General features: G+C 40.8%; 1 protein-coding gene across 1 annotated transcript; it reads right to left on the reverse strand.

Moving 5' to 3' along the window:
* Positions 1-1,166: 1,166 nt before the first annotated feature.
* Positions 1,167-190,547, reverse strand: OCA2 (OCA2 melanosomal transmembrane protein). The gene is made up of 23 exons (XM_009931146.2): positions 190,279-190,547; positions 165,807-165,905; positions 165,010-165,198; positions 161,370-161,427; positions 160,398-160,470; positions 149,890-150,047; positions 148,186-148,268; positions 147,679-147,832; positions 122,165-122,236; positions 121,220-121,285; positions 120,070-120,126; positions 118,924-119,048; positions 115,167-115,305; positions 104,152-104,284; positions 90,409-90,556; positions 88,713-88,770; positions 87,282-87,390; positions 69,407-69,534; positions 64,900-64,959; positions 64,521-64,625; positions 53,495-53,588; positions 39,292-39,385; positions 1,167-1,652 (listed from the first exon to the last, which is right to left on the reverse strand). The coding sequence occupies exons 1-23, from the start codon at positions 190,545-190,547 to the stop codon at positions 1,565-1,567; spliced, it is 2,559 nt and encodes an 852-aa protein (XP_009929448.2). The 3' UTR covers positions 1,167-1,564.
* Positions 190,548-231,745: the final 41,198 nt, after the last annotated feature.

A 231,745-nucleotide genomic window follows, 5' to 3' on the forward strand; every position in this document is an offset into this window, starting at 1 on the left:
GTCTTTCAGGCTGATCTTCTTGGGTTTTGTTTTGATCCAGACTTTTTGCAGGGTTTTGGTTTTGGTGGGTTTTTTAATATAAAAGGAAGTGGAGAATATGCTGGTTCTGAGAGAAGATCTTGTGATCCACAGCTAGTCACTGTTAGTGCAGCCTCAATGTTTCTGAACAGTGCTGCAAAACTCAGCCCAGCCACAGGAGACTTCACTGATCCAGGGGGGCCTGAGCATGGATGGGGCTGGAAGTCTTGGTGGAAGATTTTGGGGCAATGGAAAGATTTCTTCCCTTCCTGCTCCACACGCTTCCTCTGCTACCACTGAATCCACTAGGAGGGGAGGGAGCCAGCCTAGCTTTGAGTGAGTGCTGTGACTTCTTTCCATTAGCCTCTTAATATCGTATTTCAGACTTAAAAAATATAGCTGAGGGATACAACCTGCATATGAGTAAAATGGGATGTACGATCAACATCACACCCTCAGTGGGAAAGATAGTGCTCCTCTCTCACTTACCAGTTTATCTCAAGGACTAAACACAAGTAAGAGCCACATTTGGTCATATCTGCTGACTCCATGTAAATTCAGTCTTGTTCACTTGGGTTGCACTCACCAGGTTGCCAATTTCTCTGACTCAAGCCAAAACAGACCAATCCCGCAAAGGAATTGGAAGATGAGGACTGAGACCTTGAATGCTTCACAGGACTTAATATTCATAATGAGAAGTTTGACCTGTTCTGGCAGCCAATTCTACAAAACAATATATGTGGTTTAACACATTATTATCAAAGGAAATCAAAGCCAAAGTATGATCTCATTCTTCCATATAGTGTATTAATCTATTAAAAGATTTAGAGTACTCCATCACATAAGTGAATTAATAATTAAATGGAAGGTGTCCAATGCTTTATCACATTTTATGTCCATACTTTGGTAAGAAGAGGGGCATTTGTTTATTTTAAGGAAAAAAAGCAGCTTAAAGCTGATTAGGAGCTTTAAAATGAAAAACACAGCCTCTATAGAATGTAATCCCAGTTCCAAAATAATAATTCCTTCCACAGCACATTTTCAGGAGATGGGTTTATTTTTAAATGTAGATAATGATACATCCTTCATTGTGTACAGACTTTCTGCTTAACTGTCTATTATTGCAACTTGCATATTAGTCACTGTAATACAAATAGCTAAATACATGGACAAAGACAAATAAAGCCCTAAAAAGAAGTTACTGAACATCTGCTATTGTGAATGAGTTTTTCATCCGTGACTAAGATTGTGTCAATACAAACTTTCAGGCACAACATATTCCCTTGTGATGGTGCCTTTTCATCTGCACAATAATTGTATTCATAATTAAATAGATGGTTTCTTTCAATTTTGATTGTCTAGTTCTGCAAACGGTTCACAAAACAGAAGGTCAAGTATAACCAAATCCGATGCCGATAATGACAATCATTTTGATTGATACCATATGTTGGGGCTTTATACATCTTTTTTCCGTTTTTTATGTGTTCTTAATGTTCTTAAACTAAATGAAGGAGAAAGCTTCTTCGAGTCTTGAAAGTATACATTACTATGAGTTCCAACCTATTACCACATGAGCAACAAGAAGATAGCACATCCCAATGGTACAGGACACAATCATCATGGGGAAACCTAACCTGAAACAACAAAAAAACAAAGGAAAGATCAATAAAGATACAGTACTTTGTTCTCCAAGCAATTTATGAAAAGGAAATTTAAGTTATCCTACATATTCCAAGCCTCAAATATACTTATAGCAGTGTTAAAAGCATAGATGTACTGAGAGTATAATAGTGTCTAGGAGTCTGAAATTCAAGATCACATTTCTACTTCCAGCCAATTTAAGAGATAAGTGGTCAAAATTATCATAATTTCATTGGTTTCAGGGCATCTCTTCAAATTTACTCTGCCTCAAAATCTGGCAAGTCTTGTTGTTTTGTTGTTTTTTTTCCCCCAGACAACATGCAATTATACAGGTAAAATAACAATCCTTACAAATTATCTAGCATTAGAATATATCATCTAGTGTGTATCACTTCAGATTAGATGTGAAACTCTGGTATGGCACTTTATAACTTCCTCTATGGCCGAAACTCTTTAAATTGTTTCCCTGATGACCTACAGTCACACACAGCTACTATTACTCTTCTGTACCTCTCACCAGGTGTAACAGACTTGAGTGTTAATCGACTGTTGGAAATCAACACCAGGCAGCTGTAAAAGTGTTAAAAAGTTGCTGTTCTATCAAAACAGCTATTTGTTTTTCACCACAGATTAAGCTTTTCAAACAACACTCAGATTTTATAGCTTTGTTTAGACTGACAAACACAGTCAGCAGAGACAGACAACTGGAAATGATGTTGTGGAGCTGGCTGAGTCCTGCTCTGCTAGGTATGTAGGTCTTCCATATGTGTGAAACGAAAGGAGTTTTCTGAAACTTAAAAACATTATTATATTGTACTGCGGGACTGTGAAGAACTGCTGCTGTGATCATACTCATTTGTCTTATGTTACTAAAATCACAAGAACTGAGAAGAGAAATCATCATGCCACAAACCACCCTCTTTATGTACATTCTTTTGTCAAGTTCAGCCAAGAATTTCTGTAAACCTCATCAAAACATGACAATATTCTCTGAAGTACAGCATTTCATTTATTCTCTGCCTTGAAGATCGATCTGATTATTACATGTGGATATATTAGTTGTTCCTTTTTGCCTCGCTTGTTAGGAACTCTCAGGAAGGCTCCTTGAGCCCATTCCCTTCTACCATTGCTGATCAGAGCACTAATGAAGAGATGTCAGTTTAGTAGGTGACAGGAGGACACCGTTCTCTGAGCTTGGGTGGATGAGTAGATCCTTTCTTTCGGAAGCTACAGCTAGAAGGGTCTTCTTGGGGCATATAAGTCTAGGCTGCACCTTCTCAGGATATGAAACCACTTGCATAAAAAGAAAATTAAACTTCTTAATGGCTCAATGCAGTCTGCTCTTTCCACCTGGCAGCTGTGACATTACTCTAAACCTTGAAATTCTCATCAGTAATGTTTATTTCATTTCTATTTTGCTGAAAAGATGACTCAAGGAGGCATAGATGCAGCCAGCTGTTCAGAGGTGCTTTAACCTTTAACAGCCATTGGTTCAAGTTACTCACAAGGAAATTTTACCATGAATGAGGGTCACTGCAAACACGAAAAAATCAGCCCTGACCGATGAAGTTTGCCGAATAATTAGGAAACAAATAAAACCCAAACACTCTAAAGAAAATACTGGAATTATTTAGGGAAGAACAAGCTTGTCCATAATACCTGCTTCATAGCTACTCTTGACCCATGATCAAAGTGAGCACATCTCACGTATCAGTAGAAATAGTGGCAAACTAAGAACAAAAGGAAACCCTTGCAAGGCAGAAAATGTACAAAGGGCAACACTGTCAGGGCTACCAGATCATCTCATTTATGTCTCCTTGACATCCCCTTGAAAAAGCTGGCATGTCCCTGTGCCTATGACCAAATATTGCCTACGAGATCTTCCCCAGCAGGACAGTTCCCATTCCTGGCTCCAGAGGCTTTCTCTTCCATCTCTCTGGGATTTAGGACCTGGTGTGCTGGTCTCTGCTGTCATTCTGGTAACAGGCATCATCATTGCCATTCTGGCTTCAAAAGCGTTAACATTAGGCTGATATTTGGAACTGAGAAAACAGAGAGGAAGAGGAGGAGAGAGAGAAGGGCTGGGTGTCTCCAAGTGATGAGAGGTGTGAAGAATTGTTTGACGGGGTCATGGGATTGTCACAGCTTTCAAATATTTCCTGAAAAGTCTGAAATGCATTTGGAAGATTTATTTTTCTTACATGCAGATAAATGTTATTTCTTTTCCAGACTGACTGGTCAAATCCTTGCTTTTAAATGACTCATTACTTGAAAGAGCTGAATCATTATTCAGTCACTAAACTATGATCAAGCTGATAACACTGTAAAACAGCAGAGCTAAAACATCTCTTGGAATTATTTTAGAAAAAAGTAAAAAATATATAAATTAATTTGATGGGTTGCCAACTGCTTCTCGGAACCTTTCCTTCCTTCTCTCAGCAAATCTGATCTCTGGCCCTCCCTAATCTCACTTACATAAAAGTGTCCAGATAGGACAGAAAAGCAAAACCAGCAATGGCTGTAGGAGTGAGATAGCATGGCTAAAAAATCCTCCTACATCCTTCAGTATATCTAATGAATGCTGACTGCAGCTGTGTCCACATGACAGGCTGGTGAACCAGAGATTGCTACAACTCTCATAAGAAAATTGGCTATTGTTTGACAGAAAACAGAGTTTTATTGACCTTGAAGTTAGCAAACAATGAGCTGGTCCTGGGAGGAGCGGGGACAGTGCCAGCCTTAATCTGTACTAGTGCAGCCTAACAAACCTTCCTGGAGAACGCGCAGCAACTTGGCAGTGAACGGCAGCATAATGCCTTCATGAAGACTGGCAAGGGGATGGAAGGATCCAAAAAGATTCAGTGGCTGCTTGACCACTGAAGAGAGAACAGAAAAGACAGCTCCAGCTTGGAGGAGCTCTGTGCAAGAAAATGGAAGCATTATACAGGGCCACATACAAATATGCAAGAATTGTAATCATACCCTCACTATCACAGTGTCAGTCAAATGTGTAGCTGGAGCCAGACACAGCCTGTCTGGGGAGGAACCTCACTTCATTTAGCATGGATGCTTGCACAGGGCACAACTACAACACTGTTATTCTCATGGCATAGACAATTACCCCTCAACTTGAGGCCTGAATTTCAGGCCCAGTGGCCGACACACTAATGGAATTGGATCAAATTCAATGTTGAATTTGTGCACCAGAGAGAGAGAAGGTAAAGCTCATTCAGTAAGTATTGGTTACTGCAGAGTTAACTGATAGCTGAGTTGGTTCAGTGCCCTGTTATTGATATTACACTACACATCGGACTCCTCCAAAGGAAGATGCAGCTCCTGTCTCAGGCCGCATACAACATAACACATTTAAGTACCTACATTTTCTTCAGTTAGATCAAATTGAAGAATGCATTTTAAATACTGTAAAAATTGCTTCCAGCAACTCTCATTCTCAGCATACTCCTTGGAGTCAAAAAGCAGCATGTCATTCGGTTGCTCCTGCCCAGGAAAGAGGATCAGCAGAGTTCAGAAGTCATAAAAACCTTTCTTGCACTAAAACTTCAGATTAGTAAGAAACACTAATTAGCATCTTTGGCATAAAAATACATTTTCATGCTACCTTGCAATGGCATCTGATGTGACATTTTTGTACACAAACTAAAGGAACAGGACAAATGTATCCTGCATTGGTCAGCCTTTTCTTCCCTCTCCCAGTCTTCAAACAAGGAGATACATATACCCTGCATGGCACAAAAGGTTCGACTATCCACAGCCAGCTCAGAGAGTTTTCACCACTGCAGAAACGGGCCAGATGCAACGAATGGCTGGGTGACAGGATCTAGCATTCACCCCGCTCTTTGTTTCTTCTCTTCATACCAGAAGCTTACGCATAAAACTGCTATCTAAATGAAATCACCCAGTTTAAATATACACAACAAGCAGATGTTAGTTCAATGTGAGACAGTGAGAGCATTTCAAGTGGGAGCCCCGGGGATTTGTCTTGGACAAAATTTTACTTATTAATAACTTCAGAGATCCAGTAGTGAAAAGCTTGCAAATAGCCCCAGCACGAGAGAGATGCCAGACTCTGTGGAGAACAGAATTCAGCGTGTTCTTAACAAACTAAAATGAGAATTTGAAATGAACAAGATGAAACTCAGTGAAGCTAAGTGTGAAGTATGCATTAGAAGTCAAACGTGGGCACAAAAACAGCAAGGAAAGTGAAGGTTTTCACTGGTAATGACCTAGTTATTTTTGATCCTGTCTTGCTGCAAGATTTCTGGCCCTGTATTAGCTTAGAAGAAAAGGAAACTGGTATGATTATTCTGGGAATAAATCCCATATTTAATGAGTATCTAGGGATGTGAATATTACAGTTTTCTTAGGTTATAAGTTTATCCAATATTATTTGCTAAACAATAATAGCAAAGCCTTTGGGGTCTGAATTGCATTTTCCTGGACAAACTGATCTCCTACGGTACTTTGCAGCTGTATTTTGTGATGCTTCAAGAGCCAGCAGCACCCAGGATGACAGACACGGACATACTGGAGCGCGTCCAGCAAAGGGCCGTGAAGATGATAAAGGGACTGGAACATATCTCGTGTGAGGAAAGGCTGACAGAGCTAGGACCATTGAGTCTGGAGAAGAGAAGGCTCAGGGGCAAAATTCATCAATGTGTGTAAATGCCTAAAAGGATGGTGTAAAAAAGGCAGAGCCAGGCCCTTCTCAGTGGCACCCAGTAACAGGATCAATAGGCAATAAGCACAAAAACCTGAAACACAGAGGGCTCCCTCTGAATATTGGGAAACACTTTTTCCTTGTGAGAGTGACCAGATAGTGCAACAGGCTGCTCAGGGAGATTGTGAAGCCTCCACCCTTGCAGATAGTCAAAAGGAATCTGGACACAGTCCTGGACAACAGGCTCTGGGTGGCCCTGCTTGAGGGTGACCTCCAGAGGTCCTGTCCAGCTGCAACCACTCTGTGATTCTCATCCACCTACTTGTTCCTCTGTTATTCAACAGAGGATAAGAAAGCATCATCTGCACACCTGAAGATCTGCACATCTCTTCAGGAAATATTTAACAAAGGACAGATGACAGATAATTCTTCTCATTCTTGGACAGTCTGTCATAGTACGCAATGCTTTGCTTTGGAAGTTTGATAATCATAAGCTCATTTTTAAAAGAACATCTAAATGCCTATGAAATCAGCCTCAAAAAAGAGACTCAGGTGTGGGTTGGCTTAGAAGATGCATAAGGTTGTTTCTGAATGAGAGGAAAGTTGCATCTTTTAAAGAAGCTTCATAATTTGATTTTCAAAGTAACTCATTTCTATTTCTTTTCAACAAAAGGGTATAACCACAATATTCATGGATCTTAATGAAAAGAATATATCATAACCATCATGAAGTGAGCTTTAGAAAGGTGGTTTTGTTAATGGAAGACAGGACAATGTTACCTTGATGAAAAACGCAACTCAACCATTTGACAAAAGCTATGTACGTCTACATAGGTTACAATCTCCTGTAGTACAACTCTGTGAGCAAGTTCTTCTGTACCTCAGTTAGGATTACATAGCAAAGTGAAATCCCTTTTTGAGGGAAAAAAGGGGAGAGGACTAAATTATGTTTATAAATGTAAGACTTGATTGTGTATATTGTAGTTTCTGAAGTTCTCCATATTTTTTCAGATTCATACAAAACAATCTATAAATTATTTGTACTAACATTATTAGATATATAGCTTATTTTTGTTGTGATTATTTGCTGCCAAATTCTCCTGTGGAGAGATTTGCTCAAAAGTTTATTTTGACTTTTCATCCTAATTGTTAAAAAAAGAAAACCTCAGAATTCCTTGGAGAAAAAATAAATCAATTTTTATAGCTCTATTTATTAATTCCCCAACTTTTTCTTTGGCTTTGGGAAGGAATGGAAACTGAAAGAAAAGATTTTTAATTTTTTGTCTGCCTTACTCTCAAAGCCACTAGGAATATTCCTCTTGGTGAATTTTCTCTGTTCTTATTATATCTGCAGTCACTTTCCTGTCATCCTGTTTCTTCTCTCCCTTTCTTTCAATGCCAAGTGCCTTATGAATCTCCTGTTCTTTTAGCTGTGTCAACCCTTCCATCATTTCAAGTCTTTGACATATACTGATCTAGTTTACTTGAAAGGAAAGTGTGCACTTTACTAACACTCTAAAAAAACAAATTCAAAATGTTTATCAAATGCCCATGACCCTTTCAAATCCAGACACCTGTTGTGGCTCAGAAAACAGGTGGTTAAAACTGCAAGCTATCATTAATTCAACATTAAATTGCTGTGAATTTCGTATAGTCTGGAGTTACATAAAAATTACAGTGTGGTTACCTACTAGTTGCCATACACAGGAGTTATAGTGTATTTTAAATCACAGAAAAAACCCTGTAATCCTGTTCTCTTCTGATCACTAAACATACAGTAATTTCTCATGATAGTCTAACTGTTCTGAGTCTATGCCAAGATTTCCCATAAAGTCACTGTTAGAAGTGAACCTGAGATGAGGAAAATCAGATACTCATTGAGAAAACGTAAAGGTGTTAGGTTTTGCCTCCCATAGTCTAGAACATCCTTCTAAAGGTGTTTCACTGTAACCTCAACACTTTTATGTGTAGAATGAGCAATGGGCCTTTCCTTGGCCTTCCAAAATTCTGATTCTCTAAAGAAAAAAGTGCACACATTCCTTGTAAGAGAATAGTGGGTCTGCCAGCTCCACCTGGCAGATTCAAATGACTATTGATAGAATATTTGTGGCAGTATCTGTCTAGGTCTCTGTGGTACAACTGAGATGAAATACAGGACTGTCAGAACAAGTGACTCTGATAACTATCCAAAACATATTCATACATTGTAAGCTAGCAACCTGTATGAAACACCATGAAAAAAATTGAAAACCATACCAATTTTAGTAAAAATAATACTGTAATTGATTATTTAAAAAATCAGCAAGACACTATTTATTAGATGACAACAGCATCTAACCTTTTTTTTAAGAACTATATATACATTTCCAATAGGAAAGAGTGAAACCCTGCAGACAGCCAGGAAAGAACAGAGCTCAAGTACAGAAACAAACAGGAAAACATAGATAGAGCTAACCGTGGCATTTTACTGGGGAAGAGCAACATAGCACTGATAAATTTGTGGAAGTTCTTTTCCCCACTGTCCCCACTATTCCCACTATCCTTGTGATTCTAATATCTCATTAAATGAACAAATGCATATTAATTATTTGTCAAGGTGCACAAAGTGTTTAAAACCTCGTGTCTAGCTGACAAAGGGGGAAATCCCAGTAACTTTCCACAGCTGGCCTTAAGGGCCCCATGGGCAACGTAAATACCCGACATTTAAATGAGAAAGAGAATTACTTCAGTCAAGCTCATTGCTGTCACTGGATGTAAAAGAAGCTAGAGTCAAACCTTTGCACATGTTGGGATGTGTTTTATTAAATTTATATAGCGCTCTCAAATCCAGATTATATGACTCTATAGATTAGGCCTCAGCAGGATATTATTATAGAGAGAGACATGCACAAGCCAATGGCCTGAAAAATATCTTAAGTCACCTGTTTAAGCACGGGAAAAATTTCATCCTAATTTAGAAAACACATTTAAGTGTTTTGCTGGATCACGAGTCAAACAAACAAGTGACCCCAGATATCTCATCTGTACTCTCTTTTGGAAGATATCCAAAGGCAGGAAAGCCAATATAATGATAAGAGAGTATGATTCCTCTGTGTACCCATCTTTGCTTCACCCATAGAAGTTTTGACTTTTTTCCATCTACCTGCCCTGTGCAATGAAACACCTGTCAGAAACTCCAACAAATAAGTTGTAGCTTCAATTAAAAATGTAGTTACTCTTGACATGAATGACACAATTACTCAAAGCAGCTCACAAGATTGCCCCAATCTAACATTGGTTGCTTTCTACCTAGAGCGAATCAACCATGTTTGAACGTGTCAGGCACTCTTTTCCGTAGAAAGCTCGCACCAACCAACCTTCAGCCAAGGTGAAAGCCAGGAAAACGGAGAACAGGGGAAGATCTGCTCTGTATAGTCTTTTTAAAAGAGTATATTATCTCTCTCTTCCATCAACAGATAGTCCCAGGAAACATACAGTATACAATGTTAAAGCTCCAAAGTGAGATGTCAAAACTACAGAAGTTTATCATCAAAGCTGTAACTCCATTCTTTGCCAGGCAGTGTTGTTATGACTATTTGAAAACAAGTGATCCTATATGCTGTGTCTTGACAAAAAGGAATATGTCACAGACTGAATTTTATCTGTCTTTAGTCAAATGATTTTTCTCTGTTTTTCAATGTAGTATACTTCATTTTGTTTCTAACATTTGTGTTCCAAAGAGATCAAAGCATTGCAACCACAGCATTTATCATTAGTGCCAATGTGCAGCTAGACAAATTGTTTAACACTTCTTTTACCAGAGCTGAGATAAATTCTTCAAACTTAAACTCGTATGCCTTCTGTCTAATTCTGCTAGTAAATTTTGTTCAAATAGTTTCAATTCATACCATTTTCTGGTCCGTTAATGACAATTTTTTTTTTTCCAAGACTGTCTGAGTCCCCAGATAGTCCCTAACAGTCCAGTATTTGGTGCTTTAATGTGAAAATCCTAGGGGCAGAATAGACTTTCCATTCATTATTAGGAGAACATGTTCTGTACAGACAGGCAAAATGTCTTCGTGCCTACTGAAGTAGGACGTGTCATGATAAAGTGTGGCATAAAGATTCAAGTTGATCTGCTAGTGATTTCTTTATCACAACTTCATGTCACCCTTGGATCTATTGTTGTATATTAGCAATATATTTCCTCTCCACACCCTCCAGGCAGACCTCAAAAGAAGTTTAGTCCTCTATTTGTTGTGTCTGGTTTTGTTATGAAAGCTTCATGCCATTCTAAAATCTGGGAAATGCAAATATATTAAACTGATTCAGGTCCTTGGGAAAGCCATACTTACTCCTCTCCTACACATCTGTGTAGTGAGGTATAGTCATAAGTATGAGCTTAAGAAGATTAAAATTAATCATGGATGACTAGAAGAGAAAATTAATGAAGTATGTCTTCTCTGACAGTACTTTAAGAGACTCATGTACTGATTGTGAGTACAAACCTCAGTATTCCTGATAGTGAATTGTTCTCATGAATTTTTTGAATGGTACCGATAAAAAATATTCTAGTAATGCGACAGATTTATACAAAACTAGTGAGTTTTACTGGGAAAAAATGAAAGCATTAGAACTGCTGAAATAGGTTTTACAGTGTTTACAGTTTGAGTTTCTGTATTTTATGAAACAATTAACATATTGTAAACTCACTTTTGATGATTATATGCTTTTTGTTTTGCAAAAAAATAATTTGAGGCTTATCCACATTTTTGTTAATATAGCTTTTTGTAGCTCAAACCTCTCTGCTATAAAAAATTCTCATAAAATAAATTGTTTTGTCTATTTTTGAAACAAATTGTATCTACAAAACATTTTTAAACTACATTATTTTTCTACATGGTCTAAACAAACCAAAGATAACAGATATGGCAGAAATTAACTGTGATTTATTTTAGTTCCAAAATGTTTCAAATTAAATAACCTTTACTTACTCTGTATTATCTTGCTTTTTCTTAGTGAGGATTTAGGAATGGAAGTTGCCAGAACGTTTTTTCCATGAATGTGCCTAATCCCAACCCTCGTTAATGGTAAATTGGGGAACTTTTCTTAGTTTCTCTTTTTTTCCCCAATGTGCTCTTTTATTTTGATTAAGGCACAAGATAAAAGGAAAATGACATTTTACAGTAGATTAATCAGTTGATTCTTTAATAATTTCAACCGAGCTCTTTCAACTATCTAAAAGCCCTGCACTTTGCTAAAAAGCCAGATGCTACATAAGAAAATGTTCCACCCTCTTCCTCTCTCCTCTTTCTCCCCACTTTGAGACTCCATTGATGTGCCATATAGTGTGATGATACAGAACTGATGATGACAGAGAACTCGGATGAGAGGCAGGTAAGTATCACTAGCAGCACATCTTAACGTGGGCTAGCTACTTGACCAGTTCACAGGTGTTGCAAGTCAATCAGAAGCATCAACTGGAGTTCACTGTCTAATTGTTATGGATGGCAGATAACCCTTAAGGTGCTTCAAATTGAAAGGTCAGAGCTTGAGAAATTCTGGTTCTCAACTCCTAAAAATGCACTAAATTTTCATAAATTTCTTTGAGAAAGACCACATTTGTCCCAGTGCTGTCATCTAACACATATCATCTTGAGTGTTACTCAGGCCTGCGTGGGGAATAAGGATTACAGAGTGACTGAAATGAGGGGAAAAACAGGAATAAAATTACTAGATTTTTTTTTTAATTTTAAAGACTTTTACTATTTCTATATTTTCAACAAGTGGGTGAAAACTAAGCTGGTTTATTCACTAACTTCTGCCTCTCTCCTCCCACCTCCACCTCTTCAGCAGAAGAGCTGGATTGCCGCATCAGGAATGCAAGAGCGCACCAGCGACCCACTTTGGCATTGCTTCGTGGACCTACACTTAGCTCATAACATGACAAAGGAGTGTCATGGAAGTTCCCCAGCAAGTGAGATATGTAGGACACCACATGGTCTGGGCCAACCATGTAGACCAAGGCTACATGCACCCCAGTCTTCCTCCTTCATTGTTTTAGTGGTTTCATTTTCTTTTGAACAACTTGGACAATCAAATTGTCAGTTTAAGTGTCATCAAGTGATGATCATCCCTAAGTCCCACCACAAAATCACAGTATTATCTTTCTAAAGTATCATGATCATTGTTTCAGATATGTTTAAGACATTATCCATTTTAGTTTATTTCTCTGAACTTGGCCTTTTCAGCTAAGGTCAATAGACTTTATATTCCCTGTCTTAGAATCAGAAGGCACAGTGATGCATTCTGATGCATGTAATCTGTAGCATTATGAAACAAAACCTGAAGCGAAAGCTTGGCATTAATGTCCTTAGAGTGCTAGAGACAGAACATGCATATTTCTTGACTATTTGGAATAATTTAGGGGGCTTTTTCCCTTTGCCTTTAGAAAGTCTGTTCTTTAGATAATTTCCATAGAACTAGGAAAACAATTTACGTGCATGGATGTCATTTAGTTTTGAGCCTTCAACAGTTCAACCTTCATTATCAACAAGCAGTAAAAAAAAAGGCTTACTAACAAGTGAAATCAGGAGAAAAAAACCCACAACTAATTTAAAAATTGTTTAATTATATTTAGTAATATATGTTACATAGTAGTACAAAGGGAAAAAAAGAAAAAAAAAACATAATTCCTTTTCAGACTTTCCTGGGATGAATTCTTCCCTTTTTACTTTTTTATTTATTAGACTTTTTCAAGGCAAGTAGAATAAAACTGAACCCTGTAAAAAAAAAAAAAACAAACTGCAATTCCTTTTTTTCAGGAATAGGTCTTGTACCTTCTCTCAAAAAAGCAGCTTTTAGTCACTATCAGTTTAAAACTAATGTCATTACATAACTATTACTATTTTATCCTATTGAACTGCTACATATCTGCTTAAAACTTCAGAGTACTCCTACTTAAGTAACCTTCACTGAAGCTGAACAACTGCAAGTGTTGACCAGGAAGTTATTATTCAAGTGATAAAGCAGGCTCTAGCTGAGGAGAATTAATATAGTCTCTTAAGAAGGCTTATTAGTCAGGGTTCATATGGCAAATACATAAAAGCTTCATACTGATAGCGTTCTCTGAGTTTCCCAGACTTCACATCTTTTCCTGCCATTTAGGTTACCTTTGTGTTTGGATCTCTTGCAAATTGTTTTTCAAAACAATGTTTAGCGATACAGAATTTCTCCAAGCAAATATTCTCAATCCAGCACTTTCTGACTAATTCTGGTAATTGCTAAAGTACCATATTTAATTAGAAAATCATTTCCTAATTTCAATAAACTTTGAATAAGACTCTTGTTCAGCAACTACAGTGACTGTCTAATCAAATTGAGCATGTTGTAATTAACAGGAAACTTGGCACTTGAAGTAATAACTATATGAAGCTGCAAAAAGTGGGAATTTTTTGGATATCAGAAACTATTTATACCAGCATATATGACATTACACATGCGAGAATTCAAATATGTCTTGCTCAATACAAACAAATGTGTGTGAATCTTATATCAACTCCCAGGTGGAATAAAAGCAGAAATTGAGTTAAGACAGTTTGGCTTTGTATCTCTCCGAGTCAAATTACAAAAATCACAGAAATGAGCAAGCACTTCACTGATTCTTCTCTACTTACAGCCATCTTTACTTGGCTGAACTTCCTCCCCTCTCAAACTCCCCTCCCTCCCTTCTCCCACCAACTCACTTATCCATAGCTTACGACACACAGTTTGTCAGAACAGGACTGCCTTCCTCCCGGCTCTTTCTGAGCTCACACCCCGTTGTCCCTGGGCATACAGCTCATACTCTCTGCCCCTTACTGAAGGCAGTGGTGGCCTCACACCTTCCCGTTAAATACGTGATCTTCCAGTAGTCAGAAAGGCCAGTGGTGGCAATAACCAGCCAGGACCCTCAAGGTGATGGAGAGACTTGGTTCTCTGGCTAAGGAATGTCATCCACACCGAAGTGAGAAAGGAGATTTTCAGTCCAGTCTCAAAATCATGAACCACACCTGGATTCATAACACTGCTCTCATTTCAAGGAGTAGTAGAGTGACTGACCAGCTACTTATTTCTTTAAAATCCAAAGGTACAAGTGATCAATTTATGTTTAACTCTAATTAATAATAAGCAGATGAATAAAACACTCTAGCCAAACCTTCATTGCAATTGCATCAGTTTCTCTATATAGAAGCTCTTGGCCACAGTCCCTGCACATTAATCATCCTCCCTGCACCTCCCTGAAGCTGAGTGTCACCTCAACTTTTTGGCTGCCATTCCCCAATTGTTTTTGTTTTGCCTTTTGATGCTGTCTCTGATAAATACCACTACACACCCTCTCCTGTCTGTTTCACCACAGCTATCCTGACAAAGGCAATTCCTGTATATGTGAAAAAAGAATATATGTTGTGGGACACACCTGTACAAGTCTACCTGAGCTCCTGACCTTTCTAGGATAGAATTTAACTTTTATTAGTTGTTAGTGTTAGGATGAAATGAATCACCTTCTAAAAGTTATTTCTCTCCATTGACTACAATGAGAGCTGAGAGTGGAAATAAAGATATCGATGCTGTAGAATGGAAAAGTGAGGTGAGGTGAATTTCTCCTTTACTGACAAGAAGCTCTGTGAACACTGGAAGATAATGGAGCCTTATTTCCTACCAATCTGTGTCTTAAATTTGACTTTCTGTCTAAGTAGAAAGCTCCAGCTGAAGCTTTCTTCCATAACTTACAATGACACTCACCTGCATGGATTTTTTCAGTGTGTAAAGAAGTGTGGTCTCAGACTGCAGTTTCCCTCAGTGAGAATACTAATAAGGTTTCTTTTCCTCTTCCCATCCACTGACTTTGATGAAATTTCATGGATTTTAATCATATTTGAGAATTCAACCCCCCTTTCCCCACCATCGTGGGGAACAAACACTGTCAAAAGTGTTTGAAGTTGATAAGCACATTCAGAAGCTGCTAGGTGGGAAACACAGAGGCACATTCACAGCAGTATGATTGCACAAGAAACCAGATGAAAAGTCAGGCTTTGATGGAAAAAGAGGAACAAAAATCTTTTCAAAAGCATTCTTTTTTCTGAAACGTACTTGTTATAGGTAGCTAACTTTTCTTGAGACTTGCCAAAAGCTTACCTTGATATAACTCAAGAATGATTAGAGAAAGGGGTATAGCTTTTCATATGCTTACATTATATAGTTCTAGTCTCCAACTTATTATCGGAATGCTTATAGGCGTGGGAAGGTAACGGGGAAGAGAAAGAAATGTGTAGTTAAAAGTCAGCATGAATTAGCATACATTTTGATTTGGAATTTCATGTCTTCCCTAAGGAACTGTTAAGTTAAATATTAAAACTAAATTCAGTTATTAAGTTGTAAAAAATAAAAGCTATTATCACAATTCCATTGCAAATTTCAAGGCAATCATAACTGCTGTGCTGCTGTTGACACTCTCACAGTATGTATCTCAGACTTCAACAACAAATAGAAAAGTGAAGTTTCACTTACAGAAATATTTTAAAACAATTGTATGACTTAATAAATGATTTCTAACAAAGTTCAAATAAAAGGAGCATTTTAATCAGTTTAGTACTCGAACATATACCTACTGAATATGGAAACATTGCTGAAGTAAGGAATAATTAATTATTATGGCTCACAGTGATAATACTTTGTGTCAGGTTAAAAACCTCAGTTTAGCAGCCTAAATTAGGAGAGATGAACCACACTCTTTGTATTCATTACTATTAAACAGCCTTACACTCAGATTACAGGTTGGCTGGACAGGTACCATGTTTTTGATCAGCCCTTTTACAGCACCTCACCTTTTTACAGTGCTGGCCCTTGGCAAGACCTTGGGTCTGTGGGAAGCGCAACTGCGCAAATCAGCACGACAAACCTGGGTGGAGTAGGCAGCTCTGGGTTGAGAACACACACATGAATGCAATCCTTATGAAACTGCCCGCACAATAACCTTACTTTGTACTAGCACAGCATAAATAAGAAGCACAATATTTCTAAAGGAAGAAAAAAGCAACATTTACCAGAAGAAATGCAGTGGTGTCCACAAACTGAGCTGATATCAAAAGAACAATGAAATATTCTGTACTACTGAAAGATTTTGCCTTGACTGTCTCAGTTCAGAATCCTGGCAATCAAGAGCAATTTAGTTACTGTACATTATACTAGCCTGAGGAACTGATAGATAACTGCTACGGTGTGGGGAAATGAACTTCTGTTACATGAATTTATGTACCTGCATCTTATTCGGTAATGTATGTTTCCATGACTTACACTTACATTAAACAAGCACTGAAAGAAAAAAAGGTGGTATCAGCAACAAACTGATGCAGATATTGCTAGATTGAGCAGGTCGTTTTGGTCCCAAAACTAAACAAACGGCCCAGGAGCCATTTGCTGGTTTATAAGTAGCCTTGTCATCACCTATCAACACAGTACTTCTCCATCTGGCAGAAGACAACTTCTTGCATGAGATTTCTTGTATCGCCTCCTGGCTTACGCAATGTTATTGAACCACCTCATAAACTGTATACATAATCCAACAGTACCTACAGTGACAGCACACAGTCTAAATGTTTGCTTTAAGAAAAAATATGTTCTTTCACAGGAAGAGATAAAATAAAAGTACAAAAGATTCTGGAAATATCTTTAAACCACAAGTAAAATATTTTTTTCTTGTTCAACACTATCATTAGCAGGACTCATATTTGCTCCGTAAATGCCTAACCCTTAAAGAGGCATGAGCAACAGCAGAGTTTTTTAAAAGGGCATGGTCTGGCCTAGTTCTGCCCTCCCCCAAACTCACTGAAGAATGTCCATTTGCTTCAACTGAGACATGTCAGATCACAAATGTTTACTTTCAGCAGTCACAGTCCTCACTGTTTTGTTTTCAAAGATGAAGCAGGATCAGCCTCGGCAATAACAACAAAACAAAACCAGTTCAGCCTCTGATATTTCCGTCTATCCAAGAAACAAGGTTAAGCGCAACTGTGTGTGACATGGACCTCAGCACAATGAATGAAATGAAGCTCCCTCATCCAGAACACATGTTCCATCTCCACTGTGCTTCAGCCAGTCCAGCTCACAGGCTCTACTCCCCATCATTCATCAGCACGCTTAGAGCCTGAAGCTTGCTAGGCAGTGCTAACAGCTGTTGCCTTAAAATACTGAAGTCAGCCATCTCCTGAAAAAACAGGTATCCTGCCAGCCTGAGGATTTGTTCTACCATCTCTGAAGGTGTTTGCAAGGTATGGACATGCTGCCAGTTTGGGTTTTCCAGTGTTTGGCTCCAGGTTGCTCATCCCTGGATACACACGAGTTGACACACATGCCCTAATGTAAAACGAATCAAATCATTCCTTTGGCAAGAAGACACAGGCTTACTGGTTTTCTGCATTCTGCTTGTTGTTAAAGGCAGGATTTTTTTTTACAACAAGATAGCTTCCTTGGACTGTATGTCACCACGGTTACACCAGAGATCACAGCTCAATGCAGACAGTGTGGACAGGATGAGCTAGCATTACGTCTGCAGAGGTACCACCAGCAGTCTTGTCCCAGCATCATGGAGCTCAGTGGATTCTGTTTCATTAGCCATGCAATTGTGATTACACTCCTACAGCTGGTCAGGAACATCTGAATTACACTGAAGTCACCTGACATGTCCTGGACGGTGGGATTCAGCTTCAGATTCTGCCACCTAAACTCAGGTGCCTGCTATCTAGACATCTACATGGGAGGTGGCTAAATTCTCACTGGAGTTAGTGGAGACCCAGCCAGTGCAGCAAAAAGAAACTGCAGAGGTGGCCATCTCATCCTGCTCTGATACCTGTATTTGGTAAGTGTCCTGGGTTCAGCTGGGATAGAGTTAATTTTCACAACAAGCTGGATGGGCTGACCCAAACAGCCAATCAAATGGGCTATTCTACACCATCTGATGTCAAGCTCAGTATTTAAGTGGGGACCTGGCCAAAGGAGGGCCTTTTGCTACTCAGGAGCAAGTTGAGCATGGGGCTTTTATCAGTATTATTGATTGTTGTTTTCTTCTCCCTTTGCCATTTTGTTAAAGTCTTCTCATCCCATCCCACGAGTTTTTGCCTTTTTTCCTTCTGATTCTCCTCCCCATCCTACTGGGGAGGGGGAACGAAGTGAGAGAGTAACTGCGTGGGGTTTTTGTTGCAAATTGAGGCAAAACCACAACAGTAAGATAAGGAGCTTTTAGAGGTAGCCAAAAACACTCCTGAGGAGAAGGAGATTTTCTTTTTTTCTTTTTTTTTAATTGTTTAAATAGACTGACAAAGTTAAACTCCAAGGTACTTATGTCAACTTTCCCGATTTTTCTATAGTTAAATCTTGCCCTCCTTCCACTATGAGTGTGCATAAAGATGCATAAAGCACCGGCTATCTCTTTGTAAAAAGTAACCTTTTATGGAAGTGAAATTAAAAGATAAGCCAGAGAAGTGTATTCGCTCACACTGTCACCACATCCCAGTGCCCCTGCTATTATCTAAGACTTACTTACAAAGCAATCCCATTCATCACTCATCTCTAGAGTAGTAAACAACCCTTTTAACCCTTTTAAACTTGCATATTTGGGCTCCTTTTAAAGCAAGGATGTCTTCATTTTATAACTTTACATATCAGGGATTTTCTTGTGTTTACTGTGAGCTACTTACTTCTTGGTTTTCTGCAATATACATATGTGGCATTTGAATTCCAAGAGGACCAAAGATTTTCTGGCAATTTTTCCCTGGGCTGCTAAATTAATTGTAAGTAGCAGATTCTAGGCCAATTCAAGGGAGCATGTGTATGTTAACACAGTTAAAAAAAATCAGCTGTTAAATAGTAAGCTAATGCCAATCTTAACTTTGGCACTACACTTCCCCCATCAAAGATTCATGGAAAATAAAAATGACAGCTTTTTTTGGATAAACCATGATCCATACTACTAAAAATATTTTAAAAATAGGTATTAATTGCTTGCTATCAAGATAGTCTTGGTTTTTTTTCTAGCTAATGAACTATAAATTTGTCCAACAGACTTTGCTTTTAATTAGATAAAATGCTTTAAGAAAAGAGAAGCCAAACTGAAATAATAAAACAAAGTTAATACATTAATGTCTCCACTAGATTCTCTAGAGTTACATTCTCCTTCAAAGATGGTCAAGTAAACAGAGGTTATTGTTAGAGATTTGAGAAAGAGCAGATGTTTTCACTCCAGATTACCACTTTTATATACCAAAATAGCACAGCACCTAGATAGCAAAGTGTAGTTTGTGGACACTAGTATGCAGAAACCTCCACAGCTGAAGCAAATTATTCGGAAATTCTTAAAAAACTAAACTGGCTGAATGGGCAAACATCATAAATTATACATGCTAAATTGCAAATTCAAGATTTACTTTATTAAGAGTCAGCATTAGCAATTGTAGCAATGATATAGAAGGAAACTCCTACACGAGGAAATAAAATCTTTTGTTGACTAACACTCTCCTTGTTCTTGTGGAGCATTTTAGAAGGCTATTTGAGGAGGCTGCAAAACCAAAATATTACTGAAGGGATCATTAGACAATTTCTGTGCAAAACCCACTCAACAAATTACTTCACTGATGTGGGTAGCACACCATGTAGGGAAAACCACTTTTAAAATCCCATGTATTTCCCAATTTATATTTTTGGCTCCTGTCTAGCAAAGTACTTAAATCTCCTGTATCCTTTTGATATTAATGGACTATTCCCATACTTAAAATTAGGCATAGTAGTGGGCAACTGTGGGGTCTGGAAATTTTCTTATTCTTGTGCTTCAGTATGAATTTGAGTTATGAAGACAAATGATATAATGCAATCTATATGACTAAGATCATGAGAACAGAAGAATAATTTCAGATTTACTTTGACTTTCAGCAGAGCTTGTGTTGAGTATACTTGGTCTTAATTTCAAATTATTCCAATTTGTGCTTCAGTCATCATTTTCATCAATTTTGAAAATCTTACGGAAATGTTTCTAGTTATCCTGGGCTTAATAAAAACAATCTTCGTTGTAGTCATAATCTAGAATGACTCATGTGATCCTGAACTATCTGTAAGAGGTCTTGGCAATGGCAAAAGAAAGAACACAGTTTATGTCATGCAGACACTGGGAAATAACCAGACAGTATTTGATTTACTGTTCTTGCACCAGGAAGTTTTTGATAATTCTAATGCTAAATGTCAATTAAATCCCTAACAGCTTTGCTACTGGAATACATATCTGTATATGTATAAAGGCAGAATGTGTCCCCTTTAACAAACATCATGCCTCTATGAATTCTGTGATCTATGACAAGTATCAGCACATACATAGCAATGAGAATACTTTCATTTCAAAATACTGTATCATTTCCAACAGGAATTTTTTTCTGATAACAGAAGAATTTCAGCTGCTTTCAATTAAATAAGAAGTTATACATAAATAGTCATATCTAATAGTGAAATCTGTAAATGTTAGGTTCACATTCGGGGTTTAATTGACTAGATGATCCTCATCTAAGGAAAAATAATAGAACACTAATTTCGGAATCTAACAAGGGATGTAGGAAGCTATGCAAAGAACCATTAAAAAGGAAACTCGGGGTAAAAGGTGTAAGGTTAGAATAAGTCTCATGGAAAAGAATTCATATGGGACCACAGGTGTCTCCATGAGCTATAAACATAAACAGCTAGTCTTGCATTTCCTGGGCAGCAAAAAATCCCACTGACAAATACAACTTTAAGGTGCCCATTTTATGCATGATCAGACTTGAAGATTATACAGATTATGTCTATCAACAATGCATGATTCTTACAGAAGTTATTCTCATCAAGTTTGAAATTTGCAGTAGATATGCATCATGGGCTTTTTATTTTAATACATTCTGGTCTAAATCCAACAAATGCTGTACTTCAATAAAAATATGTAACATGACAAAAGAAACATGAACATATATTCAAAATTTTCCCTGTGATAAGAATTTTAAGGTGAAGCAAACACAGCAAAAGGGTTATTTCCAACATACTAAATGGCTCACTGGTAAAGAATTGTAGTCAGTGTCCTTCCATTTTTACCTCCTAAATACACTGGGCAAATCATGCCTGCTTGCTGCATATGTAATTTTTATGTAAAGTGAAATACAATGACTGTGACCGGCCCCTAAGCATCCATGCACAGTCTTCACCAAGACTGCACAAATGAGGCACAGAAGGAGCATCCCTTTCAAATCCCCGCATTCCCAAGGAATCAGACCTTCGTCAGCATATGGCCGCACTCCCCTATGAAGTTCCTTTTATGGTCATTCCAGTGTTTGGGGGAGAAGCATACATGGAGAGAAAGTAACACCAGGGAAGGAGAGCCACCCAGTCCTGCCAAAGCCAAGTTTCTGCCCCAGCCTCACCCTGCAGCACCAAGCTTCACTGCCGGCAGCTTCAAACACCAGCAAAATGGGCCCCATGAAACAGCCTCTGAAACGCAAAAATTATGATGGGACCATCATCAGCCCTGAAACAGCAGGTGGTTGGCTAAAGAATGAGGTTACCATTTAAATTCCCTCTCATTTATTTAGCCAGATGAAACATAGATTTGAACCTGGCTCAGCCAGATCCTGCCACAAAGTCCTGACCGTAGGCCTAACAGCTGCTCAGGAGCTTGGGAAGCACTAGGTCTTTATCTCTGCCTTTCTCATTATTCTCACACATCGCTATGGGAGAGGAAAACACTACCTGCTACTGGACAGGAAATAACAAGGGAAGAGATATGAATAGAAGGACAGTAAGTGACAAGCAGAAAGAGCAGAGAGCAAAATGAACATAGATAAATGTGCTGCAGTACCTTAAATTGAATTTCAGTGTGAATATATTTTTTCAGTGTACATAGTAGTTAGGACGACTTTCCCTTGGTCGAGGAGGACTGTGTGAGGGATCACTTAAGTGATCTGGACGTCCACAAATCCATGGGCCCCAATGGAATGCACCCACGAGTGCCGAGGGAGCTGGCGGATGTCATTGCTGAGCCACTCTCCATCATCTTTGAGAGGTCCTGGAGGACAGGAGTGTTGCCCGAGGACTGAAGAAAGGCCAATGTCACTCCAATCTTCAAAAAGGGCAAGAAAGAGGACCCAGGGAACTACAGGCCGGTCAGCCTCACCTCCATCCCGGGAAAAGTGATGGAGCAGCTTATCCTGGAGGCCATCATCAAGCAAGTGGAAGAAAAGAAGGTTATCAGGAGTAGTCAGCATGGATTCACCAAGGGGAAACCAAGCCTGACCAATCTGATAGCTTTCTACAATGACATGACTGGCTGGGTAGACGAAGGGAGAGCCGTGGATGTTGTCTACCTTGACTTCAGCAAGGCTTTCGACACGGTCTCCCATGATATCCTCCTAGGGAAGCTGAGGAAGTGTGGGCTGGATGAGTGGTCGGTGAAGTGGATAGAGAACTGGCTGAATGGGAGAACTCAGAGGGTTGTCATCAGCGGCGCTGAGTCTAGTTGGAGGCTGGTAACAAGTGGTGTCCCCCAGGGGTCAGTACCGGGCCCAGTCTTGTTTAACTTCTTCATCAACGACCTGGATGAAGAGTTAGAATGTACCCTCAGCAAGTTTGCTGACGACACCAAACTGGGAGGAGTGGTAGATCCACCAGAAGGCTGTGCTGCTATTCAGCGTGACCTGGATAGGCTGGAAAGCTGGGCAGAGAGGAACCTGATGAGGTTCAACAAAGGCAAATGCAGGGTCCTGCACCTGGGGAGAAACAACCTCATGCACCAGTACAGGCTTGGGGTGGACCTGCTGGAGAGCAGCTCTGCGGAGTGGGACCTGGGAGTCCTGGTGGACGACAGGTTAACCATGAGCCAGCAGTGTGCCCTGGCTGCCAAGAAAGCCAATGGAATCCTGGGGTGCATCAAGAAGAGTGTGGCCAGCAGGACGAGGGAGGTTCTCCTTCCCCTGTACACTGCCCTGGTGAGGCCTCATCTGGAGTACTGTGTCCAGTTCTGGGCTCCCCAGTTCAAGAAAGATGAAGAGCTACTGGAGAGAGTCCAGCGGAGGGCTACGAGGATGGCGAGGGGACGGGAGCATCTCCCCTACGAGGAGAGGTTGAGGGAACTAGGCTTGTTCAGCCTGAAGAAGAGAAGGCTGCGAGGGTACCTTATAAATACCTACAAGTATCTGAAGGGTGGGTGTCAGGAGGATGGGGCCAGACTCTTTTCAGTGGTGCCCAGTGACAGGACAAGGGGCAATGGGCACAAACTGAGGCACAGGAAGTTCCGTCTGAACATGAGAAAGAACTTCTTCCCTCTGAGGGTGACGGAGCACTGGAACAGGCTGCCCAGGGAGGTTGTGGAGTCTCCTTCTCTGGAGATATTCAAGACCCTCCTGGACAAGGTCCTGTGCAGCCTGCTGTAGGTGACCCTGCTTCGGCAGGGGGGTTGGACTAGATGACCCACAGAGGTCCCTTCCAACCCCTACTATTCTGTGATTCTGTGATAGTTTTTGCATTACTATGTTTCTGCCTTGGTTATTGCTTGGTTTTCTCTTTTGCATTTTCATGTGAAGAATGTTTGCACAATGTCAGTGCATGCACAATGACAAACTTATGCTGGGATTCAGCTCCAGATTCAGGCATGTGCAGATGGGAACTGTATGTGAAAGTTTTTTGTCCAATTTCCCACAGTAGACAGTAGAAAATCTAGTCAACACAGTAATCAGCATGTAGAATAGATGTGTCTACTGCAGGATGAGACAAATCACGTGTTAGATTCCATTGAGTTGATTGTGAAATGCTCTAAACAGTTGCCTAAATGAAGGCATGCAGTGCTACTGGAGACGTGAAGACTGTCCAACTCAGCTTCCAGCTGCCACTTCAGGATGGCATGGGTCCGTGTATCTTATGACATATCTCTCAGACCCACGAAGAATGTCCTGGATACAGGAGTAGATAAATACATGTGTTTAGGTAAGTGAATAAAGCCTTACATCCCCATTGTGAGCTCCAACGGGAGCTTAGATGATTTGCTTATACCTCTATAGGTGTTTTAATTGAAGTTGAATCCCATCTTCAGGTAAACTATTGTAATGAGAATCAAGATACTTTTGTTACATGAAGATTAGCCAGAATAAAAATTGCATGAAAATAGTGCATTCATTCACTTTTTTGTTCTACGCTTTTCTGGAATAAAACTAACCCAGAAAATTTAGTGTTTCCATTGGTCAATAATATTTGAACCGTACATGAGAATGGTTTGAAGACCAAATTATTTCAAAATTATTGTGGATTTGATCTACCACCTTTTCAACTGAAGTGTTAATTAAAAATCTGAAATATTAACTTTTAATTAAATACACTATATTAACATAGAAATAATCTCAGTTAATATGCCTTTCATAGACATACTCACATTCATGCATAAATTCCCCTAAAAACTGTTAAGATAAATTAATAGTTTTACCCTTTAGCCCTCATGAATCAGGAAGTAGTAAAAGTAATGTGTCATGTATCAGTATTTCTTTTGTATATGTGCTATGGTGCAGCGTTTATCTAAGAGCTGCTAAAAATTAACTGTATATATGGTTTACCTAAGATACAATTTTCATTATTTAGCTTTAAGACACAACAGTATAGGGTTATTTTTAGTTGCTGAAAGAAAGGGACTTCCAGAAGGTAATTCTTCCCATCTCAAGATATCCCTTTAAGATGTCAGGACAAGTCATGAACTCAGGTATGATGAGTCACTTATCAAGTCAAGTATCCTAAACATTGTCTTGTTGCTTACAAGGAAAATGCAGAAATTCTGGAGTAACATACAGGAAATCTGTAACTTCTGTGTGGTGAAGGTTCACCCAAAAGGTAACCTGAAAAGCAACTAACAAGGCTAAACTTCTTTTAAAATAATGATACAATTCATACTCATGAGTTAGGTATGCAGGTTTTTTGTGCTGTGTCTTACTACTCAGTATACACCAGGCAGAACAGCCTGCAGACACTGCTCCTGTTGGTAAATCATCCGATTTTCAATTATTCTGCAAAGCTGCCACGGCTCTAAGGGTGCCACAGACCACTCTGTCCCTGTAGAGCCTCCCCGGAGCTCCGCACGGCTCATGGCCCAGCACATCCTTCCACCCCACCTCTGGGGGTCCTCCACACAGATGTTCTGAATGTCAGAAAACCCTGTTGTGCAACAGACAGCAGTATGTCTTAGCAAATGGTGGAAATTTTTTAATAGTCATCTGCATTAAAGAAGAAATTTAATCATTTTTCTACACTACAATAGTTCAGAAATTAGCTGTTTTTCTGAAAAGTATTTTTGAAATTTCTACATAGTCAGAAAACTTAAGCTTTCCCAAACCTGTAATTCTACTCCATCTGCAACACTGATGATGACAAGTACTGGCTTATCACGCTTTTCTTAATTATTTAAGTAATGGTTGTTGATTGTATTTATTAATAGAGTCATACTCACTATCTCAAAACTTATGGAAAAGCTGGCCACTCATTTTGAATTTGGTCCTATCTCTTCCTATCTGAATAGTCATAAAAATTAATATCTTTATAGTAGTTTATTCTGTACATACAAATGCATCAATTATTTTTAACCTCTAAACTAAGAGAAGGCACATTGTCTGTCACTGAACTTTTGAGTTTGACATCAGTTAAAGTTCTCCCATTAAAAAGGAGTTATTAGAGCAACACAAAGACTTACACAATCAATCTGTCAAAAAGATATTCCTGCAAAACCTTCAAAATGAAAACCTTTCTTGTCAAACAGGCACAATTTGCAGGTGGCAGGCTTTCACTTTGAAACTAAAGCCCAGAGATCCCAAAGACCCTACTTTGCTCCCATGTCTGTGACAGATAAAGGCTTTTTTTTTTTTAATATTGCATTTATGCAATAAAATGTGACAGACTACGTACTATACAGGAGTACTGCTATGTTTCTCACCATAGTAACCACTAGGCCAAATAATCCATACAGTCATAGGTGTAAAAATGCAATATAATCTAAGTTGCCTTTATTCTCATACAGTTTATTTAACCTTATAAAATAGAAAATATTATATTAAATAATATGACTACCTGCTGGTTTCAACAGTCAATGGAAATAGCGCATGAAAATATCACTATCAACAACAATCCAAAGTCTTCTGAATTTAAATAAAACATACCACTGATTACAAAGTTTTCTCACTCAAGCAGAAAAAGCAGAGGACTCCATTAGCAATAATCCTTTATTTGGCTGTTCTCCCAGTCACTGCAAATAGCCTTTACTATAAACAGCCTTCATCGATATGTTGTATTTAAGAAATACAACCAGGGATTTTTTGTTGGTTTTTTTTTCTTTGCTGGTTTTTGGCTTTTGCTGTTTTGGAATGGCCACCATGTTCTTCTCTCTCTCCCTGGTTTGATTATTCATAGCCTTACTGCTCACCTCCTTTCTTTTAACATTTTGTTTATCCCTGTCACTACAGACAGACCTGCTCCTTTCTGAGGAGAGGACACTTTTGAGACTTGAAAAGCTTGTCTTTACATCGGGAAAACTAAAACTATGATTCAGTCTATTTCAGAATGAATCCCTTCAAGACACATGAAGTCTCAGTCACAATGAAACATATCAGTAAGCAAGGTTCCCGTGAACAGTGGGGACAGCATCTGAGCAGCAATCGATTTAACATTTCAAACAGTCCAGACAGCACTTGTGTAAGGCAAACATTCTCAGTTCATTTTTCAAAAGGCAAGAATTTAGGCAAAAGGCAGGAATTTAGAACCTCCCCAGAAGATACCCTGCAGGAATAAAACAAAAATGGTAAGATCAAGAGAAGCATATGCAGCAGCAGTAGCCACTATCTTTCAGATAGAGAAACAGAAAGAGAGATTTAAAAAATCTTCAGCATATAAAAGTCATGAAACACAGATGGCTGTGAAATCAGTGTAAAAGAAGACAAAAAGGCTTCCAGCAAGTCCTGATCCATACACAGAGAACTCAGAATATTTAGCAGGATTATTATTAGCTCATTTCTAATTTTTTCCAGGTGGGCTATTTGCATTGGCCTGAATGGCTGTGACACACAGCTACCTGAAGGCAGGATCTGATCTGACCACCTGAATAATAGAAAAAACAGATATCACACTTTGCATAAGAGAAAGAGCCTTGGGTTCAGCCATGCCAACCCCAAAGCTAACCTCCATATGATTAACTACTTTTGGACCAGGTGTCATTCAAGAGCAAGTAACAAAGAACAAACAGGTAAATTGTTTAGTTGTCTGTGAACATACATTTTTAACGTACATGCTAGTATCAACTGTAAGGCCCTGACAAAGATGAATTCTCTCCCAGAAAGTCAAAGGGAGAGGAAAGTGCTTTGTACCTCACTGAAGCCCTTATTTACTGTTGCATCAAGCACAGGAGATGGATGACTCCTAGAATAACAAATATCATAGAAGGAAAATAACTTTTATCCTTACTAAGGCCCTAACAAGATGATCTCCTGTCTAAAGAGAGAACAGGACTTTCCAGTGAAAAATAAAGCCAGTCTGGACTGGTTGAACCCTGCTGCTCACAGGGAGAGGGGGCACAGTAGCTGATGTGATTTCAGAAGCAGCCTCTACATTTCAGAAAACTATACCTGTAACAGCATGGACTTGCTCTTTTTTTAAGGTTTCTGTTCCATTTCTCATCATATTTTACCACTGTAGTTTAAAATACACCAAAGGCTTCCTGCACTTGTGGCAAACATCTCATTTTTATAAATATTTTCCAAACCAAATTAACTAAGATTAAGATTTTGCATTATTAGATTTTTTTTTTCCTTTTGTATAACATACAGATCTTGTACCACTACACAGCACACAGGTCAACTGGGCATCACATCCATGAAAATGAGACCCTTTTCCTTTTCCATGAACTATATGAACTGAGATGGTAACAAGAAGAAATTCAAGCCAGTTGTCAGCTCCAAGACACAGTGGGGGAAAGCAGCAAAGACTATTTCAGTCCTAATTCTCTTCTTGCCAGAAATATTCCTCTAATCTTAGCTAGCAAAACATGCTGACAACATGAGATGGGCATGATCATCAGTGAGTGGAGTCACTCAAAAGAGATTGTAGACGGTCTCTCTTCTCTTGTCACATGGACCTACTCATGGCTTGTAAGGCACTAGCAAGCCTTTCATTCAACAATCTGCAATGAAACATTGTGCTAGACCACAATGGCAGCAGAGACACGGACACACAAACTGTTGACACATGGCCTGCATTCTCATTAGCACTACTGACATTGATGAATTATCTATGAAAGTAATGCACTGACCTCTTTTAACTGCAGAAAATCTCTTTGATTTAATAAGCTCCAGGGTCTTTTTAAATTTTTAAATCACAGTCATGACAAGCCTAACAGCATAATGCTACATATGACCTTCATTTTGTGCCTTTTAGCAATTAAAAGCATATTTACCTCTATGCAAAAGCAGAAAGTCTGCAAATTAACTCTTGCCTTGATGCTGTAGAAGTTTACTCAGCTACAGATCCGTCCTGTTTTCACTCCAGATGCTTCTAAAACTGGAGAACACCCATTTTAATTATATCTTATATCTAGCCATGAAATTCTGTACATTTAGATATGGTACCACTCAAAGTAGTTTTAGAGGATCTGGTGGAAATAAACTCAGTGAAATGAAAAATTTGTTCACCTTTTAAAAGCTTGCTAGAAAGGTGAATATTCTCACCTGATTTCAGCCCATATTAGTAGTGGTAAAATATGAATCCTCATGGCCAGACATGTGAGCTAAGAAAGAGCTTTTATTTAAACTGCATCACCCACCAGTGAAAAATTGTTCTCTACAGATTTTTCTAGTAATTCATTTTTGTACTTTTTACATGACTACTATTTAAAAAGACACTGAAGAAGCACTACACTGTTCTCTGGAGCAGACATTCTGATTTTCAGTTCCTCTTTTCAGCACAAATCATAATCTGCTACTAAAATCCAGGACGCTGGGGATACTTCAAGAATCTTTTCATAAAAATATAATTTTGTTAATTAAAAAAAAAAATGGTGTGAAAGTTTCACAAAGCACTTCCCAAAACCTATCTATCTCACCCACCTAAATGTTGTACGGCTTTATCTTCTCTTCAGCTTCTTTTATAGATTATTAGAAAAAGAAATGCAAAAACATTTGAGTAGTCTAAACAAGAAAGTCTATAAATAAATAATATCTTTCTTACTGCAATATTCACTATGTAACAACCTACATAGCTCTGTAACTTGAAAGAGTAATTAATTCAGAAAATTTGTACAGCCTTGGCATATGCAAAAAGTCAGCTATGGAAACAACAGCATTAAACTAGAGTCTAAAGAAAGACAAAATTTTAAATCTTTCACAAATGTCAAGCTGAGGCAAGAATGAACTTCTTCACAGATATTGTTTAAATTCTCATTTTGTAAGAGATCATTTTTTATGCAGGGCTGCTCTAATAAAAAGACAGTAAATGTGATTTCTTATTTATAATTTAAAATACAAACCCACAGAGCAAGCTAACTCTGGGTTAGTTACAGGAATCCTGATGCACATCTGATTTAGTTCATGAGTTTCAACATTCATCTACATGTCAAATCTCACGCAATGTAACAATTCATCAGCGGTAGAGAAGATGACCAAGACACATTATGTGTGAAGAATAGGAAGCTAGGTGTTAACAGCAGTACAAGAAGCCTTGCTCCAAGAACATAGCAGTGTGAGTCTCTAAGCAGGCTGTGTTCTAGTCATGTACCAGCTCCAACCTGAAATGAGACCATGAGACCTGGGTGCACAACAGCCTTTCCCTTCCTTCTCTCTCTTCAGATATTCTCTCCCTCCCCACCTCCCCTCCCCCTGTTTCTATAGGAAGGAAATGCAAATGGGAATGCCAGACTGCAAATGCAGCACATTCCAACCCATTTCTCAAACTGGAAGATTCAGGGACAAGGACTCAAGGCTGACGGACCGTGTTACCTCACGTCTGCACCATGCACCTTCAAGACACTTCAAATACAGTCAAGTTTTTCTCTAGAACTCAAAAAAACAACAATTTTGTTCTTCTTCCTAGTTTTGCAGCTGGCCTATGGTTTCAAAATACAGGCCAGGCAAATACGAAGATTTCTACGAACCCAAATTAATATTTATGTTTGTTATAAGCAGTCACAAGCCAAAATTCACAATAGGAACACAGCTTTTTCTATCTGCATGGATCCTGGTGATGGGTTCTGGTAACACGAGTATCACAGAGCAGCGGAGAAGATAAAACAAAAAGAAAGTAGTCATTAACAGTGCTGGAAATTAAAGAAAGCCTACGCATGTTTAAAAGTTGGTGACACTGGCCAGAGGTTAGCTAAGAAGATGAATATATTATATTACTAAAAATGTGACATCATTTCTTCAAAATACTTTAGAAAACTGTCTGCTACGAGAAGCCATGTTATGTCCTTGCCTTTGCCACTCTCAGGAAAAAAGGACTACTATTTTCATGCTGGACTGCATGAAAGCTGTCCCTTCGTGTTTCCAGAATGCTTCAGCATAGCTCTCAACACAGAAGATCAAATGAGAAGAGTTACATGTGATGCTGAATCAAAATTCCCATTTCAACACAAACAGATATTTGCAGTTTCTTTCTTAGATTGGGACCATTTTGAATACTAATATTCTATATCATTGCATAACACAACAGTTGTGCAAAGTTGGAAATACTGGACTACAGTCTCACATTGGTTGAAAAGGTGGAAAGCAGGGCCACTACCCTGCAGGACTTGGACAAGCTGGAGGAATGGGAAGACCAGAACCTTATAAAATCCAATAAGGACAAATGCCAAGTCTTGTCCATGGGGACAGAAAGCCCCTGCCACAACACCATCCAGGGACAGAGTGATAAGGGAGCAGCTCTGTGAGAAAGGCCCTGGAGTGGTGATCTGCACATGAGCCTGCAGGAACCCCAGCAGCAAAGGCAGCAAACAGTATCCCTTCTGCATAGCGGTGATTAGACCCTATGTAGATATTGCATTCAGGTTTGGGTTCTCCAACACAGGAAAAACACAGAGAAACTGGAGTTCACAGAGGGTCCCCAAGGCAGTGAGGACTGGAGTATTTGCCCCATGAGGAGAGGCTGGGGGAGCTGGGCTGGGTCAGCCTGGAGAAGAGACAGCATCAGGGGCACTAGCAGTGCCCCCAGCACCAACAAGGGGTGACTGAGAACCTGGACCCATGGTCCTCACTTCGGCACATGGCAGGACAGTGAGACAAAACTGGCACAAGTTGAAACTAGAGGAGAACCATTTTCCCCACGGAGACAGTCAGACAGTGGAGCAGGTTGCCCCAAAAGGCTGTGCCATTTCTATGGAGCCTATAAGCTGACTCTGCTTTGAGCCCAAGGCTGGACAAGAAACCTCCTGAGGTCCCTTCCAACTCGAATTTTTCTATGAACCTCTGGTTACATACTACTTCCAAGAGCTTACCCTGAAATATTAAATGTGTATATGTCTAGAGGATCGGTGCTTCATATGAAGCCCTGTGAAACACTGGATCATTGCAATCATATTTTAAATGTCCTTTTTCAAAAACTTGGAAGACACCCACATTTTATAGACTTTAAAAGATAAAACCACAAAAAATAATTTAATAATACCTGAATCACATAACCTTATTTTAAGCTGAGTAAGATGATAACTATTTAAACCTTATCTACCTTTACTGGAAATTAATTTGTTAATACAAAAGACTTCATGGCAAAAAGAGAAGAAAGAAATCAATTCTTTTATGTCCACAGGCCAAACAATTCAAGGATATTTGCTATAATTAGAAGACACAGGAGAATGTTAAGTTCCTTGAAAAACTTCACAGGATACATATTAATCCTACTTAAAGTTGGAAAATGAAATATCCTCATATTTAAAATCTCAAAATACTGTTTCGTCCCCCTTTTCCGAAAAACAAATGAGCTAAAACAATTTTAGTTTACATTTGCACTTATAGTGTTTCTTGATCTTAAATAAAATCAAAAGAAACATTCAAAAACCCATCCATAACTCAGGAATTGTTCTTAAAATGGTTTGAACCACATTATTGCAGCAGTACTTACTTTGATAGGGTTTGATGCAAGCTATGCAACTATCTAAAACAAGCAGCATTCACTTTGTTCAGCTGCCACATATGTCAAGGTAACATTTGTTGGTTTGAGAGCAGTTGTTAGATCAACACTGGAAATTTAAACTCTTGCAATAATTGTTCTTGCATAGCTGAAATAAAACTGACATTCTTCTTAACAAACCCAGTCTAGAACCTTATATTTAAAGTTGAATACGTGTTGAACTACCTTTCTACTTTGTTGAGTGATCAGCTGAAAATTAAGATTGTCTATAGCTTTGCCCTTCCTAGCACAGTAGTGAACAGGATGTCAAAATCTAAATTACATTTGTTAAACTCGGTTCCATAAGTCAGATAAGAAACGGATTTGCAAATGTAATTGAATTTTAAATTTATGATCAAAATGAGCTGTTAAAAAAACCCTTCTAATATTTTCCTTACACACGTTAAGAAATCAAGATAAAAATGAAGACAACTTAATGTAGTAAATGTAAAAGTTCTGGACATTTTGTGAAGTAGGAGTTGTGCAAAGTTAAAACTCATCCAGACTGGAAGTGTATGTTAACATGTTTGTTGCAAGGGCTTTGCTAAAATGTTGCATTTGCACTTATTTGAACAGAAGAAATCTGTTATCGTGTCAAATATAAACATTTAACCCATGACCAGCTACTCTTCTTGACTGATCAGAAGAGTAGTGGAAAATGAGATTAAGCTAACTTGTGTATCATAATCATTAAACCTTTACTCAACAGTTCATTGAACCTTCCTTAGCTACTTTGAACATCCCAAAATTCTCTCCTGTGGAGCTGCACAGGTGATCAAAAAGATCACCAGCGATTGATGTTCAGGTGTTTGGATACCACATTACTCAGCTGAAGTCTCCATCACCAAAATTCACACCCAAAATAGTAGGGATGGTTTTATTCTGATCAGAATCAGCCTTAAAACAGCAGCAGTGTTTGACACAGAGTGGAGCTAATAGCAGGAAAATAGGGGGAAATGACACTAAATTGACAGGAACAAACAGGACTGCAGCTGTCTAACACATAATCAAGTAGAGATATTTATATGGCTTTACAGAGCCCAATGTTTTTTTTTAAACTGTTATTTCCAAGAAGTTGTTTAAATAGGATACACAGGGTAGCAAAGAACATCACATTTGTCCTCCCACATGCATGAATGACAGTTCTCACAGGAAGCACTGTTTCACAGTCTTTACGGGTGAGTGCTCTCAAGCAGGGATAAATGGGATATCCTACTGTAAATAGTTTTGCTGTGAATATCTCCCAAGACAAATCCTATGATGAAACAAATTCTTTCCTAAACTATTATCAGAAACCAATATCTTTTGACACTTCCAAATTACTGTTAGTCCCAGCGAAGACAAAAAATATTAATTCAGCTCTTCAGATGAAATATAAAGGGAGAGCAACGACCAAAAAATGCAAAACCTGAAAATATGCACAATGCTTTCAGGATCTTGCCCAGCTAACCCTACCACTGTAATCTAAACTAGGTCCTTAGGCTCATACCCAGTTCCTCTGGGCAGACTGATGTCCTCATGTATCAAATCATCTCTCCCATATTCTTATCCCATTACACAGAGTTAGCCAATCCATTCTTCTCTTACCTATTTATCCTGCACTATGATATATTCACTGTCAGCCAAAATATGCTTGCAAAAAAATTAGAGTATTTCCCAAAATACCCACTTCCTTTTTGTGTCAAACAGGTCCAGGACTTATCTGTGATGCTTTTTTTATCACATCATGCACCACAGACACACAGGGGTGATTGGTACTGAATTACAATAAGATGAAGGAACATGACTTATTTTATGCTTGAAATACTGTGTAACTTTAAAAGGTTATAAATGCCTCTCTTAAAGAGAAAATTAAAATCAAGCTCGCGCTTCTAATAGCAAGTAGAAAAAGATAACTAAAGCCCCTATAGCACTGAGAACTTCTTATGTTATGAAACTGGAATCAATTTTTTTTTTTTTTGGTAACAAAAGAATTTCTGTGGGTCATTTTCATATTCTGTAGGGTGGGCTGACCTAGTGGAATGCCGTATTGCAACAAACTCAGAAATATATTAGCAAAAATTAAAAAACTAACATGAAATGAAACATCTAGCTTAGAAGAGACATCCAAAATGCTATTTCTTTTATCTTCTTCCTCGAGAATATCAAAGCTTTCTTGATTAGTCTATATTCTTAATTGATATAAAATCACTAAGTTAACCTCTGGAAATCATTCAGGCAACAAGACTATACTGTCCTTATCTGACCATTTGCCAAGAGAAATAATGCTGTCCTACATTTGGGTTTTTCCTTTATGTTAAGCTCTTATTTGTGATTTAATGTTTCTCTGATAGCTAGACTTAAAGCGTATTGTCTTTCCCTGCCTTCTGGTTCCTCATATATGCTGTCTCTGAGCAATTACCTTCATATTGATGTTTTCTACAGGGTCAAGACTACCAAAACAAATTGCTCTTCTCTCCAGAGGCATAATGCTCTGATGTTTACCCTTGACCATGTACAGCAATTATCTACTCTCCATATCCTGTTCCAAACCCCATTGACTCACAACTATTTCTATTTTTACAACTTAAATATTTATCTTTTTGTCCATCCTCCAATTCAGTTATTAGATCACATAGCACACCAGTTCCCTTTTATCTCTGCCCACTGACGATATGTTAATTAGTAACATAATGTGGGAAAAGTACAAGAACTTGGCAAGGGGGAGGGGGGAGACATAGATATGGTTGCACTCAAGGAAGTAACATGAAACCTGAAAGACATGTGGATTTAATAGTGAATAATAAATTCACAGGAATTTTAAATGGACTAGATTAACAACAAAAAGGCAAATAGCTCCATATTTTGTATTTAATCTTATCTTTGTAAAATCGAAAAAAATAAGAGGAATGTGGCTGGAATATTGTGTTCAGCTCTGCCTTCTGAATTATCAGAAGCATAATGAAAATGTAGGGTACATGTAAGATTTTTAAAGGATAAAAGATTAAAACACATAAATACAGTTTGATGAGTTTCCAAGGTGGAAAAGGAATCTAATGTGGCTGGACTGGCTCCAAAAATGCAAAAGCATCTTTAAGCAAATTGCTACTTCTGAACTTGATCTTCCTAGGACTTTCAGTTTTCTTTTTGTCTTAACATTGCTTTCTTTCCTTTGAATTTGAGGTAGTCCAAATGAATCATCCAGTGGCAGTTATTCATTATTTGCCTTCAGATTTCTGGGGCTGGTTAAAAGCTGAGTTCCAGAATGGCTGAACTTAACATGCATTACTGGGGATCACGAACACCCTGGAGAGCACCACTAGTGACTGGTCTCCAGTTGGGCTTTGTGCTGCTGATCACAGTGCTGAGATAGTCTGCCTCCTCCATGTCCTTTGTCAGCAGGTCATTTCCCCATTCAGTGGCAGGCTCACAGGTCCCCTAATCTCCCTTTTGCGGCTGACATTCTAGTAGAAGCCCCTTTTTGTTGCCCTACCATCATGTCTAACAGATTCAAAGGTAAAAATATTTTCATGGTGATAAAATAAGTTTGTTACAGTATTTGTATATTCTAAGGGCTGAGAAACTTTTTATTTTGGTGGAACATAATGAAGTATCAAGAAAATCTCATAAGAGCCAAAAACATCAAGTTGAATTCATAGCAACCAAGGGATCTTATCTCACCATCAATCTTGCTCTTCCCCTTGTGAGCACTGCTCAGACAAAACTGGGTTCTACATGCATTGATGGGTAATGTGGGAGAAGGGAACAAGTCCTGAATGCACTCTAGGTGAGATACTTGGTGACTCTGGCCAGCACACTCGCAGCCAGGCATGTATGTTTGGGACCTGGTATCTCCTCAATCAGCAGTTTACTCTGGACACCAGGCTGCTTTAAGGTGCTTCAACACAGGGAGGGAGGATCTATGCCTTTCTCCCTGCTTTCTCGGTATAATCTTTCTCACCTAAATGTTGTCCTACTGGGACCTTCTTATGGGCACTACACTTCCAGCACATGGGCCTGAGTTGCTTGGATGATGAGGATGAGACACTGGGGCTGGCTGTCTTCCCCTTACATCCAGGCATGTCCAGCAGTCTAGAAGGACATGAGCACTCCCAGGTCCTTGGCGAGACAGGACTTTTGATCCAGGGAAGGAAGCAATTAGATGTGGCTCTGAAGGGGCACCTTCCCAAGGATGCTAGATTTCTGACAGACTATAGCATTCATGGTTATTCAGGCACAGTTCCCCCTTGCACGGGATTTCTTCTGCTGAAGGTACTCCAGGTAGAAGCACATCAGGCTGGTCAGACCACAGCATTCAAGGCAAGTTATCACACCCGGCCACCTCTGGCTCTGGCTGGGCAGCAGAGCAGCATTGCACAACACACCAGCTGGGCTGCAACTGCTTCCCTCTTGAAAGAGAGCAGAGAAACCTCGAACCGCACCAAGTGTCACCGCACAAAGACACACGTGGGAATGGTCATGAGCCCATTAGCCCGCTTACAGAACACAGAGACTCGTTCTTGCGTTTTCCCTTCTCTCCCTACACAGAGAGTCATTATTATGCCCCTCATCACTAGGCACCCACAGCCTCCAGAGCCTCTCCACCCCTGTTGTGTTTAGGTGTACTCAACAGGCATGCTTAGCAACGCTGCCAAGAGTTCCTCCTCAGATCACCATGTCAAAACATGGTTTGCAAAAAAGCTGCTGCTAGCAAACCCCCTCCTTACACCTAGTTGCATAATTTTGGCTTAACATGCAGGTAGGGAGGAAGCATATGGGAAGTAGTGTACTGTGCGCTATGACCCCAGACACCAGCCAGGACAGGCATGTCATGTGTTTCCTGCACAGAAACACTCGAGAACTGCAAAACAATACCAGCCCAGATTACACTGAAAGCATCTGAGCAAAAGTCAGGCAGCAGAGTGCCATCATCTTCCCACACACAGTTTCCATGATTTATTCCCTGGTGTTTCACAGGGGTTTGCAAGATGAGAGAGTAAGAATCTGTGTCTATACCGGTAGAAACACCACAGAGGACCCTACATGCAGGCGTGAAACCTTATGAGTGATCCTGGGCAAACAGGGAAAAACACTTCATGCTTTGACACAACCTTTGTAAATAAAGTAAGCAAGAACAAAAGCCTCAAGGGATACATACAATACCTCTTAATGCCAGGTGAAACCTCAGAAAACATTTAGTTGGGGTACATTCGACTGAAACATATTTTCCTAAGACAAATTATAAAGGAGCTCATGATCTGTCTGCTTGGTGATTGAGAAGCCAACAAAAGTGAGCTTTTATGTTCTTTCTGCTAACTAATATTCATTGCTATCTTCCTGTGACCGCTCTGGATTCATTTCTCACATCTTTGCTCACATTGACTACAGCCTTCCCCAATAATCATTCCCACTGAAAGCATACATATAGAAGGTAATTTTAGAACAGCTGTGTATCATCTTCAATATTCCCAAAGAATACATTCCAGTGAACAATGCTGAAGAGACTAGTCAGGCTTTACATCCCTGTTTCTGCTTAGATAGTTGGCATCATGGAAGCTTTAAGAATATTTCATTATAAAGTCTACATAGAAGACACATTGTTAATGCTAAATACAAGTTAAATCCCCAAACGACAAACCAAGTATCTGAGAAACATGAACAGAACAATACCCAAGCCCAATATTGCTGTATCACCATCATTTTGTACAAGGGCTTGACTTCCAAGAAGTCTGTTAAGACTGTACTGCAGTCTCAAAGGTCCTGACAAACGAGAGTTTGATTTGATAGGCATTCTATCTTTCTAAAACATCTCATCAAAAGACTACGGGTGAAGAGATAAACTGTGCTGTGAGCAGCACATGTTCACAGCAAGAATTTTAGCAAGAACAGTTCAGACCATCTTTCTTTTTAGGGTTATCTTCGACTCTGCTCCAGACACTCCTGTATGATTAATCATGTTAATTACACAGGTTTGAAAGCTTTGAGGTAAAATACAAAGGAAAGAGGATAGAGCTGAGAAACTAAAAGAAACAACGTAAAGAAAAAAAAAGATAAATAATTTTGGTGTAAACTTAACAGCATCCTTTTCCCTAGTATGCAGAAAAACAAGCAAGGATTTCTATTTTATTTAAAATCAACTACACTTGAAACTTTAACTTCGTGTCTAGTCCTCTGTTTGCCAGTTTGCCTTCACATCTTTCAACCACAGCCTCAAAAACTGGAGGTGTTTGGAAAGATGTTAAAATGTTGTATGCATTAAGTACTCCTTATCCCTTAAAAATCTGCTGATGAACGACCTGCAGAGGAAGTTCCATTATTAAACAACAATTATTAATTATTAATTATTAGTTAAACCATTATTAAAGAACAACATGAGCTATTAGTAGCTGCTCATTGCACTTTCACTGCTAAGCAGCTTATCAAAAGAAGTAATTGGTTTTTATAAATAGGATTACTCAGGGGATCATGAAGTAAAGTTCTATTCCATCTAAACTGGGACATCCCACTTTCTCCTGGTGATGGAACAGCTGTGAAAAAGTTAAGATGAGAAATTACATTTAAACTGTATTTAACAACAAAGCAAAAATTTAATAGCACTACAGAGGTGAAGAGAAGACTGAGGGTGATCAAAGCAGGAATTTCTGAGGCTTTGTTTTGCCAAAAATAAATTAGCGACAAAGGTCTATTTTATAGACAATTTCTCCAAATTTCCTCCCTGGGGGATCCACTGTTTGCCTAAAGAAAAAAAAGACAGATTTAAGGTGAGAAGTTTAAAATTGTACCTGAAAAACTCCATGAAAGAGAAGCCATAACCATGCTGTTCAGCAATTCCTGCACAAACAACGTTCGCAGATGCTCCAATCAATGTTCCATTACCTGAAGTTCAGAAAACAAATACCAGTTTATAGTTGTGCTCTGTTTCTTACCCTTCCCCTATTTATTCTGTGCTGAAGTCCTAAGATGTGCTAGTTAGAAAAGTCAATTTCTGTTGTATAGGCTTGAAAGGAAACATGCAGACATTATCTCCACATCCTACAAATAGCTTCACACTTCGAAAGATTAGCCTGGTATCACTCTCTGATTCTACATAAGCTAGAAAAATAGGGAAGGAACACAACACAAATCTAGCAGTTTCAGAATGACCCCAGAGACTTGCAGTCAGATCAGCTTGCTGATTTTTGGTTTTACATACAAGAAGGTGCCATCAGTTGAGCTGAAAACAAATGATGAGACAGTTTGAGGATGCTAAGAGAAATGGATGTCTTTTTTCCTTATGCAAACTTGACACTGATGAATTAGTGTCTTTTTTATAGGGAGGTTAACAAATTGCTAAGATACATATTTTTAATAGAAATTTAAAACACAGTAAGTGGGACAATGGAGGGAAATGAATCTGTTTCACATCGGTCTGCTAAGGCAAAAGGATCGCCACAGATACAAAGTTTGCTTACCAAACCAAAATGGTTCTTTAATACATAAAAGAATGTAACTTTATTCAGTGAATGTCATCAAATTACATTTTACAGGTCCTGTTAGGAAACCAACACACTGAAAGACCATAATATGCCATGTTTACAACGCACATATATGCTCTTGGATGAGCCACATACTTCTCTTCTCCGAAGCTTTTTCCAGTAACTAATTTATCCCTGTGTTTTCTCTAAACTTTCAACAATCTGGCAATGCAGAGCAGTCAGGTATTCAGAGCTGAGAAAGACTGACCCATTTTCTATAGATTTCCCATGAGTCATACCTCAGGCTTCATAAATGCTGTGTACTTGACTTCCACGAAGCAGATGTCTTCAGCAAATGTTTCTGATCTAAGACACGACTCGGGAAGTGACAGTGACTCCTACATTCTATTCCTTGACTGAAATTTTGAACAAAAGAAGCAACCACCTAGGAGAAAATTTTTTTATACTATGGCAAGTCTCTCTTTTGCAATACATCACCGCATTAACAATCCATTACTTTAAGCACATCTTCCTTTTGTCCCTTTGGCATATAGTTACTCTTCTCATTCTGGCCCTGTTAAACATTACTGCTCAGTGGACACTGTTCTGGTTCAACTTTGAGAAACATATCAGAAGATAATTAATGCTCCAGTTAATTGTTTTGACTTAGTAAATATTTCAGGTCACCCAGAGATCAGTTTACCAAAGAAAAAGTCAGAATATAGGCAGGATTATTCCCCTAAGTATTCACACATGGTACGCATATGGCCTTCTGCACCTGAAAGTGCACACAAAATAAGCAGACTTCTAAAAATATTCTTAAAAAAATAATAGAACACTCTTAAATTCAAATAAAAAGACGTGATAGAGTTCAGAAGTAAGGAAAAGGAGAGAAAATATGTGATGTGGAAGGAACATTGGAGAAAGGAAGATCTTCCTCTCCTAGTAAGAAAAAGGGTAGAAGAAAGAGCTTGATTGTGATAATTTTAGTCCCAGTTTAGATTCAAAGCCATACCAGTGTCCGTGGATACTGAGATACAGGACTGGTCATTCTTAGGACAGAGCAACAACTTTGAGAAACAACTAAACCCCAAAAAGTCAGTCAGGACTTTTTTTTGTTTCTTAAAGTTGACTGCATGAAAATCAAAGCTTTCCATGAAAAAGCCCTTATGTGGCCAAGATTTTTGCAATTCAGTCCAAAGAGAAAGCATGGTTATTATTTACTTCAGGATAGTCAATGATTATCAACACAAAATAGGTAGCAAACTGAGGTTTTCATCCCAGAGCAGACATCTGAACATGGATACCTGCTGTCTCAGGTGAGTGGCCTAAACAACACCTGTTAAGAACAGGAGGCTGGTTCTGTTGTCTTGTCAGCAGCCTCAAGCAGCTCTTGAGCTGATCCCATGTTGGAAAAAGAAAGCAGCTGAAATCTTGCAGACCATGAGAGAGAAGAAAAGCATTCCCTTCACTCCCTGCATTCCCCAATAGACTTTTTATTTCGTATATTTAATTGTCCCTTTATTTTTTTTCATCCATTTTTTTTTCTGCTCTCCCAGGAGCTATGCTAGGTGAGCTGGTTTCTACTTGCTCTGTTTTTAAGGCTTTGGTGTTGCAAAGGAGTGGAAGCGGGTGCAGAGGTCCTCTCTCTCTATGAGGAGCCCTGCTCACGTTATTGGAACTGCACATCAATAGAAGGGTATATCCCTACAGATCATAAAAGCATAGTGGAGCATTCTTGTGAGACACCATAGGCTATTTGAGACCTAGGCTTCTTACCATACACAGTGAATCACGCACCCATCCACACGTGCTTCAGATGTGGAGAGAAAAGACTACTAACCTTATTAGAGGATTAGAAGCCTTTAAAAAATAGTGTCTAGGGTAGGACTGGTCATTAGGAACTGCACAGCTCATTTTCCTTGCCCTCTCTTTGCCTCAAATAACATTTTAGTTACTTTAATGGATCTTTGAAGACAGGAAATTGAACTTGGAACATCAGCGTTCCTGGTAGGCTCTGGCATGAGAAAGCCAAGACACTAAGCGTGTGCAAAAAGAGAACAAAGGAAAATAGTTGACGTTATTAGAGGAGTCAGGCAGGAACACTTAAGGAATTTTCAATTCCAAAACTAATCACTAGTCTACAGCCTCCAAACATTTCATAAGAGGTTTCTGCTTTATGTGGAGCACAATCAAGTATCACCATCAGAATAATATTACTGTAGACATAGAATATAGCTCTGGCTTCAAATTAAAGAAACAGGACTGAAACTGCACTCGTCCCACAGCTGTTACTAGATACAGTCGAGATTTCCAAACAGCATGCTCTTTCCTATACTGTACATGGGCTATAGTAATGCCTTCACATAATGAAGTATTACAGAAAGAGTTTCTGCTTCAGCAGTGAATTGATTTCCCCAAGTAGATTTCTCTTGAGGAGAAATTGTCACCTTAAATGTTATCTGAAAGGAGCAGCATTTCTTTTTCATTTGTTCAGAGTGTGTGTGCAGTTTAATTGGGTATTGGCTCAGCAGGCTTCAAAGAACTGCACTGAAATTAACAACAGAGGCAAACTTTCGTTTCTCCTCCCAGGAACATCTGTGCACAGCAGAGGTTTAACTCAGTAGTGAAACAGCAACACTGTGACCTCTGAATCACAGAACATCCAAGACTAGGTTAAAGGACATGGAAACCTACACATGTCAAATTCATTCCAATCGAAAGATAAGTATTTTCTAGCTCTTCACACAATCTTAACTTCGTCTTCACATCATCTTCAATCTTAAAAATAAGTAAGTTTAAAACGTGTAGCAAAGACTCTTATTTGCTTGTTTACATGCTCAAAATGTAATAACACACATGAACTGTATCAAAGAATAACATTTTACTAACTACTCTGACTTCGATTGTAACTTTTTTCAATGACTCCTACTATAACTCATCCTTTATCACCAGGCAGATGGCTATTAACAATCTGGATCCATTACAATGAATTTAATGTTTCTAACACCAATCATGTGCAATACGTGTGAGGTAAGCCATACATTTTATCCTGCATATCTGTTCTGCCTTTTATTCCAGGTAGACTACAGGCATTATTGTCATTACTAACTACGCCTAATAATTTATAAGCATGAAATCAAGAAAGAACATTTTCTTAATGTAAAAAAAAAAATCACACTTTGAAGCGTGATCATAGAAAGATACAGTCTTCTACAGTTTCTGTCCAGAAAAGGTGACCTAAAAGCATCTTTCTGATATTTCTCAAGGCAAATTACTCTGAATATCTTTATGGAATGTGAAACCTACTCAAAGTATAAGAAAGTATTCAACAGTTTTAGTTGATAAGAATTAATCAAGCAAGATCCAAAACTCACATCTTAAAATGTGCCTTTGAATCTCCATCTTAGACATGTAAGCAGGACGTTTTTGATAAAATTTAAGCCTGATTTGATACCTGCAGTATCCACCAGCCCTACTTCTTCCAGCCTTCTTCTTCTGTTTGTAGCTACTTCCTCTCTACTCGGTGTTCAGCTACTCCACCCTCCTCATCGCTCCTATAGATACTGCCACGTTCAAACCCAGAACACACACACCACACATAACACACCTTTGCCCAGGTGACTATAATCTGCAACACACTGTAAATCAGTGCTGGGAGAACTGATTAAGCTTACTAGAGGAAGGGACTAGGAAATCAGGGAAGAATCATAACAAGAAAAGGAAGAGACTTTGCATCAATGTTTCCTCTCACTTTAAGACTCCTTCTCAGCTGTTGATTTTCACTCTTCAGCAGCACATCTATTATACCTAAATACCTTTAGTTCTCAGGAGTCCCTTCTGTATTGCCCCCTCAAGAGCAAGCCTAACCCTCGGGTTTGCTGCATTAATATGTTTGTCTTGAGAATCATCTCAAAGTGCCCAGCAGGATTAGTGTTTATTACTCAACGCACTGAGAAATCAAAGGGAACGAATTAGCACTAATAAAGCTATTTGGCCTAGCATGAGCCACCTTCATAAACAGTAACTTTCTCAAATATAAAGCAGATAGTACCTTGTGCAACAACAAGCTTAAAAGCCAATTGCCTACAGAAAAGTCTTCTTTTGTTGTGAGCATTACAGACCACTTCTCCACATGTCCTGACAGTGGATAACAAGTTGCACCTGTGCTTAACTGATAGCCCTTCTGCATTTTCTCTTCCCTGTATCTCCAGCTAGCTAATGCAGAAGCAGAAAGACTACTGTGTTTTCATGTCAACACAAGCCCTGCAAACAGCTTTTCCCTGGCCTTGGACATGTAGCTGTGCAAGGCCCAGTTTGACACAGGCATAGCTGTTTGCACTGCTTTGTCTCAGACAAGTGTTCTCACTCTGAAACCTGGAGTTCACTACAGAATCATGAATAATTTTAGGGTGAGGATTCTCAGCCCTGCTTTTTGCTGTAATCAAACCCCCCCATTACAGTGTCAAAGCAAGACTTATTGAAGGAAGCCTGCTCCTTTCTTCGCACCCATTTTCAAAAGAAAACTGTGCAGTCTCCCGTATGCTTTACATCATGAAATAGAGGTAGACTGATGTGTGCAGCTTCCTTTCCATAGCACACTCTATTTCTCTACTTAAAGCACAAACTGAGCAAATGTAATAAGCCTGGCTACAGAAACGAACACTGAACAGTCATAGTTATGATTAGCCTTACAGGAGATGGCCTTCGTAGCTTTCAGAAAATTTCTTTTTCACACAAAGCTAATCCAGATTTGCCTCATTAAACAAATCCATTTATAGTCATCTCTTATCTGAATACATTTTAATAATTTTTATGTGTAAAAATTAACAAACTCTGGATAATCAAACCTTGCAGTCAATAGAGAGCTACAGAATCAAGGCCAATTAAACCATTAACAGTCTCTAAACTAACAAGGAACCTCGAGTCACAGGTAGTAAAGGGGAGAGGGCATGCATGAGCTCATTCAACATTGTTCTATGTTATAGACTGTAGTCGTACGATATCCACATTTTTTAATTTTACCCATTTGGAAACATTTTGAATGGGATGATTCTGCACAAATGTACACATATGGACTTTATAGGAGAGACTGAAAAAAAAAAGAATGTGAATTGAAGTTTTGAGTGAACTTATCAAAAAAGTTCATTGAACTGCATTCAATCCAACAATTTTAATTAGGTGAACTTTACCATTTTTTATCACTGCTAACTATATCACCAGCAGGACAGTTACTGTAAGTATTGCTTTCTTTTTGCTGTGAGAGGAAAAGGTGAAATTTTAATTTGTTGCTTTTCTACCAGAAGTGTGAAATAAATAAGGCAAGTTGCTGAACATCCTGCATGTGTTACTTTAATGACATAAAGATTTCTTTCAAATCCAGACATTTGTAAAAGAGACATAAAACCTGAGAAGACCACTACAGTCACCTCTCTCCTCAAAGTCAGCTTACCCAATACAAGGGTAAAATAAACTAGTATAATGATGGATAGTGTCCGTGGTGTACTGACACACCATTTCCTTCTGCCCCGAAACACATACTCAAGTAGGTTCCATTTAAAGTCTTTAACGCTGGACACAAGCCTGAGTGTACATATTTTTTTCTCTCCAATTTTTAGATTCAGAGGCTAAAAATATGTCAGCTTAATTTCACAGCTTCTCCACATGTGGCACTATTAGGGATCGATTATTAAAAAGATAGATCCATGGATAGACATCTGGCATAAAAGTACCTTATTCAATAATTCGAATCTGAGCAGAACAAGATATTACTTAAAAAAAGTATCCCTCCATAAAGTTCTTTTAGAATATCGTGCTGCTTTGAATTGCTTAAGATATCAACATAACTCAAACTGACTTTCAGTTGGACCCTACCTGTTATGTTTTGCTATGGTTCAAGTGCCTTGTTCAAAAGAGTTTCATAACTCCTGCTAGTGTCCCTCTTTGGTTTAGATGTGCTCACTGCAACCATGCTACATATATTTATTAACACATGTATAAATAATATCTAAGGCATGATTATAGCTTTCTTCAGCATCATACAGAGCATCTGATTCATCAATATGAATCAATATGAATATTGCAGATTGCGGGATTTTTTTCCTGCACTCTGCTGCACCACTCAAGGTGCAGAAAAGGGGGTATTATCTGGAAAGTGTTTGCAGAGGAAGGAAAGTAGATAATCCAGTATTACCTTCTGCACTTAAGCATTTTGAGGCTTGCTATAACTTCCTTGTCTTGTTCTATCTGGTAGTCCAAGTGTTGCCTTCTAACTGAACATAACTCTTCTGCTGACAGCTATGCAGGGTCTGTATTCTCATACTGAAGCAACTCAGTAATACAACTTAATGAGTTAGACTATACAATATTCTTCTGAAAATAGAAGTGGCCAAGGATTCTAGAAAGAACCTTCTGTAATTTATGATAAACCAATGCACAAAGCAAGCAAATAATATTAAACCAAACTCCACATATGCTTTGTAGGAGCCTCTGATTTAATCTCTGATCATTACCCTATCCCAAATTTGCAGATATTTATAGCGTGCAGTTATTTTACACAGACTGAAAACCATTAAGACAAGCATTTCAAATTCATCAGTAATGCAAGCATTATAATCAAGTGAGCTTGATGTTTGGTATAAATTCTTTTTCTAAATCAAAGTAAAATAGAATAGAATTCTGCATATTACATGTAGCTCTCTTCCATTTTAAAATCAAAGATTTACTGTCTAAACTATAAATCCTTATCAGTACAGCTGAAATCACAGAATCACAGAATGGTAGGGGTTGGAAGGGATCTCTGTGGGTCATCTAGTTCCACCCTCCTGCCGAAGCAGGGTCACCTACAGTAGGCTGCACAGGACCTTGTCCAGGCGGGTCTTGAATATCTCCAGAGAAGGAGACTCCATAATCTCCCTAGGAAACCTGTTCCAGGGCTCCGTCACCCTCAGAGGGAAGAAATTCTTCCTCATGTTCAGACGGAACTTCCTGTGCTTCAGTTTGTGCCCATTGCCCCTTGTCCCGTCACTGGGCACCACTGAAAAGAGTTTGTCCCTTCCCTCCTGACACCCACCCTTAGTATATTTGTAAGCATTTATTAGGTCCCCTCGCAGCCTTCTCTTTTTCAGGCTAAACAAGCCCAGCTCCCTCAGCCTTTCCTCACAGGAGAGATGCTCCAGTCCAGTCCCCTAATCATCTTGATAGCCCTCCGCTGGACTCTCTCCAGTAGCTCCTCCTCTTTCTTGAACTGGGGAGCCCAGAAATGGACAGAGTACTCCAGATGGGGCCACACTAGGGCAGAGTAGAGGGGGAGGAGAACCTCCCTCAGCCTGCTGGCCATACTCTTCTTTTTGCACCCCAGGATCCCATTGGCTTTCTTGGCAGCCAGGGCACACTGCTGGCTCATGGTCAAACTGTTGTCCACCAGGACACCCAGGTCCCACTCCGCAGAGCTGCTCTCCAGCAGGTCAGCCCAAGCCTGTACTGGTGCATGGGATTGTTCCTCCCCAGGTGCTAGACCCTGCATTTGCCCTTGTTGCATGGCATCCTTTACCCCATATACTTCATATTTCACTGTTAATAACATATATACATCTATATATGCCTGTCTTCCAACAAGCTTAGAAAAATGGCCTGGCTGAGAAAAATTGACTAGGTTCAATATGCGGTTTGTTTCCATATTAAATCTGTCTTGAATCCAAGCACGCCTCTGATACTGCCTTAATATAGACAAAGGTACATCTGTTAAATGTACACACTCAATTTTAGCTCTTATTACATTCACATCTTTCTCTGTATATCTTCCATGCCACAGAGGATTATCTTCAGTAATCTTAAAGATTAGACAATCTTCTTCAGCTGCAGGGACTCTGGTAATGAGCCTGGCTCTCACACCGAGGACTTTAAAGCACTGGTGGACTTGAAGAGCTTCATACTGTAAAAGTATGAAGACGGCCCAGACTTTGAATGTCATAAAAGAGATAAGGAAAACAGCAGCTGGATTTTTATAGAAGGTTTCAGATTCTGGCTGCTCCAGAAAACAGCAAGAGGACAGTTTGGGTGCTCAAATATCAATAAAAAGATTCCTTGTGCTTATATCCGATGATGTTTTTCACACTACAACAAAAACTGAAACTTTCACATAACACCTAAATGAGTTCTTCTTTAAGAACAAGCAAGTAGTATGGCCATTTAATGGAGAGCAATCACAGGTCCTTGTTACTCACTTCCATCATTGCAAACATCCTAGAAACAATGCAAAGTATACTCAGAAAGTAAATTAAATATTAGTGTAAGACATACAAAATATCTGTTGTATCTTGCTTCTAGATCTGTACGATCTGTACAATTTAGAGGCATAATACTGCTAAACAGTGCACTGAGGCCCTTAAAGAAAAACTGTCAGACATTTCCTAAATTTCCTCATTTGTTTCACCTGACTTTCAAAGTCCAGAGCAGCAACATCCTTTTCCTTTGGAAAGATCTCAAATCCCTGTCATTCCCTCCAATACCACCCTTTGATCGGGATTATGACGTTTATATCCATAGACAAAACACTTACTTAAATCAGGGCTGTCTCACCCACAAGACAGATATTAAACCAAGCCCCAGGATTTCTCATCATTAAAAGACTTCCTTTAGAAACATTTCAATATAAGCGTCCTGGTTAAAATCAAGTTCAAGCAGTTACACTCTCTTCACTAAAAAATTTTCCTACAGTTTCAATTACACATTGAACACAACAATTAAGTTCAAAACCAAAGCTGAATAGTTATCCTCTTAAATAGCTTCTATGTTTTTACTCCATACATTTTATTCTTGATAGACTTTTTGAATCTTTCAAATTGAAAAGTGTTATACAAATTTGATCCATTATAACTATAAAAGAACTTCAAAGGATCCACTGTTGGATTTTTTTCATAGTATTAATTATTACATATTTTAATAGTTTTTATGTTTTGTTTTGTTGAAGGCTATAATTTTTTCTTCATATTACAAAGGAGAAGGGCTGGTTTAGGAATATAAACAATATTACTAGGTTTATACCTTCACTGTGTCTGAAGCTTTAAAGTTACTTTAAGATTTTATTGAGCAGAATCAGCAGGAATAATAAATCAGTGATACTCCACTGTGCAAGGCCCCATCTGCATCAGGGACCAAAGGAGGGGTGCGAAGACACAAGAATAGCTAGAGCACTGGACCACTGAGAGAAATCCAGTTGTTTAGCTACGCTGTAGGTTGCACTCCTTTAATAACTGTAATTAGCACAATACCCTGTGGATAATGGATTTTATTCACACCTGGATTTTGACCCTGTAAAGTTAGAAGAAAAGAGCCAGCAGTCCCCTCCTCCCATCTCCTTTCTTGAATTAGAGCCTACAACTGAGCTTGTGTGGCCAGAATAACACAGCTGTATCCATCCTAGAGATTGCCTCTTTCTGCAGGATTGTGACAATGATGACTTTCAGGTGTTTTCCTCCAGGAAAATATACAGAGAAGAAAAATACTACAAAATCTCACATTGCAGAAAATTTCATCTTGGGACCTCAGCAATAGTCACTGCAGCACTGAAATACTTCTTGCACTTTTCTACGCTGGCAACTGGGAACTCGAAGGACTTTCAAATATGAATTCAATCACTTTTTAATTCAAGCCCTCTTTTTCTTCTTTTTCAAAAATATTCTCCTTTCCATAAATCATGAAAAAAAGAAAGAGATAAAAAGACAAATAAACGCCAGCTCTTAACATGTCAAATGTACAAAAAGCCTTCAAAGGGAATCTTAGCTACAACCTCTTCAGCTCGGTAAAGAATCTAGGTCTACACAAATGAACAGTCTTAGCACTGACTGTGTGGATTTCTGACTATGCACTTACTCAAATTGAGTTGAATCTATATTTCATGTTATTTTAAGACTTATGACCCAACAGCAGCAGTGCAATTAAAGCTCCTCTTGTTCTGAAATTGCTCTAGCTAGCAATCTTCATTCATCCTCCAAAATTTCAGGGCAGCATTCCCTAGACGCTATTGGAAGGTCTACATGCAATCAGTCTCAAGAGGTATCATACTTCCATCATGTACTAGAATAGGAAGCACTAATGAATAAAGCTTTATTCAGTGCCCTCTTGTGCAAAAGAAATACGGATGCAGATTCATCAGAACACCACAGAAAACAAGTGAAGTTGCTTCCTGGTTTGTTTCCTTTAGTTCCTTTTAAATTTCCTGTTTTCTTTGCCTTCACGGTCAAAACAGAATTGAAATACTGGCAGATAGTACATAAAAAAAACCATGAGCAATACAATTTTTCCAGCTACTTAGTCACCCTGACCATTAATGCCCAGACAGACATGAACTAATAGGGTTGTTCAGCATTCAGAAGGATTGACAAACCAAAAGGCCCAAAGGCCCGAATGCATTTGACCTGTCTTTGGGTATCCCTCAGCAACTGAAGGCCTGTGTCTGAGGGACTCTGATGTGCTCTGCACAGAGCATCTGGCAGTTTCAGTGGATGAACAAACATCTGCCTTCCAGACATGCCAGCCTCACCATCAACAAACAGAAAGCCTGGGGCTGCCAGACTCGTAACTTAAAAGTTCTTAAAGATAGCTGGGACAAATGTAAACCTAAATTTCCAGAACCAGGTCCCCTGAAGAATTACCATGTTTATTTCCTAGCCATGTAAGATTGACCTGACCTGAGCTAGAAAACTTCTGCCAGAAAAGAACTGGCAAACTCCGAGGAAGACACAAAGATTTCAAAATTGTCACCATCTCACCAGGAACCGCCCATGGCTATCACTGTCCTTGACTTGCTTGATTAAGAGACAGGATTGTTATCCCTTCTCACCGTCAGAGACACATTCTGCAGAGCAATTCAGTTACTCCTTGTGTCTAAGCCCAATGCCATGAAAGACAGAAATTTAATAGCAACAGCTCTCTTTTGGGAGACACTGCTGAAGACGACAACAGTGTGGCAGTTATACTGGCAAAGGTCTCTTCATCTTGCTTGAGACTGACTCAATCCTTCTTTCGTTTCCAGGACAACAGCTAAGGCAATGAAGGAAAATTATTGTCTTTTCTCATCCTATCATCTTCCAACCCCGGAGCTGCCTGTGCACTTTGTGACAGTAGAAAAAATTAATTGCACCCACTGGAAATTTTTCAAGACAAAATGTTGCATGGCATTTTCCAAGACAGGCACAAATGCTGATGCTCCCTTCCCAGACACATAAGCGTATAGCAGTGAACCCCAGATATGCTATCATATTACCAGAATTGAAGCTCTGCATTACATAGTAAACAAATGGCCCTAAAATATGTAGTTATAATGTATTATTTTATCAGAATCTTTGACAAAATGTCTTGTTTGCCAAGTTCCTTTCATTGCATAAGCAGTGATAAGATCCAATATTTTGCCTTAAGCACCAGCCAGTAATGATATAATCGTCATCTACCCCTTCCACAATGGTATTAGCCTACCTTGAGGATTCCTTCAAGCCAGTTCAGTGCTGGTAAGACTTTTCTTTTAGAAATAATTTTTAAAGGCCATCAACAGTTTATTTTTTAAAAAAAGAAAATCCCTCTCTTTTGGGGGCTATGAAATCTTTTAAAGCAAAAGCTTTTCCACTCTTTTCTTTCCCTAACAATAAGCCGCTATCCACTACCCTTTAGTTTTCACATGGGAAAGTCAGAATCACATTAGCTTTCAGGCTAACTCCTATAAGATCTTTGCCAGTATAACTCATCACATGCTCAGCTTTATCCTAACAGAGCACAGGCTGGAGAATTTAAGCTTTTGCTAATACTGATAATTACCTAACTTTTTATCAAAATATCTGTATGGAGCCTATCTGAACATCTGGGCCCTTCCTATGGATCTCTAGTGGCTTTAAATCAAGTAATTCCCATGGTGCTGTTTGTATTTTCACTCTCGTATTGCATACACACAGAAGTCTGTTAAAATCCCAGCAGCCTTTCAACGAGTGAAATTAAAGCAATTCGGGTTAAGGTGATAACTGATACTTTAGGAAATCAGCTGAGACTTGTAAAGGCTTTAAGATTGGTGAGTTGCATTCCACTCAGAATATGTCAGTGTAACCTGGCCAACTTTATATTTCTTATGTGTTTTATTTTCTCAAAGTTTAATGAAATCCGAGTATGTTCAGTGCTAAGAAAATTGTGAAAAAAAGATTATGTTTTTGTGGCAAACATCTATATGTAGATATATTAATTATTCAAATCACTAGTTTTGAAGAAGAACAGATCAAAGTCACAATACATTTATGAGTAATGAGGAATACAAAAAGATATTCCTCAGATGAATAACTGTTGTTTGGCATAAATCATCGTGCCTTTGCATTATGCTCTTAAAATTCAATCTGTAAATTACATCATAATCTTTATTAGGTGTTATGGTCGCTTGTACTAGCAATCACTTGGCTAAATTAACAAATCGGAACTTGTATTACACATGCAACTAGTTTTAGTTTTAACCTCTGTAAAGTCAAGGAAATTACTTTGAGGGGCATGGAGGAAGAGAAGAGGTGGATTCATGGCAGAACAGCATTTTATCCATTTAAACTTTTTGTAACCTAACTATCTAAATATTTAGGGATCAAAACACAGAGCAATACTATGTAAATAACATTAAAAATCTCAGTAATAAAAAATAATATTCACTTTGTTTTTCATTTAAAACTTGCACATTTTAATTACACTTAGCACACTTGCTATTTGAAAATAATGTGTTGTTACACCTCCATAAGCCATTTGCAGAATGTAAAAAAAAATTATCATGTGTAAACAATAATTTAAAAACTACCAGGTGGCTATTCCCCTTTGTTGTTATAACAAATAGAGAGGAAATCTTGGGCCAGCAATATATTAGTGGCACATTTTCAATTAAAAAAAAAAAAAGTAATGAAACCATATGCTTATTTTGTGCTAATGCACTGACAAGACAAGAAGTCCCAGTTAACACCAAGATGGACACTAGGAGAATGGTTATTAGCTTTCGTTATTAGAGGTACATTTCCCTGAGACTTCAAAAAGACTTTCTTCTAGAGTGAGGAGTGCTAAATAGGTCAGCAAATAGATACTCAAACCGTTTCTGTAAGCCAGCCAGAAAACTTCCCAGTGACTTCAGTAGACTTTGAATCAAGCCTTCAGATCTCAGCTATTATATATTTTCTGCATCTTTTCAATGAGCAATGATGGGTCTCTGTTCTGAAAGCTAAATGTATCTTTGTATTATCTCTCACAAAAGATCAGAACCCTAAAAAGCACCATCTGGACTGCTGCTTTGTGCGTCTGTGCTTTATGCAGATATGGTCTTCAAACATGGACTGCAAAAATCCTATTGTAGCAGTTGACAGTGACTGGGTTCCTTATTCAGGAGTCCTTTGAAGTCAAAATCAGCTGGATCAGACCCTCCTCATGCTTGCATAATAAACTCATTGAACCTATTGTGCCAGTTTATACATGTCATAATTGCATAGCTATTACCTTGTGTCAGCTTTCTCACATACACTCTTACCTCCAAGGCATGCACCCATGGCCAATGAGAAGATTAATGGTTTCATAGGCAAGTTAACATCAGGGTCTTTACTCAAGTTCAGAAGCACAGGAATCTGTGGTTTAAGAAGAAAAAAAAGGGATATTCAGGAGACATTAGACAACCATCAGCACAATATAAATAAAATCCATTCAAGTAAACATCTTAAACCACCAGCAAGTCCAGAGAATAACTTGTGGGTTTTTTCTTTCCTTTTTTTTTTTAATTGGTATCTTTGCATCGTATTCTTGTTCTGTGCTCACTTTTCCCCTCTGACTGTGCTAGTCCCACAAGCCAAAAAAAAGGTATCATCAGCAGTGTTAGGCCAAGCCCAACCCATGTACTGCTAACAAAACAGAGGCTCTCTTGAGGTTATGAGTGCCTCACATTAGATCCTTCTGGTTCAAGAGGGAACTGACAGTGACTATAAATCAATTCCCTCTCAACTTCTTGAAACCTAAAGGACAGAGCTGTACCCCCTTTTCTTGCTGTAAGAGAAGCTCAGACCTTCACAATCAAGATGGCTGTAGGTCATGTGTCAGTAACTAAAAAATTCCTATATCCTTGTTATAGTAAAAATTGTCTCACCTGTTAGTGAAAAATTGAGAAAGTTCAAAGTGGCAGGCTTCCGAATTCATAAGCAGAGCTGAAATTTTACTTTTTATTCTAACATTATATTTACCAGATAATGTAGATTTAGTTCACTGGGAAATATTTACAAGTTTTATAAATTTGATTTAATCATTTTAGCAAATAAAATAAAATAAAATCCCTAAAAATTCAAACGAGGCTTGAATGGAGACACAATAGACTTGATTAGGCATTTGGTATAGAGCCCAAAAATTCAGCAGGCAGGCTTTCTAGTACCACCAGATCTCAGTTAGTAACATCCTTCAAAGCTCAACAACTTTCGCCTTAGTCGGGAAAAACTGTTCTGAGTTCAACTTAACTGTGTAGCAACTCGGTTTGAAAGAAAGGTGTAATCAATGCCTGTAGAGAGAAGGTCATTATCAAAGGGAGAGGCGATAATGTTATTAAACTGTTTTTAATGTGCACAGAGGTTTATGGGACCAAAAGAGACAAGGAAAGAATAAGCAAACATGGAACAGCAAGAGATCAAGCAGGAAGAGATTTGTGGAAATAACTGTGATATGCCTCAATATTAATGCCCAGGATTTTCAGTAGTGAACAGAGTTACGGCTTTTAATCCTCCAGTTTGCCATTTGAACATATTTCAGAGGTCCCCCTCAAGGTGTATGATCTCAGAGAGGAAGCAGCTGCTTCCTGAAAAATGCTTTTACTCTGATAGCTGAGTGATGCTCACCGTTACTGACTCTGTGTGTTCTTTCAGTATGGAGCAACATATAGGCTTTATGAAGAATTACAGCCCTTTTCCCCTCCCTCCTGCCAGTGGTGTTAATCATCTCTCTTAAATTCTCTAATTGCTTAACCCGGATAAGTTAATGTCGAAACAATTATTCTTGAATTGTACATTGCCTGAAGATGTTTGTTTCTATTTTAAGGCCTAAAGAAGAGTCAGAATGCCCAACATCTTGTCTAATTTTTTCCATGAAACAGGCATGAAAGATTAAATTTCACCCCACAAACTTTGTTTCTCACAGACCCTTACTGCCAGAACATAATATGCAATTCAAACTAGAGAAAATGAGGCTCAGAAGACCTTATCACTCTACAACTACCTGAAAGGAGGTGGTAGCAAGGTGGGTGTTGGTCTCTTTTCCCAAGTAACAATTGATAGGATGAGAGGAAACTACCTCAAGTTGCGCCAGGGAAGGTATAGATTGGATATTAGGAAAAATTTCTTCCCTGAAGGGGTTATCAGGAATTGGAACAGGATGCCCAGGGAAGTGGTTGAGTCACCATCCCTGGAGGTATTTAAAAGATCTGTAGACATGGTGCTTAGGGGCATGGTTTAGTGGTGGAGTGTATGATCTCTAAGGTCTTTTCCAACCTGAATAATTCTATGATTCTGTAATCTGCAATTGGCCCATCCCTGATGTCAAAACTACAGCAAGGACTAACTATGCCGGAAAAGAAATAACTCATGCATCTAAAAGGATGTTATGGAAGAAGGATCTCTAAAAACGAAGTAGCAAAGATACATTGATAATGGTGATGATGATCGTTGCTTTTATAAGCCTGGGTCTTCCTAGCCAATTTAAATGTAGACATGGTGCTTAGAGACATGCTTTCGCTGTGAACTTGACAGTGTTAAGTTTGCGGTTGGACTCCATGATCTTAAAGGTCTTTTCCAACCTAAATGATTCTATGATTCTATTCTATATTTATTTCAAAACAATGTTGTGTTTCAACACAAAAAAAAATTTAAACACAAATACTGAAATCATAGTATAAACCATCTTGCTCAACCCAAATAAAGCATTTTTTCCTACTATGTAATTTTCACCTGAGAACCAAAAATGATTATTTAGCTCCCCAGAATAATTTGCAAATGCCCTGATGTACTACAGTAATTCACTTGTTGCAGGACACAATCCTAAACTATGCAGACTAGCAACACCTTTTTAAATTAGAGTCCTCCTTGTGCATGCCATGCCCAGCACAGAGAAGGTGGGTAGGTAGAGCCGATTAAAATGATTATCCTATTTTCTTGCTGTTGAGCTCAGTCCTCAAGTTTTTCTTGCTGTTGAGGTCAGTCCTAAAGCTGTTGCTAGCCAGCTCCCAAGTGCAGAGCAAGTAATGTCATTTTCACAGCCCACTGGTGGGAACTGTGCCCTCCAGGACCCCCCTCCCTAATTATGGCACTGTTGGGGAGCAAAACAGAGATCTTTCTTAGACAGAAATTCCATGAGGTAATTCTCTGCTAGGTGTTTGCAGCCATACATGCATAACACTCACATCAGAAAATTTGGTTTCTGTTTAGTGAAGGAGCTCAGCATCAGGAGCTCTGTGTCCTGTAAATCTCTGTTGATTGAAGACACAGAAACCCCCTAGAAGAAAGTCACTGAACGAAGGTTTCGACTCACTGTGTCTTCTTTTCGACACAAACTGCAATGTATCACGAGAAGGTGCAAATGTGTAATGTGCTTGAATCTCCATTTCTTTTTTTTTTTTTTTAAATCCAATGAAGTATTTTAGGAGCCCAAATACACACTTGGCCACATTGGTTTTATTGTTCTCTCCTTGACATGACATTGCTTTTCTTCTACTTAGAAATACTGTGAATTCTTTTTAAAAGGCTTCGTAATAATCAATAATCTATGCTAAAATTCTCATCAGTGATGTCATGCCAAGGGTATTAACAGGCAGTAGGGCTTAATCATGAATCTCTGCTCCCATAAATGTCTGGTTTTGTGGCAAGGGACAAGCATTGAAACATGCCTTAGCAGTACGTATTGGTGTATCCTTAAATTTGAATGTTTCCCCTATTTAAAGGAATCCATCTCTACCAAAGAATAACAGTTATAAGTCATAAAAGGAATGGAAGTCCTGACACACGCCTGGAATTAGATTTAACATGAATATATCCTTTGTAAATAAGAGGTATTTGTAACAAGGAATGCTGCACCGTAAGACTCAGTTTTGAATAATCGGATGAAAGATGAACGCAAAACAGTCAGTTAAATTTCTACTGTTTCGGATAGAAATACTTAATTGAGCCATAATACACACTAGTTTTTTTGCAAACATTATGGATTATCCTGTGTGGCAAATGCATGCCACAGAGTCTCCAAAAGATACTGACATCTAATTCTTTTGATCTAAAAGTAGGCATAACACAAATGGGTTGTTCTAATTATTGGAGCATAGTTGACTGTGGCACATATTCTACAAATACCTTTGTCATATTTATCTAACTTATTCAGAATGCAGATTTTTTTCATAGTTTTATGAAGTGCTGCCCCTCAACCGAGAAAAAAGCAAAAGTTAAAGCTTATGAAGCCTCATGTTTCCTTCGTTATTCCCTCTTCAGATTATGTAAAATCTTACCAGGATAAATCTCTGTTAGACTAGCTTCTAGAAAACTTGCTAATTTTGCTGGAAAGTTTGATGTTGAACCACCCCACATTGCTGCTGTATTGGCGGGATTCAGATAAAATGGGTGGTATACCTCAACAGAGCAAAGCCAAATCCGTCTCACCTACCACCATTGTAAGATTATCTGCCTCCAGTAAAGCAGAAAAACACAACTGTAGGAAATAATGATTGTACCTGGAGAATGTCCTCAAAGGCTTGATACAGAAAATAGCTAGTCATTAATCTTGATTGTATACAGGGTGTTATATGAATTGTATATATAGGATGTAAGCTGATGCACAAAGAACAACGCCAGCTGTCTACAGATGTTGGCACATTTGCCTATATAACTATCCTAATCAAAATCAATCCTTGGGAAGAAAATGTTTGTTTAAACCGTATATTGTGGAAGTACATAGGATGATTAACAAATATAAAAAGAACAAAAATGGAAATGTATATATTTTCATCTTTCACAACGTTTTTAATCTTGAATCAATTTTACAAGCTTTTGAAAACGGAATAGGATACTATTACTGTTAGAAATTATCCATCTTCCCTAGAAAACATCATCTATTAACAATTAATATTATCAGAAATGTAATTCAGACTCAAAAAATATGATTCTGCAGGACAGCATATTTCTTCTCATCCTTCTCAGCTCAATAACATCCTCAAAATTGAAGCCAGATGAAACAATCAAAAAGAAAGAAAGCTCAATTTTTACTTTAAATAAAAGCTTTGAAAAAGAGAAAATTGAGAGATTTTAAACTAGAATTCTATAGACAATTCACTACTAAGACAAATTTCACAAAATACTGTTAGTTTTCTCATAATAGCCCTTGCATTTATATCATGGTATGTAGCCACTTTTTGTTAAAAGAAACTGGTGGTGATGTTCGCACATCTCAATTCTGTTGTCGACTTAACAGAGGGTGTCTGCTCGACATCTCCCAAGTCCTGTTCCTTCCAGTCCTGTTTGAACAAAACTGGAATGGAGGCCCTTGAACATTTTGCTATCAATCACATTTACGTATTTTATTTTATATACATAGACTGCGTGCTTTGTATGCAAAACCATGACCAAAGAGTTAACATTTTCACACCTTGCTATCACAGCCCATTTTCCAAGACTCCAAATTACCTAACAACAAATTGAATCAAGACCTTTATCCTCTTCAGCTATTTTTATGACAAAACCTTCTCATGACCATGGCATTCAACCAGTCAAGGAGATGAAGAATGAAGACCTCTTTTGAAACTATGAAGAAGTTCTTCTGAAATACAAGCAGAAATTATGATTTAGTTTTACTAGCTGGGCCCTGGATACATGAAGAGGAGACCAAAGAGCAGGGGCTCTGGTCCTGGTCTGTCAGTGACCATCTCCTATTGGCATGGTACGAGACTCATAAGAAATGGTAGGGTGAAGCCCTCTCAACTATTTCTGCTTCCCAAAGATAACACTTGTACAAGTAATCACACACCATCATTGTGAAGGAAGGATAACTCAGACAGGTTTATCCTGTACCTGCGCAGTGCAGTAGAAGGCATCAGGTCATATTGCACATTTCGTCTATTTGTGCAAAATCACAATGAAACAGCAATTCACATCTTTATTTTAGGGGTTCATTGCTGAGCTACACCACGGGATTTCACAGCGCACAATTTGCTAAGAACTGCATGTGGTAAAAATGTATTTTGTGAAAAGTGCAGAGAGTATGCATAAATAAAAAAAACCCTTGTTTGTAGTTTCCCAAATTGTTGATGACTGGCCTGTCTCTGCAGACAGCTATGGTCCACTCTTAGACATTCATCAAGCACTGAAATGTAGGGCATAAGAAACTCTGGTCGGGCAGAAGGCAAAGATCCAAAAATAGAGCTGGCACTAAGAACATGAGATATATACAAAATATTCAGTACTGCAAATTAAAAGCCTCTGATAGTTTTAGAGGCAATAAATAGTGGGTCAAAAATTATCTGGTTTCTAACCAGTCTAAACCACTCAGAGACTAAGTCACCTTGCCAGCCAGGTGGCTAAAGAAAACTGTTTGTTACTTTGTATTGAGGAAACAGTATTTAAACTCAGCTAAAACAAGAATTTACTATGGCTCTATTTTTAGTTCTGGCAATAAAAGAAAAATATAAACAGATGGCTCCAGCATATGTGGCTGATAAAACATGTCAATTAAACTGAAGAGCATACTGGTAGCAAAACCATGTCCCATAACACTCTAAGGGCAGAAATCCGTGGCTATTTAAACTACAATACTTGGAAAACACAGGCCTTAAAAATGAATGTCTGCCTGTCAAGGAATGTCATTGTGAGTTTGGCCTGTTGAAAAAGGAGGAAAAATATCAGAGGATTAATAGAATGACACATAGAGCATCACTACATGATTCACTAAGTTTATTCTTCAGAGAAAGAAAACTGGATATCCAACATGAAAAAAACATTTGCCATTCAAGCATTGAAATGTGTGAGACTTCATAACTAAGCTCCTGGTTTATTAATTGTTTATGCACTGATCATTTTGTGGGCGTTTTTCAAGCAACTCCCAGATATATCTATGTTTATATTAGATTTGCTGCTGGCAACATAGTCTTTTGCATACAATCAAAGTTCATGGAGTTTCCCACAAAGTATATCTTAAACTCAAAATGTTTTGCTATAGGGTATTTTTTTACATATTGGCAGAAAAAGACTGATCTTCCTACCACAATTGCCAGGCATGTTTACGCAATGAAGTGCAATAAACGCTCATTTATCTAAACATCGACTTAATTAGGGAGCTGGATCTTCACTCTCCAATGCTTAAAGTGAAGGGAAAACTCTTGGGATTACAGTTCATCAAGCAAGTTTCAATATCATCTTGTTTTGGGGCAGTTCTTGAGCTTTGCATTCAGGACAAATTATGTGAAACAAGCAATTGGAAGATACTCTAAACACTGTTTTGTCTTTGTGTGGCTCCAATGCTTTATTTCAGTCTCAACAACCAGAATTTCACCAAGACAGAAACAGTAAAAGTAATTCACCTATGATGAGCGAAGTGCCCTCTGAAACTCATTCCACTGTTTCATGTACACAATTATCTTTCTACAGCATCTTCTGCAGCATAAAATACTTGCTGTGTTGTGAGCTCTTTGCAGAGATTTCAGTTTAGTGACCCCTGTACATGACTTCCATAGAGTACTGACATTTTTAATGGTGGGGTTATACCAGATTTACTCTTGTCTAGAGCAAATAAGAATTTGACTAACAATGGTGTTGCACTGACAAGGTATTTTGAAGGATAAGATGCTTCAAATAGTAAACTAACCTGATTTTTGTAATTTCAGAATTTTTTTTGTAAGGGAGAAATCTTCTCCACAATGCTGGTGCTGGAGGCTGCTGAAAAGCATCAATATGTTCAAAAAGTTTAAACACATGAATATTTTGCACCTTAAGACATTTCCATCTTAAAATAACTGAAAATCTTTAGGTTTTGTTTTTAAGACTGCAGATAATGTGTTGTGTTTATGGTTTAGGATAAGCAAGAATCCTAACTTGTCTATGTAGATACTTAGCAATTCTTGAAAATGCTTAGATTTTCTTCTAGGAAACCATTTTCCTTATCTCTTCTCATTACTTCAATTCATATAAGAGTATGTTTCCAAGAATTCTTTGTAATGCTGGCTCTGATAAACTCATATTCTGATTACCTTTTTTAACTATTGATCTACAGCTTATACTTTCATGTCCTGTTAAAGTAAGAATCGTCCAGCTATGAATTTTAATGCTGTCAAATCTGAAACAGAAAATGGGTCAGTCAACTTCATCCAAATACAGATAAGTGACATTTTTAGTCTCAAGATCCATTAATTAGGCATTCACTTTTTTATCATTTTTGGTTTTTTCTCTACACTAATTCATTATGAATCTGATTATCCCACTAGTATAAAAAAAGGAGCTGAAATGAAAATTTATCCACTCATCCTTCAACTTGATTTTTTTCAAAGGAAACACAATATCACAGTTACAGAGCTATCTGCAAGTTCTTCTCTTTTTCTTCCCTCCAGCTATGCCCCTCATAAGTCAAGCCTCAGGCCTTCTTACATGGTATAGTGAAATTCCATATTTATTCCATTTCTCAGGCAGGTCCTGGGTCAAAATACTCTACGTACCAGTTGTATGGGCTACTTCTACATTAGCAAATAATGTGGTGTAATAGATTGAAAGAACTGGATCTATGTCTGTTCTTATCTACAGAGCCTTCAGTCCAGGGGAGTCAGTCACCTCACATAGGAGACCTTTACTTCTGTCCATTCTCATGCCATTTCTATGTTCCTACACTGAGTGTGTGCAGCCCAGTCCATCTCCTTGCTCCACGTCTGCACACTGCATGGTGTTGTAGGGGATGAACTGAAGATCTTATCCAGCAAGGATACAGGGGCAGTGTTGGGGACATCCCATGAATGACTTGCTAGGCACCTTTGCCATGACAGTATTTTTGCCCACAGTCAGTTGGAGACTTAAAACTAAAAGAGTTGAGACTAGCAGGTCTGTCTCATCCCTGCAATGTGGGACAAAAAGTGCTGTATACTCACCTTTCTAATGCAGAAGAAACTCCATTGGTGCCCTTGACTGTGAGTTGCCACCAAGCCTTTCACCATCTTCACATGATATTTCAGGAATCCCTGTCCATGTACAAGTCAAATAGACTGTCACCCTGTGAGCCTAGTTTCCCCTGTCTCCTACTGGTCAGTGGCTAACCACCTTGGGGTGAGCAAATCCACTATTGGCAGAGGTTTCTGATGCCATCCTCCAAACTCTCTTCTCTCAGTCAGAGCATACAGCTGACATCTGTGAAACCACACAGATTTTTTATATCTGTAGGTTCAAAACATGGAAGGAAATTGATGGGTCTCATATCCCTACCCAGTACTTGGTCCATCAAGGCTATGACTGCAAAAATCACAAGAGATGTTGCCCCTTTGTCATACAGACATTTGTTCACTGCTGAAGGAGATTTATGAACCTCTTTGAGGGCTTCTCTGAAGGGATTCAGTATGTTTTCACCTTCCATAATTACAAGCACAGGCTGAGCTGTGAAGCTGGCACCTTTTGCCAAGGCAGGACAGGATCATTCACAGCTACACCATAGCACATGCCCCACAGTCCAATATCACTAAGGCATATGAAATCAAACTCATATATAGAAGCATGTCAGCTGAGTAACTGTGTGAATATGTGAGAGAACTAAGTGACTGAATAAACATATTTGCTGTGTGGATGGTTTTCTGATATTAATAATTATAGTTTGATTCTGTAAATAGCAAGTCAATAAATAAATAGAGATCTAAGAAATACCTGTTGCACTGTGTGTTTGTTAGACACACACACACTCTGCCCTCAACTAGTGAAAAGCTTTTCTACAAAAGAGCTGGGTTCAGGATATGTAATACTCCTCACCAGGAGTTCCGAACTTTGACATATATAGTGATAAATAGCCTTCCAAAACTAAACATTGCTTGTTTTGACAGTATGAATCCAGTGGCAAAGAAACAAAAAAGAATTTTAAATGAAAGTTTATACAGTCTTACACAAGAACTTGGGGTTTAGTTATTTAAAAATTTTCTGTAAGTATTTTATAAGGTAGAATGACACAGACCAAAGTCCAAGTCCATTCACTGAGCTAGATGATGTTAGGTCTTGACTTTAGTCTGCCGTACAACACAATAATGTCTTAACACCTCAGCTAATGGCTGCTCTTGCCTGCATGTTTCTTTGTTCCTCCCTCCTCTCTCCACCTACTTTTAAAGAAAAAAAATTGTAGCAGTCTCTTAGGTTCAGCCCAGAACAAGATGAAAAAGATATACATTTGAAATATCTACAGTCTTGGCAGGAATCCCTTCCTGTCCATCTGTATTTCACTCCCTCAAAGATACAAAAGAAGTGATCTGCTGGCATCCCAAAAGATTGTTGTGTTTCAGTCCCATTCTCCAAAACATAGTCCTCTAAAGAGGGTTCCTTCCAAAACCTGTAGAAGATCCTTTGGTCGAAGTGCATGCGAGTGTCTTTTTTGTTATTGCTCCAAATCAATCTTCACAGACTAGCTGGATGCGAGGCAAAATCTTTGAAGCTAAGATTTCTGCAGGATTGCTTAAAGGTCCTCAAATGTTTGCTGGGAGGTGACTCATCTTGAACCACTCTTTCCCTTTATTCCTATTACCCTCCAGTCTGTTGTCGTTAAATCAATATAATTCCACAGAAAACACCACAGGAATCAAACCAAAATATCATATTAACATATAATTATAGAGCAGTTGCAAATCTGTCCAACTTGTCATATGCCCTATAAGAAGTGTCTTAAACCTTGATATAGGTTAAGGGTGGACATGACCACCCAATAACAATGGAAGAAAAAGAAAAATACTTAACTGGGAACAAGCTGTAATAATGAATCATTCCCACAGTACAATGAAGGGATTACTGCATTTTAAATGGCAAACTTGATTGAAATAAACCTATCAGATCATGCCCTAATTCATTATAATTTGATACTTTTCTGATATTAAAACTCAGTTGTTGATAAGCATTTGTTATGTTTAATACTGTTTGCTGGTTTTTAAACTAATTACATAAGCAAGGTAGCAATAAAAGGTTCAGATGTTAAAAAAGCATTAGCATAACTACACAGTGCATAGAGGGAAAATATTGATAGCATCAAATGGATAGTGACAGTTTACATCACAAAGACAATTTTACTTTTCAGCTACAGGTGTCAATATAAGAGGGAAAGTGCAAAAATACACCTAAAACAGTGTCTCTAGTTCTACAGCTCACTACAGCTGCTGGCAGCAATGGCCAGCTAGGAGCCTAAACAGTATGAATAAGTTTGTAATAATATTCAGTCTCAGAGGATCAAGTAAACTGCTACACAGCAGAGATCAAAAAAAAGCAAATTGTAATCAAGCTCAGCGCCCTTGCCCGCACCAGCAGGAGGAAGTGCAAGTGCTGTACAGACCCTACCATTGTAGCCGTGAAGGGGATGTTGTCAATCACAGAGGAGGCCAACGCAGACACCCAGAGCACTAAAATGATGGCCACTGCCAGGCGCTGGTCCTCAGGAACCACCTGGAATTGAGAGAGATCAAATTACCACTTCAGTGACATCAGTGTTGCTCTGTCAGGCTTCCCTTTTGCATTTATGGCTATATTTATTCCAGCTGTGGACACATAGATAGATATTAAATATCACCCATGCCAAAGTATAATATGCTTTTTGATATTGCTGATACAGGAATGCAATCATTAAATTTAAATTCAAAATTAAAGTATTATTTTTTATTCTATGGGAATAAAACTATTTTCTTTACCATTAAAAAAACTGTAAATATTTAAACCATACCTTTATTAACAAAGCTGTCTGCTCTCCTATATAGTCTATTAAGTGCAGATGAGCCAAAGCCTAAAAAAAACACATTTAGATCAACTAGTGAAGTACCTGATGCAGTTACGTTTTTTTCAGTGGATGTAAGAAAATACAACAATTTCTTCCCATTTGCAAGATATTGATATTCATCTCGTGTAACTTCTGCAACAACTTTGCAGTTGGTACAGAGAAAAGACATGGCAGAAATTGATAGCCGTATTTGCGGAAGTGTGTTGGTTGTACTAGAATGACTGGTAGGTTTATTTAAGATTGAGGGGCACAGGCATCACAGAATGGCTGAAATATAAAGGTGTCATTCTTCAGTGGATACATGTTTTCTGAATACCTGAACACAACTGATTTTAAACCAACTTCCCCAAAACCACGATATAGTTAGAAATATATCAGGTGTTTAAAAGGTCAGATGGAATCAGGTGTCTTGTGCTCAGACTCAGATGAAGAGAAAACAAAATCCATTTTTCTGCTAAACAGCTTCCTCAGACCCATAAAAACCAACACTACCCATTTGCTAAACCAGGCTAGAGACCTCTGGTGAGCAGAAATTGGCACAGATGCAGCAGTACCTGAAAGGCAGGAAGACCAGCTCTGTGATCCCCATATCAGACACCCAAACCAAGGAGGCAAGCGGTATAAGCACTGGCCCTGGGGGACTGCCTGGACCAGACCGTCCTCCCCATGAGAGCCATTCCTACTTGTACAGGATACATAAATAGTATTCCACATAACCATGGTTACTACCACAGATGAAGAGAGATAGCAAGACTCCAGCCCAGTGGTGATGGCTCTGATCTCTCCTTGGGCAGGCAGGGGAATACAAACTGAGCCTTCACTCCCTGGGAGAATGATCTATTCCCTCCAACTACAAGGTAAGAAGGGAACTTTAACTCATGAGAACTAGCCTTTAAGTCTCTTTGGTTTTGTTTTCTTTTCTTACAAGTGTCCAGAATGAAGTACTATTTTCAGGCTGAATGGCATATATCTATTTTACAACTTCTCAGTTTCTCGGGGGAGAAAATCACATTGCTCTTGGCTCAGCCTGGAACGAGCTGGTTGGCTTTCTTTCATTTTCTTCTGCCGTGACAAAGAATCAGTCAGCTGCGATTCCTCACTTACTGACTGCCTTCCCACACAGAGACACAGAAGTCAGTATTCACACAACACCACTCCATATAACCCACACACCCGGCAGTCAGACAGAGCCCTTCAGAGACGTCAGTGGAAAAATACTGCTCAACTCACACGCTGTCAAATTCCATGACAGAGATGGAAAAAGATTCTAATAGACACTGAGTGGTGTGGTATAAGATATAAGACATGGTGACGTCAGAGTGACAAAGAGGCTGTCATTCAGACCAGCAATTCCTGTACCTGCAGCTCATTCAGGCGGCAGCTGAAGCCTAGTGGTTTTGATATCACCACATATTAGATTTGGCTCAGAAATTGTATTTCCTTTTAACAATGCACAAGAAAAGGTATATCTACATTTAAAGACGCAGCACACAGAAAACCAGTGATAAGACTTATAAACATATATGCATACCACTTACATTAAAAAAAAAGGACATTTTTTCATTACTGTAACTTCCCAGGAGAAAGTTTCTTAAGAAATTAATTCTTGTTTGTAATTTTAAGTTACCATTTTCATTCGAAGATATCTGCATTGCTTTATCAACTCCAAACTTATAAAAATGACTTTTTAATTGTTTGTAAAAGCAGTATTTTTAATGAACTGTAATATTTTTTCTTAAATTGTTTTGTTTTCACACTTTAAAATGAACTTTTTAACACATAACTGTCAGTCATCAGAGCTCAGAGTTACATACATACGTCACTCCTGCAAGACAGTCAGTCTACAGGTAGCCCATCACATTAGAGATGATGACACTACTAATCACATAACCAACTTAAAGATGTCTCTACAATATCCAGGCCCATTGCTTGCAAACACCTTAGTGAAAGTCAGCAATTAGCACCCTGCCACCAGCCTCCCCAGGGTGTAAACCGCGTGGAGGATCTCCTGGATCTTCTCATGTCTTCTAAAGGGAATACGTACTGCTGTATTAATTGGTGCCTTCAAGCATACTAGTTCCTGTCTGGCAGCTCATAATAAGAGTTTTACTGCAGAAAAAATCATATGCCATTTTAGATCACAGTTTAATTTATGCACAAAAATTTGCATGAAATCCTCTTATGGACAATACATCATGACGACTGTTGTAAATAAACTCTGCCTGAAGGGATTAAGGTAAAATGCTAATTTTTTACTATAAAAATGAACAAAACACTCTATCCCCGAGAGGCACACGAACTTTTGTCAAAGAGAGAAGAAACAGAAAGATTTTACAGCCTATAGCAGCCCCTTGTAAACAAGGACTAAAAAGACAGTTGCAGAGACGAATTACCCAAAGCACACAGTATAAAACAAGAGAGCTCCAAAGGATTTCCAACTTTTTCATTGCAAAAGATCTACCAGACTGGACCAATGAGCACCCAAAGGCAGAACCTCCAAGAGTTCCCCTCTCAAATTACATTTTCCAAAATGAATTGGAGCCTAAGTCTCACACAGGTTTTTAACTGTGCCTTGTAATAAAAAAGGGAACATTTATAGTAGTAGGAAATAGCTTCAGACTGGGAACCATCCAAGGTAAAGGATCATCAAGGGTGAAGAATATGAGCCAACAACTGCTAAATGCCTAGATCATGGAAAGATTTCTTATACTTCAATATATATCTTTGTTTTGACTTCTTTCTTCTTGACATTGTTAACCTAAAGGAAAAAAACATGCCTTGGCAAGAACTGTCATCTCCTGCTAATCCAAAGGGTAACAGATTCAGATCAAAATTAGTAGCAATGATACTTAGAACATTTTTCTCATTCATTTATGGGGAAGAATTTTTTCTTGATTATCTTTGCAAGTTTCTTTCCTGACCTTAAACTGATGCTATTCTAGAGAGCCAGGAAAAATATTCTTTTGTTAGCAAACTATCCACTGGTGACTTGAAAAACCATAAAAATGAAGTTTAGTGAATTACAACAGTCGTATCTGGGAGTAAATGGCAAGTAAATTCCTGCGTGTTTTACTGTTTTATTGTGCAGTCACACAGCACTCAGATCAAAACCATTCAATCCAAGCTAAAACAACAAATACATCAGGGAATGTAGCTAACAAACTGTTGCAGCAGTATCAGATGAAACAAACATGGCTTCACTATGGATTCCCTATGAGAGCTAGAAAATGCAAGGATGTATAGAGCTTGATAACATGGCTAAATAAAAATTGCCTGTACTAATGGGTGTACAATAAACCAACATTTCTTGGTGAATTTTAGACCTACTAGCTCGCAGACAAGCTTCCTAATGATAATCAGAGTTTCCATTCATCTTCTCAGAGGTTATCAGATCTTGACTTCCAGTTTGACATTAGAGTTAGTTGAATTATTTGCTGCTTATATTTGCTTCAAATTTTGTCCCTTCTACTGTTGATGATTTTTTTTTAATAGATCCCAATCTACAAATTCTTGGGCTCTTTGCAATTACTGGGGGGGAGGTTGAGGGAAGGACGATGTGCGAGCAAATTTGTTATTACAGGCTTTCCCAGGCTGCTCACTCACACAATTCACAAGCCATGGCAGTGCCAGTGGTCACTCAGGTTTTATCAGTCATGTTTTTACAACATAATTACACCATTTAAACCCAGCAAATAACAACTGAAAAATACCAATTGTTCTAGGGAATACACAGAAGCCTAATTGACAAGTAAATGTGGGTATTCATACAAAGAATTATCCAAATATTTGGTGTAAAAATGAATCTTTTCAGGATATACAAAAGCATCAAATAGGAAATAAAGTGGAATACGGACATGGCTGGACTGTTTCTGATAGTCAATTAGAAAAAAAAAATGAAACTGCACAGCAAGATATCCAGGCATTTCAAGTACTGAATATCTTTTTAAATTACAACTGCATACAGAAATTTGGTGACGTTATCTTTTCAAACCATGCTCTCACGAAATCTCTTCGACCATTTCGTTGCCAGCATGTAGCAGACAGCATTGGGAGCATTTTTCAGGTCTGGTTTATTCTTGTTCTTTTATTTTTCCTATCACTTGTCTAAGTAATTGCAAAACAAACACATAAATACGTATCAAGTATTGGCATACATAGACCACCGACAAACCTGGAAACTAAAAATCCACTTACGGGAAATAATTGTGCCGGGTATATGCAGCAAGTGAAGCAGAAGGAGAAAGAATGAGACCAAGCTTACAGTGAAAAATTAAATCTCAAAGAGGTCCAGCCAACTTCCACCTTTCTGCAATTTCTCTCTGTACTACTGTGACTACACTTGATCTTCAATATTCCAGTGGGAGTGAATCTGCAGGAGGCCTCTGCCCAGGAATGTAATTCACATTTTAAGTCAGTTGTAACTCTTCAGACTTTAGAAATCACAGAATCTTACCTCCATGAGAACAAACAATGCTGCAAAGAATAGGAGGGTTGCCCACTCGACTCTGTTCAATATCATCTCAAAATCATGGATGTCTGCTAGCACTAGCAGCCAAATGGCTCCCAACATGGCAATCCAGCCTGCATTAGAAAAAGAGAGAACAAAACTTTACACTTCACAGCCTTGTCATATGCTACCAATGTAAAAGTTATAGAGTTGTGTTTTTCAAAGATTTTTGCTGCACTTTCTCTCTCACTCTGTACAGGGCAAGTTCACAGAGACCTTAGCATGAACAGTCTCTGCTTTCAAACTAAAATAAATTAGGGAAGAATAAAAGGCAAATAAGGCATGTTTGGGTTACGCCAAATAACCAGTGGATTTGAATCACAGAGAAGCCTTCAGATGTTTAGGAGGTGGACTGAAGGATTCTGCAGCCCCTGAAAGGCTGTCTGCAGCCCCAGGACCTTGAAGACTCACTGGCTCCCTGCCCTAGAACATAAACAGAGGAAAGGAGAATCTCTTTAAAACAGAAGAGGGACCGACTTTAAATAGCAAAACAGACTCTCTCCCTACAGGATCCCTCTATACATCCTGAATTGTTTTAAGGGACACATTTAGGTTACTGATTGAGAGAAAATGCAAATCAAATCCACAATCAGCCAGAGAACATAATCAGTGAATCTCCCGTCCAAGCAAGACTCACTTTCTCTATGCACAGTTAAAATGCTTTCTGGAGCTGTTTGATTCCTCTGACACATTTATCTTAAACAACAGAATGGGATTTCAGACATTAAACAAAAGCGGGTTGGGTGTTTTTTTTCCTGAGAGTGATGCTCCTCTTTCTGTCTTTCTTCTCTATTTTTTTCGTAAATAGCAGATGATTTCTTTTTTTCAATACAGAAAACTAAGATATATAATTAAAGGGTTTTTTTAATGGCATGGAAATAAAGCCTCCCAGCTCTTCAAGTCATTTCTCTCTTTGCTGTGACTATTTCATACAATTTATGCTATTTCATATAGTCACAGTTGGAAAGCGATGGATTCACAAAATTGCAGAAAAAGTGAGGAAGAAAGAAGAATAAAAGTCTTTGCTGGCAAACAACTTTAAGTCACAAATTTATAATCAAATAACAAATGTAACTTAGGGAGAACAGGCCCCTGCTACAAAGCAGATAGATGAATAAAACAAGCCCTCAAAAAGTGTTCAAGAACCTCAGTTATAAGAAAATTAAAAGATAAAAGACTGATTCGTAAAAGTTTAGGCCATTCAATTTATAGCTTGTGCGTAAGTGTTTTTCTGGTAGGTTAACAGAAGAAAGAGATCCAAAAACATCCAACAGTTTAAAATCAAGCTATATCCCATTTAGATCCTATTTAAATATAAAAGAAATTAAGAGACTAAAGGTTCTCCCTGTTCATGAAGCTGTAAACATTAACTATTTTTTTAAAAAAAACATTACACAGTGTCACATAAGTATTCCCCAATCTAAGAATGCATTTTGATCTCTCATATAGATTTTAGGAGCTTTCAGTGACATACTGCAGTCTTTAAATGAGAATTTCAGGTTAACTGTGATCAGTAAGGAACATCTGCTGAAAATATTGCAGTGGGGCAACCAGACCTGTCCAAAATTCAAAACCAGCAGCTCAAGGGTTGCTCTGGTTGGTCTGTTTGGTAAGGAGAACTAAACCAGCTAGCTCAATACTAGCTCCACCTTTCGTGCTTTGAGGTGGTTTTATTTTCTTCTGCGGTATTTGCACAACAGTGAAATCATACTTCTTGCATTGTCTGGCTCCAAAAGCAAAACACTTTCAGTGACAACAGCTCTTCAGCAGATGACCTGTTTCTTTCCTCTCAAACACCCCAGGTGCCGCCTTCTCCCCAGTTCAGTTCTACTCTTGATGCCCCTAGCCTGGCTTCTGTCCTCTCCACTTGGCTGAAACCACATTTTCCAGCGCTACGAGGCCTTCCCCAGGCCTCTTGCCATGATACTTCTTCCTGAAAAGCTTCAACAGGGGTGAGCACTCTGGTCTTGCTGTTTCCTTTATAAGTGGCTCTCACAAGATGTTTTCTTTAGCCTGGTGTAAAACTAATCTACAGTGAGATGCAGGGAAATCCTTGTAAAGAAACAGGTACAAAGGATTAGGAAATGTAATGGTTTAGCAGAAATACCACTATATAGGTGGAAACAAAGCCAAAGCTAAGAAAAGAGCAGAAAACCGAAGGAATTTTGTATCCCAAATTTTGTAGCATCAGCTCCTAGATAGTTTCTGACACAATTTTGAGTAAAATCTGATCTGAGTGACTCACAGGATCTGAAAACCATGCCTCACAGCCAGTGTTGCTCACCTTCAAAGACAGAAAGTCTGCCATGTTGCAAGCTAAGCAAGTCTGTTCCCGGCTTGTGTCACAGTGAGCTAATCAGAGTGCATGGTCAAAAACAGCTCATGCATGAGCATCATATTGCAAGGGAGGAGGAGAGCAAAAACAACCACAAAAGAGAGCAGAGTGGGAATAGCTGGTCCTAGATTTTCTTGCGGAGAATGTCATTTTTACCATCCACTGGAAAGACACTCCAGGACCGATCTAACAGTGGTAATGCTCAGGATAAATTCTGGATTCTGGCATAAACTGAAAACAAATTAATTTCTTTTGAGCACCAAGCTCTGGGTATACATACAGACATTGCAAAAACAGTTACAAAGCACTGGCACAGGAGTGCTCCCTGAGTTCCCAAAGTAGCAAAGTGAGGAGAGAACTGTCAGTTCCTGTCTACCATGCCATTTTGCTAGCACAGTTGATTTACTGTCCTTCCAAAAACAAAGTGAAAATCTGTCCATGCAAATTAAATAGTTATTTTTTTTCTATATGGAAATGCACTGTCTAATCTTCTTCTGACTGTCATCTTGGCTTTTCTCTGAATTCCAGTACAGAACAGTGAGACCAACACCACTTTAAATAAATAGAGATGATGGTAATCCCTGCTAGAGGAATACTGCAAGGGGAAGTAGGTGTATGCAGATCCAGAGCTTAGCAGCAGAATTTTACTACTCTTTTGTACAGATATAAGTGAGAACATCACATTTTGTCACATGCATTTTGCATGTAAGTACAACAAAGTGAAGAACTAGAACAGCAATTACTCCATAGTTCTGGAACAATCTGTGATAATATGTTGGCATTATTTCCGCCCTCCTGCCTCCAACAAAACAAATCAGCTTGAACATGCTACATGAAGATAACAATTATTCGCTAATGCTAATGAAATGTAATTGAATTGCATAAGAGGTGGGTAGAGCCAGGCTTTTTCTAGCACCACAAGTGTTATATCAGCATGCATTAGCTCCATGCGTGCAGCTTTGCATGAGAGAAGAGCGCCCTGCCTTACAGTATTTTTCCCTGGGAATACGGATGGGCACAGGAGATATCCTCCTGCAGTGCTCCAGCAGGTACGGCTCTCCAGAGGCTCAAACACATCAGCTGCTGGTTCTGGCTGCACAGAGCTTGTTTCAGTCTACACACACAGTCTGTTCAGAGTATATTTGCTTTCCTTGCTGTGTCTGAAAAGAGGAGTTACCGTTACACATCTCTGAGAGGAAGGACACCAAATGGGAGCACAGAGATGGCGAGAAGAAGGGTGAAGTCCTGCAAGGAAGCTGGGGGGCTTCATACAAGTGCTCTGTTCACGATGCCTTTTAGTACCACAATTTGACTTTAAGTAGTCCACTGCTGGACAAGAGTAAAGTCTTATTCTGAAGCCTGAAGGCTGCAGTAGTCAGTGTGTGCAATAACTGCTTGACTAACTGCTCTCTGTCTGCTGAACTGCTTGTCAAAATTAACCACAAAGTTAGCGAACACATGGCAGCCTGCCTTTCTAAGTGAACAGGTTTTCTAAGGCTGTTCTGTGGCCTCTCTAAGTATGTTCGTGACAGTGAACATACTATATCAGTGTTTTATATATTTGAGTGGATTTTCATTTGCCCTGGATTCAACTTGAAGCTATTCCTTCCTTTTTGAAGAATTGAAAGTACCAGGATATTTTGAAGACTGGCTCCTTTGTTCATTTATTTTCTAGCTTACTGGGCCACAGAAGAGATCCAGGAGGAAGAGAAGTAGAAATATTTTCAAAAAATAACTTCTCATTACCAGTGAAAGAAAAGCCCATTTCTGGTTCCACAGACCACTTCCTTTACTGTCTGTTAGTGCCTCTGTTTCGCAACAATTAATGTTCTGGAAATATAACACAGAGAGAAACTGAATCTAGATTCCATTCTGCACTGATACGGTACCTGTTGAAGGCAGTGACAGTTTATTTTAGGACAAATAAAACTTTATTATAAAGTGCACCTTGCTAATTTATAACGCGTTCTTCAGAGAAAAGATTCCCATGTCGTCCACTTGTGACCAGGAAAAAGGAACAGTAGAAATAGCTTGAGTGCTTTACTTTTCTCATACACTTTACCCAGTAGGGAAAACCACCTCTGGAACAATAAATAGCTCTTGGTGAACAGAATACTATTGTAATCCTACTCAAAAAACGCTTATTTTGAGATAATCAAGCAGAAGAACTTGAAAATAGAATACAATCTAATAAAATCAGAGTCTTGAATATGAGAGAGGAAAGTAGGTGAAAGTGAAAGAAATGAAAGAAAAAAATTACAGTATAATCTGTAGGCCTTTCAAATGCTCATTAAGAAAAAATTCTGTTCCATAGTAAAAGTAATTTTGTCTGACCTACTACCACCTGAAAAGCATAATAAGCTTCCTTCTAACAACGTGAACAGGTAGACACTGCATGTCCACTTTACGTGCACAGAATTTGAAATAATACTGAGGGTACACAGAAATTTCACTTTTGTGGAAACCAAAACAGCACTTCAGACATTTGCACTGAGAACCAAAGCCAGGATAACTTTGCACAGTTTCAGTGCTGGCCTGGGCAAAACAGCATGCTGCTCACGAAAGACAAGCACAGGATACTGCATTTAGGTAGGAAGAGTTAAAACTTCATAAATCCAGGGTGTGAGGCAGTTGGATGCCTAACAGTCCTGCAGAAAAGACTCAAGAAATACAGTGGATCACAAATGAACCTAATGTCCCACTGAAATACAGAACCAGGATGATAAATGGTAAAACCTGTGAAGCAATATCCACTCTTTTCATCCCTCGTAAACCCTGAGAAGGTATACTTTAAGAAAGATGTATAGCCATTCGGAAATCCAGATCAGAGGAGTAAGCACAATCAACAGTCTGAAAAAGTTGACTTTTGAGGAAAAATTTAAAGAATCCAGGAAATTTAGCTGAAAGATAAGGAGCTAAACGGGGTCCTGGCAAGCCTTCAGGTATGTACCAGGCTGCTCCAGAGGGCAGAGGGCAACCCCTTTGCGGCAGTAGTAGCGAGTAGGACAAGAGGGAGTGAGGAGAAGGTGTAATAGCAGAGAGGAAGATCCAGGCTGCACAATATTCAGGGTCATATATTTACAGTGCTTGAGAAAGAAGTAGAGTTTTTTTAAAAATCAGGTAGATCAGCTTCTGCCAGACAAAAATATAATACTCATGTCTGCAAACAATGGGATGGACACACTGATTTTTTTAGACATTTGTCACTGAGCAAATTATGATTTTTTTTTCTGTGATCTTAACAATTCTCTGTCAAAATGGTCGCAGCAACTTTCTGTGAACTGCAGAAACCCTTTCAGCCCACAATGTCCATAACTGTCTTACCAGCTAAAACGTTTGGCACTTACCTTTGAATGATTGTTTATATAGCATATTACTGAATATATTAGGGAATAAAGTCCTTCACTGTGTTCCACCAGCTTAATCAGAAGTCTGAATAACTCCAAACCTCTCAAAATTTAGCCTAATGATGTATGCCAGTCCTTCATACACTATGGTGTAGTTGTATTGTTACATGATGCATACACTCAATGATACATATATATACATATAGAAATATCTGGGTGGAAATGTTAAATCCAAGACATAGTACCAGTAGTGCTTGCTCTACTTATGGAGTATATTTCATCAGTAGCTCTGAATGTGAATTAAAATGACCTGTAGTTAGGTTTCTGTCATTTTTTGTTTTGTTTTAGCAGGTATCCCTGAAAATATACTTTCCAAAATCATACTGAATGTTTATAACTAATACTTGCTGTCAACTGATAAGCACTGTTTAATCTTTAATAATCTTTTTTTATGAAATTTCTCTTTTACCAAGTAATTTGCTGGTCTGTTGATGAAGTCTCTTTCATAGAGATCTCGCTCACAGAAAACTTTCATAGAAAGTCTCATAGAAAACTTTCATAGAAATCATTTTCATAGAAACTTCATGGAAATCATTTTCAGTTATTCTGTGCCATATGTAGCACCAAAGTTTAAGACTGCTCCTTGGGGACAGAACTGTGATGGTGACCCTCCAGGACACCTTGTACTGCAACAGGACATGCTTGGTACAATACAAGAGGATTAAAAGAACATGAAAAAAAGTTGGTGGAAACTATAGCCCCACACAAGGCAAAAGTAACAGAAATCTATGCTGATACAATTGCAAAGTTAAAAAATAGAAATGTAGCGTAAAACAAGGAGGCAGAGGACTAGCCTAGCTGCTCTGTAATCACAGATCAGCACACATGCATTAGGAAACGATAGGCTGGACTTTGTTGCATAGCTGTAATACCATGAAGTCAGAATGCAGAAATCACGTTCACCATTGTATTGCAATGTCAGCTCCTAACTTCATTAATTCTCCAAATGCAATTTAATAGATGAGAGAGGATGGCACTCAAGATAGAATACTGTGAGAAAGAAACCCTGGTTGGAGATTGCTATAGCTGGGCACTGCATCTACAGTGAAGACGTGTTCACAGATAAATAGCTGTGTATGTTGCACCAATCCATAAGCCTAAAACATTTACAGAGTTATCTCAGTAAAGGTCACTGCAAAAAAAAACACTCTATTGCCATAACCTCATTGACTTTTGTGAACCAAAAACAATTTGAGAAGATGCAAAAATCAAGATAGAGGAAAGGTCAGCTTTTCTAGAAGTGAGCAATAAAGCACAAGATCTGCACCAGTAAATACAACTATTAATGGTTCTTAGTTTTTTCTCTTCAAGTGTATGGGCAGCTGCAAGAACAGAGAATATTTTCCACGCTTACTTACATGTTTGTAAAGATGACTGTGCAATTTCAAGGGCAGAATTTTTTTAAAACTATCCTAAAAGAAATTAAGACTGCAAGTATCATGGAAAGCATATTTCTTTTATTTTTCAGAAGCAAAGCGTGATGCTGAGAAGGAGGAATAGCTAAGATCTGGACCAGACTTTCTGAGTCTGAGTCAATGCTGACTGCATCAGTTTAGCTCCATTCCAACATTCTCATTATTAAAAAATAACTGTAAAATTTATTTTTAACTCATATTCATATATGCTGGACCAGGAATTTTTTTAACTTCACTATGAATCAGAGGCACAAAGTCTCTTAAATGCAGTTACGTCCATTCTCATTTTGAAATACCAATTTGCATCTTCACAGTACAATCAAATCTTCGTACTACACACTCAGAGGCTAGCAGGTCAGGCCCATGCAGTGCTCTTCTTGACCTCAATGTAAAAGTACTGGACAACTTAAATCAACCCCATTGCATTCCAGAACAGATAAAATAGTAGATGGATGAAGCAAGCACAGGGAGGTGAAGAGCACTGAATGAGGACAAATGTACCAAACTCCACTGACAGTTGTAGCTGATACCATCTGGGGGAAAGGGCTGCAGGTCAGCCCCTGCAAGCACAAGTGCAAGGACCCAGAAGGGTCTCCAGAAAGGGTTGTGGACTTTCAAAGAGGAGTGCCTAAAACCACGGCCCTAATCTTACTACATTAGGCTGGGCACTCTTGTCAGATGCTACAACTCATTGCTCTGTTCACCATTATCAGGTCAGGAACTAATGAAACCACTTTAGTCATGGAAAGCAGTGTCACAGCTTCAAGTAGGTGGACCATTAATGGAAAACAGTAAGAGAAGAAAGAAGTTGCCACAGACTGGAGTGCACAGGATGAGTAATTGCAGCTAAAAAGGGATACATAAGAACATACTAAAGGCCCCAGGTTTATCAGCAACTCAACAGGGGTTGGCTAAAGATGATAAAGCAAACTTAGGAGATTGTCAAAACAAAAAGCACAAGAAACAAGTAAGTAACATACACAGAATGCATCACATATAAAATTGGTTATAATGCGGAGCTGAATACCAAATTTGAAAAAGCAAAGTGTAAAGCTTTAGAAAGTGTATAAAAATGGACTCAAGTGGACCCAAGAACAGGGAGGAAGAAACCATCAACATCAACACTCTTTGCCTCCTGGTAACAAGGAGGAAAACAGCTCTATCATGCTCAACCCAGCAAAGACCTGAAGATATCAACACTTTATTGTAACTCCTCCCAGCCTAAACCTGTGAACCTTAGCACCCTGCAGACCATCAAAGGGTGAACATAACATCAGAATATAGGAGGGAAATATAGGGAATATTTGGGGGTTTTTGGGTTTTGTCAGGGTTTTTTTTTTTTTAGAACAGTTTTAACTGTATATTATTAATGAGTTTTGTTAAGTATTAATTAGATCATTTGGACTGTTAGTATTATTATAAGAGGACTAACAATAACTGTTAGTTGTGTTTTGCTTACACTCATACAGCTTTTATTTAGACTAATAATAAATTCTTAGCTCCAGGTATAAGGACTGTTCCCTTTTTTGCCCACGACATCACAAGCATAACATCACCACCGACACGTTGAAAACAGGATCCTACTGCCGTATACAGAGAAGGCATCCCTAATCCAGATCTACTTTACTGAAATGTGTGAAGGAGTTTCCAAGCAACTACAGATTATTCAAGCTGATATCTGTAGCTGTATAGCACAGGTCCATAAATATTTCTTCCCAGGCTTTGCATCTGGTTCCTGAATTTATCAAGCCATTTTGGAAAGATTTAAAAAGTAATAAAATTAAAAAAAAAACAAACCACCAAGAAAATAAAAGGCAAGGAAAAGAAAATATTGGTTCTGACATCTTTAAGTACAGTTGATAATTCAGTATCATTTGAACCATTACTTAGCATTCAATACCTACAAGCTGTCCTCAGCTAAAACTGCTTAATATCACAGACCCTAGACAATCTGGAGAAAAATGCTAGACTCAGTGACAAATTAAAGAGCAAATGTGCAGTTTTTACAATAAGTATATAGTGATATAAGATGTGAAATATAAGATGTGCCAAACTTAACAGTGTGGCTTTTGGAATTAAGCCTATGCTTTCTTAAATCTATGTCACTCACCAGTTTTCATAGCTTAATAGCTGTCTCTCTCACCAGGATTTTCTGTTTTCTTAAGTATTAAACTATTGTACACCAGATTATTAAATTGATCTGTTTTTTCAAGCATTTTGTAAAATAACTCCTCAATAACATTGAGCAGCTCTGTAATGAATCTTTCATTTTAACAATTGCACAAACTAATCTGAAACCAAACATTTCCAAAACATGAACACTGTATCTTTTTCTCCCCCTCTGTGGGTACAAATACTTATAATTTTAAGGTCAAGTTTGCTTGTTTTTGCACAAACAATTTTATTGTTTGCAAACAGTGTCAGATTTATACAACTCCACCATCACAGGGTATAGTAGCATGACATGGTTTACTCTATTTATCACTGATAACAGATGAGAAAAAAGTTCCAGATTAACATTTTAAAGTGTAAAAATAACAGCCTTAAGGATGCTTTGACATTAACACCCCTTTCATATTAATGGGATCTGTCCACACCTTTCTTAGCCCTGTGCTCTTTCTCCATGACCATTTATAAATCTTTTGGACCTGAGAAGTTCCGCTACACACTGCAAGGCAGGATCTTTCTCACAGAGCTGTGGGGGAGAGGTTCAAGTTTAAAAACATTTTCACCATTCCAAAGAAACCTCTTAGCACAAGTCCAAATCCACATACATACTCTGTCCCAGGGCCCAGATAAAAGCTGGGGGAAAAAACCTATTAGGCAGCTTCCTAGGCTGCACATTCAGAACAAAACCACACAGACAACATTTACTTCACTTGTGAAATATTAGTTCTTTTTTAGCTTACAGCATTAAATACTTCAGTCAAAGGTCTCTAATTGTAAGGTTTCTGTCATTGGTTACAGCACTGTTAACTCTCCCTCAAGCTTTGACACGTACTAACCCTAACAGTCTGTCTCAAAGTTTTTAGGAAAGCTTCATTGCGGCAGTGAGCTCCTTACAGAAAATGTTGCAGAAAAGAAAATGGATTAAGTTAGTTGTTAAAATCTTAGTAGGCTACAGTAACAGGGAACTAGCTTCAGTGTTTCTAAACCAAGTAAATACTGATATGGAACATCTGACATTCCATGATTCAACAGCAAATTTAAGCAAGTTTGTGAAGCTCCCTAGGGCAGTGCAGCCCTTGCTACAGCACTAAGGAAGCTACCAGACAAATGCCACTCGGTTCCAACTCTATTATAATTATTGGTTCACTTATGTAAATTACATTTTAAGCTAAAAATTGTGCATGCCCATTTAAATAAAATAAGGTTGAAAATCAAGGGAAATTATGTGGGAGAAACTTCGGATCCAGTCCACTTCCCTGAATTTGACGTGTCACTCCTCTCTCCAGCTAAAGACAAAATTTTTGCTATAATTTGCATAACATTCTCTGTAGGCATAATTGGGGATTTTCTGTTTTGCTGAAGCCTTTTCCAATTAAAGTATTTAATTTCTCATGTGAATTTCAACAATTTTTCTGTAAATTATGGCAATGAGTCAAAAAATATGACAACTGGTATCCAAAGGAGTGCAAATACAACAGGAGTCTTTTCCCACTACAGCAGCTGAACACATTTCTCCTTTAATGCTCTAGCAATAAAATAAAAAGGAGCTCTACAAAACACGGCCTACCAAACAAACATAAACTAGTTTAGATTAAAGAAAACAATTATTTCCCTACTTTCCAACTATTTCAGTCACAGTTTTAGAATGTTTCAATAATGCAGTACACGACTAGTTAAGCTAAATTGCAAAAAGAGCATTTGAGATCCTCAAAAGTATCATCTGCAGCATTTTCAGACCAAGCCCACAGTCAAAAGTTAAACCACAGTGAAGTGGCAAGTGACCCAGCCATGTCGCCCAAGTCGTGGACAGAACAGGCAATGGGAGAACGAAGAACTGCCCACTGTAGGAGAAGGTCAGATTTGAGACCATCTCAGTAACCTGAAGGTGCACAACTCCATGGGACCTGATGAGATGTGTCTGCGGGTCCTGAGAGAAGTGGAGATGAAGCTGCTAGGATGCTATCCATCCTATTGGGAAAGTCATGACAGTCCGGTGAAGTTCACAGTGATTGGAAAAGGGGAAAAATAACCCCTATTATTAAAAAGGGAAAACAGAAAGACTCAGCGAACTACAGGCCAGTCAGTCTCACTTCAATGCCCAGCAAGATGATGGAGCAGATCCTCCTGGAAACTGTGCTAAGGCACATGGAAAATAAGGAGGTGATTGGTGACAGCCGACATAGCTTCACTAAGGCCAAATCGTGCCTGACAAATTTAGTGGCCTTCTACGACGGAGTTACTGCATTGGTGGATAAGGGAAGAGTAATGGATGTCATCTCCCTGGAACTGAGCAAAGCCTTTGACACTATCTTGCGTGACATCCTTGCCTCTAAATTGGAGACACATGGATTTGATGGATGGCCCCCTCGGTGGATAAGGAATTGGCTGGATGGTCGCACTCAAAGGGTTGTGGTCAATAGCTTGATGTCCAAGTGGAGACCAGTGATGACTGGCATTCCTCATGATTCAGTATTGGGTCCAGGGCTGTTTAACATCCTTGCTGGCAACATAGATGGCAGGACTGAGTGCACCCTCAGCAAGTTTGCTGATCACACCAAGCTGAGTGGTCCAGTTGACACACTGGAGGGAAGGGGTGCCGTCCAGAGGGTGCTGGACAGGCTTGAGGGCTGGGCCTGTGCAAACCTCAGAAAGTTCAACAAGGGCAAGTGCAAGGTGCTGCACATTGGTCAGGGCAATCCCAAGCACAAATACAGGCTGGGTGGAGGACAGATTGAGAGCAGCCCTGAGAAGAAGGACTTGGGGACCCTGGTTGACAAGAAGCTCAACATGACCCAGCAGTGTCCATTTATAGCCCAGAACTCCAACTGTATCCTGGGCTGCATCAAAAAAAGCATGGCTAGCAGATCGAGGGAGGGGATTCTGCCCCTCTACTCCGCTCTGGTGAGACCCTTTCTGGAGTCCTGCATCCAGCTCTGGAGCCCTCAGCACAGCAAAGACATGGACTTGTTGGACTGGGTCCAGAGGAGGGCCACAAAAGTGATCAGGGGGCTGGAACATCTGACCTACGAGGAAAGGCTGAGAGAGTTTAGGTTCTTCAGCCTGGAGAAGAGAAGGCTGCAGGGAGACCTTATTGCAGCCTTCCAGTACCTGAAGGTGCCCTACAAGAAAGCTGGAGAGGGACTTTTTACAAGGGCCTGTTGCGATAGAGCGAGGGGCAATGATTTTAAATAAAAGAGCATAGGTTTAGATTAGATTCTAGGAAGAAATTATTTTCTATGCTGGTGGTGAGACACTGGCACAAGTTGCCCAGAAAAGTTGTGGATGCCCCCTCTATGGAAGTCTTCAAGGCCAGGTTGGATGGGACTTTGAGCAACCTGGTCTAGTGGAAGGTGCCCCTGCTCGTGGCAGAGGGACTGGAACTAGATGATCTGTAAAGGTCCCTTCCAACCTAAACCATTCTATGATTCTGTGAAAAGATTCTATGAATATAGAAAACGAGAGAGTTTTCCAAGACAAATTAGATTTAACTACATAAATAAGGTCTCATCAAACAAGACAAGCTTTTCTATAAATATTGAGGGGTTTTAGATTTAGAGAAATGATGACAGGGAAAACTGAGACCTAGGATCTTTGCTTGACAGAAGTGATGTGGAGTGCTGATTCATAGAACTTGTCCTACTACCCAGAAAGGTCATAGTGATCACATTAGTTAAATGAATAAAACCATACATTTTTTAAAAAGTTTATATTTTTGACTTTTTTGCTAACACTGTTTTGGTTACCACAGTTGCTTTTAATCGAAAATGAAACCCCCAAGAAATAAACTATCAAGCCAAATGACTATCTAGCTGCTGTGTTTTGGGTTTTTTTTAAGTAGCTATGACTGAAACTTAGTATAGCTTGAGAAGATGCCCTCTGGCATATAAAAAGTGAAGTGACATAAGGTAAGGTGAATCATTTCTTGAATTAGGCCTTTAAAGTAGGTCAGATGAATTACAGCTGTTGATCACCTCCACTGAGTATTGACCTCCTCTGGAGATTATTTTAAGGGCAGTTGAAGGTAATTAACTTAAACTTAGATGTGTGGAAGATCACAGACACCCATGACTCTAAAGATACCAGAATGGGTTCAGACAATAGTGTGAAGACATAACCCCTCTGCAGAATAAAAAAAAACCAAGATAGCTCCCTCAATATTTATGATGTGAAACTCTGTCTTCTGCTGGAGCTGGAGTAAATAGCAGTACTAAATTATGGAAGACTTCAGTGACTCCAAAAATCTCTCCCTGTACCTTTGCATAGATAGTTAGTCTATAGTTTTGTTTTCTCTTGGGCTTGCACCCTTTTTTCTTGAAGATGAGAGCAGCAACCGTCTAAAAGGAGCAGAGGACCTTCCACTGCCTCAGAAACTACTCAGCCTGGCCCTGGAAAAGAGGTGTCCAGAGGTGGAAGCGAGAAAGAGTGAGGTGATCTGCAATGAGCGAGGTGCCTGCATTGCATGCAGAGACCCCTGAGAGGGGCAGAAAAAAGAAGGGCCACAGAGGTAATGAGTCCCTCTTCATGGGTACTAGAAGGAACTGCACAGAGTTCACAGCAGCTCAGCAACTCATTAAACTGACTGAAGGCAAACTAAAGAGGAAGGACCTGCCCCACAGAAGGAGAAGGAAGTAGGTTATAAATGGATTTTGTGTATTCTTTCTGACCCAGTCACTTTGAGACTCCTCTACTAATATAAATATATATATATACTTAGTTTAAATTTCAACAAAATCTTGTTTTATTTTACTTTTAAAATCTTCAGTCTATTTTGGGGAATCTCACTATTTTTCAAAGCTTTAGACATTCCTGCCTGAAAGTTAAGGTCAAAATAGGAGCCAGGTACAATCCTCAAAGGCGCTTTACTTCCATCTTTTATCATCTTTCCTCAAATGCCTTATCAATGCTTCATCAATAAAGTAAAATCCCATGGGATCGAATGAAAGCACGGTAAAAGTCTTAAAGTTTGCCATATCTGTTTATTTAAAGTCTCTGTACTAATCTTTCATTAACATAGATATTTCATAGAATTAGACTACATAAATTAATGATCAGGTACAACAAAACTGCACAGAAAAGTGTTCTGCATTTTGAAAAGGAAGCTAAGTATGCAAATTTTATTATTTAAATTAAAATGTCAGTTCCCTCAAATTATATTAATGATTCCAAGTTCATAATGGAAAAATTGTATCAAGGCTGGGGACTGATAAAAAATTCTGTAATCTTTTTAATTCACTCTACCAAATGCAATTAAAAGTTATTAGATTTCTAACACTTCAGCCTTTGTATAAAACATTATTCTGGTAGAAAATTAAACACTTGTAATAAACCAAAGCATATAAGACTTGTTCTCAAACCGGTTGGAAGGTGAAGGAGGGCCCCCCCCCTCCCCTCTTACCTTGGTATTTGCTGTATTGTTAATGTGCAACCCTTGCATAACCACTTCCTTAATCATTGTCGAAAGAATAAAGCGGGGATTTCTATGTACTGGGTCAACATGACCAAATAAGGAAAGGAACTGATCCACAACGCGGAGGAAGACTGCGGCCTTCATCCTCATGACCACCAGAGGGATCAGAACGACCCCCTAGCAACAGCATGCGCAGCCACAGAAGGAGACCAGGATGTGCTACGTGGAACCGGAACTACTGAACTATAAAAAGGGACTCTGGGGGAGGTGGGGTGCAGACCGTTGGCGGAGCTAGATACTCCCCGGCCGCCCAGCGCTGTTTTGCCTGCTTCATCGCTTGCTTAAATAAATTCTATTGCTAATAAATTCACACTTGATTAATTAACAACTGGCTCCTCAATTTGGATTCGTCACGGGAGGCGAGCATCTATAACACACTGAACAACAATCTACTTTCATTTTTATGGAAAAAAACCCCATATTGAACAATTTTATCCAAACCACCAGAGTACAAGATGTACTGTATTTTAGGAAATTCATTTCCATGCACTGGAGGACTAAAATCCGTAGAGACTCACAGTGGCACTACTTCAGTAAAAATAAGTAAGTGACAGCTAGCATCAAGACAGTAGAATTCAGGAATAGCCAATGAGATCTCAGCAGAAGTTTGCAGATCCCATTAATTGTTAGTAGAAATTATGCATGTGCTTTAATAACATTTATTCATTAATCTGGCAGGTTTGCCATGAATACAGAGCAGGGACAAATTGTACAGAACACATGCAGCCCCTGTTTACTTTCAAGGCTGCAGCTGAAGATCAGCTAGTGAATAATAGAAACCTGAACTGCTAATCATGCCATTTGTTTTCATTTATTTTACTGATATAAAGTAGGACAAAAAGTAATCACCACTTATTAGGTTTCTTCTAGTATTGACTCCAACTGCTTTGCAGTTTTGAAAGAATATCTTACTAGGAGCACAAGCAACCAGTGCTACGTGGTCTTTAGTGACTGTCTGTGGCTTTTCAAAAACAATTCTGGATGTTGGGTTTAATTCAAGAAATTCTACATGGTTCAGTGCCCACTTATCTGAGACAGAAAATACAGGTGAAAATTGATTTCTTAAATTGCCTATGTGAACAGCTTCCTTAGGTTCTTAGCCACCGTGACTTCAAATGCCTTCAAAAGCCTTCAGTTTCTGCATCTTCCTACACCTTAGTAATATAGCACTTTTGCTGTTATAATACATCAGTATACCTTTTAACTTCTTGACAGCCAATAATATTTATGGGCTGAAATCACCCATTTCCATGGCAAATACTCTGGAACAGGGAAGCCTCCATTGCAGCTGTGGCACTGGCTGAAATGGGGAAGAAAGTCTGGCTGACATGGCCCCTTTCCTAACCTTGTACTGCTCCAAGGCACCAGGACTTCCACTGCATGCCAACAAGGTCTTGCTGGGTGTAGCGATACTGTTAGACAACTGCTTAGCCCAAGTCCACAGCAAGGTCACGGTCCCCCAGAGTCCCCCTTGTGTAACTGTTGCTTTGCTCCCAGACTGCAATGACTCTGATTGTTTCATCTATGACAAAAATAAACAAAGGTGCAGTGCTGGAGACAATTCATCTCAGGGATCACACCCAAACAGCAGCATGGGTGAGTCTTGGTCAGGTTTGCATCTCTGCTCTGTGCAGTTACTCCAACGTCCTTCATGCATGCAAACTCCATCACATGTACCAGACAACACAATATATGCCTGCGGCCTCATAAACTTAAAACACAGCTCTACTAGGCTACAAAACTGCCCTCACTGAAAACCTAAAAAGGAATTAACCCATAGACACAATGTCGAGAGGAAACATGGGGCCAATTGCTGTGCCGTGGAGATACAGCCAGCCTGCTCTGAAGGGATAAGGTCTGAGCAGCATGGACACAAGCCTTCCTGCACCTCGACGGCCTCACTACCGGGGATCAGTCCCTGGAACAAATGGGGACATTTATTAAAAGACATTGCTCCTGACACAGTAGACCATATCCTCCCACTGATGCTTGCAATACACAGCACTGGTGTTTCCCTAGGTCCTAGAAGAGAGAGCAGCCTCCTGCTACTGGTACCTTTCTAAGCCAGTCAATACACCAGAAGTCTCAGCAGCAGATATGGAAGGTCTTGTTTACAACTTGATCATCACTGTACAGCTATAACAAGATCTATATTGTGCATAACGAAAATGGATTTCAATGTAGTACCTGTATCTGTATATATGATGATTCAATCAATGATTTCTTGATTAGGAGTTATTCCTCTTCAAGATTGCTGCATATTTCAGCCACTGGGATGGGTGTACACAGTGGGGGAATTCAGATTGCAGGAAAAAACATAAATCTGAAATTCCATCACTTTCAAGTGCCTAGTAGCCAATAAAATATTTTTAACTTTTTATAGAGCAATGAACAGGTAGGTTTTATGACTGTCCTTCAGTTAAATATGAGCTTTAATTTGGTTCTGTTTTCCCAATATGTGGAGCCTGTCCTCACATAGGTATATGACTAGCTGTATAAAAACCTGAACATACAGGTTTATAATTAGAAAGTATGCATACAGCTGCTTTCATTTCACACATATAGTGTCTTCTTGATTTTATTTTGAGAAATGTTTCATTCTGGTGATAAAGTAATGGAGACTGGAAGTTATACAAAGAGTTATCTATACTTAAGAAATAATGCCAGAGTACTTTTTTTATTCTTCCATGGAGTGATTATTTTCTGATCTCTATAACACATCTTGGTCATTCACTCAAATCTACGGAGCAATGATGCCAAGGTCAAATTTGCTCATTCTGTAATGTTTAACCAGCTCATTAACACTGGAAGTCTCATGAGGTCTCTGTTATTCCTCCTGGGGTGACTGGGCCGTGACTGCATTTTGAAAACTGGTTCAGAAAAACTGCTCTTCTGATTAACCTGGTGGAATTGTGAGGCCAGAGACATATGGAAAAGGGCTTTCTGAAAAGATCCAGACTCAGAAAAATATGACTGTTTTTTTCAGGGATGTTGTTTGTTTTACTTAGAACAAAACTATGAAACTCACCCAGATCTAGGTAGATGCCTGGAACAAATGAGTTGAGAAAAAACGTAAGAATAACACATCCCAGCACGGCCAGGCATTTGATGAGAAGAATTTTGTCTGTTATTCTGTGCTGTAGACAGGGAGAAAAAAAAATTAATAGTAGTGTTAAAGAAGGAGCTATCTATTATGCATAGAGTTCAGAAAAGCACGCGTGAAGCACAAACTTCTGTTCCTGTATTGTATATTCCACTTGAACATAAAAGACAGAAATATTTCAATTGAAGCATTTCATGCATACCCACAAAAAACATGAATATGTGGCCCAATCTGATCTAAGAGATATAAGTATCTGGCACCTGCTGCATATATTCACCTATGTTTAGCTACCCTCATCACAAATTCATTTCACTAGGAGAAGCAGGGTTGAAATGCGATTCCTACTACAGAGGGCACCCCGGGCACTCTCTGGTTTTGTGCCCCTAGACGAAAGCACTTTTATTGCACGTATGCTTTGAAAACCTATAACCTAGCCCAGAGTTCAGATCTTTCATGCCTCCTGTACAACTGTCATGGATGTGCCAAGCCCATAATCCCTATTCAGCTTCTACATCCCTGTGCCCAGCTCCTGCATCCCTGTGCCAAGCTCCTCAGGCTCTTACCCTCAGACCTAGTGCTTTCCATCGTGACTCTGCTTCTCAGCTCTGATCTCACTTTTGCCACCAACCCAGGGAATAACCTTCTCCCAGCCTGCGTCCCTCTCTTGTTTCACATAGTTTAAAAAGGTTGCATTTTATGCAATGCCTTGAAAAAGTAAAAAACCTAATAAGAAACCCTGTTGGTTTTATTTCTGTGTGACATGTAGGACTGTGAGGACCCAGTCAAGGATATGAGCTCCCAAACACAGGCCTGGATTCATTAGTGATGCCAGTGAGGTGGAGAGGATGTGACATTTAGACAATTAAATTTAGGTGAAATTGATCCCACTACAGAGTTTACGTCTCACCAGACCCAGCTTCAGCATAAAGACTTAGGTGGCGTGCACAGCAAAAGCGAACAGGATTTATCCAAGTGATTTAGCTCTACTTGAATAAGAAAGCAGGTATGTCACAGACAGTGTAGTAAATTAGAGTCAGTGTTCGGTACATCAGCAAGAGTGCACTCTATCGTCATGCATCAAGGTTATAAACAACCTACTGACACCTTCTGAGTCTTTCTGGCCACGGATTAAAAATTTAAGAAAGCATATTTTTCTAAGGAACCAAAGTATAAAACCTAAAAAAACCTCACAATGTGGTTCAGTAACCCCGTTCCACTGAGAAGCCAGCCAGCCTGCCTGCCAGTTTTTCTGCTGTGGTGGGAGTTATTAAATTTGCACCAGATTCAAAGAACTGTCTCTTTATAAAGGCATAGGTCCACTTACATGGATACTGAGACAAACTGCCATCTACTTACTTTTTTCTGGAGTTCCTGAATATTTGTTTCCCAGTTTTTATCTTCTTGTGATATTTGCCTGAAAGAAAATGACACTTGCTTTTTTCCAGAATGATATTAGAGCTCTGCCAAAAGTCTTGAAATAAATCCCTCTTGTTACAAACAGATCATCCTTTCCCCCATATGGAGTAACTCATACCACAAAGGAATCGTGGCCTTCTTACTGCCAGCAGCAAAAATCCGATGAGCATTCACTTAAGACTCCACTTCTGTAACATGCTCCACTAATACAGAAACACTTTGGCTCATGAAGAGTGCCACGGGCTTGGAAGGAGCTAGCCTCCAGGGTAGGGACCTCAGTATAGGATCTGGCTATATGCAATATGTAGTTCCCTTAATAGTTTAATGAGTTGATGTGTGCCCTGCTGCGATAAAACAAGGGCCCTGTGCTAACATCAACAAGTCAGAATACTTATATTTTACATTTGCATTTTATAATGAAGTTTTTAAGATCTGAATAACTTCATCGTGTTATCAGCACAGTCAGCCCTCCAGCAAAAAGCCTTGGGGTTTGCAGTTCAGGAGCGCTGTTGTTAATGCTAATGAATTTTTACATTGCTGTAAACGTACTGTGTGGAGGAATCCTGATTTTCAAGATTAAATATACAGTTTTTATTTATACTTCAGAACTGTCATCTTTACGGTGTTGTAAGGTCTAATACCTAATCTTTTAAAAGGAGGTGATTTTAACAGTCTTATTTGTCTTTAAGTAGTAACATGGTCGCTCCATTCAAAGTGCACAAATTATATAAACAAAAATCATCTTATTACTGGAAGAGTTTAAGAAATCATATTTTTACATGTCCTTGTCCATACTGCCCATTAACACATTTATCAATAAAAACTAATTATTTCAGTTTTGCTTTAGTTTAGTCAATTCACTTTCAAAGTATTTATCACTGCTATTCTCAGTCATCAAATTCCATAGCATAACAGTTGTTCTTGATGGAACATAAACAAAATAAGGCCAGCATTTTTGTTTGTCTTAGTTTATAAAAATGTCTTAATTTCTGTACTAAAACAGTTTATTATGCCTACAGTCAGGTTCACACTGAATATATGATTATGAAATAATTGTAAAATGCAGCAATTCACTGGTGACATATTTTTCAAACTCAACAGTTTACTGAAGAACATTTGATTTTTTCAGTTAAAAAAAAAAAAATATAACAGTTTACTATGCTGAAGCCACTATTGTAAGGAAAATTTTGATGATGCATTTGTGATCTTTTTAAGCCAGAAACTATCTGAAATTTCTAGGCCTTTAAATTTGGGTCATGTTGATATATATTTTCTACATCTTACACATTGGTTTTGTCCTAAAATACTTTGTGATTTACTGAGGCTGAGGGTGGTTCTTCGTACCTGCCCCAATACCCGTCTGATCAAGAGACTACTGAGAATATAGGTCTTGTCCCAGTGAGGACCTCTGCAAGCCTTCACTTTCAGCTCTGCCCCGGATTACTACAGATGAGCCCTCGGCTTGTTGACCAAAGAGAAATATTACCCCTAATGTTAGCAAAGCCATGCTATCATTCCTGGCTGTAGATTCAGATGAGCAGGAGCTCCCTGCCGGTCCAACAAAATGTCTGCGCCTGCAGCTTGTCTCCGCCTCAGGTTGCAGCAGGGGAGATGGGACACCCTGGTCCCTGCTCACCTGTGAAATGTCCTCAGCTTCTTCCTCAGGAGCATCTCCAGAGTCAGCACCTTCTGCATCAAAAGGCATTTCACAGCAGTCTCCTCTCTGCTTGCTGGGTTAATGCGCTGTGCAGTCAGTCTCCAAACGTAGATCTCATGTTTCAGCTCTAAAAAGAATCAAAATTACTTCTCTTAGAGCAGGTGTAGCGTGTATGAAACCAGAGACACACAAAGTATGTGTAACGTGCCCTGGACTCAAAGCTGTTAAAATGATTGGAAGTGTTTCCCAAAATTTTCCACTTAGGAAGCTGTTTTTACCAGTCATTTCGCAGAGCTGAAGGGAATAAAAAATAAACAGAATTTTTTCAAAATTTAAATTTATCTCAAAGTCCTTTTCCAAAGAAAAATAAGTACTCTCTTCAAATGATTCCAAATGCCTTCCAGAAGCTTTAGTGCTGAAATCGTAGCACATTCATTTTTCATTAGAAAATAAACTGCCAATACATGTTATTATATTGCTAACCAGATACTAGTCACTTTGTAGTTAGCAATTACAGCAAATTCTCTTTCACTGTATTCAGAATGGACACCATGTTTTATCAGTCTCTTCTCCCAGGTGGCTAGCGATAGGACGAGAGGCAATGGCCTCAAGTTCCATCAGGACAGGTTTAGATTGGATATTAGGAAAAATTTCTTTACTGAAACAGTGGTCAGTCATTGGAACAGGCTGCCCAGAGAGGTGGTTGAGACACCATCCCTGGAGGTGTTCAAAAAACCTGTAGAAGTGGCACTTCGGGATATGGTTTAGCAGGCATGGTGGTTTGAGGTGGATGATCTTCGAGGTCTTTTCCAGTCTATGATTCTATGATTCGCTCTGTGTTCATACAAACAATTTTATCGATGTAAGGCAAAACTGAAATTTAGCACTGTCTTATGGAATGTCATTTAATAACATTTTAAAGATTTCATAAGAGGACTTTATTCTTAGGCACTGAAAATCTCCATAAACAGAGTTACCATCACCTGCATGCTAACCTGAATGCTATCTGATCCCGTGTGAGTTCATACAGACTGATTAAACCTTGAAATCAGCCTCCAAAGTCTTGTCAGGATTTTCAACACTTTTGGGTTTATTTTTTTTCAGTATTGCAAAGGCTTTGGAGAATGACCGAAAAGCTTCTATTCCTGTTCATGAAGGACCTTAGACTGGGCATGCAAAAAAAAAAAAAATAAATAAATAAAAAAATAAAAAAGCTTTGGATTTTCCAGGAAATCACTAAAGAAATAAAAGCAGAATATTCATTCAGAGACTGTCTCCATAAATGCTTCCTGATGAAGCCACAGGATGTTTCCTCACCCTTCTTTTGTTTTCCCCTCAAACTTCATGTCGTTAAAGATAACATGTCAAGAATCCAAGGCTTTATATCTTAAGATCCCTGTTCAATCAGCAAATTGCTCTTATGCTAAGAAATATATGTGGAAGTCTTTGCACCATGTATACAAACTATATGCATTATTTATAAAAAAAATAACATAGTAACATAAGAAATATTTAAACACATTTTGATGTAAGCAGTAATGTTAACATTTGCTGCTGCAAATCCCTAGTGGTTCATGGTATCTACTATTAAAAAGAGTACTAAATGTGTTTAATTCCCCCCCTTCCTTTGTGACCAAGTATTTATAATGATAATACAGACTGAATCGTGTAAAGATTGACCATAGGAGGCATCTGGACTTGACAGAACTCAAATATTTAAGAGGAAAAGTAAGCGTGTCCAGAGCCTGCATAGATCACACAAAAAAGGGATCTGAACAGCAGTTGGCTCACATTTTGTTTGGTTCATGTCTATAGATGAGCACACATCCATCAAAATTGTAGTCTTTGTCTAAGCTTTGTAATGCAAGACCAGAAATGTAAATTCACGCTGAAACCCAACCACTATCCCAGGTTATTAAACAACTAGTGCTTAGCTAAAACTTTTCTTCCTAGAAGGGTTTCCTACCTGAACCACGGATATCAAAGAGGTGCAGAATCTAACACTTTGCTTTGTAATACATTTGGTGATTCTTGCCAGGAGATAATCTGACACTAAAGTATATTAAAACAGAGATAGGTTGTGTAGAGACCATGTCCTAGTTGTCATTTACTTCTCCATCAACACTTGTGACACACATAAATATGTCAGCAGTGATTTTCCATTTGCTTCCAGAATATAAATCAGAAAGTGACAGAGCTTTAGGCCACAGCTGATCTTCTGCTCCCCACAGAAAAAAAAAAACCAAAAAAAAACAAACAACAAACTCTTTTTGAGGATTAGAGTAGATGGGAGCTGTGCAAAAAACCCATATTTCCAACCTCAGAAATCGTGACATTTTTTCTTTAATAAGATCGCAGGATTAAATTTTAACTCTCTGAATCTGCATAGTAATTTCTCAAAGAAATTAGTAACCATATGTTTCGGGTCTGCTTCCGCTCTACAGTTTCTGGTCAATGGTCAACTGTTTCTGGTCAACAACCTATTTCAATTGGCAACTTCTTCCTCATAAATATCCATCTTGAAACTGGTCTGAAATCTTGAGCTGGGAAGTTGTTCCTTCCCATACAGCTGAGCAAGACTAGACAGAGAGAAGGTGGAACGTGGCTTTCTTGCACACTCTCGTGTGCAACTTCTCAGGCTTTGTTGAATAAGTTTCCTGAGCCCTTTGAGGTGAAAGAAATATTTGTATGATCCTACATGCTGCCCTAGAATGAACAAGATAAATACAAAAGTTTGTAATTTAAGCAAGTGAAGAGGAAGAACCCCCTTGGCAGGTGAATGATCCTTTCTGTACTGCTTTTTCAAGCAATTTTCAAGTGAAGTGGACTGTGGCTTTGAAACTGTCTTTCATTGTCAGTTCAAGAGAAAGAATGTGGGTTTGTCTTTTTCTCTGGTAAATGCTCCTGAAGCATGATTATCCAAGTTCGCTATCCTACTTTCCAATAGCTTGTCTTTGATGCAACTCCTTTTCTGATCATGTCTGTTCACCCTGCCATAGCATTTCCCACAATCCTTTCCAGCAAGTGCCTGCCCGATTTTTCAGTCAATTTTCTAAACATCCCAAGGATGTGAACATCCAGCCTGCCATGGAATTTACTTCAGACAAAAATGTCTTTTGAAAATCAGAACGGTCAATACATCTTTTACACTGCGACTCTTGTTGCAGTAATAACTTGTGAAGAGGCTTTCTAGGTCATCCCACATAATGTTTCTCCTATTTCTTTTTCATGCACATTCTTATTTTAATAGTCCATTGTGGCATCACGTGATATGTATGTATGAGCAGTAGTTTTTGTTTTGAAGGAAACATAATGCAGGACCCTGAGGTCAGTGAGAACACTGGATTTGGCAAAAACCTTTGAGCTTTTCTATACTTCTCCCATTTCAGGTCTGTCATTTAGGCAGTGATCCCTAGAGTTTAGGAACATATGAAATTTTATGACATACGATGTTGCTCGGGCAAGGGCTTAATGCAACTGCAGGGTCTTATCAATGGCTTTGTAAAATTATGGCTAAGGCAGCAAAAGGGCAGCATTTGGCTGCCCCTGAATGGGAAGGTCTCACACCACGTTTCCCCATGTCCATAAGTTCCTGTCCCCGTCTCAGATGGCATCTAATGGTCACGTTACACCAGGGCGAGCTCACTCCGCTCACTCATCCAACAAAACCCAATCTGCAGGGTTTATGCAGGGTTAACTTTATGGTGGATCGGCCTCCTAACCAATTTATCCTACCACTGCTAGGTCTGTTGCTAATAATTGAAATGGTATGTGTGTGTGGCATGTACCTTTCACGGCAGTTTATCATTAAAGCAGCTAAATTAACATTTAACTGCAACAGGAGTAGCAGTGTTTGAAGTGATAGAAGCAAAGCAAAGTTTAGTCTGCAGTGATCTGAAGTGAAAGACAACAGGAAAGCTGTAGCTTAGTCAGGGAATTCAGCCCATTATGATACTAAAATATTTGTGGACATGGTACATTCACAAAGCCCACAAGGCACCACAGCAATATACCTAGCATTATTATTTCACAAAAATTACAAAAATTTTCTTTCTTTTTTCTTTTTGTTTTTTTTTTTTTTCCACAGAAAGTCTATTTCCAATAAGAAAAGAATAATTTTTGCCTTAGTTCTAGGATAAAATAAAGGGTCAGCAAACATGTAAATCTTCTGCTGATAATCTGTTCTGGTTGTGTTGTTTATCATGTTTTGCCATGACGACCAGGGATATGACATCCTGGACCCACTGAATTTAATGGAGTTTCAGCTACTGACCAGAGCTGTGACATTTTAGAAAATATTTTCTGCATTTTAGAAAACACTATGTTTCATTTGAAAATTCATATTCTTTCTGCAATATGATAATTAATCATCAGATTGATTTTCACTTAGAGTAATCACACATTCCCTCCCACCCAACTGCCAGTAATAAAGAAGACATCCTCAAAAACTGAGTGTAATTAATTCCCAGTCTCAGAATCTGAAAAGACCAGTCTAGTTAATTGAAGATACTCCAAAGAGCATGACCAACCTTGATGAGATGATGAGAATTATCATAAAATGGCAATTTCTAACTTGCAAGTGCACTAAATACATTAACTACCTTTTCACAAGCAACACAAGTTTGCACTGCTGGGCTGTGACTAATGACATGCAAAGTATGTTCTTCTCAGTGTGGTGGGTTTTTTTCTCCACGTACTATTGTAGCTGAACTATTTTCAGTAAGGCAATTATTTTTCTTAGCCAACTTCTCAGAACAAGAATACTTCTGCTTAAAAGTTAACTGAAAAACAAGTTAAGTATCATGAATTACAAGTTAATCTAGTTAGAGTAATATCTACAACTTTTAGTAATTTATTTAATCCCTGGTATTATGTAATTAATTCTGTAAAGACAGTAAGTAACATCTCCTTTTTCAAAGCATAGAAACTGAATCAGAAAAGTGAAACGCAAGTGTAGAAAGAATTCACCTCAAGGGATATTCCAGCTCAACAACTCATGCCTGTCTCCTGAAGACGGCACCCCTCAATAGGACACACGCATAAGGCTCTAATTCTGGAAAAAAAAATGCCTGAAATGTTCTTGTGTTTATTGCTTTGAGTAGTCCAGTTCATCAGCAGTGGATAAAGGAAAGCAGAGGCATAAATTTTGCAGGGTCTTCAAAACTATAACAAAATACACTTTGCCTTATTCAGCTAAATAGTTGCAAAGGGATGCAAGAAATCTGCACAACACTGCATAAAGCAATACAGAGCATTTATATAAGCTTTTCAACAAAAAGGCCAACAGCTGGGGCCCCATTTGGTCACCGAGGCATCTAACGCTAGTTTGGTTGCCCAGCATGGGATTGCATCCACGGCACAGGACTTACAGGACAGCCTCATCCCTGCAGCAAAGCAGCTGGAGCCCAGGCAGAAAACTGCAAAGCTCAGATGGTGCTACGCACTTCAGTCACCTCCCAGGACCCGTCTTTGGGGCAAGCTGGGGCAGATTGTGGTAGCCCAAGGGGTCAGGCTATTCATAAAGCTGCAAAACAGCAAGCGACCTTCTTCAAAATTTAACTGGAATTTTTCCTCACTGTGCTTTGCATTTTCCCCTGTAATTTTAGCTACTGCAAGAAGCACAAGGAACTTCAGCACAATACCACAAGCCTGCCCTTGAATTTTATAAGCAAATAGTCAATGTAATACCTCTATGAGCATCATTTAACCCTCAGATAGAATAATCTGCAGATATTAAAGTGAGTGAGATCTCTCATAACACTTCAGAATTGTTGATAAAGACAGACATTACTCTCAGTTGGTTTGTACCTGAACGAGGGGTGGGATCTCTCTCAGGTGATATGGGCTCTGTTCTCATCTCTGGGTAAGTCAGACTTAGAGCCATAAAATTATTTCAGTCCTTGCAATTTTGCCCCTTAGTTTCATCTACTGCGGTTCCCCATCTTTTAAAAGCTGGAATCCAAGTACATTTAGGTTTCCTGTGTGCTTACTGGCACTTGCCTAATGCTGTCACAATACTTTGTTCTGTTACACTAAGAACGGCACAGGGTCATGGGAAGTAGAGAGCCAAGTATTTTGAGCATTCATTTATCTAAAAGTCCATGGTAGTTTGTTTCACAAATTTTTCATCAGGTTTGAAATCTAGAAAAATAATTCTGGTTTACTCACTATCAAGAAGTTTTAAATCAGGCTGCCAGACTTACTAACGAAAACAAATTTAGTCAACATTTTCTGTTAAAGTACAAGTCTCACAATTAAAATAATCTCTGTTCAACTCACTATGCTCTGCTCAAAAGTGAATAAACACATTCCAATCAAAATATTTTGCAACAACCATAAATACTACTGAAGTCCTTTCAATACCAGGAAAAACAGTGTTGCAAGCAACCACTTAATGATGGTATTCCCAAAGACCCATTAAGGATAAATTAATCAGGAAAAGATAGAGCCTCAAAAGGACAACTCTCATAATCCAAAAGACAGTGCCTCATCTAATGCTTTTAATAAGACAAAATGAAGAGCAAAATAATGAAGCACACTTCAGACTCACCATATCTTTTAGCAACAGCCATAAATGCAAAAATAGTGACTAATATGTTCAGCTCATGTTGATTAATAAAAATGGCAGGAATAATTTAAAAATCTGTCAAGGTTACACTTTTATTTGAAACATCATCACAGCGACAGCTCTCTGCAGCAAACAGATACAGAGCATGCGTTACATTAACCTAAATTTTTCTCTTAAGCTCTGTATATCAGGAAGATCTTATGAGTTTCAGAGCCATTACAGTAAAGTGAAAAACTTTGTCATAGCTTTACCAAAACACTGCTAATGAAAAGGCCAGGTCTTGCCAACCAGTGTATTTCTGTACAATCATTTCACAGTTGTGGTATGTATACAAAAATCATGTGGGACAAGTGCTGTAAGAGAAACAGGAGATATGACTTCCTAAGTTTCTACCTCCCATCAGTGATTTTTTCATGAAAAATGTGTAGAATTAATTGTGAAGTGCTGCTCTATTGATTCAAAATGCCACTGCATTATATTTTCTGCATAAGGCAGGTACAGTAATAGTGCAGATGCCTTCCTGTGATGGCTACATTATTAATGCACTAATAATAACAAAGGAGATTGCCATATCTCCCTTATTCTGCAATGTCAGAATACTATTTTTATCATATGAAAACAAGAAAATACAGATCAACATTTTCCTCTTTCCAAGGGGAATAGTCCATCAACTCTGAAGCAGTACAGACACAAACAAAATTTTAAACGTAGAATTATCTCAAATGTTTAAAAATATCAAAATCTTGAATCTGTGTAAAGTGAATAACTACACTTATTTTCATTACTGATCATTAGAAGAGCTATCAAAGGAGCAAATAAAAAAGACTGATTTTTTTTTTTTTTTTTTTTTTTTTACATTTTCAAACATAAATCCATGACCCTGGTGGATTCTGATATATTATCTCAAAGGGAGTATACACAAAGTCTGCAACGACCATAAGACTACCTAACTCCTTACAGTCTTACACTTCTTTAAAACAGAAGACACAATATGTACAAGAAAGATATAATCTTAGATCCCAAGATAATTCATAAGCAACATGCATCTTTTAATTTAGCATGCTATTATCCACAGTAGAAGAGTTAAAATGTTAACTGTTCATTGTTAATATATACAACTGGATTGCAGAGAAGAGGAAAGAAGAATGACAAAAATGTTTTCCTGTCCCACATTGTTCTTCAAGATTTAAAAATTCTTCCCATAGATTCCCATGAATTTAGCATCTTGTGTAAGGATAGTAGAGTGCAATGCATACTGCAAAACTGCCATCCAGATTGAGCTTGGAGTTGAATGCTTGAAAATATCTTGAAATACTCCTTTGTTTGGACACTGTGCTCTGCATAATCTGCCTGCTAGTTTCCTCGCCTGAACCAGCTTTCAAGTGAGGACAGCCCACTACTTTCAACATTACATTAAAATGCCAGTGCTGTTTTACTGGAAGTTAGTATAGTAGCTACATAGGAAGAGACACACCTCGGGATAGAGATTTATCAATGATGTACTTAATCCAGCTCAGTACTTGATGCACTTCTCTGATTCTAGCAAGAAATGGTTCCTATGGTTACACATATGTTATAACTAAAATAGGGCTATGGACTGTTCTCTGACCCTGAGCAGCACACGTAGCTGTGCTAATGCTACAGAACACTTGACTGTGGGTCCCCTCTGTGCCCCTGCGGTGTCCTTGTGGCCCTGGACATTATTAGTATTTTATGTGGGCTTTTTTCAATTCAAATTTTCTGAAGCAGCACTGGGGCTGTCTGGCAAGTCATGAGAGTAGTTCTTCCCCAGCAATTAAACTGAAAGGTTTTACGTCACACTGCAGAACATGGCATGAGGGCATGCACCGCTCATAGAGGATGCAAAGCCCACCTGCACATCCCACGCCCTGAGAAAACAGTAAAGCTGTTAACCCTGTAGCCACAGCCACCTGCCCTGGGGACCATTCCCCCAGGCAGGCACCTCAGAGCTGCAACAGGCAAGGGGGTTCACATGGGCGAAATAATGATGTGGGGAACTGAAAATTAGTTTGATTTTGCTATAGCTTTAGTTTAATTTTGTTATATAATTTTGCATCTATGTTAAAGAAAGAGTTAAACACTGTTATTCAGTTTAGTTCTGCTCTTTGTAATCTTGCTAACAAGGACTGTTGTGGCTCAAATGTAGCTCACAAGGACTGTTTGCGAGACAGACGAAGAGAAACAAGGACTGATAACCAGAACTTTGTTGTCTGTAAGAAGCAACTCTCTAGCTGAAACTGCTTCTGTGGTTTGGGACTCAGCCAACACAGACAACTCAGGAATTTTTGGGCCAAATGTGAAAGCACACAGCGAGAAAGACTATGAGCCTTCATCCAGAAGACCCCCACAGACGAGCACCAGACGACACTGTGCAAGTGCTAAAGGGGTGTGGAGTATGATAATGAATTCCTAGAAATAAGTACAATAGTCCAGCCTACTTAGATAAGCTTTGTAATAAATAGGTGCATGCTTCGTGACTCAGTGTGCAAGTTAGGAGGAGCGATCCCCCTTGCACCCGGCGCCGCAATAAACATACCTGCTTTATAACTCTCTGAGTTGTGAAGTTTGATTCCTCACGTCAATTATGACAGCACTGAGCTATACCTGCTGTTCAGCTACAATTATAGTTGCCGATGCCTGTGCTTGGTCAATCGTGTGCAGCACAAAGTACTACAGCAGACATTTGCAGTCACTATGGGACACAGAGGGGAAAACTCAACGGACATTAAGTGCTAAACGAGTTTTTCAGTTTTACCTTGGTTTCTCTCTTGACCTTCGCCTTAGCTGTGTCATACTTTGGACATTTTCACACAGAATGAGGCCCAGTGTGAGCAACACTTACTCTAAGTCCAGGGGCAATGCCTGGACATCTTGGATCTGCAGCCAGCACAGTCCTATCCGTTGCACATGTTTGACAACTCTCAATTGTTGCTCTCCTACTTCTTCCTCTTATAGACTTTCTACTTTTTCACTGCTGGTTTTGTACCTCTTTTTTTCCTTCCTCCTCTCCTTTTTCTTCTCTTAGAGAAGCAGCTGTAAATCTCCACAAGGAAGAAAGACACAGATTTGCTCACTCATCTGGTTAGCACTTTCACATTGCGGGAAACAGCACTGTGTTTTTCACACATTAAGCACTTTACACATGACTATGATTAATTAGAAAATTCCTTCTGTTGTCACCTTTACATACTGACTATCATACTACCATAGCAGTGTTTTCCCAGCTGCTGCAGACAGTGAGCTACACCAGAGGGAATAAAGTGCTTCCCCCTCTCCTGGCATCACCACTCCTGCTTCAGCAGTGGGTCTCTCTTTCAGCCAGCGAAACAATCAGAAATTGGAGCAAGCAACACAGGACAAATGGGGAGCTGGTGCCAAAGAAGTTGTTGTGCTAAGAGAAAGCTCCTTCTCTTTGGCAAAAATAGTACTTGTCACTAAACCATGTGCCACCTTCTCTCCTGGGGATAGCAACCTTCCCAAACACTGAGGTCCACATCTCCACAGCTTGATAGCTGAGATATGACAGTGTATTGACATGCTTCCCAGGGACTAAATAATGTACTGTTAACCCTTGAGGGAAGTAAAAACTTTAGTTTCAAGTTTTGGGGCAGGGAGCAGCAAATTTAATTCCTCTTACACTCATAAGTTATTATTTCCCCTTATATATTCATTTGGGAAAGTGTATATATACTTTTTAAACCTTCCAGTTTACTACCCTAACCCTAACATCTTCTTCTTCATTGCACAGAACCAGGTGCAGGTTTATCAGCTGAAAATGACACTCAAAAAAGTTCTCAAAATATCCCTTCATACTTCAAAAGCATTTGATTTTCTCTCATGGCTGAGTTCTTCAGCTTCTTTTTTCTTTTGCGAAATGCACCACTTCAAGCCACTGCAGGTAGGTAGTGGCTCCTGGGGAAGGAACACACATTTTTTTTCTGCTGCACAGGTGCTGCAGCTCAGTCCGAAAGCCAACAATTTAAAGACACTAGTAACACACAGCATTGAAATTAATCTGCCAATGTATCATCAGAATAACAGCATTGTCTGTTCTGAAAATTTGTGCTTACCCATTCTCAGTAATCTGTATAGCCCAAAGCAACAGAAAAAAATCTTAAAACATAAGGCATACAGAGAAAAAGTTCTGGGCAGAATAATATGCCAATTAAGTCTCAGATATCCTGTTTAATTGCTAATTGGGGGCAGAAGGAGAGAAGGCTGGTGTTTAGTTGATTAAAACAGCTGCTTCAAACAAGCCATTTGAAGTTACCACAGAATCATTGCAACCTGAGATGGAAGGACCACTGAAAGCAAGTTGGAGCACATTCTACAAATCCAGATCATGACAGCTATTTCCTAATGGGCTGTGTTAGTCATTTTTTCTTCCCCTTTCACAGAAAATTCCAGTAGATAGAGTTGGTCTTCAGTATTTGCTCTACTTGAACAGCTACTGATTAGCTTCACAGCAATGCAGAAGCGGCTGATTATAAGAACACATGGTATACTGATTGGGAACTGCTATATCTGACCACACTAAGCTGCAAGTGACAAAGATTGCCAAGAGATGAATCGATGAAATTATACCAGCCTTTTCAGAGTATACAGTATTTCACTAGCAAAGATACGATGTCAGTGAATAAATTGTACTATTCAATTTAGTCAAAAAATAGTTATGTATTCTTGATTTTTTTAAAATACAAAACATCTGCTTTAAAAGTTTAGAGATGAAAGAAAAAAATAACAGTAACAAAATAATCCCCTCCCTCAACCTGCTGGCCATGCTGCTTTTGACGCAGCCCAGGCTACAGTTGGCCTTCTGGGCTGCGAGCGCATGTTGCCGGCTCGTGCTGAGCTTCTCATTCACCAGTACAAAGAAGAGCAAGACCAACAGGAACATGAGCCTACTCCCCACCGCTTCAGATTTTGCATTTCAGTAGTCTACTGGGGACAACTTGGGAGGGGATATTTTTTTTTCGCCTAGCTTTTTCGCCTCTCTTCAAAGTACTCACGTGGACAAGCCAAGTAGAAAGATCACTCACTCATGATGCACAGTTCGCAATGCTTATTATTAAGTTTTTTATGGGTATATGTTTTAGGTAATGATGCTGTCCCATCATACAAAACTCAACACTGGTTATTTAAAATTGACAAATTTAAGGAACATCTACAGCTAGAAGAGGAGAGAATCCCTTTCTGCATGTTAGCACTGCCAATGATCAGTGACATACTTTCTCTAAAGATATTTCTGGTACCCAAGATAAAGTTCTAGCTGTTTGAATGGAAACTGATGTAAACTGAGGTGAGCCATAGGTGTCCTATGGGTAAATAAAGTCTTTTCTCGCTTTGACTGAGGAGTATATAGTCAATAGATTTACTTACCAAGTAAGGAAGATTTCTTGCAGCACCTTCCCTGGTACGAGAAGGTAGGAAAAGAAGATTCTTGATGGCTTTCTTAAAAATAGCATCACAGGGAAATATCTAGGCATTTTAGGGACTAAGTTAATTGCTTTATTTCTCTTGCTCTCAGGATCAAATCTCTCAGGGTGCAGAAACCCTCAGCTGTTTTACAATGGCACAGTGAAGAATATTCATATCTCATACCAATCAAATGTATAGAAAGAAAATTCTCCTTACTTCTCTTAAAAAACAGTTAGGTAGTATCACATCTAGAACACCTTAAAAATGCTTTGGTTCTTAATACTGGGAAAGACTTTGGCCGCTACAGCTACGAACAGGTAGGCTGAGCATGCCTTGTGCCTAATGGACACTGAAGTCCCTCAAAACCAAATGTCTGCACAAGAGCTAACTTCCTAAGCAGTGAAGTCTCTTCTCTGACCTATTAGATGGGACTGAAGAGGCGTGATGCAATCCACTGAGGAGAGGACTGACACTTCTGTCCTTTTCATAAAATCCTAGTCCTAAATCTAATTTTCCCTGGAACAAGGCAAGCCACTACAAGTGGTACTCATGTTGCCTAAATTAGTTACCTATCATGAAGATTTCTACCACTGAATTAGTCACCTTGGACTCCTCTTGTACTCAAAAGAGAGAAGTAAACTTTGGGGGGCTGCAATATATCTGTTCTATTGTAGACAGTTACATTAATCTTTAGATCTTTCTCCACAGGTTACAAATGGAGCCAAGTTATATCAACCATATCAAAAGTTGTCCTCCCCATGCTAAACAGACCCCATGCACACAGGTTCAGAGACGTCGTACAGCACGTTAAAACAGCTGTTGCATGGTCAGCGGAAGTCTGGATCCTAAGTCTTCTGCAGCCAAAAGTAAAAAACCATCAGTCTCAGGGAAGAAGCAGTTATACTCAACTACCTTTGTGCAAAGATAGCTAAGAAATTATACCTAGTGAATTTTTTCTTACTTTGTAAAGATATTGTGAATATTTGGTGGTTATTATTAAGTTTCACCACTGAAACAGAAGCCTGAGAACAATGATGAAGACTTCAAAATGACTGAATAGAAAGGCATAAAAGCATGAAAACAGGAAGGGACTGACTGAGACTTCCAGAGACTACTGAGGTGAGAAACCTAAAAATGGCATAGATTCAGTCCTACTGATATATAGAAATTATATACTGGGGAAACTTAGGGTTGGAAGAGCCACAGAGGCAAGCTGGAAGGAACTTGGAAAGTTCTACTCTTGATGAAATGTCCTTCACTGACCATAGACCAGGAAAAGATTGCAGAAAAAATCCAGTGGAAGAAAATCAGCACTGAGGGAATGTATCAGTGCACTCTGCCTGTCATAAGGGAAATGTGGGAGATTTCTAAAGCTAGGTTGTGAACTCAGCACCTTGAGCAGATGTTATCTGTTGCGATACAGAACGCCTTGGTATTTAAGCCTATGGATATAAATGATGCAAAAATATATCCCTATAAATTTTGAAAGATATTAAATAATTCATGTCAACACCTCAACTTTAGAAGCAGAAAAACATGCATTTCTGAAATCCAGAAAATATTATGATGAAATATAAAATCTAAATGATTCGTTTAAAAAAATAATGTTCAGAGACTGAAGGAGAGTGGGCAACATTGTAGTAGGCACTATTCAGTCTCTATTTAGCACATATTCAATGTAGTGATAATAAGAATGTTTTCATATTCGTACTTACCAACAATTTCACTTGGCTCCTTATTGTAAAGTTTTTTGTTCCAGTAAAGAAGTCTGAGAAAAGGAAAGGAGACCAGAACAACAAGGCAAATTCCAACAAACATATGCCCTGTGAAGGCTGCAAAATCCAATCCCTGGAAATAAAAATGAAAACCTGAATTAAAAATCAGTTATTTTTCTACATTACCTACAGGGAAAAGTATTCAACCATATGTACTTTAGCAAACAATAACAAATATAAAGCAATAAAGTTCTAAGCATAGTATACGCTGTATTTCATCTGTTTCAAGGACATGAGCCACATTATAATTTAATTCAGAGAATCAAAAGATAGCATTATGAGTTATTCTGAAATATACTTAGTGTTTCTGACATGGATAGAAAAAAAAACCCAAACTGAATCATTAACTTTCACTTTTCACTTAAATCACTGTGAATTCATTTAAATCACACTGAATCACAGAAATAGTTACATTTCAATAACCAGCTTTTGTTTTAAACTGATGACAACATGGATTTTTGCAATAATCCAATATGAACCAGAATTTCATCTAAATTCACAAATATTCTTCTGCAATAAAAATATGTCAATGTTTTGTGTATTTTTCTGGCTGGTTAATAAATGGACACATTTCTTTACATTTTGCATAATGAAACCCTTTAATGAAGGGGTTTGCAAAAAGGTTAGGCAGAATGTATTAAAAAACTAGTGGTTTAAGCAATCAGAATGAATAACGACAACCCGACGTAAAACTTAGAAGTTAGCCATGCTTTGAGTAGGACCCTGGACTAAGTGACCTTCAGGGCCACTTTCAACTGAACTATTTCATGATTCCATATTACACACACTGTAGTGGATCAGTGTTAGCCTTTGGACTGGGATTTTCTGAAGCAGCCATGACTAGCCTGTCCAAAAGAAGTTGTCCATGAAGCTCCAAGGGGGATCATATCCAAGTACTCCGGTAGCAAGGAACTGTCTTCTACTCATGGAGAAGAGATTGTCTGGGTGATCTCAGCAGAGCAACTCTGTGATACTTGAAAGAAACCACAGTCCAAGCCCTGGATAGCTCAGGTTGGCCAAACTGAATTTTCAGAGCATCTACTAATTTCCCAGAGACTCTAGAAATTCATGGGATCTCCCTGTGCCACAGTTCTGCATCTCTATAGTGACTTGCCTTTTACCAAATACCGCTGTGCTACCTATAGACCCTTCTGTAACGCCAATGCGTATTCAAAACAGCTTCCCATGCAGCATCAGTTGATATTACCTCCTGCATGTTAAGACCATTGGGGACTTACTACCTTAAATGTGTATTCTTCTGTATTGTCTCCTACTAAAAGGATTTGTGTGGAAATGTCCCAGCTGATATATCTCTGGTTCAAAAAAAGGAAAAAAAATGTTTCTGTATTGCACCACAGGGCATAATAAAAAGACACAGGACACAAAAACTGATTAAAGTCATAAAGAACTTTCATAGCCAGATAAAGATTGGTGCCCTTCTGCAAAAAATCTATAGTGTGCAGACAGTTTAATAAATTTAAAAACCTAAATATGCAGACCTAGGATTAGAATTTGATCCTATTAAAAATACAGGTTTCAGCTTCATGAGCTGAAGAAAATCATCCTTAGTTGCTACTTAATAGTAGATTCCTTGTCTCTTCCACTCTCCAGCCACTGGAAGGTGAAACTGTATACCTGTTCATTTGCTGGCCTTTCATTATAACTCAGCTAGTGCCATTTCTTTCATGAAAGGAGAAGGAAGAGTCTTCAGGAATTCGAATACGATTATTTTAAGAATCGGACAGAAAAACATTATACCACAAAGGAAAATTATATACCTTCATTCAGTTTGCGTACATAACAGGTCAGACAGTCAAATGTCTGACATCCCTGCAAGAAAGACTTTACAAGTCAATTTTTAAATAAATGCTCAGAAAGATTGGCCTCTGGGCATCAAGTCAAGATTCAGAGCTACAGGAGACATTTCTATGACAGGTGAAATCAACATTCATAACTCTAGGAAATCTGCAAATAGCAATGAGGAAAAAAAAGTCACTGGAATTCTGTGGAAGCTCAATGTTTGTAAGACCTGCCCCCAGAGTATATAAAGTCCATATCCCCCATGTGTATTTCCTTAATTACAGCCATTTAAAATTAAAAATATGTCTAATTTATATATGGGTTGCCTCTAAGATTATAACTCAAAAGAAAGAACAGAAAATTTTGGCCAGAAAAATCACTATCAGAACTGGCCTTGGTTCAGAAGTTTGTAAAGTGTGGACTATGTGCCATTTAACAGTTCAGGAAGTACAGAAAAATAAGTGTTCGGTTTTGTATGGTCTCTAAAATGGCCTAAGGGGAGGTAGGAATTTGAAAGTAATCAAGCTGTAAAAACACTGAGGCTACACCACCTGAAATAGCAATGCCTAAATCTGACTGGAAAAAATTTCATGCGTTGAAAAACAAAATGATTGTGAAAAAGCTGGTTGAGGAGCAATAAAGTAATTAGAGGTGGTCAGCATATACTCAAACCAGAATCACCAGAACCAGGAGAATTACTTTTGCACTCAATCTAGTCTTACAAAGAGCAGTGGAGATCAAGATTTTCTTAAGCTGGCAGCAATGTGCCCACTTCACAAAGAAGAATGCCAGCTACCAGGCAGAGTATGCCGGCAGAAATTCTCTGCAGAGATACTCAGGCATAAAGATAATTGCTAGTGTAGGAAATAAAAAAGAGAAAGAGGAAACCAAAGGATCCTTGGAAACTCTCAAGTTTAAATATGTGATGTCTTCATCACTTATTAATGGAACTTGAATAAAGGTAAGTGGCTCGTTGCAAAGATTTACAAAGTCACTTGCCTCTACATTTTGAGTATCACACCAGTTTCAGAGAAAAATGATTGTGCTTTGTTACTGAAATGCCACAATGCAGAAGCTTCTCAATCAAAAACTACAGCACAAGGAATGTGTCACTTCAAACCCACAAAACTAATTTCTGTACGAAAACAAAAACCACATCATCCTAGAAGGCAAACTAAAATGCTGAGGTTAAGGAGGTGGTCTCAGATCTGACTGATAGTTGAAAGGAATTGAAATGAGATGGAGATCACAACCCTCTTAAAAAGAAAAAATCAGTATTAACATATCTTCATGGCATACAGCTGACATATCTGAGCCTTAAAAGATATTTGCAGACACTATTGCAAGAGAAGATTTGTCTACTAGATTTTTTAGCATCCTACACAGGAGCTTATCCAAACTTCTCAAAGACAGTAGCTGGGCTGAGATTCAGGATCTTGCTAAACTTCATAACATCACCACTCTGATCATTCTTGTCTCTGAGACCCCTGGTGAAAAAGAAAACATGCTGCTCTGCTGCGAATGCAGAACAACTTTCCAATTCAGATGAAACGAATAATTTTCTAACATGGAGCATGCTTATTTCAGGAAAGAGCTTGCATGACAGTATCACGTGTAATAGTGCAAGGCTGGATTCAGTTCTCTTCCCATCCCTTGCACCCAGCTGTTCTCCCCATTACCTCCTTGCATTGACCCACAAGAACCAGTGAGTAAAAATGAATCCTGACAATCACTAGCCTTGAACATCTGGTACCCTGTAGCCATGAAGAGGCTGAGAACTACCAAGTGCACTCCTTTTTATGGCTGATATCAGAAGGGCTCACCATGGAAAACAGAACACTGCCCACCCTGATGCTCTGGGCTGGGGGGTTAGCACCAGCCTCTCTGCAGCACACAGAAGGAGAAGGAGAGAGCAGATGTCACACCAGACATTGTCAGGTAGCTTGTAGTCAACTTGCAGCCTCTGGAGAACTTTAAGAGACTAAAGACTGAGTGACTATCATTGGGCACCAACAATACAGCCAGGGGCAGCCTAAGGAGTATCAAGAATGATTACACAGCCCTAGGAGCAGCAGTGAAAGACTCTGGAGTGCAGGTAGTTTTTTCATCAATCCTCCCAGGGCAACAAGAAAATCTTCTATAAGTACATCAGTGATAAAAGGAAGACTAGGGAAAATGTGGGCGCTCTCTGGAAGAAAACAGGAGACCTGGTTACCCAGGATATGCAGAAGGTTGAGGTACTCCAAGACTTTTTTGCCTCAGTCTTCACCAGCAAGTGCTCCAGCCATGCCACCCAAGTCACAGGAAGCAAAGACAGGGACTGGGAGAATGAAGAACCGCACACTGCAGGAGAAGATCAAGTTCGAGACCATCTCAGGAACCTGAAGGTGTACAAGTCCATGGGACCTGATGAGATGCATCTGCGGGTCCTGAGGGAAAAAAGGAAAACGTGGGGAACTAAAGGCCAGTCAGTCTCACCTCTGTGCCCAGCAAGATGATGGAGCAGATCCTCCTGGAAACTGTGCTAAGGCACATGGAAAATAAGGAGGTGATTGGTGACAGCCGACATGGCTTCACTAAGGCCAAATCGTGCCTGACAAATTTAGTGGCCTTCTACGACGGGGTTACTGCATTGATGGATAAGGGAAGTGTAATGGATGTCATCTCCCTGGCATTGAGCAAAACATTTGACACTATCGTGCATGACATCCTTGCCTCTAAATTGGAGACACATGGATTTGATGGATGGCCCCCTCGGTGGATAAGGAATTGGCTGGATGGTCGCACTCAAAGGGTTGTGGTCAATAGCTTGATGTCCAAGTGGAGACCAGTGATGACTGGCATTCCTCATGATTCAGTATTGGGTCCAGGGCTGTTTAACATCCTTGCTGGCAACATAGATGGCAGGATTGAGTGCACCCTCAGCAAGTTTGCTGATCACACCAAGCTGAGTGGTCCAGTTGACACACTGGAGGGAAGGGGTGCCGTCCAGAGGGTGCTGGACAGGCTTGAGGGCTGGGCCTGTGCAAACCTCAGAAAGTTCAACAAGGGCAAGTGCAAGGTGCTACACATTGGTCAGGGCAATCCCAAGCACAAATACAGGCTGGGTGGAGGACAGATTGAGAGCAGCCCTGAGAAGAAGGACTTGGGGGCCCTGGTTGACAAGAAGCTCAACATGACCCAGCAGTGTCCATTTATAGCCCAGAACTCCAACTGTATCCTGGGCTGCATCAAAAAAAGCATGGCTAGCAGATCGAGGGAGGGGATTCTGCCCCTCTACTCCGCTCTGGTGAGACCCTTTCTGGAGTCCTGCATCCAGCTCTGGAGCCCTCAGCACAGCAAAGACATGGACTTGTTGGACTGGGTCCAGAGGAGGGCCACAAAAGTGATCAGGGGGCTGGAACATCTGACCTACAAGGCAAGGCTGAGAGAGTTGGGGCTGTTCAGCCTGGAGAAGAGAAGGCTGTGGGGAGACCTTAAAGTAGCTTTCCAGTACCTGAAGGTGGCCTACAAGAAAGCTGGAGAGGGACTTTTTACAAAGGCATGTAGTGACAGGACCAGTGGTAATGGATTCAAGCTGAAAGAACACAGGTTTAGATTAGATACTAGGAAGAAATTCTATACTATGAGAGTGGTGAGACGCTGGCACAGGTTGCCCAAAGAAGTTGTGAATGACCCCTCTGTGGAAGTCTTCAAGGCCAGGTTGGATGGGACTTTGAGCAACCCGGTCTAGTCGAAGGTGTCCCTGCCCATGGCAGAGGGGTTGGAACTAGACGAACTTTAAAGGTCCCTTCCAACTCAAACCATTCTATGATTCTGTGATTCAAGGTTTTACACTGTACCACAGATAAAAACAATGCAACTGAGCATACCAAGATGATGTCACAGTTACTTTATCAGTTGCTCCTGCTCCCTTTCCCACACCATAGAAACGGCATGCCCTCTGTGGATGTGGATAACACATCTTATTTCTCCTGAGTCCTGTGCACTGCTGGGGCCAGGACTCAGCATTGTAAAAATACATTAAAGTGCTCCACAAGTCTGCTGCATACAACAAAATGTCATTTTCATAAAGATTTTCTTCTTCCTGCACAATAGACTGAAATAGAATTGACGTGCACAATGGGCAAGAAATACTTTTCTTCCAGGAGATTTCAATCCATCAGATAAATACAATACATGCTTCAAATGTCCCTTACTTGAGGCTATGCTGATTGCGTTAAATTTCTCCTGTTCCCCAGTCCACAGAAAATCTAAAGATTTTGTTTTAGCAAGACAACAGCCTAAAGGTTTCACTGCCTACAGATTCAGAGCTGAAACAGAGTGGGCATCTTTCCTTGGTTTATACTTTTAAATGCAAAGTCAAGTATATCAATATCATATTAGGAGGAAGTATCATACTCTTTTCCTAAAATAGTACCTTTCTACCATCCTGATTATTGTATGCTTTTATTGCTTTTGGAGGTGTGAAACTAACGTCTAGTAATTCAGGCCTTTCCAGAAGAGATCTGCCATTTTAGAGCAAAGAGACAGCAAAAATTATAGCTAGGTGCAGCAATTCAGGGAGCAGCAAATACTATGCTTCTAGCAAAAATGCCCTTTACTTAGCATCTTAAAACTAACAAAATAAGGAAGAGTGAGAGTAATTTATTGTTCCTACACTGGTTTAAACATCCCTCTAGCTGAGTGACTGAGATCCACGTTGTCTCAGGGGGAACTGGTCATGACTTCACTGACCCAGAAATCACTGATGGTCTAACACAGTTACATGATGACAATGCTTATCTGAGACATTGACGAACCTCCTTTTTTGTCTTGCACTACTCTCTTTAATGATTACTACATACAGAGATGGTAAAAAATCCGAAATCAGCCATAAACCTATAATTCTTTTTTCATATACCATACCTAAGATTTAATTTTTTCTTGAGAAAAGGAATCAATGAAACATGGACAGAAAAGGCAGGAGTCCTACAAATTAATTCAAAACTTTAACAAACTTCTATCCAGCAAACTCAACAAAAATAGCCTAGTAACCTATGGGAATCCATTTCACACTCTGCCAGTGCTTGAAATACTTTTATAGATTCATGTATTGGATTTTCTCTTTTCCATTTTTCAGAATTATCTTCTTTTATTCATAAATTTTTGATACCACATTTTTTCATAAAATATTATAAATTGATGTCACATCATGCTACTTTTCAGCATGAAGGGTGAAAGTCTCAAAAAGGCAGAACAGGAGAACCTGATGGCCATCCATTTTCCAGGGAATTCTTGTTGAATGACAAGAATGACTCTGAGTGTGATGCTGAAACCCCAAAATCCTCAGCAAACATCAGATTAACAGTACAAGCTTTATCACATGCTAACAGACAGTAAATAAGAGGATATAATCCAGTGGCTAGTACATACTAAAACTGTTCTTGCTCTTATCATCACCTCTTTTAGGCAGATAAAAGCTAGACACACTAGTGCACACTATGTTCACACCATCATTATGCTCTGGAGAACTATTCACCATCCATTCTCTAAAGAACTTATAATCACAGCCTAAGCTTACAGCACAAGTAACTTCTTATTTCAAAGGTGTGACAGTAGATACTTGTGAAGTTCCCAAATATAGAGGATTCCATGTTCAACCTTTCTGAAAGCAATGACCATTTCAAGTCAGTTCATGCCCTATTGTGCATATAAAAATGGAATCCCCAAAGTGTGAAGCACATATCTCTTCAGGATAAAAATATAATTTTGATAACAATGGCCACTCTGTAGGAGTACTCTGAAGGCAATAAAAAATAAAAACAGTTTTGTATTCACTGAAGGAGTTTTCCATTTGCCTTTAATGAAAACTCTTACTTTCCTTCCCTAAAATCATAACATAAATGCTTTTCATGAAATTTCTTCCGACTCCAACTAAGAACAAGCAAAAGTACAACAAGTCTTCCTCTCCTATTATGCAAATGTTCCATTGATTCCAGGCATGATGGTAGGGAATATGTCAGTATTATAAATTAACCACTGCTACAAGGAAAATATCCTTTTGGCTCCCATTTGCATTTCAAGACGAATAAACAGACTTATCCCTACATTTTAATGAGTAAACTGTAACAAAAATCTTATTTATTCCAATATACTTTACATAAAATATTCTTAATATGACATGAGTTTTCCCCAGAATCTGGGCAGAAAAATCTCTCCAGCACTACAATAAACAAAGAGTAAAGCATTTCTAGTGCTATAACCCAATAACAACACCCAAAGTAACAAGGCTGCACTTAATTTTGTATTGATTTAAAAACCAAGGTTTCCTAAGAAAGTGTAAACTTGCAAAATAGCTTACAAGGCTGCTTTTAGAGGTTCATGTACAACAGTAAAAGTTCAGGAAGACTAGTAAAATTCTCCTCCTGGTCGCACCTAAAAAAACAGAAAAGCCAATCCTCTACACAGTGCAATGCACTAGTCAGCCTCCTACAGGGGCAGTTTTCCAAGTACTCCTGTACTTACTATGCAAAAATAACACTGAAAAGAAAGTGCAAAAGGATGAAAAGGGGAATTTCAATGACAATATCAAGGAGAAAAATATCCTAGAATGGGAAAAACATGACCATAATACTAAAAAATAGGTAAAACCCACGTATTTTCTGTGAAAATGTTATAACAGATATTATGATAAATACTGCATGAAGTGCTGTTTCCAAAATGCCATTATTGCATGCAAAAACGTTTACATCTGTAACACTTTAAAGAAAAAAAAAATATTCTACTTGGAACAAATATAGCAGACACCCCAAGCATTTTAGAGGCAGATTCGTGGTTGATAGTATAACCCTTCATCTCAGCAGCCTTTGCTAGAAGTGATGTCAGAAACAAGAACACGATGTCTATGTTTCTCCTTTTCTGAACAAAAGGAAGCATGCTGGAGCAGGTGGACAAAAGCTAAAAAAGCTAAGAACCAAGATATTAATTCAACAGCCCAAACTGCATGAGGGCAGATGGTCCAGCTCCCTCCCTGCCCACACTCTTGGTTTTATCCAGTTACTCTAGCCAGCATTCTCCCGGGGCAAATTTCCTTTAGAGGGTGTGAGCCCTAAGCAGTGAGGACATAAGCCAATCTATGCCACTCAGCCTCAGAGCCAAGTATAGGTCTTTGACCCTCTTTTATTTATACACATAGGTATAACAATTAAGAATATAGGAAAGAAGAAGTACAAGTCCCATGGTCCTGCATTGAATATGATCGATTTTCTTATGTCCTTATTTCTGTGATGCAACAAAGAATCTTAAAACTATCCAGAGCAGAAACATTTGGAAAGTTTTTGTGCTTGTTTCAAATTCAGAATTTGCTATGTCACATTTGCTAGGGTATTTATAATTCTGAGTCCTCATAAAATTATCAATATCTCATTCAAGAGAAATGTAAAATTGTTTCTTTTCAATGTGATTGCTTAATTGCTTCCCACGTTTATAACCACTTCTAAAGGTTCTACAGAGATTATGAGTTTTTGAGTATTTAGAAAAATAATTTGCATGGCAGGTGCTAATTAATCTCCTTTAGAAAAGAACGTTTAAATAATTGCACATATTTCATATTTTAAAATGTAAAATTTAGCTATCAAATCCTCCTCCAGGAATATACCAGAGTCTCCAAAGTCGCCATCCAAACAAACTAATTGCAGAAAATTTTAAGTATTTTGAAGGTAAACATTCAATTGATTAATACTACAAATTTTCAAAGACATTTTCCAACCTAAAAAGTACTTAATTAATTTAAGTGTATTCAGTTAATTAGGAGACTTTTTTTTTTGTACAGCAATAAAAGTATAATTGACTCTAAATAAAAAAAAAATCTAGAATTTTATACCATGATTCCCTCATCCCACTTGCACAGATATTTTTACACTAGCCAATGCACCACACCGAATGCCTTTAAACCTGTTTATTCCAGGGGTTTATGACACCTGGCCAAAACAGAAAGCACGTGCCTGATGTCCCTACAGACTTCCCATTACATTACTGCCCCTTCCATCGTGCTGCTTGGTGGTGGTGGCGGCGATGCAGGGGCAGAAGGAAAGCAGAGCTGTCCGGCCCCAGGAGGGGCTGCCCCATTGTATCCCAAGCAGACAGCCTCACTGCTGCCCCAGTGTGCCAGAGACGTATGACGCACCAAGGGTTATGGGGGAGCACGGTGCCAGAGGCAGAAGTGGGACTTGGTGCCCTCCTGTTCAGGGGTGGCATGGGGAAAACCCATGCAAATGCTAGCTCCATGCAGAAGCTGAAGGCTGCTAGTGTGAACACCCACCAGCAGTAAGTCTGCATTTCCACAAGACCATGTGGGTGGCAGGAGATGGTGGGACTGGGACGGTCCTGCTGGAAGGTGTCTGGAGTCCAGCAGTCCCACAGAGCACCCTCAACCTTCCCTTTGGCACCAGTCACCCAGCAACATGAAACGATAGAAAAAGCCAAGTGTTGGAAGTTAAAATCTGTCATTGCAGCCTGGGGATACCAAAATGTTGGCAGGAGCTGGGAGCCAGCTGCGGCCTGCACTGCATGGGAAGAGGACTCACTCTCACCCCCCACGTCCCCCTGGGCTGCGGCTGAAGGACAAAGTCTCTGCCTGCAGCAGAGATGTGTGTGATATGGGTCTATGGAGGCAACACAGGTTCCCACGTTGTGGGCTTTTGCGTATGGAGAATTGTTTCTGGTTTGAAAATTCTGAAAAGGAATCAAATTATCTCAACATGTTTAACTTCTGAGAGAAAGCCTGTTCTGAAAAAGGTTTGGATTTTCATCTTCGTTTTCACAGCTGTTTCTTTTTTTTCAACTTGCTGCTCTCTCTTTACAGCCCTGCATTGTTTTGCTTGCTTCTTCACTTTGCCATTGATGAGGAAACCCTTCCCTACACATAAAAAAAAAAAAAAAAAAAAAGGAAGCTGGTATTCCCAGTCCGTACCAAAAAGTCTATTCTTCATTGCAGTTTTGTCCCCAAAAGATCCCTCTGTTCTGTCTGATTGCCCTACTAAGAAAGAAATAGCATGGCAGAAAAAGTGGATTATTTTCTGTTTATATGACTGTCTGGGGGAAGAGCAGGTTCAGCACTGCACAAATCAACATCAGTACTTAACTTTAGTAGCTGAGCAGCTTGCAATACATACCCTCCTCCTCAGCTCCTGCTTTGAAACAATAATCACATTTGGAGGATCCCCAACAGCTGTGGCAGCCCCCCCGATATTTGTGAAGATGACTTCTGCAATCAGGACATGCCTAGGATCAAGATTAAGTACTTCACAGAGCCTGTGGTATAAAGAGAATGAAATTAACCTCTTATCCTATGACTGAATTATCTTAAAACTTCAAATTTATAAAATTTACAAAATACAGTCATTTCACTGAAAAAATTGCAGGATTTTAAACATAATACTTGTGTGCATGTGTGCATTGTAAAAGTTTTAAATTTACATGTGCTACAGTAATTATGGCAATACAAATATGAAAAAAAGATCTTTTTACATCTATTAACTATAATGCAATAGTTCATGGTAACAAAGTTGTTGCGTTTTAAAAAGAACTTAATTAAAAGTAGTCAACTATTACAAGAGTTGGACTGCACAGCAAATAACATTTCAAATTTTCAGTCGTCATACAATTTTTTAAACCATGGTCCCCAAGTTACACTGACCTATGGAAAATTATTCTAGGCAGCCACAGGCTCTGCACCCAGCATCCGTTGTTAGCTTTCACGTGGGGAGCAGTGGTAGAGGGTTGCGCGGGCAACCTATGAGCCATGAATCATCTATTAGAGACCTCAGCTTTCAGCCTAGGTTTATCCGGTTTATTCTGTTCTTATCTTTTCACCTTTTCTAAAGCTTGGTCACAAGTATTTCTATTTGTAGTGCAACAAGAGTAGAAAACACACATTCCTTATTATTAAAAAAAGTCTCAGAATGGTTTTAGCAGTCCAAAAATATTTAATACTTCTTTAGTAAGGTGATCTTTAATAAGAAAAAGTAAAATGTTTCTTTAATAAGAAGCATCTTAAAGTGCTGTGGCAAATACTGAGATTGACTCGGTGACCTCATGATCCGTTTCAACTCAGAGCCCACTTACACACAGTAATCTTCACACAGATTACTTCAACTTGCAGAAATTACATTTACGCACAGATCCACACAATCCATTTATTTCAGAAGTACACGTTTGGCTTTAAACTTGGGCTGTGGTATTAACAGCTGAAAGTTAAAGTCACACCTAAGTGGTCTGGAATAAGGAGCGACTGCTTTCCTGCTCACGGCTTGTCAAAACATTGCTCCAGAGTGTAAAGATGGAGGCCACACTTAAATTATTGCCCCCTCTACCTAATATGGGATGGGGGGAAGAGAAGACACCAAGAATGCTTTCTGATGGCTTTCGCTGTAATGCTGCCACACATTTCCCTGAAGGGAGAGTTGAGCTTTACTGTTCAGTCTAAGTTTGTATTGTTAAAACCTGTATTTCAAAGAGAAAAGAATGTATTGCACAAAAGCTTAACTTGATACACTTACGCTGTCACCAAGAGTGTTAATTTAAAACTCAGAAAAAACAATGTCAGATGACACACATGTCAGCATGTAAAAACTCCAGAACAAAATAACTGCGCAAAAACACACTATTTCCCCAACAGCATGAAATTATGCAGTGAAAGGGCACTTTGTAGTACAGCTGGCCCAAATGTACCGATTGTGGTACAAGACCACAATTGTACTTGTCATTTTAACTTCATCACTCCTTGATTTCCGAATGTTTCAAAATATAACCTGAATATTTTTTTAGTGATTCTTTGTTTTTGATGGGCCTACTTATAGCTTAAAGAACCTCCGATGTCCTCCAAGAAATGCCAGACCCAAAGTAGAACATCATCAGAATGGTTACCCATATTGTAGGATCAAACTTCCTCAGCTTACTTACTCTTGTTAAGTAATTTCCAATGTGAACAACCGTTAGCCTTTTCCACTTGCCAATAACAAATTATCTTGAAAATAAACTACAGCTAAAAAGGGGTAGTTTTTAATTTTTTTATCAGTTTATTACAAAATGCAGAATGAAACAAGTGTCATGTTTTATGCCTTATTAATGGAAATATAAATCCTTATATTCATAGCGTCAGTAGGATTTTCCGCACACTATCTCCATGGCAATGACAGCACAGTGCAACATAGTGAAGCTGTAAACAAGGGCTGAAGACAATGGCAGTAAGACAAAAACAAAAAATGACTCCCAGCATGAAGCTTTTAGAAATAGGCAATTATTTGGTTTTACTAGGTGAGATAAAATTTTATTTTTACCTTGATAGTGATTCAAATACAAATGTTTCCTACATACTGAGTTTCTCCTTCTTCAATATCACAAACTTATTTAGTGTAAAACTAAAGTACTTAACATACATTTTGTATAAAACTCCAAACTAACTACTTAAAGGGTGGCTATAAAGACAGAGGCTCTTTCTTCACAAGGAGCCACATGGAGCAGACAAGGGGCAACAAGTACAAGTTGCACTGGGAGAGATGTCATCTCAACAGAAGAAAAAAATTTTTTATGGTGAGAACAATTCACCACTGGAACAACCTCCCCAGGGACATGGTAAAGTCCTCATCGCTGGAGGTTTTCAAGATGTGACTGAACAGGGTGCTAAGTAATCTCATCTAGGCTCCCTTTACCATGAAATGTTGGACCAGATGGTCTTTAAAGGTCCCTTCCAACCTGGACTGTTCTATGATTCTTTGAAAATGGAATAAATGCTACAGTAGCTCTCCCTGTGAACAGTAGTTTATGATGCATTGACATCTGGATTTCAATCCATTCCAACTTACAGTTAATTCAAAATATTCTGCAACATAGCTAAAGAAAACTTGGTGTTTAATAGTTCCAGTGTTGTTTAATGCTAGAGTTGAAATTATTGATTGGAGTAAGGCAAAATTATCGCTTTAAAATATAATCGGACACAAGACAAATGGAGCTTTCATTCACCAGCTGTTTCCCAATTGAGAGTAAATTCCACTTGCCAAACTTTTTTCTATTGCTTTGTACTACATTTTAAAGTGGGACCTTATCTTAATAGAATTTTGTGTACTTTAATGTGATAATGACTGCAAGCATTACATCACGCAGTATCATTTTAAAAACACAGTAGCTCTTTCCGAAACAGAATTCGATTAACCAGATTTGCCTGGCCAGACACAGGTTAAGTTCAGGTTAAATAGTAATTTACAATCACACATTGATTAAATGTAGTTGCAAATCACATGTGCATCACATTTACAGAAATCTGAAGTAATTAATTTCACTGTTCTCTATTAGAAGTTCTAAATATCTAATCTCAAATTGTGGAATTAACCAGTGGCTGTACCAATGTCATCATCACCAGCAGGAAGAAAATTCAGAGTCTGATATTCTGAAACAAAGGTTTTAGTTGAAATCGGGGGAATTTTTTTTCATTTATTTGTCACTGGTATTAAAAGGCATAACAATTTCACTAAAATATAAATTACTATCTAAAATTGTATTCAGGTATTAGCCAGTAAAGGACAAGGCAGCTTTAATTAAAAAAACCTCCCTGCTCACAGGAAAAAAAAAATCATCTACTCAGGAGCATTTTGTGCAATATGCTATTGCAGTTCAGATATGGAGACAAACCAGAACAGTTGGCTGCCAAGGCAGTGTAACAGGCTTCATATATGTGCTCAATATTAACACAAGGGGAAAAGGCAACTGATCCCTTTGAAAACATTAGCTCTTTATCCTACTACAATAGGAGTATTTGAAGTTTTGATTTCCATTTAGATGATCAAAAAAAGTCCAAACAAGCATTTTGCACACATGTCAACTACTGATTGCTGGCTATAAAAGAACAAGTCCAAAACTATAACAATAAAGTACCTTATGGTTACTGGAGTAAAGAGTAACATAGTGGTAACGTTGTCCAAAAATGCAGAAAGAATTGCAGCAATGAGGCACAGAAGCGTAATCATGGCCCACACCTTGCCTCTAGACAATTGATAAGCCTAATAAAACCAAACCAACAGAAACAAAATTAAGGGACTAGATCACTCCAGCTTAGTTTTCAAAACGTGATAAATAAAACTGCTTCACCCAAGATGAGGCAACAGTGCGCTCAGAACATTTACTACTCCATGCACCTCAAAAAGCACCCTCTCCAACATTAAATAATTTAGCAAGAAAACATTTTGTGAAAGTGGGCAAATGTTTCAATCATGCAGAGGAAAAAACAAGTTGGAAGAGACTCCATGCTTCGCTGCCAGGCATAAAGGGGGTCTGTGACAGGAGCAGGGCTGAGCCCCCATCTTCTGCCTGCATGTCTGGGTGGACTAATGTGGTTCAGATCTCCCTTCCGCTTCACACATCAGGACACCTTCCCCATCCTCAGAGCAGCACTGCTGCGGCTCCACAGTCTGGGCATCTACCTAGGCTGGGGTTGTGACCACCCATGTTTTGTTTAGGGTTTCTGTGCTCAAAACAGTCCTCCTTGTCACTTTCATTTTCTTTCTTTCGACCCTTCTCAAGAAAATTAGCTTTGCAGCAGGCGGAGAAGTCCCTCATGGTGGGTAATACTTCCTTTACAACCAATCCATAAAAATTACCCTTTTCACATAATCTTTGGTTCCGCTGCTGTGCAAAGGTCAGTGGCCGTTTTTCATGTGTGATCACAAAGCTAATGATAGTTCCCATATTTCCTCTCTCCCACTGCCAGACATAAATACAGATTTCAGTTACAGCGGAACTGCAGTCCTGGGGAAGTCAGTGAAATAACTCAGCTTTATATTATCCATATGCTTGTGTACCCTACTGGGGGCCTTTACTTTTCTCCTGTAGAAACAGAATTGCCTTAAAGGCTTCATTTCATCCCTAAGAGATTTTTCAGAATTACAAGTGGACCTCTGTCATTTCTAATGTGATTAGTATACACTGCCCTAAGAAAGGTTCTTCAAAGATAGTGCTTGTTGTAACAGATCTGATTAAATACTAACTTGATTCATTTAGTAATAATTATCAAAACAAGCCTACCTTTACTGCACAGTAGTCAAAGAATCCAGTCTCTGAAAATATGGCCACCAAAACCATCTACCAAAAGATGAAGAAAAAGAGAATAGCTTGCAACTTAACTATTACATAAAAACAAAGCAATGTAGTTTGTGATGCTGACAAAAGTCCTTCTTACCTAACACAGTTCTGAGCATCTGATCACCTCGATATTAGGATATCTACTACAGCTGCCAGTTATCTCTTGTTAATGCATCATATGGTGAAATTTAGTTCTCAACATAAGCAGTCTTTAAATGTCATACTAGTCTGACTGAATTTTATTTGTAGTGACCAAGTGGGCATCATATGTTAAGTATGTAACTTAATGTATCTACCTTAGGTCATTAACCAAGAAAAGCCAATAAGTGTGATTGCTTTCTGCAGTAATGCTCTACAGAGTGCAGAAGATAGCAGCTCCAAGAATTACTTGCATTTTCCCACATTTCCAGGAGGTTTTCTGTCCTTCCATCTTCGCTCCCAACAGACTTTTTTTTGCTTTCTTTTTCTGTGGGGAAGGCGGGGGGAGCAGGGACCAGTGTCAGGAAACAAGAAAAGCTCAGAATAGCATCAGATAATTGTAATTTTGTCTTTGTTTATTGTATATTTTGTGTTAGAGTTTAATAACACAAGGACAATTCTTTTTACCCTAAATAGCTCTGGGCAAAGTGATTAAAATAATGTATTATTATAACTTATTCAGATGATTTCTTCTCCATTTCTGGTTCAGTTTTTTCTGGCTCCGAACATAGCACTGACTAAGACAAAGAAAATTACTTTTCCAGCAGAGTGTATTTGAGGAAGGTTTTGAGTAAATAAAATTAACAAGATAAATGAGGGTGATAACACTTAGCATTTTAGCAGGTCTTTCCATTTATGGACCTCAAGGAAGTTTTTAATATGTTATCAATATGATTTTACAGATTTTTAAAAAATTGAAAAGGATGAACATTTTCAAAAGGCTCCTATTCAGAGGTCTAATCATCCTCCTTTTTGATAAATTCCCTAAGGCCCAAATTTTCATCATAATATGTCTCACTTAGGTACAATTAACAAAATGTTTAAAAAGGGAAACATCTCTATATTGAATGTGATTATTTCAGCACATTTAGAGCAAAAGATACATTTTAGCTACCATTCCAAACAGCAGCGCCAGTGTCTCATAATCAATCCACTCCACCACTTTGATCATACTTGGCCTCTGCAATCAAAAAATACAATTACCAGTGAATGCCACAAAACACCTAACTTGTGATTAGCTATGAAGTGTAAACTCCACTTAACTGATGAACCATTTAAATAAGCCATGATAGAAATTAATAAGTGCTCCTACAAGGTACACAAAAAGGACTCTTTATTACTACCATTATTACTATTATTATTACTACTACTATTATTACCACTAATTCAAAGTACTGCTGGCTTCCTAAGTGGGTCATTATCAAAAGCCCACATTAGGCTATTTGTTTATCTATTTGTTCCTTATGTATTATTACAGAAGTAAAAGATAACTGAATTATATGGTACACCCCAGTTTTCCTTTTGGTGAGAGAACAAAAGCATATCGCTTCACCGGTGAACAAACTGGAGGGAGTTGAAGGGAACATAGCAATGATGTAGTGACCAGTTATGAGAAAAACAGAGAAAATTAATCAGAGGTTTCACTAAACAACAACTAAGAGTAAGCAGGGGGGAAACAAAGGGACTGGAAGGTGTAAGCATGAGGTGTCGTTATTTAGGGTAGTATAGGGCAATCTATTTCCATTTAGGTTTGCTTGGTAACTTAATATTACTGAAAATAACAGTTTTAAAGTAACTCTGAATTAAGCTGAAAACTGTTGTACTCAGCTTCCTGCAAATCAGAATAAAATAACACCAACAGACTTTTTTTCTACTCTTCTTTTCTATCACCCAGGCTGACTTGTTCTCCCAAAGATGCTTCCGCATCCCAGTATCTGCCCTACTATAGCTCTCTCATAAAATACTGCTTTTTCATGTGCCCTGTCATAAGAAGGCAAACACAGAAATTCATGACATCATGCCCAGAAACAAAGCGAGCACTTACAGCTTGATGACTTACCTCCCCAACAGTAGCTAAGGTGGCTAAAGCTGCCAAAGAGCCCAGCATCGCTGCAAGAGTCCTGTGAACAATCTGCAACAAAGAGTAAGAATTGAGCAGAGTCTCCTCTAAATATCTCCTTACTATTAACAAGCAGGATGGAAAAGGATAAAAATTGCTGTAGTCAATTCTTTTGTTTGTTTGGGTTGGTTTTTTTTAACTTATTCCACCCCACCGTCTTCTGAAAGACATGAGCAGAGAATGGCTGATTACTTCATCTCATTATAGAATTTTATTTAAAAAAAATAAAAAAGCCATGCCTGTGGAAACCCTACTAGGAAGCCTCAGTTCTGATCTCAAGGCAGAGAAGGGCCTTGATCACCAGCTTTTTGTATCTGCCAATGGGTGACCCAAGAAGGAAAGCAATACATCTGCCCTAACTTAGGGATCAAAAAGCCTAGTCCTGTTGCCTTCCCTTCACAGCCCATGGGAAGAAGACACTGCCCAGGAGGTGATCCACCTCATTCTTTCTAGGTACTTGTTCATCTCCAATGTCTACAAAGCAATTCCCAAGCAAATATCTCAGCCCTGGGCATATGAATCCTACACGTACATACTAGACTTTGAGTTTCCAGGTCGAGTTTGTGGTCTGGGGCACAGCTAGATCTGTCAATCTTGTGCACCTGCTTTCTGTCTCACACACAGAATTTTCGTCCCTCATAAAGTGTTTTTTTACATCAGCATTTTCTCTACAAAGGGTTTTGGCTTCATGAAAGCCATATACTTCAGCTAAAATCTGCTGGACGCATTTGCCACAGTCTCCTCAGCTCCTCAAAAGCTGCTGTCACCAGTGTATAGACTAACCCAGCCTTGAACAGTGCTTCTCCTCCATCTCTAATGTTTCTCTAGCATACAAGCAATGGGTCTGAAAATGGCATCCAAACCTTTGACAGCAACACAGACATTCATTTAATACTGCAACAATTACTACAGTTTACGGACATTTGTCCACATCTATGTATCTAATGAATAAATTGCACTTAAATTTCTCAAGAAGAAAGTATAAAAACATGCATGCCCTGCAAATGTGCTTTTACTTCCAAGTGCTCATTTGCAGTTATTTAATTCACCGTGTCTGGAAGATCACAAATTGTGCAAAATAACTCAGTTAAAGTGAAAGTGTAATTAATGAAAATCACACTACAAAAAAACCAAATCTAATTAGCAGAATTTATTATTAGTGTGGTTAAATATTATCCAGACACAAGTCAGAATTATTTCTGAGAAAGAAATAAAGCAGTATAGAAATATTTCATTTGCTGCTAATTTCGTAAGAAATATTTTGCTGATAACAAACAATAGGATGTGGACATCCCAAGGCCCTCCTGCCTGCTTGTAAAGGAAAAGAAAAATGGAAAGATTTGGCTTTTTTTTTTTCTCCTTGAACATAAATTTTTAACAATAATGGTAAACAACTAAGCAATTTATCAAATTACAAGAAAAAATAAATATATAAATGACTTATGTAGGAGTCAAAAGAAAAAGCCATCTCATTTTCCTATGTTTTTCTTCAAAATGCACTGGAGAATAAACTATTCATAGTGATAAAGCAGGAGACCAGACCCAGGTTTTTATGTCCTAATGACCTAAAAGTACGTAGCACAGACTACAGCTCCCACAGAAGTGTGCGTGATAAGTCACTGTTACATTTTGATTTCCAATTTCCGAAGATTGATCTGAACATACGGCTCTTCTGGCTCTGCAAAGGTGGGGAGCATTCGATAACGTTCAATAGTTCTTGTGGCTGATGACAGAGTGCAGCAATTAGATCTTACAGTTCTCTCCAATAGAAGACACAAAGCAGAGAAGTCAGTTAGGGAAGGAGATCAGCTGCTTACCAGGGCAAAGTAAGTTCAAGGGTAAGCTATTGGGGAATCCTCAGCCGTCCTCAGGCTCGAGACTTTTCTCCTCATCTAATCACCACCCATGTTAGATAGTTCTTTTCAGTTCTCAGAAAAATATTGTGGGTTATATGATAGTTGATTTGGTTTAGGTTTTTTGCATATTTCCAAACAAGAATTTTTACTGTCCCCCTTGTATGCTTAATTGCATACACTGGGTTGACTGCACTTTCAGTTTTCAAGAGTTTGCTCTCTCCTGTGGGTGAAATTTTCTTTAATTTCTGCCAAAAGATAGGAAAAATGCTGTACAGATGGAGTCATCTATCAGTTCCTTCATCCTAGTGAGTTTTCAAGAAGGATATACCTGAAGAATGAACAAAGACTACTGAGGTACAAAGCTCTGTTAAGAAAAAACTTGTCAAATGTACAACCCTTCATTCCAGCAAACTATCAAGTAGAAGTTATATGGTAGCATAAAGCCTAGAAAACACACTTATGTAAACTCTGAGACACGTAAATATTCAGAAGTTAAGACTTGGGGAGATTTAGGAAAGAGTGGATTACCCTCCAATTTTCTTTTCACATAAAGCAAACCCCAAACAAATAATATATTTGTAAAGGCATTTTTAGAAGCTTAAATATGGAGAAATTAAGAGATAGAGGTTACAAGCTGTGATACTCTTTCAAACACAGTTCCATCTAATACACATTTGGAGAGCACTGTATGTTCTGGTTTTGGCTGCAGCCGGCAACAAAAGCCCCACGCGGCCACCCCTCCCCATGCTGGGGTGCAAAGGAGAATGGAAAGAAACAGGCAGAAAACTGGTGGGTCGGGATAAGGGCAGTTTAACAGAACAGCAAATAGAGGGAACAGGAACAACAGCGGTACAGATAAGGAGAAAACACGACAAACCACATGACCCACAGAGCCGTTCTCCCGGACCGAACCACCGATGTGCCCTCCCGAGCTGCGAGTCAGTTCCCGCCCCCCAGCTCCTCCCCACCGGAACCCAGCATGACGGCGCATGGTATGGAATACCCTGCTCTGTTTGGCCAGGTGGGGTCAGCCCGCCTGGCTGTGCCCCTTCCTGGATTCTGGTGAAAATTAACCGTGTCCTGGCCAAACCCAGGACATTATCCACCCCTTATTCCATACCATCTATGTCATGCCCAGGTCCCCCATTGTCCCATTGATCATCACCACTTCTCCTGTCTCCAGATATCATTCCCTTAGTTTATGGATCATCACTCTGAAGTGTCCGTTGAGTTCATTTAATCCATGACTTCGCGCTCCTTCTGTCGTAATGGTCTTCCATGGCAGGAGAGGTGATGTGTGGTGATGGGCGGTCACTTGCTGCATCCGGAGCTCACGGCTGATGTATCTGGTGCGGCCCGTGCCCACAGTCTGCAGGTTGGAGACGTCGATCTCAATGAAGTTGCTGGGTGTCTGTTGTTGAAAACCAGGTCCAGTCCCATCATCGCTATGCTTTGCTAGGTTTTCATGAAAAAGTCCATCCTTCTTTAATCTGGACGATTCTTACTATGATACTACTGGTACAACACATAACAATTATAACAGTGATAACAGAGAGTGACAGGATTATTTAACATTTAACTTTATACAATTTACATATTTATGGACTATTCTCACCCAAAATCAAATCCCCATGAGGTACATATCGGACTTCCCCATCCTTCCGCATTACCCACCAGGTACACCCAGGTCCTTGAGCAAAAGCAATCCCCCAGACGGGCTTGCCTTTGCCCGAGGCAGGACTAACCCAAACTGTCTTCCCTAACATGTTCCACATGTGCACTTCAGGGACTTTATCCCCTTCTACAGGGCGCTGAGGTTTTGACTGGGCAGGACCAGCCCGGTTGGTGGATCCCCTGGTGTTAACCAACCAGGTGGCCTTTGTTAAATGAGTATCCCAATTTTTGAAAGTCCCACCCCCCATTGCTCTCAAAGTGGTTTTTAGCAGCCCATTCTACCGTTCGATCTTTCCCGAGGCCGGTGCATGGTAGGGGATGTGATACACCCACTCAATACCGTGTTCTTTGGCCCAGGTGTCTATGAGGCTGTTACGAAAATGAGTCCCGTTGTCCGACTCAATTCTTTCGGGAGTGCCATGTCGCCACAGGACTTGTTTTTCCAGGCCCACGATGGTATTCCAGGTGGTGGCATGGGGCACAGGGTAGGTTTCCAGCCATCTGGTGGTGGCCTCCACCATTGTGAGCACATAGCGCTTGCCTTGGCGGGTTTGTGGCAGTGTGATGTAGTCAATCCGCCAAGCCTCCCCATATTTATATTTTAGCCATCGTCCTCCATACCACTGAGGCTTTACCCACTTGGCTTGCTTGATTGCAGTGCATGTTTCACATTCTTGGATAACCTGTGCGATGGTGTCCATAGTCAAGTCCACCCCTTGGTCACGAGCCCATCTGTATGTCGCATCTCTTCCTTGGTGGCCCGAGCTATAGAGAGTTCACCCTTATGTTGCCAGTCCAGATCCACCTGAGCCACTTCAATCTTAGCAGCCTGATCTACCTGGTGGTTGTTTTGATGTTCTTCAGTGGCCCGACTCTTAGGAACGTGGGCATCCATGTGACGGACTTTTACAACCATCTGCTCCAGACGGGAGCAATATCTTGCCACAATGGGGCTGCCCAGATATGTTTGCCTCTGCGCTGCCAGTTGTTCTTCTTCCATTGCTGCAGTCACCCCCACAAGGCATTGGCCACCATCCAAGAGTCGGTGTAAAGATAGAGCACTGGCCACTTCTCTTGACTGGCAATGTCTAAAGCCAGCTGGATGGCTTTCACCTCTGCAAACTGGCTGGACTCACCTTCTCGCTCTGCAGTTTCCGCGACTTGTTGTTTAGGGCTCCATACAGCAGCCTTCCACCTCCGCTGCTTCCGCACAATGCGACAGGACCCATCCGTGAACAGGGCATACTGTTTCTCATCTTGTGGCAGCTGGTTATACAGTGGGGCCTCTTCAGCACGTGTCACCTCCTCCTCTGGCGATGCTCCAGAATCTTTGCCTTCTGGCCAGTCCATGATTACCTCCAGAATTCCTGGGCGACTGGGGTTTCCCATTCGGCCGCGCTGGGTGATCAGCGCGACCCACTTACTCCACGTAGCATCGGTGGCATGATGCATAGAGGGGACCTTCTCTTTGAACATCCAGCCCAGGATCGGCAATCATGGTGCTAGGAGGAGCTGTGCTTCAGTGCCGACCCCTTCTGAAGCAGCTCGAACGCCTTCATATGCTGCCAGAATCTCTTTTTCAGTGGGAGTATAGCGGGCCTCGGATCCTTTGTATCCCCGGCTCCAAAACCCCAGGGGTCGACCTCGAGTCTCCCCTGGTGCTTTCTGCCAGAGACTCCAGGTTGGGCCACTCTCCCCGGCTGCGGTGTAGAGCACGTTTTTAACATCTTGCCCTGACCGGACTGGACCAAGGGCTACGGCATGAACTATCTCCTGTTTAATTTGTTCAAATGCCTGTCGTTGCTCAGGGCCCCATTCAAAATCATTCTTCTTCCGGGTCACGTGGTACAGAGGACTCACAATTTGGCTGTAATTTGGGATGTGCATCCTCCAAAAACCCACAACACCCAGGAAGGCCTGTGCTTCCTTTTTGCTGGTTGGTGGAGACATAGCTGCTATTTTGTTGATGACATCCATTGGGATTTGACAGCGCCCGTCCTGCCATTTTATTCCCAAAAACTGGATCTCTTGTGCAGGTCCCTTGACTTTACTTCGCTTAATGGCGAAACCGGCTTTCAGAAGATCTGAACTATTTTCTCCCCTTTCTCAAAAACTTCTTCCGCTGTGTCACCCCATACAAGGATGTCATCGATGTACTGCAGATGTTCTGGAGCTTCACCCTTTTCCAGTGCAGGCTGGATTAGTCCATGGCAAATGGTGGGACTGTGTTTCTACCCCTGGGGCAGACGATTCCAGGTGTACTGGATGCCCCTCCAGGTGAAAGCAAACTGTGGCCTGCACTCTGCTGCCAAAGGGATGGAGAAGAATGCATTAGCGATGTCAATTGTAGCGTACCACTTGGCTGCCTTTGACTCCAGCTGATACTGAAGTTCTAGCATGTCTGGCACGGCAGCACTCAGCGGTGGTGTGACTTCATTCAGGCCACGGTAGTCTATTGTCAGTCTCCACTCTCCAGTAGATTTTCTCACTGGCCATATGGGACTATTAAAGGGTGAGCAAGTTTTGGTGATCACTCCTTGACTCTCCAGCTGGCAGATCAGCTGATGAATGGAGAGAAGGGAGTCTCGGTTGGTACGATTTTGTCGCCGGTGCACCGTTGTGGTTGCGACTGGCACCTGTTGTTCTTCAAACCTCAGTAATCCCACAATGGAAAGATCCTCTGAGAGACCAGGCAAATGGACAGCTGTTTAATTTCTTCCGTCTCCAAAGCAGCTATGCCAAAAGCCCACCGATACCCCCTTGGGTCCTTGAAATACCCTCTCCTGAGACAGTCTATACCAACGATGCAAGGAGTCTCGGGGCCAGTTACAATGGGGTGCTTCTGCCACTCCTGCCCAGTGAGGCTCACTTCAGCCTCCAATACTCTCAGCTCTTGGGACCCCCCTGTCAATCCCAAAATGCAAATGGACTCTGACCCTTTGAACTCTGATGGCATTAAAGTACACTGTGCACCAGTGTCCACTAGAGCTTTATACTCTTGTGGATCTGACGTGCCAGGCCACCGAATCCACACCATCCAATAAACACAGTTGTCCCTTTCCTCCACCTGGCTGGAGGCAGGGCCCCTCTAATCCTGGTCAGAGAATTTGCTGCTCACCTTCTGTAAAAATGACTTGGAGATCCCTTCCAGAGGATCGGAATCAAGATCAAACTCTCTACCTGGTCTGGAGAGCTGGCTGCTGGAAACTGGAGAGGCATTTTTTCTAACAGAATCCCCTTTGGTGATTGTTTTACCTTGCAACTCACACACTCGTGCCTCTAGACTTGAGGTGGGTTTTCCATCCCACTTCCTCATGTCGTCTCTGTGGTCATGCAGGTAAAACCACAGGGTGCCCCGTGGTGCATAGCCTCTGTACTCTCTCTCCTGAGCAGAGAAACGCTTGCCCCTAATAGCTGAGAAGAAGGCCCGCACAGGTGGGGAGTAGGACATATCCTCTTTGAATTGCTGGAACTCCCAGGACAATTTATTCACAGCTGAGACAAGGGAGGAAGAGAGACTTTCCTCATATTGCCGGAGTCTGACAGCCACCTCATCCACTGTTGGTGCCTCCTTACCTTTCCAGTTTACTACTGCCAGTGACTTGGCATATGAGGAGGGTGCGCTCCGCACAAACTTCCTCCACATAAGATGCTGTGCACTGGACTTCATCTGGGTCTGTGGGTAACTGCTTATCATCTGGTTCGTAGTAAACCAGCTCCCGCACAGCTAATTCCCTCAAGTACTGAATACCCCTTTCCGTATTGGTCCACTTGCCAGGATAGCATACAAAATCATCACTGAAGGGGTACCTCTCCCTCATGCCTGAGAGAAGTCTCCTCCAGAGGCTGAGGACTTGTTCCTTTTTCCCAATGGCCTTGTCAATGCCCCCATCCCTGGCCAGGGATCCCAGCTGCTTGGCTTCCTTGACCTCTAATTCCAAGCTGCTGGCCCTGTTATCCCAGCACCGCAGCAGCCAGGTGACAATGTGCTCACCAGGGTGGCAGCTGAAATCTTTCAGCATGTCTCACAGCTCGCTTAGGGACAGGGACCAGGTGATGATCTCTGTCTCTGTCTCCTGCGATGACCCTGGCTCATTGTCATCCCTCCCGGAGCGATCTGATCTCTTTGTGTCTTTCTTTAGTTTTACAGGGGCAACTGTTACCGGCAGAGGTTGGTCATTGGGCTCAGCCGCGATGCCTGCAGCTGGAGCTGGAGCTGCAGCAACTGCTGTGCCCGCCAGGGAAGCCGGGACAACGCCAGTGGCAGCGGTGGTGCCGATCAGGGGGGCTGTGACTGCCTGCTGGGCTGGAGGGGCTGCAGGGCCGGCTGGGGGGGCAGCGCCAGCTGCAGTGCCTGCCGCTTCGCTTCCCCCCCTTTCCCCTTTAGAGCACTGAATCAGGTTGAACAGTGCTCGGTAGGCATGGGCCAGACCCCAGCACGTTGCTGTGATTTGTGTCTCTCTCGAGTTCCCAGGGTGGCAGCACACTTTTTGCAGATATTTTACTAGATTGTCCGGATTCTGTACTTGTTCAGGGGTGAGTTTAAAACACACCGGGGGTGCCCACTGCCCTAGGTACTTGCCCATGCTGTCCCACACACCCAGCCACTCACAGCTATCCAGCCCCGGGGCAGGTCTCTGCACGATGTTCTTAACTACTTGTTTAACCCTAAACAAAACCTGAAACCCATTCAGGAGGCAGAACAATAGGAGAGGGCTGGCCTGAGCATCCCACGGGTACTCCAGATTCTCAAAGGCCCTTAGGACTAGCCTGAGGGAGAGAGGGGGGGTGACAGAGTGGGGGAAGGTATCCCTTCCGGTTTTCCCCACAGATTGGGTTTGATTATTAACAAATTCTAAGACATAGGATCCGAGGTATGGAAATGACCGCCGTGCCACATGCAAATACAAGCCTAATTTCATGCACAGTGATGTTATCATGTCATAAGTCGATATTGTACAGTAGAGCAAAATCATCAGTCTGGTCCTTTTCCCAGTGATGATGAACAGCATGGCAATGAACACATAGTGCAAGTATGGATTTACATAGCAGAGCCACTTGATCAAAGTCATAAACATTTTTTACCGGCGACTGTTTAACTAACAAACACAGAAAATGCGTATAACAAAATTTAACAAAATTTAAGAAAGCTGTTTCAACACCCGCTGCTCAGCCCTGCCGTTATCTCCGCCCCACGCTTGGGCGCCAGTTAAATGTTCTGGTTTTGGCTGCAGCCAGCAACAAAAGCGCCATGGGGCCGCCCCTCCCCCCACCGGGGTGCAAAGGAGAATGGAAAGAAACAGGCAGAAAACTGGTGGGTCGGGATAAGGGCAGTTTAACAGAACAGCAAATAGAGGGAACAGGAACAACAGCGGTACAGATAAGGAGAAAACATGACACAAACCGCATGACCCACAGAGCCGTTCTCCCGGACCAAACCGTCACTGTGCCCTCCCGAGCTGCGAGTCAGTTCCCGCCCCCCCAGCTCCTCCCCACCGGAACCCAGCATGACGGCGCATGGTATGGAATACCCTACTCTGTTTGGCCAGGTGGGGTCAGCCCACCTGGCTGTGCCCCTTCCTGGATTCTGGTGAAAATTAACCCTGTCCTGGCCAAACCCAGGACACTGTATTAAGTAGCATTCCGTAATTATTCTTTTGGAAAACAGTACGGATCTGATCCAAACCCTTTTGAAGCCTGGCAGGAGGCTGAGTATCATTTCAGGATGAATCTCAGAGTGTATCCAGAAACAAAAACTCAGGTACAGAATTGAAGGAGCTCAGAAATAAATTAACATGGAGATTTAACCCCGGGAAGGCTGAGAGATTTGGTGGACCTCTGAAGTTTTCAAAGTGTCTTTAGATTAAGTCAGAAATCATCTGTATTCATCGGACTCTTCTTGTGCTTGAGAAACGCATACCTTTGTGCATTCTCTAGCAAGCAGACAATTACACTGAAAGAACCCAAATTCATAACAACTTTCTCTTTCAAATAGGATGGCCTGTAAGATTACAAATTCGGTTTGGCTGCGTCACCATGACTGGGTAGAGTTTCATTTTACAAGCTAAGAACAGAAGCAGAAGGAAACAATGGGCTAAAAGTTACTTCAGTAGCAAGGGCCTACTTGGTACAAGACTCACCTTACAGTGTCCTCGTCAAAGACACTAAAGTAGTCAATATCTCTTGTGGATCTTATTATGGTACCTGTATTTTCGTCTCCATTTCTTCTCTCTTTTTCAAAATCCATATCCTATCATTGGTAAACTCTCACCTGGACCACTGTTCAGCTACACAGTACTCATTCCTTTGACAGAAAACATCACTAAATTTCTTTCCATCCTGCACATCTTGTAACAGCTGTTCTTCCGTCTCATCTTTCATTCTCACTCCAGCTTGCCTCTTATCTGCGTTTCTGCTTCCACTCTCTTGCACATAAATACCTCCTCACATGCTCCCATCCTCTCAGGCCCTTCTCGTTCTGTCAAAGTCACCTGTCAGAGTGACCTCTTAGTTTCTTCTCACTCTTATTTGTTCCATTCCACAATTGGATCCCCACATTTCAATGATTCAGTCAGTTTTAGCACACTCTGTAAGATGCACTTACTGTAAAATTTCCTTGCCTTATTTCCTGGAAAGGTTTCTTAAAAATAAAAAGCAATAGCCATTGAGACAAAAAAAACAGAACAGATGAGAAAGATACAAAGCTTTTCATAGAATCATAGAATGCTTTGGGTTGGAACGGACCTTTAGAGGTCATCTAGCGCAACCCCCTTGCAGTGAGCAGGGACATCTTCAACTAGACCAGGTTGCTCAGAGTCCTGTCCAACCTGGCCTGGAATGTTTCCAAGGATGGGGCATCCACCACCTCTCTGGGCAACCTGTGCCAGTGTTTCACCACTCTCATGGTAAAAAAATTTCTTCCTTATATCCAGTCTGAATCTACCCTCCCTTAGTTTAAAGCCATTACTCCTTGTCCTATCACAACAGGCCTTGCTAAAAAGATTTTCGCCATCTTTCCTATAGGCCCCGTTCAGGTACTGAAAGGCCGCAATAAGGTCTCCCCACAGCCTTCTCTTCTCCAGGTGGAACAACCCCAACTCTCTCAGCCGTTCCTCACAGGAGAGGTGCTCCAGCCCTCGGAACATTTTTGTGGCCTCCTCTGGACCTGCTTTGCTGTGCTGAGGGCTCCAGAGCTGGATGCAGGACTCCAGGTGGGGTCTTCACCAGAACAGAGCAGAGGAGCAGAATCCCCTCCTTCGCCCTGCTGGTCACACTGCTTTTGATGCAGCCCAGGGTATGGTTGGCCTTCTGGGCTGTGAGCGCACATTGCCAGGTCATGTCCAGCTTTTCATCCACCAGCACCCTCAAGTCATTCTCTCAGCAAGACTGCTCTCAATTCCTTCATCCCTCAGCCTATGTTGATACTGGGTGTTGCCCTGACCCAGGTGCAGGACCTTGCACTTGGCCTTGTTGAACCTCATGAGGTTCACATGGGCCCACATCTCGAGCTTGTCCAGGTCCCTCTGGATGGCATCGCATGCTTCAGGTGCGTCAGCTGCACCACTCAGCTTGGCATCATCTGCACACTTTCTGAGGGTGCACTCGATCTCGCTGTCTACGTCACTGATGAGAATTTTAAACAGCACCTGTCCCAGTATGGACCCCTGAGAGACACCACTTGTCACCAGTGTCCATTTGGACATCAAGTTGCTTTTGGTCTATCAGTTTGCATGCTAAAGGTCTCCACCTCACAACCGAACTATAAACCTTATAATCTCTTCACAGAATGGGCATCTTCACCACCAACATAATCTTTACTGTTGTCTGAAGAATGCCTAGCAGTGCTGACTTAATGAAATAGTGAAGGATGCCTTTTACAAAGGGACAGTTATCTCAATATAAACAACTACTGAAAACAATGCAGCCCAGATTTCAACCTTCACAATGTACGACTCAGTCTTAGAGCTCACTGATACAGGATATCACTAGGCTGAGAGCTGAAAAGATTTCAGAAAAGGGAATGGATATTTACATAATTTTGTAGAAGTAATGAAAATACCCAAAGATGCAACAACAGAGGTTATTAAAAATAACACCAACCTGTAGCTGTGGTAATAGCAACATCATAGGGTCACACTCTAGGGTCAATTCAGAATGGGCAAAGATTAGAAAAAACTTCTATAATGATTTTGTTTCATAATTATTTGTGGAAAGTTTGTCTCATGATTGTCTGCAGTATGATAAACACAGTGTGCTGAATGCTGGTTCTGTATGATAGTTTCCTTACTCTTAATGAAGGAGTTATTTTTAAGCTAAGAAATGAGAGCAAGCTAGATCATTTATGCCACAAGTCTTTGTGCTTGATATTAATTAAAAATATACATTTCCAGAGCTATAATGTAAACTGGATTTAGACAATCTAGACCTTCACCCGGTTCAAATTTCTGTATCTATCTGAAATTGCTGTCGGATGTTTGCACAGAATTGATCAAATCTTTTGGTAGACTACAGTATCATTATAATAATGATCCAAAATTCCAAACACTGTATTATGTACCGTGTTTCAGGGGGTAGAAGGAAATTATTTAGAAACCAATTGAATGGTGACCCATATGCTATTTCAGAGCATACATTTCTGAGCTGAAGTCCAGGGCATATATATTTCCAAAATGTGCTTCTGAAGTTATTTGATAAATGATATATCATACTGAAAATTTTACTTCCACAAGTCCTTCCTTATAAGTAATAAACATCAGTTGAAAGATGACTGTCAATGACTTTAATGTAAAGCTTCAAATACAGCTCAAATTAATTTCTTGTCCATTTTTTCTCCAGTGAAGTCTGTTGCATTTAATCACTTCTCTGAGAAATTAATTTTCATACGATAGAGTGGCAGCACTGCTACATTTCAACAGGAGGCAGTTATTCCCTAGCCTATGTCTACATATAGGTTTTATACATTTTACACTTACCTCCACAGCAGCTGAGACCTTCCCTATAAAATCAACAGCCAAATCCCACTTGGACTTCACAAAATCTCTAGGTCAATTCTTCACGGGAAGGAGAGAAGGGGGTAAAATTTGCTTTAAAATGTGATTTTTTAAAAAGCATCACAGCTTTTTTTCCCTGACTTTATGTTCTACAGCTATTCCTTTTTTATGTTTTCATCAGGGTATATCGGGTTAAAAGAAGATATTCTCAGCTGTGGAGAAGGGTTTTTTCAAAGACAAAGAGATTGGTTTTCCTGAAGATAATCAAGAAAGTATTAGCCTGACAGCCTCTGGAAACGTGTTCCTCAGTCAGATCCCTTGATGGAGATTATCTTATCTGCTGTCATGTACTTTGTAAGTTTTGGTGTTCAGCATTGCCTTGGACTATTCCAGCTAGGCTTCATGTTGCCATATAACTTCTACTTGATAGTTTTAGTAGGATACAGATGAAACTTCAGTCTTTTATGTTACACATGTTTGATCCATGTACAGTTTGGAAAACTAACACCAAAGCCTGAAACGGGCATCAGAAGCTGAAATCAAAACTGAAATTTGCAGATAAACAATGGTAACATAGCTAACCTGTTAAGGTAATTTTTCCTAACTCTGTCAAGCAACATTACTGAAAATCGGGGCTTATTTTCGAAAACAACAGGGGTCAGAAAAAGCTTTGCAATACTTTGAATTCTGCCCTGGAGTAGATCCACTTCAAAGCCAAAAGGCATCAACTTCTCAATTAATGAAAATTTGCTTTACTTCTGGCAAACTGCACAATTTGGACAGAGCACAAACCAAGAGGCTAGAAATACAGGATACTGTCAGGTACAGATGAGATCAGAGCAATAGAAAAAGAAGGCCAATGGAGCCAACCATATTTAGTTGATTTTCTTCATGCTCGCCTGTGTTAAAGGGACCATCTACCAGTACCAGCTAGTGAACTCATAGCAACATACCTCCCCTCCAGCTCATCACGGCAGTTAGTGTTTTACCTCTTTTTCCTCCTCCCCTCAGTTTGCTCCCTACATGAGCTCTGCAGAAGTGGTTCCACTGCTTCTTCATCTGCAAGGCTGTGGGTCAATGGCCTTGTTGGACTTGTCGATACCAGAGAAGGACTTGCTCAGACTCAGGTGTCAAGCACCAATGAGTTAACAAAGGGAGATGTTTGACTTGAACGAGATTTGCTTATCTTAACAGACAGAAGTAAAGGGTTGTGGCCCAACACTACTAACTGTGTGACAGCTAGGATGCAATGAAGGCCACACAGCCAGATGTTGCTTTAGTTAAAAAAAAGAAGGCCCCCTGTAAGCATGTACTAAATTCCCCCCCAACCCTGAGGGCGTGCCAAACTGCTGAGTCACATTTCTGAGACACAACATGCTATGCCAAGAGCCAATCAACAATCGACACATAATAATTGACTTAGTCGCACCTCACCAACATTTGTGAAAGGTTTTTCAAAAGTATAAAACTGGCACTTGAAAACCCTCTTCTGGAGGAGGAGCCAAGGGAAAACCTTACCTGACAGACAGGTCAACGAGCCTGAACATCTCCTCCCTCCCAAGAAGGGATGCTTTTTTGCTAAGACTCATGCCTCCAACTTTGTTGGATGTATCACCAGGAAAATATTATTAACTAAAGCGCTGAACTATTAATTTGAGCTCAAATTTTTGTTGACGGTGTATTTATCAAGGGCAATCCAGAAACTATGATACTGGTCACTTGAATAAATTACCTATTGTTTCAACTTTGTAAAACTGTCTCAGTTAAAATCCTTGGGAGGGCTCTGACAGGCAAACATTGACTCTGATAAATGGCTACACACTTAACCCCTTAGACATAAACCATTGACCAAGTCTGGGACTAGGAGTGGATTCAGTCGTGCCTAGGCTCCTCTCTCTGAGGAGTTTAGAAAGCAGGGGGCCCGCTCCAAACCTCGTGACTCAATGGGAGGGCTTTCCCTCCCTGCCACTTATCAGACTTCTTGAAACCCTTTAATGTTGCAAGGGCACACTTCCTAGCACATAGGAACCGCTTACAAGGGATGTGCCTCAACAGCTGGTGTAAAATGAATGATAACGGAAAATTAATTGCCTTAGAATTACTTAGTTGAGCAATAGCAAGCAAATTCTGTAGGGATTTTAATGAAGCAAAAGGGACTTGCTTGACATAGTTTAAAAAGTATGACACACTGATGCAGTATTCAGGGATGGACTAAAGCAGGTCTTGAGGCAAGCACATAGGGTACAGCTACTGAAAGATGATGTGCGTCAAGGATCCCAAAGCGACTGCAAGCATCACAAAAATCAGTGGCAGCAAGAACAGCTATTTGTATCTTCATCTGCAGATTAGAACACTGTCTATATGTATTCTATACACACAGACAAGCGAATCATAAAAATAAGAGTTCAGGTTAAATTTTTATAAAATCTTACTACTAAGCACATTTTTGTAAGTCAAAATATGCCAAAACCACATCACTGCACATAAGTACACCTTGCTTGAAAAAAAAACAAAAATCCTGGTCCAACAGCTTACTCATTTTTACAAGAATTCAGTGGTGATTTAGTGTAACAGTACTACCACACGCATTAAATATGTGCCCAAGATCAATTAAGAACACAGACTGGAGAGATCTGAGGACCTGGAAGCACTAACTGCATATTTTAGCACTAATATGCATTCTTGTTAATCGCACAATAAATGGCTGATCCCTGTAACTCTGAAAACAACATTTACAATATATATTCAATAAGCTCTTTTTGTTGACAAATTCCCAGCCCTAAAAGACTTGGGTTTTTTTAAAATAGAAACGTTAGATTCTGCATCAGACTTTAACTCCTGAAAAATATCTACACAACCCCAAGATGTGAAAGCACCCGTTTATGACATTCTGCTATAATATCCGTTTTCACTCAGGTAGTGTGCCATATTACATGTTCCGATTCAATGTCATTGGAGAAAGTCACGGTATAAACAACCCTACCTTAGGGAAAGGTGTGGAAGGCATCAATTTGTCACTTCCTCGTGCAATGTTTCAGAACATAAGATGGCACTGCTCCAGATAATTGTCTTAAATAGAAGGTGATTAAAAGGAATACTGTATGGTATCCAAGACAAGTTAATGCCTGTGTTAGTTTACTTTTACTCTTATGGTATGTTGACTGAACAGGCCAAGAAACTGTCATTTATCCCAGCAGCAGGCAACCAAGCACCAGACAGCCACTCGCTCACTCCTCCCCTTCGCCCTCAGTAGGATGGAAAAAAAAAAGCAGGCAAAAGGGGAAACTTGTGGGTTGAGATAAAGGCAGTTTAACAAGACAACAAAGTAAATACTAATACTATACTAATTATAATGACAATAACCATTATAATAATGAATATGCAAAACAATCTATTTAAAATAGAATTTTCTCACCACTCAGTGACTGATTTGCAGCCAGTCCCTGAGCATAGATCCTGGACTCCCTGGATTTTTGCAAATTTAATGAAATTCCAAAAAAAGGTTAAACTCCCAGAAAGGTTCGAACTCCCAGACAAGAGAGGATTTGAACTCCTGGAAACGAGAAGAGCAGATAGCTTCCTGCTCCCTGGCCAACCCCCATTAATAAACTGAGCATGACATCCATGGTATGGAATATTTCCATTGGCCAGCTTGGGCTCGCTGCCTGGCTCTGCTCCCCTCCCAGCTCCTGCACACCTGCTGATCAGCTGAATACGGGAAACTGGAAAAACAGCAACAACTAAAAAACATCAGTGTTATTAACATTCTTCTTGTACTAAACCTAAAACACATCAGCTACTGAAAGAAAAATTAACTCTATCCCAGGTGAAACCAGGACAGAAATACAAGGTAGGGATATCTTGGGAGTTTTGTCTAGGAAAGATAGCCCTGAAATTTTGTGATTAAGTAACTACATTAAGTTTCACCAGCTGACATAAATTCTTTCTATATGTAAAAAAATGTGTAGAAGAGGGGAGAGCAAGAGACTTAAGGAGATCAAACTATTTTCAGTGAATAAATGATCTAATTAATTCATTCCCATCTTCTATTTAGAAAATCTCTAAGCCATTTCTAGATTCTGCAAAGGTATTTGTTACTCCACAGCTCTGTCAAAATCTTTGAATGAACAATGTGCACAATTTGCAATCTTTTCACTGCCTATGAGCTTTCTTTGTCAGCAACACCACTGCTTGCTCTTTGTAGAGAAAACTGGATAGGCTAAAGCTTCACGCTGATATGGAACATTGAATTAAGTGGTTCAAAATAGCCCTGGAATAATGCAAAGATAAACATATCCTTACTGTGTGAGAAGAGCAAGATTGCTGAAACCCTTAGGTTTTCAAGGCTTGGAAGCTCAGGGGAAAAACACACAGCTGCAGAATAGAGCCAGGAAGGAGGGAAAGCGCATTTGTACAGATGTTGGCTAGAGGATCCAGAAGAGGATGTACTCCTATATGATGAGGGTTGAAATGACTGCTTGACTTATAAGTTGAGTAGTTTTGAAATAACCTCCCAGCTCAGAATATTGCTAATGAGACCTAGGGATAAAAAGGTATAGTGTCATACCTAGTAAATATTTCTAGTGGATTTGTACAAAAAAGAGGAGTCTGTTCTACCTATATCATTAAAGATATAGGCGGATGTTTTCCAGCCTTTACCTGCTGGAATGGCTCTGATGTAAGAAAATTATTTTTATAGACCTCCAGAAAACACCAGAAGGGGAAAATCCAATAACATCCAACAGTTTGAGAGCTCCTCAGAGTCAAATTTTAGAAGTGAGTCTTTTTATTTGCTATGAAATTGGGGGTTTTGTCTTAATGTGAAATTGGGCAGAGGCACAGAGATGATGAGCTGATGTTCTGCAGATCAGGGCCTTGAGTCAGGTGAGATTAACAGAAAGCAGAGACCTGTGGAAAGACAGGACGGTGATCATTTCTTCTGTGCCAGGGCATCTCACTCCTAGAATATTTTAGCTACAACAATCTTTTGCTATATGGATAAAGTAGAGAGAGTTGAGCATGAGCCAGTAAAAGACTAATGTTGCTACCAAGAAGATGATAAACCAGACCACTACTTTGGGCTGACATGACCAAAGCCATTGTATTGTCAACAAGCTGTCCTGGCAACAAGCTTTCAGTCTTGCAAAACCCTTTTGCAAGGGTCAGTCCAGCCCTTCAGCACCTAGCTCAGCACACTTCACTGCCTCCACCCACTCCAAGTGCCTTAAAATCTTTCCCAGTGCACACCCTTATTTTTATGTTCTAAAAGCATTATTCCTGGGGACTGCAAGACCCCCATCATTATATTTTCAGTTTCACTATGTTTTCTGAAATTGACAAAGATGCCACCATCTGTATTTCCACAGTTATCTCACTAACAAGACTGTGAATTTCTAGTAAAGAAGTTAGATGGAGAGAATCATAAAAGTGAGGGGCAAACCTATTTACTTTCCCTATGTGAATCTTTGCTAGGTGTTTTTTAACAGTAGGGTAATACGACCACACAGAATTACAGATATGCACTAGGAACAAGTCCTGCAAACTGCAGCTCCTGCATTACCTTCACAGGGAGCTATCTGCTTTAGCCAACAGTTCCTCTGGAGAGTCTTTCATCCTCTCCTCTCCTTCTCACTCAAGATTTTTTCCTCTGGATTTCTTTTCCTTTTTATATCATACCATCACATCTCCCTCCAAGCCTGCTCCCTGCACTGTCTCATGTTTCTTCACTCTTTTTTGCCCCTGTGCTTACTGAAGGAAGACATCATTTAAGGCCCTAAAAGAAGCTGAGTGGTTCTCATCCCTGTTTGTGCTCTTTAGAGTTGTGTGTGTGTTCCAACACCTTGTTAAAATTTTAGGACTTCATGGCTCTCTACCCCTCCAGTTGCCATAGGCAGGGTTAAAGCTGAACAGCAGCATTCAGTTAAGCTGATTTAATGTTCTAGTGCCTGTCTGTAACAGGAAAGGAAAAAAAAAAATCAACCTCCAACATAAATAGTATGCAAGGCAGGGCAACACATTTGTGCTTTACAGTTTTTCACAAATTGAACAAAATACAGTTCAAAATTAGTTCTAAAATGCAATAGAAAATAGAAAAATGGATATGTGGAAATCAGTTTTTACATGTAGTGTTGAAAATATGGCTCCTATTATTTAAAAAAATTGCATTCTGTGAAAAGCGGAGCCTGGGTGACAGCGTCTTTGAAAGCAGCCAATCCTATCAAGTCCTTAGAATAGCAAGCAGCACCATCCAGTGGCAATTTTTTCCTATTAAATTCTTAATTAAGGCCAATTTACATACTACACAAGTACCACAGCACCCAAAAGAAGGTATTTTCCTTAAAGTACACAAATACAGAGCAGAGCCAAACCTCTACCAAGATAAATCTACAATTAGACAAGTAATAGTCAGTATAAAATCAATATTCATATTGGATTAATAATACAAAACCATTGGTATATCAAGCTGGGATCCAGCTGAGGATTCTGCTAGCTGTTATACTGTATTTTTGTTTGAATTTAAACTTATCCTGTCCTTGTCTTACTGCACTCTGCTTCCTTTACACTTCCTTTGTTGCAGTTATGGCAGGTAAAAATGACTGTAGCTTATCTAATTGGTGTTGGCTCTGGTCCTTTTGGAGCCTCCTCCTTGGTGGCAGTGGCTCTGCTCTACCCAAGCAGTGGAAATCCTGGCACCTCTGGGGTACTGATGCACTGCTCCTCATAAGGAGCAACTTGCAATGCTCCTGCAAAGGTCAGCCTTGCAAAATGCAGAGGACAAAATGCACAGAGGTCACACCCTCCTCCTAAATCAGAGAAAGGCAGGGAATGACCGTACGCCTTCATAGTCCCTATTGATTGATTTCTAGCTCAGCTGCAGCCGGTTCTCTCTGGGACATCATCCAGGGTACTGTCTGGTGAATATTTTACTCCAGGGAAGAGGACGGATGGATTCACCCAATGTCTGGATCCTCTTGTTCACCCCAGTCCTTGAGCAGCTATCTCAGCAGGCTTTGCTGCCTCCATCTGCTCCACATGCCTTGATGCCATTCCTGATGTACACCCTCAGTTTATGTCCTAAAAGCATAATTCATTGGGACTGCAAGACCCCTATCATTATATTCCACATTTTCAGAGGGGGGGGGGGGAAGGAAGTAAAGAGTAGACTTTTGAATGGTAATGGTGCTTTAGGGTTATGAGGACTCCAAACCAGACTCACAGCCACAGGCTGCCCAGGAAGGTTGCAGCTAGTCTGCTCCAGAGGGAGCTAGATTTTTCTTCAAGCAAAGTTTTTCTACTGAATTTTACAGATTGGGTTTCACTATGCTGGATTCAGGTTCCATGCAACTCCCAGAGTCACAGCATTTATGATTTCTACCTCAGGCTGTAAAGTTCGCTCTCCAGGCCCTACCTCTTGGCTCCATTTCTACCTCACTGTAAAACACTGCAGATAATCAAGACAACATCAAGGCAGCCTTCTCTCCTCCAGTCCAGACCAGTAGCTTCTCAAGGAAGGACAATCATTCAGGAAAGCATCCTTGCCTTGCTGGAAGCTGGCCAGGACACCCAGGGGCACTGGCTTTCCCACTCTGCCCCGATCTTGGGCTCTTTTCATCCCTCCCACCCCTATACAGGATGACAGATGAGGGCAAACTTTTATTCTGGCGCAATGAGGTATGGATCAGACTCTTCAACGAAGGGGATAGATGGTTTGTTCTGATAATCTACCTCTAATTTTCTGTTAACCCCTACAGCAGCATTTTAATTCCTCCTCACAATTTTTCCATCCTTGCACAGCTGGAAATATCAGCAGGAATATGTTTTTTCCCATAAAGGCCAGGTAAAGTAGCATCTACATTTTTCATTTTTATACCATCTTTTCCAATAAAGGCTATGGATTTTCTTCTGTCCCTTTGCTACCAGTCTTCTGGTAGTATATACGCAGAGGTGGAAACACTCTAATCCACACTCTTCTCTGTCTGCATTTAAAGACAGATCAATATGAGAATGGAGGAGAAATGAGAAACCATGCTGAGTAAGCTGGTCACTGGTTTCTGTGACTTTCCTTGTCAGAAAAATTCTCCCTTGAGATTAGGCTATTGCCATCAGTTAGTATCATGTTTCATATACCAGTGCATATTTCTACTGTTTTCCTATTCCCCCTCTGAAGCATCATTTTCCATGTGCAAATAAATAGCCCCATTACTGGAAATAAGTGAAAACTGGACTGTGTCAGCACAGAGAGTAGTAATAACAAACATCTTATTGCATTTGTAAAAATGCTTCCTGTGAGGAAACATTGTTTCAGCCAGCCCACAATGCTAGAAAAATGGTCAGACTGAAACACATAAAAGTTTTGCTGTCTGCAGCTAATTTCTGATGGTTACATGCTATTAAAAATCACTCTGCTTAGAGTTAAAGAAATTAGGCTTAAGGGATGTTTATTCATAATTTAAGCTAATTAATAATAGAAGAGTAATATGGAGAGAAACTGACACTCTCCACTTCGATTAAAGTAATAAAAATTGTGATTATAAGCCCATGCTTCATGCTAGTGAGAAGCTAGAGCTTTTAAGGCCGGATCTTGGTCAAGTATTTGTGTTTTAAGGAAAGATACAGACATGTGAATGTTATTCAAGATATTACGTCATTAAAACACCATTTGAAAGATCCCGGCAAGATCTTTCTTAAGGCAATCTACAAGACAGCATATGAAACTAAATGAGAGCTCCTATGAAAAAACAAGTCTTATGGAGGCTCTCACAGAATTTCTGATACTTGCTGGTATCACTTTTCTGCCATTTGATGTGTTATTGGTATCTCTTCACTTTTTTTTTTTTAACAATTTAATAAAATGAATGTTATTCTGCCTTTTCTCCTGACTAAATAAAATGTTTTATAAAATAGCTTTAAAAAGGCTATTACCTTCATATGTCTTTCTGCTGGCTCGTTTTACCATAAACAACTAACACTCCATTTCAACCCACAACACAAAACAAGTATATTACTAAAGGAAAATATTGCATAAATGCGTACAATAATTCATACATATTAATGAGCGCTGTCCTTCAATAATAGATGTTTAACATTCCTCCTTATGTATTTCTAATTAATACAGCTCCAACTTAGCTGCAAACATGCAGTTAATAATTACTAGTAAGAGCTTTATCAACTCAAGAAACTTTTCTAAATATCAATCAAACTTCATAATATGAACAGATATTTTATGATATAGATAGGCAGATAGATTTCTTTTCAGGGTAACCAGTGTACAATCCTATTCTCTGTGTGCTCAAATACGGGCAAAAGGGGAGAAACCAAAGATTTCTTACTGTATTCCGAAGAGGAAACAATGAGATTTTATCCACACTAATTTTCCTTGACTATGCTGTACCACCAGAAACAACCATGCACCACTGCTTATTGAATCTGAGTGAATGAGGTGTAAATAGTCACTTTAATTATATATACAGAAAAAGGGTCTGATGGAAAAAGAATGGAAATCAAAGAAGGTAAAAGACATAACACGCTCTTAGTTGAAAGAACAAAGATGTTTGGAACAGGAAAGTGTAAAAATTAAATTTTCTCAGATTTTTTTGGTTTGAAATTTTTTTTCAAGTTCCCAGGCAAAAGAGGCTACACATTTTGAGGATGAAAACTAGAAGAAGTCTATTTTGAAATAAATTGTGAACTAATTCAGTACAGCAACGTCAGCGTAGAACTCTGTACATCAGCACTTTACACCAGATGTCCCTGTAGACCAACGTGAAAACATACTTATAGCCCATCTTACCTACATTCCTCAGTAATCCTGAAGGGTCAGACAGTAGAGCTGAGATCAACAAAGGTAAACCTGGAACACTTTTTTTTTTTTTTTTCCTAACATACACTTGTTTTAATTTCCTGTGCAGTGTAGGCTTCCAAGAGCAAAATGAAATATTTCATTGTTTCCAAGAAGTCTATAAAGTAGTATAGATTAGACAAATTCAAAAATACTGCTAGAAGCAGATTTTTTTTTTCCTCTTTTCTCCTCTGGGAGAAGGGGAGAGAGCAGAAGACTGAAATGCAAAGCAGGAATTGATCAATATTTGAAGAAAAATCAATTTCAAGAGAATGAATGTCTAGTTATTGAAGGAAAGGATGATTATATGAGGAAAAAAAGAGAAAAAACCCACAGATTTCAAACAGAAAATGTAACAAAGAAATGTCCATCTAAGAAGAACTAAAAGCGATATACCAAAATTTCAAGGGGCAGAGTAGGATTGTGAAGTAAGAAAATATTCATATTTGTGGTAGGTATAAAAAAGAAATCCTTTGAAATTAAAAAGGAAAAAGAGACCTCTTCTTTTACCAGAAAAATGTTTGTATTTTATGAATACATAACACATAATCACTTTCAAAAGAAACAACACTTAAAATAGATGTCTGAAGAAATGAAGTTCAGTAGCTTAACGTGTTTTCTGAAGAACAGCACATCCTGAGACAGTGGGACTTCTCCACCAACAAGGACAGGTACTTGACATACACTGACCTCCTAGAAATTTGATGCCAACATAGAGACAAACAGCTGCCTCCAAGCAGAATTTACCCTGTGCCTTTACAGCAGTGCACATTTGGAGAAGGTGACAGTTCACACTCAATGTACTTCATTTTCCAACTGGAATCTCTTACTTCATCAGCTTTTCCCATCATCTCTACCTGCGGGAGGCAGAAGCTCTTGCAGGCTGGTCTCCTGCACACTCCCTGGTGTCTAAGGTAGCAAAGGACAAGGGGAGAAGGGGAAGGAAGGATTAAAAGATGAGGACAGTGCAGTTGATGAGGTTATGGGCACAAGATCTACGATTATTGTAGGGGGAAAAGGGCTGTGCAGGAGGAGCAGGAGGCCTGCCTTCATGTGGTTCTTGTGAGTTGTAACATAAAACGCTTCCTCTTTCTTCACTGTTCTAAGAAAATATGTCAAGACATAGCTCTAAAACTTGTTTGGGTCCACATTGTCTGAAGTTGAACCTGTATTGCCAAAGATAATGAATAAAACACAGGAAACTAATAAAGAATGATAAAAGATTGGAAGCAGCAACACTGAAAATTAAAATCCATGAGAGATCACTCCTGCAGCAACACCAATTGATTTATTTAACAGTGATAACTGTTAATGGAATAGAGAGTGCAATGTGTTGAGAAAGTAGGACTTCAGGCAATAAGTTATAAATGCTGAATATCAGGTAAGCCACTATTACATATTCTAACATCCATCTCTTGCAAGAGTTCCAGACTCACTCCCTCCAAGTGGGAACCAAACAACAGTAAAGTTTTGTTTCTATGATAGTTATTGCCAGCTTATATATCTATAGTTTAGAATTTACTCAGGTTGTAGTATTTTTCATTCCCACAGATGTTATGGAGAAAACAGCTAACAGTTATCATGATGCAATCAGTGACTTTCCACATTTTAAAATTCAAACAATTTTACTTAGTATCTATTTCTACATCAGAAATTACAGAAATGAGTTTTCTGCCAACAGCAGAATTTTTTCCCTAATTTTTTTTCACAGAAACAATAAGGCGAGATGTCGGTTTAAAGCTTTTTCTTAGAAAAAACAGGAAAATGCATGTTTTCCTTGGCTTTGCTTTTCATTTGCAAGCCTTTATTTCCTTTGACACATGAATTGTTCTAAAGCAGCTTTCTAGGATGCTAACACGAAGTCACCCTTTACATACATTGAAAACCTGATGGCTTTGCAATTGCTGAAGGGTTGCATAGTTAGGGTTTTTTGAGAAGAAAAAATACATTTAGAAGTGTTAAATTATTTTCATTTTGTGCTGCATACCTGCATGTATTTATAGTAGAATCTAGTCCAATCCTCCTCCACACTTAATATCTCTTTTCTCATTTATAAAGTACATAGAGGCATTTTTAGCTTCATAAATAAACTATCATTGCTGAATGACAGAATTTAAATGTCTAAAACATCTTTCATGTTGTCTGTGTCCATTATTGCTATTTGATTAGAAGGTGTTCAACTATCTTACCATTTCAATGGGTAACAGGATGAAAAGCCTAAAATACACAAGCGATGTGGATAAAAAATACAACATGCTGAACATATTTACTATGGAGCACATTCTGGACGTGGTTTCATTCAGTTCTCTGTTTCACACTAGTGTAAATCAGGTATGATTCAACTTGGAAAATTCATTGACAGTGTGGATGCTTACATGAATTAAAAATATATATATATATATTCCTTCCCGAATCTGCTTTTTATTTCAGGATAATCAGACAGTAAGTGTTTTCAGTTCAAAGAAGTCAATTGCAGCCCTGTGCTGTTTCTGACAAGTTTTCCATCCTTGGTGCTGCAGCAATGCATTTTCATTGGCTTTGGAATGCAGCTGCCACATATGTTTAAAGTTCCCTGTTCCTTGTCTTCTTCATGTTAACTCAGACTCCATTTCCTCTTTAAATAATACAGTAAAAAAATTTCTAAATTCAACAGTGTGTGCGGTTTAACCTTTAAAAAGTACACAAAATTCATAGTTTGAGGTGCTTTAGAGAGGGGAATAACCAAAGCTTTTTTTTCATGTATCTTATCTTAAAAAACAATTAACTAAATATAGTTTTTCTGCACCTTAAATGACACAAACTTATTTTCACTCTTATAGCCAAACTATAGTCCTGTTAAAATATTAAAACACTAATGGCTCCTAGTAGAGAAATACACAGGATCACTGTAACATAAATATAGCTTGCCAAAATCAGTTACAATTCCAAAGAATATTCTCAGACATATCTTATTCATGCCATTAGTAACACTGATGGTACAGCAAGGATTCAAACACACATTGAAAAAGTGTATTAAAGCCCAAGAATGAAACCCTTACCTGTGTTCCATTCATAATGCAAGGGAAAAATAAAATCAAAGTACAAAACATGACTTACTTCCAGTATGATCAGCACATAGACACCTGCTAAGATGATGGATGCAGTTGTTACTTGTGCCTCTATATTTGCTTGAAGGTATTGATGCTTCATGGAGAGAGGAACACTTCCAGGCTCCTGCAGAAAAGCTTGAATGTTTAGGAAGATGGTGCCTCTGGTGAAAGAAAGAGAAGTTTTGCTGATTTCTGGAATGAAACACCATTAGTTTTATTTATGCATTAGATTTATATTGAGTACCTGTAAGTACGTGTATATGCGTTTTATCTCTACAATTGCAAGCAACTTTACAAACATTTTCACTCTATCCCTCTACATAGCATTGTTTAGAAAGTAATTGAAATACAAACCAGCCTTGTAAATCCATTTACAAAGCAGCAAGAAGTCATCCTTTCCTGCCTCTCTGAAACAGGCAGCAATAGATTATTTTTAAAACACTATCTACTTTTTTGTAGTCAAGTCTATGTAAACTGCTACTTCAATGAATCATTTCTCAGTCTCTTAGCCAACCTGTTTAGTATCGGAAAGGTTCTAGTTGTGATGATTTGCTGATTTCTTCTTGAACTTAAGGGTAGAGACCAGTTGTATACCACCTGTAAGAAAGTCACATTTAGCAATATCAGTAAAAGTCAGTGAAAGGGATACGTCTCTGATCTAGGGCTTTATTCATCTCCATTCTCTCTCCTGTACATTTAGTAGAATTGTTTGCAGACAGGACGTAGCGCACAGCAGCCTAAACTAATTCCACCTGATTAGGTACACACAGGCACTTAGGCTGGAGCAAACTCATCCTCACCCCCTCAGTCAGTGAAGTGGGAGACACCTCCAGGAGGTGCTCCGGAGCGGGGATGCCAAATCACACTTTCTACATAGACGGTCAGGACCATGTAGGGCACCTAGGCTCAAAGACAACAATATGGTTCACTCCCAAAGACTGCCTTGGGAAAAACACTGAAGTACATGAGCTACAGATGATGAGAGGCCGAGGAGCAACATCGTACCCCCAGACATTGTGAAGAGGATATGGTAGAATTTCAGTAAACGGAGTTCCTGTTTGCTGATCTTCCAGCAAAAACAAACAGAAAATCTTCAGAAAATAAACACTTTCTGAAACTTTTCCTTTTACTCTAAAATGATATCCATGCAATAGAGCCAAATATACTCTTTAAATGTAGATACAGATTTTCTCTCATTTTCAAAGACAAGGAACTTTAAAAAAAACTTTCAAATGTGGTTAATTGTAGCCTAAATTCTGAGCTTTTCCTGACCCTGTATGCTGCAAAGTGTGGAAAAAAACAGCTTAATCAGCCAGCTTGGAACATCCAACACAGAAAAATACCCGAGGACAATGCAGTCAGGGAAGGTTATTTTGTCTACCCAGTCCTTTGGTGTTGTCAGGACCACCACTGGTGTACCTGCAGAAGTGGGCTGCTGCAGCCAACTGTGCGCTGGCTACCCCGCAGCAGTGTGAAGGCTCCCTGGGGATCACTGCCACCAGCACGGGTTACAGCAGCCTCCTCATCACAGGGGTGGGTGCTTTAAGAGAGTAATTGCCATTACCGTCTTCTTTGCCAAGCTGATGTGGTAGGACTGATCTTTTGCTTGTAGACTGTGAGATTCATTGTAACTGGGAAGGCCATCCTGTCATGTATACAGCATGAGGGGCAGTTTTTTGTATGTCAATACTATTTATTAAATGATGAAGCTTATTTTTATTTTTCGGTGATACACAATGACAGGTTGTAAAAGATCCTCCTTCACCAAGTTCTCTGGGAGAGAACAGCAGGAACTTATTACAAACATCAACAGTGAGAAAGCCTTAAGAGAAATAAAGCCAATAAATGTGACACATGTTTGAGAAAATAATTTGCAACAAAATGTGAAAATGTATTTCAGTGAGTGCAAAAAGGCACTTTGCACTTGCTTCTTCCTTCTAGGACAATATTTGAAATGTCACCAATTTTAAACACAAGAACTTTCATGCTAAGTGTCAGTCAAGGGGCATAAATTTTAAAAAAATTTCATATAGGAAGCTAAAGGAAGTCTTATAAACACAAAAGAAAATGTAATTTTACTCCTAATATAGTTAGTTTTCTAATGCTGATGTTGACACACTTCACAGCAGGAAAAAGCAGACGACAATCCACATGGTGATGGAAATAAGAGTGATAAAATACATCTCAGAAAAAGTGAAAGAAAATTTAAAGACATCACCTGCTTCTGGCGTCTCCTCCTTGATCCAATGTCTTCAGTCTGGCTGACTTGTACTACAACATATTCCTCTGTTTGCTGGTCAACTACATCTGCTACAAATGGCCCTCCTATGTCTAACTTCAACAGAACAGAATCACGAAAGTCAGTCAGATTCATAGCTGTTAATAAAGCTGTTAAGGTGTAAGTTTCCAGTAAAAACAAGTATAGGCTTTACAAATTCCAGAAAAAAAGTACAGATCAGCGGACTTACATTGAAAAACACATGCTTCAGCTAAAATGCTTGAGAAACTATGTAAACAACAGAAAAGATGTCTACTTCCTCACCAAGTAGCACTGTTTTGGGCAGATTTCCTAAGGAAACAGGAGTTATGGGTGCAGAACAAATGCATCTGTCCTTTCCTAGTGACTTTTGAGATCATCAGTGCCTTCAGTTGATACTGTAGATGTATCAAAGATCCAAAATAGCGTGTGGAGACAGACGGAGAGACAGAGAAGTAAGGCTTTTTAAGAGCTTGTACTAGACGAAAGGCTGCATCATTAGCTCAGTAAATTAAACATCACAGAATTTGTACTGGGGAAAACACTGTGGAAGCTCCAACCTTGGGGAATACTAAACCGGAATCAACGTCCTATTCATGCCAAAGGATTGGATTCTTGGACAAAATTTCACTCACAATTTTTCAAACATCTGAAAGACATATTTTCAATCTTCTCCTGGTTGGAGTACTCGCAGACCCTTTCTCCTGCAGCTCCCTCGTCTTCTTTTTCTTTCTATCTCTTTTAGATATCTAGCATAAGGGGTGGTCAAACTACATTCCAAGCCTAACACAACTGAAAAATCATCCAACCATGATCCACAAATCCATTGGAAGTCTAGCTCTATTAGTCCCAATACATCTAGGGCTATTTGAACTTAGCATTGTGATAGCCCACTTCCACATCCTTGAGAAAGAAGCATCCCTGTAGGTTTGAGGAGGAGGAAGAGGGAAAGCCTTTCAAACACTTCACAGTCCATTTTTTACTACAACAGAACAATATTGTAATTGTTTTGCTCCTATCTAAAACCAGATAGAAAGCTAAGGCATCACCAACAAAATAAATCTTCAGGAGGTAAGAGACTTGATTTTACACATACATGTTCAGATGAAATCACGTGACTTAATCTCATGCTGGAGTATCTTAACAGTGACATTTAATTGAGCATATTAGAAAGAGTGAATCTGTTGCAAAAAAACGTACAAGATCATATACCTACCAGAAGGATTTTCCCAGAAGGATGTTTTGCTGCCCACAGAACTCAGAGATTTTAACAGAAGAAAAAACACAGTATGGTAAGACAGGACTTGGAGCAGTGTTGTGCCCTGCTTCCCTGTGAGCCCCACTAAGGCCATCCATGGCAGACCAGTCTGTAATGGGGAAGTTTTCTGACATTATGCAGGGATCCTTCATCTTTAAAAGAATTTTTGCATCTGTCCACATTTCCAGCAGAAGAACTGGATCTAGACAAGAGATACCTCTCACACTAACCCCATCACCACCCGTTTGCTTAAAGGAATCACACAGGAAAAGATAAAAAAATAACCTCACATGCAACAAATCAGGAGATCAGCTCCAGTCAGGAGAATTTACAGACACACAACCCTTAGCAAGCATAAATACAAATGACAACAGTTTCTTTCTGGTACTAAAGGTTATAAGCATGTTTTGGCATCACAGTTTTTCTGTGTCCTAATTAATACATAATATTAGTCTCAGCTGGAACTATAGCTATACCTTTAACTAGAGACATTAATTATACCTTCTAAAAGGCCTGCTGACCTGAAGTCATTAACCCAATGATTTGGGACACTTCTTGACAGTCTGCCTTTTATTAGGAGTGTAGCCAGTAATTTATGTCTTGAAAAGCTTCAGGTGCATATAATTATAGCAGCTACCTTTTAAGAAACACTTTTAATCTAATCCCATAATTACCTAGGTGACACATGCAGGAGCTATTATAAAGGATGCTTAAAATTAAAGGGGGGGCGGAAATTAAATCTTATTTTCAAGAAGAGTGATTCCTTCCTTCTTTTCCTATAAAGATGAGGATACTTAAGAAGTTTTTCCATTCCTTTCTGTGCATTTATAAAAGCACCAGAAAGAGCCCTAGCAAAACAGGCTCCCTTTTGACTGCAAGTGGAACTGAACATCATTTGCCAGTCTGCATTGAGGCTCTGAAATCCCATCAGAGTTATCTTTCTCCATACAATATATAGAGACTCTGTCATAATTCCATTGTTAGACTGCAGCAGATCACAGCCTTTATGAAAGATGGAAGGAAAATAAACCAGGAGAAAACTTCAGCCACGCTTATATGAATCAAAATGCGATTTTTTTATGAAGCTGCTCTTCAGAATGATTTTGTTCTGCCTTATCTTGGTTTTTATATTTCCCTTCAATTTCTAGAATGTGATTTCCTCTATATTTTAATCACTCAGATGTGACTAACTTTTGGGAAAACTGTCTTTTTATTTGTAATATCCCCTTTTCTTCTGCAACCTTACCGTGCTGGGACTTTTTGTCTTTTCTGAACTTTTTTTGTAATGTGGCCTCCAGTGTGTGCCTTTAAAGCAAAAAATCTCCCTGACAAGATTTACAGCCAGAGCTGTTATTTTTTATTTCACTTCAGCTAAGCTGCCTCATTTTTATGTAGTTCCATTCTTGAAATTATATTACTGCCGTGAATTATCCTGTCAAGGGATTTGGGTTTGTGTACGCTTTGTGCACCATTACACGGTGGCTGTCTGTATTTACATCTGGTGCTAGACTGGGTCCAATGCTCAGAGCTAAACCAAGAGCTGGTTTTTTCTGATCTCGGTTTTCTGACTAGCTGCTCCTAGAAGGTATTGAAGGGCGTGCAAGAGTCACTTCATGTCACATCATTGTTTATTTCTAGTTTATGTAGATAACATGATGGAATGGGATGCAGTGGCTAAGCATTTAAATTGGTATTCTTTGACCATAGTTTATACTTCTGTACTGTGGACATCTGCATCCGAGTTGATTACTCCCTTAAAATCAGCGGAAAGAGGGTGCTTTTAACACGGAACTCACTGCTTCATTTTAGACCACCACGCAAAGATGAGAGGAATAGCTCATGAGAAGCATCAGTTCTCTCTATTAACTATAAAGAGAGCCTAGGATGACTAACTCGGGTTTAGCTGAGATGACTCACTCCCTAAATACTGAGTCCCTGCTCCATCATGCCATTAATTCATTATGTACAGAGTCAGCTGAAAAGCCATGATTGACAGAGATTCTCTGTTCTATTTGCGTGCACATGGCTGACTTTATGCTTTCTTTAACATCTACTTGTATCACCTAATCTGCCTACTGTAAAACATACCTTGAGAATACTGTGTCTATTGCCTATTTTCCACCAAGTTTCTGAGGTACTTCTATACTATTGAACCTGATTTACGGCTGGATCACTCATGCTAGTTTCTCTAGGATATTACCGTTTTAAGGAAGGCATTTTGCCTGAGTCTTCGCCTTTTTTTACATGTTGTTCTTAACTGGGGTTATTTCTGCATCTCTCTTTGCAGTTTTCTCTTTTTATATCCTATCCTTTTTTGTAGCCATGAGCTACAAAACGTAAAACAGGTTGTTTTTACATCATCCCTTTACAATACACCAAGTTGAATCACATGCTTTTCTACACTTGTTGGTTTCCCCATCTGAAGAGCATTCCATAACTTATTCTTTTCCCCCTTTTTGGAGCGCCAGCAATCTGGTTCCATTTCCATCTACATTGGAGCTATCCTTTCTCTCTGTGCTCCATCAGTACTAGAAGTTTTGTGAGTCCTTAATAAACACTCTTTTCCACAGCTTTTTCTCTCAGTGATGCCTTGAGATTCTGCTTCTTTGCCTGCCTCTGCACGTGGTCCTGGTCTTCATCCATCTACTTAGCAGCTTGAACATTGCCTGCAGGCCAAAATGCTTAGTACATTTCCAAGAGCATCAACAAACATAAATGATTTTCAAACGTGTTCTGCAAGGAAAAACGACAGAGTGTTTGACAACAGAGAACTAGAGCTGCAAATGAAAAAAAAAAACCAAAGGGGAAAAAGAACTAAAGAGATTAGAGAGGTTGTTTCATTCATTAAGTTAATTTATGCTCCCTGGAAGAAGAACCCATTGTTAGAACCTCCAAGGAAGCTGAAAAGTCTGCTAAAATCTGACTATATTCTTTGCCTTGCAGTCTTTCTTTCTACCGCTGGTTCAGGGAGCGAGAAAGGCAATTTTCAGTGTCACTAATGGTCATGGGACGATTACAAGTTTTCCTAGTGACCTTTTCTTGCTCCATGATTAACACAGTTGTACCAATCATTCAAACTCATGCAACTTCAGCAAGGAATTTGATAACAAGGTCAGCACATTAACCCATTTATGTCTGCTCAGTCTAGAGCCTCCCCATCAACTTCCATATGTGGAATTGTTCTAAGTAGTTCCACTGAATCCAAATGAAATGAGAAATCTTGCCTATGACGTAAATTTCAACATATTCTTGCTATTGAGATACATCTTCTACTTTGTGAATTTGAGATCTTAATCCTGGACTCGATGTGGTGAAATCTCTCAGAGCTACTGAGGAGAGACGTAAGTCAGCAAAAACCGCCACTGGCTAGTCAGTTTGATAACTCTGGTTTTGTCTGATTTGGACTGACCGGAGACCTGTTCAGCCACGACTTGAGATGATGTATTTTCACTAAGTTTTCTTTTGCACATAAAAAGCAAGTGAGTAAGGAACCCTTCACACTGACTGCTGTGCAAATACATACCTTGCAGAGTGTCAACCCTTGCCTCAAAAATTTTACTGAGGAGATATCAAACATTTAAAGCCAACAATCAGACCAAGACAGAAAGGCTTTGAAATATATTAATAAAAATGCAAGATCCTTTGCCAGACTCAGAAAGACTTCACAATCCACTGCCCGGTTATTCTCAGATTTCAGGTCCAAGAGAAGCAAGTTCTGACAATCAGTCTGAAAAAGGAAAATGAAATTGCTTCACCCAGACTGATCTAACTTTCCCTCACCTGTAACAGGAACTGGCACACGTACAGAGGTTGAACGGGAAGCAAACAAGATAGCTACTGAAGCACTTGTCAGGGACAGAGTAAAGATGGAAATTCGCAGCTCAATGAGATGGGTGTGAGACCCATTGCAAAGAAATATGCTGGGAGAAAATTTACCTTTTCTTGTAAAACAAACCTATTTCTACTATTTAGAAGCACAGAAATAGCAATAATTGTATCAGGTACAGTGAAAGAAAAGAAGGCACTGTGTCAGGAGACAGAGACACCTTTAAATGACAGTGAGGCAGCATACAGTTTGATTGCATAATTCCTAAATAGAATCCAAAATCCCCATTATTTTTTAACTTCATAAAGCCTAGTTCCAAAAGTTAGTGCACAGTTCTGCTCCAGCTGTCTGTTCCCCATTGCTGGAGAAAAATTTTAAATTTTGCCTAGATCAGGGCAGAAGTTGTTAGAAACAAAGGAACAAACATGGAGTGTATTTGACACTTCAGAAGATTCTTCCAGTCTGAAAACCTGTGTAAGCTGTGGAGAAGAACAAGAATATTTTGCATTCACTGTTTGGTCAATCAGTTAATGGAGAGAAGTTACCTGAATGTTTGAATGGTCAGTTGCAGAAAATAAAGAAGTTCATGTCTTAGAGTGTGTACATGTAACTAAACTAAGAAATCTAAGAGTATATATCTCTTCTGGTTTTATAATCCACTTTCTAGAGGCACATCATCTTATTAATTATTGATACGTGCCACTTAACATACTGCCTTTGAGCAAAAGATCTCAAAATGCTTCATACATTTACATCAATACTGAGTCTTGATTCCTGCAGAAAAGGGCCCTCTAGCCAGTCTTCAGTATAAACTTACTTCTTTCTGGTATTAGAGAGCTGACTGTAAGAATTTATAAGCCAATAAATCCCAAGTGTTGTCAAAAAGGAACAATATTACCACTATTTTGAAAAACTACACTAAATCCACTGAATCTGTATCTGGTGCTGGCAGTGAAATCAGTACTAAAAAAAAAAAAAAACAAACCTCATAGACTTGAAAAGCTTCTATTAATTCACAGGAGGCAAGGTGATGTTTTCAGAAACTGCAGCCAACACACCTCAGTGCTACATGCCAGGTTTGTACCCATGGCGATGAGCAAAGCAAAGGGAGATACAAGTAGGCTAATAAAAAAGAAGATAATGGGAAGAAAAACAGCTAGAGTAAATCCAAGCAAGAGATAAAGGTATAGAAACATAAAAAAACAGGAACTAGAGCAAATGGAAAAGTGCTAATGAGATGTCATATGAAAAGCAGGTCACCTCCACACCAGCTGATGCAGGTCTCTCCCAGCACCAGAGGCAGAAAGTCCTGCCTCTGAGCAAGCTTGAGGTCTAATGGGCATGATAGAAAAACCACAAATATCTAAGCGACACCAGGATGACAAAGGATATGAAGTCCAAAGGGGATCACTCAATTTGTTTTTTTAAAAATATTTCAAACTTCGTTTCAATTTTTCTAGTGTATGCAGACACATTGTATGCATAAGCACACATCCGTAACACACACATCAATGTGTATGGGCATTTCTGGAAAGAAATAGACATGAGAAGAAGGAATTTAAAAAAAAAAAAGTGTATAGCGATTACTATCCACTCAACATTTCTTTACAGCTTTTGAGGCATAAGCAAGAAGTAAAGAGGGTTCATCTGCATAATTTGGCATCATATGATCAGAGACTTGTTTTCCACACAAAACAGTCTCATATAATAACCTCTAATGGTTTTGTGACAAGGACTACTGCAGCACACCTGCCAGCCTACCCTGAAATTCTTGTAGACATTCAAAGAGTAGCACCTAACATCCATTGGGAATACCACAGTCTCAGCCAGCATAAATCACATCTTCCACACTGCCATGAGAATGGCTGATATTCTCCAAGCCTAGCAAAAACAGTCAATATTTTCTTCAATATGTAACAAAGTGGAGGACAACCACATGAGCTTACTTCTGTGTAAATGAAGACTAGCAGCAATGGTGAGGTAACACTCAGAATTGCTCGTACCTTTTCCAAATCTCATTTAGAAATGCAGTCTTTCTCCTTCACCTTTCTGCTTGACTTACCACTTCACCTTGAAAAAGAAGCCTGGCTTTGCTGGATTGCTTGCCTCTCACATATTTTTCCCCAGCTCAGTGACCTCAGGTAGGGAACAGAACATCCAGTTTTCAAGACACATGACACAAACTAAGAAGCCTCAGCTCCAGGTTTGTCAAGTAAGAAAGGGGAATGCTATACTCTGACTGTCTGACAACTATTTGGCTCAAAGTATCTGAACATGATAAGTAAACTGTGAAATATAGAAACATCTGTTTGTACTCAAATCCCAGTCCCATCAGCACTTCCCTGAAACAAACAAAGCAAATAACTGGTTGCAGAGTCAATGTGTACAATGCAACAGCTGTGGTTCCAACTCAAAATGTCTGGAAAGAGAGTAAATCCTCAGGCTGTACTATGACAGTTAACTAACAGTTGAACTTAAAGACTCATTGCCAGTACACCCTTCAGACTGGTTATTCCCAGGGTAGTCAGCCTCTAGTGCTGGCAGATAGGGAAGGAAAGTGGAACAAACCTCCCGTGATCCAGGATGAAGCAGTTAACGATGTGCTATGTCACCTGGACACTTACAAGTCTGTGGGGCTGGATGGGATCCACTCAAGAGTGCTGAGGAAACTGGTAGAGGAGCTGGCCAAGCCTCTCTCCATCATCTATCAGCAGTCCCGACTAACAGCAGAGGTCCCAGATGACTGGAGGATTACCAGTGTGACACCCATTTACCAGAAGGGCCAGAAGGAGGATCCTGGGAACTACAGGCCTGGCAGCCTGACCTCGGTGCCGGGCAAGATTATGGAGCAGTTCATCCTGAGTGTGCTCAATGGGCATGAGAAGGACAACCAGGGGATCAGGCCCAGCCAGCATGGGTTCATGAAAGGCAGGTACTGCTTGACCAACCTCATCTCCTTCTATGACCAGGTGACCTATCTAATGGACAAAGGAAAGGCTGTGGACATCATATACCTGGAGTTTAGTAAGGCCTTTGACACTTGTTCCCCACAGCATCCTCCTGGAGATACTGGCTGCCCATGGTTTAGATGGGTGTACTCTTTGCTGAATAAAAAACTGGCTGAATGGCCGAGTGCAGAGGGTGGTGGTGAATGGAGTTAAATCCAGCTGGAGGCCGGTCACAAGTGGTGTCCCCCAGGCTCAGTTTTCGTTCCGGTCTTGTTTAACATCTTTATCAATGATCTGGATGAGGGGATTGAGTGCTCCCTCAGTAAGTTTGCAGATGACACCAAATTGGGCGGGAGTGTTGATCTGCTTGAGGGTAGGAAGGCTCTGCAGAGGGATCTGGACAGGCTGGATCGATGGGCTGAGGCCAGCTGTATGAGGTTCAACAAGGCCAAATGCCGGGTCCTGCACTTGGGTCTCAACAATCCCATGCAACACTACAGGCTTGGGGAAGAGTGGCTGGAAAGCTGCCCGGCGGAAAAGGACCTTGGGGTGTTGGTCGACAGCCGGCTGACCATGAGCCAGCAGTGTGCCCAGGTGGCCAAGAAGGCCAACGGCATCCTGGCTTGTATCAGGAATAGTGTGGCCAGCAGGAGTAGGGAGGTGATCGTGCCCCTGTACTCGGCAATGGTGAGGCCGCACCTTGAGTACTGAGTTCAGTTTTGGGCCCCTCACTACAAGAAGGACATTGAGGGGCTGGAGTGTGTCCAGAGAAGGGCAACGACGCTGGTGAGGGGTCTAGAGCACAGGTCTTATGAGGAGTGGCTGAGGGAGCTGGGGCTGTTTAGTCTGGAGAAGAAGAAGCTGAGGGGGGACCTTATCACTCTCTACAACTACCTGAAAGGAGGTTGTAGTGAGTGGGTTTTGGTCTCTTCTCCCAAGTAACTAGTGATAGGACAAGAGGCAATGGCCTCAAGTTGTGCCAGGTGAGGTTTAGATTAGATATTTGGAAAAATTTCTTTACTGAAAGAGTGGTCAGACATTGGAATAGGCTGCCCAGGGAGGTGGTGGCGTCACTATCCCTGGAGGTGTTTAAAAAGCGTGTAGATGTGGCATTTCGGGATATGATTTAATAGGCGTGGTGGTGTTGGGTGGATGGTTGGACTTGATGATCTTAGAGGTCTTATCCAACCTATGATTCTATGATTTGACAGACTGGGCCATGACAGCCATGGTGCTGTTCAACACCACACATATACAGGAGCTTTAAATAATAGTTTCAAGGAGGACCAAAATATTTATGTGAACAGGGTATCGATGGCAGTTTACAGCTGAAGTTGTCACTGGTCCTACTAAATGTTCACTTGCTTTCCTCTAAGAAGCAATTTGAACTTTTAGTTATAAATGGCCCTCAAGCTCAAACATTTTCTTCCTCAGTTATCCTACTAATTGTTGCTTTATATTGTTTCATTATTTGTGACAGTGAGAATGCTAATAATCAAATCTATTTAAAATAGACTCTTCCTGCTGAAAGCCATGGAACTGCCCAACAAAACTGAAAAAATCAGCATTTCAAAAATTAAATCTTACCACACCTTTTCAAAATAAGAATTCTCGTAGGAGCTTGTGAAATACATTTACAAGTGCACCATCTTTTAACACTAGTGAAAAAAGAGCCAAATAGATTGAGCACCAGACTGATTAAACAAGAAATATAGTGAGAACAAGAAATGTGATTTATTTGCAAAATTTTGTGTTCATTTACTAACTGAATGTTCATCCCTCAAAGACTTTTCACATTCAGGTCTGCGTTCACCTGCGATGAGTCTTTTTTATTTTGGGTTATTCTATTGCTTGTTCTTTTGAACAGTTTCTTGGCAATCTGTTGACTTAAATTCACTATAGAGCAATTTTGTACTGAAAATTTGTAAAGGAATCTGCATCTCCACTGAAAAATATCTACAGATCTACAAACCCATAGATGTGGCTGGGCTAAGCTGTTCCGGAAACATATCCGCAAATCGTCTAGTTCCCTGCTTTTGAAGGAGTTCACTGGGTAACATCATGGTCCAAGTATACACTACAGCTATGTTACAGACGACAGTACAGAACTGGTCTGGCATGCAAGTGCTGCAGCCATGTGCATATGCTAGCCATGGCCCCAGCTATTTGCTGGGCCTTGATCCTGCTGGGTCTGCACGCTCTTTGTTTCATGCAGAAGCTGGACACAAGGACTGGATGGACACCACAAGGCGCCATTCAGTGTGACTTGGATAAGGAGCACGGCTGTGGCCTGCATCAAAGGACAAGTCTAAGCGCAGCCCAGGCTCTGAAGACATCCAATCCCCTCACAGTATAAGACAGAAAACACCCACTCATTCAACCAGTTTATCAACGAAACTTCAGTTCAGGTGTTTTTTTTTCAAAGAAAGAAGGATACAGAAGCTTTCCAGAGGTGATACAGCCAACATCTGCCAGGACACACCTTGATCTGGGTAAATGCCAAATAAAATCTAGGGCAAGGATAAAAACCAAACATTCATTAATAACACAAAAACTGAAAAATACCTGCCAAGCCTGTCTCAAGTACTTGACCAAGACTCCTTCAAACTGTACATTAAATGGTAAGATTGCTTTCAGTATTTTCAGGTGTGTTTCCATCACAGCTGAAAAGCAGCCCTTGGTTACTTAATAAGGACAAGTAATATTCCTTCGATAAATTTACTGCCAAAGTCACATATTCCATGTATTTTAACCAAGTGTCTCTTAGGACAGAATTGTAATCTTAAGGATTTAACTGAAAAGCTACGCCCACATCTGAGGAAATACAGTGTCATCTATTTTGCCTCTGATACAGAAGCCCTGCTAGCCAGAAAAGAGTTCTCCACAGCAGCTAAAAGGATAAACTCCAACTTTTTGAAATGTTCTTGAAGTCTTGCAGTCTAAGATTTTGCTGATTTTGAAGATTTTGGTAGGGAAGGGCAGCACTCTGGCAGCCCTGGTAGGGAGCTGCCTACCTCCCCATGGCCTTCTGCCTTTCACACTGTGGAGCACTGCCATTGCTGGTGCATCCTCCACAGCATGGCTTTTGCTATGAACATTCCTCAGTTGTTAGCCAGTATCTAAAGACTTATCCCAAATTCAACAAGCAACCAGAAAAGACATACAAATTGGAGTTTAAACTGCCTCCTCAAACTCAACTGCTTACCCTACCATATTGTCCAGTGGTGGCAAGTGCACCAAACAGTGGTCTGATTAGGCAGGAAGCCCTGCACAGTACTTTTTTCATTTTTTGCCATCTTGCCCCCACCCTCAAGACTTCTTTTGTTAGCTAAGACCAAATATCATACCGCATTTTGATCTTATTCTAAGGAAATGGGGGCCAGGGGAAAACTACAAATTCAATACTTACAGAGCAAACTATCACAAAGATAAAAAGGCCTGAAACTTTCATGAATTTTAGACAGCATCTGAAACATAAGAAACATGTATTTATTATAACATTATATATATATTTCTTATAACATTTTACATATATTATAAAATTATTATTATTTTAAAAAATCTTTTCTGTTCTCTTAGTAAGTCTGACATTTCAGAAGCATCATAGTAAGCACTTACAGGTGATAATATACCATGTCAGAGCATGGACACCACAACGCAGGGTCAGCAGGGGCTTAGGAAGCCTCAGTGACTCTAAGGACTCCTGCCTCAGGTCTGCTTCCAGCTGTGTCTCATGGCACGGGAAGGAGGTTTTACCCTTCGGGAAAGCCAAGTGAAGGCTGCAGCATGAGCTGGTGCTGGGACCTGGAGCCACTTCTTGGCTGCTGCTGCTATACCTCAACAGATCCAGAGCCGCATCAGCTCTCCCTGGTCTCTCCCAGGGAGGCAAAGGAGCACTACCAGTGCAGGGAGGTGGCATGGCTAAGCAGAAAGCCCACCTTGTTGCGTAGAGGTGTGGTGTTGTGAATGGCATCCTCAAAATTGGACTTCTAATATGTATGTTGAAAGGTGTTGGGAAACAATGGTTTGAAGACAAGAAAAAGCTTTAAGAATCTTCTGATTTTATTAGTGTCTCTTTAAACCAAATGTACTTTATGAGCACCTCTAGATAAACCAACTACCAAAACTAGATATTATTTCTATAGCACTTCTGTGCTCTTTGAAGGAATGCCCAATTCTAGAGATGTAATGCCATCAAATCTGAAGTGTCAGAGCTTACTACTGAGTGGGTTAAGCAAGAATAACTTTAAATTAAAATGTGGATGTTGAAAATGCATGTTCTTGAGCAAGAAATCTTAATACTTAACACTTTAAAATTACTATTTTAAAAAATTTTACCGTTAAAGGGAACTCTTAACTAATTATCTTCTGGGTGCCCATCAGTACCTTACACAGATGTCTTCATTTACAGAACTCTTTTTGGTGATTTGCCCTTATTACATCTTTTAATTAATTGAAGGCATTCATGTTCTTATACAATTTTTTCAGAAGTAAACATTCAAACATTGCTTTTCTGACAGAATGACAAATGTAAGGATTGATTTAAGCCTGATGACAAGCAAGAAGGAAAACATTTCAAGTTACTAGGACAATTAGTTGAGAAGGGAACAGTGCAATAAATAGCTGCAATGACAGATGCTATAGAACAAAATATTAAAGCAGAGTAGTCTGAAGAGAGTCAGAAATAATATTTAATCACAGTGAAAAAAGTGCCTAAATCAAGTTCATTGATTGCAAGCCACATAAGTGATTGGAGACCCATTTTTTAAAAACATTGTTTTCTATAGATCCTTTCCTCTTTAGAATTCTCCAGACAGGCAGAAAAGCACCCCAGCAGCTAACAAACTAGTACAAAGGGGCTACAATAGCCTATGAAATACAAGTGGTAACAACTTTACACAAACTTTGCACAGCATAAAAATCTAGAGAAGGCAGAGGAAGATGGCAAGGAAACCAGTCAGGAAGCTTCTTCCAGACATGCCAGGTAGCCCTACTCTACTGAAAAACAATGTGGCAGAGTGTGGAAAGAAGATAATAAAGGTTTGAAAAGAGAGGAATGACAACAAAATCCATTATCAGCACCTCATAACCAATAACTTCTTTTGGTACTGTGAGATTTATGAAAAATACCTAGTGCCAGCTTAGTCATGCATCCTCTGTCCTGTTTGTCTATTCTCCTCATCCCTCCATTACAGTTCTATTCTGGTATTTTTGAGAATTCATTATGTTGTGAATTACTAAAGCCCTGTCGAGATTGGTTTAGTTTTAATGTGCTTGATATTTTCTGTTTGCACTTTGAAATTATAATTTCTAATAACAATAATAATTCAAACTGTTATTGAAAAAAGAAACAGCAATAACTTTATTTTAAGACATAAGGGAAATTAAAAAACATTGATTAAGCCTTTATAAATTTGTAACCACTTCTCTGTAAGTAACAAACCCATCTAAAGGAGCTGGTAAGATATAACAAAAAAGCTTTTGGAAATGTTTATCTTATTAAATGTAAAATTTAGAAGGCTTTTTTCCTTCTGTCTGTTTGTTTTCATGGCATTCGTATTAGGGAAGCAGCACTTTTAACAGCTTACAGTTGAGAAGTGTTCAGCCTTTGCTTCACCTGTGGTTTGCAATCTGTCTCTTCCTACAGCACTAACCTGGCACAGCAATACAAGTACAAACCCTGTGCCAAATCCTGCACTGATACATGCCTCCGGCACAATCTAATTTGACTGCAGTTGGAAACACATGAAGTATAAATCTATTAAGGATTTCACCCCCTGTTCTAAACCAAATGATTATTAGTCTGATCTGCACGTGGTGTTGGGCAGTTTAGCTCCATTTATTATCTCCGCAGAGTTATGCTGATTTACCAGAGCCAAGGAGCTGGCCCCATATGTACCATCCGCACTATAGCAATGAAAATATTTCATGGGAAGTTCTGCCAGAAAAATGCACTACTTCCCAGATTATAAACCTACGTGGTACTCGAAATAATGGTTTCTACACTCCCGCTCGATGCCTTTGTTCTGTCAAATACCAGGGAAAGCCACCAGGAGCGTGAAAAAAGACGCCTGCCAAACTTCTTCACATCTGCTCATATTGCACTAATTGCAGCCATTGAAATTCTCCTGTTCTGTTTGTTCAGCGGCAGTGCAGGAGAGTGGCACTCCACACAATACCATATGCACGATGAAAGGAGGAAAACAACTGCAAAGTGATGAGCTAAGACAACGTGCAGACTGAGAAAAGATGCACAGATATCTCATTGGAAAGGCTCCGTGGATCAACACGGAGATGCGGACATGCAGTGCTGGGCTCCATATAAATCTGCAGAGCTCTTTGCAGAGGCCAAAACAAATTAGTAAAAAGTGTTGAAACTCTGGAAGGGGCAGAGGGAATGAGTATCCAAAGTTAAATGGTTAGCTAGTTAAATCCCAGGCAAAAATATCCTGAGAAAATTTGAACTTAAGCTCTTATCATGTTGGTATCTCTCAATATATTAACAAATTCAATTTCCTCCATGCCTAAATGACGTAAAAGACTACTTTGAGGCAAGGAGTGAAATAAATTAATGTACTTAAAGACAGAAAAATGCTGAGTTAGATTTTGATTGTGTATATGTGAAAAGCTACTATAAAAACTACAGAAAAACTGTTAGATACATATTTTAATTAAAGTGAAGCATTTCATAAAAGTAACAAATAACTGAATAATAAAGCTGTGGATTCATCCAAGGGGCTTTTAAGCAATGGTTTCAAAGAAACTTTACAAGCACTATAGAAGGTATTTAATTACAAATTTAGAATAGGTGATATGATTGATGCTTGTAAGAACAAAGGGCTATTGATCATTTGGCAGAAGCTGTAATCAACATCACCAGGGTTTATTTATAAACTATCAATAACAAGATAAGGCCTAAATATGGAGTGTTATTTTATTCATTTGCAGAAAATAAGTAATTTTCTAGACATCTATACTTAAAAACTAATCCTTGCAGACATAAAAAAAAAAGAATGGAAAAACAAATAAATGAATGTTTGAATTCAGACCTCATCTTTGATAAATTGAACTTGACATGGAGGTTGTCCAATATTTCATATTTCTCAGAAGAAGCAGATCTAGACAGACTTGTCATTTCACTTCCCATTTGAAACCTTTGCTCAAATTCTGCAGAGCTGTTGTCCCATGAATCATCATCTGTGGTAAAATCTGGATTATGAAGAGCCACGCACTGCAACCTGTCACACATTTTCAGTGAACATAATAAAATAAAACAGTGATTTATTTCAACAGGTAGTAGATGCAACTGACCTTGCATATCCTTAGGTTCACTGTGAGAGATTTTAACAGAAAAAATCTCAGGAAGAGATTTATTCGGTACAGACCGAGCTGCCCTTGGTGACACAGCTGTGTAGGCTGAGGAGCAAAAACAGAGATGCCATGACATTTAGGCACACCTGGGAGAACCAGTTCTCTGATGCACCAGGCAGATGTACCTCAGGATTTGGTGTGCAAACTCCCTGTAAGGACCCTTTCTATAGCCCAGCTGTGTCTTTCAGTGCACCTGATGTAATACCATACGGAACAAATAAGAGCACACAACACGCAGTTGCCTGTTCTTAGGGCTCACTAATCACCCTGACCTCAGACCTTACTTCCTTCCCTTCCCCTTTTACAGCCCCTTCTTTCCACTCAAGGTCCTCTAGAGTAATTCTCTGCTCACAATCCCAGCCATTCACTTTATTTCCCAGCAGGTTTGGTGTCAGGATATAAGAAAGAACCTTGCACAATTAAATACAAGAGAGCTTAGAAAAAAAGTATTTCAAGTAAAATGAAAGTAACTCACCTATTTTCGTCTGAGGAAACCTTCAGTAGTGGTGTCTTCTCTGTAAAGCCAGTGTTTTTTGACCTTGAGCTGAATAATTTGGAAAAATTGAACTGATATCTTTGTAGGGAAAAAAAAAGAAAGAACAGTAAATCTGTGGTGCAATGATTCACTACATTTCTACAGAATATTTTGCTACAAGTGCTTCTCGCTAGTTAAATATTCCTGAAGAATCATGTTCACCTAAATTAATGTTTTCATTAAGTTTGAACTAGTCATGGTAGTTACTTCCTTATCGTCATGGGGGACTCTACTACATAAAAGAAATTTATTTTATCCTAAAAGCAGCATCTGAAACAGTCAATTAAATTCCCTCTGAATACCACAAGAGCAATAGGCACCTAACTTACACTTACATGCTTATATTTTAGACACCTACATTTACAGTGGAACAACTGCACTGCAGTGAGGCAAAAGTCTTGATGTAAATAATTACATATATTCATATAAGTTCACATTAACATACTTCATAAAACATAAAATAATGGGATAATTTCTGTCCTGTAAATGTCTTTTGAGACATGGATCACCAGAAATCTACTAATCCCTACAACCCTTCGTATTAGGGAAGAAAGCTTTATCTGACGTACAAGAGCTTCATTACTGCAGCACAATCCCTTTCAAATAGTTTCTGTCAAGTCTTGGTCCTGGTACTGCAGATAAGTAACAGAGAGTAAGCTACATCTTGCCATATTGCATCTTAACATTGTTAAGAAGCCTTTTGCTAAAATATAAATCCCAAATCTTAAGAAACAGCTGAAGAGAATCAAGGACAATCACACTGGTCTGGCTTCGGGGCAGGCTTCTGGGAGAGATTAAATAATTGAGTCATTTTAGAACGCTTTTCAAGACCTGGCTCTTCCAGAGGCATTTCCAGTCAAAACCACCATTATTCAGACACTCTCAGATTTATTCCATTCAAAACTGCAGCCACACACCACCAGAAAGTCCAAAACAAATCTGCTAGACACAGGCAATATGCAGATTTCATTACTCCCATAAACAGTTAGAAGAAACCTAAAGTGTCTTCTGCTATTGCTGGACTGTGAGGGGAAAGAAATTATAAAATCATAGACAACTAAAAATATAGCAAGGTGACTGGTAGTTCAATCTTCTAAGTATAAGACGAGTCGAAAAAGAAGGAACTGTGTATTTAACTTTATAACACAATGGAAGAGAGTGGAATTTCTTGCAATTTGTAGAGGTACACATGAACTCAGACTTTATAAAATTAAAAACTCCAGTTAATGCTTCAGCTTGCTTGTTTAGTAGTGTTATCTTTCAGAAGCTGTGCTAAGTGTGGAGCACCTGGATATGGTTATTTCAGTCTTGAGTGGCCACAACACTCATTCAAATTCTGCTGTAAGCACTATATTTGCAGTCTCAACAGAAGAGAATGAATGAGTTAGAGAGACTGAATTACCTGGCACCTCAGGCCAAATGTTGAGCAGATTACAATTCAGGTGCTAATTGCATTGACACCTCGTCTGTAAAGAGATGATTGCATACTCTGAAGCTATTGAAGTTCTTTCTTTTTCAAATAGGAGAATATCACTCACACAAAAATTTTAAGTGGAGAAACCCTGGTATTTTGAAGCAAGTGCTATTCTAATTTTAGCATGGCCTTAGATATAAAAGATTACCTAGAGCTTTTACAAAATGGAATCCATAAGGACAGCAAAAACATTGTCAGGACTTTAAACGTGTGCTCACCAAGCATTACTGATATGCTCCTGGCTAATCCCAGCATCACACTACATTCAACATTTGCATCCAAAGCTGACAATTTTAATAAAAATTCTGATGGTGGACCTTGAACTTGTACATTCACAAATTTAACTCATGCAAAGACCAATTACCTGTTTCTGCTTTTAAACAAAATGATGGCACTTGTTCCACTAAAAAGGCTCCAGATAAAATAAATTCAGTGAAGCTGAGCCCGGGAAGAAGGGAGGGGTGGGGGGAAGGTGTTTTAAGATCTGGATTTATTTCTCACTATCCTGCTCTCATTTAATTGGTAATGAATTAAACTCCCTTTTCTCCCCAAGTTCAGCCTGTTTTGTCCATGACGCTAATTGGTGACTGCTCTCTCCCTGTCCTCATCTCGACCCTGGAGCCTTTCATCATATTTCCTCTCCCCTGTCCAGTTGAGGAGGGGGAGTGATAGAGTGGTTTTTGTGGACACCTGGTATTTAGCCAGGCCAAAACAACCTCAGATGAAGGATCCAGAAGGCTAGTTAAAGACATCACCTTTGCTTTCTTTTTGCACATTTGTTATTCCCACTTGCTGGTATAGGTCTTGCCGCTTTTAAGTAGAGCTGTCGAGCTTCACAGATTGCCAAGAATGGCCAACACAGTAAAAATGGAAAAGGTCTTCAGATAAAGGGAAAACAATTAGTACATGACAACATCAATTTTCAGAGAGTAAAAACACATGGACAAGCATAAGCAGCAGGAAACAGCCAGGATTGACAAAACAAAAATAATGAGAGAAAAAGCAGAAGACTCTCAACTCCCCCATGATGTGATTACTCTAATTAGAGAATGAAAGTAATATAAACAATAAAGATAATTAGGGCATAAAAGAATCTTGAATGCTGAAAGCTTTAGAAAGAAAATCTGAAAACACATCATGAAAAAATAGCATGAATTAAAAAAATTAAAGTCATCCCTGAACGGAGAGCCTAAGGCAAGCCCCTCTGTGCCTTTCATACTTCTGCAAAGACACTATTGGTGCAATTTGGTCATCTGCTTCATCAAAAGGTAATAGAGAACATCTACAAGCAAAACCCAGGAAGGCCCAAAGACAACGTGCTATACCGGAAGCAAATCTGCAGTGCTCAAAAGCCCTCTTAGCATCATGCTAAGATGCTCCTCAGCCCTGCAAGAGGCTGGTAATTGTGACACTGTGTGAAGAAGCAAAAGAAATCAGCATGACACATTTCAAAACCTAGGATCGGTTTAAACTTTTAATGTTTCTTCACAGTCAAAAGAGCTAGAAACTTTGGTTATACCTACTTGCTAGAAGTAAGTGCAATCTATCTCTACTGGGCAATTCAGCAATGTTACCAAGGAGCTAATCACCAGGTCAGCTCATTAGGCCATTGTGGATAGACCTGTTCATAGGAAGAGAAGACTGCTCTGGATTTATGCTATGTGCAGATGAGAAGCTGATAAGCTGGACACCAGCTGTGCCCATTGTTCTTCTCTCATGGTTCAGACTAAAAAATCATTAGCATTTCATACATGAAATACGAGAAGAGACATGAAATAATTGCATTTACAATGTATACATTTGTATTTAGGTATGCACATAGGTCTTCACACAAAAAATTAACATTCTCATTTCCCTTTCATTCAAAAGTGATGGGAGAAAACGAAGATTAAAAGCTTTGGAAAAAAGTATTTGACCAAGACTTGTTCAAAGACTTACAAAGCATCACTCATATGGAAAGATCCACGTAGAACTGACATCAGAAAAAGAAGAGCATGCCCTACCTCCTGTACAGCCACAGCTGTGGCCACATTCATTCTCACATTTGCTACATCTGGATATGTTTTTTTAATTGAGAGAAATATTTCAAACAGAAGATTGTATTCTTAACCACTTGGCTACTGCTGTAACGGTCATATATACAGATTACTCACTGCAGGAGTATAGGTTTGTTCCAAGGAATCGTGTTTTCTGAGATGATTGCGTGCAGTCAAAGTCATACTTTCCCATTGCTAATCTTTCAAGTAATTACTATTTCTGATTGTCTTCATAGTAATCCAGAAGAGGAACCAGCATGGTAGGAGGGCTGTCCATACCTCAGATGATACTGCAGGTTCTGCCCAGTCATGGAGGTGTCCATGGATGAAGCTCCAGTTGCCCGACAGCAGCTGGAGAAGGGTCTCACCCACAGTATTAAAAAATATAAGGGTCCAAACACAAATTCAGGGCATCTGCTGCAGAAGCCCCCACAACCTGTGGCTGTGCCACCGCTCCCACAGATGAGCAAGGTTCACGCTCTTCTGGTGGTAATCTGTATCTCTCTACAGCTGTACAGCAGAGATAGGACCTTCAATCTCCTACACTGATTTGAGCAGTTCAAGGAGAAGCAGGGTCCACCTGCCCTCCTGGTTATGTGGAGAGGTACAGGGAGAGCAAGACAGGAAAGAAAGAGATGAGGGAGACTCTAGCTGCTCCCGCTAATGGGCTGATGACTCCTCAGACATTATTCAGAATTGGTGGTTGAACAGTGCTGCAGGTTCCACATATAATACACCACTATTTCTCGTTACTTGCAGGTGATAATTTTCAAAGTCTTCAGAGGTCTTCAGATTAAATGCAAAGAGAGAACTTGATTTCTGCTGCTGAGCACCAGACCTGTCCCACGACCACGTTTTCAGGCATTTCGTAATGTGTTCGCACATGCCATTTTAAACAAAAGGAAAAGGGAGATTTTGTGGTAGGAACTGTTTGTTCAGCAATAAGCAATCTTTCAGTCCCAAATACACTACAGCAGTGTACACCAAAAGAATTAAGCATCCTACAAGAACCTGTGAAAGGAAAAGACCATATTCATCCTAGTTAGCTGGCGAACACTTCAAACAATCACTATGTTTGGCTGGAACCTATTATTTAGCCTTGTATTGAAAAAATTAATCATGCTACACAGTGCATGAAGTTTTCAGTCCCTATAATAAAAAGCATACATTTTAAACACCAGCTAATATAATGCTTCATCTGCCGTATGCTATGTCGTGCACAAAACTATCAGTAAAAGATCTATTTCTATGACAACAAAATGCAATAATTCTCACTTCTACAGAAAGGATTTGGTCAGAATTGAAGAAAAGGTGAATATGGAAGCATAAGTATTATGCAAGAATATTAACAGTTTTGAACATAACTTATTGGAAATTTCACTATATAAAAAAAATAAAAGCAGAATCTCTTCAGGAAAAAAAAAAATAGCATTCTTCCCTAAACTAGTAATCACTAAAACTGTTGTAAATGTGAGGTTGGGTCTTAAACAAAAGTCCAGGGGTACTACTGAGTCAAGAGAGTCCAACAAAGACAGTAAAATTTTAAGCGAAGTTTTCTAGAGGAGAAGGCGGCCAGAGTAAGAATATGAGAGACAATTAATCATGCAGGAGACTAGTAACAACAATAAGACTTTAATTTATCATTTCTACATTCTTATAGGCTAAAGCCTAATTTCAGAATCATCATCTTCACCGAATAGAGAACATTTATACAAATTGTATGAACTGAACTAATTACTCTTATCATAATTGTAAACAAGCACAATGCAGAAATAAATTGAAAAACAGAGAGGTTTTTACTAAATCAAAAAGAAAACACACAAAAAAAACAAAACAAAGAAAATAAAGGAAGCCCGACACCATTTTTTGACTGCATGTTATGGGTTTGCGTGGCAGGGTTTTGGTAGTGGGGGGGCTATAGGGGTGGCTTCTGTGAGAAGCTGCGAGAAGCTTCCCCCATGTCTGATAAAGCCAGTGCCAGCCGGCTCTGAGACAGAACCCCCACTGCCCAAGGCCAAGCCAATCAGTGACGGTGGTAGCGCCTCTGGGATAACAGATTTAAGAAGGGGAAGAAAAAAAGCTGTGGTGAGACAGCAGTTAGAGAGACGAGTGAGACAATGTGAGAGAAACAACTCTGCAGACACCAAGGTCAGTGAAGAAGGACGGGGGGGAGGAGGTGCTCAAAATGTTGGAGCAGAGACTCTTCCCTTACAGCCCATGATGAAGACCATGGTGAGGCAGGCTGTCCCCCTGCAGCCCATGGAGGTCCATGGTGGAGCAGATATCCACCTATAGCCTGTGGAAGGGTCCCCATGCCAGAGCAGGTGGATGCCTGAAGGAGGCTGTGATCCCATGGGGAGTCCGCGCTGGAGCAGGCTGCTGGTAGGACCTGCAGACCCGTGGAGAGAGGAGCCCATGCCAGAGCAGATTTGCTGGCAGGGCTTGTGACCCCGTGGGGGACCCACACTGGGGCAGCCTGTTCCTGAAGGGCTGCACCCTGCGGGAAGGACCCACGCTGGGGCAGTTTGTGAGGAGCTGCAGCCCGTGGGAAGGACTCACATTGGAGAAGTTAGTGGAGAACTGTCTCCCATGAGAGGGACATCACGCTGGAGCAGGGGCAGAGTGTAAGGAGTCCTCCCCCTGAGGGACAAGGAGTGGCAGAGACAACGTGTGATGAACTGACTGTAACCCCCATTTTCTGTCCCCCTACACCACTCGGGAATGGGAAGGAGGTAGAGAAACAGGAGTGAAGTTAAGCTTGGGAAGAAGGGAGGGGTGTGGGGAAGGTGTTTTAAGCTCTGGATTTATTTCTCACTATCCTAGTCTGATTTGATTGGTGATTAATTAAACTCCCTTTTCTCCCCAAGTTCAGTCTGTTTGTCCGTGACAGTAATTGGTGAGTGATCTCTCCCTTTCCTTGTCTCGACCCTGGAGCCTTTTGTCATATTTCCTCTCCTCTGTCCAGCTGAGGAGGGGGAGTGATAGAGTGATTCTGGTGAGCAACTGGCATTTATCCAGGCCAAACCAAAAGACATTGGTTTGTGCACTTGAAACACATTCTTTCACCAGATTTGGAATTTGTCTGGTTCTGATAAAGTCCACTTTTGGACAATGGTTACATGGTACAAACTGTGCCGACCAATATCATAGCATTCAGCTTTTAAACATTCACTGTGTACTAAGCAGCTGTATAAATACATCTATCAACATTATGATATATATGTGCCCACACAGAGACACAAGTCTCCATAATGTTTTCTTCTCAGTGGTAGCACGTCATGGGGGAACAGTTACGACCACCCATCACAAATGAAGTACGGTCAACTGATACACTAAGAGTCAAGGGAAGGATTAAAGATTCCAGAGTCCATAGGCTCCAGACTTTTTCTGATGACTGCTTTACGTAACTTCAACTAAATCAGCAAATAACCTCTAGACCCTTTAAAAGCATGCACTATTAAGATGTCAGAAAAAATTAGCAATGAAAACATTACTTAATACAGACTCCTTTTCTCTTTGACTTTCCTAATTTTCTATTAGACAGGACTGTACAGGATTCCCCAGAGGACTGTGGCACTGGCACTACCTGACAGCAAGACACTGCAAGAGGCACAGCCAGCTGGCACATCTCATATGGAGAAGCATCTGCCATGCCAAGACCAGAGACAAATAAAGAACATGCTTAAGAAAGATGTAGTGAAATGTGTGCCAAGCTTTTCCAAGATGGAAATGGTCCTTTATATAGGGCACACACAATGTGCTTGCTTCATTTGCTTCTGCTGGATTTGGAAAGTGAACATGTCCTGCAAGAGCAGGTAGTAGTGGTCTATCCTTCTTCATTTGTGCAATATTTTGCTATGTAAAGAAGTAGGGCAATTTTCCAAACAATTGGAAAATATAGTGCTTCCTGTGTTTCTTAGTTTTTAAATCAAATCAGGCTTTGTAGGGTTATTGTACTTCCTTGAAAAATGAAATTTTCAGATACCTCCAGGACTTGGTACCTCCTTTTCCTCATGAGTCTTTGCCTGCCTTTGTCAGGGGAAGTCTCCGCCAAGAAGACATCGGGACATGGTTAACAGAACAAGGACCTCACTGCAGTGTGTGAAGATAAAAGAAAGTACTTAATCTTTCAGCTGGACTGGAGCTTCTCTGACTCTGCTTAAGAGGACTAAGCTGTTCTCCACACATTTTCTGCTCCTTTGTTAGGGCACCACAAGGTCTAGCTGCCCTGTGGGCAGAGAGCCAGGAGCAGAGGGAGGCTGTGGGTCTGGCAGGACCATGACCTCCCTAACCAGGGCCAGTCCCAGAGCACCCAGTGAGGTAGCAGGGATGGGATGAGGAGGGGACCTGAGACAGCCCAGATGTTGATGACTATCCAGCTGGGTGCCCGTGATGGGGTCGGTCCAAAAAGCTTACTCTTTTAAGGGCTGAGAAGTTGCACTGAAAAAGTATAGCTGCTGTTTCCTCCTCTCCATTTTCTGCTTCAGCAAAGAAAATTGGAAAGCTACAAGAAAGGGTATGGAAAAACTGCAGTCTGAAGAAGAAAATACATTTCAGGAGCAGGTGCTGCCAAAACAGTTTAGCTGTTGGCCACTGCCAGCAAGCTGCAAATTCGAAATAGGCAGCAGTAGCTGGTATTGGTAGTGGTCCAAGTTCCAAAACTCCAGGTTCTCTGTGGATTACACAGATAACCTGTTAAGAGGTATTATTCCCAAATGCAGGGCATACTGAAAAATCAGTCTGCTATGGGGAAGCAATTCATCAGCAACACTTTAAGCATGGCTGCACTTGTAATACTTTAGCATATTCTGCAAGCTTGGTTCTTAAATGCCAACATTGCTCTTTGGCATTCACGATGGGCTTTTAGCCTAACCAGCTCTGTTGCTATCTGCATTTATGACAAATAAAGGGGGGTTCACACTTCTTCTGTAGTCTGTGAGGCAGTTACAAGAATCTCAAAAGTTAAGTAAGTGGTCACAACTTAATGTGTCAACTTTCTATCTGACCAGACTCTCTCAAAGATGCTATATGGGGCGCTGGGATGACAGAAACACAAATAGAGGGATAGGTCTGAGAAACAACTGGATGACATAACCATCTCTAGAGAAGGTTACTCTCCAAGCATTGCAATGGTATGATGTTCAAGTCTCAAAGGCTTGGGGGAACATTTATTGAAGCATGAAGATTCACTTTCAGACTAGCTGAGTTTAAGGATGGTAGAAGAAAAAGAAGCACTATTGAAAGAAGACCATTGACCACTGCCCAGATGAGGGAACACTCCTACACATTGGTGAGACAGTATTATTTTAATTCAATTTTCCTTTATCCAAGCAATGTAGTGACAAGCTGTCACACATAATTATGTTTCTGGCCTTGCATAGTCTTAAAATATACTCTTATGCCACTCACCTCACTTCTGGAGCTTGAAAAGAGTAATTATTGAGCTATACTTAAAGATGAAGTCATGAAGAAGCTATTTTTCTTCTTTTTTAAACATTTATTTAAAAATTATAGTTCCATATGTTTCATTCCAAGAATTTGGAGATAATATTATTCATACCTGCAACTTTTAGAGCAAAAAAGTAACTATGTCACTAAAAACAACATGTCTCCATTGCTTAGAGTCAAAAAAAAAAGCCAGACAGATGTACAAAAAAGATCATTAACAACAAAAAAATGTGACTGATTTCTATGCCTGGGGAGGTGTTAGAGAGAGGAGGTGAAGGCAAGCGGCAGGCCACTGCGGGGTTTAACAAATTCAAGTTGTCATGAAATTAAGCTTTGTTTTTAAAAAAGGCATGATGGATTCCAACTATTGTAAGGTTGCTCGGAGTTGTATTTTGTCCTTTGGTCACAATAAAACGAAACAAGGCAAGTTCAAGAACCCTCATATCTGGTAAATAGTCAGGTTCTCACAAGGTATTACAGTATAACTAGGATAACTTATATGGCCTTTATGTAAATCCTGATCTCAGTAGATTGGACCCAGCAAAAATGCTAAAAATTGCTCCAAAGCTAGGGCAGGAGACACAGTACTCAGATTAGACAGAGAAGAGACAGCAGCAAAATTTTAAGATATATAATTTGTAGGGAGCGATATAGCTATCATATATTGAAATAACACCATTAAGTTGCTAAAATAATTGGTATTTTTTACTAAAATAGAAGTCATAGTTTTTTGACTTAATTATAATGGAGGTACCAAGAATTCTTTTTCAGTTTTCTGGCTGAGCATAAGATGCTGAGGTTATTCATGTAACTCTTGGTATCTAAAAGTCTGGTCTAGGATAGTTACAATCACTGGCAAGAGAAAGAACTCCTCAAATCTTTTTCATCCTCCCCATCTCCCATAGTGACTATACAAGGAACCTGGAGAAGTGACTTTGAGATAAGAGAAAGACTGCTTCACTAAATAATGTATAAGCCTCACACAAACAATGTCTATATTACAGTCTACCAAAAAATACTTTTTTCATGTACTTTTTATTTTCTCTTAGATGAAATCTCTTCTTCATACAGAAGACTTTTCACCAAAAAAGTTATTCAGTGTTGATTAAGAATAAGAAGAACTATCAACAAGTCCTTCCAGACATGATTTCCTCATAACTTCCTGAAAGTAATTTCCAATACAGAGTAAATCCACATCACTGGTCACTGCATTTCACCTCGAGTTATATCAGAGACAAAAATTTTTAAAGAACTGAAAATCCTAAGGAACAAATTAAAGAAAATAAACAGAATAAAAAGGTAGCTGATAATCATACAATATTTGCTCTTACATTTGGAGAATATTCACTGAAATCATCCAAGAATAAATGCAGCTTTATCTCACAAAGATGTTGCTTTTCCCTGCAATACCTCTTCACTAAGATCACTGTAACATGTTAACATACACAGTTTACAAGCCTTAGGAAACTCACAACCCAACATGTTGGGTTCTGTTTTGCTACCAGACATCTTTCTCTGCCTTGAAAGGCCTCAGATATCTATAGGTATCTCAAGGCTACAATGTCAGAGAAGGCGCTATCTAATTTATGTTAACAAGCAGCTTTAAAACAGATTTTTGATTCAGTGCCAGTGGGAGACGAATTTGAAACACAAGGTCTGAGTCCATAAACACATTCAACTGAGTCTCAAAGATCAAAATAGGAAGAAAAAGAACCAAAAACTGGAGGATTATAAATAATGCATTCCAAAGAAACTGAGAATTTCCTTGCCTCATGCAGAGTAGCATGCAAATTATATTCAGCAAGTCTCCCCTTAAGTGGGGAAACTGATCAGAAAAACAAAGAATAATGATGTCATTTCAGCTTCCATTCCTCCTGATTGAAGCTGTAATCCTTCTCTAGGTAAGAACATACTCCTGTGCACTGAAAAGTAAAAAAAAAAAAAACACACAAAAAAACCCCCACACCTCTCAGCATTCAGAAGGAAATTCTTTTTCCTACATGGCAGATGGCTTTGTTCCAGCAACACACTTGAACTATGCATCATATTTCTCGATGGCAATGATACACATCTTCCCTGCCAGTCACACAGATGCCAGACTCTTTCAGCCACTGCCTTACCCTTGGCCTTATACAGACTGACACTTTGGTTACTCCATAGTCACACAGAGGCGATTTCTTCTCATCTTGCTTCGGAAATAGCAGATTCTTGATGAGAAATGTCATAATATTTGCTATGCGTGTTCTAAAAATCAGCACCATTCCAAAGCTAAATAAATCCCAGACAGTGATCACAAAAAAAAAAAGATAGGATTCTGCTCAGTTGCCATATGGACAATGAGTCTTTGCATACGTATGAAAATTTCTGGCCATACAGACACCATGTTACATAAACAAAACCTCACTCTGTGTTCCCAAAGAAAAAGAAAAGGAAAAGTGTCAGTGCTGCTGACTTCAAAAGAAATAATTCTTTGGCAAGAGATTATCTGCAGAAAAAGGGGAAACCCCATGCTGACATGGCTGCCCGTTGCCATCAACTTCTTTCTGTCTTCTTCCCCTGATTAAGGTAGAAGACTCCAAGCTGCTATACAAAGAGGCAGATGAAAAAAACCAGCAGACCCTTGCAAATGAACCCCATTAAAGAAGCAAGACAGATATGTCTGTCTCCAGAAGTTGAAGAATTGAGATGAAGGATCTGTTACTGGTCCCACCCTGGCAGAGATGCTGTGGAGCCCAGCTAATTTAGACAGCTAGACAGAAGAAAGTTTACAAGGGTTTTGTTTCTTTAGGCAGACATAGAGCCTGAATAATCTATTAATTTTCAATCCAAAACACCCGTTAGCATTTTTAAAAGCATGAAAAAACAGGCTTTTCACCATAAAAGCAAAGCTTGTCCTTTTCTATGTGTTGGACCAGACAGTTATGCAGTCAGTTGATTACAAACTCAAATGGATCAAAAAGGTTTAGCGCTCTTGAATCAACAGCACCTGCAAATAAGAGAAGCCTGAAACATATATCTGACACTTGAACATAGGATAAAGTATAGTGCTAACAAAACACAGCTTCTCACATGTCTTTTGGATAAAGCAACTCCAGAAACTGTTGCAAAAGTAAACATCCACTGCACTAACATCTTTTTAATACAGTCTGCACAAGCAGTTTGCAAAAAGAAATTATCCATAAACTGGATGTGACATAGCAGGAAAACTGAAGGATACTTTGACAATATGGATATGCGAAGGAAAAAGGCAAGTGGATACTCTAGGCAGCAGAGCAATAAACAAAGGAACAAAAAAATAGGGGAAAAGAGGGAGAGACACTAGAATGACCATAACCAGACGTTGTTCTTAAAAGTTAATGTAGACGTAGCTCTTCTGCACCTCAAGAATCAACACAGAGTAATGGCTATTCTTCTACACAAAAATAACAGCTTTAAAGCCCAAATAATAGAATCACATTTGAGTCATAGAATCAGTAAGGTTGGAAAAGACTTCTAAGATCATCAAGTCCAACTGTCAATCCAACACCACCATTCCTACTAAACCATGTCCCAAAGTGCCACATCTACACTTTTTTTGAACACCTCCAGAGATGGTGACTCCACCACTTCCCTGGGCAGCTTGTTCCAATGCCCGACCACTCTTTCAGTAAAGAAATTTTTTCGAATATCCAATCTAAACCTCCCCTGATGCAACTTGAGGCCATTTCCTCTTGTCCTATTACTAGTTACTTGGAAGAAGAGACTTAACACGCACCTCACTACAACTGCCTTTCACAGAGAATGGTAGGGGTTGGAAGGGATCTCTGTGGGTCATCTAGTCCAACCCTCCTGCCAAAGCAGGGTCACCTAGAGCAGGCTGTAGAGGACCTTGTCCAGGCGGGTCTTGAATATCTCCAGAGAGGGAGACTCCACAACCTCCCTGGGCAGCCTGTTCCAGGGCTCCATCAGCCTCAGAGGGAAGAAATTCTTCCTCATGTTCAGACGGGACTTCCTATGCTTCAGTTTGTGCCCGTTGCCCCTTGTCCTGTCGCTGGGCACTACTGAAAAGAGTTTGGCCCCATCCTCCTGACACCCACCCTTCAGATATTTATAAGCATTTATTAGGTCCACTCGCAGCCTTCTCTTCTTCAGGGTGAACAAGCCCAGTTCCCTCAGCCTCTCCTCATAGGAGAGATGCTCCTGTCCCCTCACCATACTCGTTATTTTGGTCAATAATGAAATGCTTTAACCACAATAGGACAAGGTACACTCCTACTTGCAACTTTCTTATTAATGAAGACTACATGTGATGTAGACTTTGATAGCGTGAAGACCTCATCCCTGAAGAGGTACATATGCAGCACAGGTAGGATCCTGATGATTAATTTTGCATACAAGTAAATAAATTCTGTTACATCTAAGGAAGCTGGTGTCAATAGTTAATTTTGATGATCTCAAAGCATTACATGTAGGGCCTAAATCTCCCTAGATTCATACAGTGTCTAGCAAGTATAAAGAGCCAGATTCTCTTTTCTCCATCCTCTCTGCTTGGGTCTAAAACATTCATTGGATTGACATATCAAGAAAATTAAATGATCAGTCCTACTGTAAACTGTAAATAAATTGGTACATTTGTTAACTGCTTTTGATGTGGAGTTCTTGCGAGTTCTGCCTCACAAACACCAAATTTCTGGCTGAAGGAGAGCGTGACAGGTCTAATGACATCAGTGGAGCTCTTTCAACTTGTGTTGACAGACTTATAAGTTCAGAGCTGTGACTGGCACGATACCCACACACCTAAATACTTTTGACAATCTACCATTCTTTTCTGCCAAGGACAGTCTGTCTTCTGTCAAAACGTGCTAGCTGGAATATTTCTGGCCCTATAATCCGCTTCGATACTGTCATAAAACTATGAACAGGCTCATCAGGTGTGCTTGTTGCCATTTTGTTTGTGGTTGAAAACAATAGTTTTCCACATGCTGATGTTAAAAATTTTTACTCTGAAACATCACTATTCCTTACAATTCTGTCTTAGCTTATTTTCAGGCACAGACTACAATATACCAAATAGATGTGAGCCAAAAAATATGTCTAAAATGCACAAATTCTATTGTGCCACTTCTGCGTAGAGTATTTGCTCTGTTGGCCTGCACTGAAAAGCACTGGGAGGCACAAAGTAAAGCACACAGAGTGGTTCAGCAAAGAAGCCAAGCGCTGCCAATGGATGCAACAAAATTCTGTGTTTATATAACAATATGACATAGCTCTGCTGTTTTAGCTTACACAATTAAACACATGTCAGGGAAAACAGAATTGCACTCCTTGTCACCCTCCATTCTGGGTTTGCTCTCCCTTTTATCAGACAGATTCACTAAATTCAGGTCCGTGTTTGTCACTGTAAGAGGTTTACATGATGAACCAGCTGTCAATAGACTCAAAGAGGATTGCAGCTCACATGTCATTGACGTGGCTGAGGAGGTAGAGTTGCTCCTATCACTCCTAGAAAGATTAGAGACAAAAGAATATTTGAAGCTGCTTCTACTTTTTTATTTACTCAGCAGCAGATATATTAAATTACGTAAGACCACAAGGGTGGGTGGAAAAGTCACTGCAAAATATGTACCTACACTATTCAAGGAAGTGTTGTGTTAATCCAGGACTAGACTTGCAATAAATTCATCAATAGCATAGTGCTTCCTCCTCAATCAGCAAGTGCAATGCCCTGCCAGACATATGAGTTCATTAAAACTTCCAGCACGGCCATCTGAGAAATGCTTTCGTCCTCCACCGTTGCCAGAGCTTCACTTCAGGCAAGGGAGTCCTTCCAGTAGCTCTGCTCAAGGATACCAGGAAGCAAATGGCAGATGGACTGTGTTTACTGTCCTTGCTGACTAGCACAGCAAAGGGAGCAGCTCAGCAAGTGTGAGCAAAACCCTCAGCCTTTCACAGCTGCTTCTGAATGAAGCTAATTCACAGGCAGTACTGAGTCAGTATCTTTTGCTGCACTTCTGAAAACTGTGAGTTGCTGCAACTGTCGATCTGTTTTCTGTCTCACCCTGCCCAAAAGAAATCACATAAAACTGTGCACAGGAAAAAAATCAAACTTGAGTGCATTACTTCTGAACCTAGCCAGTTCTGACAGACCTGGCTCCAGCTCACTGTGCTGTCCTTGACTTCGCTGCGACCTGCTGTGGATAGAGCTCTGCTTGGTCTCTGACTTCTGCTGGTCCATTAGCACAATTATTGCAGGTTGCCCCTGCAGTCCCATTGGTATCTATCAAGCACAGAATTGCTTGCTTGGTCACTGTCTGTAAGCATTTTGGTGACTCATTTATCAGCTTTTGCTGTATTTCAGAGTAAATCACTTGAGCTCCTTATGAACAGCAGGTTTTTAAAAAAGCCATACGATTTACCAGACTACAGACTGTGACCCTATTTTTCTTTAATTCATTGGCTAATTTCTTCCATCTGCATTAATCTTTTTCCATCAACTACATCCAATTTAACATGAACTTCAGTTCTTAAATGTATGACAACCACTATCCCGGAAATTTTTGCTGTGGCTGAGGAATGCTTTCCAGTGCTTCTAACACGAGAGGACAAACCACTCTGATGCTAATTAATTCTAATGAGAGAGACATTTAAAGTGTTGGGCAGACTGAAACGCATCTATATCATCAAGCAGAACAATGCTCTAAAACATCTGGTCCGAACAGTAAGCTACGAAAGAAAAAGATAGGAAGGAAAGGTTTTTATGCATCCCTTTGCAGGGTGGGATTATTTTATTTTTTGAGGGATCATGGCTTTCCATGTTTTTATCTTGTTAACATGTCTCATTTTTGTTTGGGAGATCAAGCTGTAAGTACTCACTACTGCAAGGCGTTCAGGGTAAGCAAGGCATTTAACTCAGCTCCCTCATTTCAAGGTTTGGGACTGACAGTTTCGTACTTCACTGTTAATTGCAGTTATGGGTGGAGTTAGGATTTTTTGTCATAAGTGAGGACTGATTGCTTCAGAGCTTGGTTTACAATCACAGCATTAATGTGCTTTTACCTTATTCACTCCATAGCTCACTGCAGCCTGCTCTCACTCCATATTTCACGCTGTATTTCATCTTCACCCAGTATCCCTCTGTAGCCTCATGGAAGGGTTTCCATTCATCATTCTCATTGAATGAACTAAGATACCCAAGTTCTCACCTCACTACCAGGAAAGACAGTAGCCTGCAAACCCTTCAACTGAGATTTCAATGTTTATTCAGAGTGACAAACTGAAAGAGAAAAAAAAAAAGAGTGCCTCGGAGTCTGGTGGCCCATACACTTACTCAAGAGTTAGGAGGTGTGTGCTTACTATCCCTCAGAGCAGAGTGGAGATTGTACATCCACCTCCCACAGGATACTCCCAGTAAGGGAGTCCTGCTAGCACTACTTCTGTTTTGCTTGAACTGTGAAACCAAGCTACCCTTGTCCTGGGCTCTTTGCCTCTATGCTCTGCAAAGTTCATGGGCTCTTGCCCTACCTCAGGCTCACTGAGGTTGAAGCCTTAAAGCTAAAGGATCCAAACTTGCTGTCAAACATCAGACTCCTCTCCGTGACTCCCTTTTTCAAGTATTTTTAGCTGGACTTTCAGGTTTTGTCTTGCTCTATCCTTCAACCACAGGGCCTGGGTCCACTGAAAAATTGCCATGTTATCGAGCAGACCATTTACCACCCAGCAACACCGCTGCAGTGGCTGCCTATCCACATGTCCACCTGATGCAGTGATACGCATAAGGGCTGTGGATTTCTAATGCTTTATTTCCCTTCTCCCCAGTCACTGCCAGCAAAGACTCAGTTGTTCTTCCCCACATAAAGCTGTTGCACACCTACATGGCAGAAAATTGGGAACAAAACAGAATTCTTATTAGTGGTATAATTTAAACACTTGCTAGTACAAAGTTCTGATTCCCACAAATTGCTTGGTATGTCAGAGCTGCAACCTGCACATAGGCACATCAGCAAGGAGCAAAACACACACAGAACATTTTTTCAAAGAAAAAGTTTCCTTGAGGGATACTGACTGAGTTATTTGCTTCATCTTACATGGATAGGTACTCCTTATGTCAGCTATTTAAGACCCATGCATGCCCTCCTGCTCAACTGTAACTGCCTCTGTGCAGAATATTCATTTCCAAAGTCTGTCTGTGTGGTTGGCTTAACCCTTCAACCTTATAACGTAAAAAAATCCTTGCTGACGTTAAAAGCCTTCCCCTTTTTAAACAGAGGTTTACATTGGGAAACAGCTGTCCAGCCCCAAAGAGCACTGAAGCTTGTGTGTTACTGGCAGCTTTCCTCGAGTGGCCTAAGAGGTCTAACGAAGATGAACCCCACTTAACCATATTATTAACTATTAGGAAGAGAGCAGCTGTTTGCAAAATTCTACAATTTTGTGCGATGTCAGATGGACTCAATTGAAACATTTGATCTTTGGAGGTTGGTACACTGCAAATTTTTCACTGAGTGCTGAGTTCAGTTTTTAGCCTGACAGTTGGAAAAGTGTGAAGCAGTTAATTAGTACCCCGTAATTCTTTCAACACAGCACTTAGAAACAAAAATTAATAGTGGTGCATTTTTGTTTACCAAAATGTCCCATCAGAATCAAAAAGCATTGGAGTGGCTACGTGGGAGTGCTATGGTTTTAGTCTGCCGACGACAGAACAGAAGTTGTAGTACATGACCAATCTGAGATATTGTGAATAACTGAAAGAAATAAGCACTGAGATGGTGAATAGTACACAGCAACAGAGAAATTAAATAACTGTGAACACAGGGAAATTATCATGAGTGAGGTCTGTTTCTGCATGTTTCATTAACAGCAAAAACTATGTTAACATCCGTCTTTTGCTGAACTCACCTCTTATACTCAAATGAAGCCAAACACTCTCCTTAAGCTATGCTATACAATGAGATTTCTGTCTTCTTTCCATTACCACTCCAAGATGCTTTCTTCCAGGAAACGGGGAACAAAGAGTCGGAAGGGGGCAACAATTTTCCAATAACTTATTTATTTGCCTATTGCACCTAATGTTGTCGTTCTATTACACTTCCCACCATTCAAGCTAAAGGTTTGCTAGAGCTGCTTATTGCTTCTTTCGAGTTTTTCGGTTTTGAATAGTCATTTGTTATGTAGAGGGGCAACAGCAGGGAACTGTAATCTGAGCTAAGAGACTCTCAGCAGTCCCCTGCCCCTACACAGTTTGCTCATGACAAGCTGTGCTGCGGCCACATGCCTCCATGTTAGTAACAAATGCTGGAGAGATAATATTCAAAACCAAATGAACCAAATTAAATCAATTAGTAAACTCATGACTTCAAAACTTCTTGAATAATATTTGTTCACTGCAGTGTCATAGCATTTAAAGAACCTCATGGGGAATTAAAACTCAGAAACATTCACTATGGATAAGGAATGGAAAGAAAGCCTCATGTGTCACCATTCAGGCAGCAAGCAAGAGCACCAGAAGCCAGACGAGAATGATGAATGTGGCGGTTTGCTGTACAGCCATCTATCTGTCCTGAACTCTTCTGTAATTTGTGTGTGATTGACATGAAAAATCAGAATGGTTCCTACACAAACGTGCAATTATGATGGGAAAATTACTATTTTCCCTGTTTGACTGTTGAACAGAAGATGATCCCATTTTATTCTAATAGCCAAAGATCAAAATTAGTCTTTGGACACACAAAAAATATGTTTTGAATGTTTTTGAGGGTTTTTTTTCCTCAGTCTTTTTCCCCTGTCTGAAGAAGCTTTTAAATTGTCACATAAATTTTACTTATTTAGACAGTAACCATGTCTTCTTGACATCTAATTCTAAGTCTCATAAATGTCCTTTATAAGTAGCAATACATCAACATAATTAAAAATCAAAACTGAGATTTATAATCCCTCATGGCTAAAGGCATAATTTCACTTCCATACTGACTTCTCACTGCACAATGACTTATCCTCTCCCAGCTTCTCCAGCCAACAGGAAACACAACTACAGCCTTCCAGTTGTACTGCTACAAGCTGATAAGCCAATAGACATCTTTAACTCACTGACCTTCTCATTGCAAACCAATGTCCCTACTGATCCTGGGACCACAGATTCAGGGCAAATGAAGAGCAGGATTCGGCTGATTGATTTTACTTTTCCTCACATAAGTGAGCATTATGTAAGTGAAACCAAGAGACAGGAGAAATGCTAAGAGAAATAGTTTTGCCTGATGAAACACAATTCAAGCAGATTCCAAAAAATATACTATTTTTTGTTATCCCAGAGATGAATCTTCTTAATGAGGCACAAAGATTAAAGAAAAAAACTTCCAAGGACTATCATATTCAACGATCAGCAAATACCAGGTCCAAATTCATTCAAGTGTAACATCAGTGGAGTAACTCTAAGGTTTTATTTATCACCTTCTTTTCACAGTCTAATTTCTGGCAAAAAGTTCACAACATAATAAATGCACAATGCCAGCCAACCGTTTTTTCTTCCTAATAAAAAGATCATTTTTTCTTTCCTAATAAAAAGATAGTTTTATTATCTGACCACCTAAAGAAGTTACAGCCTGCAATTATATCAAAGAAAGACAGGGACTAAAAGGGCAATATGAAATGAATGCCACAGTGTCTAGTTACTCTATTACCCGCCTTTTCCACCACCTTCCACCACTTTTGTATTGCAATGAATGCCCTTCTTTTTTCAGTACCATATATTTGAATAACAACACAAAGTAATTGGTTACATGGGACTAAGAGTTACTATTCATCTCACTTCTGTAGATGGCCTTCAAGGCTCACCGACTCCTAAGCCAAAAACAACTGACTTCACCCCCTTCCTGTGCATCACAACGGAGGATTTCAGATTTGGTTGATATAAAGCCTTGCCACTAGGCTTTTCCCATGGAAGCAGCACTGACAAAGATGAGACCAAGGCAACCAAGAGACCTTTTTTTGGGCCACATCCTATACATGCAGAGACATGATGGAAGGAAGTAGCCTGTGCTTTTGGAGATGCCAGGGCTGACCTGAGGAACATTGCCCATGCAGGCACAGAGCAACATGAAATCTTCCTGCAAGACAGGGGACTCAGGAAGGTGGCTTGCACAAATGTCTATCAGCTGCAAAAGTCACTTTCATGTAACTGTAATGAGAAAGACCCTGATCAATCCATTGTTTAAAGGCTGAGGAGAATGAGAGAACTGCAAAATCAAAATACAGACTTCACTGCCTGTTGTTGTTTAGCCCCAGACAACAAAGTACCACGCAGTCACTCTCTCACTCCTGGCCCCGCCCCCATGCCATGGGGAGGAGAATCAGAAGCAAAAGGCAAAACTCCTGGGTTGTGATAAAAACAGTTTAACAGAATGGCAAATGGAAAAGAAAATAACAAGAATACTGATAAAAAGAATATACAACATGCAACATTCTCACCGCCTGATGCTCAGATTGCTCCTGAGTAGCAAATGCCATTCCTTCAGCCAGCTCCCCACTTAAATACTGAGCATGACATCACATGGTATACAATATCCCATTTTACTGGCTGGTGTGGGTCAGCCCAACCAGCTTCTTGTGAAATTTAACCTTATCCCAGCTAAACCCATGACACTGCCATTTCGCACTACTTTAAAACCTGTATTTCTGATAGACCAAACTACACCACATTTCAATGTAAATGTACACCTAGGCCGGGTGCATTCCCACTAAACCCCACTGGAGCTGATTCACAGTCCACTTCAGAGGGGCCCGCCTGCCTTTCCCTCATCAAGCAGGACTGAAGGAAGTATGTTCCTCACAAGAAGCCGGACATGCTTATTTCGGGGCAAAGGATGCTCTGCAAAGACAAAGTCACTGGAGTGACCACTGTGGATGGTCCAGACCTCCTCATGCAGACTCCAGGGAGCCTAAGGCAGTGCAGTAAAAGCTGGAGTCAGAAGATGCTGTTCCTTAATACAGGGGGTAAATGAGAAGGCATTTTGACAAGCAGACAGCCCAAGACTCTACAAACACCAACCACAAAATACCTGCAGGATTTTGCCGCAGTTAGATGGAAAAGTTCAGTCCAGAATAGGGCAGAATTTTATCTCCCTAGGAAAAGGGCCCCGCTTAATTCAAGAACACTTTGTCAAAGATAATTTTAGTGACTGAGAGAAATTCCTGTTAAATAGATTCTTTGGAAAGTCTTGTCTTAGCATACATTTGAAGAATTTAGAGAACCTTGGAATCTTCTCCCTGAAAGATAATGCAGCAATTTAAGTTAAGTAGATGCACTAAAACAAACCATAAAGACATGCCAATTTAGTGAACCTTTGCAGAAAATAAAGGGTTTTATCTCCTCTTTTTTTAATCATTTGTAGTTTTCTTTGCAAGCAAAAGAACAATTTACATTAAAAGCCAATTCTCATTCTAATGAAACTAATCAAACAACTCATGCATCTGTAGAGGTTTTTCCATGTTTTTATCCGCATTCTGTTGAGTAGTCCCAATGATTTAAGGGTTAATTACTCATACTAGAGGGGTCACACAGTTCGCATCAGTATTTTAACTGCATCTAATATATATTGGCTAAAATACATGCTGACAAGAGCCAGATAGCATTCATTTCCATGTAAAAAAAAATCAATATTGGAGGAGCAAGAGAGGTAAAGATCAACAAGGAGAAATGTCAGGAGATCCTTCCCTGAGCCCTAATATATTACTACAGAAAATTAGATAGACATTTGTCTGTAAGGGACCATGGGGATGGCTCTTTAATTGTACATCTATGCCTAAATCACACAGTGACTACAGTTTTCTTAACATGAAAACTGTGTTATCAAACGACCTGGAAATACTGCCTGCACTTGCAGGAAGGTGGGATCCCACACAATTTAGTATTTTTCATATCTGGCACCCATGATTTCCAAACTGTGGTTCATAGGTTCACAGTAAGTTGTGTATCACCGGTACACAAATTCCTATCACCAACTGGAAAATAACAGGAAGAAGTTTAGCCAGAAGGGTGAGAGCTGGTCTTTAAGAACAAAATTATGTTTTTTGTTCCTGTACCAGGATAGTTACAGGACAGTAAATAGCACTGGCAAACACATCTCTAGCAAGACATTTATGTGAATTCACAAGTGAAAAACCTTGTCTCCAGATGCACCCAGTCCTTCCCTTCCCCTGCCCACCTCCCTTCCTAACATATGTGTTGTACTTACCATGCTCTTGCAAAACAAGACAACATTAACTCACCCCTGCCATATGCTGAACTGAAGAACTTTTACAAGATTTGATTCTGTCGGTAAAACTCTTAGTCAACACAATAAATCCTCAAATACTCCAAAAATCATTTCTAAAGGATTTACATGGCTTTCGTGGTCAAGCTGTCAGTGTGATTATGTTTTTAATATTTGGAAAGCATAGCTATAATGATTTCCAATTCTCACTCTGACGGAAATACTTTCAGATGCACATAAAACCTTCACTTGGTTTGCTGTAGCCTTACAGAACATACTTACACTGTAGGTAAGTAAGGGACACAGAAAAGCTCATCCAGGTAGGCTGGTTTCCCCTTGCCTAGATCAGGGAACTTACTAAAATGCCCCAAACCTCTGTTCTTCATAGTATAAGCACATTTCCTTCTAACTGAGATGCAGGGGCACGGGACAGACCTCATCCCTGGTGAGCAATGCAGGGATGTGACCAGCATACCCAGAACTGTGGGGACCCCTCAGGACTGCACCTCCAACCTGACGTGGACAGCTGTGAAGAACCACAGGAAGAGGAGTAAGGGAAGGAGAGAGAGAGAGATAAAAAGAAAATTCTGTTCTTTGGGTGAAAAGTCTATCTAATTTCAGGTAAGACTTACCCAGGATTTTGATCTGCATCACACATCTGATCCACTTTAATTATATAATCGTATTTTTATGTTTATTGAAGTTTAATGATTTTTTAAAAAACTGATTTAAACATAAAACTGCTTTAAAATCTACCATATTTTTTCCTGAGCAATGCAACAAGAGTTTCCAGCATCAAGTTCTGGAAATTGTGCTAGTACTCACTTCACCACCGCAATGTAAGTCATCTTGCTCAATGCAGACACCTCCAGGCAGCTCTTGAAGGCCTGTGCTCTTCAGGAGCTCAGTCTAGGTGCAGCATTGCTCTCACTTTAGCTTCTGTCAATTCACCTCTAAAAATTTCAAAACTACCCAGAAAGGTTGATAGTCCACCCTGGCTGCCTTCCACACCCTGTGGTTGCTGCTGGTGCACAGCTTGCTCCATCCTGCTACTAAAGGGATTTAACAAAGTGAATGTGTGAACAAGAAAAGCTTAAAAAGCCACCTGCAATATTTCAGGGTCCATAAAATTTCTAAATACCTACAAGTAGTATTGCTGATGTTGTGCCTGCCACAACAGGAAAGACTGGCACCCCTGCCCCCAAACCTGCACTTCTCCTGATGCAGGAGAGGATACACAAGAAGTACACACTCCTTGTACACCTGATGTGATGTGGCAACTGACACAATGGTGGTGTTAGTGCCATTTTTTGTGCATTTTGTGACACTTGGTGTCACCAAATAGAGATGAAAAGCCATGTGGCTGATCCTGAAAACATGGCAAAATTAGCTCATGGCTGCTATTAAAGCTGAGATTAGTTCAGAAATCTGGTGATCCAGGACCTTCCCCAGGCAATTAAGACTGCTCTGATGTCCCATTAAGCTTGCTGTTCTCTATGTGGGAGAAAAAACATTCGCTTAATGAACACACATATCTGTTCTTGAAGTTAATGATGAGCCAGCAGTGTGCCCTGGCTGCCAAGAAGGCCAATGGGATCCTGGGGTGCATTAAGAAGAGTGTGGCCAGCAGGTCGAGGAAGGTTCTCCTCCCCCTCTACTCTGCCCTAGGGAGGCCCCATCTGGAGTCCTGAGTCCAGTTCTGGGCTCCCCAGTTCAAGAAAGTTGGAGACAGTCCAGCGGAGGGCTACACGGACGATGAGGGGACTGGAGCATCTGTCCTGTGAGGAAAGGCTGAGGGAGCTGGGCTTGTTTAGCCTGGAGAAGGCTGAGAGGGGACCTTATGAATGCCTATAAATATCTTAACGGTGAGTGTCAGGAGGATTGGGCCAGACTCTTTTTCAGTGGTGCCCAGCGACAGGACAAGGGGCAAGGGGCACAAACTGAAGCATAGGAAGCTCCATCTGAACACGAGGAAGAACTTCTTCACTCTGAGGGTGACGGAGCCCTGAAACAGGCTGCCCAGAGAGCCTGTGGAGTCTCCCTTTCTGGAGATATTCAAGACCCCCCTGGACGAGGTACTGTGCCGCCTGCTCTAGGTGACCCTGCTTTGGCAGGGGGTTGGACGCCATGATCTCCAAAGGTCTCTTCCAACCACTACCATTCTGTGATTCTGTGAAATAAAAGTGAATTTGGATTAGGAGAAGAAATATTCTGTTTGTCCTTATTCCTACCTTCCCTGCATGGGGACAGGAGAGAAATCCTTCCCCAGAGCAATGCAGCCATCCTCCACTATTGTTGTTGTTTCGCACAGGGTCTGTGGCTCCCCAAGACTCGCTACCATGCCATGATACTCTTTTAATAGCTGCAACTCATTGCAACTTCTGGTCACCGGTTTGGCTTCTCCCTTTGCAGATAGACCAGTTTCGTGTAAAGACGTCTGATTCAGCTCCATCTCTTGTTTTATAGAAATTGTACTGTCATCTTTGTTATCGAAGTACATCTGTCCCTGTGGGGTGTTGTCCTAAAGAAAAGGAAAACAAATATATTAGGACTAAATTGAATTGACTCAATGTTTACTTCAGTACAAGCGTGTTAAAAATGCCAAGCAGAAGATTTTTTGTGCACCTTTGGATATTTCTCTTGTTCGTTTATTTCCACCAGGAATAATTCCAATATTTTAAACCTTTCTGCAGCTTCAAAATTAGTCATTATAAAAAACATTGAAATACATGAAGAGGTGGCTTTTCGACTTCTTCCGTGCCTACCATTATATTCTCCCGGAAATTTCCCAGGAACTTTTACTGGCCTATCACACAGAAAAAGCCAAAATCATCGCCGCATCAGAGGCACAAGAGTTGCTGGTGCAGAACGTCTTCCCAACTTATAATAGCACTGCTTCACCACCACAACATGGCTTTTCTTCTGCAGCTGTGGTGGCAGCAGCCCCGCCAAAGCCACTGCTCTCCTCCCAGCCCATGGGCTCCCTCAGAACGCCGCTGTTGCCCTGAAGCTCTACCACAGCTGATGGCCCCTCGTTAAGCAGAGCAGGTACTCCGGTTTTATGAAGACAATGTGCCATTTCAGCAGTTGCCAGCAGCATTTATGAAATCTGAATCAAATCTTGATGAAAATTAGGTTCTATTATATGATTATTAATGGTGATTATAATAAAACTCAGTGCATAATAGTCAAAAAGCTTTTATGCTCTCATCATTAAAATTCTGCACGCAAAGTTATAAAAAACACTTCAGAATCCCATAAAGTGCACAAATCAGATGCTAAGACCGAGTTAAAGATCAAACTGTCTTAAATGCACACTGTGGAGTCTAATCATGGGAATATTGCAGCCTAAAGTGCCAAAGCCACCGCAGCGGACAGCACGAGCTCGGGAAATGGGCCCGTCAGCTTCCAACATCCCCACAGCAGGGGACAGCAGCCTTGTCGGAGCACATACCTGCTCCCCCCTGTAGAGACCTCAGCTCAGGACACGCCGGCAGACCTGCAGGACTGAGGGGCAAAAATAGCGCAGTAATAGGGAATAGGCTCTGCTTCAGTCCCGGCAGGAGAAATCACTAGCAACAAAAATAACAAAAAGCTAGTGAGGATTTTGTGCAGCTTTGAGCTCTCCCAGACTTGCAGGCAAGAAGGGAATGGAGGCTCCTGAAAAAAAAGGCTGAACATACAGGTTACTACAAATGCAGATCTTGGGTCCAAGCAAAGGCAGGCTTGCTAGCCAAATCTAAATCAGAATTTCCCCAGGTGGCATTTCCTTCTCCAGTCCTGCATTTCTTTTTCTTCCCATTCCCAACTCCCTTAGTTCTCATATCCCAATCTTCTTCACCTGTCCTTACAAGTATATTGACAAACTTGACTCTTCCCACCATTACACAGTAGCTGGAGTACTGTGTCCCATCCTGGTTCCCACAGCTCAAAAACAACATGGGCAGACTGGAGGAGGTCTAAAGGAGGGCCAACTAGATGACCAAAGGGCTGGAGAACCTGCCCCATGAGGAAAGACTGAAGAAGTTAGGCCTTTTCTCCCTGGAAAAGACAAGACTCAGGGGAGACCTCATCAGAGCATCCCAGTACTTAAAGGGCAGCCACAAAGACGAAAAAGGCTCTGTCTTCACAAGGAGCCACATGGAGAAGGCAAGGGACAATAGGTATAAGTTGCACTAGGAGAGGTTTCTTCTTGAAATCAGAAGGAGGTGTTTTACAGTGAGAACAATCATTCACTGGAACAACGTCCCCAGGGACATCGTAGAGTCCCCGTCGCTGGAGGTTTTCAAGATGTGACTGAACACAGTGCCAGATATTCTCATCTAGGCTCCCTTTCCCATTAGACGTTGGACCAGATGGTCTTTTGAGGTCTCTTCCAATGTGGGCTGCTCTCTGATTCTATGATTAGCAGCCTGGAAAACATCAGCATAAATAAGCCTTTGCCTACTTGTTCTGTCTTGGTTTTCTTGACAGGGATAAAAAGAAAGGGAAGGTAGGGAGGGTGTGATCAATTACTGAAAGAAAGAAGGTGGCAGCTATCCACTTCACAGGGTTCCCATTTTTGGATGAGGCTGACTTACATCAAGAAACACTGAAGACACTTCAGTTTTCAATGGATAATACCTCTCCCCCATATATTGCCCTGAAAGGACAAGCCCTGTCATCACCTGGTATAAGGAGCACAGGCATGGCTGATGTAATACCAAAAACACTGTCACTGAGCTGGTCCAGGGCTTCTCCACGGCCTAGAAAGCACTGAATTTTGGTGATCCAAGGCAAAATCCTGAGTGAGAGTCCTGGAAAGCCAGGCTTGCCGCTCCTGCACCATGGGATCTGAGGCTGGAAGTGTTGGGAGGGCACACTACGTGGGGGCCACCACTGCCCCACCAGCACCTTCTTGCCATCTCTGATTGCCTGCTGCCCTACCAAGCAGCCAATGTGTCCTATGCTAAAATCCCATACTGCCTTCCCTCCTAAGAGATAACTTTGAAATGCAAATACTTCCAACTCCAAATGGAAAAGATACTTGCTCGTCTTCAATCTCACTTTATATGTTTACATACTGCTTTTATTAAGACACTCTATAAATCATAATCAAGATATATCTGCCCACTTATTCCATTTTTCATAACATTTGGGTTGTCTGAGAGCCTGCTGTGAAATACACAGATTTTTTAATGATGTCAGGCTGTGGAAACATGAGCAGTAAACCTAGAGCAATTCAGGCTGTACTAGTTTTTAAAAGATGAGAACCTCAGCACGACCTCTAGAATTGATTCTGTCTCACGCCATAAGCAGCATTTTTTATCTTGAGGTGAGTAGGAACTAAATTAGTCAGGCTTTCATATGTACAAAGCTTTAGCATGAAAGACATTTATTTTCAGAATAAATATCAGTGAAAAAATAAAAGAATGCCAAGGATAAGAAGCCTGAGAGAAAACCTGATGCCTAGCTACAAAATCATAAATCACATTATTGTACATTCACGAAAGCTTTGCAAAAAATTAAAATAATACCGCATCATTTTGCCACAAGAGACAGGTTTGATTGTGATTACCTACGTAGCTAAAACATTGCTAAGGCAACTATCACCATGGTATCTAAGCTTCTAAGACATCAGTGCATTTACCATTCAAGAAATTCTTAAATGATCACATTTCTCTGTAGTTACAGAACTTTTCTTTGTTGTTATTTCTCCTTCCTTTTTCTTATCTTGCAATACCTCCTTCAGCAACGACACATAGGTGAGATGTTATCATGTAAAGGTGAGGACAGATTTTAGCCAAGGAAGGCTCATTCTGGGTTCACCTCTCTGGTGCAATGTATCAGCAAGTTTTTTTTTAGCCACAGACAGAAATTGATCCAGCAACTACCCATCTGGAGTTTGACTATAAAAGGACTAATATAGTATTTAAGTCATGTTTGTTATCCCTTTTCATCCCTTTCAACCCAGTCCAAGCAGATGAACATCCACTTTTAAAGTACTAGTACAGAATTCATTTTTTCTTCAATTTTTCAGGTGCTAATGAGATCAACAGGATAAGTTATTTTATTTAAGAGGCTTAGTGTAGCCCACTTTGTAGTTGCAAAACAGAATGCTGGAGGCAAGTGATGTAGCTGGCAACGCATCATCATTTAAAACATCGTTTTCCTGAGTGTCAATAAGCACAATATAACATTTTTGCAACCAAAATTGAGGCAGAATTTAATGTTGGGGTCATGAGGCTACAAAACTGGAAAGCTGCCCAGCGGAAAAGGACCTTGGGGTGTTGGTCAACAGCCAGCTGAACATGAGCCAGCAGTGTGCCCAGATGGCCAAGAAGGCCAACGGCATCCTGGCTTGTGTCAGGAACAGTGTGGCCAGCAGGAGTAGGGAGGTGATTCTGTGTGATCATGCCCCTGTACTCGGCACTGGTGAGGCTGCACCTTGAGTACTGTGTTCAGGTTTGGGCTCCTCACTACAAGAAGGATATTGAGGGGCTGGAGTGTGTCCAGAGAAGGGCAACGACGCTGGTGAGGGGTCTAGAGCACAGGTCTTACGAGGAGCGGCTGAGGGAGCTGGGGCTGTTTAGTCTGGAGAAGAGGAGGTTGAGGGGGGACCTTATTGCTCTCTACAACTGCCTGAAAGGAGGTTGCAGTGAGGCAGGTGTTGGTCGCTTCTCCCAGGTAACTAGTGATAGGATGAGAGGCAATGGCCTCAAGTTATGTCAGGGGAGGTTTAGATCGGAAAAAATTCTTTACTGAAAGAGTAGTCAGGCATTGGAACAGGCTGCCCAGGGACATGGTGGAGTCCCCATCCCTGGAGATGTTCAAAAAGCATGTAGATGTGGCACTTCGAGATATGGTTTAGAAGGCATGGTGGTGTTGGGTTGACGGTTGGACTTGATGATCTTAGAGGTCTTTTTCCAATCCATGATTCTATGCTTCTACAAAAATATCATATCTGCTCCAGGTACTATCCATAAATAGCATGTTTTCTGTGTTGTGCATCTTCTTATCCATCAAAGCCTTGCTCCCACCAAGACTGGAAAAAACATTACCTCTTCACTAAGTCACCTTCCCATTATCAGGCAGAAACCTGAATTCTAAAAAATAACTAGCTGTAGATGGAGGGTGTGGCGCTGCTGTGGGAAGGAGAATATGGCTCTTCAAGCAACACTCATGCTCATCCCCCAAGAGCTTGCGTCTGCCAGGAAGCCTCTCTCCAAGTAAATTTCAAGCCAAATCTCACCTGCCTGGCAAGCCTCTCTATAGCATCAGAGACTAAATAAACATGTCTCCTGTTCTGACGCCTCTCTCAGTGTGCCTCTGTGCCAGGAGCACTGCAGAGGCCACAGGTACGAGCTGCTGTGAGGAGCTTCCCGCAGCCTCGCACGGACAGAGTACACCAAGGCAGACGTGCCACCAAGGCACCTCTCCATACATGCATCTCCCTCCAAGTTTGCGTCTCCCGTCAGCTTCCCCACAAGTCAGACAGGTGATGTACTGGCCTCCTGTGGCAAAGAGACCTTAAAATGGTCTCAGCAGTAGGGAGGACAGTCATTATTCTTAACCTGTGGCCCAGAGGAACAGAGCAGGACTTCAGCACTACATCTCAGGAATCCTCCTGTCGCAGGCTTGTCCTTGCACAGCCGTTGCCGCACGTATCCCTCACCCTGTCATCCTGCGGACAGTAGAGAACCTTTCCCAGGACTGGTAGATGAAAACTCAGCTGAAAGCATATCCCTAGAGCTGCAAACTGAAAACAAGATGCCACACGTACATACATGCTCCTACCCTACGACTGCCAAAACACACTATTTATTTTGAGTGAAGGAAGGGTACTGCAGTGTCTAATGCTGTGATGTGCAAGCAAGAATTCTCAGTATTTCTCAACTGGTGTGTTTTCTCTTATAAACAGAAAGCGTTTCTAGCTGTAGGAAGGAAGTAAGACTGGTTTGAGCATACAGGGTGTAACAAATTACATTGACATCCAGGATTTCACTGTACGTTCCAGTGCAGCTGTTTTCCACAAACCCCCCATCTGTCCTACACAGAGGATCACCGTTCCCCTGTGGAGCAGTGTTAGTGACGGCACAGAATAACACTGTGCAGAGCAGCCCTCTCTTGCCTGACTGAGAGGGGAGGCAACAGACCGTGGCATGCAGAGTAGGGCTGAAGGGCAGGCCACAGCAGATTGTCACTTCTGAGTCTTCCACTGTTTTGGGGGGGGTCATCTTTTTTTGCCGCCTATCAGTGGCAAGAGGAGTGATGTGGATAAACCTTAATCATTATGCACCAACTGTACAAATAAGACTGCCTCAAGCTTCTGTCTAAGACTCTTTACTTCTGCTGCCCATGAATTCTTGGCCCAGGGCTGCAAGGAAGGCTATTTGGCAGGTGGAAGCAGGGTGATGGGTTATAAGAAGCTTTGTCTCCGTTGGCCTGCCCAAGAAGAAATTGCTTCAAATTGTTCCCATAAGAGCTGTTCCCAGGTGCTGGCTTCCAGACACAGCAAACCATTAAAGCCCAGATACTGCATGGACAGATCTGCTGGAGGTGGGGTAGCGTGGAGCCGTTTGCTATGGCCTCATGTTGCAGATCTGGGATGGACAGTCATGTGTCCAGCAAAGCAAAGAAAGGCTTCAGCTGCAGCACCTTGCAGGAATTCAGCTGCAGCCCCTAAAGCTGCTGCAAAATGGTCTCTGCTGCCCCTTCGGTGGCTTCGCGTAGCCGGTAGGCAGCCAGTGCTGGAGCACAGCTCTTACTGACTTCCCAGCTCAGCAAGAGCTCTGACACCTTTCTGCTCAGACCTTGCTGCTCGGACCTTGCTGCCCTGATCCTGCTGCTCAGTCCCAGCAGCTCAGACCTTACAGTTGTATTAAGGCAGCAGCAGCTGGTGTGCACACAGGACCTTGACTTTGCTAGTGCCTGGGCTGCTTGTCTCGCTCACCGTTCACAGAGCTCAACAGGGCTGATGGGGATCCAGCACCACAGCTTCACCTGAGGACTCTGGGCTTAACAGGATGCAGGAAAATCCCTGCTGCACTCAGAGTCAAAACCTGGCCTCTACCAATGGTGAGGTCTCCAGTCTCCCCAGTGCTCGGCTGGTGCTGCTGCGATTCAGCAGCTGCTGTGCCTGGGGACATGGCCTTGCCTCCTGGGGACTGGCGTTCACAAGACAGCTGCAGAGCTCAGAGGAGATACAGGAGCGGAGGAGGCCTTGTGGGATGGAGGTGCCTTGCTGCAGTGAGGTGGTGGCTGGGCTGGAAAGTCCTCGGTGGGGAAGGGAATGGGCAAACTGGGCTGGAGATTCAGAATGAGTAAGTGGGAGGTCTGTGCCAGGGGGTTGGTGAGGGAAGCTGGTTTTGGCATGGCTGGTGACAGTGTGCACTGAGGAAGCTCAGGGGCCAGTCATGACGATGGTGGTGGTTACGATGCAGAAGGCTGCCCAGGGGACAAGCTTACTGCACAGATGTGATTCAACCAGCTTAAGAGGAGAGACCATTTGTGGGCCACAAGACAAAGTAAAGCGATGTTGTCGAGAAACCACTTGCAGGCCAGTGGTCAAAACAAAAAAAAAAAAAAAACCACCTTTTGTGTTATTTTCCTTTTTAAAGTGCAGATGGTTGCATCAATGCAAAAAAACACAGATGGTTGCACCAATGCAACTCTGGACAGCGAACCACAGCACAGGAGCGAAAGCAAGCAGCCCAGGCGGGACGTCCTCGCTGAAAGAAAAGGCCTTGCCTGACTGCACCCCAAGACAGCACAAAACCATCGGGCCGCACCGAGTGAGTAAAGCAGGTGAGAAGCGTGCACGGCGAGTAAGCTGCACCCAGTGAGTAAAGCAGGTGATGTGCCCGCGGCGGGGGCTTGGTGGGGGGTGCTCGGGCGCGCAGGGCTGCGGGGCAGCGCCCAGCCTCTCCCGGGACCCCCCCCCCTCCCCGGGCTGGCTCCGCGGGGCAGAGCTGAGCAGCGGCAACAGAGTCGCTGTGCCGCCGACACCTCGGGTGCTCGCTGGAAACGGCCGCAGCCGGGGCTCACAAGCCCCGGCCCCGGCCCTGGCCCCGGCCCTGGCCCCGGCGCGGCGGCCCGGCGCGTCCGCGGGCACAGGCTGACCCCTGCCGGCAGCCTCCCGCCGGGCGGAATCGGGGTTTCCCCGGGGGAAAACGCCAGGCTCAGGAGAGCCCGTCACAGGGCGGCGGTGGGCCCGGTGCCCGCCGCCCGGGGGGGAGAAGGGCCGGGCCGCCGCCGGGTCAGCGGGCAGCTCCGGCTGCGGCCTCCACCCGGTTGTAGGGGGACGAAGGGCAGCCCCGCAGGGCTGATCCGGGAGGTGGTCTGTGCGTGTCTTGAGGTGATCGGTAGCAGCGGGTCACGCACAGGCTACAGCCGTCGGGCCAGCTGGGTTTTAACAATTTGCCCGAGAAAATACCAGTTTAGGGAGTCTCACCCAGTTCAGCTGAAGATGGCGTGGACACAGAGACCCCCACCGTCACCCAGGCAGTCAGTGACGAGCCTGTTCGAGGGATTCAGTCCACCCTATAAGCATTACCCTGTGCAACAGATCTCCATAACTTGGGATTTTTTTTAAAGAAAACACCCTGTCCCTGGATGTCTGTGCGCCAATGCCCTGCTCCCTGCATAGTCTGAAGAGTTGGTTTAGGGAGTCTTCTAGAAGGAGTGTTTGCTGAAGGAAAAATGTAAGAGAAGAGCTATCAGCTTGGTCATTAGGAGCAGGGAGCACTGCAGGCGTAACAACAATCAAACAGGCCAGCTAACAAAAAAAAAAAATCCAGATAAAACAGCAATTTTCTTTTTCCTTTCTTATTGCCTCTGTCAAAAGAAGTCAGCCCAAAGCCCCTTCAAATGAACAGGCAGACTTTCAAAAGGTCTAATCAGATACAGATAACTAAATTGCAACACATTGTAAGGTTAGCCCCACCACCGCCTTTACATCCTAGGTCCCCGTAGAGCCCGCAGAGAAAGACGGGCTATCATGATTTAACCCCAGACAGCTACTAGGACTACGCAGCCACTCGCTCACTTCTCTCCCCCTCCCAGGGGGATGGGGAGGACTGTGAAAAAAAAAGTAAAGCTTGTGGATTGAGATTTTCCTGTTAACACAGTTAATAGCAAAAGCAAAGGAAGAAATGATTATAATGATAATAATAATATAATAATAATAACAACAATAATAATATAAACCAAGTGATGCGCAATGCAGTTGCGCACCGCTGATGGACTGATAAACATAGAAATCTGTGATTCCATGATAAAAGATATCTAGCCCATCCCTGAGCAGTGATCACTGCCCCCCCATCATCTCTCCCAGCTTATAGACTGAGCATGATGTCTTATGGCACAGAATATCCCCTTTGGCCAGTGTGTCCCCTCCCAGCTTCCCATGCACCTGGCAGGCCAACATGAGAAGTCCTCCATTACTTAGCAAACAACTAAAAACATCAGTTTGTTATCAACATTATTTTTATCCCAAATCCAGAACACAGAACTACACCAGCTACCAGGAAGAAAATGAACTCTGTCCCAGCCAAAACCAGGACACAGGCACTGACCACCGGGCCCCCATCCAGCCCAGTGGACCCCCAAGACAGGGTCAGTGCACCATGCTCTGGAAGTGCCCATATCTCCCTGTGACTATCAAGGGATCTGGGCCTGAAGGACACGTGTCCTGCAAAGACATCTCAGCTTCAGTAAGCTAATTTCCAGCAAATGTCTCTAGCTTAGCATCAGGGGCCGGAGTCACTGGGAACGTGAAAACTGTAGCACCAAGTAATGCTGTACAGTTACTGGGATCAATTCTGGGGCTTGGCCGTTTGAAGACTTACTTAATGCTGTCACATCACTGAGTGCACACAGTGAAGCAGGTTTCTTGCTAGTAAGCTGGGCAAGTAAAAGGAAAGGGAGAGTGAATGTAACAGAATAACAGAATGGTAGGAGTTGGAAGGGACCTCTGTGGGTCATCTAGTCCAACCCCCTGTCGAAGCAGGGTCACCTAGAGCAGGCGGCATAGGACCTCGTCCAGGGGGGTCTTGAATATCTCCAGAGAGGGAGAATCCACAACCTCCCTGGGCAGCCTGTTCCAGTGCTCCGTCGCCCTCAGAGGGAAGAAGTTCTTCCTCATGTTCAAATGGAACTTCCTATGCTTCAGTTTGTGCCTGTTGCCCCTTGTCCTGTCGCTGGGCACCACTGAAAAGAGTCTGGCCCCATACTCCTGACACCCACCCTTAAGATATTTATAAGGTCCCCTCTCAGCCTCCTTCAGGCTCAACAAGCCCAGCTCCCTCAGCCTTTCCTCACAGGACAGATGCTCCAGTCCCCTCATCATCCTCGTAGCCCCCCACTGGACTCTCTCCAGTAGCTCCTCATCTTTCTTGAACTGGGGAGCCCAGAACTGGACACAGTACTCCAGATGGGGCCTCACTAGGGCAGTGTAGAGGGGGAGGAGAACCTCCCTCGATCTGCTGGCCACACTCTTAATGCACCCCAGGACACCGTTGTCCATCTTGGCAGCCAGGGCACACTGCTGGATCATGGTCAACTTGTCATCCACCAGCACTCCCAGGTCCCTCTCCGCAGAGCTGCTCTCCAGCAGGTCAGCCCTGAGCCTGTACTGGTGCATGGGGTTATTCCTTCCCAGGTGTAGGACCCTGCACTTGCCCTTGTTGAACTTCCTCAGGTTCCTCTCTGCCCAACTCTCCACCCTGTCCAGGTCTTGCTGAATGGCAGCACAGCCTGCCGGTGTATCCACCACTCCTCCCAGTTTTGTGTCATCAGCAAACTTGCTGAGGGTACACTCTGTCCCTTCATCCAGGTCATTGATGAAGAAGTTGAATAAGACTGGGCCAAGTACTGACCCCTGGGGAACCCCACTAGCTTTAGGCCTCCAAGCATCAATACTAACACAGCACTAACACAACAGTAACACTAAGACAATACTAATAACCACTAGCTACAGGCCTCTGAATGTCAATACTAACACAACAAGCCACTGAACAACACATTCAGCCAAGGCTACTCGAGCATGACAGTCACATTGACTGTGCACAGGGCCTGTGAGCCACCCTTACTGGAACCAAAATGGTGCCCACATCTTAGACAAACGGGAAAGAAAAGCAGATAAGTACTAAGCAGCTAAATACTATCTAAGGTTCCGAGCCTGGAGATTCTGGGGGGGTGTTAGAAGTAGGCTGGATCAGAAGGAAAATGGTGTAACTTTGAAATAGACTTTTTTGGATTTAGGTCTTAGTTTGGGAAACATAGAAAGGGACCCTAAAAGAGACTTGAAAAATATAGCTGGAGACCATTCAACATATGCAGATTGCTCTGATTAAGAAATGCTGAGAAACCAGGCAAGTCTGAAAGGAAAAATGGCTTCCTTCCTGCCATGACCAAAGTGTAAACCCTGAGAGGTTTTTCTTCTCTCCTTAAGCTATGTGAGTTGCTTTTTATGCCATAAAGTTAATGCCTCTGCATTCTCTTAAAAATGAGATCAAGAGCAAATACCATGCCTCAAGAAAGCTAAATGGTCTGCTGAGATGCCCAAGGCCTTTCATGGCACTTCTGTTCAAGAACGTGAAATGATTCATGTTGATGAGTAGAACTCCAGCACTATAGCCTTGCTAGAGGACATTTGAGGGCTTGGTACTTCTCTGTAGTACTTTCATAACCTATCATTACATGGTCATGGGAAAGCAATGAGATTTCATGTTCTCAGATTCGCTTTGAAGAGCTTCTGTGGGTAACAGCTGAGGTCTCAGATTAGAGACAGGCAAGAAATGCCCGGCCCTGAAGCCCCTGCAAGGGTCTTGGGTCTCCCCTGCTTCTGCAAGCAAAGGCAACATAGGAGGACAACAACCTAGGCAGGAACGGTGGTTAGGAAAGAGTATTCTGAAATCTTTAATGTCTCCCCATGAGTTTTTATTGATTATTACAGATCGGTGGTGGTGTTATTTTTATTTTGGGTGCTTTATCCTTCAGAGATGTCAAACTAAGTATACAGTGGTGCACTATTCAGTTGTTTGTTGCGTATGAAGCTCTTTATATCTTCATTTTTCAGTGACGAGCAAGACAGTAGGAAGGGGTTGATTAATTGATGATATATTTTGAAATCATAAAATAAGCCTGGCTGGTTTCAGCTTTGCTTCAGAAAAAAGGAAGATTCAGGTTGCCAAGTGGAAAAGGAACACCGATATCAGAGGTTGTTTTTTTGTTGGTTTTATGCCCATACTCTACTAATAAATGTTGCAAATTCTTAACAGATTATTCCACAGACTTTCAAGCTGAACACCAAGCTCCCTAAAACAAAGTGCAGAAAAAATATGTTATTGCCCCCCAAATGACATATCTCAATGGTTGTTATTCCCACAGTCTCAATCGTTCTTATGTCTAACTTGATAAACTGCAGGTGCTGGAAATTGCTGCAGCAGCTAGAATACTGATAGGCAATAAGCGTTCATGTCACATTTCTCCTGTCCGCTGTTAGCCTGAATTTACTTCATAGAATAGATGATGATAAGGAGTCTCTTTGCACAATGGAATTAGAGCCTCCATATGCCTTGGCAGCTGCACCATGGAAAAAGATAATACTAACAGGTGCAGAAGAGCAGAGTTCATGGTATTGCTGGTTTCTCCTTTATTCCAAACATTCAGGAAAGCAGAATAAAATAGATCTTTTTCCTACGGGACTCAAGTGCGAAAGGAGGTAGCAGTGAGACAGACTTGCAGTTTTCAGCTGGTCTCTGTGTCCTAGTATTATCACACTGGAGCTTGATTTGTGAAATGCCCTTTGGTGCAGCAATTATTTCAAGCAGCAAACAAAGCATCATACTACGTATGATTCTACTCAAAATGAATGTAAATTTTTCATAGACTGATAATATACATGGAGTTTTTACTTCACTGCAGGTAGAAATAACCGGTCCATGATTTGTTGACACTAGCCATAATATCTCCAAGATAATTAAACCAAAGAGGGGACATTAAGTTAATTTAGTATTTTGTATAGATCCATTTCCACATCCAATGCTTTAAAAAGTTGGAGATTTTAAATTTTAAAAAAATATATTTTTATTTATTTATTTAAAAAAATCTTTTCCTTCCTGCACTGAATTCTTTCATGGCTATATTCGGAAATTAATCATCACCACAGGACAAAGCTGTTTTCTGTTTTAGAAAGCAATGAATGCTAAAATAACACTCTTCGGAGACAATCATGGCAAAGAGCAGAGCACTCCAGGAACCAGACGGAGACCCTATAAATGGACATAGCTGTACTGGTTTCAGGCATCATTAGTACTTATTCATCTGTCCAGACAGCCAAAGGGATTTGGTTCTGTTCCTGTTGAAGTTTTGCTTTGATTTTAGCTGGGACAGGGTCAGACCTGATCGAGCTAATAAGCCTCAGTTTGGATTAGAAGTTTCACTGCTGTCCTAATAACCTGCTCTCGCATGAATTAGAAGTTGACAGACAGAGCCTATACTAAGTAAGCAAGGGTGAAAATGAAAACAGACTCATTTTGAACTTTCTTTTCTGTATTTTGGCATTCTGAATTAGTGCCCTAGTGCTGTACTCAGCACCTGCCTCATGTTGCAAAGGAGCCTGCTTTTACATACATTCATATTTCTTAGATGCAGGCAATCATGCACTAGAAGGAAACACAGCGTCTTCAGTGAAAACTGGTGTTTCCATGCTGGTGATGGCATAGCATCATGTTACAGTCCCGACAAATTCATTAACTTCTCTCTCAGCTTTAAAGCATTCTTACAAAACCAAGAGGCTGAAAGCACACGCTGTGGGATGTAGATCTGTGAAGCTGGCAGCTTTCTGGAGTGTTTAAGCTTATGAAAATCCAAATCCCAGCTGAAATGTATGGAATGTGAGCCTCGCCTGGAGGCTTTATCCAAAATGCACTGAGGCTAGTCAGAGTCCTTCCACTGACTTCACTCAGCTTTGGACCAAGACCTTCAAAGATACTAAACAAGCTTGAAATGCTTGGCTTGTGAGAGATCTTTGGTTACAGATATATTAATTGCCCAAATCCATGATTCCGAGGGGAAGGCTGAACTATGCAGCTTTAGGGCCAGAAGGTCAAACTCACACAGAGAGACTGCAACCATCACCCTGGCAAGTCAGTCCCATGGGCACAGGCAGAGGAACAGTGGGAAAGGAAAGAGACCAGACCAGTCCGGATCCACAGCAGAGGAGGAGGTTTATGAACAGCAATGCTGCAGCTTGTGCATTTCCATTTTCTGGCACTGCTCCCTGGAGACCACAGTGTTTCCCCCTCCCTCAGCCATGGCGGACACTCGTTTCATTTTGGAGGGAATGTCATTACAAATGATTTTATTTAGGTATCCCTAAGAAGAAGATATTTCAAATATAGCACAGAAACAGACCTTTCTCACCACAATAAAAGAGAAGAGCAGGAAAATCTCAAAAGTGATCAAGCAATTTCAGTGTTCCAGCAACCGGGGATTGCTTTAAGCATTTAAGAGGAGGAGGTGAAGCCCCAGCCTAGCAGCTGCCACAAAACTGGAGATGAGACAGGATTTTCTGTTCCCTGGTTTACTATGTGTTTAAGCTTGTCCCAGGGCTAAGGTGTACCTTGGCTGCTAAATAACATCTGTCCAGTAGGTTTCATTCAACAAAGCCGTAAATTATTTTGAGATTTTGAGGAAGCACATTATAGTAGTAATAGTAACCGCCGTCGCTCATTAAAATGTTTGGACCATGCCTGAGACCACACCTGAGTATGTTTCCCAAAAAGGGGGACTGCGGGTGGCCTCTCTGTTCAGATTATCTTAAACAAACTGCCCCTGATGAGTGCTGACGTTTGTTGGCATTCACGGAAGACAGCGTGTTCCTCGCCAGAAAGTTCACTGCACAGAAGAGTCATTAGCGAGCCCTTCCATGAATCCCTCCAAGTCTCCAGAAAGTCTGCAGCAAGAATGCATTTCTGAAGCAGCTGCTTAGAGATCTGAGGGAAACTTGGCTGGAAGAATAGCCACATGATCCTCCAGACCCTGGAGTATTTTTGGCTTTCAAATGCTAAGCCCAACATTACAAGACAGCCTTATACAATCAAAAACTCACCATTGGCCCACAGAGCAATGCGACATCGTGATGTCTGAAAAGAGAGGGGAGGGAGATGTGCACCCACCTTTCCCTTTCTTTCTTTATTCTCACTCCAAGTTTTTTAGCCTCTAACAGCTCAGATGGAAGCGGAAATAATGTCCCACAGTGACTCTGGCTGTTGTGCAGGTCTGCACTGGCTGGGGAGCGATGGGCTGCCTTCCCCAGCCACTTGCAGCAACCCACATGGAGACCAAATACCTTGCCCTGAGCACGCATGAGCATCACAGTCACCTGCTGTCAGGGCAGACCCACAGGCACAACCAGCTCCAAGCCCTAGAAAAGTTCGCATGAGTTTGTTTCATATCTAGCTCTAGCCTTCCATCATCATGCTATCCCTCTAAAAATCCCTATTGAAAAACAGCCCCCAAAAAATATAATTCGCAAGTCACAGAGCTCACCAGAGGGCTGGAAGAAACTATCACCTTGCTGTGAGACAATTGGCTCCACTTTGTTCTTGGTCCCTATCCTTATATTCAAGAGATGACACCTTATTCCCACTGTGGGACACAGGTACAAATAAGAAGGGGAAAGAAGACAAAACTGTTGGGCCTGACACTCACACTAGTGACTCTTCTGCCTACTACAAAGCCAGAGCAAGATATGTTTGCACTTACTCTAAATCCTCTTTTCACAGTCAAAGCAGTGTAAATGAATGCTAGGGTTGGTGGGAATAAGGAATATCATCTTCAAAGAGACAATTTGATCTATCTGAACTTCCCAGCAATTTCACTAGAATACAGAATTTTCTTTACCCCAATACAACTTGGAAATATCACCCTAGCAGTCATAAGAAAGTAGAAGACACTGACTAGATAATTTTGTGCATCCCAAAGTCTTTAATTTAATCGTAGATGGTACTTTGGGAGACATATTGTTCAAAGACATGCATGAAATTCACATCAAACTGCAGACATTTGTTTCTTTTGCTTAATACAAGATAATTGCTAGATTATGGATAATTGTTAGATAAAATAGTCTTCATTTATCAAAGTTCACGAAAGTTACCTCATAGCAGAAATAGTTCTGAGTTAACAGAGCAACAAAAAATTCTAAATTAATAACTTTCTCTGACATCCATGTAGTCGGAATTTTAAAGCTAGATATCAGTTAGTTGAAAGCAAATCAAGTCTCTCTGGTGCTCAGAGTTGTAGCTCAACTAATTTTTTGCTTAGTAAAGTCCAGAAAAGGTAACGTTTATTCCATTCAAACTTTTGAACATGTTCATGAAATGTGTTGCATTCAATATGTTAAACATTTTTTCTGGGAGTTTAAAACAGTCTGTGGGTAAATGCAGAACAATCTGTTTGCCAAAAAAAAAAAAAAACCCACCAGTTTCTCCTCTGTTTCATTAAAGCCAAAAAGTTGGACCTCTGGGCTGATTTCTAGACCAGAGAATAAGCGGCAAAAGAAATCAAATTCACATGAAGAGGGGAAAAGGTGTCTATAATCTGTGAATGACTGATAAACATATGTAAAGCATTTGTAAAAGAATGCATGAGTTTGTCCCTTTCAAACTGTAAGGAAAAACACTAAAAGCTGCTTAGCCCAAGTACTGTATTACTTGGAACTGGTGTGAGAAGTTTCCCTTTGAAAATACAGGCACTTTCAGCTTAGGGTTATATGCCCCAAAATTAATGAGATATCCTTTGCTTAATAGACAGCATTGCCATTTGAATTTTTTATTATTATAAACTGTTTTTAAGGCAGTCACCTGAGCCCATTCAGACCAAGCATCTCTGCATACAGACCTATGCAAATAATAGGTCTAGGACCAAGCAATGCAGTCCATTTACAGAAAAGAAAGCCACATAGCAAGCAGCAGCGGCCTTGCAAAATGTTCCAGCATTTAACAGACAAAGAAAGCCTACAACCTCCCGCACCATGTAGCAAAAAATGACAAATGTAATCCTTGAAGCTGTAAGTCCAAATAGTGTGTAGGAATTGAGATTGTTATTTTCCCTCCATGTAAGAATTTGTTACCCACCGAGTGGGTAACAAACAGTGCTGGGGCTCCCTTTTCAGAAAGGAATTTGGAAGAAAGGAGGCAGTGCAGAAAAAAAACACAATGAAAATAATTCAAGGGCTGAAGAAATGCCTTACTGAAGGAGAGAAAAAAGGTGTTTGATCTGTCCCATATTTAAAAAAGAAAAGATCTAGTAATGACTCAGTTACCAGGCCACATTCACAGAGGGAACATATCTGGTACTAAAAAGCTCTTGAACTTCATGGACAAGGCATGGCACAAACTGATGGCTGGAAGCTGAAGCCAGATAAATTCAAACAGGAAATACAGCACAATTTTTATGACTTTTTTTTTAAGTCATCACATTGATTAACTACTGAAACAAACTACTGAGAACAGCAGCCTGGCAATGTCTCCTCTACTAGAGTTATCACTGGGACATCTGCTTAGACGAGGCACACCACTAACTCCAGCACTTGGAAAACTGGCTGAAATGTGCAAATGTGTGATAAAAATGTGAGAGCTGGAGACAAGAGTCCCCCTCGAGCCCCAGATGTTGTGAAAGTCCAGCTGTACACATCTCCTTTTAGTCCATGATCTCGAAATCGTTTGGGGTTAATTTACCAGCTCAGGAAATAAATCAGTGTCAGTATCAACAGTAATTTGGTTTTTAGACCTTGGCTTTGCAGATCTTTGATAACAACCAGGGAAAACAGAAATGGTTATCGCAGCAGAAAAAGTTGTTTCAAAAATCCTTATAGTAATCTGTTCCTTTTGGACATATAAAACCTTTAGGAGGCTTAGGCGAAAAAAAGCATCTAGTTATTGAGACTTATTTGTACGTTTTCATGTTTAAAAAGCAATGCTTCTGCCAGCAATTTTCATCAAACACTGTTATTTATAGAGCCACTTCAGCAATGAAATAGGAAGCTGTAATCACACTCTACATGCTTTGGCAGCCCTTGACATGGGCAGGATGTCTGAGAGGTACTGTATTCAGACTATCTTTTTTCCTTTCTTAATAATAATGAAAAAGATAACAAAACTCTGTCTTCAGAGCTTCCGTATAAAAGTGGAGAACTCATTAGCTGAGATACACACAAAATGCAAAGAGCTTATTTTGCTTTTGCAATGGAAATACCAAGTTTAGCCAGACATTGTATTTTAATAGGATTTTCCAGCAGTAAGAGCAAAAGACTCTCAAAACCAACCCTCCGAGGGAGGAGAAGGAGTGACTCTGCTCTTTCCCTTTGAGCCCCTGTAGCCAATGAGACAACTCCAGATCTTTTCTCCTTGTCACTCCAGCCCCAGTGGATCCCTCACCCACCCTGCAGAGGAGGAAGCTGACAATGATGACAGCTGGTGCCTTGCCAGCCCCAAGCTGCTGAACCTGCCAAAACTTCCAATAGGCCATACCTGAGAGGGGCTTTCTCATGTGCTCCTCTCATCAGCCCAACTCTTGTTCCAAACCTGAAATACCTCGGCCCCTGCTTCTTCTCCTTGGGAAGCTACTAAAACAGAGCCTTGTGCTCCAGGGATGCTCAGCAGGGTCAGTGGGACTCACAGGCACTAGCCTTGGGCAGCCTGGCTTCTCCAGGCGGGTCCCTGCCCCGTGGCATGCACACGGGCTCTCCTGCAGCACAAGCAGGGTCTGTCCAACAGCCTTGCAGACCAGGTCGCTAGTGCATGCTCTTGTTATAATTCACTGCATGGCATAATAAGGGATTCTGGAAAATGAACATAGAGTGGCTTTACTTCCTTGTAATGCTGGAAATGCAGGTAAAAAGCCCAGAGCAGGCTGCTTTCTGACATTACTATGTGATACGCACCTTAGAATAATTCATGATGTAAGGGACACACAGAGGTTTTCTAGTCCCAGCCCTGCCCAAACTGAGGCTAATGTCAAACTGAAGCCAGGTTGCTCAGAGTCCTGTCCAGCCAGGTTTTGAATATGTCGCAGGACAGAGATTCCTCAGCCTCCCTCTGCCTGCAGCTCTAACCCACTCTCAGTGTGAAGAAAAATTCCTTATGTGCAAGCAGAATTTTACTGTAGCTTGTGTCTGTCGCCTCTTGCTTTTTACCATGTGCCTCCCAGAAGAGCCCAGCTCCGGCTCCGCTATAACCACCTTTCATTGTTGGAGACAACTGTAAGATCCCCTCAAAGCCTTCTCTTTGCCAAGCTTGAGAGAGATAGACCATAAACTCAAAAGCCTTCATATCACACATTCCATATCTCAAATACCTGTGTGAGAGGTGAATGTTGACTGGTGCGTGCAGCCCGAGGAAGCAAGGGCAGAGGGTTAAAATGGAGCCCTACCACCCAGAACACATCACCTCTGGTCAGTGCCACTAGTGTCTTGGGCAGCCCCAAGAAAGCCTTTTAAAGCCTGTCTCAGATCTCCTACACCTAAACATTGCATCAACAAACTTCACCTCATCGGACATCTGAAATTTGTAGTGATATTAGATTAAAATGGTCTTAAGCTGCAACAATATTACAAGTCCAGCAGCAGCAGCATTGTCTGCCATCAGCGAGGCAAAGAACAAAATATTCTGTTTTAAATTGAAAAACGCCTCCCAAGTACACTTACTCCTGTTTGCACCAAGCACCGAAGGCAGAGAGACTGGATTGCCAGTCTAGCAGCAGCCCTGTTCCTGCCTGCTCTAAGCCCAAGAGATTCTGTACACAGCAAATGGTTTTGCCCTGTCAGAAGGTTTTGTAGGATTCAGATCTTTTTTTTTGCAGCTGATAGAGAAAGAATCTACAGGAAAATGGCTTACTGGGGACAATATCAGACTCCCTGTGCTGCTATCCAAGCAGAATGAAGCATCTCCAAAAACACTTGCCTAAGAATTGGAGCACAAAATCCCTCTCATCACAAGAACTACTGGGTAAGCACTGCTACCTGTCCAGTTAGTGCCTGAAACTAGCAAAGGAGAAATCAGGAGCTGTGTGAGGACAGTCTTTGAATGGGAACATACAAGCAAGTTACCACTGTGAAGCTGGGAGTGTGGCCACGGTGTGCCAGCTCTGCCCCCAGAGCTGCTTTAGAATAATGCTTTGGATGAAACCTTGGTTCCCCTGAAATGAGACGAGATTTATCCTTACTGAGGTCAGTGACAAGTATTTCCTTCTTTGTATCTCTGGCAAAACAGAAATATATACACTGCAGTTTCATAGTTTCAGCCAGGCTGCAACAACTTAGTTTGACTGCAGTTCCTACATGCATGCAGTTGAACTCATTTACTATTATTCAATTTGCAGCATTTAAGTTAGTGAAGCTAAAGCACGTATGTTGTGACAGAGCTGGGACTTAAGCCCACTGCTGAATTTTGCCACAGCTATGCCATCAACAGCAAGGTTTGAAAGAGATGTAAGAAAGTGCTACCAGTGGAGTGAGAGGGAATGTACACAACAGAGTCACTGCTGACATCCTCAGTCATAAAATCTCCAGTACATGCAGGAGTTTCATCAGGATCCTGAACATGTCGCCTCGGCTGATTTCCTTACAGAGACTTACCCAAATACACAGCGTACTAGCGCTCAAACTGCATGTATGGCCAAGGCAAGAAAAGGGCCACATAACGAAATCTGATGCACAGAAAACATTAGCAGAAAAGTGGTATTCTCGGGGCATTATGACCATGCAGACTTTAAAAAGACCTACACTCTGAAGTTATAACCTTCATATATATTGACACGTATGGGTGCTAGAGTGTATGTACACAACACCAAAGATGTCCCATGCCAGCCAAAGACAAGAGATCAAGTGACACACGAAAAAATTAGTACTTCTCTTCTGAGAAATTCCTTGAAAAAAGAAAAAAGAGTGTATGAGGTGTGTCTTCTGATACATCAGGCCCCTGCTTAATCCCAGACCAAGTTAAGTGTGATTGCACGTGAAGTTACTCTTGTTTTTTGATGGCCAGTTACCATTTGGATTATTGAGAAAGAGATTTTCTGGCCTCTAGCTAAGGAATCCAGTGCTCCAGCAAAGCCTAGTTTCCCTGGTGAAGCGTTTGAGAGACTTTGCTTTTCTATCAGGAGTTGAAACATCAACTGCATTTGAGTGCATCGCACAGAGAGAGTCTAAAACCAAAGCAAAAGCAGGTGTCAACATGGCCAAAGAGAGATGCTAGAGAACCGACCTAATAAAGAGAGAAATACAACATTTGTTCTGGGCTGGAAAAACACCAGAAGAAGGCAGGAAGGGAAGCACAGTATGGTATCTCATATATCACCCTGCACTGACTCTATTTCCCCAAATAGTAATAAAAGCAGACAAGAGTAGTACCCAAGCTGTCTGTGGCTACACCTGTATTAGTAAGTAGTGTGGCACAATAGGAATGAATCTGTCGGGTGAAGGATTGGTGCTGAGGACCCAAAGTCCACACTATACACAGCTCAGAAAGTTTTAGTTTGGACTCGGCCTCATCTGGTCCTGCGGACTGAATGTCCATCAGCAGTGAGAACACCTCTCTTGGTTTAATTTCAGCCAGAAGTAAAGTCTGTGCTCTCTGAGACTGCTCCTCCACATGAATCAAATCACAGCACAGAGAGATGGTGGGGAGATTCAGTTCAGATGTGCGCTTCTGATCCACATTAAAATACCCCCTGTAAGACTGGAATCAGCATCTGCGGGTAGTCACATAAAATGGAAGAAAGGAAAATATGTGCAAAAATTAGCACCTACATTCCTAAGAGAAAAACTACTAACTTAAATTTGTAACCACCACTTGTTAAGAACACCTGAACAACTGTCTTCAAAGATAAACTGAGGCAAAGCATCCTTTCCACCAGGGCATATCCAGATAAAACTGTCATGGACGGCATGAAAAAGTTCACTGATTAGAGGGTCTTGGAAGCTAACAAGGATGATGCACAGAAAAAGAAGAAAATTCATTACCACACGGTGCCTAAAAAAAACCCATTAGATTATTCATTGACATCAAGGACCATGTTGTTCACTGAAATAACTCAGTTTCCCTCTTCAGGAGAAAAACGTTACAGCGTTGTACAATGCTCGGGAGGGCAGGAGTGTTCCCTGGCAGCCTACTCATGAAATCCTAGCGCATCAGGGGTCACCAAGGATACAGACACTGAGCAACAGTCCTTCAATTTTTAAAGCAAATAAGACTTCTAATTGTAAGAGGTTATGTGTGTGCCTGTTCTATCTACGTTTCAAAAGAAGATGCTTCTTTTAGTCTACATTCACATTTACTGGCTTTAAGCTCCTTTTGGTTCCTGTGTGACATTTTTCCTCAGCTAGGAAGATTGCCCAGGGGCAGGCACAAGCACAATGCGCTAGCTGCTGCCCAAACTTACGTCTGCAATGAAAAGTCTGCAGCCTAACGAAACAGTAAATACACACTGACACAAGAAACTCTCCGTTCATTCCCGTCCTTGGTTGAAGTCAGGGATATAGAAGAAGTGTTTGCAAAAATTTCTTCTGCAAAATGTGTACACTAGGTTGTAAGACTGTCATTAGGATATGTGATCGTGTTAGGATGTGGTCTGTGGAGGAAGAGCCACAGTGCTGCTGCTGAAATGCAGCAAGGTTAAGGTTAAGGCAGAGCTCAGCAAATCTGTTCACAGACAGCCAATGCTGTGCTTACAGGCCAGCCATCCCAGGGCGGCTCAGAGCTACTCTCTGTCACTCGGAGTCCCGTGTCCTGCCTTCCCCATTCTCCAAGGATTTGCAGCTCCTGAGGAGGTGATGGTAGCTTTGTTCTCCACAGCCCGTGTTGGATTTCCACGGCGTGAACTTGTCCAGTCACTTCTGAATCCATGAAAATGTCAAGTATTCACAAATTCCTGTTGCAAAGAGCTCCTGGGCCATGACACTACATTGCAAGTGATATTTTATTAGAAGAAGTTTTTTCCTGGACATCTGCAGACATTCTGGTTAAAACTAGACTGAAAGAAGGACCGTAAAGCATCAAAAACACCAAGGGCTCATTTGGAATACAGGGGAGCCGGATTAAAATCTCTGGTCCAAAGTTAGACTCGCATCTGAGTGTCCCACCGGACCAGCATTTGACCTGACTTTGGATATTCCGCTGTTCATATCTACTAGTGCAAGCTGTTGAAGCGATATCAGTTTCTCAAACTGGTCTCAAGCTTCTCATACAGCTGGAGAAGCTGTATCAGTTTCTCAAACTGAGTTTGTGCGTGTCTCTTGGGTAGGGCAAAAGGAGACCTGGCAGCCTGTGGTCAGGGCACTGGTTTCCTCTGGGTAAGATGCAGCTTGAAGTTTCTTTCTTCCCTGGAAGATCTGAAGCCACCCGAAGATCCACTGCAAAAGAGGTGTACTGGGTTTGTGTAGCAAGGTTTTGGTAGCGGGGTGGGCTACAGGGGTGGCTTCTGTGAGAAGCTGCAAGAAGCTTCCTCTGAGTCTGGTAGAGCCAATGCCAGCTGGCTCCAAGATGGACCCACCACTGCCCAAGGCCAAGCCCATCAGCGATGGTGGTAGCGCCTCTGGGATAAAGTATTTAAGAAGGGGGAAAAGAACTGCCAGGGGATAGAGGAGTGAGAATATGTGAGAGAAATAACTCTGCAAACACCAAGGTCAGTGAAGAAGGAGGGGGAGGAGGTGCTTCAGGTGCCAGAGCAGAGATTCCCCTGCAGCCCGTGGAGCAGACCATGGTGAGGCAGGCTGTCCCCCTGCAGCCCATGGAGGTCCACGGTGGAGCAGATATCCATCTGCAGCCCATGGAGGTCCACGGTGGAGCAGATCTCTATCTGTAGCCTGTGGAGAACCCCACGCCGGAGCAGGTGGATGCCTGCAGGAGGCTGTGCCCTGTGGGGAGCCCACGCTGGAGTAGGCTGCTGGCAGGACTGCGGACCCATGGAGAGAGGAGCCCACACCGGAGCAGGTTTGCTGGCAGGGCTTGTGACCCTGTAGGGGACCCACGCTGGAGCATTTTGTGAAGAATTGCTGCCTGTGGGAAGTACCTTCGTTGGAGAAGTTCATGCAGGACTGTCTGCCATGGGAGGGACCCCATGCTGGAGCAGGGGAAGAGTGTGAGGAGTCCTCCCCATGAGGAGGAAAGAGCAGCAAAGACAACGCATGATGAACTGACCGTAACCCCCATTCCCTGTCCCCCTTCACCACTCGGGGGGGAGGAGGGAGAGAAAAATCAGGAGTAAAATTGCACCCAGGAAGAAGGGAGGGGTGAGGGAAAAGTGTTTTGAGATTTAATTTTTGTATCTCATTATGCTACTCTGATGTGACTGGCAATAAATTTCCCCAAGTCAAGTCTGTTTTGCCCGTGATGGTAATTACTGAATGATCTCTTTCTGTCCTTATCTTGACCCACAAGTCTTTCATTATATTTTCTCTCTCCAGTCCAGCTGAGCTGAGCGAGTGATAGAGCAGCTTTGGTGGGCACCTGGTGTCCAGCCAGGAACAACCCACTACAGGAGGACACAGAATCACACACAGTGCAGGTTGGGAGGGACCTCTGGAGACCGCCTAGTCCAGCTTCTGCTCAAAACAGGCCTAGTTTCAAAGCTAGGTAAGGCACATAATAGACCAAGGTACTATAAGCTGGGGTACCCAAAGCAGCTCAGCTTATGGGCCAGGCACTCCCTGCGTATGTGAACCCAGTGTAAGATGGGAATGGGCTCTGAGTAGCCAGTGGGTTATGGCTCCTGGGAGACACAGGCGTGGAGTCTGTGTCTGCCACAGCCAAGATCGTCAGCGCATCCATTAGGCTGTCCTTCATGGACTCTTCTTCTGCCTTTTGTTCCCAAATTCTTTATTTCATCTAAACATTAATGATAAATGTTTTGAAGTGTCACAGTTTCTGAGGAACAGAAGCCTCATTATCCATCTGGAAGGGTTTAGTCAGAACTGGGTGTCTCCCTGTTGATCCATCAGGTCAGTTTTCAAAGCTAATACAGGTCTTCATTTTACCAAGATACTTCCGAAAAGTTTATCCTCCACCCCATCTCCACAAGCCACCACCTGAAACTACACCATAGGCTGGGCCCCATCCTGCCCAGAAGGGTGTCTGCTTAAAACAGGTCGGTGATGGCTGTAGCAGACGGTACCAGGCAAGGGCCAGAGCCCGGCGCACATGACAGCAGCGAGAGCACTTGGCTGGCGCTCGCCGCTCAGCTGACCGGCCTGACTGCTATGTGAAATTCCTCAGACGGCGATGAGGCATTCCTGGTTAGACACAGACAGCCTGAGGAGCAGCTGGATGCAAAACCCGCTGCGGGAGGAGGTGGGGGTTTATGAATAGACCCCCCCCATCTCCCCACATGCTTACACCGACCCGCCTGTATTCCCTGCTCTAGCAGAGCATCCCTCAAGCTGCCACACAAAGAGTCCCCAGCGGGCAGCGAATTCAGGCTCCAGCTCAGATAAAAGATCACTGTCCGCTACTGGCTATAGTTAAGCACTTTCTCCCCTGTGCTTCTGAGTTTCTTGGTGTAACGCACCAGGAAAAATAACTTCAGCAGGAAATTGTATCTGTGGGGTGAAACACCAGTTTATAAATTAAATTAGCCCATTCGATGCACTATGAAATATTAAAGTAAATCAAGCAAGTGCACACAAGCACAAGCCTGTCAGTTTTGAAAAAACGTATTAGCAGTTACAAAAGCAAGTATAAAACAGCTGCACAAAAAACTAAGGGGCTCTTGCTTTCAATGGGTTGTAACAGATTGAGTTGACTGTTGAAAAAGGCAAATCCTTCACTGAAGCTTGAGCCGTGTCTGAGGGTATTTAAGGCTCTCCCGATCAGTTTTCTTGCGCCTATTAGTGAGTGAGTGTTCAGCTGCCTCATTTCCTACAGAAGCACTGTTGAAGTGTCTCTTCCTCTCCCCCCCTTGTCAATTTTCAGGAGGTTTAGCTTTGAGGCGGTCAGCTGTCTCATCCATATATATTCCAAGGCTCACTTTGGGTGTTTTCCAATTTTTCCAGTGATATTTGTATTCCAGGCTCTGTAATTAGCCCACTGCCTATCATGATTGCCAGGTAAAATTCTCCCTGCTACTGATGAGACAGATCAAGAAAGTTTAATTGCCTGATCCGGAAATCAGAAGCTAATTCACAGAGGTTTCTGAAGGTGCATTGTGTCTTTGAAAAGGTAAAAGAAAATATACTGCCAGAGCTACTAAATAGGCAGAAACTATTCTTGCTTTAAACAGCCCCCTTCACCAGAAACATTCCTGCATACATTCCTAGATGCAAGTGGCAAATATTCAAAAGTGCTTTGTGGTATGAACATTACTGATGATAAGTGATACTACTTTGACAAATATCTCTGCCTAGGGAACTCTGCTTATCTTGATTAAAACAAACTTCTAAACTACCCATCTGTGCTGAGATCTCCACAGTGTTGCAAAACTTGCAGCAGCTTCTATAGCATGAATTCTACTAGGAACTAAAATTAAATGCCCTTGCAAAGAGCCACAATGACCAAAATTAACAGACATAATTTGTAAAGATCAGTCACCAGGAATACATTTGCAAATACTGAAATGTATCCTTCCTAATCATAAAATTATTGGATGATGTCTCTGCAGATGAAGAGATATTGCTTCAACTGAGCATATGCCCATAGGTTATGATTAATGTCTGACATAGGAGAGGCTGTAGTTTAAGAGCAGTAGTAGTCTGAGAGTAGCTTGCAGTGCTAGATCCTGAACATTTGCAACATCTCTCCAATTTGTACTTAGTATATCTTATGGCATTTTTCACCTTGAACACTGCCCTGCTCCCAAGAAAATGGAAAAAATCTTAAATATTTGTGATGTTTGTGTTATGACTTTATCATTTTCACAAAGTGTTTTGTGAAACGCTTCACAAAGCGAACCAATACAGCTGTTCAGCTGAAAAACAAAGTACGAACTTATAAACCTACCAAGCCATAACAAAAATGTATTTTAGGGACAAGCAATTACAAAGTGCCGTGTTTCATTACTTCTCTGAGAGAGAACATCTTTCAGAGGGAAAATCACCCATAAGTGCCCTTTGGGAGCATTCAGGCAACAGAGGCTGGCACCAAATGTCACACTTATATTTCTGCTTTGAATTAGTTTTAAACAAAATCCCTTCCAGCAACCTTCCCGCCATCCCCTCTGAAGCAGCTCCCGCACCGGGAAGCTGGGGGAGGCATTTCGCTGCGCTCGCCCTGCTGCCGCTCCTCGCAGAGCCCAAAATACAGCCCAGCTGTGCCTTGTGCCTAGTGGGAGAGCCGCTTCCCTGCGCAGTAGTTAATAAATCCATGCTAATCACAAATCCACAAATCCAAAAGAAGTCATGTAACCCTACTGGCTTTCTGCTGCTGGACTGGGAGGAAAATCTATGCTTCAAGTCCTCCTGGTCTGGTGAGAGGCAAAAAAATGAGATTTTAAAAAATGATCGTGTGAACAATGGAAAAGAAAATACTACACAGTCCAATGCAAGGCCTGGGACCAGAGCAAGCCTCTGGCTTTGGGGCAGCCCTAAAGCACCCCAGCATAAGCAAGTCTTTCTCTACTATATTTGACTAAACATTTCTCAGCGGTCATTATTTCAGTTAGGGAGAAGTGATGGCACCAGCTCTGACCCTGCTGGAGAAGAGCTCTGTGCAGGCAGTCTCTGTGAGGCTGCTGAGAACTGCAGCCCTGCTGGGGCAGCAGCTGAGCGAGGTGCTACCTCACTCTCCAGATCCCAGCCTCTGCTGGCTGCAAGCTGCAACACCACAGCAATATTAGCAGAATGCAGTTTTGTTGGGGCTGAGCAGAATTCAATAGCTGGAAAGTAGTGCGGGGGAAAAAAAAAACCAACATGAAATAAAGCTCTACAAAACAAACAAAAAAATCCTGCTGTCCCTTGGTGTGAAGAAACCAGAGAGATCATCACTCAGTCTATTGAAGAAGAATAATCAATGCTGTTGTCAATTTTGAAATTACAAGGTTATAAGTCTCATCTTGCCAGGATGTTTTATTTAATTAAAACAGAAATGTAGCAGGTGTATTTTCTGTTAAATTAAACTCATAATTGTAATGATACATATAAAAGAGGTGAAATTCTCCACTATAAGCAGTTTGTGTCAGAGAAGAGAAATGGTTAGAGGAGACCTCAAGCACAGCATCCACAGGGTGTGCTTGTAGTTTCATAGATCAAGCAAATGCGACAATAATTAGCCCTCCCAAGAGAGTAAAAGAAGTCACATGTTTATGCAAACTAGCAAAAGGCAATGAGCACCAAATGAGACCTCTGCAGTGCTGAGGCAGCTGACACTGCAAACTTCTGAAGTGTGACATACGATCACAGAAGAAGATCTGAGTATCTGCTGTCGGTGGGGAGGGCAGCTGGTGAATGGCAGGCAGACTAAAAGATCTGTGGAGGACAGATGCCTCCATACCCTTGTCCTGTGCCCAGGGTCCCAGAAATCCCTGCTGTGGCTGATGCTACCAATTATCGAAGTCCTCTCTTCGGCACCTTTTTTACTCTTTTTTATAGGGTCCTGAAATACCACAGACCTCATACCTAAACACATCAAATGCTGCAGAAGGATTTCTGACAGCCTATGCCTTCTCTCAACCGGATTTCTGCCAGCCTACGTCTTCTCTCAACTGGTCTCATGAAGATGGCTTCAAAACAAAGTAGTGCATGCAAGAAAAAGTTGTCGCTCAACCAGAGATGTTGTACTCTGCACAGAAGCAGGTTCATCCATTCATTTGCTGAACAAGAATGCAACTTTTCTTTCATTCTAGGCTATCATTTTTTCCTCTAGGAAAATATCCCTTTCCCTGCCCTTTTTGATAGGAAAACGCTGGGTGCAGTTATATTCCTGCAGATGTCAAGATTTTTTTAGTGACGTCAGGGCTAAACCATGGAAATGCAAGGGACGCGAAAACCCAGATGCTGATTTATGGCTGAATACAGTGTTTACGTTCCATACATCTTAGAGTGAATGGATTATTTTGGCAGCACTATGCAGTTCTTCTAATGACACAGAATGTTTGCTTTCTTCTCTCAGTTAAATCAAAATATCAGTGGGTTCATTCCTCTTTCCTCCTTTAATTTACTACTAGCTGGACACACACATTTTAGAGTGGATGACGATCCTACAGTGACCACATTAAAAAAGCAAACATCTGCCAACATTACCACACAGTGGTTTCTGAGATAATGCTCCGTTTGTCCCTGCTCAGAGCAATGGCACACACAGCGCATGCCTGTCAGAAAATAGTAGGATTATTGCAGTATTCTGGCTCCTTTGCCAAAAACTGTAGGAAAGGCTGTCCAGCCTTTGGTACACAGATTTTCATAACTTCCTTTTGCAAGTAGGACAGGCTGACGGAGTTTTGTACAGCTCTTGAAGAAGAAACCAAGTCATCACTGTATCGACAGGCAAACTTTATTGCACTATTAACACAATGTGGTAATATTTGTTCTTGTCTCAATTTCAGATTTTTTTTCCCTTTGTTTTTAATAGCAGGAAATAACCTGAACTCAATACAGTCAACACCCTTCCCCTAAAAAATATATTCGCTCTGTGGCATCTACAGAAGCAATTCACCAAAACCCCAGCAGTTTAATCTATTCTGTGAGAGAGACAATGGCCAAATCTTAACCCTAAGAAGCCGAAGGCTTTCTGCTGTAACAGGATTTAGCAATAACTTTTAATTGGCAGTTCAAAGTTAATCCTTGGGGGAAAATGTGGTTTGGCAAATGCACCCAGTCACAGAAAGAAAAAAAAATATTAATTGGACTGTGGGTTTTTTTCTCAGTATTTCTGCAGCTATTGTTATTGGGAAGCAGTATAGAAATAATTGTTGCATTGTCTCAGACTAACAAGGCTTTCCTTACGTGATATATTTTATTGCGCTTGTACTTTATTTCACTAGAAGTGAAAAAGAGGGCAGAAGTTTAAATATCTCAGGCTATAGCTTTATTTAACACTCTTTCTGAAGAGAAAATCAAATGCAAATCCCACAGACTAACACTCTGCTCTTCCCTTTTTGTCCCTCGACAGCAGTCTCACATGGCCACAAGCCTAAATTTTTCTTCTGCTTCTGCTCAAACAGCATCCCCGAAGGCTTGCAGTGAGGAACTATTTCTCCTCCTAGATTTAGCTGTAGGAAAAACCCATAACCCAGACAAATCTTCTCATTAACTTACCAGGATCTGTTCAGCCCTAAATTTCAGCAATTCTGTCATCTGTGGTTTCCATCCTTGTTCCAGTGATGTTTAAGACTAACTCATGGTGACTTGCTTAGCTCGGAAGAAAGCGTGTGGATGCTTCAAGAGAGAACTGATGTGGTCCAAATTAGCCTTCTACTGATAGATCAAAGTCTGCATTGAAAGCTAAGCTTCTGGCAATAGTTCAGGAGCTGCCCTCATGAAGCTACCAGGAATTCTGATGGTAGCATGTGAGAAGACCAACTTCTTTTGTAAGAGTTCAGTTAGCAAGTAAGTGTCTGTTTTCCGTCTATAACCGTATTAATACAAAATGATTCCTACACATCAGCTGAACCACGTCTCTTGAAAGTTGCAGCTCTCCTACGTATGCTTAATATGAGTAATAGATGTGATTCTCAAAAAATAAAACAACTATTCCCCACATAAAATGATGTAGCTACATTTAAGTGACTAACCCCCTGACCTCTTGCCTTACGTTTCATTGAAAACCAAACGTTCACAACTAACTCGTAAAATCTGAAGCTCTCACAAAGTCGGACAGTTTCACCCTCTTCCTCCCGCAGCAAAAGAAGTGCTGAGCAGAGCAGACCAGCCCATTGCTGGTCTGCAGACCGCTCCAGCAAGATGACTGGAAAAATCACAACAGCTTGTTACAAATACAGCCCACATGAGTAAAATCCATGCAAAGGAATGCTTCAGAAAAGTGATGGGAGTAGATACCAGCTTCATTCATTTTTTAGTAAATCATTCTACTTGAGACATGTATTCACTCAGCAATGTCAATGTGTTATCTCAACAAGCAGAACTAAACACACTTTTTAAACATAAAGGTTCATGTTTTGCAGACCACCTAGCCCAAAAAGTAAGCCCAACTTGCCTTATACTGAAATAGGAGAGGAAAAATATATACATTAAAAATCACCATAAGTTTGAGCCCCTAAAAAATCTACAATCTCAAGTAAGTTGAAAAAAACCTTTTAAATATTTAATATTCTGAGAAAAGGCGATGTTTGAGACAATGTAAAGGTAAAAGAAAATGTAACTGAAAGAACCATTGAATATTGTAGCATATACTTGATGTGTCTCACCAATGTTTTAAAACACTGAACAGTCAGCTACATATAAATGCTGACCAGAGACCTCGCACTATTTGCAAAGTTTGACTGACTTTTAATACATAATATTTTATTGCACATACTAAAACTTCTCCTCTAAAAATAACAGAACTGCATTAAACTATTGCAGAAAACATTTCTTGTAGAAAAATTGCAATTTACCTGCGTTTTTGATGAAGTCTTGAAGCTGTCCTTTTGTTTGAAAACAAAAAACCTCCAAAATGAAAACAAAAAAAGTGCACAGATGTTAAAAATTAAAGACTTGGTTCAGCTGAGGGAGCTGCAAGATGCCTGGTGTTTTCTGAATAGAGAGTTTATTTGGGTAAATGACTGTCTCAGTGGAATTCAGCTCAGTTCTTTGTAGTAAGCATCTCTGGATGGGGAGAGAGTGACATTGCATCCTGTGCACTCTCATAAATGAAGCAGGATTTCCCAGATTTGCCATCATGTGACCTCAGTGAGGAACTAGCACTCGACTTACTCCCAGCACCCGTTACTCGCTGCCCACACACAGCTCTCCCGGAGCCTGAGATGGTTGTAACAAGTGGCAGAGAGAAAGAGTACACAGGTCACGGTTACCTTCACTGAGCAGACACTGCAGGTGCTGCCCTAGGTTTGGGCAGGAAGCAGGAGAAGAAGAGAGCAAAAGCACCATTGCTGAAGTGCCACAGAAGTTATCAAAAGAGCAGATTTAACAGTTCTCGCTATGAAAAGCTGGTCGTGTTTGAAAGGGAGTGGAAAAAAATAAATAATCTTTTTCTGCCATCAGAGAGTACTAAAAAGATTATCCTGACAAACACTCATTGTCTTTCTTTATACTGGAATTTCAAAGGTTTATGAATTACACTGCAGTACCCAATGCAATGTTAATTAAGCACTACACCAGCCAAACTCTTTTTGCCTGTATCAGGTAAAAACTGGTAAAGGATAATACAATCTACACTCCCTACACAGTATACGCCAACTGGAGAAACAGACGCTACATTAATATCATAGCTACAAGCAGAACAACACAAAGAAAATAATACAAAATTCATCCTTCACAAAGAGAATGATGCTATTGACATTTTGACTTGAAGAACTGCATGTTATGAAGCAGTAATGATGGTTTCTGCTAACTGAGCCTTCTTAAAGAGGCAATTGTTCTTGAAAGATGAGTAACCATTTTTGACCTTCTAAGACTCAAGGCAGAGCTGAACACTTTCAGCTCCCTCAGGATTATCCGTAAGGTCATCGGTAGTTATCTGTCTCCAGTGTTCTCATTTGATGTGCAACATCTCTTGCTGCTGGGGAGAAGAGCTTACTGTACAAGTCTGGTGAGGAAATGCGATAAGGTGGACCACCATGCAGTTTCTATCAAAACGTTCCATTTGTGCTATTGACGGAGGTACTTAATTGTCCACAAGTGTGTTTTTCAGTGTTGGTTTGTGGGGTTTTTTAAGGTTGTAGAGCACATGTAACGGATGCTTTTTTATTGTAAAATAGGTACCAGCATAATCTGATTGTGTACAAACATGAAGGTGACAATAGCTTGGGCTCTAGGAAGTTATTTGCATCCCTGTAACTCAAGAAGTGCCCGGTCATGTTTTGTGAATGCAAATCTATTTATCCCTATCCCCAGTAGCACAGGACAGGTGCTCCCTGACTGCTCTAGTGTGGCAATAGACCTGCCAGTGCGAGACAGGCCTTTTTAATCACAGAAAATATAATTTCCATTAAAATATTAATTTACAGATAGATTACGAACATACATGTGCCCCTCCCATCCAATTTTGTGGAGACAAGTGAATCCAGTTCTCCTTTTGAAGATTACTCTGGTACAAAAAAGAATCCCTTTATTAAGATAAATTATTCACCTCCAACTTTTTAATCATTTATTTGTGTTTTTATTGCTTAGGTGCTTCAGCCATGGGTGAGAAACCCATGCAGGAGATGCTGTGAAAACACAGAAAAAGATGATGTCTCCCTGTATACAGATGATGCACAACACGGAAGACAGCGAACAGGCTGAGGAGCGAGTAAGACACCGCTGATCTGCATAGTAGTTGTGGTACTTCAAGAGGGCACACATCAAGGGATGCAGGCTATTCTGTTTGCTATAAGAGTTCATCAAGCACCCATCACCTCATTTAACATACATTGCCATTAAGATTTGTGCTACATCACTGGGACTGCCATATTAACAGTGGAAGGGCAGGCAGAAATCCTGAGAAGTCAAAAGAAATGTTTCCTGTGAAGTTCATATGTTAAAAAAGCAACTTCATGCACTCTAGTGAAATGAGAAATTAAAGTGATGCTTTTGCATCTGTTTCTTATAAACCTTTGGTGGACACCTCGCCATAGAAGTAAGGGCATTTCCTGATGAATGTCAAAATAACCTAAAAACTGCATATAAATCTGTGATAATTTGGAGGCCGCTGTGCACACAGAAACTACAAGTTTCTGCTGCTGCCATGGACTCACTGTGCTCTTCCAGTCTTTCTGAAGCTGTGTACACCATTGGGTGGGAAGGAGCTGCAGGATTTCCCTCCCTGGTTGTAAAAAGCCTGGAAGAGTCCAGTGTACCCAGAAAAGTGTACTGAAGAGATTAACTGAAGTGATTCTCACCAATCTGCAGCAGCAGAAGAAAGTTGCCCAGCATCAAAAATAGGAGCTAAAGTATCCTTAGGGAAAACAGATAAAGACAAACTCAAGACACTCAGGATGTATGGGACAAAACAAAAAAGGGAAGCAGATGAGCACCTTATGGTAGAAATAGGTTTCAGAAGTAGGTTGGCCATAGATCCTGTGTAAACAGCAGCTGAGCAGACCTGAAAGACTCTATGGTTCAGAAGCAGAAGACACCAGGTGCACTTCAGTACCCTGAGTTATGTCCTAAGAAACTGGGTCTGGTGTCTGAGCGAGATGAGAAATGGGAGGAAAATGCATCTAGGGTTTACTATTATTTTCCTAGATCCATTAAGCAAGGCCAATAGGAATGTCAGTAAAAGTGTACAAAAGCAGGTGGGGCTCACCTCCCAAAGCTGTAGGACCAGCAACCAGGTCTTGACCAAAGCCGTGGCACAACGGAAACACGAAGTGTGGGAATGGCTTTACGGGTTAGAGACGCAGGTATCAACGCAGAGGCTGGAGTATAAAGGAATCAATACAGTCAGTCCAGTCAGTTGTTTAAAACGTCTGTTCCTAGCAAGATGATCAAAGGATGGCTGAGGGAAAGAGGCAGAGGGGAGAATCCTCCACAACCAGTGGATAGCTAGGGCAGACAGGCTTACAAATTAACACTGGAAAGTAGAAAGCAAGATGTCAGCAAAAAGGTCCAGATGAACACTGAAAGGCTGGAGGAGGCTCAGGCTGTCAGGAGTGAACGGGACTCTGAAGACCACATTCCAGCACACCCGTGGATGATGGAGTTGCCAGAAACACTGCAAAGTAATGGCAGATTATAGGCTCTTGAAATGTCTTGGCCTTTGCTACGCTCGTATGCGGGTTCGTGACGTCCTCATTTATTCCAGGAGTACGCTGGAAGTGTGAAAGCTGGGGATGCAATGTTGTTGGATTTGCTTATATTGCTATTAAAAAATATTTTGCTTCCCTAATTCTATTAGTAAATTTTTAAAAAAATAGCAAAGTAACATCATATAATTGCACTAGAGAAAGTGGTGCTTAGCATATACCTCAAGTCTCTGAAAATAATGCATTCACTGTGCCGCTGATATACTACATGGAACATCATACCTTGTGCTTGCAGAAGAATCTGCAATGGGAACAAAAAGATATGCAAAAAATACTAGTAAATTATGAAATCACATCTCGAAATCTTGCACATCACTGCAGAGAGAAAGCTGTGATGTTGCTCAGTTTGATTTAGGATTTTGCATCCATAAGCCTGTAAAGCGAAATGAGAGCTAACTGAGGTCTGGACTCAAACTGGCCATCTTTCCAAAAGATAAAGAAATAAATAGATAAATAAATAAGATCATAGCTTGTGTTTTCTTAACAAGTCCCCACTGTAGAGGAGGAGGAAAGACATTTCTCAGCAGGGAGTAACATGCTTGCAGACAGGCTGGCCGTTGTGTGCAACTCGCATAGCTCAGACCAGCAGAGCGGAGCTTTCGCATTCCTGATGGACTTTCCAGGCAGGAGAGTGCTGCCCGCTCAACCCCGGGGGCTGAGGGCGCCGCAGGGAAACCCACCAGCGGTGCCCTCCACCCGTGGAAGCGACAACGCCTCCACCGTCGCAGTGTGAAAGCTAGGTGTCTGACCTAACCGCTCTCCTGCGCTTTAAATAAAGGTACGGACACCTCTCATGGACAAGTCATCCCAGGCTAAAGTAGGGAGGGGTTCGTGACAGCAAATTTCAGGTGTCTACACAAAAACTGCAGGTCTAAACTCCCACTTGTATTTCCTGGAGACGAAGGGTCAGTGCAGTCAGCAGAGTCAAAGAAAGGGACACGCTGACCGCAGCCAAGTGTCCACTGCAGGATGATGTTAAGAACTCATCAGGCTGTATTGACTGTGTTGATTAAGCCCCCGCATTCCAAAACGGGGAGAACAGGCACTGAGTTCGCATGTGGACACTTTTGCCTCAGACACCTAGGTTTAGGAGGGGTGAAGCCTTAGGTGACACAATTTAGTTGTTCCCCCGAGGGAGATGCCTACATCTCCTGCGCAATGAAGGGGAAGAGGGAGATGCCTTTGCAAGGGGCCTTTCTAACCAGCAACGATTTGATCCCCCTAAGGCAAGGGTCCTCATGCACCACCCTGTAGCCACATTGCTATTTCCCCGTGTTCCCTGGAGCTACACCGAGCAAATGCACACCGGGCACAGACAAGCCCGGGTCCAGCCATGCCTGGGTGTCTTCCTCACCTGCCTCATCTGTTCCTCTCTCCTCTAGTTACTCTAGTTAGAGATCTGGAAGGGAGAAGGATGGTGAGAGCAGGGGAAGCGAGCAGAACTGGTGAAAACACAGGGGCAGAAAAGTCCATTTGCTCAACACCAACCTGAAATAGCATAAATTTTTTCAGAACGGAAAGTAGAAACGTACAGGATTGTGGGGGTGGTAGAATCTAGTCCATAGCTCACACCTGCAAACCATCCATCTGGAATGAGCGTGACAACTGGCTGGCTTCCTCTGCAGCCACTGAACAGGAACAGTACCGTACAGTTTTCCAGCAATGCTGCCTGCTCAGTGGCAAGTTAATAGCTGGATGTGGATTTGCTGTCTTGAACTGACCACCCAAGCAGCCTGTGCTGACATATGCCAGAGCTGAAGAAAACAAACTGAATTAGCCAGCAAACCTAAATGAAAGATTCGCTTTCTGGATCACACGGGAACAAGCAGTTGCTCCAGGCAGGGCCGCAGCAAGGAAAACCAGAGGAAACACATCTCTGGCAGCCAACCCCCTGACATTTTTCTTTCAGCGCGAGGCTAAGGCAGTCCTGCTGGTCCTGTCGTTTCAGCTCCCAGTGATATTAAACAAACCTATGCTGCACTCTATATGGACTCCACCATTGGAGGTCTCCGAGTATTTCATACCAAGATGCAGTTTTCATCATGCTGGTCAGCCCGGCATCGAGCGTGGCTCGCCAGCAGTGGGGGGTCCTGCAAGGAACAGCAGAGCACCCGTGAACTTTCAATCCTTGCTCACAGCACGCTGCTGGCAAGGAGGCGGACGCGCATCCCAGCCCTGTTGTCTGTGCCTGGATCCACTGTGAAAGGCTCCACGTACCAGGTCATGGGACGCGGTCAGGGAGTGATGCAGATATCAATGGTACCCTTTCAGCTCTGGGCCCTGAAAGGTGGCATTCACTGCCTGCCTGACACTGCTCCCACTCCTGGCTGCAGCCCCCGGCCATCACAGCCGCCCCTCACACCAAACACTGCCTGTCTTCACAGGCCAACAAGCTGCTGGACATCTATACCTTGCTTTGGGGGCCCAAGGACAGGAGAGCAGCTTCCAGGTGACACACAGAGGGCTATTAGGACCATTACGTGACTCTTTGTACAAGAAGATGCAGTCACAAGAGCAAACACCATCTTATGCACGAGCACATCGGTCACAACAAGCATGAGACAGTACTCATTGCACCAGAGGAGCTTCATGTTAAAAGTCATCCCACATCCTCAGGGTTAATCATAACTCCACTGAGGCAATTACAAAGACAAATCTTTATCTGTGTAGATCTCTCATCTACATAGAGAAACAAATACCAAGTGGCTCCAAACTCTACATCTCTCTGCACCTACGCCAGTCTCCAGACCTATTCCAGAGTAACTGCGTATGTCCCCTTTCCACTTCCCCACCCTGCACTGGTCTGGAGCGGAGCGAGAAAAAGAATTACTCCAGGATAGTTACGTTGGTGTCCATGCAGAGGCAAACCTCAGTCTTAAATGAGGTTATGGAGCCATTATTTCTGTGCGTCAGGCAGAGCAGAGAATGTGTGTCCAGCAGACATGAAACTAATTTGCTTAAAATGGGAAGTTTTCTGAATTTTTCGTAAAAGCAGGTATTTGACTGCTGTGATTTTTCAGTAAAGTTTAATAGTGGTAAACAAAGATTTTCCTTCCCATCAGTTACATATTCCTCTCCCATTTTTTTTCCATATATGTGTATAATGAATAATAATACATTATGGTAATTAATGATACGCACTTACTTTATATACAGTTCTGCTAGGAAAGCTATAACATTATCACACATTACCTAATCTGTCCCAGCCCCGTTTCAGAGAATCCCTCGTGTTAGTCTGGTTGAGCATCAGACCAACCGCCATACCAAAAGGAGACCAGCTCTGCAGCATCACCAGGGGTGTCCTCCAGGGGCCGTCACCGACCTCGCGCTTCTGAGATACATGCAAATGCTCATCTCTGAAGGATGGATCTCATCACACAGGGTGCTGAGGACTGCTCAACGCTGGCAACAAAAGGTCCATATCTGTGGTAGGAAAGCATCATTTCAACGTCATGACAATTCACAACTCACCAGATGAAAGACCTCTGTCATGCCAAAATACCGCCCCCACACAATATAGCCCCTTCTCAGAGCAATCTGTCATCCCCAAGGTGGCTTTTCAGGCCAGTTGATGTTTAACCTGGAGCAGATACCTTGCAACCCCTCCCAACACAGCTGTAGCATGGTTATGATGTTATTATTAGGAGCTGCTGTCTTCTTCGGGCAACAGACAAGTTACTGAAAACTCATGAAATGACCCCAAGACCAGCCATGTCGGTAAATGCGTGCTCTGTAGTTGCAATTCACCTCTTTCCTAAAAGCAGCAGGAAAGCTGGATCTCGGCTCTGACAGGTAGAGGGGGCACTGACTGTCTCAGAGTCATTCCAAGACCACAAAGTAACCTGAATCTCCTAGAAGTGCCACAGAGCAGTTGTTTCACCATCTCCCGTACGGCCTTAGCAGAAATTGTCACCACTCTGCAAGAGGTGAGAAGGTGGTAAGACAGTTTGTACCTCTCCCAGATGGAGGCAAACAGCTTGTACAGCTATATTCCAGAGAATCATAGAATGCTTTGGGTTAGAAGGGACCTTTAGAGGTCATCTAGCCCAACCCCCCCTGCATCTTCTACTAGACCAGGTTGCTCAGACCCCTGTCCAACCTGACCTTGACTGTTTCTAGGGATTTTTAAAATTAAACAGGCTGTAAGCAAGTCCTACCTAAGGATTCTGTCTCCCCACTTCTGCCTTCAAAGCCTCACACAAATAGATATCCCAAAAGCAAGCTCTGAGCATGTGAGCTGTTTCTGTGGCCAGATACTATAAACAAATATTTACCCCAACTGTTTTCCATTAATCATCTCTACATTCTCTATTTCTTACATCTTTGTAAAACAGTATCTAGATCAATATTAATTTGTTTATAAACATATAAGGGCAATCCTACTTGCATTCCTTGGCTGTGGTTACGCTGACCACATCCTTCCCAACTCCTGTGACACGGTATGACACAAGTAAGCACCGTCAGCTTTTGCCTTCTCTTTCCTCTTCTCGCTCACCACTTCAAAGCTACTTTCGTGGGCATAGCCACATACATTTTACCAAACTGGTGAGCATCAGTGCTGTTTGTCCTTGCTCCCTTTTCAGGATGGTGGCCTTTTCTAGGCAGGATACACCAATTCTCTGCAGTGCACTGCTGGCAAGAATGAAGCCTTGGCCCATTGATGAAATGTGTGTAGCACTCCTGCGAGATCGCTTTTATCAATGCAGCCTATGTGTTGAAACAGCTTTTCTGTACAATGCAGGAACTTTGGTCTCCTGACTCACAGTCCTGTGCCTTAACCGCAGAGGAAGCCTCAAAATCTCCCACAGGCTTCTCCTCTCCTTGCCATGCCTATACAAGGGTATCTTAACATCACTGCAGACTGCCTGAGACCAAGCAAGAGCATCTTGGGGGAAACCATCAAAATGGTATGGATATTCTGCAGCATGCAGGCAGTTTTATTTGTTGAACCAAGACTCGAGAGGCAAACGCAGGGACTGAAGTCAAAAGTGATTTCACCTGGAGCCAAGACTGTCACCTGGAGTTGTGCTTGCCTGGTTTTATAAAGAATTTTATAGCAAACATATTTCTTACTGCCAGGGGATTTCCTCCCCTGACGCATATAATGCCCAATATTTGTCTTCTGACAGTGCACAAAAATGGTTAAACAGACAACTGCCATTCAAAATAGCTACCATTTTCACAACAAACAATTTAGATTTGTGCATAGCGAACTAGAAAGACAAATTACCTGGCCACAGGATGTCATTCCCACTGAAGCAGCCAAGGCCTACAATACAAAATTTGGGTCAGCTTCATACTGGCTCCAGGACAGACAATAACTAACCTTACACTGAGCTTGATAACATCTACTTTACCCACTACCGTCATCATTTGAGCAAGTTTGAATCAGTAAAATGAATTTACACAACATTTAGTTACCCATACCATGGGGCCGTGGCATTTTTGATCTGACAGTGAGAGCCTTGAAGCTGGACTTCCAGCCCCTGACTCGACAACGCCAGCTTATCCCAGCAAAGGAGCCGGCTAGGATGCAAACACTGAGTCTGCAAATGGGATGAAGATGAAAAGCTCCCACAAGCCAGAAATACTAAGGAAAAAGAAAATTAATTGGAAACAACAAAATGAGGCAGTTCTAAAATCCCAGAGGCCTCCAGGAACCAGGGGCTCCCCCAGCACCACCCACTTTACCTGATGGACAAGGGATGCCCCTTGTCCATGGCCTCCCTGCCTCTCGGGGGGCACCGGGAGGATCTGGCTGCTGTGGATGATGGAGGCAGCCTTGTCTCCTCACCCTTCCCTGCACACAGCCACGCGCTCCCACTGCTTCCCCCGGGCAGCCAGCCTCCGGCCTCGACACATCCCGTCCTCCAGCAGCCAGAGCGGCGGCTGTCCGTGAGGTTGACCTTTGTTGGCAAGGAGCGTGCTCACAGCTCAGCAGGGCTTCCCTCCCTGCAGCCATAAAAGAAACAGCCGTGGCCAGCTCACAGCCCCGGCATCCGGGAGGAGAGAAGGCGTTTTGGCAGTTATCTGCTGTCTCGGGGGACTGCTGAAGAGGAACGATAAGGAGGACTCAAGGGCAGGGCTGGTTTAGCGGTGCTTGCTCTCCCGTGCCCATCTTACTGGGCCCGTGCAATTGGTTGTGGGGCCACCTAATGAACCAGAGAAAGGAAACGGTCCCATTGAAAAACAGCCACCATTAGCTTTCGGGCAGGGTGTGAGGAGGGAGTCACTTTTGGCCATCAACCAGATACACCTCTGCGTTGGGGTGCTGTGGGGTGCAGGCTCACCTGGGGCCGAGGAGACCGCCCGTCCCACCGCACCAGGCTCGGCCAGAGCTGTGCCATTCCCTTCCAGCAGATGTGCGGCTCTGGCTGGCGCTGCAGAAAGGCGCGAGAGCACTTGGGCGGCTCAGAATGGCAGCCTGTCTCCATCCTAAGCAACCAGCAAGCCCTGATGGGGTCAGGGAGAACTGTAGCTGCTGAGGAGTTGGCATCTGGTTAAAGAAGCTGTTACTGAAAAAGAAAAGGTCGTGTTGAGCCAGTGCAGGTCCACACAGGAAATGCAGGCAGCTGAAAATCTTCAGTGTCTGCACTTCTGGTAACTGATAAAAAGTTCAAGGGTCGTGTCTACAGTAAGTTTGGATGCCTCAAGCCACCTTGGTTAGAACATGCTAGACAGGGTACCATTGCAGGATCTATTCTACTTACTAGAAATTCATTTTTAGATAATAACAAACAGAGCATTGCAGGAATAACAAATAAGCTGAGAGGACTCAAGAAATCAGTTTGGAGAGCTGCCTGACCGAGGGTAGATCAAATA

This window comes from Opisthocomus hoazin, chromosome 1 (assembly GCF_030867145.1).
Source record: "Opisthocomus hoazin isolate bOpiHoa1 chromosome 1, bOpiHoa1.hap1, whole genome shotgun sequence".
NCBI classification, from domain to species: domain Eukaryota; kingdom Metazoa; phylum Chordata; class Aves; order Opisthocomiformes; family Opisthocomidae; genus Opisthocomus; species Opisthocomus hoazin.

Coding starts and splice junctions, on each gene's coding strand:
- OCA2 (XM_009931146.2), bottom strand. CDS start 190,547: ATGTACTTCGATAACAAAGATGACAGTACAATTTCTATAAAACAAGAG. Junction 88,771..90,408: donor AAGCTGAGGACATTTCACAG/GTGAGCAGGGAC, acceptor ATTTTCTTTCAG/GCAAATATCACAAGAAGATA. Junction 39,386..53,494: donor CATGGGTGCATGCCTTGGAG/GTAAGAGTGTAT, acceptor TCTGAACTTCAG/GTAATGGAACATTGATTGGA.